The 243,793-nt window shown below is 43.7% G+C and overlaps 15 protein-coding genes and 1 long non-coding RNA gene across 31 annotated transcripts; 7 read left to right on the forward strand and 9 right to left on the reverse strand.

Moving 5' to 3' along the window:
• Nucleotides 1-5,348: 5,348 nt before the first annotated feature.
• ptger4c (prostaglandin E receptor 4 (subtype EP4) c) lies at nt 5,349-9,094 on the reverse strand. Its single transcript, XM_035423404.1, has 2 exons — nt 8,066-9,094; nt 5,349-7,355 (listed from the first exon to the last, which is right to left on the reverse strand). The coding sequence occupies exons 1-2, from the start codon at nt 8,915-8,917 to the stop codon at nt 6,708-6,710; spliced, it is 1,500 nt and encodes a 499-aa protein (XP_035279295.1). The 5' UTR covers nt 8,918-9,094; the 3' UTR covers nt 5,349-6,707.
• A 15,169-nt stretch (nt 9,095-24,263) lies between these two features.
• pif1 (PIF1 5'-to-3' DNA helicase homolog (S. cerevisiae)) lies at nt 24,264-31,757 on the forward strand. Of its 2 annotated transcripts, none has more exons than XM_035423876.1 (13): nt 24,264-24,332; nt 24,887-25,488; nt 25,665-25,794; nt 26,037-26,162; nt 26,465-26,618; nt 26,717-26,831; nt 27,168-27,274; nt 27,670-27,809; nt 28,243-28,349; nt 28,440-28,527; nt 28,788-28,930; nt 29,967-30,158; nt 31,279-31,757. In XM_035423876.1, exons 2-13 carry the CDS (start codon nt 24,931-24,933, stop codon nt 31,330-31,332), a joined length of 1,914 nt encoding a protein of 637 aa, XP_035279767.1. In that variant the 5' UTR covers nt 24,264-24,332; nt 24,887-24,930; the 3' UTR covers nt 31,333-31,757. The 2 variants fall into 2 exon arrangements, with proteins under 2 accessions (XP_035279767.1, XP_035279768.1); XM_035423877.1 differs by lacking the exon at nt 24,264-24,332 and adding an exon at nt 24,509-24,530.
• Nucleotides 31,758-33,862: 2,105 nt separating this feature from the next.
• LOC118230665 (zona pellucida sperm-binding protein 3-like) lies at nt 33,863-36,497 on the forward strand. 2 transcript variants are annotated; one of them, XM_035423880.1, is made up of 10 exons: nt 33,863-34,010; nt 34,251-34,772; nt 34,840-34,958; nt 35,186-35,289; nt 35,362-35,539; nt 35,609-35,726; nt 35,801-35,886; nt 35,956-36,044; nt 36,149-36,262; nt 36,347-36,497. In XM_035423880.1, exons 1-10 carry the CDS (start codon nt 33,873-33,875, stop codon nt 36,454-36,456), a joined length of 1,578 nt encoding a protein of 525 aa, XP_035279771.1. In that variant the 5' UTR covers nt 33,863-33,872; the 3' UTR covers nt 36,457-36,497. The 2 variants fall into 2 exon arrangements, with proteins under 2 accessions (XP_035279771.1, XP_035279770.1); XM_035423879.1 differs by having other exon boundaries at nt 33,863-34,772.
• A 922-nt stretch (nt 36,498-37,419) lies between these two features.
• LOC118230666 (cytochrome b-c1 complex subunit 6, mitochondrial-like) lies at nt 37,420-39,906 on the forward strand. The gene is made up of 5 exons (XM_035423881.1): nt 37,420-37,594; nt 38,293-38,332; nt 38,420-38,445; nt 39,025-39,186; nt 39,690-39,906. The coding sequence occupies exons 1-5, from the start codon at nt 37,547-37,549 to the stop codon at nt 39,720-39,722; spliced, it is 309 nt and encodes a 102-aa protein (XP_035279772.1). The 5' UTR covers nt 37,420-37,546; the 3' UTR covers nt 39,723-39,906.
• A 1,180-nt stretch (nt 39,907-41,086) lies between these two features.
• nsun4 (NOP2/Sun RNA methyltransferase 4) lies at nt 41,087-44,388 on the forward strand. Its single transcript, XM_035421043.1, has 6 exons — nt 41,087-41,218; nt 41,521-41,918; nt 42,052-42,206; nt 42,394-42,554; nt 42,909-43,033; nt 43,529-44,388. Exons 1-6 carry the CDS (start codon nt 41,129-41,131, stop codon nt 43,803-43,805), a joined length of 1,206 nt encoding a protein of 401 aa, XP_035276934.1. The 5' UTR covers nt 41,087-41,128; the 3' UTR covers nt 43,806-44,388.
• Nucleotides 44,389-54,806: 10,418 nt separating this feature from the next.
• dmbx1a (diencephalon/mesencephalon homeobox 1a) lies at nt 54,807-64,782 on the reverse strand. Its single transcript, XM_035421342.1, has 5 exons — nt 64,554-64,782; nt 58,936-59,101; nt 58,211-58,389; nt 57,202-57,610; nt 54,807-56,864 (listed from the first exon to the last, which is right to left on the reverse strand). The coding sequence occupies exons 2-5, from the start codon at nt 59,087-59,089 to the stop codon at nt 56,452-56,454; spliced, it is 1,155 nt and encodes a 384-aa protein (XP_035277233.1). The 5' UTR covers nt 59,090-59,101; nt 64,554-64,782; the 3' UTR covers nt 54,807-56,451.
• A 48,884-nt stretch (nt 64,783-113,666) lies between these two features.
• LOC118229374 (transmembrane protein 275-like) lies at nt 113,667-123,674 on the reverse strand. 2 transcript variants are annotated; one of them, XM_035421286.1, is made up of 2 exons: nt 122,626-123,674; nt 113,667-117,274 (listed from the first exon to the last, which is right to left on the reverse strand). In XM_035421286.1, the coding sequence occupies exon 2, from the start codon at nt 117,191-117,193 to the stop codon at nt 116,570-116,572; it is 624 nt and encodes a 207-aa protein (XP_035277177.1). In that variant the 5' UTR covers nt 117,194-117,274; nt 122,626-123,674; the 3' UTR covers nt 113,667-116,569. The 2 variants fall into 2 exon arrangements, with proteins under 2 accessions (XP_035277177.1, XP_035277176.1); XM_035421285.1 differs by having other exon boundaries at nt 122,364-123,666.
• A 2,804-nt stretch (nt 123,675-126,478) lies between these two features.
• kncn (kinocilin) lies at nt 126,479-135,517 on the reverse strand. The gene is made up of 5 exons (XM_035421402.1): nt 135,361-135,517; nt 133,762-133,830; nt 130,666-130,737; nt 129,879-129,969; nt 126,479-127,045 (listed from the first exon to the last, which is right to left on the reverse strand). Exons 1-5 carry the CDS (start codon nt 135,506-135,508, stop codon nt 126,976-126,978), a joined length of 450 nt encoding a protein of 149 aa, XP_035277293.1. The 5' UTR covers nt 135,509-135,517; the 3' UTR covers nt 126,479-126,975.
• A 10,477-nt stretch (nt 135,518-145,994) lies between these two features.
• On the reverse strand, nt 145,995-148,150 carry LOC118229448. Its single transcript, XR_004765671.1, has 2 exons — nt 147,914-148,150; nt 145,995-146,214 (listed from the first exon to the last, which is right to left on the reverse strand). It is a non-coding gene; the product is annotated as an uncharacterized LOC118229448 (long non-coding RNA).
• Nucleotides 148,151-149,363: 1,213 nt separating this feature from the next.
• Nucleotides 149,364-167,498, forward strand: elovl1a (ELOVL fatty acid elongase 1a). Of its 4 annotated transcripts, none has more exons than XM_035421065.1 (8): nt 149,364-149,447; nt 163,890-163,983; nt 164,173-164,363; nt 164,944-165,024; nt 165,487-165,543; nt 165,833-165,938; nt 166,125-166,264; nt 166,658-167,498. In XM_035421065.1, the coding sequence occupies exons 2-8, from the start codon at nt 163,911-163,913 to the stop codon at nt 166,961-166,963; spliced, it is 954 nt and encodes a 317-aa protein (XP_035276956.1). In that variant the 5' UTR covers nt 149,364-149,447; nt 163,890-163,910; the 3' UTR covers nt 166,964-167,498. The 4 variants fall into 4 exon arrangements, with proteins under 4 accessions (XP_035276956.1, XP_035276955.1, XP_035276958.1 ...); XM_035421064.1 differs by having other exon boundaries at nt 149,434-149,520; XM_035421067.1 differs by lacking the exon at nt 149,364-149,447 and adding an exon at nt 152,761-152,819.
• Nucleotides 167,499-168,776: 1,278 nt separating this feature from the next.
• On the reverse strand, nt 168,777-173,731 carry cdc20 (cell division cycle 20 homolog). Its single transcript, XM_035420781.1, has 11 exons — nt 173,553-173,731; nt 172,749-172,965; nt 172,128-172,267; nt 171,955-172,051; nt 171,717-171,842; nt 171,258-171,454; nt 170,756-170,850; nt 170,413-170,641; nt 169,851-169,976; nt 169,646-169,763; nt 168,777-169,258 (listed from the first exon to the last, which is right to left on the reverse strand). The coding sequence occupies exons 2-11, from the start codon at nt 172,942-172,944 to the stop codon at nt 169,080-169,082; spliced, it is 1,503 nt and encodes a 500-aa protein (XP_035276672.1). The 5' UTR covers nt 172,945-172,965; nt 173,553-173,731; the 3' UTR covers nt 168,777-169,079.
• A 709-nt stretch (nt 173,732-174,440) lies between these two features.
• cc2d1b (coiled-coil and C2 domain containing 1B) lies at nt 174,441-188,964 on the forward strand. Of its 4 annotated transcripts, none has more exons than XM_035421174.1 (26): nt 174,441-174,571; nt 175,008-175,134; nt 175,397-175,541; nt 175,804-175,907; nt 176,037-176,153; nt 176,629-176,766; nt 176,882-177,149; nt 177,523-177,656; nt 179,205-179,280; nt 180,051-180,149; nt 180,504-180,634; nt 180,880-180,952; nt 181,091-181,236; nt 181,317-181,452; nt 181,653-181,825; nt 181,925-182,050; nt 182,233-182,291; nt 182,954-183,070; nt 183,745-183,818; nt 184,001-184,059; nt 184,464-184,515; nt 184,827-184,926; nt 185,228-185,318; nt 186,335-186,457; nt 186,954-186,997; nt 187,091-188,964. In XM_035421174.1, exons 2-25 carry the CDS (start codon nt 175,069-175,071, stop codon nt 186,963-186,965), a joined length of 2,619 nt encoding a protein of 872 aa, XP_035277065.1. In that variant the 5' UTR covers nt 174,441-174,571; nt 175,008-175,068; the 3' UTR covers nt 186,966-186,997; nt 187,091-188,964. The 4 variants fall into 4 exon arrangements, with proteins under 4 accessions (XP_035277065.1, XP_035277068.1, XP_035277067.1 ...); XM_035421177.1 differs by having other exon boundaries at nt 181,091-181,227; XM_035421176.1 differs by having other exon boundaries at nt 180,054-180,149.
• A 172-nt stretch (nt 188,965-189,136) lies between these two features.
• zfyve9a (zinc finger, FYVE domain containing 9a) lies at nt 189,137-220,444 on the reverse strand. 6 transcript variants are annotated; one of them, XM_035421171.1, is made up of 19 exons: nt 220,036-220,444; nt 212,655-212,751; nt 209,937-210,045; nt 206,992-208,433; nt 203,545-203,644; nt 202,898-203,074; nt 202,116-202,279; nt 201,597-201,723; nt 201,140-201,262; nt 199,927-200,082; nt 198,129-198,353; nt 196,160-196,242; nt 195,907-196,011; nt 195,354-195,504; nt 194,553-194,633; nt 193,998-194,160; nt 192,954-193,059; nt 192,681-192,857; nt 189,137-192,073 (listed from the first exon to the last, which is right to left on the reverse strand). In XM_035421171.1, exons 3-19 carry the CDS (start codon nt 210,004-210,006, stop codon nt 191,912-191,914), a joined length of 3,612 nt encoding a protein of 1,203 aa, XP_035277062.1. In that variant the 5' UTR covers nt 210,007-210,045; nt 212,655-212,751; nt 220,036-220,444; the 3' UTR covers nt 189,137-191,911. The 6 variants fall into 6 exon arrangements, with proteins under 6 accessions (XP_035277062.1, XP_035277063.1, XP_035277059.1 ...); XM_035421172.1 differs by having other exon boundaries at nt 201,597-201,720; nt 220,036-220,443; XM_035421168.1 differs by having other exon boundaries at nt 201,576-201,723; nt 220,036-220,443.
• An 838-nt stretch (nt 220,445-221,282) lies between these two features.
• On the reverse strand, nt 221,283-225,342 carry LOC118229012 (transcription factor BTF3 homolog 4-like). 2 transcript variants are annotated; one of them, XM_035420628.1, is made up of 6 exons: nt 225,206-225,342; nt 224,082-224,140; nt 223,247-223,360; nt 222,747-222,936; nt 221,922-221,984; nt 221,283-221,680 (listed from the first exon to the last, which is right to left on the reverse strand). In XM_035420628.1, the coding sequence occupies exons 2-6, from the start codon at nt 224,133-224,135 to the stop codon at nt 221,634-221,636; spliced, it is 468 nt and encodes a 155-aa protein (XP_035276519.1). In that variant the 5' UTR covers nt 224,136-224,140; nt 225,206-225,342; the 3' UTR covers nt 221,283-221,633. The 2 variants fall into 2 exon arrangements, with proteins under 2 accessions (XP_035276519.1, XP_035276520.1); XM_035420629.1 differs by having other exon boundaries at nt 221,287-221,680; nt 221,922-221,981.
• Nucleotides 225,343-226,095: 753 nt separating this feature from the next.
• txndc12 (thioredoxin domain containing 12 (endoplasmic reticulum)) lies at nt 226,096-232,210 on the forward strand. The gene is made up of 7 exons (XM_035420197.1): nt 226,096-226,257; nt 228,038-228,098; nt 229,061-229,113; nt 229,840-229,913; nt 230,147-230,216; nt 230,658-230,741; nt 231,092-232,210. The coding sequence occupies exons 1-7, from the start codon at nt 226,155-226,157 to the stop codon at nt 231,169-231,171; spliced, it is 525 nt and encodes a 174-aa protein (XP_035276088.1). The 5' UTR covers nt 226,096-226,154; the 3' UTR covers nt 231,172-232,210.
• Nucleotides 232,211-233,718: 1,508 nt separating this feature from the next.
• On the reverse strand, nt 233,719-240,035 carry LOC118230502 (prostaglandin F2-alpha receptor-like). Its single transcript, XM_035423595.1, has 3 exons — nt 239,867-240,035; nt 237,363-238,164; nt 233,719-234,849 (listed from the first exon to the last, which is right to left on the reverse strand). Exons 2-3 carry the CDS (start codon nt 238,143-238,145, stop codon nt 234,529-234,531), a joined length of 1,104 nt encoding a protein of 367 aa, XP_035279486.1. The 5' UTR covers nt 238,146-238,164; nt 239,867-240,035; the 3' UTR covers nt 233,719-234,528.
• Nucleotides 240,036-243,793: the final 3,758 nt, after the last annotated feature.

Consider the following 243,793-nt stretch of genomic DNA (forward strand, 5'->3'; position numbering starts at 1 on the left):
AAATTTTAAGTTATTGGGACATTGGTACGATTGTATTCAGTCTGTTTCAGTTAGAAAAAAATCCTGTTGGATTTCATTTAACTTGTCTTTTGCGCAAGTCAGATCTTGACTACAGTGGAAGTGTCAGAAAGAACATATTCTGGGTTTAAAGACCTCCTTCTTTGTCTTTTGTAAATATTTTTTACTGCTATAAACCACAAATAAAAGCATGACAGAGGTTTATTTGGTTGTTGGGGAAGGGGGGTGTATTTGAATGTTTGATGTTTCGATTTATTGTACATGGACTGTAAACCATAAAGGCAGCCACTTTCTGCAGTGAAGTACCAGAGGACAATCGGCCATTTGAAAGCCAGCACTCAGATACCACTTTGAACACAAAGGCAAATAGATTGCACAGTTTACATAGCACATGCACATACTGCAGTGTTACAGTAGTCCTTTTCTGCAGTTTCAGTATGTGTTCAGCTGCTGTCAATAGTGATAAAGAAGTGACAGGTAGCATACTGCATTCTTTGACTATTGACTATTTGACAGTAATGGGTTAGTGTGACACTTTGTTTTGCTGAGGAGAATTCAAATTATGCGGCTGTTGCATTTCTGTGGCGCCCCCTGCTGTTCATTCTATATATGTTTCGTATGAAATAGCTAACAGACAATTCATACATCAAGAGTGGCTATCATATTTATTTCACTGTATGAGTCTGTGGAGATGTATGGAGCCTTTCCTTGCCTAACCTCTAGCTTCAAAGACATCCTTCCATTTGGGCTGATAAATAATGTGGGCATCTGTTATAAAGACAAGGACGAATGTGCAGGACTGTTTAGGTAATGGTGCTGTGGTTTTCCAGTGTGGTCCAGAATGTCTTGTGTTTCAGATAGATGTGAAAGCATTTGAAGACTGCATGTAGCTGGGGGACCCTGTAAGCCAGGGCTGCCCAATCCTGGTCCTGGAGATCTATTGTCCTGTAACTGTTCATTGCAACTCTAATTTGACACATTTTATTCTACTAATTAGCAGCTCAATGCAATCTCTGGCTGTTGAATGGGGTGATTTGTTAGAGTTGTAGTGAAAGCCTACAGGATGGTAGATCTCCAGGAACAGGATTAGCCATCTCTGCCGTAAGCACACGCACAATAGCACCAAATTGCTAAAATGATATGGTCAGTAGCACTGAACTGCTGGAACGATGCGGTCAGTAAAACTCCCAGGTGGCACAAAATGTTCCCACAATGTTACTGGAATGTTTTGTCAGTGTTATAACATTGCCTCTACATTGCAGCAACATTGTGAGAACGTTTTATGTTATCTGAGATGAAGAAAGATTTTTTTTTTCCTTTTCCAACCAAAATGTCATCTTAGCTTTCTGTGCACAATTGCATATCGTTCTTAGTTTCTCAGGATTTTCACTGTACTGTAATGCTTTATTTCATGTGTCTTGCTGCTAGAGTCAGGATAACTGCATGTTCTTTTACTTCTGTGAAAGAAAATGACCACAAACTGAATTTTCTACCGATTCCTTTATGTTGTTGTGAAGCGGCGCTATGATACAGTGATTAAAACGGTAAATAACTGAAGACATGAATTACTCAAATCTATCAATGTTATCAAGGACTGCAATAAAATGACCCCTTAACTTGACACTTTGCACTAATTTTGGTGGAGTAAAATTCGCTTCAGTGTGCTAGTAGAATCAGCCATTGTAGACTTAGTTGTTACTGTACATGCAGGCACATTTGTTACACTGCATTTCAAATGCAAGACGTTTACCAAATCACAAAGGGAAAGGTAATCCCAGTCCGTTGAAAAATAATAGATTTATCTGTTGCTTTCACAAACTCTAATGTGCAAATGATAAAGAATACCCTGACTCTCTCAGCCTATGACTGAATGTGATCTCTCTGTGTGATGTTTTTCTCTGCTGTGATATAAAATATACAGTTTGTCTTCATTTGCCCTGGAAAAGAGCATGTTGGAGTGAGAGCCGACCAGTTCTCTGTTTATCCGAAGGAATAGTTCCACAGTTGTGGAATCTATCTCAAAGCCTTGGTCTTATTATGTTTTAACCTCCTGTAAGCCCCCTGTGGCAGCAAACTGATGGCATCTTGGATGGAAACTGCAAACTGTCGTCTCCCAGCATGCACGTTACAGTTCCACAGATCTGCTATTGACGCAGGTTCAATTTGCAACAGTGCATTGTGGGGGTGTTAGCTGGGTTGCAATTTAACTGTGTTCTGTATCGCCGGTGAGAGGGGTGCCTTTTTTTTGCTTCTTTTCATGTTTCAAACACGAACTGAACACTGATGGATGCTATGCATCTCCTTGCATTAATGTACAGAACTACATGCAAAGTATTTATTACATTTAAGTTATTTATTTATTATCATTTTGTAGGATTCTTTTTTTTTTTGTGGATAACTTTTTTTAATTTATTGCAGTTTGGCCATGTATCTTTAGGTTCACTCATCTGTTGATTATTTTTGTTGTATTGTGTATTTTGCTTAGGAAATGAGCAACAGAACAGCTCTTTTGAAATTTACCAGCTGGTTGTCATCAGAAAGCCCAGGGAACTGATTGTCTGTTCTTGGTTGTCGAGTCCGAAATCTTGATCTCAAGCCTTGCTGTTCCATAAGATTGAGGTTCCACAAGAAACACCAAACTCTGGTTTCAAATAAAACTATGAATGACAAATATTTTTGTATGTCAGTATTTCAAAACAATTGTAAAATGAAAACAGTTATTAAATGATATTATTATTATTATTATTATTATTATTATTATTATTATTATTATTATTATTATTATTGTTGTTGTTGTTTTTTCTGTTCTTGTTGTTCTTGTTGTAATGACAGTTTAAAATGTATCCTCTATTTTTGTACAACGCCATTTTCCTTTACAGGAATAAAGTTTTCAAATAGTGCATTGCTGTTGGATGACTCTTGACATCAAAACGTACTGTACATTCACTTAATATCACCCAGCCTATCACAGCATCTGCCTGCTAACACCCCATTCACCTGACATGAAATGACTGGGTGCACTGGAAGGCCAGGTACCAAAATAAATAAAATATTCTCTGTGCATTTAATAATATTCTTTTGACTGTAGCCCCTGGTTGAACTGTCCTAGGGCCTGAGCTGAACTGGCAGAAGGAAGACCTGGAGGCCATTGAAGTGGCCCCTGACTGAGGACCCAGAAAGCTGGAAGGCTATGAGAACACCGCTCCAAACCGCAGGTAAAGGGGTGGGCTGCTCTCCACTACGCCAGTTCTGGGAGGTTCTTCAGTCACTGGATTGGATAAACACCACTCTGCTTTCTTATATCCAGAACTTGCCTTCTCTCTCAGATCAAAGATAGCCTTCTTGATGTAGCTTTCCATACACCTATGTAAAGACTCTATGCATATGCATTGTACATGCTGTATTTTAAGTCTGACTAAATTAAAGTAGATTCACGAGGGCACGCGTTGTCCAGATTCAGTGAAGGGGTGTGGATGATTGCAATACTGAAAGCAGATGCAAGCAGGAGAGGTTCCGTAAATCGAGCCTGGCATTCACAATGTCTGTGAAACACAATGTCTATGAAACTCGTTGGATAAATTACAAGGAAAAACTTTTGCGGCATGCCTTCTGCGACTCAAGGGTTGCTTTACCCTTAGTTTGCCAGCTACAATGTATGTATTGTATGGCACAAAACGCAGGAGAGGTCAAGCAGACATGTTGATCTTCAGTATGTATCAATGCTCGGTATGTATCATCTACTTTTTTTTTGTCGCTGAATGTAAAGGAAACTGGGCAGGCTGGGAGTCTGATCTGAGAGCTGTACGGGTCTCACAGCTGTCAGGCCTTGGGTATCATCGCATACACGGCCACAGTTTAAGCATGCTCTTTACATGGAAAGCATGCTACCCCAAACCTCACGGCAAGCAGAAACGTGATGTCACAATAGCTAAGAACAGTCAGAGAGCAATACACCCAATACCATCCTGGCTTTTTTTTTTTTTACTAGACTGCCCACATATTCAGGTTCAAATACATCAGTGCTGTTCTTCCTGGTTCACAGAGGCTTGAAATGAAATGCACTTATGGCAATATTTTATGGCTCCGGAGGATGTCTCATAAAGGATTAAGTAGACTAGGCAATATTATGAGGCATAATTTCATCACTTAAATCTACAGTCAAACTTAGTGTGTGTTGCAAGGTTGATTTTGTCGCCGTGCAGTCATGTAGAACACTGATAGAGTTCATTTCGATTCTTTCTCAAGCTTTACCGTGTCTTTCCCCGTCTTTTATCATTGTGTCATGCTGCCCCCTAGTGGTATTTGAAACTACTGCAATTGTAATGATAATATAAAAAATCGTAGATTCATGACGTTTTCACCCAATGACAGTGGCTGTAAAACAATTTAAAACTCTAAAATTAAATATGTTAAATGGTATATTATGATACATAGAAGAAACCGAGACAACTATTATATAATATTTAAACGACTGTTAAACAAATGTTTAAACCTTTCTGATTCAGTATTGTTATCGTATGAAGTCTGCTGTATAATCATTGGTTAAATATATACCCTGTGCATTAGGCTTGTTATCATATTCCATTATTGGACCAGTAACCGTCTTTAAGTAGGCATGACCAGTCAGCTGCACAATGAATGTTTATCCAAGGCTTGCTACAGAAATCCGTTGCTTTATTTTGTCTTAAAATACATTCAAAATTCAGTGGGGTTTTTGTAAACATGGCTTCTTGTCAAAAATACATAGGTACAGTTACAAATACATGTTTTGTGTCATAGTGACATTCAAGTCCAGGGTGCATGCAACACACGTAAAATACAAAGCAGTGGCTCAAATATGCCAACTGTGGAGTCCTTGGTTTTACTGGTGCTTGACTGAGTAAGTCAATCACATTTCAGAAAATTAACTACAGAAAACAGGGGTGGACTACTACGGATTTCACAGTGTGCCATTCATAGTTGTGGGGGCGATCAGTTTTTTTTTTTTTTTTTTTGTTCAATCGATTTAGTCATCCCTTAAAATTGACCTCTCTATGTCCCATATTTTTTTGCCTACCAGTGCCACCAGCATCCCCCTTCCCCACATAGGAGGTCAAGTTTATGATGAAACAATCCTTGGACCTTTCACCATTGCTGTAGGTGACCCCCTCCAGCTGCAGGTTGCAGCCTTGCCCCACTCTCCATCTCAAACTTACAAAATTCACAATAGACAGCCCCCCAACCCACTCACCCCACAAATAACTATAAAAAACTAGTGATAATAACAATTATGACAGTGAAAAAAAATATATATAATGAAAATATAGCAGCAAAAAAAAACCCCACTCTCTCAGCTGTAGCTAAGTCATAACAGCATGTCTGTTCTAAAAGGAGGGATTGTTACCTGCATAATGAGAGCACTGAAAATATTGTCTTTCAAAACACTCACCGCCACACTGTAAGCATGTATGTTCAATACACTGATCCTCACTGTTTATGTCTCTCCTGTACACTGCTAGTCACATAGCATTCTGGGAGAGCCCATTCAGATTGGACGAGGAGCACCTCTTAACTTTCGTTTATGTGACTTCATAATCTACATATAATTTAGACAAAAATGCAAAATACCTAAATACATACCATTAAGCCAAGATACCTAAATAAATGCCATTAAGACAAAAGAAACCTTTTCAATCAGAACAAATCATATCCCCAACCACTGCTGTATTATAGGATCAAGTATTCACACACGGAAATGAATGCAAAACCATATCTTATAGCACTACCGCACAACAGCTCACTTCCCATACAAAGCTATTTGATAACACTTGTCTTGTGTGTGTTCTATGCCACAGCGAATGGTGGTTAGGGCCCCAAATTAATTCGCTTTGACTTTATAAATGAAACACACCAGATTACTAGTAAGCTGTAGGCAATGCTTTTTAAGTGGGAACCCCACAAACATTTTTTGACTTAAGCCAACACTTCTGCTGCTGCAGACTCTCAGATGTTATTGGGGTGAACTAGCTATAGCTCATCAAGTGGATTTAGCAAAAGGCCTAAACAGCACATATGCAGCCATAAAAAAATACAAGTTGAAATACTGTCTTGTACATAAAGGTACAACATATTAAGAAAATGTATTTCACATAATTTCAAGTATGGATAACAAATATCACAGAATGCATGATTCAACAAAATCTTTAGGAATGACATTCCATAACTGGTGAGAGTTTTCTGTTAACTGATTTTTCTGTCATTAAATTAATTATTAGATGAAAAAACTAACTGTATTTCGAATCTCATATCAAGTATGCACTAATTCCTGTTACTCAACATAAAATATATTATTTTAAGAGAACAAGGTAACAGCATACCTGCCCATCTCATAATGCAGTAATAATTGCTTCTACCATATACTGCACCTCCAGTGGCGATAGATTTGTTTCTCTGTACCATAAGCATCTATGAATTTACCTTTGCACACCTTTGTAAGGCTCGGTTCATAAGGAGTATAGAAAGAAATGCAACCTCCACGGTGTTCTTCAACAGAACCCTTTTGTACTTGCTAGTTTTTCCAGTATTTCAAATGTCACGTGGATTTGTTGAACAACAGTGCTTGACAGCCTGCTGTTATGGTCGGGGAAATTTATGACCATAAACACGTTGTCCTTGGGACAAATACTTTCAAGGACCTGTTCAGAAATATTTTAGAGGCACCTCTCTGAAGAGCAAGAGTCTGGTGTGCTGAAAGCGCACGTCACTATTTCAGCTGGTCTCTCCTGCCCAGAGAGTGCCTGTGACAGAGTCGATCTTTCCGCTTCCCCACCAGTAATGCTGCCAGACGCTTCCTTAATAACGTAACACAAATCAGGTAGGCCTTCGGCTGGTTTAGAGTTTACGGGCAGCAGCTTCACGGAACCATAATCAGCGCTCTGTTCGACGCTGAAAGGATGGAAGCTCGGTTGTGCGATACTGAAGTCCCAGTGCTGCTGTAACGTGAAGTCGGTAAACGACTTAGTCCTGGAGGTGACCTGTTTCCCAGCGTCCTGTCCATAGTTTCCCGTTGCCAGGGATGCGTAGCTGGTGGTGTTGCTGTTCGCGCAGGAAGGGGGCGTTTGCGTGCCACTTACGCAGCCAACTTTGCGCCTGTTGCTGTCCCTTTCAGCCCTAATTGTCCGTTTCACGCTTTCGCAACCCTTGAGGAGCAGATTCTTCCGACACAAAATGTAAACCCATGGATCCAGGATGGGGTTGAAGGCGGCGAACCGTATCGCCAGGAGATCCTTTCTGTAGTCCACCGTTCCTCCCGATGATAACTGCGCAGGGCCATATATCTGGTTTGCAAAGATCCGCACCTGTTAAGTTCAAAACAACATCTGTTCACTCAGAAACTTCTTTTTTTTTATTTGCAAGCAATTGGCTCACGGTCAGCAGTAGAAGTAATATGTGGACGCTATGGTAAATCATGATATTATTTTCATCTAAACAGTTACTGCGAATGGAAAGCTGGGAACTCTTACATGTCACCATTTTAAGGTTACCTGCCCCATAATTAAATTCCACAGGCAAGCAGTTCAAGTGCAATGAGCTGAAAATGGGTTCAGACTGATAGTTAACTGAATACTTATCAGTACATTTTTTCACAGATTGGCAGGTGGGCTATGTGGTTTTGTTATTATATATGTATTTGAGTTGCTTGTAAACTGAATGCTGCAGGCAATTCAAATAATTTCTGGCCGTGTAACTTCTGAAATAAAGAGACAACATTCAATTGGCTGTCGTAGTCTAGGCTACTAGACCCTTGGGGCCAGAACTAATTAACTGAATGATGACCGAAGCTTGGGTCAAGCCTGTGAGATACCTGCAAATAATGTTGAGAAAATATCCGGCGTTTAAATAAATGACATTTCCGTTGCCAAGCTGTTAAGTTATTTCATATCGAGACCATAGCTCAGTCCAAGCAAAAAACAATTTAATCAAATTCATTCAGAGTGTACAACAAAGAACTGTGTGTCTGCCATCACAACCCGTTTAGAATAATATTGAGATAGAACTTTACACTTACCACTAAAGGAATGGAACACACCAAGAATACAGTAGTCATTAAGAGCAACAGCCAAAACATCTGCATTTCTGCAGCTGAAGTGACAGATGGAATCTTTGGAAACCGTCGCCTCGAACCCCCGTGTTTTCCGGATACCTCTGCTTTCACGACCCGGGTTCGCTGGTTCATTCGCACCAAAGATCTACAAACTGCGAAGTTGCATATGACAGTCACTGCTATCAACATAAGCATGAATCCTCCGTACAAAAATGAGTATGAAGCAGCAAGGGGTGTCATCGCCCGCCAGTCCAAAAAACACCAAGTACCCGGCAAGTGTCTCACGTGTTTGCCGAATCCGAAGCTTGGCATGACACACAGTACAATGTTGACCAAGTATGTGGCCGTAAGCGCAAGCCGGGCCATCGTCCTGTCCACATATTGCGAGTAAAAGTAAGCGTGGTTAATGGCAAGGTACCGCTCTACTGCCATAGCGCATAATATTGACATTCCAGCAGAACCGAAGAAAAGCATTGAAAAAGAGAAGAAGTGACACAGTGGCTCCCCGCCGGGCCACCTGTTCCTTACATACGTTGCAATAACTACCGGGCTAGTGAAACATGTCCCCAGAAGATCGGTTATTGCCATCCCACAGACCAATGTGTAGAAAGTCGTTTCTTTTTGTTCTTTCTTGGAGATGCTGAGCACCACGATAGCGACGAGATTTCCCAATACTCCCACGACGAACATGGTAGCGGAGGTGGCTACGGTGCGGGACTCCAGCACTAGAGGAAGAGAAGTGATGTTGTCCGGTACGAAAAAACGAGATTCCGATTCTGAGACATTTGTTCCCGCAGTGTGAACAGAAGTATTCATAATTGAATACGTATTCGCCGAAGAACGTGTTATTACAGGGTAGGCTATCGTCCGAAGTTCTTTGAGGTTTTGTGTTAGGCTAAGTTAAATAAAAAGAAAGTAAAATTAAATGCGTTAAAAATATAATTATTCGAGTCTTTTGGTATTTTCTTACCGTGCTCATTGGGATCGTGGTATATCCCCTTCGTCCTTTTTTTTATTGCAGCACTGTGGTCGCTGCAGCGAGCTTTTATGGCTATGTCTCAGTTGTTGGTGCTGATGTCAGTCCTCTGTCCTGACGCCACAAACGCACACGAGCGCTTCTCTGATGACATCAGAGACACGCTTGAATGTTAGCCTACAGCTCGTAAAGCATTGAAATCTTAATGCAATTCAGTCTCTATTTGGGGGGTCTGTGTTTGTCCATATAAAAAGTAGTCTACGTGGAAATATGTAGAGTGTGTGTGTTGAAAACTGTGTAGTTGTATATATCCTTATCTTATGGCATCAGCGCAGGTTGTTACCTTTTATTTGCGACAGAGAATTTACCAGTGACCAAAATGTGCGTGTTTTCTCAATACTTACTCCGTATGGGGGTCATATACAAAGCTATATAATCATAGGTAAAAAAAATAAAAAATAAATAAAAAAAACTATCTCACCTTAGTAGAGCAGTAGGCCATGTGCTTATAAATTAACATCAAATAAAGCTTGCTATTCCGTCTGTGTTGTTGTACGGAGCTCAGCGATTCTTAAGGCACTTAAGGCGCGTCGGATATTTATTTCTTTAACCTTTATGTAACCAGGTAAAATTGATTGAGAACAAATTCTCATTTACAACACTGATCTGGCCAAGAAGGCGTGGATATTTTACTAATTACTCTTTATAAGGAGGTAAATAAAATCTATAATTATGTATTCATTATGAGATCTACAAATCTGACAAAACTTTCTACCATCAACACTTGATGGATTGAATAGCTCTGCGAAGGACAAGTGCTCCCGGTTGGGGGCGCATTTGTCTATTGAGCAACAGTACGTCAGAGAACTCAAACTAGCTTCCGATTCAGTATTATCAAGGATTGGTCCCATCTTCAAAATAAACCCGATGGACATTTAATTACAAATATGTAAGTTCAAGGTCTGCACGTATGTAGTGTGCAGTTTGGGATATTTGGGCTCTATTGACTGGTACTAAAAAAGTGTACCTATTATCTTTTAAAAACTCAAGACCCATCAACATTTTTTGAGGAAAGGTTTGGTTTATCATTCTATCAATATGGTGAGATGACAAGATAGGTAGTTCATTCCTGTATTTAAGTGGCTAATTCCTTGACTTCACCAAAATGGCACTGAAATAGTTCCTTATGGTAGTCAAGAGAATGCTGAGTGAATGAGCTCTGCTTTAACCAGCGTAAATGAACTTTGTCCTTAAATGAAATGTATAACAATAAACCATACTTGTATATTTTTCATATTGCTTCATTTTGGTCACTCTAAAGCCTATAGTGGTGTGTAATCCTAAAACTTGGCTTAACTGTAAAACATTCATGCAATTTTTAAAATGTTCATTAACTCCCAGGTATCTACAGATCATGTAAAGTATGGGATGTGGGATGTGGCAGAGACCAGAGATGGGTGGGTACTTTTCTTAGTGTTTATATTTTTATTATGTCAAATATTCTGGTCAGTTTAAAAGTCATTTTATTGTTTATTAATACTATCAGGGTTCAGCTTGGGTTAGTGGAAGTGGTAGTTGTTTTTGGATTTGGATCACCCAAAGACTTACCCTTTATTATGAAAAAAATATGTCACTGAACATCATTTATAAGGCTATACTTTGATGTCCCAAATACTGGTTACTGGTTGGTTAGATATAACTGCCTGTTGTCATCATGCCATCATGTACACTAGTAATAATATTCCATGGTCAAAGTTAGAGAATGCAATAAAGGTTCCACTGGAATTTTATTGACACAGACAGTATTACACAAGACAAAATATCACAAATATTGCCTTGGGACTTCCTATACATTGTGTGAGTAGAAACCCAGTGCATCTATCTGCTGAACCAAAGTCAGCCATTCCCGCAATAGTACAGCCCTCTCAGGTCCAATACCAAGACGGACAATCTAATCTTAAGTAATGAAAGAATTTATCACATCCAGGAGAAGCAGGCTCCCCCCTCTTTGTCTCTGTCCGTGTAAGCGGATTCCTCTCCACGCGCGTCGGGGCTCCGCTAGTCCCCCGCGGGGGTTTTCCGCAGCCGCGTGTTACGCATGCAGTCCCCGCCGTGGGCTCACGGCAATATCGCGGCCTCTGACGTCACCTCGCCTACGCCACCGCCGTGACTCCGGGGTGACGGGCAACCCCCCCCCCCCCCTCCCCCCGCCATCGTGTCCGCGCCGGATAGGGGAGGTGTGCGGAGACCGAATCTGTTTACGGTGCTCTAACTGCACACTCCACTCACCCCCCCAGAGGGACCCCCACCGATCACTTCTATCCCTCACTGCTCTGCACCTCCTAATGAAATGGGGGACTAGGGGAGACAAGGGGGCTTAATACTGTCTGTGTCAATGACACCAGGTTTAGCACCAGGTACCTTTGGGTGCTTTTCGGCGCACACTGGGATGTCTGCCATTCAGTGCGCAAGAACACCTGCAGTAAATGTACCTGGTGTGAAAAGAACATGGTGGAGGAAGCACTCATTGAATACATTTTCACACTCAGTACAGCGCATATTTCTGTTTGTGTGAAGACAAAGGATTGTTCGTCGGGAAAAAAACGGGAAAGGTGGCTCTCGGTGATGAAAATGCAATATCGGTGTTGTTTACAAATTTAGAAGAAGCAGAAGGGTTTAATACATTGCTGAAATGATACCTGTTTTTTTTTTTTCAACCGGAATCACAGTTTTGCATATTCAACTTAATTCATTCATTTATATTTGTGTTGTTGTTTGACTACTGGGGTGCAGTGTGGAGAGCATGTGCATTTATAAATGATGAGCGCATTCATCACAAGTAATTTAGGGAAACATCTTGCAACCCGTAAGCAATGCGGTTGATGATTTTGTAAGAGAAAAGAAAATTGCTTTTATTTAAATTATGCAGCTGCAGTCTACCCATCATATCTTTTAATGAATGTCTCTGTTGTTTCCTAGTATAAATATTAAGCTATGACACAATTATGCAATGCATTTAACAGTTCATTTCTGGGAGCTGACAGCCAGAAATCACCAAGAGAAAAATGTCCCTGGTGGAGATGAAGGTTTAGGTAGGGACAGGACACTTGTTATTTCACAGTTTGTAGTCAGCTGTCAGTGCACTTGTCTCCCTAATGTCAGATAACTCTGGGTTTAGGCACCTTCTGCCCTGTCCAAGACCTTAATTATACTGGGATGTTCAACTGCATTAGTCACGGTCCATAGCCCCTTTGTCATTTATTTGGCAGGAACCTTATCCATGGCAAAGAAAGACTAATCTCACTGTGAATGGCATTTACGTAGTTTTATTTACGGCAAATTCAGGTTGGGTGAACTCTGGTACCGCCTAGGTGTTGTGTCTCCAGAAGGTGACAGATTTTGCTGATCCAGGTACAATCTGAAGAAGCCGCAGAAGGAGGCGAGTAGCTCTCCTGGATAAGTAACGAATTTCATCTTTAGGAATGCTAATGCGTGTGAGAAACAGATAATACATGAGTTGGAGTAAACCCAAAGCATTGGCACAGAGACCAGGAAGCAGGAAGTAGCTGAAAGCATGTGGGAAAAACCTTGGGCTTCGATCAGTCTGCTGCCATTTGTAAGGAATGGGAGCGAAGGATGAGAAGATACAACTCAGCATGGCAGTGTTCAGGTAGAGGGCAAATATTTCTCAGTCATACGTCTGAGGTTATTGGCCGGCAAGGGATTAGACTGGTGTTCTTAAAAAAAGTGGAGGATAAAGGGTCCACAATAACACGTCGGTTCGAGGAGACACCTGTGCAAGGGTTGTAGGGCACTCTAGAACATACTCTAGTACGAGTGCTTCAGCATTCAGACTTTCTGCATGTGGGTATCACTGTTAAGTTGACTTATTTTATTCTGTTTGCGAAATATTATGTAGAACACCCTTCGTCGAACCAAATGGATGCCATTTATATGATACGTGTCATTATTTTCTCATAAGCCATTTATAGCCCTGTAAATATTTAGAACTCCCGCAAGTGTCCGGCGGGGGAAATGACACAGGGCTGCAATCGCGTTAGCTGACGTATGCTCTGCTCTGATTTATTTCCCCACCCGAAAAGCCTGGCAGACAAATGAGGCGCTTTTGTACCGATATACAGAGTTAGCGAGTCGCTCGGGTCCCTGAGACGAGACGAGGGCGAATTGACTGGGCTGCGTCACAGCCGGATTACACAGAGCCGCTGTGTGGCTCGCCTTATTGTTACAGCCAAACCTCTCAGGCCTGTTGCTGTGGGCTGGATTCATGTCTCCCAGCTGCTGGATCTGTCGCAGAGCTGCGAAATGTGCCTGCTGTTTTTCAATCTGTTCAGGGCGTGCAAAAAACGCGGCTTGTTAAAACCTCCGCTTTTATCCAAAGAGCTCCTGGGAGACGAGGCAGGCCCTTCTCCTTCTCCCTGTATGCGCTGCAGTGTCTTCCGGAGGTCCGTTTAGACCGAGGGGCATGCTTACATCAACTCCCACGTCCCACACTGCAGCGCCTGTCCATCCATCACAAGGAAGCTTCAAGGTTATTGATTTTTAGGAAACACAATAAAGCTTTTGCAGTCTTGTGAAAGCAAACTGAGATGTCTGCCATTGCATGAAGCCTCATTGGTTTTAACAATTTTTTTTCGTTAGCACCTCAACCTCTTCCAACTTTCTAACTGATAATTATATTTGTTTTTACTGTTTTTCTTTTAAGGAGGTCATCTTAGTCTCTTTTGGTATTACACTGTGCAAATAAATGAGGAAGAACACAAATATTCAATAAAATGGGTGCTTTTGGCTAATGCACCCACAAGCTAATGGGCTAATGTGTGGTTCATGCACCCACAGAACACACACTAATGTGTTATGCACTGCAGTAATTACAAATATCATAAATATTATTGTGTCTTTTATTGTGCCTTGCAGACAGTGAAAACAATTCTACTTTATCCTGATTGGTGGGCGGGTAGATGGGTGCGTGGGTGGGAGGTTGGAGGGGGAGGGGGGTGGGGGGTAGTACTTCAAATGCACATTAGTCTTGGTGGTCTGGTTTATCCTGCTTTTCTCATCTTCCATGCTAGAGTGGCATATTCTCAGGACATCTACTGTACCCTTCCTTTCACCAGAACAACAAAAAAGCTTTAAAAAAATAAAATAAAATAAAAAATTCTCTCCAGCATAGCCAATTTTAGAGCACTTATTTAATAAAGGAACTCTCTGTCCATTCTGAAAACTCAGGAGAAACCCTTCTTTCCCCGTAAAGTGCTGCTACCCATTACTGCTGACTGCAGTTATGCCATAATGGACGTCACAGACAACTCAAATCTCCATTCTACTTCATTCTCAGTATGAACACTGCCTCACTACATAAAAATATGCACTTTTCATGGGATGAAACTATATACTATAAGACATAGCTGACATATAAAATATCTGTGCGTGTGTGCGTGCGTGTGTGTGTGTGAATTTACAATCAAAACTATTAGTGTAAAACAGGAGACATTTTTCCATACCTTGCAGCCATGTGAACAAAGGCAGTGAAAATATATTGACAAATATTGCAATATATAGACTACATATATACTACATTTGAATTCATGGAAGATTGAAATATGAATAATATATTTAATGTATTGTGAGGCAGAGCTGGGGGTGGCCATAAGCTCATGTTGTGAACAGACAGGAGAAGCACAAAGGTGTTGGCTTCTCGCCTTTCATTGCCTAAAAATACCAAAACGGAGATCCTTAAGGAAACACAAAATGGCCAATCTGGCTACCACACCTCAAAGGAAAAAGGACAACAAAAACCACACAAAAACTGTCACCAATCCACCACTCTATGCATAGCCTTTTATTAGGCCCAATGATTAGGTAATGGGACACAACTGTAGTGATTACAATGCATCACATCAGTGACCATACCTGTGTGTGGGGCCAGCGCTACCCCCAGTGCTACAGCCAGTGGTGGTCAGCCCCCAACTCCCTTCCTGCACCACAGCACATATAAGCTCATTTACAAATATGCTGCAAAATATGGTTCTAATACTGTTGAGGTACTGATCTATTTGTTATGATGCATTTAACTTTGCCATGCAACTACAAGCTTTTATAACCAGTGAACTGTGACACAATTTGACAGAGATACCAGAGTGCTTTACAAAACTATTGGGCTATCCTGTAATGCTTCTTGGCTGGCGAATGCACCAAGGATGCACAGCAGCAAGGAGTTAAACCTGCGGTGTAATCCCCTTTTCCCTCTCAAGTCTTGATCGTTTTCCTGCTTTCCTCTCCTCTCAATCTCCCCCTTTTTCCCAGGGGCCTCATTCTGCACACGCTTCTGAGTTCGGCGTAGGGCAGATTGCTCAAACTAATTTAAAGCGCTCGCCAATTATACGCCTCACTCCGAAATGGAAGCAACAGGTTCTGCGAGTGACTGAAACAGCCGTTTACCGCAATCATCGCTTCAGAACGACACGTCCTTAACCGTGCCAAGTGGCTTTGGGATATTGCACGATTTTGTCATGTCTCCCTTAGTTCCGCATGGAAATCGGTTCCAGTTTTTATTTGCCGGATATTGTAAAACAGCGTTAATGGTCACTAGTGGGCCATACAGTATATTACTAGTAATTTGACTGTCTTAAAAAAAACAAAAAAACAAATGTACCATTATATCATGGTAAGTAATTGAGAATGTTCATACTAAGAAAAGAGACCAGGGGGAATGCATTTGCTTGAATGTAGGAATGTGACACAATCAATGTTCCTTGAAAGCAGACAATAAAAGTTGTTGGCATTTTAAACCATACGCTGTCTTTCACTTTGTACATTTTCATTGAGCCACTCCAGATGCACAAGACAAATCAATTCCATTAATTTACAAATAAATGGCCTTCATATTGCTAGTGCCTGTATAAATAAAAAATGTATAAATGTATGCACATGGAAATGTAGTCTGTCGTTTATTCATTTTAAAAAATCCTCCCTCATTCACTATAGTTTTCAAAAATGTACTTTTTTAAAAATAGCTGAAATAAGACTGAGCCTTATGTCTTTGCTGTTGTAGGCTTCCTTTAGTACTGCATCACACCTTGGAGTGTTCATGCTTTGAGTTTAATTTTCAAGTTAAACCTATAAATGTAATTAGAAAGATGCAATATATTGATTCTGTTCTGACTAGATAGAAATAAGATCCTAATGGAGCCAGAACTTGAAAATCTAATAACTGTCAGTCAATATTAATGCTACAGTATATTCCCCTGTGCCTCCCTTGTGCAGTCTCCAGCATACAGCATCCCATGTGTACTTTCATAAATTTCACGAAGGTGGTTAACTCAATCTGCTCAATGAGTTGAGTGTACTGTAGCATGCCTGGATGAATATGGACCCAAAGCACAATATAGAATAGGGGGTGCTGGGTATTTTATGTAACACACAACGGTTAACAAGTACCCCTTAAAATCATGCTTTTCATCAGATGTGGTCTGCAGTTACTTCAATTCCATATAGTTGGGAGCTGATGTATGTTATTGAAGTGATGTAGTTAGTGCTTTTCCTGTTTATCACGAGAATTACGCACCAGATCTATTTAATCCGGCTCTCAAATGTACTTTCCAACCTTACGAATGACGAACTCGTTGCTCCGTCGACCTCAGCTGGGCCGCTGCTGATGAAAACATGTAGCAGGCATTACATCTCACGGACTCTTAGCAACCTGCACGGAGCAGGTTTCTCCTTGGGTCTTGCACGTGGACAAAATGATTAATGACTCTTCGGCACTGGGCATTCCGACCTGTTCGCAAACAGACACTGGAACACGCGCCGCATGATTAACGAGGTGTTGATAATTTCATAAGAAAAGATTAATACGTGAATAGCGTCGGTAAACAGTCTGGCGACGAGGGAGGGAAGGAACAGCGCGAACACCCTACCAGCGTTGATCAGCCGGTCCCATCAAGGAAATAACCTTGTTACCGCACATCATCTGTGCTCCGGGAGTCGGATGAGGCTGGTACTAATTAGCTGGCTTCGTTTTTTGCCTCCCAGGAGACCTCAGAGAGCGTGAAAGGCTGTCGGCAGGCGTCTCACCGCCGTCATTTGAGTTGTGCTTCTTAGCCAGCGCACTAGCTTCATCCTGGACTTTCAGTCTGCAGCATTTAGACACCGTAGCCTACTGTGCTGTATCTGATCGTACGCTTTATATTCTGTATTATTATTATATGCGAAGAAGATACACAAACTGCATGTGAATGACCTTATAGGTGAATCAGGTCATTGGAGTTTCATAACTGTGAATTTTTTTGAACTTTGAAATCTCTTTTGCTTCTCAGTTTCAGGCCAACGCAGTTGTTGGCTTTGCCATTGATTCTGTCTTTTCATAAAGATGGGTTTAGCACTAAAATCTACTCAAATATTATGTGCTGACAAACTTGACATTAAGTTCACATTCAGTCACGGCCAGAGTGTTCCAGATGAATTTCAGTGCATTGGATTTACTCTGATTTTCTTCATTTGGTTTCTTCTTAATCAACACATACTCTTTTGTGTATACCTTCAAGTCCCAAATTATACAGATGTTTCAGGGTACAAAATGTACATTGGTATTCTACCCTCCAGTCTTTTCTGTGCACTAGAATAAAAGTGCTGCATTCAGAGGCAACCACACTATATCTATTATACTTTGTGAACAAGCTCTTCGTAAAGAGACTTAATCAAATCTGCCACCACAAACTCTCTGCGAAGTCCCTTTGCCTGCATAAAAGTAAACGCTGTGAAATTCCAGGGGGTAAACAAGGTTCCAAAAAAAAAAAAAGCCTCTAGATGAGGACAGATGAGAAAGTTACTTCAGTTCCAAACATCATCCCTGATGATGTTTGATCATAATGAACAGCCGCCATTCCATGTCTCATTAAACACAGCAAGGCTGACTCATGAAGGAAATAAAAACCTCATGGTCAAGCTAACAACGAAAATTTGTTGTGGCTGTATTCGGAAAAAAATAACAATGGCGATGCTATTTTTTTCCAACTGTGCTTTGCAAGGATTGCGGTGTGCAATAGAATAAAAGAGAGCCGATCAATCAGAAAACAGGTTAGAACTGTGGGGGGAGGGTGAGGGGAGGGGGAGGGGGGGTCTGTTATGCATTGCCTTGAGATCTTATATTCAGAATATCTTCACCTTGCCTCAACCTTTCTTTTAATTTTCTTTATAGAGTCTACAGGAAGCTACTCAACCGTTCATCAACTCCGTAGACAAAGATCCTTTGTTTACCTAGCTGTTGAATCTGAGACTTGATCCCGTATCATTTTGTCAAGGAACCAGTGGGGACAGATACAGTAACATGGTAGGACCGTATGATTGGTATTTTAAATTATATGAAAACATCCACTCATTAGTGGACACAGTTTCTCATTTGGGATATGTATCGGTAATCTGTAAACTAACTCAAAGTTTGTATTAGGTTTGCTCCCTATAACAATCTCTGACATGCAGATGTGACCATCATACCCTATGGCCATCCTTCCAGCGTGCAGCTTATTACACTGCCATTAGGCACATTCTGCTATAAACAGCATCTTGCACTTTAATGAAAATAGTCTCCCCAAGGAAAATAAAGCAACAGTTCATTAGTTATATTTTTTAAAATCCCGATAGCATAGCCATTCTCTCATACACCACTGTGTCGATGAAGCCAAATAGGAAAACTCTGTGGTTTGTCTGATAGCGTAGCTGATAACTGAGATCAGATATGAGGCAGGCATCTGCTCTTTCAACTACAGTGATGTAACTAAGTTGAGGCCTGATACTGGTTAACTGTCATGGGGTCAACCTGGGAAATAATACTGCCTGTGTATTTCCAAGGCTCCTCCTATTCACACTTTTGCTGCTCCTGGTTTGCCTATGTTAATAGCTGTCCTCAATGTCTGATTTATGCATAATGGAAGTTTTCTTTTCAGAGAGGGTTGTTGGCATAAATGCTCTATGAAGTCGTTTAGGGACACAGCCATTCATGAGCCACACAATTCAGGTTTTAAATTATAGTTTTTTTTTTTGAACAACATTTTAGATAAGTGTGCATTATTCACAGGGTGCAAATAGCTTATTCGATGTTCTTGCACTGTTTCCACTGTCCGCGATCACTGTCAACAACCCCCCACCACCCCCGCTCCCCAGTTCGCAATCGATACCCCCTGTTCCTTCTTGATTAGGGACACCAAAATCTTAGAGCAGGTCTGCACCTTTTTATCCATGTTCTGAAGCAGGGGCAAATTTGAGTGCTTTTTGGGACATCCTAATGACAGAGGTCTGCATAAGCAATGTGTTTTTCCCCTGAGCCCATCCGTCAGTGATTACGTGGCCCTCTGGTCAATCGTGAAATGGATTGGAGAGCTCTGATCTTTCCCTCCCATGTCAGTTAGTCAAGGATCTGTCCTGCGATTAAATAAATTGTGGAGTTCCTGTCTTCCCCAAAAGTAGTTCATCAAGAGCCAGAGTTGCACATGATATAGAATGTCAATTTGGCTTCCAGTAAAACCATATAACTTCACCTGTCTGAGCTCCACAGAATCTGGAGACAGATGATGTCTCTTAAACTCTTTCTCTTCAGTAGCTTCTATCTGAGCAATCCTGCCTTTGGATATCAGTTTCCACTCCTATTTCACAGAGGACTTTCAGAGGGGTAAAATTTGTTACCGAGAGTTTCATTATTTTTTTCTGGATCCTACACTACTAAGTTATCCCTCACGTTTTGCTAAAATTCACATAGGAGTGATCAGCAAATAAACTAATTAGAACATAAAGTATGATATCGACTGAAGCAAATGAGCGATAGACCAGGACGTTAGAATGAGATGTCTTCAAAGCAGATGAGAAATATTAAGAGATTTCATGTGAGAAACAGGTGCTGTACAAGAGATCTCATCCCTGTGTCAAATAAGGAACCTTTTCGCCTAAACTATTTCTCTCCTGAGTTAATGCTTTGTGTGTCTTCCACAACAACACCAACAAAAGCTAAATTTGTACAGATGCAGGTTAAATGGTTGCTTGTACTTCCCTGAAGGAAATAACAAAAGTAAGGTGGAAAAGGGAGAACATTGAGAACTCAGAGCCCTCATATAAACAAAGTCAAATGATTAATTTGCATCGAATCGTGGCATTTAATTGCCGGATATGGCATCCTCTCGGTGTGAAATGGCTAATTATTATACACTCACATTGGGGAGTGAGTCAGTTTTTCTAATATTTCATATAGAACTCCTTCCTGGAGCATATCACTGCTTCCCATCTGAAAGATTGAAAGTGAGTAGGGGCACTGTGTAGTCTGAACAGTGAGACAGCTGAGACAGTAGTATGTGCTTTTCGGTGCTATTTTGACACCACCTTCTCTCTGCGTAATGTCATTTAATTAAATAAAAATTGAACCAGAGTAGTTGTTCACGCTTTCGCGAGAGAAGATAAAACGCATCATTTCAGAATAACACGGCAGCCTTTTATTTCTCCCCTTGAGGCTCTCCTAATGTGCTTTTCACATAAAAGTCTGTAAACATATTAGAGCTATCACATATGCCATCAGTGAATACATCATAAGCATTCAATTTGTTTGAGCTCAGAATGTAAGTACGAGGGGGAATGTAATTGCGTCTGTTGAGCCATGGTTCTAGTGTATAGGTGTACCCTACGGTCGGGTTTTGAAATCAGCCCGGGCCAGTTCTCGCCGTGGCCAAGAGCCCCACAGGCACACAATTGCACATGCAGTTTCCTCTGCCAAATCACGTCTGTGTGAGTCCAATTTATGATGAGAAGTGGCAGGGAGTTCGTGTACTTTGGAGGTGAACACATGCTTGTCTGCACTCTCCTGAATTGAAAGAGGTGGTTGCAGCACTGGGCGGTTGTTCTAAGCACTGCTCTGGCAAGCTGGGAAAAGTATTTTTTTTTCCACTGAGGATGTCACAAGATCCTCAGATGTGACAGAAGTGTAATTTTTTATCATCCTTTCTGTTAAGATTCTAGTCATTCAGCCCAAGAGGGCAAACAGCAAATCCTGATATTTGGCACAATCTTTAATAACTATGCAATCTGCAAGATGGTGGATGGACAGCTCTCAGTTGATAGCATGATATGGCCTGTATACTTTGAATTATGTGCTCTCACAGAGAAACGTTTTCTTTTCCTCAAAATTTGTTTCAGAAGTCATATAACAATATGCTCCATGGGGCAGAATCAGCAGCACTATTAAAAAATCAGTTTCATCACAAAGGGCATGTCTCTCCTCTTTCAAACCAGTTAGCCTATTGGGATGGCAGGTATGCCATCCCGCCAAGTTACGCCTTGGCGGGGGCATGCCCCATACCTATACAGCATCGAGAGTTTGGCACTTTTCAGGGTTCCCCACAGAAATAACCACAACAGCCAAAGACATACACTTATACTTGAATGATTTACTCAAGCTGCTGTTGCTATTGCCAATCCACTCAAGCAAAGTGTAATTTTATTCAGCTTCAAACCAATGTTGATATATCCTGGTCTATGAGAGAGTGAAGGAATGAGCAAATACTGAGGCCAATGTTATTTCTGGCTGTCTGGAAAGATTGAAATATACACCTTTTTAAATCAAGGTTTTCACACAGCTCCCAAAATGACTATGCACTTCAGAAGCCAGATGTTCTCCCAATTTACATCATTGCCAAAAGCTAATAATGTTATTGCTATATCTTGCAACAAATTCTGTTTTTGGAATAATAAATGTAATAACATAAAACAAAAATGAAGAAATTAGCATATGTGTAAAACAAGTAATAATCATTACAGCTTTCTATATGTATTAGTTCACACTTACATAATTGAGTAGTATAATGCATTTTACTGTTGAAAATTTTATAAACCGCCTGAACGTCTATTTATTTGTCCAGTATTCTTCAACATAAAATGATAATGTTCATGCAAAGAAAACACTTTTTCTTTGTTTCCTTTTAAAATTTTAAATTACCGATGGTCACATAATGTTATTACCACTCATAAGATGACCGTGTCGAATACATTTTTGCAAATGAAAATGGCTCCAAGGAACAAGAAAGAAGAAGAAAGGGCACAGATCAAAGTTTTAAGAGCACTAAACTTCTTCTTTAAGCACAGTGTTTCCTTAATTTGTGCCAGTGCCATGCAAGTAAAATTATGCTCCCCCTTATGCACCAGCATAGTGATGCTCATTAGAGGTGTCCGCGTCAGACAGCTATGACTCACCCCGTACAGAAAGTAGGAGAGCTGACCACCTTCCAGCACAGGTTTTGATGGATGTCTAAGTGAATCAATACCTTCCCAGCAGCAGCCAATAATTGAGCTGTCAGCCATATTGTGGAGTATTACGATATATACCTGTCATCAGGCCGCAGCTGCAGTGATCAATTATTTACCGTCATTTGACTCTGTTGCTCCGTGGTGGCATCCAACATCTGGGCCTTCCTTTCCCGTGTGTGTGAATGGATGGGGCTGATCTTACAACATTAGGGGGTAAGATTACAGTCGCATTAGAAGGTAAACAAGTCTGTTGAACATCTTACCGTCGGAATGACACTTAAAAACACACATCTCACCATCTGTGCCTTGTTCGTTTAAAGATGAATTATGCATGTGTAAGTCAACTGCCTCTCATTTGTGAGCTGTAACCTGATTAACTATTGCTGTTGTTGTTGTTGTTGTTGTTGTTGTTGTAACATACTTGTCGTACATACATGTTTGTCATACTGATATAAATCTGGGAAGGCCATAATGGTCTTTTACTACTTGTATTGTTGCACTCACATGATTTTGAAAACTGTATACTGAAGGGCTGCATTATGTCCTGACAACAGGATTCTTAGGGAGTCCTTGTTACTCTCTGACATCACACATCAGATTAAACTTTGTCTAGGTTCAAACCACTGAACAAACCCAGTTTCTAAGACAGCAACAGACATACCCAGGGAAATCACAAGCACGCAGCAATGCTGGCAAAATTGTGACCTTATTTTCTTCCTGTAAAAAATCCAATTTCATATCACGATGTATGTACTGACTTCTGTTGGATGACTAAGCAGTTAAAATCTTCAAATCACTTTTAGTGATAAGAGTAAAATATTAGTCTGCAACTTGACACATCGTATATTGATGCTCTTGACTTACAGTTTCTCAATAGGCAGCAGAGAGTGAAATTGAAATTCTAATGAGTTTTTAGTGGAAATGAGGGAGAGAAGCGGTACAGAAGAAGCAATGGCCTTTGGAAAGGGAATAAAAATTAATGTCTGCCACTGACAAATCACTTTCAGTCTGAATCAAATCAAATGGCAGGTAATACTTCTCAGTTCATACATTGAAAATAGCGGGATCTGTCTTCTGTACCACAGAAATGTAGGCCACATCATCCACATACACAATATATTTCTTATGTCTTAAAACGGACCAGATACAACTTTGCCGCAATGCGAAGTTGGTCTTATTCAGTAGTATCACTGCATACCATATTTTACAATGGGTGTTTGTTTGCAAATTTCACACATTCTCTAATCTTACATTTTCAATTTATATCAAAACAGAGTGAAGATCTTCTCTTTGCGCTAACCAAAGTAGCCCTGGAATGGCAATATCGTGCAATGCGCATATTCACGTGCATCTTTGGCCGCTGCAAACCGCTTAGCGGAAATACAAATTGCCCGTAAATGTCTCCTTATAGACATTAAATGCTGTATCGACAGGCTGCTTACCCTCAATGGGTGCTGACTGCGGCATAAATTAAAATGATGAAACGAGAACATAGCTTCTATTTTCACGAGGCACTAACCGCGCAGGGCTGGCTGAAAAAGAACTTCCCAGCCATCAATGTAGAATTCGAAGTGGATTTGGGCAACAAAATATAATTACATGAATACAATTAGGCCTAGTTCAAGGACGTTATATCGAAATGAAGATAGATAGGCCAATACCTACGTGTTGTACGTAACTCTGGCACTTTATTTCAATATACATAAAACAGCACACATTAAATCTGCGATCTACTGTAAGTTACAAGTACAACAAGCACTGAACTGAACAGAAAGCGACAATGGGCGTTTCTTAGAGTGTCATAGGAAGAGGCGGCCCTTAGTGTGGATTGGATATTATTTTAAATATCCTTGCATTTATTGGCTAAGCGTTTGTCTCGTTTTCATTGGCTGTTATACACACGCCGGCATTTTTGAAAGCTGCATTTTACTAGCGCAAGCAGCTGGTTCTGCACAGGTAAGACGTATTTGTGTTTAGGTAACAACATACAAATGTTAAAAAGTTTGGTAGAGTTGATTTCTGTTGCGATAGCAAGTTAGTGCCATACGGCTATTTCATGATATTACCAAAAATTGACTAAATCAGAAGCATTGTAGGTTTGCATTTTGATGTGACTTCTGATGAATGGAGGCTTGATTCTTTATTGTTGCAATGGTAAACGTGTAGTCCGCTAATAGTACTCAGGATGAGGTTGGCATTAGCAAGGGGATTGCCCAACGAGTTGTATCGGATATTAAGTTGATTTTGGTGCTAGTAACTATTTATAAAATGCATGTCTTGTTATCGATAACTTATTAGTTAATTGTCTTGTCTCGTAAGGTTGTCAGCTTGCCTGTGTGTTTGACTCAATGAAAAGTAAGATTACATGATATGTTGGCAAACAATCGTAAATGGCACCTTAAATAAAAGCCAAAAAAGAAGCGATTGTTAGTTGGCTATGTTTAAAATTTTCTCGAATATGATCAGCTAGAAATGGTTTGCTGACTGGTTCTGTTGTCAACTTATAACAGCCGCACTGCCACAGAAGTCTTGATTCCCGTGATATCTCCTCGCGATGTTCCACGGGGAAGATTCTGCTGAATTTCAGTGCTGTGCCACAGTGGAACGTTTGAACGGATCTGGCCAAGCCATCAAACGCCAAGTAATTCGGCGTGCGTCAGTGACACTGGGACGAAATGAATTTCAGGAGATTGCTCTACGGGTACACGACGGCAAAGTGCCACAAACTTTCACTCTCCGTGAATTCCAGCTATTCACTCGTTTTTGTAGGGACGGCAAAAGCACTATCAAACTGCTCCCAGAAAACATACAAGTGCTGCTGTCTGACTGTCCACCAGACCGTTTAAGCATCTTCCTTAAGACATTAAGTATTAAGCACCAAGCCTGGCAGACGAGCAAGCCCGTGGGGGATCGAATCAAGCTCCGTGCTGGACTTCCTCGCAGTTTCGAATCAATAAGCCCCCTGCAACAGAAAGACGTGCAGAAAGCCAATGAGCTGAGAAGCAAAGTGAACGCACAACCGCCCGCAAAAGGCCTGACGAACCGAGGGGGCAATAAACCGCTTGGGCAGCAGATGAAGAGGCAAAGACCGGATTCTACTGAATGCAGTCCGGTATGTTCACCATTCTTACAGTTAGTCACTGGATAACATGTCTCTGCAGAGAGGATTGAGCCAAAACATGAACTGTATCATTGTAATAACAGAAAAACTGGATAAACGACAATGCTAACAATGTGCATACATGAGTGTGTGCATAAGCTCTATGGGTCCTCTTGCATCTCTTCTAGGTGAAATCACTGCACCCTGCCAAGAAACCAACTTTGTCATTGCCTGTGGGGAGGAAGCTGTCCAAAGAGCAAGCTGTTGTTCTGAATGCCGTTTTAAGTGGGAAGAATGTCTTCTTTACTGGCAGTGCAGGTAATGCTCAGAGCGCATTTGTTTCGTGCTGGTATTCTTCTATAAACTGCTTGACAGTCTGAATGCCTGACTGATGCCTTGGTGTCCACAGAAACAAACCCCTGATGTGAGGAGCATGAGTTTTACCCCATTAAAAATTGTCACAGGTTGTGTTTGAATACACTGCATGCTCTTCTGTTGTGTTCCAGCGTTTCAAGGCTGGTCCAGTCAGGTGTGAAACATGAGAGATTTGTCTTACTTAGGTACGGGGAAATCTTTCTTGCTGAAGAGGATTGTGGGATCTCTGCCTCCCAAAAGCACATATGCCACAGCCAGCACAGGTGTGGCAGCCTGCCACATTGGAGGAACTACTTTGCACAACTTTGCAGGTAAGGATGTTGGAAGGGGAAAGGAAATCACTGATCAACTCAACACGTGTATGTAATGTCAATGTACGTAGTGTCAATGGTGTGTAAAATTTGAAACGTGAAGTTGTGCGTTTCCCTGCTTCTGAGCTTTGAGATCCTCCACAGAGACTGCTTTAATGGTTGGATCTGTACTATGTCGTCAAAATGCATCGGGTGGCATGCAGATACATTTGCCCTATTCAGCTTCTTGGGAAGCACACTTTGCTTGCAGAAAAGGAAATGCTTTTATTTTATTTTAAAAAATATCCATTCACCTCCATCAGGGATTGGATCAGGCTCTGCTTCTCTAGAGCAGTGTCTGGAGCTGGCCCAGCGGCCTGGGGTCCTCCAGCACTGGACAAGCTGCCGACACCTCATCATCGACGAGATCTCTATGGTGGAGGCCCAGTTCTTTGATAAGCTCGAGACCATTGCCAGGTAGTCCTCCCTCCTCCGCTGTACAAGAAAAGAAAGGTATTCCCACTGTGTGTTCTGAACTGGTATCATTAAAACAACCTTGCTCTTTATTGTTCCAGGTCCATTAAGAGGTCTACTGAACCATTTGGAGGCATCCAGCTAATTGTATGTGGTGACTTCCTCCAACTGCCCCCAGTCACTAAGGGAAAGGACAGACCAGACTTTTGCTTCCAGGTGAGTGTGAATACAGGAAAAGTAATCAATAACAGAATACGTTCCATAGGATTGCATAGAAGCCAGCAAAAAATTATCAATACTGGTTAACACGGCTTGTCATCACATGCACTTAGTCAATACGTTTTTGGTTCATAGCATAAGGATTTCATTCAAATGGGTTCCTAAAACTGGATTAAATGATAATTTTAAGGTGCATGTCATTCTTGACTAGGGGGGGAAAAAGTCCAAAGGTTTATCATGATCAGTGCTACCGAGATTCATAAGGAAAGTGAAGAGGAAGAAGTGGGAGGGGAACTCACTGCCGTGTGGCATTTCCTGCCCACTCCACTTCAGGCGAGAAGCTGGCGGAAGTGCATTCACCTGAACCTGGAGCTGATGGATGTGCGCCGGCAGACAGACCAGACCTTCATCTCCCTTCTGCAGGCCGTGAGGGTAGGCAGGTATGTATGCGGTATGGGCAGCCATGCTTCTGAGCATTGAGAAAATGACCCGATGCCCAATGAAGAAAGGCCTGGCTTGGATGCTTGTGGGCAGGTCATCTGGAACACTGGTGTGGTACACGATGGGCATTTGTTTATCAGTCACTCGGATGTGTCACATGAGCCACCTAGACCAATCATGAGTGTTAGAATGAACACGTGATTTGTTTACAATATACGTTTTTTTTCTATCCTCTTGATTAAATTAGTTTTTGGGGGGTGACGCATGTTTTTAATAAACTAACATGGATGCTGTAGCAAAGCTTCTATCATCAGTTGTACCTGTTCGATGTACTGAGCCAGGGTGCACTCACCTGGTGACATGTTATCTATAACCCTCAAACGGTCATCCCAAGAGTCACAGAAGAAGTCACCGCCAAGCTGCTGAAGAGCGCGTATCACAGCATTGAGAGGGACGGTATCCTAGCAACTAGACTCTGCACGCACAAAGACGATGTGGAATTGACGAATGAGAACAAGCTTCAGCAGCTGCCAGGTTTGGGGTCTTGTTTTTTCCCTGTTTCCCAGACCCATCCCCAGCAGTGCAGTCCTGTACCCCAATTCTGGGGTGTTGATAGCTTGTGTGTCATTTCCTGAGTCACTGCGTGTTGGAAGGATTATTTGGCTTACTGTTAGCTGTCTTATGGAGCCCAATGGGCAGTGTCCACAGAATGAGTTTAAAAATGAGTTGCTTTTTGACACCCCATTAGCCTGTGGCAAATTTAAGAATGATACTTTGTTCATTAAAATTAGAATTGCACTTTTTACATTTTATTTTTCTCACTAAATGCTTTTTTGATTGGTTTTTGATTACTTCGCTTTCTTCTAAAATGAAAAGTTAGATGCACGCGGTGTCTTTGCTAACATAGTGACACTACAGTTGTCCTGCTCTGATTTATTTTGTTGTGTGTTTTCGGCGGTGTTTTTAGGGACCGCACGGGTCTTCGAGGCTGTGGACAGCGACCCTGTGCTGGTCAAGGCCATTGACGCACAGAGTCCAGTGGGGCGGGTGCTGCAGCTGAAAGTGGGCGCCCAGGTGAGGTTCAACGGGGGCCTCCCTCACTTTCAATGCTTAGCCACGCTAAACGAGCGAGGGCTTTAACCAGGCACGCCCTTTCCCGACTAGGTGATGTTGACGAAGAATCTGAACGTGGAGAGAGGCCTGGTCAATGGTGCGAGGGGCGTGGTGGTCTCCTTCCAGCCCGGAAATAAAGGTACGGCCATTGCTCGGTGGAGTTGCCTTTGGGAATTTGGCTGTGTAATCTGGAGAGGATCTGATCCATTATGGCTATGGAAATTTTTTTTTTTACATATTACTGCCAATGAGTGCTCTAGCGTAAAATGAGTAATGGAAGCCCAGACTTCAGCCGTGCTTCTCAAGACCACTTCCAAATCCAGAACGCGTAGCCATGGTTACCGTGACGGACAGATTGAGCTCTCTCTCTCTCTCTCTCTCTCTCTCTCTCTCTCTCAGGCCTGCCGTGCGTGCGGTTCCTGTGCGGCGTCACTGAGGTCATGAAGCCGGAGCGCTGCATGTTCAAGGTGGGGGGCCTGTACCTCAGCCGCCTGCAGCTGCCACTCAAACTGGCCTGGGCCATCTCCATCCACAAGAGCCAGGTGAGCCCTGCACCTCTGCAGTCGCACACACAGCCTGAGGCGCCATTTCTGAAACGAAAACAGGGCTTCGCTTCTGAATGATAAGCACGGTTCGCTAATAGAATGACCAAACCCTGTGCTATTTTTTTTTTTGGTGGACGTTGCGAGTAAATGTGTCCCCGTTGCAATGCACCGCTCTCTGCACTACAGTTGCTCGTTCTCAACCATTCTCACAAACTCACTTTTTTTTTCTCAGTCTCTCCAAGTTCTTCAAATGACATCTGGTAGAATTGACAGTTTCCTTTTGAACATACTGTGTGATGTACAAAAGAATGTAGCTGCTTGTACTTCCAGGGTGGGGGGGGAAAAAAAAGTAGTTTTTGAAACTGACAGCTTCTAACAAAACCACTCTGCGTTCCCGAAAAGTCACAGAGGGTACTCTCTGTGCTCTGTAGCCTGTCTGTGGTGGGTTGGGCAAATGCGCTGGTATCTCGGAGTAATTGGGGTCATCGGCTTTTCAGCACAGGTGTTCTACACAAAGTGACCCGTGTGAGCAATGCTGCTACCCCGTAATTAAAGGCAGAGCTGCTGGCCTCAAACCCGCATGCCCTGGCACTGCTGTTGGCATTCTGACAGGACTGCAGTGCTGTTAATTCCTGTCCTGACCCCATTTACCAAGCAAGCTTTTTTTTCCAATAGTATTCAGATCGCAGTCTGTATTTCGATATCAGATACCGGATACAGACTGCTGTAATTTAACACTTGACTGTAAGCATTAAGTAACTGTAAGTATTAACACCCAGTATTCTTAACATAAAAAAAATATTAACTCAAGGATAACAAAAACTTATTTATTTCCATTTGTCGACGTATTATGGTATAGTTGCATGGGGTTTTTGCAAAACCATTTATCAACGTGTTACACTTCCATACTGAATAGAAGCTATATATATATATATATATATATATATATGATTTTATGTGTGGAAAAACAAATGGACACGCATATTTTTTGCCTGAGAAAGACGATATGTGCATGCGCGCGCCTCTGTTGCAGGGCATGACCCTGGACTGTGTGGAGATCTCCCTGGCCCGGGTGTTTGAGTGCGGCCAGGCCTACGTGGCGCTGTCCCGGGCCCGGAGCCTGGAGGGGCTCCGCGTGCTGGACTTCGACCCCCACGTGGTGCGGGCCGACCCGGAAGTGCTGCTCTTCTACAAGCGGCTGCGGAAGGAGAGGATGCTCATGCAGGTCAGTGCCCACGCTGGTCAGTGCCCACGCTCACAGCACTCACGCAGGTCAGTGCCCACGCTCACAGCACTCACACAGGTCAGCGTCCATGCTCACACCACTCACACAGGTCAGTGTCCATGCTCACAGCACTCACACAGGTCAGCGTCCACGCTCACAGCACTCACGCAGGTCAGTGTCCACGCTTACAGCACTCACGCTGGTCAGTGCCCACGCTCACAGCACTCACGCAGGTCAGTGCCCACGCTCACAGCACTCACGCAGGTCAGTGCCCACACTCACAGCACTCACGCAGGTCAGTGCCCACGCAGGTCAGTGCCCACGCTCACAGCACTCACGCAGGTCAGTGCCCACGCTCACTGCACTCACGCAGGTCAGTGCCCACGCTCACTGCACTCACGCAGGTCAGTGCCCACGCTCACAGCACTCACGCAGGTCAGTGCCCACGCTCACAGCACTCACGCAGGTCCGTGCCCACGCTCACAGCACTCACGCAGGTCAGTGCCCACGCCCACAGCACTCACGCAGGTCAGTGCCCACGCTCACTGCACTCACGCAGGTCAGTGCCCACGCTCACAGCACTCACGCAGGTCAGTGCCCACGCTCACTGCAGGGGCTGCGGGCCACCGACCGCAAACACGGTCGCGGCGAGGCGCTGAGGCGCGTCATCGAGGAAGCTCATCCCCCTCGGTGTTGGTGAGCAATGCACCCCTGAGCTTTTGATGGCTTTTTGTCATCGAGCTGTCTCGGTGTATTTGATGATTCACAGTTCAGATATCCTCTGTTATGGTGTTTGAAAGACAGGCTGTTGCCACCTCACCTGAAAAAGGTTTTTCTTCTGGCTGGAGCAGCTCCACGTGGCATTGGTCTCGCTCCAAAGGGGAGTGGCCCAACTCCAAATGTGCGGCGTTCGCTCTAACCCTAACCACAACCCTCCCCTTTGGAGCAAGGCCATGCCCATTTGGAGCTAGGCCACTCCCATTTGGAGCTAGGCCCTTCCCATTTGGAGCAGCTCCCGGTGCCAGAAATGCATGCTCACCTTTTCCACGGCAGCTAGCCGTCGGAGGCGGGTGGAAGAGGGAGCCACTTCCTCACATTCTCCTGCCTGTTTGCGTTCCAGGCCTCCATGGATGAGTTTGTGGACCGAGAGAACAAGGAGAGCAGGCGTCTGTGAGAGGGCAGCTGCAGCCTCCTGTTTGTGTGCACCGTGTGCATTTGTCTGCAGGATCTCCAGTCCCCCCCTGTGCATTGTATTTGAGGCATCACATTTGAGTTTACATTTGGTCCTAGTCTAGTGAAACTGCATGAAGTTACCAAATTATTGCATCTTTCTCTACACATGGATATGCTGCATGAATGCAACCTCTTTAGTATTAATGATTATCATATGTAAACTGTTGAATGACAATTGACATTATCTATATTTACTGTCGTGCTCTAAATTTCACATCCAAACTGTGTAAATATAGAAGTCTCTATTTTTCTATGCTGGTTAAAATGGTTATAAAAACACCACCTTATTTATGATATTACGGCGTTGCGATGATTTGATTTTCAAATGTTTTTAATTTAATTTTTAATAAAAGTGGTTTTATCCAATTCTTGTGTGTTTTTTTAACTTTTTTAAATGTATCATTCTTAGTTTTAAGGGTATCTACTTTGTCTTCAAACTGAAATTCAGTTCTTGTGCTAAATGCAAGGATAATATGTAGAAGTGACTGAAAAGCAGGTACGTGTCACAGGTCCAGCAAGTTCTTTGAAATCAGGCACACAGAGGACCCTGGTCTGGTCTTATGGCTTTTCTGGTCAGAAAATGAATTGCTGTTGGGATGGTAGGAAAGAATCCTTTCAAATTGAGATATAATTCCCTTGGGGTATTGATACTGGGCACAATAAAGAGAAAAGTGCTCTCTTGAGACCCAGACACCAGGCTTCTGAACAGCATACCTATACCCTTGTTAAGGATGAATGAAATATTAATCCTGTCTGCTCAAGGTTAACCATAGAAGTTGCTGGCTCAAAGCCATGACACGACTTGGCAATGAGTCAGTCAGACGCACTTCATCGGGGTTAACCTTTTCTCATTTCTTTAATGGGCATACACATCCCAGTCCCACAGCTGAGAAAGCCATTGCTTGTCCCTCTTTTGAGACCGTAAGCATGGGATTTTCAACTTCCAGGTCTGTGGATTTTGACAGCGTTGGGCTTCCAACTGATGTGATGTAATGGGCCATTGATATGAATTGTATGTCCTTGTTCTGCTTTCATCCAAGTAGCTTTGAAATGAGGCTCAGGTTTTGAAGTGCCCTGTACATGACATTTTGGGAGTATTCATAGAACCAATTATAAACCACACTTTAAAGCTACCAAATTTTTGCAGTTGTATGTTTACTCTTTACACTTCTACCAATGCTGTAGTTTATGTAAATTATTTTATGTTACATGTGAATTAGGAATGCAATCCTGCTTAAATAAAATTCTGGGCATATCATGAATGGAGGACAAATTGACCAACAAGTCCAAAACAGTTGCTCTGCTGCCACCCTGTGGATGTACAGTGAAACACACCCACAGTAGCTTATATTCCATAATGTTCGTGAGCAAGCGAATTTTCCAGTTCATTCTTCTGCTCAGCCACTGGCCTGTGACTATTTAACATTTCACAGACCACGCTGGTATCCCAACCAACTTAAACTCATCTGGCCTCTAACAATACAAGGCTAATTATGTTCTGCCACTGGAGCCTTTAGCCATAATCTGCTAAGGACATACCTGAGGCTGGAACTATTTTTATACAGTCTATGGGCTGGAACCTGTAACTAAAGGGCTGAGCCTGTACTTAAGATCCTTTATGAGCCATTTGAAACTGATACTGTCACACTGATTTTCATCACAACCAATCTCTTGATCAGTTAAAGTTCTTTCACATGTTTTCATTTAATTTCACACAGTGCAGGTTTGCCTTATTGATTTAGTTTCAATGACGTGGAGTATGCACTTACACTAATTAGGATCCAGCTTGTTTTACCTGTCAGTCTATAATGTAATCAATCTAAGTGACCCCTTTCATTAGTTGATCTAATTGAAAATAAGTTATTTCTGACATACTGTGGCTAAATAGGGTAAATCATTCTTCAAGACATTAAGTGTGTAATTAAGACCAATTAACACTCATTACAATTCAGAGGCTGCAACCCAGGACCAAGTTTGAAAGCCCCTGAACTAATACACTTCCTCCAAAAAGAAAAAAAAATTATTTAAAGTCTTGTAAACACTCTAACACACTTGAATATCAAGGGTTACAAAAACACAGTGCCTTCTTTACCAGCTGTCAATATATAGGCATAAATAAAAAGCTTGAACTACTAGGAGCATTGGAAGGACAAATACTGGGTTGCTTGATTAGTCACTGGGTAGGTAAATTGAATAATCACTCCATATAGGATCAGGCAGTCTTTCAAATGACAAAATGAATTTATGACATACAGGTGAAATATATTGTTGCTCCTTTCACAGGCACAGTGCAATTAACAGCTATAGAAATTGGAAGTGGTAAGAATGCTTGATTAATGCTTTAGGGCTGGAGAAGGATTAGTGAAAAGACAAAGGATCAAGCATTTAGTGCAATCAATTACATTCAGCTGGGTATAAAATGGCCCTACCGAGGCTCCATGGGTATTCCTGGATTTTTGGAAAAGCAGACATTGAGTCATCATGCAGGGAGAAAGGTTGGGTATTGGCTTTCTGATGCTTAGTTTGCTTGGCTGTTTATGTGATGCTCAATCTGTCTACAAGCCTTTAAATGTAGATTCCCAAGCCCGACCACCCTTTGGGAGACCACTGCCTACCCAGGCTGCTGTCACAGCCCGACCACCCTTTGGGAGACCACTGCCTACCCAGGCTGCTGTCACAGCCCGACCACCCTTTGGGAGACCACTGCCTACCCAGGCTGCTGTCACAGCCCGACCACCCTTTGGGAGACCACTGCCTACCCAGGCTGCTGTCACAGCCCGACCACCCTTTGGGAGACCACTGCCTACCCAGTCTTCGGTCCCAGTCCGACCCACCTTTGGCAGGCCTGTTGCTACCCAGTCTCCAGTCCCAGTCCGACCCACCTTTGGCAGGCCTGTTGCTACCCAGTCTCCGGTCCCAGTCCGACCCACCTTTGGCAGGCCTGTTGCTACCCAGTCTCCGGTCCCAGTCCGACCCACCTTTGGCAGGCCTGTTGCTACCCAGTCTTCGGTCCCAGTCCGACCCACCTTTGGCAGGCCTGTTGCTACCCAGTCTTCGGTCCCAGTCCGACCCACCTTTGGCAGGCCTGTTGCTACCCAGTCTCCGGTCCCAGTCCGACCCACCTTCGGGAAACCGCCAGTTACCCAAGGTCCTGTCGCACCTCTCCCAACAATTAAGGAACCTCCACAGCCCAAGCCAGACTCTGTAAAGGCCCATTGTGGAGAAACTTCAGTCCAGTTGGAGGTTGATGTGGACCTGTTTGGCATCGGCAATCTGATCCAGCCTTCTGATATCACCGTGGGAGGCTGTGATCCTATTGGACAGGATCATTCTTGGCTCCTGTTTGAGACCCAGCTGCATGCTTGCGGTAGCACACTGATGGTATGTACCTTCCTCAGAGCTGGAAATGGCTTTGTCAGGGAATTTTGTAACCACTGTTTCTTTTCAGATGACTGAGGATACTCTAGTGTATACATTCACCATCAGCTACCAACCCAAAGCAATTGGGGTTACTCCCATTATCAGGACCAATGATGCTGCTGTTGGTGTCCAGTGCCACTACATGAGGTTAGGAATGCTTCCGTCTTGGGGCCATGTAATGTGTCTTGTAAAACCAGCACCATTTGAAGTACAAGCCTCTTCCATAAGGGAGTTCTTAGTCCTGTTGCATTGACTAAGCCCTATGGCTCTACCTTAACTTGCTGTGATGAAACCACTGCCCTAAGTTCCATTTCACAACAGAACATGGTTGTGACTACATGAGTAACTAGAGCATTAACTCTGTACTACCATAGGCTGCACAATGTGAGTAGCAATGTGCTGAAGCCAACATGGATTCCCTACTACTCTACCCTGTCTGCTGAAGATCTCCTTGTCTTTTCCCTGAGGCTCATGACCGGTAAGTTAAGCTATCTAAAGCTTGGTTGCAGTACTCTTCATTGAACCTGACTGACCATTTTTTCCACACTAGATGACTGGCGGATGGAGAGGCAGTCCAATGTCTTCTTCCTGGGAGACCTCATCAACATTGAGGCCTCTGTGATCCAGGCTAATCATGTGCCCCTCCGTGTGTTTATGGACACCTGTGTGGCTACTTTGGCTCCCAACATGGATTCTGTCCCCAGATATGCATTTATTGACAACCAAGGGTGAGTAGACCGTGCTCTCCCACCCCCTCAACAGACTTCAACTACATGTGAACTAAACTTTATTTTCAGGTGTCTAATGGATTCCAAGCTGACAAGCTCCCGCTCCAAGTTCCAGTCCAGAATAAAGGATGACCTACTGCAAGTTCAGCTAGATGCCTTCCGGTTTGCTGCAGAGACCAGGAGTGAGGTGTGTAATGTTCTTAATTGCACCAATTTGATGTGTTTTGTAGTGACACTGACACTTCTCCTGATTCTTGGCAGATCTACATTTTCTGCCACCTGAGAGCCACTGCAGCTTTACCTGAGTCTGAGGGCAAGGCCTGCTCTTTCCTACCTTCAAAGCATGGGTTGGTAAACTACCATGTTTTGATTAGGTAAAATCATTCTGTGATAGGACTAACCTGTCTTCCTTGCAGGTGGGTTAGTGCATCTGGAAATGATCAGGCATGTGGCTGCTGTGATAGTGGTTGTTCTGTGAGGAAGGGTAGGAGTCTGGAACCTGCAGGTGTGATTTCTTAACTGGTTTTTACTTTAATTTTTTTGCTTTTTTTTTTTTAAAAGGCAGCAAGGTGACTTTCTTTCTTCCCCCCCCCCCCCCCCCCCCCCCAGCTGCACAGTACTCTAGCAATGCCTTCCTAGGACCCATCGTTGTCCAGAAGCCTACTAATGACATTATGCCTGAGTTGAGCACTCCGTTGAAGGCAGAAGACCACAGAGCAGCAGGTAATCCACTGTTATTTTGACTGGGTATCTACCTGCCAGGTTCTGGCAAGCTTGTCATTGCTAAAGATTCTCTCTGCTCCCCAGGAGTTTCCCCTGAGGCTGTGGTTGTGGCAGGAGTGGTGGCTGCAGTGGGACTGGTCTGCATTGTTGTGCTGGTGACCGTGCTCCGAAGATCCAAGCCTACAGCTTTGTAATTGCATGGGTGGAATTTTGAATAAACATTGGAAACTTGAAATGTGACTTCTGTGATCAACTTGGTCTAGGTGTACCTGAAGTGTGAACTAACCCTATGCTGGGATTGGTTATTAAAATGGTAACCTGCTAGTATGGTAGGTAAATGCCATGGTGAGACTTGCCATGGTGAGACTTGCATATACCTAGGTAATCCAGTTTCTAGGTAGTGGTGCAGAAGCTACACAGTTCATGGTTTTTAGGCTGATTTTAAAAATTAAAAAAAAGCCACCACAGACTTTGATCTGTAGTCTAAGTTTGTTCTTGGCATTCCATACATGTGGTTTGCACTTAACATGTCTCCTGAGTGGGGACTTTAAAAATGGTGTACCAATCAAACTCAGAACTAGGGCCAGAGCTAAGGGGCGGGGTATATGTGTGATGGGGGCCCTTTATCTTCCTAGCACATTTCCTAGATATGTCCCTGTCCAGGACAGTGTCCGTGCCTACATGGTACTTTCTTTCCATAGACAACTGCATGTTTATTGAGTATATCTAGACTCTAAATTGCCCCTAGGTGTGGGTGACCTGTTCAGGATGTATTCCTGCCTCTTGTCCAAGGCATGCTTGAATAGGCTCTGGCACCCCCTGTGATCCTGCCCAGAAATAAGCGTGTAGATAAGTGTAGATAATGGATGACATTTGGTAGTTGCATTTGTCTTTCTGATTTGACTAACCTGTCACCAATATATAGACTAGATGATACAACCATCTCATTTATCTGTTCTTTGAAGTCATGTAGATGTTACATTATGTAAAGGTATAATTCTGTTCATTTGAATCACGTATCACGTGCAATAAAGTATTTTAATTGAAAATAATTCGTATTCAACCACTACTCGCATCGTACAAGTAGTGTACCTTGTAAGTTTCCTCCACTATCTTTGACTTTAAGGAAATGGCGAAGTCACTTCCGGTGGAATCTCGTAGTTTCCTGCATGTGACCTAAAACGTCCTCCAGAAAAACTTCAGACAGTATCAGCCTCTCGGTTGTCCCCTCAAGTTTGTAGGAAAGCCTTAACTACCTCAGTGACGCAAGCCAGAGCTACAGAAATGGTTTTCGAAGATAAAATGATCACTAATGGAGAGCCTGACGACGAGGTATACTTGGGAAGTTATTTTAAAGAAGAGTCAACTATCATAGCTTGTAAGCCATGATGCTAACTCGCTGACCGGTCAGGTTCAGGCCTGCAGTAGCTAGCTAAGTTGGCTATACCTTTTTGTACATACGGTCAGCGAACATGCGACTAGGTTAACTCGCTGTCCTGTTGTCCTATGCAGCCATGTAGCTTGCTAATTTTAATTATTTCCCAACTCTTACGTTAGTTGACTAGCAAGCCACCTAGTTGTGAATTTAAAGTCATTACTACCTAGTAACCATGTATATGCTAGTAGACTATGGTTTATTTGGAAATCTAGATAACTAGCCAGCAGCAAAATGAGATGTGAAAAAGTGGCTCACTGTTGACGAACTGGGCGTTAGTTCAGGGAAACTTCTTAAAATAAAGATTGAGCAGTTGTGTAACACAGACGACCATATCTTACACAGCATGGGCTAATATTGATAACTTAGCTCACTCTCGGCTAGCTAATTGGATATTGCTTGGCTAGCTAACTCGGTCAGAAACATGCAATAATTGTGATTTTCGTGATTCGAGGTCGGTGAGTAGATACAGTTGTTACACCAGAAATGATTCACCCTCTAATTTTAATAGCAGTTAGGATAAATTCACAAATCCGTTACATTTGATACCACTTATTGACATTTTACTAATCAGCTGCTATTGGTATTATTGTAGGAGGAAGAGGAGGGAGGGCCTGAGGAAGATGAAGGTGAGGGTGGTGGAGAGGAAGAGGGCGGTGAGGGTGGTGGAGAGGAGGAGGAAGGGGAGGGAGGTGGAGATGAGGACGAAGAGGATGAAGAAGAGGAAGAGGAGGAAGAAGATATGGTGGTACGTATTTTGAAGATCACTAAAACACGCCTTGGCTTGCAAATATGAAATGGTACACAATGGTGATTACCTTGTTTTGACATAGCCTGGGTCCATTTCATTAGGTTCATTGTCACATTAGCTAATCCTATTGTGTCGCAACTGTTTGAAATGCAGTAGTAATACATTTTAAATTGTAATCATTTTGAGTATTAGTTTGTTTATTTTAATGTACCCAAACTTGCCAAGAGACTAATTTCCCAAAATATTTGGTAGCAGTGTAGAGGGATTTGCCATTTTACTATACTTTTTGCAAGGGAAGTCGCTGTCAGAAAGATAATCTGCTAATTTAACTATGGTAAACTACTGTACTTTTACCTTTTAAAGAGTAAACCTAGAATACTGTTAATATAACTATCTTTTTGCAGCAAATATAATCTTTGTACCTGTCAACATTTTATGTATTACTAGTTTTCCTTACATTTTATACTGTAAATGGTGTCATCCATTCAGATATGTTTGTATGTTGGTATGTGTATATAGCATACAAACCCACTAACATTGCCTTATTTGGTGTCTAACACTGTATGTATGCTGTAGGACCCCTTAGATGCAATTCGGCAGAAATGCGAGCAGACGGAACACTGTGTGCATGTGCGGGAAAGACTGGAGGCGTGCGAGAGCAGGGTGAACTCGCGGTCGCGCACCGAGGAGGACTGCACAGAGGAGCTCTTCGACTTCCTGCACGCCCGGGACCACTGTGTGAGTAAGAGGGACCAAAATAAGGACTCTGGGTTGTGCCCTCTCCAGAACAACTGGAGAAGTACAAAGTGAACAAGGGATGGGGCAGAAGGCATGTAATCAAAAATATATCAACAAACATGGGCTTATATATTTTGCTGCCCCTGTTTTCAAATGAGAAGCTTCTGGTTTTATCGGGTATATCAGCAGAAGATGCACACAAATTAATTAGTTCAAGTTTAAAGATTATTTTAATACCATACTAATGGTCCAATGGAGAGGGAGAGCGGAACGTCAAACGTGCTCCATGAACAAATGGGGGGTGATATGGATGCATGCAACTGCTTGTTTGAAGGGATTAGGTCCCACTGTGCTTTTTCAGTGTCCTCCTTGCTTGTCTAACCCGAAAATCATCTCTGTCTGTATTGCCTTGATGGGTCATACTATGACAAATAACAGCAATAGTGATGGCGCAGTTACAGTATAACAATGGTAATGGTAATGTTTTTTCTCATTCTCCACAGGTGGCACACAGACTCTTCAACTCTGTAAAATGAAGGCTTACAATCACTTCCAGGGGTACCGTACAGCTGTGGAATATAAATACAAGAAATTGTTGTATCAACAAAAGATCATGTATTGTTTTCCCTTGACCGATTCTCAGGCATGCCTTCTTATCAAAGCAGGGCTAATATTTAATGTGTACTATTTTCAATAAATTCAAGTTCTTATTAAACCTCCTTTTGTGCTTCACATTTGCCTTTTGCACATACATTTTTAGTGTCATTTCAGTGACTACATTTTGTTTTTTAGGAATTTTTCGAAAGCTAAAAACAGGAAAATTCTTGACTGGCCAAGTAATTCACCTGATGTGAAACCAATTGAACATGTATTTCATATGCAGAGAAGGAAACTTACGATGGCTGCTGTATAGGCCTGGCAGAGCATCACCAGAGAAGATACTAGGTGATGTCTGTGGGTCACAGACTTCATTGCACTTGCAAAGCAAATGTGACAATACTAAACATGACTATTTTCATTTACATAACATTACAGGGCTATGAACAAAAAGTGCTGTGCATGGTGAAACCAAATTGTAGAAAAATACACTTTAATAAAAGCTGAGAATCTGATCTGCTCTTTGAGCACATGTGAATGGTTTGATTACACATTTAGAATTGCAGAGTACTGAGCCAAATCAAGAAAACCTAAAAAAGTATTTGTCCCAAACTTTATGGAGCCGGCTGTGCATACTGTAGTTTGTTGTCAGTCATTTGAATGGAACACAATATAGAGAAGTTCAAGTTTTCAGTTTTTGATAGTAAGTGATTCCGTTTTGGTGTGTTTTTTTAAATATTATAATATATAAATATAATGTTGTTATACATCAATATTTCCAGTGGCTATAAATATTATTTTGCAGGGTTAATTTACAATTACACACTTAATTATCCATATATTGTGCTCCGGTTTCGAATATCCAACATCAGACTGATTTTACTGCGGTTCATGAGATATAATAGTTGCAACTAAATATACATTTTCATTTAATTTTTAAAAGAATAATTAGAAATTAATGAATAAGTGAACTATCTCTTTCATAGTTCAAGCTCAAAAATGTCTGTAAAATGCAGGATATTTTTAACACGGGCTGAGCAATTTCTTAGTACATGTCATGGGAAAGCTCTCTTAGTACATTGGGAAGGTCGTACTGTTCGCGGTCTACACACACATAAAGCTAATAGTCTCTACAGGGAATTACAAACGGTTTCATGTTGAGTTTTGAGTAATTAATTAGGTTGTTTTGAGCACTGAATGAATGTCACAAAGATGTAACCAAAGTTAACAAAAATTGTTCATCACGAAATCAGAAAGCCTTACTCAGATCCAAACTTCAACCTTAGAGCGGAACTACATGTGGGGACCAATTTCACAAGCGGAATTAATAGCAGTGCACCCCAACATGGCCGCGCGCACAAACGTGAGAATATTGCTCCGAAAATTGAAATGGATCTCCGTAATCCCACGACGGAATCGTGTGAAAACAAAATGGGTAATAATAACGACAGTTACGATGTCTATTGGTAGTTTGAGCATAGTGTCACGAATCATAAACGTATCTGTCATTGGATATAAATGTTGCATCTAGCTTACCTAACGTTAACTAATGGGATGATGTGTCAGTAGAGCAAGATCTTTTTAGCCAAATATTACATGGCGAGAAAATGGAATTGTGATTACTGGGAGGGCAGTTAGACAAAGCGACTCAAAAACTTGGACTACTACTTCACGTTAGCTATTATTTATGCTGTTGAATTGCCAGATAACGTTAGCTTTTTTTATTCATTTGAACAGGCAGCCTCACAGGCAAAGTTTCCTTCCACCAGCCTGGCTCTGCAGAACTTCGACGTAAACTACGGCACACAGCTCGGCGATCTCTGGCCATCTGTGCGAGTCAGCATGCTCTCCGAGCAGAAATACGGGGCATTGATCAACAACTTTTCTGACGCAACAGAGGTTATGGAAGAATTGCAATCACAGGGAGCCCTAGACTTTGTTTGCAGCGACTTTGAACAAGGGGATGAGAGGCAGGGCACTACAGAAGAGTACTTGCATGGCGATGAACTTTCATCTGTCAACGCCACGTTTTCCGCGTCAGAAACGCAGGAAGAGACCGTGCCTCCACGCCTCAGCCCAAATATCAAGTGCCTTGTGTTTCCAAAGGGTGACATTTCTCGATTCAAGCCTGCCAGGTGAGTGACAACAGAAAAATAATTTGACAAGTATTATTTAAGTATTGGTAAGCAGTATCTTTTCAGTGTTTTATTTATTTATTTATTTATTTTTGCCAACATGCTGGCAAAATCTTGCTTCTCTTGCTCTCAGACCAGACAGCAACAGAACCTTAGGATACTACCTAATGGATGCAGCCTCCTTGCTGCCTGTCCTGGCCTTGGACGCCCAGGAGGGACATAGTGTGCTTGATCTCTGTGCTGCTCCTGGGGGGAAGACCCTCGCTCTCCTACAGACTCAGGCCATCGGTAAGATTTTGTTTGGGTCCTGTTCAAATGTGGATTCTTCCCCATTGAGTCATATTTTGATTGTGACATAAAAAGCTTCTTCTCTGAAATTTGTCATTCTCAGGCATTAACATTCACTCTGTGAGGATAGCTGCATTTTTCATAGTCGGGGGTCTAATTGAATGTGGTGCTGTGTGTGGATTTCCAGGGTATCTTGCTGTCAATGACTCTTCAGTGTCTCGTATGGCCCGCTTGCACCGGGTCCTGCAGAACTACATTCCCAGAGAGCACTGGTCAGAGGATCAGGTTCGCATCACTTCCTTCGATGGCAGGAAGTGGGGCGAACTGGAGAGGGACACGTTTGACCGAGTAAGTTTTGTAATTGTATCTGTCTGGTCTTTTAGCATTATTATTATTTACTGAAAGATCACCGTCCTTTCTTCATTAACAGTATGTCTGTGGGAAATGTCATCTTCCAGGCAGACAACATGAAACCCGTAAATAATTATTTAATGTTTGTCTGTTTCATACAAAAATGAGGCCAGCTCTTATTTTCTGTTGTTGCTTTGTCATATTTTTTTGACAATGGCTTTTACAGGTTTGGAAACAGTAATTAGAGGGTAGTCTATGGTTACTCACAGATACATAGCACTTCATTCATAGCTACTGTTTGCAGGAGTTTGGTGGTTGTGCCTGTTGTTTCATTTCAGTGATCCTCCCTAGGTGCTTGTGGATGTGCCTTGCACCACTGACAGACATTCTCTGCTGGAGGAGGACAATAACATCTTCAAAAAATCCAGAACCAAGGAAAGACAGATGCTACCCCTGCTACAGACCCAGCTTCTGGTGTAAGTTGTGGCTTCTGATGTCCTTGGTACTGGACAATCCTCCGGGCAGCGGGCTCCCTTTATACTGTACCACACAGGTGTCAGGGTCCAGTCCGGGATGTGTGCAGTGTCTGCTAGTTTTTGGTGTATTTCAGCGACAGTGTTTTATTTAATTTGTCATTGGTTAACGAATCCACACACCCTGTTCTCAAGGCCTGAATTGGCGGCTGGTGGAAATTAAACCACAAAAACCTGCCGACACTGTGGCCTATCGAGGACTTGAGTCTGACACACCTGCTCTGCAGTGTTCCCAGAGATTCTGAGCTTTTCTTTCTTTAAAAAAAAAACTGCAAACGGTGCTGATTATATGCATCTTAATTGTAAATTTTAGTAAGTAAACACTAACGTGTTCCAGTGAATAAGCTTCAAGCTACGGAACTATAATGTATGTGTGAATACTGGTGCTTCTTTGTTTTTTTTTAAATGGAATTTTATTATTATTTTTTGGCATTCCAGGGCAGGGTTACAGGCAGTCCAGCCAGGAGGGGAGGTGCTGTACTCCACATGCACGCTGTCCCAGCTGCAGAACGAGTGTGTGGTGGAGCGGGCGGTGCAGGTGGCGCAGGAGGAGCTTGGCATCACTGCCCACGTGCAGGACCTGGGGCCGTTCGCCCAGCTCTTCGGGGACACCTTCCGCTTCGCCCCCAAGCCCCGCCTCGGGGAGCTGGTCCTCCCTCACCTCACCGCCAACTTTGGCCCCATTTACCTCTGCAAGCTGCATCGCAGCCACTAGGGTGACCAGGGATTGGCCCGAATGGGTCATGTGATTCGCAGGACGTCGGAAGGGTGGACGCTTCGTGGCAGGGGTGAGATATTCCGGCCGTGGAGCACTGCTGTGTATGCAGCAGGTTTTGGTTTCCACCAGTTACTCTGGCTAAGTGGCTGTATGCACCAGATTAGATCACAGTCAGACATTTCATGTAGGGACACAAGAACAGTCTTCAGCTGTCATTCATTTGTGTACCAAGAAATGTAGCAAATATGTCAGGTGGCGGAAATGCTGAGGCATTTACACCTTCTGCTGGTTTTCGCGAAAACCAGAAACAGATCTGGCCCTCATTGCCCACCTCTGCTTTATGGAACCTGGAGTGTCCCTCCTTCAAGAAGACACAGTGCAGACAGTTGCACCTTTGCAATTTGGATTAGATGGTAAGTGTGGAAGTGGTATCTTCCCTCCAAAGCAGCCTGTGTACAGTATATTACACTCTCCACTGGGTTATTGTATCTATATTTATGTCCTAAAATGATACATGGTATTTAATAATCTCAAATTCAACTGAGTTGTTATTCTATACAATAAACAGTGTTTCAACACCTGTCTTTATATGATTATTATCAGAGATGTTTGCCTTTCCTCCTACCTGTATTTTAGTAAAAAAACGAGCATTCGATTGATTTGCACAAAACAATATTGCCCCCAAGGAGAAATTAATACAGTAGCATAATCCATTGCAATAGAGGATTAAATTAACCTCAGCTCACATTTATTAAAAGCGCAAAGAGACTCATTCTCTCTGTTAGTTATTCAGTAGTTTTTGGGTTGTTATACAGGGCAAAGCTTTGAGCATAATTTGTGTCTTGTCCTCTCAGTTCCTTTTGTCCTGTCAGATTCCCATCTGGGGACTGATTTTTCCCCGCTATAATACTTACTCTAATACAGTGTTCTATACAATTAGTGTCGGTAAAGTGTGTGCCTCATTAAGTGTCGTCGTCTACAGAAATTCAGGATCTAGCTCAGTGTTCACTTCGGTTTTTCAGGAGAACAGTGTTATATTATGTTGTGAAAGACTTTATCACTTCCATTGGCTGAGAGATTCCACTGATTTTCTCTTGCACTTCCTCTCATAGCCTCTAGGTGACAGCAGTAAACCGTTGTGCAGTGGAGAGAGACAGGACAGCTGTGAAGTTATTTCATTTGTGAAAGTCAGTTTGTTCCTCCTGGCTTCACGAGAATATTTGTCATCTCATTGAGCAGAAGCGCATTTTCAGACTGTTTCACTGCAATTGGGCCAATTATACAAAATATAATAATAATAAAATTACTTTTTGCCAGCTCATTGGCATAACCTTATTATACCTAAAAAAAAATTGTTTATGGACCATGACAGGCAGTAATAGAAAAAAATGGTTTGATATACAAATTGCTTGCTGTACCATGACTTGTGTTGTTTTTGCAGTACATCTCACTCTCAGTCACATCAAATTATATCTTTGAAAATGTAGTCAACTGCAGAAATGATGAATAACAGTGTATTCGTTTATTTTATTAGTTTTTTATGCCTTGGGTAGCTCTATGTATTTAGATGGTGAAATTTCTTTCTGTATTTAATGAACAACAACTTTTGGCCCATTTTTGCCTCATAAATGATGGAATCTCATTGTACAAGAAAAGGTTTATTTGCTGATTATACATAATTATATTTAAAAATATATATTATGAGCCAGCCCAATCTGAATTCCAGAATATTCTTCTGATACAGCATTCACCTCACTAGGAAGGAACAAATCAGACATTTATAGGAATAGCTATTGAACAGCAATGCAGTGGAGAGCAACCTTTCTGGGGAGAACAATAATATGGGTGCTTGATTTGGTGTCTTTCTGCTCTGCGTTTGTAAAATGCGGGGACACCTTTCTGAGCGTGACTTTACACGGGGTCGTTTTTTTCGTGGGTGCGCCTTCCATTCCCACCCCCCCCCCCCCCCCCCCCCCGGGGACTGGTGCGGTCCCCTTGTCCTCCCCCCCCCCACTCCCCCCCCCCCCGCCAATGAGGCCTGAAAAGGTGCATCAACATTAGCGGGGGGAGGCTCTTGGGAGCCATCGACTCCCCGCTGTCATTAAGCCGCGCGGTAACGGCCTTCCGTCGGCGGCGGAATGGGGGGCGGCGCGGGCCGCGGCCGGCTTTCGGCGGCTCCATTAAGGACGCGCGCGACGCCAAAATGGGATGTTTTTCCCTAGTTTTGCCCTCTGCCTTTATTCCACAGATGACTGAAGATAATTTTCTGTGCGATTGTGAGTGATTACTGTATTACCGCGGCAATAGAAGGAATATTTAGGAACGCTGGGGGAATTAATGACACATAAAAACTATTTCTGTACTGACTGCTTCCGTCGGCAGGGCCCAGTTTGCTATGCCTGCATCTTGTGATTACCCCGAACGCATTGTAAATATACCTCTTCCTGTGGGTTTTACATAAATTTACATTTTCTAACACTCAGGACATCGGAGGCCATTAGGGACCATTTCTTGTCCTTCTCCCCGTTTCCTCAGCTGCTCCTGGCCCCCTCATTATTGAATTAGGAAGCAGCTACGGTGTCTGTGTGAGAAATACGTATGCTGGTGTGCGTGTAGTATGGCCATTTCTGTTTGGTGGTCTTCCTCCAGAGCAGTGGGATTGCCACTGTGTGTGGGGTGTTGTGTAATGTTAGACACTGTAGTGCACTGGGCAGAAAATCTTAAGGGGCATCCACATTCAGCCTCTGTCCAGTAGTGTAGGCAGGAATTAATTTGGGGGGGGGTGGGGGGGTTCTTGAAATTCTAAACTGAGCCAGCGAGCCCAACTCTACTTAGGGAGGTGGGTGTGATTTTTGACCAAGGGTAGAGGTTGAACGATTACGTTTCCAGGTTTCTGGTAAACGTTTTCACGCCCGCTGAGCCACTCTACTGGTGAGAGAGCTTAGAGCCTTTCACCACAAGTTGAGAGATTGCAAATTGAAGCCCTGAAATAAATCAGGACACTTCTACCAACAGGGCAAGGGGTAATGATTGTGATGGCTAACACTCAGCAGGAAACATCAGGGCTAATTGTATCCAACAGAGGCAGGAGTGACGGGAGATGGGTGGTTAAGGAGTCATGTTCACTGGACACGATTCAGTTTCTGTCCACACGGGAGGCAATTTGAGTGCATTTTTCCATTGTGTTGTGGTCTAACCCAAGTGAATTAGTTCCATCAGGTAAAGGCTTCAGAGCTAAAGCCACTGCGTCACATGCTAATCTGATAACGCTCACGTTTAAAGGGATTCTGTCTTGCCAGATTGCCCTTGCTCTCCTTGCTGTTTGCCAGCGGTTGGTTTTTGGGGAACAGTGGGTGGGGTGGTATGTCCAATTACAGGAGGCTCCTGGGAGCACCCCCCCCCCATGCCCAGGTGTGCAGGGTTAGATAATCGGTGCCGGGTGAGGATTCCTGAACGGGAACGGGTCGTCCCGCCGGAGCCTGTGTCTGTCTCACTGCGTGAAATTGCAGCCCAGCGGGGGCCCAGCCACACACCCCCGCCGGTGAGCCTACACTCTGTGGCCCCACCCCCCCCTCGGCGAATGACGAACACTACACCCGCAGTCACCTCCCAGCCACCACAACACTATGCATAAAAAATCTTAACATTACCATATACTTATCATATGATTTAAATGCTATAAATGTTATGGACAGGGTATAAATGCTCCCCAAGTTGGCATCCTTATTTGTTTTAAAATATATATACAGTACATTACGTTCACCAGTGATGTTTGTGGATGGGGTTCCCACTGGGTGATGGATTGTCCAAAGGGAGAGTGTGAGTTGGTTTGGCATTCCCTACCTCATCACTTAAAAGTAATTTCTCTGGTCATTCCATGTCAGTCTGTCTATAATCTGTCTGCCAGTTCAACCAGTAGTACAGTCCTTCCAGCTACATGGCTCAGTTGATGGATTTTCTCCATGCCTAGGGGTGAGTGGCTGCATGTGTATTTCAAGTGTTCCCCCTCCCAAAATGCAGAGTCCATTACAATTGGGCTTTTAAAATTAAGGGACAAAAGTGTAATAAACAAAGAGCAAAATATTTAAAAAATCCCAAATTCTACCTGCACCTATCTTTTAATGCCAGGCCCAAGACCACCTTACCCACATGCCAGAGAGGATTGCCCCAGCAGCCTCCTGCTCCTTCCCCTCCCCTCCACTGGATGCCATCAGTTGATCATGTGACCATGGGCGCTGACCAATGGGAAGAGCGTGTCCCTCTGGTTTTACTGGCCTGGTGAATCTGGCAGTGTCACCGCGGTGTGTAATTCATCCTGACTGAAGCGGCGCAGCAGTGACAGGCACCGAGGCGCGCACCCCCCCACCCCACCCCGCCCCCCCCTCGCTCGGCTGTCCACCAGGGTTTGGGTGCACCAAAACCGAGTGTTTTTGCCTTAAGGAGATTATCCTGGGCTGAGATAGTGATGGATTAAATGAGCGAGAATAGAAGAAGATAAACTGGAACTGAGTGGGTGACCGGAGCAAGCGGAGTTCAGACACCTGTTGTTCCCCACCCCCCCCACCCCCTTTTTTGTGTTCGCTCTGTCTTTCTATCTTTTTCACTGGGTCCCAATCGCTCTCTTTTTCCCTGTCCCCCTTCCCTCGCTCCCTGTGTCAGACAGTTACTGACAGCCCGGTAGACTTTGTTGCCTTGAACAAGTTGTGCTTTTGGAGGCTATCGAGTTTCGTATATGTTGTGCCATGAAGGATTGCAGGGCTGGATAAATAAAAATCTGAATTCCAAATGACTGTTTGGAAAAAAAAAAACTTTATTGGTTGATCTGTGGGTCCAATGTGTGTGCGTGTTTGTGTGTGAGAGAGAGAGAGAGAGAGAGAGAGAGAGAGACAGGGGTTGTGCCACTAAGCCGTTGGTGGTTTCCGCGAGCTCTTTGATGTGTATCTGGGCAATGGACTATTAGAGGGATTTTCCGATTTGACAGCTCGGAGAATACCTGGCGGAATTGCCATGCCAGTGGGCTAAAAGAATGCTGGAAACAGGATTAGGATCATATTCTGGCAGCGGCTGTCACTTTCTCAATGGGCTCGGGTTTCGCGTAGTGGCAGCGGTTATTCTCTGCGTGGCTAAAACCTTTAGTGCGACCATAAAGAGGGCTTTAAAAAAAAAAAAAAGCATTGATTGAATGGTACGCTGTGATTTTTGTTCTGGGGAGGCCGTGAATGGGGAGGGCCGGGTGGAATTAAAGAGCCAGTCCTCTTTTTCTTTTTTCCTCCCCATCTCATCTTAAAGATGGGCGGGGATGACCCAGCTCCCTGTACAAACTTTAAGGCCAAATCCCCTTTGGTAGTCACAAGGGCGTCCTTGTTAGAAGGACGGGCTAGCACAACGGGGAACGGTGTCTGCCATACAGGCTGTGGTGGTGTGGTCTTCTGCAGACCATCTCAATGCACCCCAGCCACTTTCGAGAGTCAACCCTATTTTATGAGTTTTAAATGGGGTGCTATGACCCAGAGTGCTAGGCTAATATTAGCTGCCTTTACTCTACCTTGTGTTACCTCCAGTCACCCCACAGAGAATAGGGATGTTCATGTTCATTTTGTAATTTTGAAAATGAACTAAAAATAAGTACTTTTTCTTTCTTCATTTTACTACTGATAGTGTTTAAGCAGTGTCCAGCCTTATCTTAACTGCAAAAAAGCATCTAATAAGTAGTTTAGTCTTATAATTGTATTTCTTTTCTCATTAGCTTATTAGCTTGTTTTTAGTTACTTTTCGCTTGATAAGTCTTACCCCATTGGCAAATCTTGAAATCAGTAAAAAAGAAGTTACAGAATAAGTAATAGAATTTTAAGTTTAAATATGAGGCTAAAATACTTTGCAGTGTTCAATTCTTGGCTCAAACAACAGCAGGCTGTGGGTTTTGTGCTTTTCTTTCTATTTCAAACATATTTTTTCCCACCCAAGGTCAGCATCGAGGAAGCGTTGTGTCATCGTCCCTCAAAACTGAGAAAAAATCTATAATCTGCCCACCGTGAAGAGTTCAGATTTGACTGCGTCTTTGCAGGAGAAGTTGAACAAAGTTCACCGAGTTCAAAGCCCACGAGGAAGTTGGTGTAATGGTTTCCACATAAACGACCTTCGCTGAATGGCTGTGCGCCACACCTCGGGAACCCTCTCTTTGAGTGACAATGACAGTCCCTGTTCCTCCTGCCCCCTTACCCAACCGCCACCTCGTAATTCGCTGTTTGTTTTGGTGACCGGGAGGGAAACACTCTTTCATGTGGAAGCTTTGTGTGACACCCCCAGCGTTCTCACAGCCCTCCTTTGTGGACCATGTCCAAAGCCCCCCCCACCCCCCACCCCCCCCATCCCAAATTTTACCTCAATGCTGAGTGGATTAGGGCTGCGACCTCCTCTTGTTGTGGGCTGTGACCTCTGAGAAATGAAATGGGCAGCCAGGATCCGGTCACGGCCGGCGCTGCTACAGGCCCTCGCTCTGTGGGTCAGTGGCAGGTGTACAATGTGAAGTTTCACTCACAATTAGGTGTGCCTCCCACACAGGCGAGCGCACAAAGCAACTTCATTTCGGCTCTTTTGTTGTCCTTCAGCGGGAAGGTGGGAATGGGCAGGTGACGCGTTCTCAGGAGCAGCCGAAGGTTTGAAGTCCGTGGGTAGTTGTCCCCGTCGTACGACCACATGTTACCAGGTCTGAGCTGCACCGGTGTGCAGTGGACAGGTAGTCCCCACTGTCCTGCCGCCGATGTCACAAGCTCGGGAGAAGGGATGAAAAGCGCCGGCTCTCGTAAGCGATGGGGCCGGGAGTGGTGGAGCGAACGTACCCCAGTCTTAGGTCAAATTCTGGGGAGGTTATTGATGGTGTGCCACATCTCCCTGACAAGCACTCTGTTACGACCTTTGGCAAAAGGTACTATTGCTTTCTCGAGAGGAGCCTGTGCCAGCCCCCCCCCCCCACACACACTGAGTCATTATGAATGCACTCCGTGTAGAGGGCCAGGCCCTCCCCTCCACCATCGCTGCACTGGCTTTTGGTACTCAGATATTTATCGGCGTCCCTCCACTCAGGAGGTCTGCAGCCGTGTGGGATACACAGAAACATGGCAACAGACGAAACCGTTTTGTAGCAAAACAAAACTTGCAAACGGCTGGAGGGGAAAAAAAAGAAGCGTAACCAAGGCTGGCTCCCAGGGCTGGCACCAGCCTTGTGGTGTGTCAGTAAGCGGGACGCACTTAAGGGTGTTTCGGGGGACGGCGGCAGACTTCTGTTTGCATGCTGGAGGGGCGCACCGCGTCACGCAAGGCCGGGCCGGGGCACTCCGCCTCGGCGCGTTGAAATCAGCTCCCCGTGCCCCGGAGGCACCCGGCCGAGTGTGCCGGAGTGTTCTAATGGGGGCGGCGAGGGCGGGGGGGAGGGGAGGGGCGGGGCGGGGGTCCGCGGTGCCGTTCGTCGGTGCCGTTCGCGAAACGGCTGAGAAGCGATAGCGCAGCGTCTCTTTCCGGCGTCGGAGCCTCCAGCTCCGCTCGTAGCGCGGCTGGGACTGCGCTGGCCCGAGCGGGAATCCCTGCCGCAGAGCTGGGCCCGGAGGGAGACAGACGCCGTTTTTACAGCGAAAAAGGAGGAACGCGGAAGAGACAGATTCAATTAGCGGTTTAAAAAAACGCCGTCGCCGAGCTGTCGGAAGACGAGCGGGCCAGCGGCGGCGAGCGCCGTCAGGGCGGCGGCAGCAAACCGGTGGAATGCGCGGCGGCGGCGGGGAGCGAGGGAGGGCCCCTCGCTTCATCGGGGCTTATGCCTCCTGACAAACCGCGCTGTTTAAGATATAATAGCGGCATAATCACCGCCTCTGGCTGTCATTCATCAGCATAATAGGCCGCTTATTCATCGCGGGTCGGCTTATGCCCCTACACGATTTTTATTTCACCAGATTACCTCCTCTCTCGCGCTCTCCTTCCCGCCCACCGTCACTCTTTCCCTCTCCTCCATTTCTCCTCCCTCCTTCAGCTCATCTTCTCAGGTGCCATAGGTGTGTGTGTGTGTGTGTGTGTGTGTGGATGTTGCTTGTTTGTAGTGCACAGGTGTGTGATGTGGCGTCTTATGGTGGGACGGGTGGGTTAACGGATGGGTTTTCAGTTTTTAAAAAGTTTAGTATTTAAGCAAAAGTGTATAACAGACATTACAAGTTTCACTCTAGGTTGTGCCACACAACTAGTGATGGGCAGCACTAAATGAAGCATTATTAAGCACCAAAGCGTTTGAGGTAATTGCTTCATTAATGACCGAGGGATGCTAATCAATCAAGAGCTTCGGTGCGGAGAGCATAAAAGCAGAATTTAGTGCTTTGTGACGCATCTCTTCACTGGTCTTGCCTCATAAGGTGTGAGTGTGTGCGCCAGATATTACCGTCCTTGTGTGGACACTCAGATTCCAGCTGAGAATTCTGAACTATGAACCGTGAACAAGATTACATGAAACCATGTCTGGTGCCCCAGTGCTTCAGCCCCTTCCTTGGTCATGATGTCATCTGCCGCATCACCTCAAAGGTTTCCCTGCACAGCCGTCCGCTTGTGGCACATGGTACTACGTTCAGCTGATGCAGTCTGTCTGTCTCAAAATAGGAAGTTAAAAGGCAACTACTGCTAGACACAGTCTCCAGTAATTGTTGAGTTATTTTGAGTTATTATATCTGCCCTCAAACTGTAGTAACTCTTTTGCATCTGCAACTGAAGTAGGCGATGTCACATGGTATGCCGAGTAAGTCATATGAGGTTGCTTTCCAAAGTCATAAAGGGTGGTGTGGCGGTGCAGTGGATAGCACTGTTGTCACAGCGAGAAGGTCCTGGGTTTGAATCCCAGCCTGGGGCCTTTCTGTGTGGAGTTTGCATGTTCTTCCCGTGTCCGCTTGGGTTTCCTCCGGGTACTCCGGTTTCCTCCCACGGCCCAAAGACATCCAGGTTAGGCTACTTGGGGTGGTTAACAGGGCGTTGCTCTAAAAGAGCATGTGCGCTCAGTCAACCTACCCTGCATAAATAAATAATAAAGACTTATCACTGTTTTCCAATGCTGGAGATACTTCAGGTATTGAAAATTTCCTAGATAGAGTAGTACCATTTGGAAGCTATGCTGATCTTACATTCCAAATATTCCCAGTTCATGTCCTCACCTAAAGTAACCCAGTAGAGCCCCTCTCTGCCCTCCTCTGGTGCATCCCAGTTCACCTCCCCTCTTTTCCAGTTGTGGCATGGGCTGTTCTCCAATGCGCCTGCACTTGCCCCAGGCACAGGCAGTAATTGCCTAGATGTTATCTGGCTGACATAATGTTGGCCAGCTCCCCCCTTGCCTGGAACACAGGGAAACAATACTGTTTTTTTTACAAATCTAGTTTATCTGGTAATAAATCAGAACACAGCACGTCACAGAGGAAAGCAGAGCTGAACTAAATATGGCAGCTGTAGCTTTACCGCAGCTCCCTGGCTAACCGGGCTTCTGTACGCCTCTCTGTATCGCAGTGAGTCTGAAACAGGGCTTTCATTTAATTTTTAACGACTCTGACTTTCCCTGTCCCCATATGCTCTTTCCTCCTGATATGTGTGCAGCTAGCTGTTATTGCTTTTTTACTCTGTAATCCAGCAACTGAGCTGTGCAGTCATTCATTCCAGAATGCATGTTGGGCTGCATGCAGACTATTGATGAGGAGTCAGTATTGTGCGGTGGGGTTGGGTATACCCTATTTTGCAGGAGTTTGTTGTTCATGAGAAGTTACATAATGTAGGAAGTTACACTCTTGTGCATAGACGCTACCAACCACTCTCTCCCCCCCGCCCCTCCCCATCCCAACCCAGCCAGCCAAAAGCACTGAGACGGGCTGCATCAGCAGACTGGTTTCTGAGCTTTGTGTTGCACAAAGCTCCTCTTTCCCCTATTGACTCCAGCGCTAATCCGGACATGCAAAGTCTGCATTTTTACTGTATTTGTAAAAGACCATTTGCTGTGCATTTATCTCTTTAATGTAAACCAATTTAGCCGCAGGGCAGGCAAGCCGTCTGGAGTAAAGAATGTAAAGCAGAATAGTAAGCAGACTGGGTGGGGGGAGTTGGGGGTGGGGGGGGTGGGGGTGGTAGTCGAATATATATCAAAAAGCAAAGTCTATGAGAAGAAGCACCTGATCAGGGAAAGTGGAGCTGTGACCAAACAGTGAATCCAGTCCAAGGGCTTCTTCTTTTAATCTGTGAGGCAGGGACGGTAAGCTGCCAGAGTCGGAATGGTTGAATTCTGGGAATCATGGCATCTTAAAATAGTTATTAGGCTGCTAATCCCTTAACTGTGGATGCATTGAGAGGAACTAAAAAAGAACAGCTGTTTTGTTATTTCACACCTAACGTCAGCTATTCGTTAATCTCCCATGTTCACTGTTACTTGCCTAGACTCTGTCAATAGCTCATTTTGAGCAACTTTTTTGTAACTGTAACCTCCACTGCGAAGTAAAGGGTACATAAAGAGAACGAATTTGTATGCCTGTCGCTCCTTGCTGTGCTGTGCATTACATCTTGCAAATCTCAATCCCATCTGGTATCCGCAGTCATTGGACCATCCTGGTATAGTTGCTTTTTTATTTTTATTTTTTTATTTTCAGTTTCCAGTTTTTTGGGAGAGACATAGCTGTGATCCTGCCCTCTTATTTGATTGGCCAGACTCAGGTATCAGCTCACCATGAATGAAAAATACAGTTCTCATGATAATAATGATCAAAATCAGCAGTGATGGCCAATGAGGGGACCCACAAAGCACACCATTGAAATGCGTTTTGATACTTCAGTTAAGTGAGAAGTATATGACGGGGGGAAATGCCCCTTATCGACAGGACTTTGTGTCTAATTCGTCCATGTCTACAATGTCTATCAATGTCTGCAATGCATAAATAAGTGAGTAACTCTCATAAAAAAAAACACACGAGGACATTAAATATGTCAAGGGGTCTCATATGTAAAGATCTTCAAACAATGCTTTATTTAAGATTTTTTTTTTGTACAACATACCACTTTTAAAACCTACCTTGTTAACTTAAGGAAAACTGCTATGAGTCTGGATCACTTTTCAGCTTTGTTTAATTTGCAACATTGTCATTTGACTCGATGACCTCGTAATTAAGTTACAGTTCTTCAGTATGACCACGGCCACAACGGACATCAATATGAAGACTTACATAGACACCCAGACTGTATCATTTATAGAATTATGCTGTTAAAAGTGCAGGCTGTCGCCAACACAGTACAATCTTTCTAAGGAGAGCTACAGGATTGCCCAAATTAAACTTCACAATCTATGACAGAAGACAACCTTAAGTATCCCTTATTTGTATGACGGATGACATTTACATATAAAGTATCTTTCTCTTAATCTACATATAAAATAATTTACATCTAGTGGATGAGCTCAGACCTTTAATAGGCAAGAGAGGACAGGTCTTGCTTCCTGCAAGTGCTTTACACAGGGAGTATCTCACAGGGAACGTCCCCAGACAGTGGGAACTTTATATACACATCAGCCTTAAGGTCAATGTAAACTATTATCAGTTCTCTGGGCTGTGATACGGTTAGAATCTCTGCAGCAGGACCACTAGTGGTAAAACTGTTTCTAAGCAAAGACACATCTGATACTGGTGTTGGGGCAGAGCGTAAATATTTCTTGCCTCTGGAACCTATTTGTTGAGGATATGGGATTCAAGCGCAATTCACATTTCAGGCACAGCTCATAATGGCATAATTTTCTGTTGCCCTAAGCCATAAAGTAATTAACAGCTTGTGCATTTAGTCGCTGAAATCATTTTCTCATTAAGGAGTCATTCTCCTTACAAGTGGTTCAATCCTGGTCATAAAACAGAGAAATTAGTCACATTTAATTTAGCAATCAAAGAACGCATGGCTTAGGTTTATAATAACAATTTGTACTTGAATGGAACATAGGCAATGTGGTCAAAATGTCAGATTAATTGTTTTTGAAAAAACGCCGCTTTGAAGAGACATGTAGTATCAAAGCTTAATTTTTAAGTCTTATTTTCCTTCATTTGTGTCTCCTTCATACTTTATTTTATTTGTTATCACGATATGGAAATTGATATTGCTAATGAAACATCTTCACAGAAGGCAACACCAACTGATACACTGTAACCAGGGAGGTCTGAACAAACATGGAAAGCTATTTACAAAGCAGAAAGGCCCTTGTTGTAGCCCGGTCTTACAGTCCATCCACCCCAGTCAAACGTGGAGTTCTGATGATGACAATCCAGAAAAAAAACATCCACATATTTTTTCCATCAATGCCAGTCCGTATGCCACTGCTCTAGCAGATGTTGAATTCTTTGATCACTTCCTCCTGACTCGAAGAGGAATGTATTCTCACCATATTTTCTGAAGGTGGTCGATAGTTGACGTGTGACAAAAACTGAACGAAAATGGCTCAGGGTTCAGCTCAAGCAGCGCAGGTGAATCTCTCAGTCCCAACAGCAGGAAAGACCACATTTTGGGAAAAGTGTCCGGGTCTTAGCTGTCCGGTTGATGTGGGATGGGGTCGGGGTGGTAAAGGAAGCAGGGGGGAATTTGGTTCCCGGCCAGGCCGCGGAGCTGGGCGTCAGTTGGGCATGGTGTCCAGGCCCAGCGAGGCGGCGTGCTGCTTGGCACGCAGGCGCAGGTTCTCGATGCTGGTGGTTTTGCTGTTGAGGGCGGGGAGGGTGCCGGAGGCCTGCAGGATGGGGTTGTTCCACACCTGCTGCGCGTGGGACAGGGACTGGTAGTAGGGCTGGCAGGGCAGGGAGCCCAGCGGCGTGGGGAGGTTGACGTTCATGCCCAGGTAGGGCATGGAGGAGGGCGCGCCCATGTCGAAGGAGGAGTAGTGCACCAGGTTGTTGGTGGCGGCCATGTGCTGGCGGAACTGCTCCTGCAGGCGGAAGAGGCTGAGCGGAGACGAGGAGTACGAGTGGCTCTGGGACATCCCACCGCTGACTCCGCTCGAGGACGAGGCCACCGGGGAGCCCAGCGGAGAATCTGGGGAGAAACGAGGAATTATCTGTTTCATTTGTACAAGCACAATAGCCCTACTGCTGCCGGAAGTGATTTAATTAATTACATCTACTGTTCATTTCAAATATGTCAAATAATTTCACCAAGATGCAGCTAGCGCAATTAAAGATCTGAATTGATACTGTGATAAGCTGGATGGTTGAGTTTCCTACTGTTTTCTAGTTTTAAATGAGCCAAATTTATCTATTTTATTAACATTTTTTGCACGACAAAACTTTTACTCGTATACACGGAATACCTTTAATCCGTCTACATTTAAAACAGACAGTGTTAGCTTTAGCTACGGGGAGGCGTTTCTCACCTGGCTTGGGGCTCAGCTGTTTGCAGGGCGGAGACTTGCCGCCAGGCAACAGACCCTTGTCGCCCTTTGGCTCCTCCCTCAGCTGCTTGAGCTCCTCCTCCGCGGTGTCCTCCGCGGCCGATTCGCTGTCGGACTGCTCGGCCGAGGTGACGTTCACCTCCACGCTCAGTTCGGCCGGCAGGGGCAGCTGAGGCCTCTCTGCCTCCGAGGAGGACGAAGCTGTGGAGGATGCGGAGGAGGAGGAGGAGGAAGGAGGGGTCTGCGCCTCGGTGACGCCAGCGGCGGGCGCCTCGGCCTTGCCCTCCTCCGCCGCCGGCCCCTCGGCCGCGTCCTTCTGCTTCTGCAGCTGCTCCTTCTGCAGGCTGCGCTGCTTCTTGCGGAACTTGGCGCGCCGGTTCTTGAACCACACCTGGGGATGCGACACGGGCTTTAAAAACCGACGCTCGAAACGAACGAACAAACAAATACACATCACGAAAGGAAACGTGCTTGTGACGCTGCTCAACCGCGTAATGGGAATTTCAGGCAAAATCACTGCATTTTAATGCTAGCGATAACAATATTTATAATCAGATACAAATTGGTGGTTTGCTCTGTTTGCTCTTTTTTCTCGGTCTCTTCCCTTGCTTCCCTGTAAAGTGTTTTTGTGACAGTTCTCTGTAAAAAGCGCTATACAAATAAAATTTAAAATGAATTGAATAATCAGATTAATAATGACACTTTATGCTGAGCGGTTTGTGATACGAGGTATAATTTCTAAAAAATACTTTGGAGTCCTTTAGCCAAACAGGCTGGTCTTTTTGTGTCTTTGTGACAGTTCTATACAAATAAATAAATAAAGTACTAAACAAATAAAATTGAATTGAATTGAATAATCTGATTAATAGTGACACTTTATGCTGAGTGTTTTGTGATATGAGGTAGAATTTTTAAATGAGGTAGAGGTGCTATATGGAGTCCTTTAGTCAAACAGGCCGGTCAGTCATGGCAGACGTGTTCACTCGCGCACCTGGACGCGGGCCTCGGGCAGGTTGGTGCACATGGCCAGCCGCTCGCGCATCACCACGTCCGGGTAGTGCGTCTTCTGGAAGGTCTTCTCCAGGGCCTCCAGCTGCTGGGCGGTGAAGGCCGTGCGGCTGCGCCGCTGCTTGCGGTGCTGGGAGCCGTAGCGAGCCTCCAGGATGATGTCTTGAAACGTGCAGCCGTTGGAAGAGAAAAGACGCGGCCAGTTTAATTAATGGACGGGTCGGAAATGTCCGGTCCTCCTCCTCCTCCTCCTAATTTATCTTTCGCTGACATTTTGGCACCTTGTACGATCAGTGATAATAACAGTGTACACACAGGCTGCATGGACAACCAAAACGAAAGGTTTGATCATTATCAGACCATAAAATTACAAACAGCTACGAGCAGAACCAGCTACAGTGATGGCTTTTATTGTATATAGTTGTGTGTGAGACATCATCATGCTTTGTGTAATAGTACATTTTTGAGGATGAAGAGTGTTTTTTCCAAGTGGTTCTCACGCTCATTTGAAAAATCTAAAAAACATTTCCAGGCCTACTTGAAAACCATCACGGCATCTTTGTTTATCTTAGTGTGTGTGTGTGTGTGTGTGTACGTGCGTGTGCGTGTGGGTGTGCGTGCGCGTGTGTGCGTGTTTGTGTGTGTGTGCATGTGTGTATGTCCGTGTGTTTGTGTGTGTATGCGTGTGCGTGTGTGTGTGTCCCTTACCAGCCAATCTCTCAGCGAGAGTGAGGGCGTGTACAGAAGGCCTGTAATCAGGTGCGTGCTGGGCCTGTTGCGCTGCCTGCTGGTGGAGGTTGTACATGGCGCTGAGGGAGTTCATCGCGTGCAGCGAGTAGCCATTCACTCCATAGTGCTGCATGTCGACTGTTACCTGGAAAAAGTAAAAAAAAAAAAAACAGGGCTGTGATTTTCTTGAATGAAAAATTAAGTGTGTCAGTGTGGCACATTTGCCTTACCCTATAAAGTAGGCTATAAATTGTTTTTGGAAGGAAGGAAGTTATGAAACCAGAAAACTAGCCTCCATCTTACTTGATGTCCTAACTTGATGTCCTAACAATTCCTCAACTAAAAATGAGACCCACAGCTTTTCACAGTAGTCTAGTCCTGCATCTCCTCATTTACAAATTCGTCACACGATGACAAGCTTTGTGACACGATTATTTAATCACCTAGACCACAGCTAGCATGTTTGTTGATATTGGCATTATAATGTCATTTATCAAAGGGGTGACATCGCTAAAATTCGATTGTATTTACTTTTTTTAAAACGTATTTATATAGCCTATACTTTAGCTTGAAAGAACGACAATCCCCACAGAGGCCGCTCTAATTTATCGGACATCTTTCATTCAAAATACCAGACAATATAATTTTCAACAAGAGGCAAATTAGCCCATATCATATTACATCGCAGGCAATAACTAGTAATAGAAAGGTCGTAAAACGCAGGATTTTAGTCAGGATGTCAAGTGTGAATGACCTTTTATTTTTACATTATGAGGCCATCATTATTATTTCTATGCGAAGTATCTTCGTGGAGTCCGCTGTCAGACGAGGCAGGCAACGGTAGGCTAATCTACCACATTTCTATAACCCCTTTCGCTTGCAACGAATATTCACGGCACAGGCTATCCGCAATAACCAGTTCCCGACGAGTTCGCCTTCATGTACTGCTCATGTACATAACTGTAGGGTTATGCTGTAGGGTTATGCTGTTGACCTGTAAAAATATTCTCCGCCTTCTGCCCTAAATTGAATGAGCAGCTCTGATAGTCACCAAGCTATAGGGTTGCTGAAACCCCCCTGTTGTTGTCCTTACAGTTGAATCAGCTAATAACACTTCGTTTAGGCGCAACTAGATTCATGAGACAACCCTGTCTGAGAGCAAAATAGAGCTTAAATCTTCTTTCAGACAAAGCCATTATCTGTTAACATCCAATTATTGATCCGTTTAAGCTATTAATTATAATACAGGACTCTAATTGGGATAATTTTCTCTATTTAATTTAATGTGGCATGACTAATGCTTTATGAATTAATTTAATCACTCCATTCCCAGGCGATTGCAGTTAGGCTATAGGCCACACCGAAAATATAGCAGAGAATCATAGCATTAATTAAATAGATAATATTTTTAAATTGCACCACAATTTCACAAATTGCACTACAATTTGAGTTTGGTAGGCTACTGGTCAAGTCTGTTCAATGAAACCAATGCTGTAAATTGGGTTTATCTTCACTAGCCTATGGTCTGAAAGTGTGCTGGACAAAAAGTTAAGTCGCTCTTCTTACTGCTTTGAATAGAAAAAATTGTGACATGACGATTATTATGACAACAGATCGTAAAATTAAAAAGAACATTTTCCTATGATATGAAAATAGAACAAAAGATAGGCTAGTATAAAATATATAAGTTGATATTTCACGCTTGGCTACACTAACGTAGCGCACACACGTACACGCGCTGTGTGCGCGCGCCCCACGTTAGTGGAAACCGAAAAGATTCTATATTGAAATATTTTCAAGCGAAACAGAAGGAAAATGGTTTTGTTTTCTGCAAATCAGAAGCATTATTCCAGTATGGAAAAGTATAAAAAGGGCTCAATCGCAAATACAATAGACAAAACAAAGCTCACGAAATGCAATAGGTAAACCGGTATGACAAAATAAACATTTGCGTAAAAATATTCCAAATGTTTTTGCTTTACTTTTTTTTTTTTTTTCTCGATGTAAGCTACCAATTTAGCAAAGCTAATAAAATTGCAAACATCGTGTGAACAAAATGTAGGCCTAACAGTGCGATATGGGGTCCGTAGGTTATTACAGGCCTATATGGTCCTTTGAAAGTAACCTATGCATACTTCACATACTTCAACTTTTGGAAAATGAACGTATCTTCCCGAGCACGTGTGGTGTCTAGGAATTTTGTTTTTAAATGAAGCACCAATTAATGTTTATCTTCATGTACAAATAATTAGGCTAGATGGGAAAGCAAGATTTTTAATTTTACAAAGACCTTTATATTTTTTTACAGTGTTGAATAGTTGTAGAAAATGTAGGCATTCAATCAGTTCGCTTTTACATTATGCACCGTTTCACTATTTAAAAGACCGTCTTGGTATTTTTACAGCAGGGAAATATTTCTTCAGTTCTTGCTTTGAATGGATATTTTAAAATTATTATCACTTCTGCATCAAAAGGAATAAAGCATACCAGATCATTGTTTATGTTTAATAGGTTTATATTTTTTAGGTACATTATAAGTGTCCCAGCTGAGGGAATTATATATAAGTTTTTGACCCATATGCCCATAATTATGTTCAAGCGGTGTTAATATCAATATTTCCCTCCCTTCACATAGTAGGTGTGTATAATTGTTCTGTGTTCATTTACAGTGTTGTTTGGATGCAAGTGTACAAAACAATACACATATATGGGTATACATGGGTATACATTTATTCGCAAAATACGCTTCTTTTCACCTGTGTCCTGCGGGCGGACGCCTTGTGTTTATACTGCCACAATATATTAGCCATGTATGCAACTGAGTTAAACAAAATATGTGTGTCGGTAAAGGCAGGGAATCACAAGTCACGTGATCAAGGAAGGCAATAAGTGGTAATTCATTTTAAACAAATATACGCAGGGAAACAAGTACACTAAGAAAAACAGACTACGCTGCAAATCAGTAGACCGTGTGAACACAGGAAGCTGAATAAGTTGTTTCCAATTAAATGTTTCCAAATAACTTTGTATTTTTACATTCTTTTCAACGTGTTTTCTTTCTATTATTATTACCATTATTGTTGTGGTTGTTGTTGTCGTTGTTGTTGTTATTATTATTATTATTATTATTATCTATGCCACAGCAAACCAGGCCTACTATATGTACTACTTATACGGTCAAATAATGAACACTTTGTCATGGTACTCTTTCCTTTAAAAATAAATAAAGTGGAAATTCAGGACATTAATGTCAGGATATACGTTTAAGTAGCTTAAACGGGAGAACCTCTATTTGACATAATATAGATCTATTTGATATGCTAATATAAACTGAAAACCTTCGTTCATTTGCTGCTTTTCCGAATATTTTCGGTAAAATTGGATGCACAATCTCACTGATCGTCACAGCGAGATGTGAGTCATGTCACACCGCTTAATGACAAATAAATTGGGCAAACATTTTTAATGTAGTTAATAATGTCCATTAGAATGTACAATGTACCCATTTTAAATAACGCAAAAAACAATGGAATAAAATTTCAGGAAATAGCCGGCCTGCAAAAACATGTAGGTATAGGCACCGTTCTTAACCTCTCTCCTGATACATAAACAGACGTGAATATTTCACAGTAGGTTACTCTGAGGCATTAAAAATCTCTCAGTACGGCAGTGCACATATAAAATATATATTATTGCTATATAATAAAGAGATCTGTGTAAATGACACCCGCAGTGGCCATTTCTAACCTATTAAGTCACAGTAATGTCTGATAAATGTGATCGTGGTGCAAGAGGGAATAGCTTAATTCGCCGGGACAGAAGGTGCTTTGCTAAACGTTTACTTTGCTCCCTAAGTACTTGAGTTGAATGGGGCCGCTTCTCCCTCTCTTTCTCGCGGTCCCCTATCCCATCGCCCTAGGGCTGTGTATGGCTGAGATGTATGGGACCTCCGCAGTAAAATATGCATGTTGATCCCCATTTGGGTCTCCATCTAATGGAGGTGCAAATAGGTTTCGACTGCGGAGTTCGTCATTTATCATCAGCGCTGACATGGACGTACAGTTTGCCCATTACACTGTGCTTTTCTGTGTGTGTGCGTGTGTGTGCGCGCGCGCGTGCATTTGTTTCACACAATGCAGATTTAACAACAGCCTACCAAAAAAACTCGATAACTTAAACGGTACATTGTTTTATGACAGATAGCGATGGAGTGTTGATTAAATCGGAAAAAAAGAGGGAAACAATTTATGTGACATTAGTAAAGAGAACAAATTGGTACATTAGATGAATAACGTGTCTTTCTGGTATTGTTGTCCATTTATCCAGCCACCCTTGTTCAAGGCAGTGTCTGTGTGCCCCGGTGGCTGTAGGCTACAGAGTGCTGAATGATTATCAAAACGTCATTATGTAAATTGCCATGAATTTACAGTGCAACCCTTTTATCCAGCTAAATTAGAAAAATGTTAGCCTACTGTTAGGGGCCCCATTGCCTCAAGGCGACTCGCAAAGGGTATGGTAAGCGGCAATCTGCTCCCTGCAGCATCACTCGTATTTGTATTCTTAATTGTCAAGTTGCCAGACAAGTGTTTGATTAGTGTTTTCCTAGGGGAGAGGGCAAATGTCATCTTCATCTCGATCAAAACAAACGCCTGTCATCCTCATTGATACAGTTACCGAAGTTAATTTATGAGCAATAAATAATCCCTAATAATATATTTTTTTAAAGGAAAAAATGCTTGGTTATTGTCCTTTGCCGTCGGGCCATTACCTTGAGGTGAACAACTACCTCGTGCTCAAATACCGACCGGAGCCAAACTGACAGCAACTTACGTAATCACCAAGGCCGTAATGAAGCCATGTCATAGTAACGAGAAAGTATTTATATAATTTATTTATATATTTATATAATATAATTCATATATAACACAACAACCACACTGTTAGAATACACATTAGCAGTACCGCAATGTTGCGCATGCACGTGATTGACGGCAGAAATTTCAATAACTTAATGTGTGTTCAATGATTTCAAATATTTTGTCGCGAGGCATCTTGCAAAACATTTTGAAAATAAGACCTTGGTCGGTATTATGGGATTATGTGTTTGGACAGTGTGAGAAACATCTGACATTTTCCAGCTAGTGGTTTGCGGAGATAACCTATGTCCCAACTCTCTCCATGCTAACTTTTAAAATTCTTTGACGTTTGCACATAAATACGTATGAAATCGTTTTATACAACATTTTCTCCGTCCACTTGAACACGGTCCTATTTTCGAGTGGGCAGAACGGAAGAACCGTTCAGAAGAATATTTTTTTCAACGTTACATTGCATTTAGCTCAGTCCACACTAAATATTATAAATACAGTATTACCCACCACACGCAGTGGCTGATACTGGAACTTCGTGATACCACGATCAGTTAAAACTTATATCTAATGGGCGTGCAAAATTTGGCTGTGAGAACATAAAAGTGTTCGTATTATACAGATCTCTGAGTTAAGCTTGCCACAAAAGTAGTTACATTAAGGTTAAGGTTACTACGATAGGCTACGCTAAATGTTCCCTGAAAAAAAAAACGATTTCAAAGTTCTTACCTCTCGGAGGCTTCTTTCCCCAAGCCCTAAAGGTTGTAAAGCGTATTGTGTATCCTGAATTCGTGCGTCCAATGTTTCACAAAGTCAGTGAGTTTGAGTCTTGATTTTCCTCAGTATTTTCACTTAATTTGCTTCAGAACGCCAACAAAGTCCAACCCTCTTGCGCCCGCTGCAGTATGTTCTCTTCGCTTCTCTATGCGCTTTCCAGTGGTTAATGGTATTGCACAGTTTCGAAGAAGCTGCCATCTACCGGGCCATGGATTGAGGAAGCATTTTAAAGAGCCCCTCGTGGAGTCATGTAAGCTTTCCAGTGGTCCTTTTCTGTGTCAATCAAACGCGTGGGACATTTTTTTTCTCACATCTCGAGCTTCTCCTCCGTGCCTCCACCTTACTTCTTCAAACCAACTGTTTGTAAATACTGTCAAGGGATTTCACAAAAGAAACTAAACGTATTTATGATCTGACATGGTCAAATGAATAAATCAACTTGACGCTTATGTAAGAAGATTAACACAGTTAAACCGAAAAAGTGTTTCAGTTAACAAAATAAATAAATAAATAAATAAATAAATAACCAAAAAAAAAAATTTAGGGTTAACAGAAATAAAATATAATTCGTTTTTAAACAAGTAATCCATCATTAGTTTACTGTGCAGCTTATACTTCGGAAAGATCTCTGTCATCACGAACAGTTTAGGTACATTTGTTTCTATTGAAAAAAAAATTGAATAGTGATATTGCAAATTATTTGATTCTTAACAGTTATAAAGGTGAGGTTAATAATATAGTCATTTTTATTCATTAATAGTATTTTCTCCTCTTATTTTCAGATATTTTACAGAAAACGTACACAAATTCACTGGCCATAAACCAAAAGTTTGGACCTGTTCAGAATTCATGCACAGCAAAAATTTGATAAACCAACTTACAAAGTACATATGGTCCCAGCTGGACTCTTTTGTACTCTGCTAAAGTAAATAAACACTCGAAATTTTGTGTGTACTTCTTGGTTTATGGTTTCCAGTCAAATGGCTACAATTAGCACGAGTGTAATGCAATTTCTGTCACAATCCCACATAAATAACTTATCAGGTTACAAGTGTTTTTGCAATTTATTCTGTGTATAACTTCAATTTGGTATACTTAAGACTTAAGAACCATGCGCAGTGGTATCAGCACTATTTAAAAATATGAAATTCAAGTTTTTAATAGGCTGAATTGTGCATACACTTTTTCTTTTGCGTCTTGATTTCCAACGTCAGATAAAACCAAATTAAGAAATGAAGGGCTATTGGGTTTATTTTTAATTAACGAATTATCCGACTGTTCTTTTATTTTACTTTTTTTTCATTCGGGTAACCCCCAGGTAGTAAGGTATAATGCATATATGCATATATTGCTTTTGGGTAGTTACATGGATCCAGGTCTTTGGTCTATGCTAAGTTGAATAACTCACGCGCTCGGTTTATTTGCTTTTCGGCTTTGTCATGCCATTGCAGGAGAACGCGCTGGGGAAAACCTTTAGAGAGATCGTTAATAGATGCCAGGGTACTGCCTTTAGAATCTTTCCCGGCCCCGAAGGATTTAGGATAGGATTGGGGAGACAAGACGCCATTTCAGCTTCCAAAAAAACCTGTCTTAAAATGACTGCTGGTAAGAGGATTAAAACAATAATGCCCTTCTCTTCTTGAAGGGTTTTTAGAAAAGATTTCTTCTCCCGGAGCAAAACCGTTTAGGTTGGAATTAAGGACAGCGAAAAGTAGCCTTTTCACGTAAAGCTTGCATATTTTGTTTAAATTCTTCGAAAAAGAGTCTGGGTGAAAATCCGAAGACGTATAGGCTATTCTGTCTTTGGTCATGTTTTTAAAAACCAAATTTATACGCTACACAAAACATGTAATGGCAAAAGAGTGCATTTCACCCCATGTGTCCTTATGTCCCTTCTACAAACTTCTGCAAACTCTAAATGTGTCTATGTTGACAAAATATGATTTTGTCAAGTTTTTCTTGTTTTTCCAGATCTAATTTCTAATTAATTGATTTTAGCGCATGTATCCTATATTACGTGAGTGGACAGTGGCAAGTTAATAATCTATTGAATGAGACTACATAAGCAATTCTTGCAGTTATGTTTTACAGGTGTGTGTGTGTGTGTGAGAGAGAGAGAAAGAGAGAGAGAGAGAGCATAAGTGTCTGACGTGTGTGTGTGTGTGTTGGGGGGGGGGGGGGGCTGATCATAACTGTCTCTCTAACTTTGTGGATTCGAGTTCAGGCATGTAACTGTGAACTGCACCTTTGCTCTTCTCGTTCTTCATATTCATAGATTTAAACCTGAAAACGGTTAGCCTTTTATTAAAACGATTATTAATTAAACAAGAAGTTCAAAATAACTGTTAGGTCAAATCTACCTAAGTTAAATACAATTCCGAAATAATAATAATAATAATAATAATAATAATAATAATAATAATAATTAATCATATGGAATTCAGTTCCTGGACAAAGGGTGAATGAATATAGGTATATAAAGTAAATATATTTTTTTGAAAATCAAGTGGGGGGGGGGGGGGGGGGGGGGGGGTGGACAAAATCTAAAGAAACTCTTCAACTAAATTCAGCCTTAATCAGTATAAATAAAGCATCCAGACAGTAAACATTTAGGCTAAAATTGTGATGTTTATTTACACAATAAAAGTTACATGTATGTTAATGTATAAAGAATAATTGCTCATTGTTAAAATACTATCAGTAATTTCTTGAATTAATAACTACTAGGCCACACGTATATAAATGAAGTCTAACTTTATTTGTGTCGCCTATATTACCTCGCAATACAAACAATTGTGATATACTTTTTTATTATTATTTTTTTTTAACTTTCAGCACATAAAGTTTGGGAAACAACATATTATATAACTTATTTGACTCTCCCATGGGCATTAATTTAATCTTTGTCATAGCAAACGAACGCTTCATATTATTATTTTATTTGGGAAGTTCGTTATGCATCCCGACTAGTCCTGCGTCCTTCTCCGCCTTTTGTCACCCTGATATATCACCCGGTAACTGGGTCTGGGAGAGAAAGAGGATTAACTTGTGAACCGATGGAAATAAGAACTTAAACGGGAGGTAAATCTGGCCAATGTCTCTTTGTGGGAACCGTTTCTAAAGCAATTAAAGCGAGAAGGAATTCTTCTCAGCCCCTCTTCCTTAAAGCTGCTTTCTGCGGGACTTAATGCGGACTAATGTCCAGCGCATCTGAAGGATTTAAACGCAAGTGTCAGGAGAGGTTCCTATTAAGATTGATTTTAGCGCTGCCACCAGTACGCCCCCCTTCGATGTATTTTGCTTTCTCATATTAATTTTCAGTGACATAGGCATATATCATACATCGCATTATATCTACCCACTGCAATCAACTTATTTGGTTATTTTCTTTTGTTCGAACACGATAAATCGTATGGAAATGTGATTCATTATTTTTGCTTTCCATCGTATCTGAAAACTAACGTATTTTCACGGCTTAAAAACTTTGTCCATTCATCTTCTCCATGGCAAACGAGACGTGACTTATGCGCAAATGGTGTGGCATTTCTTCTTTCTTTTAAATATATTATGCAAAACAGTCTAATAAGCAATGAAAATACTCCTCGGTTTGGTTAAACTCTAACTATTTATGGTTTGGCTTTATAGCCTACGTCGAAACGTTTGCCGTAATGTAGTCCCAAAAGCGCCCATAGTTTTATTTACACGGAAAACATCGAAATAAAATTTTATCTTTTTATCGGATTAGAGAGGGGAAAAATCCTAATAAATAAATAAATAAATACCTCGGAGACAGTGAATGTTGGTCGCTAATAGCTAATTAATAGTCCTAATGATGTTTCTGCAACTTCATGAATACATTACGTTTGCAATCCAAAAAGCTGTAGCCTTTCAGACTCCATTCAAGGGTATTCCAGCATCTGCTCATTTAAGGGCAATTAATCATTTTGATGTATGGTTTAAAATTGACTGCTTTCTGGGGAGCTTTTTGACAAGAATAACAAAGCAATTTGCCAGGAGCCATCTCCTGGACATGTTATTAGCACAGCCTTCATCTTAAACAGTTTTTTTCCCCACCTTCTCCGAATTAGATACCTGCTTTAAAGGGGCCAGCCTCCATTCTCTTAAGCTTCAACACCTTCCTCTGATTCCTCTCAAATCCTTTTATTCATGACAATATCCCGATATTTCTCACGTAAATCTCTGCACAGAAAGTTTTTACCTACTTGCAATGTCAATTCTGTTTTAAATCTCTCTCTCTCTCTCTCTCTCTCTCTCTCTCTCAAGCACACGTACATAATATTCTATGTACACACGCACGAACGCACAAACAAGGATGCATGAATGTCAATACACCAGTCTATCTATATACCTTTTTGTTTATATTGTGTTCAGACAGAGAAACACGTGTAATCTGTACAATTGATTAAAAGATTATGGAATTTAAGCAGAAGGCTCCTTTGCCAAATTGATTATTAGTTTAACAAGGTAGTTTTTGATGCAATAATTGATGATGATATTGATGATGAAGATAATGATAATTAGAATCATGATGGCGATTGTTTAGCAATGTTTGTAGGAGTAAAAATAAATGAAATACAAGTAACATTAATATCAGTAATATCAAAGTTAGGATTCAAACTCTCTTACTATGTTTATATTCAGTTATATATTCACAAAAATATATACTCATTGATTAAATGTCATAACATATAAAACATTTTTTCCACCTGTGAGATACTGACAAAATGCAATTTTCTTACATAATGACAACTTGTATTAACTCCACACATCTAATATATTTCTCATGTGGCTTCGCCGCCCTCATTGATACTATGCAACACTATTTTTAAAATACATAAATCTAAAGCATCGTAGATCAAAACCATTCAGTTGTCAGCTTGTAGATGAAATGCCATACAACTCTAGATATTTTATTTATGTCAGGACCAGGGGCGATTGTAGGGAAACAATTCTACAGAGTGATATTGCATCCATTTTGTCATAAACTCTCTTGTGGTCCATATTTGACATGTTACAACTCAACAGGGAGCCATGCATCTCAGCTACACTTTGACTTCTTATATGTATGGTTCACATCAGCATGTCACAAGCTTGTGTCGATCAATGCATTATTGATACTTCAAAACTGAGTAAACAGTGTAGCGAGTTTGACAGTAGACCAAGTGTGTGGGTAGAAAGAGAGAGTTTTAAACATAGAATTTACTGTCAGATCTGTTCATATATTTACCACATACACAAAAATTAAGTGTATCATAAACCCTTATTAGCGTTGATCTGTAATAAAACTTATTTTACATTTTCAAAATGCTTTCACTTTAGTCAAAATTGTGAAAAGTCTTTGTGAAATATCTCTCATTGAAAATAATGTTTTGATTCATTTTAGTTTACTTCTGTGTGTACTGGACAGGGTCTGGAGAGATACTGTGTGTAGGCAAATGTATGTAAAATCACTGGAAACAGACTTGGCTGTTTGCCCTCTGACACCTCTTTTGCGTATCCTCAAATTCTCCTATTGCTCATGGGTCCCCCGAATACTGCAGTGATTGTGAGCTTTAGCTGTGACTGGCTGTTTTAAGGATGAGTCAGAGAGGTCTGCATAATTAAGGACAGCAAACCCAGGGATGTGCTGAGATGATCTGCAGCGAAGCTGAAGATCATTACAGCACCTGCATTGTACTTCTGTCGGTAAATTTGAGTAATGAATGGAAGTCCCACAGTTTGTTTCTCACACAGCCTGATGTGTTTTGTGATAAGCTTGTTTCTCAAAGTTCAAAAGGCAAATTCAAGAAAATATTTTTTGTTTGGTTATTACATTTTTAGCAACACATATTGTAACTACAAAACTCTCGTTGTTTAACATATATAAAAGAACACACATGCTCAAATTAAGACATAGTTGAGGACAAAGTACACTGCAGTTAGTTTAAACACGGGCTGGAACTGCACAAGTACAATCTATGCTAGTATCTCTGGACTCTTTTAGAACTACAAGTGAGACCTGATTGACGGTCTTCTTCCATAAGGGTTGTAGTTTCCACTCGGTCTAAAACTCCTTTTTTACTCTTTCCCCTGCTCTTCCAGCACTTTCTCCTTCTCTTCACTCTCTCTCTCTTTTCTCTGCTCTCCCTCTCTTTCCCCAATCCCTCTGTCTTTTTCACCCCTTCGGCTCGATCCCCAACACAAGGGGCTCCATTGTACCGGCCTAATCCAGATGCAACACAGCTCTACCAACATAGTGGGATAAAAGCCTCATCAACACACAACTTTATGGGGGCAAATCTTCCCTAATCCCTCGCTTTATCTAAACAAAGCCCCTCGCTGCTAATCCACCGTCAGTTCAAAAATAAAAAAGAGAAAGGAAAAACAAGAGAAGGTGGGGGGGGGGGGGGGACTGTGTGGATTTGGGTCAGAACCAAAGCAAAGATCCAAAGGGGTAAGTTCTCCAGAGAAACTAACAACTTCTGACAGGCTTCCACCTCCAGTTGGAAAAAGAAGTGCCGCAAAGCCCTCAAAGAGAACATAAAACAAGGACAGACACGAAGGAAACTGTGTGGCTGCTCAATTTACTGGTGTCCGTCCTGAGGTGATGCGAGAGATGCATCACAGCTGATGAGAGGGGAATATTTTTGCATACATTGCAACAACCACCATTCCGACAGCGCGATGTTCAATGCTCAGTAGTGAGAGAAGGAATGTTGTAAGTCTGAAGCACCAGCATCAGCAAAAAGCTCTGCATCACAAGTTTGGCATGTTCCAGCTCCATAATCTGACTCCAGTCATTCAAGCTGCATGTACCGCAGTCAGAGGTGGAAAGTCCAGGAGTCAGAAAGTAAAAGTTCCATCAAGTGTCTCTTCCTCCCATCAACTCAGCCAGCTGATTTCACTAATTAATTCTACCTCCTGGCTGAAGAATTGTGTTAATTAGCAAATCCAGGTGATTGGACCAAAATACTGGGCAGGATTTATTATTTTATTTTCTGAACCAAGATTTCCACCTTGGACTATTACTGATCTCTTCCAGGCTTTCCATGCAGAGAAATGTGGGGCATCAATTAGTTCATCATCTTTAGCCAGATGGTGGACTAACTGTCGCAAAGATGATTCTTCTATATTAAAATTACCCTAGCATGATACATAAATACACATCTGATGTACTTAATGAAAAAAAAAACATCCACTACCAGAAGCGCACACACACAGACTCTGCACCAGCACTCATTATCCTCAGCACTAAGGTTTATGCGAAGGGAAAACCTGATAAATTGTTTACTTGTTGATTTTCAGGATGACTATTGAGCGCGATGCGTGGAGATCAATAATCCAGCCTGCCCCCTGCTGGCCGTCTCTAATGTGCGGTAATTAGGGGGATAAACGGACTGTGGAATCTCATCAGTGACCGGGTGATTAGTGGCTCATTACAGAAGCTTATGCAAGGGGATGGACAGAGGCAGGGAGATACTGGCATTGCTAGACTGATTGTTTTTTCGGGGGGTTATTTCAGCCACTTACAGCCACTGGAGAGGATGTGGGTGGGGGGGTGGGGGGGTGAGGGTGTTGGGGGGGGGGGCGGGGGGATGAGTGGAGCACGTAACTTGCGCACATACTTCAAATAACTGGAGTTGAACCAGCTTTACAATGAAATCACTAAGTACTCTTTGGGCTCTGCAGAGGATCCAAGGTGAATAAAAGAGTTTTTCAAAAGTTTGAGCAGTGCTGTGCACTTTCCATGCTACCATGAAGGAGATTAACAAAGTGAACCACAAGATCTTTCAGGTGGAAGTGAACTAAAGCGCAATCTAACAGCTAAGTAGAACTTTAGCACAAGTGGCCATACCATGCTGATGCACAGTACAGGCACCTGTGTACCCTATTGTGCATTCTCTCTCCTTGTGACATACAGCACGATAAGACAATTGAACAAACTGAAAAGGAATCCAGTCACCCTTTGCCATAAGTTTGACTACTACGAGTTTATGTGAAGAAAGTTTTGGTCACGTACAGGCTAAGTTTCTAGACAGAAGTATAATGTTCCAGCAAGGCTACTCTGATTGAAGGTATTTCAGGAAGTTTTCATCTTGACAGGGATTGGTTTTCTCAGACAACTGGTGCTACTGAAGGACCAGACGAGTGTGTAGCTTCCTGCAACGTGCACATCAAGCGGCTAGACATTTTTATGTACCATCTGAGTTGTCTGAACATTTGAAAGTTGAGTTGCTCTGGATTTGATCAGGGACCTCAGTAAGCCAGTTTTCCAACTATTTCACTTTAATGATTTTAAGCATTAGCTGGCAAGCTAAGAAATGCTTTATCTACTTCTCATTAACATACATTATTAGCAGGGATTGAACATCAGCCAGCATCGTCTGCAGCGAAATGAATTGAGCAGGTAAAACCTAAACAGGAATGACTTACTGGAGGGGAAATCGTTTTCTTTTGTGTGATTGTGTGTGCTTTTTCCCCTAACAGCCCAGTGTTTCTGTCTCATGAATGGTCAATAAATCACTAAGAGCTATTCAGGCTTAATGAGCTAGGAGTGTCTCTTTCTTTGCCTTCTATCTGTGGATTTTCCTGCCAATATCCATGAGTTGTTTTGTTTTTTAACAAGAAAGTAATCTGTACCAAATAGATTGTCCCATAAGTAAAAAACACAAGAGAGCTGTTCAGCTTTACAGATTCCAGCCAATTATCGGCATATTAATTGAATATATATCTTTGGCTTGTTAAAAAATGGCCATTTAAAAGAGAATGGCTAATTATGATATTACAGGGTATCGTTGCAGGTCCCAGCAGATGCTGTCTAAAGGATGTGTTGGCATAGCAGCTGCATGATAGCAGCACTTCACAACTCCCTATTTATTGATGAGGGCGAAGTGCCATATAAGTCTATGTTCACATTTTTTTTATTGTTATTATACATTTTTCACTTTGTGCTATGTCCTGTTTTTCTAACAATGTGCAAATAAATAAAAAAAGAAACATGCACTAACACACGTACACTCGCCCATACACTCACAAACACACACGTTACACTCGCACACACACACGCACATTCGCACAAATGCGAAGGCACATAATATGTGCACGCGCTCGCACACGCACACAAGCAAACCCACACACCGCGCAGGCACAGACACCCAGCTCCCGACAGATGCTCCCTTTGCCGCCGTTGTGGTAGCTTCACCGTGTCCTCGCTTGCCCATGCCGCTGAGGTAACCCCCCAACCCCCCCTTCCCTCCCGCTTCCCTGGGGCGCCCGCCTCTCTCCCCCACCAGCCCCCGGCAGTGAAAGGAGTCTTGCTGGGCCCAACTGGCCATGTAAAGAGGTGGGCAGGTCCCACACAGTGGGGCCAGAACGGCGTGCAGCCCGCCCCCACGCCCACCCCCACCCCCACCCCCGCCCGTGAACGAGCGAGGTTACTCCTGTTATGGTTCCCCCCCCACCCCCACCGCTAATCCCCCAACACCCCCCTACCCCCCACCCCTTCACCTCCCAGCAGGAGAGGAGGCGGCCTGGGGATTAATGGACCTGTTTGTTTACCTATTTGTCCTTAATGATCAATTGATTAGCGGCTTGATTCACGACCACCATGGGGTTATTAAATTTCCATTTTAATTGCGAATGGATTTCCGCCTACCAAACAGGTTTTGGCTTCTTTATTTTTTTTTTTAACGCGGCATCGACCAGTTAAGAATTACATTAAGTAACAGTACATGCAATACTTAATTATGAAAGGCATAGATACGTAATTATAAATTGAATTTGATGGCGATTACTTAATTGCTCTTATTCCTCCACACCCCGGATGATTGTGAACTCACGTAATTCAACCTGCTTGCTGGTGTTGGGTTTAATGAAGCAGTCTTCTACCGTGGTTATTTTCCCGAAACCAAACTTAAATGGTAAACATTCTGGTTGTCACATATTTTCACAGAGGATCTTTAAGAATTAAAGGCTGTGTGAGATTGTAACAAGTCCTGAACTTTTTCCAAAACAATTAAATATGAGATGTGGTTAAATATGGGTTGGGGTCAAAGATATGAATTTATGCTGATTTTTTTTGTGGCCCGTCCAGTATGGCCCCGCCCATCTAGGCCTGGAGCCACAGGGGAGGGTCCGTATGGCAGGCCATCCTCCCATTCACTCTGAGCACAGAGTGTATCAGCTGAGAGTGCAGGACAGGAGAGTGTGTTTCCAGAAATCTATTCCAGTGCAGCACTTTGGTGTGCCTGGAGGAGTGTGTGCGTGTGTGCGGGTGTGTATATGCGTATGTGTGTATGTGTGTATGTGTGTGTGTGTGTGTGTGTTCCTGAATGTGCATGTGTGTGTGTGTGCGTGCCTGTGTGTGTGTGTGTCCATGTGTGTGTGTGTGTGTGTGTGTGTGTGCGCAGAGTCAGCAGGGGGCTTCCCTATCATCATCACTTAACAAAAACACTGTTTAATCAGACAGCTCTCTGACACAGAGGGGAGTGACTGGCCTCTCTCAGGGAACAGCGGTGATAATTACCCCTCTCATGAAGATGTCACTCACGCTGTCCAGGCTGCTGAACAGCTCTCCTCTGCCCCTCCTTTCCCTCCTTTCTGTCCCGGGGTCCTTCGAGGAAAGACGGCCGATTCCTGGATGGAAAGAGCCGGCTGATTAAAGGAAGATTGGGAAGATTACAACAAAAGATTGCTGGTATGGGATTAATGCTGGGAAAGCGTTCTGGTGAAACTGTGCCTGCTGCAGGAGTAGCTAATTGATGCCAACACAGATGGGTACACTCACAACTGCATGCATGCATGGTGCAATGAGCCTGTTACCAGCCCATGAGAACACCTGCTTAAATATCAGGAAAGGTTTAACACATCTATTAATTATTTAGCTGAAGATGATATACAGAGCAGCTTACGCCATGCATATTTTTCATATTTATACACATTTATATACCTGAAGAATTCAAACAATCCTGCTTCATTGCAGTATCCTTAGAAATGTGGAACAGCTGTGTCCCATACATAGGGTTCAAACTTGCAGCCTGGTTACAAATCCTCTTCTCTACACACTGGGCCACACATCAAAGTTTAGTTATCTCTGGGAACCCTTGAGTTTTTCAGGAAGATTAGTTAAAAAATAAAAGCACTTCAAGTCTAATTTTAGGAATAGACCAACCTGGAGCAAAGGTAAATAAAAAAGAAGGGAGTAAAATTGTAAAAAGTAAAAATCCAGCCCATCATCTATTCTGTTTGGTCTCTTTGCATTTGAGATTTAACTGTAGTTAAACCCTGAAACATATGCAATTTAGAGCCCCTTACTAACCCAAAAACAAGATTCTAAACTCAAGACAGTTTGAAGAAAAGCTCCTTGCTAAAATTAGCTGCAATATTATTTAAAGCCTCTTAAAGCAATAAACCTTTTTTTCTCTCTCAAATACTGCTAAACATTGATTTAATGTGTAATCACAGTATTATATAGGACATATTATATGAGAGCTTATGGGTCACACAGTGCCTCTATTTTTACATACATTACACAGGCTTTCTCTTAGTGCACGTTACAATCGAACCTTAGGAAAAACCAAGCAAAATTAAGGACAAAATAAAGATGTAGCATCAAAAATAACATGAAGCATAATGTGCCCAGTCTGTGGTCAGGTATTTGCAATGCTGTTACAGGGGTTATTGCATTAGATTTTTGTCTTACCTGTGGGGTTAAGCCATGCAATGAAATGTGCCATTTTCTGTCCCACATGCTGGTTTATAGACTCCATCAACAATTCACTTACAAAATGCCTTTTTCTTTGATCATATTCTTTACACCTCCAGCATGGCACATTTGGAGTCGTCTCATTTTCTTTCACCAGAAAAAAATTCACTTCAGATTGCTTTAGGTTTCAGAAGTAGTTGAATCTCCTCTTCACATGAAAGTACGGGAAACAAACTTTAGTTTACTCTTCAGCCAAAAACTCCTTCAGTGGGAAGCAGCCATATTGGCTTTTCAAAATCAAGTCCCAGTTTCTTCCCCGAATCTCAAAAATGAGGAATGTCTCCCGCCAAGGGGTTTGTGTTGACCCAGGCCAGGCCGTGTCCCTCAGGGAGAGGCGTTAGTCAGTGTTTCGGGTGTCACGCTTCCATACGGCTGGACGTGTTGCCGGTAAAGCTCCATAAACCCCGTCCTCTTGGGTTATGAAGCTGATCTGATATGTCCTCACCTTCTCCCTCTCCAATACGCCCGCCCGCCCAATCAATGGCGGCAAATTTGCTTTGTTACCGCTGTAGCCCCCGCAGCGACCCCACCGCCGCTCGCAGCCAAGACTGGCCTGACACGTTTGTCAAGGGCCCCCCTTGACCTCTGACCCCCGCTGCCACGACCCCGCTATTGATTTGTACTGTATCTCTGCACTCGATTGGGCCGAGGAAAAATGGGCTAAACGGCGAATCGCAGGTGGACCGGGGGGACTTTCTGAATGGAGGTGATCGATGGGGCAATGATTTGGAACTTGCTGCTGGGAGAAAAAGCCTCTAAGCCTGTAGCCGGAAACTTAAGCAATGACAAAGGGGCTGTAGCCTGAGAGCTTTTCCCACTGTAAGCCCAGGGCTTCAGACTAAGGTAAGCTTCACTCCAATTTTGGCTGGTTTGGGTTTGTAGGTCACCAGTCTAAGGGGGTTCACCATTAGATTTTTCTATTTGATTCTCATTTCTTTGGGTAAAGTGAATGTTGTTTGTGTGGTCTCAGGGCCCCATGTCTTTCTAAGTCTTTCACCAAGTCTGTCAAATTTCTTCTACTTCTATTAAATGTTCAAGACCATGGCTGTCAACCTATAAATATGGTAGAGAGAACCCTTGATTGTGTCACGGCTGACAAAAAAAGCTACCATTAGAGATGCATAATTGGTATTGAGGCCTTTGAAGTTTTAAGCAGCAGTTCACACTATAATGATTCATCATTAGGGCATAGATGGTGTGCTGAATCTCAGTGCAGGTCTGAGCCTAACAGTGGCAGAGCCGTCTTGCATGCTGCATCAGGGTCAGCCCCTCCCTTGTGTTTGCATGGTCACTGGCGGGAATACGGTTCGTCTCACGCTCCTGACTCTTGGGATATAGCTCTCCTCGGCCTGCACTATTCGCCTGAGCGTGGACCGAGGAGGCCGATCAGTGTCACACTGCTCTCCCCTGAGCTGATATTCGCCACTGCCATGGCAGATGCACTGTAATGGGGGGGGGGGGGTGATGTGGGAAACTCAGGGAGAGGACACTTGGGGAAGGAGGAACTTCTGACTTGTGAATGGGCATGTAAGCAGTCACTTTGTTTTACCGATGAGGCAGATCAGAACAGTCAGGTAGCATCCTACTCCCTTACTCTCTATAAATGTACATACAAATACATATGGATATTTATGCAAATGTTTATGCATATGTGTGTATGTATAGATATATAAACTAGCATGTATTTTTCTCACAAAAAAGCTACTTAAATGCCGAGTCCCGTTAAATGAGGCCAGGAATAATCTGTTCCCATTTCCGCGGTACACTGCGGTGACATGGATCTATATAATCATTTTAAATTTCCCTCCCCACTCCTTCTGATTATTCTCCTCCTCTGCTGCTCGAGAGCCACCGCTGAAACTGATTTGGGCTCCTCAATCTTCCATCGTTTACCTGGCCTCTGAAACCTCCAATATCATATCAGGTGATAATTACATTCATAATTGATTGAGGGCATTTTGCCGGGGTGCGCCACTTCAAAGTTGGCGGATTAAAGGCGGCGCTAAGAACCCCGGGCGCGGCGAGACGGGGTCGGCCCGGCCGCCTACTTGTTGGCAAATAAAGTGCAGGCGGAAGGGGCTGATCTCCAGATCCCGGAAAATCGGCTCGAGGAAAGTGGCTAGCCGTAAAAAAGAGGACGCGTGAGCCCGGCAGCCAATGGGAGAGGACGCGTGGGGCCGGGAGCCAATGGGGCGGTGAAGGGTGGTGCTTCGTGGGTAAGGCTCTTGGCTGGAGCGCGGGCTGGGCGGCGGGTTTGCTTTAAGTTGAGGAGGCAGACTGAAGGAAGGGCGCTCAGAGAGGCAGTTAATCTGCCTTGCTGGCTGCTCAGAAGGGCCCGAGCAGAAGCTCGCGGATCCCAGGCACCTTCTTCACAGCACGGAACATCAAAAACTTAGCATAGGCGCTAATGGGGGCAGGCAGCGCTGTCCGCAAAGTTCCTCAGCATGAGGTACGGAGTCCCTCTGAGACCTGTATGATGATCACTGCTGCATAATCTAATTATGACAGAGGAACTGGCTATGACTTCATTCCCCTGATTTCCCAGCCAATTGTGCACCAGTCATCTCGAGTGGCTCTTTCTGGCTATGGATGGAAAGAAGCTGAAAGTATTAATATAGATGGTTAATTGTATGTTGATCTCAAACTCATTCATGTCATATATGCAGGTGTTTTGGTGCTTATGAAAAAGTCAGTAGCTGTTAGAACATTTAAGAAAATTGATGACCAATATTTCAGAAGACCCCATGCAGCAGCTCTGGCTCACCCCTCAGCCATTCATGTGTTCAGTTCTGAGTTAATAAACGCATTTATTTAATAAATCCTGGCAGTGGGGGGAATATTATTTTCTTGGTCCCTATTAGCCTCACCGCCCTCAGCCCAATACCCAACCCCACCCCACCCGAAACTGAACATGATCCTCTTAACTCTGCCTTATTAAACACTCATCCAAATGACTTGAAAGGCTTGCGCTGGAAATTGAAAAATGCCTGCGTGCGCAAATTGACTTCCTCAAATAAAGTCTGGATCCATTCGCCAAACGGTGCTTTGGTATTAATCATTAGAATATGTGACAAGTGTATCTAAGTCTGCTTGGAGTCAAGAGGAAGGCATCTGAGAAACTGACATGGTGCCTGAAGAAATTTAAAGAGTGGATATTTTATCCCCTCACTTCCCACCCCCACAATAAATTGAATTCCAATTAATATATTTCCACAGATCCTAAATGGCCAGATTCTCCGTTTCTCTGAGCCTTTTATGTCTATAGAGCCCAGCCCTCTGTGGTGGTAATGATTACCTGAATCCAGCCATCATCTATTCCAACCGTACTATATATATATTTTTTTTAATCTTGATAATATCCAAAAATAAACAAATTTGAATCCTAAATCTAAAAACACTGGTAACGAGAATATCTTAACGCATAAATTGGATAAACTGAGAGATTGATATCACTTATTTTGCACATCCCCCATTAAAAACAAGGCCATGCTTACCATGCAGGCAGCATGAGAGAGCTGAACAGGAGCTGACTGTTTCAGAGATATCATCGCTTCCCACCCTGACTGCCCCCCTTCTGCCCCCCTACTACCACTCCTTCCCCCCCAAATCCCAACCCTGCCACTCTGGGGGCAGATTAACCCCAATACCCACATTTCCCATAAATTAATTTTCACTTAATGCTTCCTAGAGTGAATTAAACCCACCAATCTTTCCCCGCCGCCCGCTCTTCCTGAGTCTCGGGCACTCCTAAGCACTTGGGGAGGGGGCCACAGGCGCTGGGGAAGGACTCCTGGCACACGTTGGGGAGTTACACATGTGCCCGTGTCCCTGTAGGTTTTGGTCAGGCCAAAAGTTAAGTGCCCATAACAGCCCAGCACAGAACAGAAAATTGTTTTGGGCAAAAATTACATTGTGTTTACGAGGGATGGAGGAAGAGGCTACTATTTGTATTTGTATCTGTATTTGTTCAACCAAAAAATTGTTTGTATTTGCATTCATATAAAAACAGCAAGTGGGAGTGGCGTAAACTGGAAGTGGGTGTGGTTTAACACGGAAGCCATATTAAATGCCAAAGATTCCAGATTTGTATCATTATAATCACTGGCATTGCTATTGTTGAGATATCAGTGCATTAAATGATTATTTTACAATGACGTCAATATCACTGCAGTTTAACAACAGGTAATTTGCTTTTTAAAGCTGTGTTTAACAATGACCTATATGTTATAGAGCCATAATATGCTTTTATAACATATAGTACACACTAGGCAGTACGTACTACATAGTATGTACTACGTAGTATGTACTAAGTAGTGTGTATTCTGTAGTATGTACCAGGTAGTATGCACTAAGTAGTATTTGCTATGTAGTATGTACTTGGTAGCACGTACTAAGTAGTATGGCCTATTTACTGAAGAATCATATTGACACTTTCATCTGGAGGTTTGTGATTCCTATAATAATTCTTCATACATCTGGTGTCTACACTGATAATACAGTACTTCTGCTGACTTTCATAATGAAATAGACTTCGTAAATGTTTTCTGGACAGGAATAACAGTCAGTCAGGAAGACTGTGTGAAAGCAAGGCAGGAAATTACAGAAAAAGAGAGGGAGAGAGGGAAGAATGGAGGAACAGGGAAGGGGGGTTATCAGCTCTGATCAGACAACCTGATACTTTGAGCTGGTTGTGAGAATGAAGCCCAAGAAATAGTTTTCATGTAGACTCAATGTGCACTTCAGTGCCGACACAGTTTATAATGTGCCTGAGCCTGCATGTGTACACTCCACTCTGGTGCTAAGCTTTACTGTGTCTAAGTTCACAAAAGACTATGTTATGTGAGGCATCACTGGTCCTGAACACTTTCACGAGGCGCATACACTGTGTAGCAGAACGATATAGATTTAAAAGATATTGATTTTCTCATTCTCAAGTGTATTGTTTGTCCACTGTGTGAATTAGAAATGGCTGTACATTGGTATCGAGTCCAGTCTTGCCCTAAATTTTTTTTTTTTTACATTCCTCATATACATCCTCCTGTTCCTAAGCCCATGTGTAGAGTGTGTTAAGTCCATTATCGGGGCCATGATAGAATGTGACACCTTCACGAAAATACCCACCATGAACTTCCCCTGAGTGCTGGGCCCCTGAGCCCCACTGACAGGCTGTCCTCTTCCTGTGTGTCTCTATCTTGTGTGCGTGCATGCATGCATGTGTTTGTGTGTGTGTGTAAATAACAGAAAATATAACAGCAGCGTACACTTCCATTGCAGTGTAGGTCAGAGCTGACATAGCAGCTCCTCCATATGAGAGAGAGATCATGTAAACAGATCAAAGGCAAACAGTGGGCTGTGTCAGGGGCTCCCCAGAGTCCGTGTGTGTCCCATTTCCAGGACCTCTCACACTGGTAAGTCCTTTTCAGCCAGACTTTACGAGCGAAAGGCAGACACCTCAGGAGGGACCCTGACCCTGAGTCCGCCATCACAACGTCCCCTCGATGAGGTGCCAAAGGAGCACGTCAGCAGGGGGAAAGTGTTTGGGAAAGACGGCTTTTACCTCCTCCAGGCAGAGGAACCTTCCCCATGGCACACCGTCCCCTCATCCACACCCCCCCCCCCCCCCCCCCCCGCCTCCTCTTCACAAATCCAGATTTTTTTTTACAAGAGGGTGTCAGTGTTAATATTTACCTTGGGCTCTAGATGAAGTGTGAGGGTCACGCTCTTTCGCCACGTCTATGAGCTGTTCTGTTTGTCTTTCGCCACATTCGTACCCAGGCTGACTAAAAAAAAAATGCATCTGAGGAAGACTTGTTAGATGTGGGCTCTCTCACTTTCTCATTCTCTCTTCTTCTTTCTTCCAATTCCAAACCTTCTCTTCATAGTGTGTCTCTTCTTTCATGCTCATCAGACTGTCAGTATCCAAACCTGCTGGGTAATGACGTCAATGACCCTACACTGGCGAACGCCAAACTAGTTCAGCCTGTGTGTATGCCAAACTCGGGAGTATAAATGCCTCTGTCCTGACTTTGCATTCCATACACAGTCATCTTCACAGCTTGAATTTGAAATGTTTTTTTTAATTTTTTTTTAATTTAATAAAACTATTCACTATTAAAATACACTGCATTTCCTTCAGTTGGATCACAGAAGATTTTTAAGTACATGGAACATATTTATTTTTTCAGTGTAAATTAATCTCAAGTTTCTGAAAAATCAGATTAAAGAAATTTCAGCACCAGGATTTACAAACCAATGGCAATTACTTTGTCACCAAAAGTGCACCTTTAACTGATCTCACCTACTTCCTGTACCACAATCAGCTCTCATCTGTGTGAGTGCTCATCAACCGCATGTGCATGAATTATGAAGGTGGCAAACTTGGCATGCAGGCTGCTGAATCTCACCGACGCTTTGCATATTGATTTATTTGAAAGAATCTTACCACTCCACCGGCAACGCGATCCATCTCCCTCTCCTGCAGCTGTCACTCATACGATCAGCCTCCCCGCCCAATGAGGACGTGCGGTAAAGGGTGTGAGGGAGAGAGGAGAATGGAGGTGGGAGCGGGGATTTTCAGAGTAGCCTGGCGCTACCCTAATTCCCGCGCCCGGCTTGCCAGGGCTCAGCCGCGCGGGCGGCTCAGATATTCAGATTTTGCGTGGCTGCAATGTGGGCACGGAGATATTCAGAGCGGGCCCCGCCCTCCCCCTCATTCACGGGCACGGGGAATCCTCCGGATGCCGTTAGAAAGGGATTAAGTTAGCCGCGGAGCGCTAAGCTCCTTAGAAAGGTATCTCGGTGCCTCTCGGCGTCCTGGTCAGAGAGGGACACGCCGGGCCACAAGTCAGGGAGTCCTCAGAGGGAAGTGGGGAGGAGCAGCAGACTGGACTTCCAGAGCACGGACGCATCGCAATGGGCCTGCATTACGGTCCTGACCGACTCCTCTCCTTCCTCTCTAGTTTAATGCTGGCTGCATAACAGAAAACCCCTCCCCCTGCCTAATCATGGTCCATGAACAGTTTCTAGGGACTTTAGAATGCCACTTTCCTAGTGTTGCAGTTTCAGTTAGAATATTTGGTTAGAATTTACTTAATCTAGATTACATTTTTTGTATATGTATATATTTTGAATGGAATGTATATATACAGTGTGTGTGTGTGTGTGTGCAATATACATTTTCATATTTATGCTTGCATAACTAAATGTATTCTGTAAAAAAATGAACCCAGGGAGATTGATTAGTTGGCCGTGTATTCCCTTTGAAGGCACAGCAGAAGAGGATGCTTTTGTGCTCGTTACAGGGAAGGGTTTTGGCTGGCCATCAGTGCCCTTGACTCTGAGAGGTGAAACGCAGGCTCCACATTCGCTGCTTAAGTGTTAAAACGCGTCTCTCCGTGCTGCTGGGATGTTCTCGGCAGTGTTTGCCCTCCATAGCATATCTGTGCGTCCTCTCACCCTCTGCCCATTTAGGGGCCAGATGTAACCACCTGGCCTGCATTCCCCTGACCTCCAGCCAGGGGGCAGTGGTAGGACACCTCGCGTGGCCAGGGCCATTCTGTCCCATCTGGGTGGTGAGGTCACCATCCAGCCGAGCTCTCCCCAAATTGCTTATGCTGTCAGTCAGGGGCAAAATCCATCCAAATACAATTGTACCTCCAGCTGAGTTCAATTGAACACAGTTCTGGACAGGGACCCAGAACAAGCAACACAATGCCCTATATTGCATTTTATATATACATATGTAAGTTTTTTTAGCAATAGCTTCACTCATTCTCATAAGAGTTTAACTTAGTTTAACTCTGTGTGTGAATTTGAGATGTGACCTTTGTTCCAGAAGTCAGTGGGCAAATAAGGCCAGCATGAGCCTGTATGACCAGTCCAGTGCAGTGGCTCAAAGTGCACGGGCTCCCTCTCAGATCCTGACCCCTGAGCCCACTGAATCATCTGTAATGCACTGGAGTTTGAGGAATAATGGGCTCCACCTCCTTTATCCAAATGGCCAGAGCACAGGGCTTAGCCTCTAAACAAGAAGACACTATAGAAGGCCAGAGAGGAGGCAAACAGGGCAGCTGAACCATTGACACATTCCTCTGAGCTGCAGGGTTCTTCAATCCTGCAGCTCTTCCTCCATCTGAAAGGTCTTTTTGGAACATCAAACCATACACTCCCAATGCCAAATGCCACACACACACACACACACACACACAGACACACACACACACATTCAGCTTCAATTAAATAATAAAATTTAACAATAAAATGAAATCAAATCATGATCAAATAAATGAATCAAATAAATTTCTACCACTGTGTCTCAATATAGCCTACTTTGTTAAATATTTACTTCCATCCTCACACACAAGGACACTGGAGGACAGTCAACACTGGAAGATGTAAAAAGTGATTTTGCTTTTGTGTGTACAATGACCGTGAAATGTAAGCTGTTACCTCAATTTTAACAATAATTTGCCCAACAAAACCCACCACAAACAATAAACAGGAATATTTAGTCCCGGGTAGAATTTTCGCCATTTGACTTAGACAGACAGAGTCAATGGAGCTTATGGCCCCGTTAAAAACAGATTTGGTCTCCACTGAGGCACAGGGGGGGAAAAGCAGAAAAATCCCTTACACACACTTTTAGTTGATTAACAGCAATGATGACTTTGTTAAACTAAAAATCAAATCACTTATTCAGCTTTACGCCTGCAGTGGAAAAGCCTTATCTGGTCAATGCAAAGGCTGCTAGCTCTCAGGAAGGGATAACAGCGCGCGTTCTGGGAATAGAGGTGGCTGCCAATTGTTGTAATGGCTTCTAATTCCAAATTAATTCAGTCTAAATGAACTGTCAGGAGAAGATTGATTTGTTGGAGCTGCTGTCTTGATGAGGGCTGTCTAGGGGGGTGGGCCGATCAGCCGGTGAGGCCTGGTCACTCCCACACAGCCTGGGGCTTTATTTCAAGGGCAGGGCCCAGTTCTGAGCACCAGCTGTTGGGCTGACTGGTGCGTGGAAAAGCACATGGGGGGGGGGGGGGGGGATTGAATGAAGGTAAGGGAGAATTCACATCCACAGAGGCAGCAGGTTATATGAGGGTGAAGTTCTACTAGAATGTAAAAAAAAGTCCTTGATATGAAATTGAACGGAGGGAAAATGCATGCATAACATTGTATTTCTGTTATGTAGCTGTAAGCCTGTATTGTAATGTGATTTACACCCTCTTTAGAAATATAGCTGTTAAGCTACATGCTGTTTTTTGGCAGTTCCACACTTCTACCGAGAGGATTTTAAGCATCGTATATATGGCTCATTTGACAACATAACTAATTTCCAATATGACTCCATACAACTTCAGATCAAATATACTGTATCAGACAACCTTATAAACATACAGAATAAAGTGTACGTGTATGAATATAATCCTTTATAATTCGTTTGTACATTATATACAATACAGTTACTCTCCAGCAGTGTTCTTGGTATAATGGATATTTCAGATGTTTTGTTTCTGCAGTAGGCTATACGATTAAAAAAATGTTCAGATGTGTCACATGCCTGTATCACTGCACAACAATATTCAGCTTATTACAACACACAACTACTAAACCTGACTGTTCACATTGCAGATTTGAATTGGTACTGAAATTAATAAATTTCAAACAAGAAAAAAAGGCTCATCAAATAGCCTACATCTTCTATACTCTAGAGTTGATGATTTTCTGTGCTATTAGACATTCCAATCTCAAACAATTTCACTTTTGTTAAAATAATATAGGAATGTTTTGGATAATGTTTTCATTTGAATTGAAAATAAGTAGTGAAACCCACTGGTGACTCCATACACTGTATCACTTAGGGTAAGTTCTGAACCATAAGAATGAGATACTATGCCCTTTTAAGGTACTGTTTGATGTTCAAATCACTTTTCTTTAATGGGGTGGCATAAAATATTGGATACACTTCTCAAATGGAAATGGAATTGGATCTGCTGTTATTAATTTGCATCCTCCTGAAAATATCAATATGAAATGCCAAACCACTTAACCTCATTATCGTATTTAATATCATATTAATTTATTTATTTACTGAGCTCTCAATTTTATGGAGTGGAATTTTATGCTCTCAGATATTTCTCAAAACATTAATATATGGCCCATATTTCACAATGTATACTGAAAAGCTACTTATCATGCAAAGAAAATGATGGGGGGAAAAAAACAGGCGACACACACCAACCCTGCAGTATGAATATGGAAAAATCAAACACCGAATGAATAATATCTTGAATATATTTCATTGGGAGACTTGCTGTACTCGGTTATTTTTATTTATCATATTGATTATTGGTATTTCAAACATATTTAAATAAATAATATACTTATTTTCATGAAAAAATAAATAAATAAAATGTTTTGCAGAGGCAAAACATTCTGTCATGCTTTGCCAGATAGGCCTAGTTTGCGCTGAATAAGGACACACATCGGTAAAATTAGAAAACAATATAGCAGCCTGCCCCCGAAAGGTATCCTACAGCATCTTAAGTCTTAACTCTTCTGAAAAGTCTTCTTAAGTCCTGGATAAACATTGGGCATTAGACCCAGTGTGGGCTCCACTTGATGGCCTCTAATCTCTATTAACCCCATACTCTGGGCAAAACATGAACAGATGAACGCTGTGCTCAGCGAAGCAGAGAAACATGTTTTCACACCAGCAGATTATACTAGATTTTCTCACCTTCAACAACATACATTTTTCCATGTGCATGGAGGCAATGGATCACAATATTTTTCCATTTTGTGACATGTTTATATTAGAGAATCTACATTAATACTGATTTAGTAGTCGACGAGTTGCAGGCAGAAGAATGAGTCGATTTTCCTTTGACTCTTATTTGGCTTAGACTACTTTTCTGTGAAAGATAAGGACATTTAATGACTAATTTGAATAGGAATTAAACTGCCAAATCTATCTATGTAATAACAGCAATAGCTAACAGTTCACTTCTTAACTAACACATTAGCCATTTTCTGGCTAGCAGGTATAGAAATGATAGCTCGCTAGCTAACGCTAGCTAATAGCAAGGTTATCACAAAGCTCTGAAAAAAAAACTTTTGCAACTTTTAACATTACTACTGGTGCAAGCGAAGAGAAATGTTTTATACAAGTAGCTGGCTTGGTTTAATCGGACATTACTGCTTACATCAGTGATTTGTTTTACTTAGTGTAATAAATTAAAAGTAGCTCACTAGATCTTCCGTTGGTTAGGGTTGTTTATTGGCAGAGTCACTAGCCTACTTCCATCTGTTGTTGGGCTAGAATATTGAATCTGGGTATTTGTTATTTAAAAAAAAGGGGGGGGGGGGGGGGGGGGGGGGCTTTACTAGTGCGCGGTTCAGTTTTAAAATCTTTAATTCCTTCAACGTTCTCAACGCATTTTACCCACTGCTAGCGATCCCGCGGTAACTTCACCGTGAGTACACAAATACACAAATATATCACATTAGCTACAAGGCATACATAACAACACTTTCATAACTTAGTTAATTACGGTCGCCAATTACTTTTCTCACCTGAAAATACACATGAAACAACCCGGCAGAAATGTGTGTATGTGTACCGTCCGCCACGTTCCACATTATAAACTGGCTGTGTTGTATATACCAGGACCTCTAGGTGGTGCCCGATGCGCGCCGGTCCATTAATCAATTAACTGCGATGCCTATAATAATAAATGTTCCCGACCTAATACTGAATAAAGTGTATCCATATGCCTGAATACTCATGCAACAAAATGATTATAACAAATATATTACATGGAGGGGTATCCTGTTTCCCAATACAATAACTCATGGTTCCCACACTCATTCTAGGCTGGCTTTCTAGCACTAGTACAAATTTTAAAAGAAGAAAAATAATTAAAATGCGGAACATTGAGAAAAGTGGAAAGTGTATTGTAGAGTGATTGTTTTCCCACAATGATTTTCGCTCTGTATTAATCTTCCCCGAGTATTTTTCTCCATTTATATTTCTTCCAAGTTTGTATCTTACAGATTGTGCCTGTTGTTATGCTTACATAATTTTAATTAAACAGCTTGTTATATGCAATCAAGGCACATTTAAATAATCTTAAATACTTGTAGAAACACAAGTTTATAAATAAATGTGTATGCATTGTCATTACATTAATTTTAGCTTGGGTTGGCTGTGAAGCAGCCTATGCTCTCTGGATCCACCCAGGCAGGTTGGCTTTGCCTTGCCTTAAAGTAAGATGTGATGGTTTCCCCCAGCTCTCTGAAGCTCCTCCTAAAATGGACACCTGTATCAGTGAGTTCATTATTTCTGACCGCAACAACAGTAACTTCCTGATGTTGCCGTGGGCAAATAATAGAACTCTTCAATGGCCTCCTCTAATCTGAACAAAGCAATAAGAAACATTTCTAACATATGTCTGCAACTCTTAATGACTTTTTTTATGGGCCTCCTCCCATTCTCTCCATTTTTTATTCTCAGCCCCTCTCCTCTCTCTTTCCGCGAGTAGTTTTTTATTTCCCTCCAGTTCTGCTATTTCCGTCGAAGCCCCCCTGATCAATACCGGGGCTCGGAGACTGAATGCATAATATACCCCTGTAGATCAGTTTATCAATACCATTTAAATACTTTTCACGGCCCAGCCACAGTGTGAATTATTTATTGGGCGCTGGTCAATTGCACATTATCTGGTTAACATTAGCCTGCAAATGATATTGGTTATAGCTCAGGCGGCTCTAGCGCTCGCCTGCACTCTCTCGTCTCACAGAACATACTTCATCCTGTCACTCGACCGATGGAATTTTCCTCATTAGTGTAAATGAGGAAAATTCTAGAACCGGCGAACACGCGCCTTCTTCCTTGTTGGCATTCACATTGCAAAAGAATTCAATGGTGAGGCCTACTTTGCTTTCGGTGCCTGCAGACATGTAAAATGACAAAGTCAAAAATGGTCTTTTTAACACTGTTTGTGCAATATTAAAATGATTACCGAGACTACAGAATTTTAATCCATTTAAAAACCGCCCAATACACTTATGACTGGTGTTCATGAAGACTGCCGATATCTGTGTAATTTGGTGCCAAACTTGTAAAACCTGTACAATAAAAAAATTGTGGCTAGATGTAATTTGTCCTGTATATTGATTAACTGACACTATCCATGCTGACATTTGAATGTTCCCTGTCTTCCACTAGAATTGTATTTGAATAAAATCACTTGAGCATCAGCATTCATAGACTTGTAATTCTGATCTCTTGAAAAAGGTCCTACATTAAAGGTGCAATCTTCATCGCGCACAATAGCTCCTTTTGAAAACTATTTGTCTTAGACACACAGGAGGAAATTCACGCCTGGCAATAATGCTACATCTCATTTGGCGGAAAAAGCCATTGAGTGTCGCGCTTTGTTTTCTTCCCCCGTCTAACGAAAAACATTTTCATTAAGGACTAGATCAAATGAGCCGTGACCCCCTTCCCACTCCTTTCAGAAATTCAATTTGCATTCAAGCACAGGCACATAGGTTTGATTATTCATAATATCTGTGTTACAGATGCCATGAAGCTTTTTAAAGCTTATATTTACAGTGCCTAAGTGTCGAAAGACATCTCTGCATAATTAGCTTATATTGCCTAAGCGCTCTTGTGTTCAGTATTGTTTCCATCTCTGTGTCATTTTCTGTATATAAATCTTTAATTACAGGTTCAGCGCATTGAGCACACTTTATGATTGGAGTAATGTAACGTTTGATTGGATCTCCGGTAAGTAAAATGGAAAACTATGAAGTGTGCAGTTCTATCAACTCAGAGAAATGTTCGAATGTGCTAATGACATCCAAACAGTGTACCTCCAACACAGTTTAAGTTCTGCACATTAATGCATTTATAAAGGATTCGTTCTGACCAAAAGCCTGTGCACCCCAACACCACCGCCACCCCCCCTCCCCACCAACCCACTCCACACCTCTGTTTTAACAGTCCCATTTCTCCTTAACTAACACTTAAGTAGGGCATGGTGGAGAAAGAAAAACATCATTCTGTGGCATGCTGGTACTGTGAGAAAGGCCTCCTGAGAACCTGTCTAATCTTCCTCTATCCACTTGGTCCTTGGGTTTATAAATTCGCAGCAATCTGGATTTTCTAATCCTTCCTGATTTTTTGAGTCTAGGAAAGGGGGGGGGGGGGCTATGTACACAGGACTGGTGAGTATGCTTGTATTTGTGTGTGTGTGTGTGTGTGTGTGAGAGAGAAAGAGAGAGAGAGAGAGAGAGAGAGGGTGTTTTTGTGCTATCTTATAGAAAAAGAGCTTACGGGTTCAGCTGAAGAAACGTAGGGAGCTAATGTGAAGATTTAGGACTTTCTCCAAAGCTTGGCCTTGCCTAAGCTCTGTTTGCTTGAGCCGTTTGTGGGGTCCTGCTCACGCTAAGCCCGGATTAATATTCCCCCAATGCAGCCACCCCAGACATCCACTCCTCGCCCACCCCCACCACCGGTCCCCCACCCTCCCCAACCGTAATCGCCTCCATTCCCTAATCCACACCGCTCCTTCTCATCTCTCACTTTATCTTGCCAAGTAAGCACCTTTCTCGAGGGTTATTTCCATACTGAAATCAGCAGGAAGGCCACAAATGTGTTTTTCTACTTTCCCTTGGTGTTAACTGACCATTATGAAGCATTAGGCATTATAGGAGGGACATTGCTAAGCTTTTAATTTGGTCTTGTGGTGTTGACTAGAGGGGGGAGAAGTGTTGATTTACTTGGTGGGTGGCTGTGTGTAAACAGATGGATTGGGTGTGAATACTAATCCGTATGCTTTTTGATGCACTGATTGCCTGTAGAAGCCTTGCAAATGGATATGGAGTCCGCACTTTTATAGTGTGAAAATACGATCAACAACATTTTGTTTAGCTGTCAAAATCAAATTAATTTAACCCTTCTGGGAGACTGACAACGCATCTTTCATTATTACGGTTCCTATTCATTACCTTAGTATCATGTAACTGCTAGCAGAGCTACATAAACACGTACATGCGTAATTACATTACAGGTTATTGATGGTTTAGGGAGTTAATTTTAAGGTCAAGGCAGGGTTAGGCTAGGATTTAAGGATTATAGAAAAGAGGAGCAAGAGTGAGATTTTTCTTATGTACTGTGAATGTAATTGACTGTAAAATTAGAAAAAATAAAATTTAACAATGAAATAATTAGTAATGATTCCTTATACAATATATACTGTAGGCATGCACTATTCAACATTTTCTGTATGTCCTATCAAAAGGATACAAATGGAACAAGAGCCTACCCATATCTATTTTTTTTTTGTTAGTTTGTTTGTTTGCTTGTTTTTTTGGTTGTGTGTTTTGCTTTTTTATGCCAATTTACTTTATATGCTCAGGGAGAACAGGCTGAATAAAAATGACACCCCTTGCTGTGTTTGGGTTAATGCACTATTTGTGTTTTGCCTCTTCCTACGATACTTGGTCACCCTTTGCATGATGGTAGGAAAGCCTGCCAAGTTTCTCAGTGATGTCACCCAATCAGAATCCAGCTCCCACATGCAGGTCTGACCACTAAACTGCTACAGGAGCCCCCAGGTCTTCTAGTGGCTCTCTAGCATCATTTCACTGCAGCTGTTTCAGTCACACCATCCAAAGCCTGCCTGTCGTTCCCTCTTTTCACCCGCTGTTTATGGAGAGGAGAATAACAAACGTATTAAGAGCGGAGAGAAAGAGGATGAGTTTGCCGTGCCAAAGAGGCCGTCTAAGCCCATTACCTAAGAGTCCTTCATCTGCCCATATGCTTTGTCGCTTAATCAGCTTTGCATCTCTCCAAATCCAGTGACTGAGATAGCAAACAAATGGATCAGCCCAACGTGCTGGGGAATGCAGGCCTCTTCCAGTTCCTGCAGCCTGACACGAGGGGGGGGGGGGGGCACGAGAGGAAAGGGGTGCAACCCCTAACCCTTCCACCGCACTGGCCCTCATGCCACCACAGGACCTGGGCACACTGTGTGCTTTTGGGGGGGGGGGTTGTTTAAGGTGAAATGGGAGGTTGGAGATCACTGCCGGCATTCTTAGCCAGCATGGCCTTGTAATGCAGGATGATGAACAGCCTTTTGTATCAATCTCCTCAGGAAGACGAGCTCTCCTGTCAGATTTATCCTTGCCTCTGAGGGCCTGGGTAGAATGCTTCAGAATCAGAAACTTTTTGGACTAGATTTGGCAATTTTTTAGATGTGTCAGAAAAATATGCGGGGGGGAAGCAATAGGGACTAATGACCAACAGAAGAAGTGATGTTGAGATTTGTACCTTTTTTGCAAGACACACGCTAAATATGCCCATGCACCATCTAAGAAGTCCAGAGCAAATCCAGAGAAAAAGAAAGGAAGGTAATCCCATTCTGGAAGATTCCATCCCCAATCCTTAAGATTTGCTGGGTCCCTCTAAATTGGCAACCAGGCTCTCTGAGTAAGACAAACCCACAAATGCTCTTAGTTTCACTGAATAGCTAAATACTAGAAACCTCTAAGGCACATAGTCAACTGTATTGATTTAGCATAATGACTGATTCAAAACGGTAATTAAGGTTTTATAAACCAAACAGAACCCAAGGCAGCTCCTGAACCTCTGGGCCAGGCCGGTAACTCCTCGAATATACATGGCAATTCAGAATAAATAAGCATTTTAATTGAAAAAGGGAATTCATTCATCAAATATGAAGCGATATCGTGGCTCAGCACATCACAGTGGAAAGACTGAGCCTGAGGAAGGCATAATTCCCTCACCTCCATCGCCCCCCTCCTCCAGATCAATGGCAGACAAATCACCACCAACATTCCAGCACCCCCCCCCCCCCCCCCCCCCCCCCCCCCCCCCCCCAGCCCTCCCCCTGCACACAAAAACCAACATGGCAGGACACTCAGGGACACTAATCTATACCAGGTAAATTAGGCGTGCAAACAGATAAGGAGTGAAAAGATTTACTCTCTGCCGACTAATTATATCAACTCATTAACAGTCTTTAAGAGCCCCTAATTAGAGATGTTTTCGCACTCTCGCGGTGCCGTGGTTAATGGCTGAGGGGTTTCTGAAGAATTGTGGGGTGGGGGGGCCGGGGGGGGGGGAGAGTGGGGCCAATCAAGCGGCTGGAAATTATCAGTTGCTAAAGGCTGCTAACAGGTGGGTGGAGATGAGTGTCCCTGAGCACGCTCAGTGTCAGGGGGAGGCCTTGCTGGAGAGGAGAGGGCCACGAGCACATCTCTCCCCCTGCTGGGCTTACGGTGGATTACCCACTCGAAGTCTGCCGTACGTCCTGTCCTGGGGTGTCGTTTGCCGATGATATTTGACTTCGGATACGCCGGGGACTTGCAGTCGCAGTAGGAGAGGTGGACCTAGACAATCGTTTCCTTTACCGGCACCTGATTCCACTCTTTCACCGCACAGAAAATATATATGCATGGATACTGGTGGGAAAAGTGTCACAGGAAAAGCTGATGTAAAGATGAAGTTTTAGGTGTCATAATCAATGCTCTCCTGTTTCCAAACCATATACCATTGCCACATGTTGCCAGTATTAAGAACCAAAGCACTTTTGCACTCTGGAGAAAATCGCTGTAAAGACTGATGAAGATTGAATGGTTGATGAACAATTGTACACAATTTAATCATTTCATTTTGGCTGGGTTTTTGCAAAGGTAGAAAATGCCTACCCAAACTGCATGTCTGACATACATATACAGAAACATTTGTATTGACTCTCTCTAAACTCTTTTCTTGCGATTTGTAAAATTTATGAAAAGTTAAATTTTACTCTTGGATATATTTCATGTGAAATAATTAAAGTTTGACAAAAGCCTGTTTTTGATAATGTCACATGCTCACTCTGTCTCACACACACCCACACACACTGCATGTGGTTTTGTATGTGTGTATGTGTATGTGTGTGTGCGTGTGTGTGTGTTACCGAACGAGCCCTCTCCCGCCTGAATTGGGAGCAGAACCAGAGGAAGCTGGAGATGAGTCTCTCTGCCCGGTCGTCTCTGGGGGAGCCCGGCCGGCGTCCTCCCTCCTCCCTCCCTGCGGCGACACAACTTCCACAATATGACAGAGCGCTCTGGGAAATGGAGGCCATTTATAACCGTGGCGTATCCCAGCCTGCCCTGGCAGCCCGCTGAGCGCGGAGACAAAGTGAGCCTTCCCCCCATGCTAATGTCACACAATTACCTCTTAACTGTTCAAACAAATAGCACGGATGGGGAAAGTGACATCAAATCAAAACTGTCACAGGTGATCGAGTTGAGTCATCGAGTCGGGGCCGCCCGCTGCCTGTCAGAAGATTATTACGAGAAGGGAGGAGAGCGAAGAGAAAGAGAGAGAGAGAGAGAGAGACGGGAAAAGAGAGGGGGAGGGGGGTGATTCTAGGTGATAACGGACTCCTAATATCATATCAGCACACCTTCATTTTTTGCTCTGTTCATTTCCGAGCCTGCGACAGTCAGATGGGTAATATGTGCCACCTCCTTGATGACTCTCTCTCTCTCTCTTTCTCTCTCCTTCCCTCCCTCTCTCTCTCTCTCTCTCTCCTTCCCTCCCTTCCTCCTCGTCCCTCTCTGGGGCTTTGAGCTGGCAAGCATGGAAAATGGAGTGGTTTGGACTAATGATATTGAAAATGATAGAAAGGAGATTGAAAATTCATTCCCCTCTGAACCGTGCAGAATGTGTACCTTCCCAGGCACTGCTTTTTAATGGATTTAAAAAAAGGGGAGCACACTCCAAAGTGTGTCTGCAGTCAATGTCAATTTATCTTCGGCACCTCCCTTAAGTTAATGGACAATGGATAACTTTTTTAAGAAGTGCACTGCACCAAATTAGTTTAATATTCAAATGAATGTATCACGCTCGTTGCGATCTGCCTGTACCTCTAAGCTTAGACAGGCCCCTCTTGCGTTACTGCTGTTCTGGCTGACAATAATATGGAGATGTCACAGACTGGTTCTGCCATTGATACACTGTAACATCACCCCCGTTTTTTTTTTTTTCACCTCTCAAGTCATTGCTGTGCCACCCACACCCACACCCACATAAAAAGCACTTGAAGCACATGCACTGCTGAGCCACCATGACTATTTTCCACACTAGACCCCACACGGTGTAACAGGGCTAGGGCTCCTTACGGGACAACTGGTAAACTGTGTGCGATTTGCTCATAACCTGAACAACCCTGGCTGCCGTAACACCACCCTGCCATTCCCAGGATGAGTTTGCTAGTTACTGGTCAGGCTCTGGCTCTCCTTACCATAACAACACAGTACAGCCTGCGTTCACGGCAATCAAACTTTTCTGACCGATCCAGTGAGAAACTTGCATTTTGTTGCCGGGTCAGCCCAGACTTGTCAGTGGTGTAGTGGTCTGGAATGTATGGCTTTAGAGTTGACAGTGAGGGGGAAGGGGGTGAGTCACATCAGTGTTAACACTCAGAGTGTCACATAATATATTCCAGACGGCAGCACAGAATCCCCCCCATTATTCACACCCAGCGCCCATAAGAGAGCCAGATTGCTTTCAATTGCTGTGACAGTGTGGAGGTATCATTGGCTTAAAGAGGGACAGTTGAAGGCACCATCATTTCTCTGTCCATATTATAGAAAGGTCTCACTTTTATGAGGTCCTTTTGGCAGGGCCACGAAATCATATTACCCTGGACTGCAAGCCACTACAACCCTGGAAATGCTTCTTACCAAAGGTGTGCTTTTTACAAAAAAAAAAAAAAACCTTATGTAAGATTATGAACTTTTGTTATTTTGTTATTTAAATTTTTAATGTACGTAAATTAAAAAAACTAGCTAGCATTTAAAAATAAAAACAGTCTGTGAAACTTAGCCTAAAATGCCCAGTTGTGGAGAATGTTTTCTTGGAGTGCTTCAAGTGCTTTAAAACGCAGTGTAGAATTGACAGCGCTGGGGGTGGGGAACGGGGGTTGTCAGGTTAACGAGCCCCCTTGTAAATGGCTGAGAGAAACATTCTCACTTTCCCTTCATTAATCAATTAGAGCTCCCCCACGCTGGGGCGCCAGTGGTGGTTACACCTCGGTCCGCGACTGCTCCTCTCTTGGAAGCGACAGCCCTGGCTCCACGGTGGATGAGCTGTCAGTGTTTTAATTGCCTGAGTGTGACCCTTCTGCCTGGTGATTAGGGCTGAGAGCCGGGGGGGGGTCGGGGTAGGGGGACAACTTTCCAGGTCTTGCTGGAGGTAAATGGGATACATGTGGAATATACCACTGAGACTGAAAGAGAGGGGTAGGGTGTGGTTCGGTCCTGAAACAGAGAAGGGGTGTCATTTGACTACCTGTCACCCCCCACTCGCAGTAGCGGAGGGCTACAGCCAGTTGTGGGCAATCTAGCCTTCTCCAATCATGGACTGTGGGAAAAAACCGAAACAAGAAAAAGAGATTTCGAAAAGAAAAAAAAGAAAAAGAAAAAGATTGCAGTCATGCTAATGAGATGCTAATGACATGCAAATGAAGAGTTCAGGAAGGCATCGGGTAAAGTTTGTTTAGGGAGCGTGCTGTGAGACAGCGGGCGAGGGGCGATGGTTGGGTGAGCAGTGACTACGCTCGGTGCCAGGCGACCGGCCTGGTTAGCGCCGAGAAAACAGCGGAGGCTGCCCGCAGGCTAATGGCTTCTGATTGATTTCCAAATTAAATTTCATGACTGCCTCTCTCTCTCTCGCTCTCTCTCTCTCTCTTTGTTTTATTTTTTCTACATAAATTTTTTTTCTACGCCTCCTCCCCCCTACCATCGCTTTCTCCAAGGCAGTGTTAAATACAGACTGTGCAATAGTGCAATAGTATAGTTTCAAACTTACCTGCGCATTTTATATGATTCAGTCAAATGGTTTCGGCTTTTATCATTTACCGCGGGTACCAGCCTTACTAGCTGGGGGAAATCAGCCTGATTTATGACAAACACAAAATGTTTTCTCAAAGAAAAAAAGATTCTTGAATGTTTTCCCACAATTTAAGTGCTCAGAAGGTATTGTGATTAATTTTTTTGGGACAGGGGTCATTTCTCTTACTTGGCAGTTTATACTCACCTGGACTGTTGGATCAGTGAAATGGAGAGAAGGGAAGTTCACAGTTCAGTTTTATAACAAAGTAGGATGGGAGTTGAAGCAAAGGCCCCTACTGTAAATGTCCTACAGCCTCTCTATCTTTAGACTTCATGTCCCATCAGCCCCTCTGCCAAACACTAGTAAATCATTTGTCTATCGTCAACAGCCTCTGGGCCCTAAATGAGCAAATGATAACATATGGAAAACAAATATATATGGTGCAAAATTATTTAATAAAATATTGCCCCAACAGGGCATATTCTTTTTCCCCAAACAGGCACCTTGAATCAGTGTTGAAAAAAACCACTTAAGGGATTTTAATTTGATGGCTGCAAAATCAGGCAGGATTTAAGAAAAAAGTTTAGTTACCTGAAAACTTTTAATCCACTAAAACTGTGGCTTGGTGAAAGCCTGCGTGGTTAGCATTTCCCTTTGCATTGTTCCCCTCCGAGAACGATCCCTCGCTGTCATCATTTCCCAGTTAAAGACCTTTTTGTGGATACTGAATGTTCGGCAAACTGCCGCTTGTATTTGTGTTTAAGGTGGGGAGCGGCAGGTCTGGTCTTTAACAGTCAGAGAAACAAATGGACCAGCACCGCAAAGGTAAAAGAGCCTATTGATGAGATGAGCGTAAAAAAAAAATAGAATAAGATGGAGAAAGTCATTCTTTTTTTAACGAAATATTAATGATATTTCATTCGAGTTTCATTTGCGAAGGCGGGCGAAAGAAATTGCATTCTATTTGTAAGCCTGGAAAAGCACAGGCCTAGGTAATAGGTAATAGGTGAAGGGGAGAGAGCGAGAGAGAAAGAGAGAGAAAAAAACTTGGTGGGGGGAGAACAGGGGAAGAGGAAGAATGGGAGAGAGATTGGAAATTGAAATTTATGACATTGGAAATGAGTATGACAGAGGCGCCAAGCCTGGTTGTCTATTCTTTCCTTTCTTTTTTTTTTTTTTTGAAATCGCACCATCCAACCTTGCAATAAGGGCAAATCAAAGAAAAATAGGCTGTAGAGTGCATTGAGAAAATGTGTGTGTGTGTGTGTGTGTGCGTGCGTGTTTGTGTGTGTGAGTGTGTGTGTGTGTGTGCTCATGTGATTGTGTGTATGTGTGTGTGTGCATGTGTGAATGTGTGCGCGTGTGTGTAGGTGTGTATCCGTGTCTGCATCTGTGTGTGTGTGTGCATGTGTGCATGCGTGTGTGTGTGTGCAAATGTGTGTGTGTGTGTGTGTGCATGCGTGTGTGTGTGCGTGCGTGTGTGTGTGTGAGTGCGTGTGTGCGTGTTTGTGTGTGTGAGTGTGTGTGTGTGTGTTCATGTGATTGTGTGTGTGTGTGTGCGTGCGTGTGTGCATGTGCCTGTGCCTGTGCATGCGTGTATGCGTGCGTGTTTCAGAGGCTGGGAGGTGCGGGAGGCAGGGGGACATTAGTGAGCAGATGATGTTGTCGCTGGCCGATGTAAATCGCGGCGCTACACGCTGAACAGACACAGTCGGCTGCCTGCGCGGGGCCCTCACTCGGGGCCCTGGCACTGACAGATGGAATATTTTCGGAGGGCTTAATCAGAGGAAATGGGGTTTCATCTGCGGGTGACACGTCTCCCTGCTCCGCCGCTCGCAGACGGGGGACTGATGGCTCGCCCGCCCGCCCCCCCCTCCTCCCCCGCCTCGCCACGCACAGCCGCCGAACCCCGGCGAAGGGTACGAAGGAGGTGCGGCTCCTCCAGCCCTCAGATTTAGGAAGGGGAGGGCAGGCAAGGGATTGAGAGCGTGCACGGCCACACGCTGGCAAACACGAACACGCATCACATGCACACACGTATACTCATACTTATGCACAATCACTTACTGCTTCCTGACAGATGCAGGTTTTTGTTGGTGTGACATTGTATATGACACAATTTATTTTTTAAAAGTTTTTTATTTTATTTTATGCAAGTTTATGCAAGTTTAGAATATCTATTCCCAATTTCAACTGTCTTCATGGAAATTTTATCGAAGTGCAAGAACTCAAAGCCAACAAAAATCTGAAGTAACTATCTAAAAGTCTAAATGAACAGTAAGGGAAAACGTGATAGTTGAAATTCACACGAAACACGGTGCGTGTTATCTGCATTATATTATTACTATAGTATCATTTACCTTTCTCAAATAAACATGATTAATTAAAACCTTTGCAAACCAAGACACTCTCAAATCATTTTTGTATATTTCCTGAGACATATGGAAACCTCTGTATTGATGTGTGCTTTGTATATATGTACAGATGTTCTAGAGCTCCAAGCTAAATTAGTTTCAACATTTCAACTGTGATGTAATTAATGTTGGCAATTTTTTCATTTCTTACAGATGAAAAACAATGTGGAAGAAGGAGAATTCCCAAAAATATCATGTATTTTTATTTGTAAGTATATTTAAAAAAAAAAAAAATCACATAATTATTTTCAGGGCTTTCAAGAGTTTCCCCCCAGTAAAGGCACTTTCCACAAATGCAGGCCCATTGCCATTCTGGGCTCTGTCTTTGAGTCAGTTTTCACATCAGGGTTCCGAGTCAGAGCTGAGCAGCATCTAGTTGTTGTACATTGGCAAAAAAGAAAAAAAAAGAAAAAAAAGAACCCCAGTCGAACTCTAATGGGTTCCGCCAGCTCGCCAGTTTTGGGTATGGATGACGGGGGGTAGTTGGCGAGCGCACACGGGGCATCGATATTCCCCCTCCGCACATACACACACGCACACGCATGCGAGCGCATACACTCTCCCCCCATTGTGCTTCACGCTGGGCCCAGGTCTCTCTGATCGCACCCAGCCGCAGGTGACCACTGAGCGCTGGATAAACAGTAATAAATCTTCCTGCCTATTTTGGCAATCAGTCATCTATCAGTGCTCTGAGAGAGAGAGGGAGGGGGGGGGGCTGGTGGAAGAGGAGGGGAGGGGCTGAGGGGTGTAGCCCACGGGGGCACAGGGGAAGCTGATAGAGATGTAGCTCAAACTCCCTCCGCAGCGTGGGACAGGCCACTGCGACAGACCGCTCCCTGCCGCTGAAGGCTTTATCGCGGGGGCCTTGTGTAGGAAAGTCTGGGGATGTGCGGCCTAATGGAGGTCACTCATGAGGAATAGATTTGGCAAAGCAGCAGTTGCCTTCTCTTTTCATCTCAAGGCACCCTGAAATGACCCGATGCTGATACTGATTTCAGTATACTGCATTATCAAGTGCTACACAGATATCAGGCCCTTGATATTTATGCATAATTTTATAAGAACTAAAACCACAGCAGTAGCAGTATGGAGTTAGCAGTACAGCGCAGTTTTAAAGAACCACAGATCTGGTGCAGGTGCATTACCGGACTGGTATGAGGATATAAGCTTCAGTGTGGTCTTCGGCTGAATGTCTGTAAGACCACTGTCTGTCTTATTTTTTTGTGAGAGCTTTAATTTTCACATTTTGAAGCCACCCAGTTGCTGCTTACTGCCTCAAATAGTTCAAAAGTTAATGTGTGCGATTTAACAACACATTTTATAGCATAGTAGGTTAGCTTCCTTTATAAATTTTGGAATATTATCATATTTTCTGAACACAAATTATGCAGTTCTCCAACTATTCCATCAACTATTCAGATCCCTATGGCTGGCACACTTGAATACTGAAAAGTGATTTTCTTACAAATATTTACCTTGAGATTTAAAATACAATATTTTAACCTTGAAGAATAACCATTGTACATAGCAAGAAGAGTATGTTCGGCTGACCACGTGGCTCCAACAGGAAGTCTCAAATGCCAGAGCTGGTAATTACGCAGTGCAGGCATTTCTTGTAAACCGCTTTAATGAACAAATCAAATGAGGTGTTGCATGTTTTCAGCTCAACCTTATTGATCAGGAGTTTAGCAGGAACAAAGCATAACACATAAAATGGTTTCCCCTGACTGGAATTGGAAAAGGCGGAATTACCATCACAGATGTAGGCCACACAAATGTCTTTTGGGGGTTTTGGAACAGAGTAAATTGGTTTTCCAGGTTCCCGTATGGGTTTGGAGAGCGGTCCAACCGAGTGTCACTCTTTGGGGCCTGCAGAGAGAGTTGCAAGGCTTTGGTGACATGATCTATTTTTCTCTTGATAAATGCCCCAATCTTCTGCTCCATTGCCTTCTCTACCTAATTTGTTTTGGTCTGTCATGAGGTTGTTTCTTCATGGCGTTAAAACCCATTTCTGAGATCCGTTTCATAGAGACAGAGAAGAACTTGACCGTAATGGGACAAACATAAAAACAATTACAAACTCCTACTTCGGACAGATAGAAAATGATGAGAAAAATTCATTGTTTGCATATTAAACAATTAACATGGAGTAGATCCAGAGTAGCTCTGGAATAATATTATGCAGGATGATAGATGTGATGTAGAAATATCTCTAGACTGTAGATAGCTGATTAGGGGGATATTTCACCAGATTTTCAGGTGTGCTACAGCAGAATCTTAACCCACTGCTGCCCTTGTCATACATGGCTTTAAGGTATACATTATTAACCCCATAGATAAATTTGTCTTGGACTCGTGAATCATCTTTTAAAAACATCAGTTCCATAAACAGCATCCTTCTCATAATACATGCAGTCATACACACATTCTATTCAATCATACATACTAACACCTTCTGAAAACATTGGTACCATAAATTAATAGCATATTTGACATCAAACATAGTCATAGTCCACTTTATGCTGGCAAAAGAGCAGCCAATGGGAAGTTAGCCTGTAGTGAGGACACCACAAACAGCCATGTGATTGGGACAGGAGTTTGAACCAGTGGGAAACAGATGGAGCACTGAGTGATGTCAGACCTGGAGGTGAGGCCGATTAGGACAATGGACCCCATTGCCTCCTGTGCCCCCTCTCTCCACTGAGGAAAGTGAGGGAGAGGTGGAGGAGGGGGGCAGGAAATTACGGGTATGGTAACTGAGCATGTGCTAGTAGCCCAGCACCGGGGTATGAATCACGTTGCGCGACTGTAAAATTTGTCACCATTGCAGTGGATCAATGATAATTACCTCCCTGACACGAGTACAGTTATTACTTTACAGGATCAGGGACAGGGGAGGGAGGGCTAAGGGTAGAGGAAAAGGGGGGGGGGGAGGTGTGGAGGGGGGGGACTGATCAATACCCGCTGAAATATGGCTCTCTGCAGCCCCCGGCCCAGGCTGCGCAGCCAAACAAGCCATTACAGCCAGCGCTGTACACAGCTTAGCGCTGGACGTGCGCTCTAAGCTTTCCGGTCCTGGGCCTGCTTCCCGATCAGTGAGCTATTTGGGCTCCACACCCACCCCAGTCACCATTCATTAATTCTTCATCTTGTCTGTGATGGAGGGATGTCTTTGGCCTCATGATGCAGTAATGCCTGGGAGAGGATGTACGTGTGATCCCCCCACCCCCCCTACTGCAGACCCCAGACTGCCACCTGTTCCCCTTTGAATTCAAATGCAGGTCCCTCATATTGAGAGATGATCTGCTGCTTAAAATGATAGCTTCTCCTTTAACTTTGGAAATCTGAGTGCCGACAGCCACTCAGTGCGACGTAAAATTTGCAGCTGGGGGCTACAAATTCCTTCTTGTTTTGTTTCCTCTAGAGAGGTCAGTGGTGTGTGAGTGTTTCAGTTTGCTAAAAAGTTCATGAAAAATTGCTTGCAAAAAGATAAAAAGCAAATAGGATTTGTACCGTGGGAATTTAATACATCATTTAGCCAATCCAGAGCATCCACAGATCTTAACCCACCTCAGGCTGTGTGAACTAGAGGGCACTCACAAAGCTTTGAGGTTCACTTTTAATTCTTCGGGCTTTTTGCACGTTACAGCCAAACAGTACAAAACACAAGTGCAAGAGTTCCCCCCTCCCACCCACATTAATTACCCTCATTTCACAACAAGGAAGCATCCGGGGGGGGGGGGGGGGGGGGGTCAAATTTAATCCCTGTCAGCCCTTTGTGTTTGGATTGGAGGCTAAGGGGGATTTGTAGACGCCTGTAGTCTCTAGCTAAAGGGCTATGTTCTCCACTTAACCTGCAATTTACCTGTCACTTTCTCCAGCGCTGTAGCTGCTCTCCCCAGCTTAGCGTGAAGGTCCGCGGCGCCACTCGCTAACTGCCAAAGCCTGCCCACTCTCCCTTTAATACGCACTTTATGTTCTCACCGACACACCAAGGCGAATCGCTGTGAGTGAAGCAATTTGTTCCATTTCGCAAAGCACGTTTCAGACATGAAGGCATCGATGTCCTCCACCCTTTATATCATAAATAGATTAACACTGCCAGTGCCGGAAGAGTGTTTGTAATAATAATTAAGTTTGTGAATCCTTGGTCAGCCAGACACAGAGAATTAATTATCCTTTTGTTTCATATTTGCATTCATAAACGTAACAGAAACCCAGGCAGGGAACAGGATAAAGTGACTTTGCCTGTCACTGCCTAATTGGACATGTGGAGCGGCTGTTTCAGAAAAGATATCCGCCATTTCTCTCACTGGACACAAGGGCCACGATTTGTTCTGCCTAACGCTGAAAACGTCACACATTAAGGGGCTTTAAAGATGCGCGGTGTAGCCGTAATGTGACCTGTGATCCTACTGGAAAAGTTCACGAGTGAAGCTAAGAAGCTTCTGCTAGCATCTGAGAGGAAGATTGCGATTGGCAGCTTGGTCGCCAGATGTGCTCTCATTGCCCGTCTTCATGGCAATCCTACCATACCAGCTGACTTGACTGAGCCTGGACGGAGGCACTCGTTTGGGTTGCCATTCGTTAAATCCCCGCTGACACAATCCAAAGGAGGTTTGCATTTAAACACAGCACCGCATCTTATGACTTTGGCGTACTTTATTTACAGGCCTTGCTTCCAGTTTTAAATCTTAAAACTTTAAGACTCAAAACACTGGGTGAGTTGGCTGGGCTGGTTCCTTGCAGTATGAGGTTTTATCCCTCAGATGAAGCATTGGGCCTGGTACATATCTATATACATAAAAGTGTATTGCACATTGGAATAAACTAAAGCTTTGTTGCAGCTTCATCACCTCTTCACTCAGTGTGATCAAACTAGCCCCCCAGTTAAAGGCCTGGTCTCTGCAACCATCTCCTTGAACTGGTGAATCTGGTTGAAAGCAATACTATAAGGGAACAGGCTGATTGTGGAAATAATAATCTTCCCTTCATGTCTAAGGGAATTTGTTTCACTGCCCTATTTATCTAAAATACACAAGCTATAATGCATCACATTTCAAATGAGCAATCTGATCTCTGATATAGATCTGAAAATCTATGTTGTTTTTCACAAGACTGAGGACACATGGCCAATGTAAGTCAGGTATAAACTTGATGATTAAAGGGATTACACATTTTCTGTTTACCACATCTAACAGGAACTTAATAATACTTAATAAACGATGTGTAAGGAACCAAGGGGAAGAAACACTAACATACTCCTAAAGAATGTTGGTATGTACTAGAAGTGACTTTTCAAATATTTTATCTTTCCACAGCATCACGATCAGTGGATTTTCACCCATAAGAGAGATAAGAACAGGAGACAGGATATCCCAGGGCTAGTACCCCTCTCAGGCCAAACCCAAATCAACTAAAAGACATTGCATCAAATGATTGAGTTTGTGTATTTTTAACAGAACAGAGGGTGTAAAAAAAATCAGGTCAGCCATCCCGCCCAAAAATATAATTTTGTCATTTTTAACCCCCCCACCCCTCCTGTTCTGAGTTTTGGGGTTGTTGGGGTGGCCCGTTTTATTTTTAGAACCCCTCCTCTGTTCCCCGCACCATTCCCCCTTCTCTCCTGCACCCCCACCCTCCCCTCCCACCCACCCCCCGCACCCCCTTTATTAAGGGACCTGTCGGCCCGCGCGTCAGGCCCGTCCCTGGTGGCGCTGTATGTTAAATTCCATCATTAAAACCCATTACCGGGCATCAAAGCCCCCTGTAATTCCGTCTAATGACCTCATTTCCCTAAGTGTCAGCCGTGTCAGTCAGCGGCCGGGCCCGGCGCTCGCGCGCGTCCAGGGGTCCCGTCCTCTCATTGGCCAGAAACCGCCAGAAACCGCCACTCCCGCCGCCCAGGCTCCCCTTTCCCGCCTCTCTCTTTCCCTCTCTCCCCAGGAAAAAAAAAGAGGTTAAAGAAATCAATGGCTAAATGAAATGACAAGGGAAGGTGGCTGGGGACTGGGGGAAAGTGGGGGTTAGTGCGGATGCGGGGGGGGGGGGGGGGGGGGGGGGTGAAAGAAGGCTATTTCAATATTCCACTTGCCCTCCTCTCTATTAGTTGGGCCACAGTCAATCGGGGCCCATTTAGGATTTGACAGAGGGCCACGGAGAGCGCTGGGGTGCGGCGAAACGGGGGCTCGCCGCGGAACAGCCGCTCTCAATCAGCCGAATCAGGCGCAAATGGGCGTGTTCGCGAAAAATGGAACCGCAGCGCAGAAATTCAGAATGGGCTTCCTGCTTCTGGTCACAGATGGAGTTCAGACAAAGACACAGTGTGGCCTGGGTGGAGATGAGAGGGTGGGGAGAAGGTGGGGCGGGGGGGGGGGATTTCGCAGATGCGTCGTTCCCTCTCTTCTCCCCACTCCCAAGGTCCGTCTTTTCCGCCTCTTGGAAAATCACTCCCGTAAATACAAGAGCGTTCCCCCAGGCCAGGGGAGCCCAGACACTCGTTTTTGGAGTGGATAATTGACTCCTTTCACTTGGTAATTCATAGCTTGCATATGCCAGCTAATACATCAGCAGCCAAGAGATCCCCCCCCACCCCCCATTCCACACACCCATCCACCTCTTCAGCCCTGCAACTCCCTCACCTCCCCCCCCCCCCCCAGGAGCCTGGAACCAGCAGAGAGGAGGGCGTAGGAAATAGTGAAAAAAACCAAATGATGGATGAGAGCATTGCGGCTTTAGGAATGAATTATGTCTCCCAAATACCTTGAGCAGTGTGGACTGTCAGCCTGTATCTATACTAATCTGCAAGGAAATATGACTATTTTCACATTAAAAGGGGGCGGGGGCGGAAAGAGGAGAGAGGGGCACGGAGCTAGATGTGAAATTAATTGAGCAATCAGGCCATTAAGAAAGACTGTCAAATCGGGTTTTGTCGGCCGTTCCTACATTCATCACGCGCAGGCCCCTGTTTCTTGTTCCCCCTGCTTCTTTTTAATGCGGTTCCTGTCATGAAACAGATTAGGATTATTCCAGCAAGACAAAGGTCTCTTCTGTTGTTTCAATAGCCGGTGTCAGCATTTGAGGTATTCATCATGTGTTGCCATGCTAAGGAGCAAACCAGAGGCTTCATGTTCTCTGTTGCTTTCTAATGGAAAGTTTCCACATTGGATATATGTATATAGGAGGGCTATTTTTTTTAATAAGCTGCTTGTCAAATCTCACTATCTTTGGTTATTTGCTTTATTTAGGAATGGAGGCCCTGGGAAGGAAATGGACATTGTTGGTCAGTTAGATGCTTATTATGATTTAAATAATTAATTATAATTAACAATGTTAAACACATAGATTACATTTCCTGTTCTATCACCTCAGTGAATATTAATATGTGGGGTTCTATTCACAGTTAATATCTGGGGTTCTATTCACAGCATATGCAGCAAGACCTTTACTGAAGCAGTGCAGGTGAAGTAACTGCCATCTGGGTATCATAGCTGTGTCCCAGCCAGGATTCAAACCAGCAAGCCTTCCATTCAGCAGTTCCCTTGTCATTACGCCACACTGGCCCTTTTTCCAAGAAGAACCCATGAACTGTACAGAAGAGGGTGTAAACCATCAATAGGTGTGGTTCCACACCCGCTTCTTTTGGAGCTGAGGATCCACGCTTGTATTTTTAAAGGATGAGTTTGTTCTTTTTTGTGTGTGAGGTCAGCTTGGTCTTGAAACTCTACTGGCTTCAAAGATTAGCAACACAGTACATGTATGCTTACATGAGAGGGAAATACACATTTAAGAGGACATAGGCAGGTGTCTTTGAAAGGCTGCAAATTTCCAGCAAATATTAGGCAGTTATCCAGTGTGGATTACACGTGGTGATATTTATAAGTTGTATTCAATATGCAGTACTGTATATAGAAAAAAATATATGTTTGATGACAATTTCAGATTTGGTGAAACATATTGTAAACAAATAATGTTCTAAATATGGCATACTGAAGTTAAAAATGTAAAGGGACTATTCTGACTTCATGTTTAAAGGTGAGCTCATTGTAGGACATATTTCCTATGCCTGGCAAAATAGCACCTTATGAAAAAAGTCAAAACGATATGATGACAACTTCTCAAACAAGGCTCATAACGGACACAAAAACAGGCAAAGTCACGGAGACAACGTGACATTAATGCGACGTTCAGCAAAAGTATCCTGGAAAGCGCCGCCGTGCCGACACAAAACCTTGTGTTCTGGGGTGCACACTCACCCAGAAAACACATTAAGAGGAAATAATGGACATTCCTGCCCCGCTCCGTGCATCCGTGCAGTCAGTGGCTCCGAAGCCGCGATGCGTCAAAGACACTGTGTTAACCTTGCCGTTTGTTCTAACCTATCGTATTTTGGCTAGAATGGAACCGTTGTCCCTCCGGGAAAAGCAGCCGGAGGTCTTGAGAATCACTCGCACTGGTGCTCAAATATAGACCCAACTTGTTTCCCCGTGTATTATTGTTTGTTAATGTGTCATTATTTCAGTGTAGGAGACATGTTTAGTTTTTGTCTCGTGTGGAAATATTTTGATTTTTTTGTTCTAATAATATTCGATTAAAATGACAACAGAAAATGAACCTGTTCTGAAACTAATTGAAAGAAAAAGAAGTGCTCCTGAATATGATGCAAAATCTACACTCTTCAACAAAACTGTTTCAGAAAAGAAAACGTAAATTTGAAGTGCATTATATTCTGCATTGAATACATTATATTATTTTGTGATTTTTGGTAAAATTGACAAAATTAGAAGTATTCTAATATTACAGGCAAATATTCTAGCAATTTTACAATTACCTTTAGTAAAATGTTTATGTGTATCTATGCAACTCCTAAATACCTTGCAATGGCTTTGATCTGGCCCTGTTGTTATGATTTGTAGCTTAAACTGTAGTATTACAAAAGGAATGTGTACATAAATTATTGATTTATTATTTGTATGTGAAACTGAATCATATTGCAATTAGCATTGCAACTACCTCAAGTATGAGGAAAATAAAAAACAAATTTTCAATGACACCATTTGTTTTAGCGTATCTGAATTAATTAAAATATTACAAAGATTAGTTAGCCATATGTACTGGTGACCTCACTTTCTACACAGTCTTATCTTCAGCTATAGGCCCCAGTGCATACTAATACAGGTACATTTTCCTCCTGTTCTCCTCAGTGCATTTCCTCCCCTGAAGCAAGATCTGGGCCCATATTCACAAAGCATGTCAGAGTAGGAGTACTGACCGAGGATCAGTTCATTACGAATAAGGATAGGATATGGACCGGGGAAAATCTCATCCAAGTATATTTTCAGATGCTTTATGAATACAAGCCCTGGGCGCACTTCCTTCTTCCCTTCATACCTCTGTGTACATCCTTTCTTTGTTAGGGTTAGCTTTGTCGTCCTCTAGTGGCTGTATGTAGGGCTGTGTTTTGCGGTTTTTGGTCCTTGTAATGTAATTGATCCCGCTTAAATGAAAGGGACACCTATGAATTATTCTGCTGTCAACAGTAACAATGACAAGGTTGTAGTTGTGCTTAAGGCCATTGTTAACAGCATAGGTATTTGATATCTGAACCTGGTCTTGGAAAGTTATCGCCTCCATAGGTTTCAATTTCACCTAAACATGCAATCCCCTGATTCTATTGGAAGCTGAGTAAATTTCATGCCAGTGTTCTTGAGGATCTGGTACACATAAATGGATGCCTAAACCTGTCTGCATATTTTGTGTTGTGTATAAATGTTCTTGTGTTTTATTAGGTGTATTTGAACTTTAAGAGCAACTGGTTGCCTCTTATTTTGTAGTGATATTTGTGTTGATGAGGGGATTTATTAATATCCCAACAACAATTAATATTTGTATATGTTTGTAGTAGCCCTGCAATCACAAGCCTCAAATGAATTAAACACTTGCTATTACTAATAATACTTTGGCTGTATTAACTTTTTGACAGCTTTTTAACAAGGTGGCTCTTAGCTTTGAATATGGGGACCTCTAGTGGAACTCAGCAGGGATGCACAAAAATTTGATTAATTAATTTTCACCTCAGATTGCATTTGCAAAAGCAAAACAAAGCAAATAAACAAATCTCTCTATTACATTCAGTATCTATACACTTTGAATGCATTCTCAATTACCTGCGCATCTGGCTTCAGAATGTCTTTGTTTTAGATGAACAACTGTCACCATGACATACAAAACAGATTAGGAGATATGAACCAATAAATATGAGATATGTGAACCAATAATCATAATATAGTAGTTGTGGATGAAAAGTGCAATTTAATCGATCAAGGAAACACAAATATGAATTTCTCCATTTTATCCTGGAGGTGGCGCTACAACACAATGAACATTTTTCCTCACGGAAGCTATTTACATGGTTCTTCGCTGCAAGAATTGTAATTTTTCATATCCACAGGGTGAACAGAACAGTCTGTCCAGTTCATTAATGATAGCCTAAGCTGAGGTCTGACTTCTGACACCTGTTGAGGGAAACTGTATGCAAACCAGCAAAAGTCCAGAGAAGATGAAGTTGTTGTTTTATTTCTGTCTGTGTAGGTCAGCTGCATGCTGAAGCCAGGCCTCTAAAACCTTGATGGAAGGGGTAACACCTCCAAACCCAAAATCAGTACATTATGCTAGTGGTTCCAAAACTGCGGGTCAGGACCCTCTCCTGCTCACCATAGTCATTCACACCAGTTAAATGAAACGGCACTAGCTGTATGCACTAAAGTATTTGCAGCGTCCTTGTAGTTGTTCTTGTCCTTGACAAAAAGCATCTTTATGCCGTAGTTTTATTCCCTAATAGCACGTTTTAAAAGTCAAGTTCAATTCGGATCATCAGAAAATTCAGGAGCTACTGAATTAGATCTGGCTGGACTCTTATACCAGGTGGCACCAGAAACAAAGTACCCTGGCAGCTACCCCCCACCTCCCCGCCCCCCCTTCCCCCCGGCACCCTAGCCTGAACATGGGCACAGTATTACCGCTCGGCTGCTGGCGTTGCCTAGTAACACTAATTCTGACCCCTCTCAGACCCCTGTCCCGGCTTCCAGGCCCGCAGATACGATGAAGTCGCATTAATTAAACTCCTCTGTTCCACTCCACTCTGCAGAGAGGAGGCATGGCCGCAGATCTCCACTCATAATACAGAGACGGGATGGATCTCCATCAGGACAATACCTTGCACAAGATGGCATTCCCACTGCTTTGTTTGATTACATTTGTGTTTTTCATTTATGCATTTATTCTTTCATTCTTTTGATGATGCTCTTATGCAGAGTGGTAATAAGTAGAGTTTGATTGTAGCATAAGTAGTATGTAGTGTATGAGTAATCATAGCATGAGTACAGTAAATATTTAAATATTAAAATTATTTTATATATATATATACACACACACACACACACAGAGACATATACTGTATACACATAAATACAGACGGCAGACAAATTAAAGAAAAAAAACAGAATTTATGAGTGGAGAAAGATAACAAATGCAGATGCTTTCATACAGGTGTACTAAGATTAAATCAACATTTAACATATTTGTTGCCAATGAAAACATGATCCTATCTTGCAAAAAAAAAGTTATTCTGTCCATTTTTATAATAATAAAATCTTGTGGGTGAAATAAATCAAATTTGAGCTTAAAATAGAATATAACAGTGAATACAGCATACTAACATAATACAGCATGCTAATATAACTCTGATTTCCATATTGAAAGAGTAATATCATCGCCTGAAAAATTGATCCTAAAAGAGAGGGCCGGGTGACGCATCAGCTGAAAGATAAGAGGCCTGTATCTTTAGTTAAGGGATTATGTCCAGGAAATGGGAAGGACTTGATAATAATGGTGTGCCTCTGTCCAGAAGGTGCTGAATGAAGGCGCTGATGCTGGAATTGATAGAATACCAATCTCCTGAAGAAGAAAATGTCATTAAACGAGCACGCCAAAGCTTTTTGCTTTATGCAGTTTCTTCTGGAGCTTTTCGTATTAATAATGCCGCCTGCGCTATATGATGATATTCCCGTCCCTTTTAAACTCTGATGGTACTGCAGTAAGCCGCTATCCCTCACACACTGCCTAATCAAGTCGTCATACATACATTCATTTGCCTTTAAATTCTCTTTAGGCCCAATTATGACACACAACATGTTTGCACTGTTGGTACTGACTCTTAGGGAAGTAGGAAGAGGATTCTGGCTTGGGTTTGTCACTGTACTCATGAATATTCATGGACAGGAAGAGCCAGAAAATGCAGTATTTTGATTGAAAATAATTTGTGGTGGCTGTAACTCTACACATACGGATGGCGGTTCTAATCGGCAACCGACAATATTCTCTCCGCACATGCATATTCATTAACACCTGCCGTCGCCGTGGAATCCTTCAGTTTAAAGAATGTGAGGGATTTGACGTTCAGTGAGCCATGTCCGTGTAATGGAATCCACAGGAACCTGATTTGCACGAATCTTAGACAGGGACATCGTTTTAACATGACTAGAGAGAACAGAGGTAAAAAAAAAAAAAAATATATAATGCACTATACTCTTAAATGCTTACATTTACTGAGCTATATACACAATTTTCTGACATGATGAAGACCCGAGGCTTCGAAACGTTGTGCATGTAGTTCGCTAAATAAGACTGTGTGCGTCTGTGTGATTGGGTATGAATGATTACAGGAGAGCATCCTAAGTTACCTCTTCCACAGAGCGGTGGGTGGAGCACGTGGCGAGCTCCCATCAGCGAATTCTAAACAAATTAACCGCAGGCCAAAATGGCGAGCGAGACGTTGATTAGAGGAGCTTTAATGGATTCAGGCTGTCAGTGAAGAATTAATTGCTCTGTTTATAATGCGATAATATTGCAAACTACCTGCCTGTCCACACTGAAATTCCATCCCCACCATTTATGGCCTTGCAAGTCATGAGTTTCCATTAGATTTATCACATTAATGTGCGCGAGCGCAAACCCTTTGGAGCGTTCCCTATCTCTGAATCAACAGTCTAATGAACGAATTAGCTTTGTTCGCACAGTTTAATATTTATTTTTTTTAGAGTTGTCTGAAGAGCACAGCTGCAGTCTGAGGTCAGGATGTATTCAGAGGGTAATGGTTCACAGAAACATAATACAATGTCAGTAGGCTGGGACTAATTAAATTGATATTAGGTGAGGCTGCCCACTGGTTTTATTCTAAATAGCATTTTTCTTCAAAGTAAATATTACAAATAACTGTACAAATATTCAAATATGGCTTCTGCATATATGTGTCCGTGAGCATGTTAGGTATAGACATTTAGAGATATCAGTCAAATACACACATTCAATGCCCAAAGCCCTCATTATCCACTGTAAGAAATCATCAGTAACATTCAAAACCAAAGTTTATTCTCTCACAATCTCAAGAGCAGACAATATTCAGAAACTGCTAATTCCTTAACAGAAAATTCCACAGACTAAAAACAGACTTGCTGAAGAAGACACAGAGTGGCACATGGCATTTTATGTTTGATACGTTATGCATACGAAAAGAAACTGTGGCTCACACAAACGAATGGGAACAGTTAGTAAGAACTCTTACACTGGGCCTCGACCCAATGTTTGTCTACAGGTGTCATGGAGGCATGGGTTCTAATAGCCCTCACAAGTTGTACCCTGAGACATTGGTCAGTAAGGCAGCCCCCTCCCAAAATGCCCACTCCCATTCCCCATCTCGGATTCACGGTAAACAGCAGGAGGAAACCAGCAGGAGGAAACAGCAGGAGGAAAACAAAAAACAAAAAAAAACACACAGGTGCTCTGTCCACATCATGGCTTACAGTGTGCTGTTTTATCTTCTCTTCTGTCATTGAAAACAGCCTCGATATAGCCACCCCCACCCCCCCCCCCCCCCACCCCCCCCCATTCCCCCAAACCCCCCCCCCCCCCCAAATAAAACCACAGGTGCTCTGTCCACATCATGGCTTACAGTGTGCAGTTCTATTTTCTCTTCTGTCACTCAAAACAGCGTAAGCGTATTGGCGTCATTCATATTGTTATGAGTTAAATGCTATTGTTCTCATTTCTTTGCAGAACAGATGCAAGATTTAAACCAAAAGGCCTCTTCAGTCATCTTTTCCAGTAGAGGGCATTAACGTGATCTGGTGAGACATTTGAAGGAATGAGCTCCATCCCTCCTGGCAGTTGGCAGACACGACACAGTACTTTGCCCAACGACTGACTTCAGAGAAGCACAGTTGCCTGCAAAGCCTGTTGACAATAAATTCAATATGAAAGCAATTTTAATGGGATTGTAAACCAGGCCTCTGCTGCTTATAAACCTCCCTTTATTTATTACCTGCAAGTCTGCAGATGCAGTTCACACAACCAGCATAATGTTTTGCCATAAACTCTGATAGAGTGCATTTGATCCCTCTCCCGCATACACACTCTGCGGTTGGTAAATTAACACCGAGCGTATTATGTGTATATTTCAGGTTCCAAAATTACATACTTGATTACCTGTATATTTTTACTGAGGACACCAAGGTTAAACACCTTGCCTGAGAGGAAGTGTCCTGCTGGGGATTTGAACACACAGCCTTTCGGTGCTTAGCCCAGCGCTCTGTCCCCTGGGTGTGTGTGTGTGTGTGTGTGTGGCTGAGGTCCCGGCTCTCTCATCAGGTCTCCGTAACGGTCTAAAAGGAGCACGTGCGCGGGAGAAAGAGATGCGACGATCTGCGGACGAACTGAGGGCAGCTCGACCCGCTCCAGCTTCTCCATCAATGCTTCCCTCGCATCGAGACTAATGGGATAATTTCCGCCCCACTCAGAGTCTCAAATTAGACTCCAATGAGATCCAATGACTAACTCTCTTGCGTGAGGAGAAATGGAGTTATTCAGTCTGCGTTGGGCCACGGTGACCTGGCGCTCTTTATATATATTTTTTTACATGCCCAGTTTGGGATCAACAAATTCAGGTGGTGACTGCTGCACCATCTGCACCCGCGCATGGGGCATGCGCTGTCCCCCATCACACTCACCTGCACGTGTGTCCTACGCACATGGTAGGAGCCTTTACTGACTGAACCACTGGGGAGGGATTCCCTTATAACGGCCCAATAATAGCCTTTTTCAACATTAAAAACCACAAACCGCCCAGTTCCCAGCAAAGAACTGATATCTTTTTGTTGTTGTTGTTGTTGTTGTTGTTGTTTATTCAACAGATACTTCATGTTTGCAGCTTTGCACTGCTTAGAAGAGAGCTCCGCAGTGATGTCCAAATGGCTTCCACTGAGGAAACCTTATTTCCTGACTCAAGCTAGTCTGTAGCAAACCAAGGCACCTAATTATCTTCTGCTACCACGTGAGCTGGAACAAGAAGTCATACGGCAACTCTGTGTCTCCGGGCAACATTTCGGCAGGTGCTACCTCATAATGAGGCAGGGACTACCCTGCAGATAAAAACCCTCCCTGGGCTGCCAATTTTGTTTCACTTCTCTGGACTCCCAACCAGATGAAAGGTTGAGATTCAGTCTGGACCACGGGGCATATCACTGCCTTTTAGAACCAGCACCTGGGCGTGTCTTATTGTTTAATAACAAAAACACGATGCTGATGACAGTTCATATTATTTCATAAGCACATTCTGGATTATGAACATTCTCAGAAGGATGGGTTCCAAAAGGCTCTTCTGTGTCTCCACAGAGATCTAATGCAAGGGTTCTTTTATCGGGAAAAATGGTTCAATCTGGGAGATTTCACACTTTTCACGCCTACCATAGAAAGTTCCATAAAGAACTAAAATGGGGTCCCCTGTGGAGACAAGCCAAAGGACCATTTTTTCTGAGAGTGAAGGACACAGCAGGCACCAGTTTCTTCAGGCAGAGCGAAATCAGAGGAGCAGTTCCCCTCTCAGAGTGACTAAATCTCAGAGGGACTAAATTATCAGTCTGTGTACAGTTGCTGTCTCATTAGCTTATTGGATTATGCTGTTAATTACGCGGTACAGAAGGCCATCCAGTGTTCGTCACAAACATGAAAAGCTTCCAGTGCAACTCACACAGAAAGCTCTTTAAATCAACACAAACATGATGGAGAGAAGACATTAAACCCTGAAAAGGGAACATACATCAGAAGTGAGTGAAACACAAAAATTCATATGTAAATTGAGATGATTGTGGATCTCTGCATTGTGTGCTATAAACAGCACAAATCAAATCTGCTGGGCTGAGACATAGATTTTCTTCATTTTTTCTCAACAATGCAAAGCTAAATCTGGATGGCTAATTCAAAGGGGAAACACCAGTACTCTCGCTCCGGTGGGTGAGAGGATTTTCAGCATACACTAAACCAAAAAGCTCGCTAACATACAGAGGCCCACCAGATAACACGTAACATGTCACTGCGGCGTTGCGACAGCACAACAAAATGTTTTTGCAATGGTCATTCTCAGACTTTAATGGTGGAGCACACACACACTGTGCCACATCATGCTTTGATGTAAGCATCAAGACCTTGGGTGATGAGGGCCATCTCTTCCAAAGACACTGCCCTCGAAGGCTGTACATGTTCACCAGTCATGCCTGCAGGTCTTGAGCATGGCTGCTGCTGCTCACACTCATTCCTCTCATTGGCACATTCCTGGGGCACAGTGAGAGTGGGGTTTAAGTACCCCCCCTCCCCCCCAACATCCCTCCACTCGTACCCCTGCAGAACCTGTAGCCCACTCAGCCACACCCTGTGCAAAAAAAAAAAAACAAACACAAAGATGCTGGTGCTAGATTTTCCCATGGGGCCCCTTACACCAGGTTCAAACGGCAGTAGGGGGCGGGGCCAGGGGCGGGATAGCGTGCGCCACTCAACACCCCTCTGCACTGGGCGGCGGGGGGTCACGGGGCAGATTGAGCTTGACGGCCCCGCCCCCGGAGTCAGAGCCAGAGACGGAGTAGCAGGCGGAAGTGAGGGAGTTGGTCTCCATGGTGAAGAGCTTGCAGGAGCGCGTGGCGGCGGCCGCGGCGGCGGGGGCGGTGGCAGCGGGGGGCTCGTGGGCGGGGCTGGAGGCGCGGGAGGAGCTGGGGGAGTTGGTGGGGCTGAGCTGCACGGCGGTGGTGTCCTGCAGCGTGTGCTCGCTGGTCTCGATCTCGAAGGCGGCCCCGCTGAGGCGGGCCAGCCCCATGCCGCCGCCGCCCCCTTTGGGCTTCCGGGAGCCCTGCGCGGGGGGGCGGCGGCTGCACACGCAGCACGCCCCGAAAAAGGCCAGGGCCACCAGCAGCAGGACGGGCCCGATGATGATGGGCGGGTTGTGGGCGGGCAGCAGGGTCCCGAAGGCGAAGGCGCCCACCAGGGTGATGTTGATGCCCGCCAGCATGATGCAGAGGCCGCAGGCGCAGCACAGCGCCGGCGAGGGCAGCCCCTGGGGGCGGGTCTTCTTCTTCGGGGCCTTCTTGGGCACGGAGGTGCCGGAGCTCTTGTCCGTGAACATGGTCCCTCCAGGACAGGCGGTCCTTTAAAACAAGAGTCAGGACTCTGCAGCAGGCATGCGGTCCTCACAGTGACTAATCTCCTGGAGGAGCAACAGAGAGACCATCTGTACTGCAGCATTTAACATGTCATTAGGCTGCTCAGAAATAGCATGAACCCCCCGCCCCCCCGCCCCCACACCCCCACGCCCCACCCCCAGCCGTTTGCTGCAGAACCGAAATTCTATGACTGACTCTAATCAGTCACTAATCACTTTGCCTGTAACCTAATGCTTTACCACACGGCCCCACTTCATCTGCCAACATTTTCAGTACTTTAGACGCAACGGCAGCCTCACTGGCTCACAGGAGCCCACTGCTGGAGCTTATGAGCCCCCAAACAGAAACTCAAACACAGATGCAAGCGCAGTCAAGCTGAGCGGCCTTTGGTTATCCCAGGCAGGCAGCGGGGTTTGTTGCTCGGTGATAAAGCGTTAAGCCTTCGGGGTGAGAGTCTAAGCAGGAGCATATTGTTAGCGGCCGAGGGTCTGAACTGAACTGCGAGGAGAAATTGCTCTTTATTTCCAGGTGCGGCGGTTGGCCACTTGAAAAACAAAAACTCTGGGCACAAAGACTAACACAGTCACACAGCACTGACAGATCCTGAAATTCCACAGTTCACTAAGACCAGAAAAAAATGTGAGTGATATACCGGCAACTGGTAAGCAGGAAGAGTTTCATTTGATGGAGATGGATCTCATTTGAGCAAAATAGTATATACTGCAAATGGCGCTTATGGCTAGAGCAGGTGTGTGTGCATGTTTGCTTGTGTGTACGTGTTTGTGCACTGCAATGTATGTTCACATAGAAGTTTCAGAAAGGTTCTGGCAGCTACTTTTAAACATCGCTGAGTGCTGCATCATGAACATAATTCTATCATTCAGATCGGCGCATCCCAGTCTTCGAACAACACAGAGAAGTTCAACTGCCAGCGCAAAAATTATTTTCCCAGTGAAATATCCGTCTGTCAACTTTATACTGGGATGGTGCTCAGAAATAAAAGCATACGTATGTGTGATTGTGTGGGTGTGTCGGGGGGGGGGGGTATACCCCATGAATATGTATATGTGTGTGGGTGCATTACATGCATATGTATGTGTGCAGGGGTGGGGGGGGGGGGGGCAGAATGAAGATCTCTTGCGTGTAAATCTATTAATGGTTATTTTCTGCTATACTGATTATTTCATCTGAGTGGTGGAAAAACAGCGTGTATCAGTGAGCTAGGCATATCTATGCATTTTTTTAACATCTATTTTGTCTAAAAAAAAGCTGGAATCACCGGTCGTGCTTCTCAGGACACTCTCTTGGGTAACAGAATAAACGGCAGGGACTTATGGCAGTTATTGGCTACAGCCTGCATTAGCCACAAGCACACTCATTGACAGAGCCGCTCAGGAGCTCCAAGTGTGTTTCTCTGGATGCCCCCATATCTCAGAGGACAGGCATGATTACATTTCCAACTGTCCCAGTCATTTTGGACTTCTCTTGGCCATGATATTCAGAGGGATTTTCAGGCTCACTTGTGCGTAATTTAAAAGCGTCGGAAGCTTCTTCAGCTTCGATCGTAAGCTGACCGGGTTTTCCCTCATTCTCTCCGAATCATCTCCAAATTAAGCATGACCCCAGTCAAGCAGGAGCTGCAGCTGGGGGGCAAACTGTCGTGTTAAATCCAGCTCCTTGGTCTGAGGAAGAGATCCTTAAGTAGAAAAGTTTCATGCAAAAAATAGATGGAAATTCTCTCGCTGGACACATAGAGGAAATGTATAGCCATCGAGCCAGTACTGTCAGGCATTCAAAACTTTCACAGAATGGAAACAGTTCATTATGGGTTAGCAGGACAGGACATACATTCTAGTTTGTTCGTTAATAACCTTTGACCTTAAGTTATATACTCTATCTGATGTTTCAGAAACATCTTTTAACAAGGAGATCTATGCTGCATTGCTGCCAGTAAAGCCTGTACAACTAATGGCTGTCTGTAGGTACAGGACTTCGGAAATTCTATTTACAGAGCCACTACATTAAATCACAAACAGACCCATGCAGTATAACAAATGCAGTCTGAAGTCTCATCATGTCTGTTTCAGCCTGGCCTATCTACGCAATACAGCTATGCCGTGATACAATAAAAAGTGTAAGTCAGGCAGTAGATGTTAGAAGAAGAGTTCTTTCTTTAGCATGACCATGGACTTCAGATTCAGGTAAAAAGGCTAAGGTGTCTGCATCTTCTTTCTCCTGACAAATGCTGGTTTTACAGCCAAGGTCATTCACACTTCCACAAAAAGAATGCAGGAGAACAAAGAAATGAATTCAGTTGGCCAAGGTCTTGGGAAAAACAACATGTTGAGCCGTGTGTAGTGAAAGCTCGCTAGCATAATGTGAGAGAAAATAATTGTTATCCATTTATAGTTAAGAAAAACATAATAAATCAGTTATTTAGCCCAGCATCTAAAGTGGGGGCTGCAGTGAGAGTCAGCTATCGCCCATTCTAGTTGGATGGCAGTGTAGTATAATGGGAAAGGAGCTGGACTTGTAACCTAAAGGTCAGAGGTTTGATTCCTGGGTGGGGCACTGCCATTGTACAAGGTACTTAACCTGCATTGCTTCAGTATATATCCAGCTGTATAAATGGATGCAATGTAAATGCTGTGTAAAAAGCTGTGTAAGTCGCGCTGGATAAGAGCATCTGCTAAATGCTGGTAACGTAATGTAAAGAGAGGAATGCTAAGACATATATTCAAAGACAGGAAGAGAATGCTCTGACTCTGCCATTGTGCTCAATGCCCATGTCCACAACGCTTTGTGCCTTCTCTAATTAAGGAGCCAAGAAAAAAAAGGCCAGATAAACCGGAAGCTCAGCTGGCTATCTGGCGCATACGTAACACAAAAGTAATGTCATAATAATTATGCTGTCCAGTCCAATCAAATCAGTTATGTTGCAAGATAATAAGAGGGAAGTTTGGATGTTTCCGCAGTGATGGTCTGCCAGCGCTTTGTCTCCAATAGCCTCCTACTCCTTCCAAATGATAGGGATAACTGTCTAGCAACTGACCTTCCCTGGCTAGGGCCTGACCTCCCTGTAAGCATCATTCAGTCTCAGTCTCTCTGTCATTGTGTTCTAATCATTCATTGTCTTACAATTATCAAAATTCTGCCAATTCTTTTTATATAATAAACCCTTGCTTATGAAACAATAATTTCAGTCAGTGTGAACAATGCAACATGGATACTGCTGAGCTTCATCCTATTAAAATAAAATCTGGCCGAGAAATATATCTTCAGGGAAATGTGTGGCTAAAGAGTGGCGTATGGATGTCTTCATCTGATTTGTCCCTCTCCGGTTTCGCAGTAATAATGGGATATGAAATAACGGGGGATAGCAGTAGCGCTGTTGCAGCACACACTCCTCATATCACAGATGGTCTTGATTGACATGTTAATGAAGTACTAACTTTTAGTCAACTGAAAGCACTGATCAGGCAAGCTGATTTATCACCCCAGCTCTGACTCATTATGTGAAGGTAGGAGCTCACTGCTATTTGCTGTAGTTGTTTTGTGGGTACAAATTTAACTCAAAGACACTATTGAGAACTTGCAGAGCAGGATAAGAAGATAGGGGTTGTTAAAACAGTGTTAGGTTTTCCTATAACATTTCCTATATAAACCAAGCCCAAGCTAAATGAGTTCCATTCAGCTGCATGGAGAAACTTAGCGTTTAGTTTGTCATCGGAAAGCAAATTACACTCAGAATAAGCCCTGTGTCGCTGTAGTTATACTGATATGATTTATTTTTGACTTCATGATTTTGTATAGTGAATTATGTCAGTAGAACAGGGGGAATAGGTGGGATGTACCTAAACAATGCAGTAAATGTAAAATGGATATCAGAATGATTTCTTTACAGAGTGGAAAAGCAAATGAGCAGGTCTTGTTTTAGAAGCAGTGACCCTCAGGGTGTTCAAGGTTCAAGGATTCTCTAAATTGTAGGTGGTGAGACTACAGATGCTGCCTGTTCTGTATTAAAATATTGTAACAGAACTTTGGTCTACACCAGGGTTCTTTGAAAAACATTTAGTGGCCCAGATGTCTCTGAAAATTACACACATGGGCCAACAGTTTCCATACTATTTACTTGTGTATTACCTATATAAACTGTTTAACTATGTGATATTTATAAACTACTACTCACTATGTGTCTAAACTGTGATTCGGTGATGACTGGGTCTTTTATCGTGATGTTTCAAACCTAAAGCCTGAATGGTGTATGAGGCATAGGAGTGTGATTTAGAGACAGCATGAGGCTAAAAGGGTTGATGAAAGCTAGCGTCCAGGAGAACTCTCTGCTCTGAAATGTTTGGGGGGGGGGGGGGGGGGGGGGGACTGTCCGCAGTATAAACTGCGAAGGTACTCAGGTGGTTCAAATCTTCCAGGGTCACAGAGAAGAGAAGTGTGATGCACTCCTCTAATCTTTAAAGCGGCCTTTGAAGACCTGCGGGTGCGCTAGCCACTAAAGGCATTACAAGAAATTTGGCATGCTTTTCCCCCATAAATATTGCTGTATACAACCTCAAATGTCAGGCATCGTAGTCAATTTTTTTTCCAATTGAAGCCACAGAAAATACTATTAATCTAGCTAGTGGTTTTTTGGCAGTGTGCGGAACAGTTGCTAATAAAGTCTATTCATACAAATAGATCACATGCCTGGTATCCCGCTGATGCCACATCAGGTACGGAGAAAACACGGCGGAGAACGCAAGAGTGCGTAGGATAAACTAACATTTGCAGCCTTGCAGTCTTACACGTAGGTTACTTTAGATTTGAAGGCAGGCGTTAGTCTTTAGTATGCCCCGATTAATTGAAGCAACGATGCCACCGAGTAGATTTTTAGCCCGAGTTACTAACAAGTAAATTATTCATTATGTCCCTTTGATTTGTGCATTCTACGCACACGCGCTTAGTATTACGTAAACCCTTTGAGTTGTCAACGAAGTGGATGGATAGAGCGGAATGTAGAAAGCGTGAATACGATTTTTAATTCTATCAGGTTGTTTGTGCAATAAAATAATCTGGTTTCTTTGGTGTAACTCAACTGAAAACCAATAAATGCTATATATATACACAAAATCAACTTACCTAAATATATTCTTACAACTCCAGGAAAAGCAGTTGGTTGCAGGCTTTTCTCTCTTAAACACGCGTTTTCCTTAAGATTTCCATCAGAATGAAAAACAAAACGTTGCAAGAGAGTCACCAGAGGATGGATAGGCTACTTCAACAGAATGCCGCCTTTCGTTAACTCGGTTTCCCGATAATACATAGACGTTCAGCCATCGCGAAAAGAAAAACAAATTATTGAGTTTTTTCAAATAATCGTTTGACTTATGGCTTACCCAACCTTTTTGTTTCGCTTCTTTTGTGTTACTGCATCAATGTTGGCATTTCTTCATTCTTTGTTGGGCATAACCCATTCCAAATATTGGCGAACATTCCAAAATACGAATCTTCGAATAGTCCTAAAAACAGGTATTATTAATTTAGGACGGTTGCGTACCACCTGTATATTTAAACTGACTCCCACCTTGATTACTGACAAAGTGATTCCTGTAAATTTATAACACGAAAGACTGCTCATATTTCTCAAAGCATTCTCCTTTCCCGTGGACTGCCTGAAGAATGAATTCCTCAGAGTGAAGTAAAGGCATTACATTTGAAGAAATGGCACTTTTAAAAAGCACAGCGTTGTTTGAAGGCATCCTAACTGGCACCGTATAAAAGGCATTCCCCTGTGCAGCGGTCTTTCATCCAGACGCTCACTCTCCGGCATATATCGTCTGAGTTAACATAAACATGCACGCGCACGCGCGCACCTCTTCTCTGTCCGACAGCAGTCGCTAGTTGGTGTACATAGGTAAAGAGGGCTTTCTTTCAATAATGGACAGCACCCGGTGCTGAAATAAGTGAACTTGTTCACTCCAGCTGTTGTGCGTTGTGTCCTTGCATTTATGGAATGCAGTTTAAAAATTCATTACATTTTTGTTTAATTTTTAATTTGAGGGAATAAGGAGATAAAGCGCTGTTTGGCCAGTCTATCGCAGTATCTCAGTTTTCACCAAATGTACGTTACCTACAATATTGTAATAAATGACATGACTGAGGCAGGCTTAGTCAACTGCGTTGAGCTCATGAAACATTTACATCATCAAAAGCAGCTATTCCCCACACTCTCTAAATAGATGCAGATAAAACAAGATTACATTAAGCATTTTTTAGAAATTAGTGTATAGTTCACCCATTTTGATAATCACATGGCCTTTAAATTATTAAAACCAGCACCCACAGATAGAAATAAAATTCCTAACACATAGCAGCTTGAGCCTTCCCAGGTTTTACCAGGAGAACATTAGCGTACAATAAATATGCAATTTTCAGTTAGTGCACTAAACCTCCGTCTCGTAAAACCTTGAGTTGCTCAGACGGCTACAGGATTATGATAGTGTCTTCTGTTCCTCCTGTCATCTTCAGCAGTCAGTGTCCACTAACACATCAGCAGACCCCTTCACACAGTCTCCAGGCTGTTACCAGGGACTCACCCGCTTTACAGCAAAAAGAGGAAACGTCGACCAGAGAACGACTCGAAAGCTGTTACCCTCCCCATAGTGTGCAGCCCAGCACAATGGTATATTACCCAGAATCCCCCTAATGCATGTTTAACATGGAGAGCAGAAAACAGAGATCCGTATCCTTTGAATATTGAGGAACTGCATTGTGCCAGGGGAGGTGAGTGTTTGCGCGGTGATGAAGCAGAATCCTAACCGCCATCCCATCGGGGAACCGTAGCAGAGGCAGTGAGGTGCGGCGTGTTCTTGCTCACTGGAACAGAAGGTGGCTGATGCCTCATTTCCTTCTGTCATCAGGGCAGAGTGTAGGCCTCCAGCGTTAGCTCGCTGCTTATTGTCTGGTGTGTGTGTGTGTGCGTTCGTACGTGTGTGTGCGTGTATGAGTGCGTGTGCGTATGTGTGCGTGTAAGGCTGTGTGTGCGTGTATGTGTATGAGTGTGTGTGCATGTGTGAGTGTGTGTGCATGTATGACTGTGTGTGCATGTATGAGTGTGTGTATGTGCACGTGTGGGGCAGTGCGTATACATGAGATGTTATTGGATACGTGCATTTGTTATTTGCCAAAGTGGAAAGTGACACTTTATCAACAGTCCCCTACACATGTGCACATACATAATCAGCTATGTTACCTCATAAGTATTCATGAATTTGATGAATGTATCTGTGTTCACTGAATGTCCTGACATTTGTCAGGGTTACATAAATGTTTATTTATGTAAAGGACACTTCTACCTGTGCCCTTTTTCTCCCAGCATGGGATTATTTTCAGGTCATTTCAATGTTAAAAGTGCCAAATGGGGCATGATTAATTTTTTGTTTTTGTGGATGACACTTTAACATAAATGACTGTGAGTCTCTCTTATATACTTCATATGCATCTTACAATTAAGCATTGATTGCTTGTTGTGCACTCTATAGCGATTCATTTTTGCAAGAGTGCTATGTGACGTAAATTTACTTGATTGATTGATTGATTGGGGGAGGGCTAGGCACATTTCTACAGAGATTAGCTTAACTGACTCATGCTTAATTTCCGTTTGTGGCAAGAGCAGCTCCTTCATGGTCAGATGTGTATAATCAGAGCTGTCAGTGGATGTATTCAGATTCTCATTCATGCCTAGAGAAGCTTGAAACACTTCCTATCTATTCACAAGCCACGTGAAAATTGTATGTAAAAAATACATCTTCTCTGAGACTTCACTATTTGTTGCTGCTCTGTTGTTGTTGTTCTATTGCTCAGGACTGCATCATCCCCTTGTTATGTTAATGGAGCAAAAAAACAAAAACATAATTATCGCTCTAAAACTCCCACCAGTTGAGTGTCAGTATGATAAAAGATGCTTTGATAATGAAAAAACTTCCACCATCTTTGTGTGTACCTTAGTGCTGAGTGTAGTTCCTCAACCGTTGCCTTTGCTGAAGATGCTTTTGTGACCATACAGATGTAAACCCGCAGAAAGAGGTCTGTAGGGATGAGACCTACAGAAAGGACATTGGCCGAGCCAACTGGGTTGCGACGATCAGGTGAGAGACAGACTTGCTTTCTGAAGTGGATGCAAATCCAGAAATCCATGTCACGTTCTCATTTCCATGATTGTCACCTGGAATTGTGATTCGTGGATGCACTGAGGTCATATTTCCCATATAAGGAGAGTGTGAAAGGATGTTTCTTTTCAAGAACATTCTGCCTCTCTTGCTCTCTTTCTCTCTCTCTCTCTCACACACAGGCCCTTGAAACAGACAGACACTCTACACACTGTGGGCAGAAACCTCTATTCACTCCCTTCCTCCATTCGTAAGTAACACCATTCATCATTTATTGACAATATCAAAAGGCTCCATTCATGAATCCTGTACGGACAACTTCTCATTCTGTGAAGAACCAAAGGGGTCAGCTCGGTTTATGTTTTAAGAGGTTGCACCTATCTTTCATACTGGATGTAAGATCCCACTCTGTATTAATTTTGACTATGGGTTTCCATGGTAATTCCCAAACGAAAATGACATCTTTTGTCTGCCAAAGGAACTTCTAAATAATATGTTTGGGCCTCTGGAAATCTGGGTCTTAAGGCACAGTGGAGAGGGGACAAGAAAAGCAGGTTGAAGGCACACTATGCAGGCGTTTTTATTAGAAAACTTAACCATAAAAATAACTATGTTAAGGCATATCTAAGATGCACTGGCAATCTCGGCCTTAACGTACTTTCGCAAAATCCGTGCAACTTTTACCTGTATTCGTTATTCTAAAATGCGTTTGGGATGTTTTTGGGCATGGTGCTCGTGTCGGGAGGTGGGCGTGGCTATAGAGCCTGTGATTTGGGATCAGATTTCAGCAAAGTGTTTGTTGCTAGTTAGCTGCTGCAGAGGCTAAGAAACCAAGATACAGTGAAGCAAAAAGACGAGCAACACAAAGATACAGCAAAGAGTAACAAACAGCTGCAGTGTCTGTAGTAATACTGTGCATAATTTTGATTTCACAGGTTTGGTACGAAACATATGAAGCTTGAGAGCAATCCTCTTAATCCGCTCGTAATCCATTTTTCTATAATTCCCATAATTCCTGTTTCCCATAATCATGACACATTTCGGTGTTACAGGAGATATAAACATGAGTTTCACCGGAAAGCTGTATTCTCTGGATTAATGTGTGTGCCTCCGAACTTTAATATGATTTTAATGGAAAACAAAGCAAGCCCTAGACAAAAAGTGTGGGTGTTTGTGTGTAGGCACATTGCCAACATTATTTTCAGATGGTCAACTTATTTTTAAATATTAACTTAAACTACAGAATCTTACACCAAATACATCTTGGGTATACGCTAAAAAGATTTTGCACTTCAACAAATGTACTTCCACAATGAGTGCTGATCCCAAAAGGAAGTAAAAAAAAAAAAAAAAACTCAATTATCTCTAAAAAAGAGAATGGGTATACTCTGCTGTCCTTTGTCCATAATAAGACTCTTACACTTGATGACAAATTCATTTTTTTCCACCTGTAATGATTTATCTAAGCGACATGGTTCTGAAAGGATATAAAGGAACCTCTTGGGATCTGTATGGTCAAATTCTATTCCAAGAGGGGATGCTTCAGGTGGCCATTTCAGACGTGGCCCGGGGAGAAGAGAGGATCATGGGACGTCGATATCCGAGGACTGTTTGGGCTTCCGACGAGCAATGATATCAGGGACGTCGGAAGGCCTGAGAGGGACAGGGGCCACTCATTACTTCTTCCATTCACATAAAATGTAAGAATATCATTTTTATACCAATAAGAACGGATACATGTATAATAATTAGAGAAAAGGATGTGCGCTGTACATTCTGGCAACAGACAGTACTATATTCAACTGCTCCAACTGGCCACTTTCAAATTCTACCAAACCTACCAAGTGTGTGCAATTGCAGAAAGTACATGATTGTGTGCGTGCGTGTTTGTGTGTCCCTGTACGTGTCCATATGGGATGCTTTGCCTCCTGTGTGTATATTTTTGTCACCGTGGCACGCTTGTGTTTGCAAATGCATGCATGTGCAATCCATCTGTACGTGGATTTGTATCCATTTTCACAGCTCTGAATATTGTGTTAACCCTCAGCAGTGCGTGAAGGTTGGGAGGTCCATGACTTTTCTGCAAGAGATGTGAGTGATGCTTGTGAATGAGAGAGGCAAGTCTCAGTAACCAAGGCAACAGTATTTTGAGCAGTTGATTGGATGATGTGCACAGCAGAGTAGGAAGGCAGCTTTCTGGAGTAAATATTACTTGGTTGGTAGTGGCCTTGGGGATTAATGCCTTTGGACACTTCTTACGTTTGTGTCAGTTTAGATTTCATAATAAAACATGGGGATGTGACACCAGGAGCAGTGGGGGAGGAGCCCAGGGGGCTGCACCTCCTCATTGGTCACTGTCAGAGGTAGCTCGTGAGCCCCGAAGCACGAAAGGCATTCAGTACCATGGACAGCGACGGCATCACCAATATACACACAGTCACATACTGGCTGCTGATTCCATTATCAGTGCCTTGGGAGGACACCTGCATGGATACACCTGCTGCAAGAGATTTCTTAATCCATTCCCAAACACTCATTTCTTCCGGATAGATCAGTGGACCTTTTTCGTTTTTTCATTTGTATTTATTAAAGACATTTATACTGGTCTTGTAACCTAAAGGTCACAGGTTTGATTCCCGGGTAGGACACTGCCACTGTACCCTTGAGCAAGGTACTTAACCTGTACTGCAGCAGTATATATCCAGCTGCTTCAGTAAATGCCTGTAATGTACTGTAATTTTTTATTGCACATTTTTTTTTTATTACTTGGACCCATTTCTCTGAACTAATTCCACCATCCTGATCAGTACTGATAATAACTTTGTATTTTTTGTGTGGAGCCATGGTCACCTCAGGCACAGCTCCACTCTGCTTTGCAATGTAGTCTAATAGGACCGTGCAAATGAGGCACGAAATGCCTTCTAAATGTGGTTTTCCAGCAAATATAACCTCGCTTAGCTTATACAGATGTATTTAATAGATAGCTGTAAGCAGTTACATCCCCAAGCTTTAAAATAATGTAAATTTTTGAAACTTTTTTGCACTGTAGAAACACTTCCTTACTTGCACTGCAAGGGTTGTATTCATCAGCATGGGGGGCGGGGGGTGTTGATAGAGTTCTTCATTACAGTCGCATGCCTCCCTGCTTGCCGTAGGTCCCATGGAGAACAATGCGTGCTTCCGCTAAAAAATGTCTGTCAAATGAAACACCAAACGCCTGGTAATGGACTGATAGAAAACCACGTAAATGAATGTCCCCCTCAGGCTATGCAGTCATATTGAGAACGGTCATTTTATAGGCATTTCCAGGCTCATTTGCATGGTCCTATTAGACTGCATTGCAGAGCAGAGTGGAGCGGTTCGCGGGGTGATCAAAGCTCCACAAAGAAAGATGAGACAAAATTAGTATCATTACTGATCAGCATGGTGGAAATACTTTGTAAAAATGGGTCGGAGTAAAAAAAACAAAAAAAAACAAAGCTATCCGTTAAAGGAAAAATGAACACAACAACAGCACCAAGCATTTTTACCAAAGCTGATCTAATCATGCCATTAGTTTAATGTACACTGAGGGGATGAGTGTTGCTAATGGAGGATATCATTGCCGTGCAGATGAAAATGCTATCTGAGCTTGATTACATGAAGGTTTGTATGGTTACGGCAATAAACAAACTCCAGTTGGGCAGCCTTATGGCACCACAGTCTGCATACACAATTTATTGGGCTTATAACTCAGTTGGGTTCTGCTCTCCCTTGTCTAAATGCGTCCATTTATGAGTCTGTGTTTTGTGATTATGTTAGTCTTTATTCTCAGTTTATCACCCGATTAGGATGTCCAAGCTCAGCTGGAGGCCTGTTCAATTGCCGTAGCGTTCTCTGTCAATTTGGGACGCTGCACACTAGCACCTGCATAATCCAAAACGTATGCAGCCATAGTCCCATCTTTTCCCCAAGATAATACAGGTACTGCTGCAGAGGCTTAAGCAACTAGTGTCTGTCATTGACCCTGGCCATCCAGCAGCATAGCCAAGCAGCAGGCTGAGGATCTAGAGTGGGACACTGCAGTTGTACCCATGAGCAAGGAAATATCCGGCCATACAAATGTTCAATTCATGTTCAGTCACCACTGTTCAGCTCTTCAGCATCCTGTACACCTTTCTTCTTTAACTTTCTTTCCTCTCTGTCTTTTAAACAAAGCAATACCATTGGCCAATTTGGGACAAAGCAATCCTATTGGCCAAATTAGGAGGTTTTTCAAGTGATGCTGAGGTAAACGGACAAGTAATTTTCCTGTAAACTCTACATGTAATATATAAATGACCAGTAAAACACATAATCTTCATTGAGCCTCACTCTCTGGAATAGGGCATGTATTGCTGCAGTTTCTGCCTGGCGTTCTGGTCATGCACTGTTATTTATGGAAAGCAGACTGAGCAGTGCAGTTGGAAAGCTGTAGGGGGCGTAGGCGGGGCTGTGCGCATCTCACCCCTCATCCACAGAGGCCTCGGCCGCTGGCCTGTCCTGGAGGGTCCCCATCCTGCTCTTGGTGCGCTCAAGATTCAGCTGGCTCTGTGTGGCTGGAGGCACGAAACAGGAAAAATTAACCCTCTTCGGATGCTTTTCCAAAATTCTAAGCCAGCGTTCTAGAACTCTTTCATTGCTTTTAATTGCCAGTAGCGAATGCCAGTAGCATTAGAATATTCAGTTAGGAACATCTGTGATCTTATGCCTTAAAGAGTTTGAATAAACATTTCATGCAATGTGATGGGCCTTCTGTTCCCAAATGAGGCTTCAGCCCCTCTCCAGCTCAGTCAACCCATAGCAGTGGTGCATAATATTGCTTTGTATGTAACGCTGGCTTCCACACTACCCAGGCTGACAGCATACACTGCTCTGCCCATTTATGCCCTCCCCTAGGCCCAACGAATGAGACAAAAAGGCCTGTAAATTGTAATAATCCATCAGCACTCTAGGGATTTGATTTCAACTCCGGATGAATGCTTTAAAAACCATTTCCACCCCAGCAGTGGAACTGGAGGGTGTGACAGCGGCTCTGGTTAGAACGGACTCCTTCGTCCTCAGCCTGCAAATAGACTTCAGTCTCTATTATGCTACCCGCCGGAGAGAAGGTGCTTATCCCGGGGAAGCTGTGAATACAGCCAGCGCTGGAAAGTGTGTGGTGTGAGCTAGCGATCTAGCGATCTTTCTGCAGACATGCAGTACACACTCTACAGCACGGATACTGGACCTCCAGTGTGAGGAGAGCAGCTCACCTTCCCGCCTCAGGGCCTCAGCGGAGAGCTCCGCGGTGGGGTTCGCCTGAGTGGGGTGGATGCGCAGGTTCCCTGAGCGAGAGAGAGAGAGAGAGAAAGCACAGGAGCTTCAGGTGGAGTGCTACAGACTGGATCAATGACAGCAGCTCCAGTGGTCAGGAGCTTGAGGATCGATCACTGAACTGTGGGTAAGTGTGTGGTTATATTGCGGGGCAGACCGGTAAGTGTGCGGTTATATTATGGGCATCCAGTAATAACACACAGACACAGACACATACACACGTTTATGCAGGTCAAGGAGCAAGACTATGTTCAGTCAAAGCATCAATTATCTAGTCTTATTTTCATTGAATGACTTGGTAACTGTGTACATGCAAACAAGTGTCACCAATAAAATGTACTTTCAACTTGTAATTACTATAGCTCTTTCTTCCCTTGATATTCTCAGAGGAAAGCCCTCCAAACTTATTTACACCACCAGCATCCTCTAATGGAACCTTTTTTTTGTTTGTTTTTTTAAATCACCCCGATCAAAATTTTTAATTTGACACCAGTGTTTGATGAGGGAGATTTTATTTGTTTATTTGCAGCTGGTGTTTGGACATGTTTCTCCCTGCTTCAGAGCCCCGGTATTCTCAGCACGCGTGTTGAAAACTAATCAAAACCACACGAGCTCCTCTGTGCCTGCTGCCACACTCGAACCCTAACTGAAAATTTACAAACTTTTTTTCCCCTCTTGATAGCTTCAGAGGAGCAACTCGGAACTTATCAGTAAGGCTACATATGCATTCCTACTATATACATTTCCTGCATTTCCCCCCATTTTTTTCATATATTTACTTCACAATATACCATTGCCCCCCCTGTCACAATAATGTATTATTGTGACAATTAGGAAGTGCTAACAGGATGAGAGGAACTGAGATCAATGTGAAGAGATTGAAAAAAAAATCTCCACGGCGAAGGATGAATGGGAAGGTAGTCAGACGTAAGTTATCAAACGTGTGTTTACGAGGGGCCGGGTAAACACAGCTCTCAGGAGGTGCCCAATCATAACGTGTTTTTAGTCAGCATGGCACCTTTCACCTACGATTACAGCTGATATGACCTTCTATATGAAGCCAGGTCTTTGAGGAGGATACCGTCTGTTCGAACGTTTACTAACAAACCCTTCCAGCCCCTGAAGCCCTAAGTGATTTTCTGCAGTGCTTTGGCAGCAAACAGCACACAGGCAGAGCTGTAAAACGTGTTCTCAGCGGCTGCACAGACCAATAAAAATTATTTTTTTTAAAAACAACAACATTGTTTTGAAAGCTGCGCTCCTTTGCCACCTGTTCGCTCCACGGGAACCGCAGCCTCATGGAACACTTGCATAGTTATCTGGGAGCGCGGTCGTCCGTTTTCGTGGAAAGCCTCGCTGATTAGAGAGCGGTCACAGAGCCGTAGCTCTGAAACCTGACCCGGCCCGTCGCCTGGGGTCCAGGCATTCAGGCTGAAAACAGAGTTCCTCTGGAGGAAAAACTCTCTCAGGCATAAAAATGAAACTAATTTCACAGAACACCTACACCTCATCCAGTGCAAATATTTCCTCCACTTGTAGGAAATTCATCTCTTTCTTTCAGGATAAGTAGACCTTGATCCTAACCCCCTTCATGTTGTGTAAAACATATTATAATGATCCTAGGATGGTTGGGGATCTACCTACCCATTCAAAATTTGGTAATGCAATTCAGAATGAATGAATTTTGAAATAGACCAGGGTACAATTATTATTAATGAATCCTATTTGTGCAAATATTAATGCATCGGTCATTAACATACATGATTGCGATCATTTAAGGATTGGTCAACGTGAGCCGGTTGCCAAAAAATTGTGCCTCCACAGATCACAACTGATACCATTTAATTATTCAATGCGGAAAAATGAGAAGGTATGGAACCCGCAGAAAGTCAACGGTAAGTTCCCTGGAATAACAGTTATGCACAGCTGTGCCGGTTACTATGGGAACACAGTGGGCCGTGCAGATGGAGGACCAGAGGCCTGCAGAGGGGGAGGAGAGTCAGTGGAACAGCCCCACCACTAATCTCTCTCTCTCTTGCTCACCCTTGCTCCTCCCTGGCTCCCTCTCTGCAGCACATATCAAACCTGCTTTGATACTATTTTCCTCATCACTGTTGATTCTCTTCAATTGATTTTCCCTCACATTTACAGATACAGATACAAAAGAAGCCGACATATAAAGGGGCGACATAGCTCAGGAGGTAAGACCGGAGGTAAGACCGATTGTCTGGCAGTCGGAGGGTTGCCGGTTCAAACCCCGCCCTGGGCATGTCGAAGTGTCCTTGAGCAAGACACCTAACCCCTAACTGCTCTGGCGAATGAGAGGCATCAATTGTAAAGCGCTTTGGATAAAAGCGCTATATAAATGCAGTCCATTTACCATTTACAAGCCTTCAACAGCTTGAGAAAAGCTGGACACACACGTTTCCCTCCATATGCGTGTCAGACAGCAAATCAGAGCGCCATGGCTTCTTCCTGCCACTTCTGTGGTATTTATTGAGTTTACCTGCAATTAACATATTACACGAAATGGCAAGTATGAATGTTACGTAGTGCCATGGTCTTAACCAAGATAATGCACAGGTACAAGCTGTCAGTGACCATCAAAAAGGGGGTGGGTTACACCTAAGGTGAAGACATCGTGGATCAGCACAAGACATCATCAGCAAAGAGCAACCACAGATCATTTGACTACAAATTTCAACTTGGTGGTAGAGCAAGTTCATTAAACAGGACGGTGGCCCACATCCACTACTGAGTAACTTTACATTGGTGTCTCCATTTCTTCGGTCACTACTTGTACATCGCATCCGGCATTTCAGAGCATTTCCATGCAAAGTTCAAGCTAGCCAGACCTCCCCGGGAGATACCGTGCCAGTCCCAAACTCTACACTGAATTATTTTAATAGAATGCGATAAAAAAACTGAAATAAAAATTATTTTAAACAAAGGCCACTGGAACTATGGCCCACTGGAACTATGGTATATGCCAATAAATATTCAATGCAATCATCCAATGAAACGGGAAGTCTTACCTAGAGTAGGCAGGATGTGGTGGAAGTTGAGCCAGGCTCTTATGAAGGGGTAGACTGAGATCATGAGACCTGCGAAGCACAGGGATGGGAGTTTAGATCCGTAGTGCACACGACAAGCTGCACACAAATGTTCTGACGTGTCTTTATAACAGCAGCATGGCCGAGTCATGCAGTAAGCAGTGGTTTATGTACCAGGATGGAAATGATGATTAGGCAATATCAACTTTATATATAACCACAGATAAGAATCATGAATAATTACGTGAAATGATTAGCTCATGAGTCCAAAGGTGATGAAATGATCAACAGGCATTACATCATTTAATGTACTATGCCACATTGAAAGACCAAATTCTACTCTTATTATATTATTAAGTCTATCAGTTCGACCTTGAACCTCCTATAACTGGTCAAATTCAGGTACTAGACTGAAAGCTGCAATCAAGAGAAAATCTTCAGCCATTCTTAATCTTGAGGAGCAGAGCTGATTTCTAAATTGTGGAAAATATCGAATTCGATTTCCTGTCCACTGCATCCGCCATGATGCTCTGGCTCTGCTCCAAAAGATTCAGCCGCCTGACTACAATGGCTGAACTTTTCTGACGTACATGGTCAGGCAGAAATGGGTAAAGATTCACTGCTACATACACACAGTCCCTTGTCTTCTTGAGCCTCTGTCATCATTCAGTGTGACCAGACCCCCTTATAAAGAGGCATGAAAATAGGCGACATTATGAGCTTCTCTAGCACGTCATAAATAATTTGCATACCTAAAATAATTTCCTTCCATTCTTACAATTACTCAGCATCACAACAGGCGAGCATTTTTAGCTTTATTATATGAGCTCGTTGATGATAATGGATTACATCTACTGTGGCATATTCTGAAACAAAATGTCAAAGCTTCTGCTTGGCCTTCTCCATCCTGATGTGATGACCTGGTCAGATGGCACTGGTCCAGCGGTTCCGAATAAAACTCTTCTATTACAAATATTGCCGGTGCTGTGGATTGAAGTGGCTTTGATCTTCACGTGAACAACTGTAATGTATCAAGTGTTGACCCTCACAGTCTGGTAAAGCCTTGTCTAGATTACCTGCTCCTTGTCACAGGCATATTAAGATTACATGCCTGGATCAAATGATCCATGAGCTTGTAATGTAGCTGGATGGAAAATGGCAAGGGCCACTGAGCTTTTATTCGGACAACCTTTCAACATAAATCCATGCAGCACCGCAGGCCCTCTCTCTCTCCGGCATCCTCCAGAGGTCATATGTTTTACTGCTCTGGCAATAGCACCGACACACAAAATACCACACGCGGCGTGGATAAAAGGTCTCGAGTTCTACCACCTATTGCAAAAAGTGAAAAATGAAAAAATCAGGAAGCAAGGATTTTGCAGAAAACAGGATAAATAAAACTCTGCAGTTTTGCAGTTTATGCGCTTATAATACAAAATGTATGTAATGAATAAAAACTAAACAAATAAATGCTAATATGTTCTGATACTGGAAGCATCTGTGGTGGTGCTACACCAGTGCCTAAGCAGACAGAGCTAACAGAGACACAAGATGTCTGTATTCTCACCACCCAACACTCACCCAGCCCACCAGCTCCGAGGAAGATGCCCCCCACGGCGTCGGCGTCGCAGTCTCGGGACACCCCAATAATGATGCACCCCGCCACGATGCTGACCAGGGCGGAGCCCACCCGCAGGCCGTGGAACTCCCCGATGCTGACAGCGTTCATCCGGCAGGAACCGCCCAGCCCCTCTCCCCCTCCCAGCGGGCCTGCCCTCGCCCTCCCCCTCGCCCGAAACCCTCAGCCGCGCGCCCCCGGGGACCCCCGACTCACAGCGCGCTTCGCCCCAGACTCCGTACCCCCTTTTCCGCCAGCACAGGGGACCGGGCTCAAACTCTCACTGTCGAAAACCCGCTCGCTGTCTCCTCAAGACTCCTCATGAATCTTTAAAGATGCAGATCTGCTTTCCCTGCTAAAGAAACCACACAGGACAGACACCCCCCCCCCCCCCTCCGGAGCCCAATCTAACCCTTTTCTCTCCGTGACAATAGCTGGGGTTCTGCACAAGACAGGCCACTGGCCACCGTGAATGAAAGGACTTTGGACTTTCTTTAGCAACAGTAATAATGATATGACCGCTTCATCGATTCATGCAATGCTACATATTGATCTGCGGTTGGCTATGATCTCTGAAAGGCTGAAACTTCTGCCCACGCACTCACTAATAATTCATATCAGACGTATTGACTGGCGAGCCCTCAGAGCGATTCAGAGTGATGCCACGAGGGCTCGCAGCATATGCCAGCCAGCTGAGATCTGCAGCCTCGGGCATGAAGCTGCCACCCGGGCACAGTGCCACCTAGGCCCGGTCACGGAGACGGCTCTTTTGACACGCGCTGGCATCGATGATCGGAAGCAGGAGAGGAGTAACGGGACTGGGACGTCAAAATGAAATCTGACTCAGTGATCCCGTCTCGCTCTACTCTATCCCACAAAGAGCAGCGAGGAAGATCAAATTAAACGCTCGCCTACTTTACTGAGTGCAATAAATTTGTCTCGAAGATCTCCAAGTTGATGATTTTCAAGTGCCTATGGAAGTACCAGGGAGGCAATGATAAAGACACAGCAAAGACAACGTTTTTAGCCACTTAGCTTTCTTAGACATTGACTTGCATTCTGTTGCTTGTCTACTAGGCATCTCTATACCTCACCTCGTTTGTAAGAACAGACTAATTGCTTTGCATGCAGATAGAGGATTAATTTATGGTAAAATACATGTTTTAATCCCAATTGTAACCAATGGGCTATAAATAAAATGTATTGTTAACATTAATATGGTAACATTGATTCAGTCATTCTGTTTTCTGAATAAAGGGATCCGTCCCTGTCACAAAAATACAAATTTCAAATATCTTGAAACACCATATATTATGAAGATATTGCAACAGATAAATATATATGGGAAAATATACAAATGATTGCCACTTTCAGATTTTGCAAAGAAATACTGCGAAATATATTTAGCAATAAATAATCATTATACAAAGCCACATATTTACAAGAAATGACAGAAGTTTCCATTTCTGTAAAGGCTGCGCTCTGATTTCCTTCTGTGAGAGCAAAGTGGCATTTTTAGTAACTGCTGTGATGTCTGTCCTGCCCATACTGTGAATGACGAAAAGCATGAATTTTCACCACCCTCGTCCGCGCAGCTGGTGCACTGTTACAGGGACAGCAATCTAAACTCCCTGCATGAATATACCAGGGCAATTCAACAGCAACACCATATGTTCAGAAAACCCATTTATCTGCTACGAGGCCTGGCACCAGCTCCGAGTTCTATCACACACTTCAAAGAATAGACTTGCTTAGCCTGTTTGTGTCACTATATCCAGAGGAGAGTAAAGCCCACGGTAGCCGTTTTGACTGAACTTGCGTATAATCAAGGGCTCTGAGAGTCTTTTTCAGTTGGGCTGGTGGCCACTTATGAAGGCTCCTAGTTGCTATAGGGATGAAGTATCCATGGCAACTGAGTTCAGGCTCATGTGAATTACACTAGAGGTGGCTAACAAAAGCTAACAGGCTGAGGGGTGATACAGTTTCAGAGAATATGCCCCTGCACTTACAATTGCCTAATTTATCAAACAGATTACGGGCCGTTTTAATGAAAGGCAAGATTAATTTCCATCTTAAATTTTCTCACCAGCATTCTCCCCAAATCCCTGGGTCATAATGAACTTCTTCAGAAAATGAAGTTGAGTGATCTTTATGTTCTCTGAATTTTCTCACAGTTCAAAACCACTCCTCTGAAAGAATAATATGCAAAGGATCTCCAAGTCTCTTCCGGCAGGACTGACACCTGCAGGGTTTGCACCAAAGATAATGCAATATACACTGACCGATGAAATAGCAGTATCACAGTGCAGTAAATTACAGTGAATTTCAATGAACTACATCAGTAAGTGTGGGAGAGAGCACCAATTTTTAGCCAATTAAATCAGGGGATGATTAGACGGCAGGTTGGGAAACCCAGGTTTGGAATTTAGCCAGGACACCAGGAAACCCCCTACTCTTTGCAATGAGCGACCTGGGGACTTTAATGACCATAGTAAAAACCTCTGATGAACGAACAAACATTGCATTTATATAGCACTTTTCCAGATGCTCAAAGTGCTATACAGTGAAGGATGGGGAACTCACCTCAACCATCATGTACAGCTGCCATTTTGAGTCATAATGCTCACCACACATCAACAAAGGTAGAGAGCGAGTGAATAAACAACAATGCAGTTATGAAACCTCCAATGTGAACACAGTATACAGACCTGTCAGAAAATTATGTCTACATCCATTCAAAATCAACAGGTCTTCTCAGTAAAGTTAAAACTCTCAGTTGAAGTCTGCCCTTCTTTGCTTTTGACTGACTATGTCCAAGAAGCCCATGCAAACAAGAGGGCAAGAAAAAAACTTTCAGTTTCATGGACATTGTTGGCATTGCTTCTCCAAGGTACAGGCAATAATGCCTCTTTCCTACAAACGCTGAATACAACAAAGAAAATTACTGAAAGCCAAGTGATTTCTGACAAAACATGGTTCTTCAGAAGCATCACAGTTTTCAAATGCTCAATTATAAAGGCAAGTTGGCTGATAATTTCATTATAAAATAATGTTAAATCACAAATTATTTTATGTTAGCGCTTCGATTGGATATCAGTTGTTACAAAACTCATAAGCAACTTTATGTCAAAAGAAAAGGATAAATTATTTTGAGCCAACTACTACTGCTACAAAGTTACTTCTACTACTACATACAAAAGCTTTTTTTCAAAGATGCTCAGATGCTTTATAAACTGCAGAGGAAGACCATCTGCAGACAAATGAGGGCTGTACAGCCGTATCACAGCAGTGTCATCCTGTGCCTCAGTGAAAGGCTGTTAACAATCCCACTATACTTGGCTAGGATAAATGTCCCAGAGTACCCACATTAGACAGATAATAGCGTAATGATCATTTTCTACACACGGCTGTTTCTTTCAGTCGCTGTACTCCGTCAGACAGTGCTGCTAAAGGGCAGAACAATGCCTTCTCTTTTAGCCATTAAGCACTCAACACTTACAAAAGGTGTGCTTAGCATAGCCCCAGAGAACTAGACACATAATTAGGGAACATATTACAGGCTCTACAGTACAAAATAAAAATTAAAACAGGCATTTCCCACAAGAGGAGGGACGTCAGAGGGAGTGACACCTTAATTGTCAGCACTGAGCAGGGTTAACTTATGACTGCCATGAACAGTGGCTACAAAAACAGCGCACACCCCTCATATTCACACATTTTATACGGTTCTTCTCTTTCAGTCTTCAAATCGAAAGGAAAGGGGCCTGACCCTGAAAGCGTCCGTCACCAATCACCATGTGTATTTAAAATAATTTAATAAAACCTAAATACTACAGATTCGATGCTAGACTAAAGAGATGTCATACACTGCTTAGCACCGTGACCTCTCCTTTCAGAGAACATTTTTGCAAAAATGGTGCAAACAGCCCAATATAATCCATGAAGGGTACGAGGCAAGATTTTGCATAAATACACATACTGTATATTCAAATGAAGTTTTGATATGACATCACCAAGAAATGGAAAGTCATTCTTATTGAGTTCTCAATGAACTAGATAAGAGTGGGCCAATGGTAGTGGTGATTTTCCCCAAAAAAACATAATTTCCCTTACGATAGTCATTAAACATGAAATAACTGTCATGGGTTCATTTAAAAATTAAATAAGGATTTAAAAAAAATAAACCCAGTGACAACCGTTTAGTTTGGTGCATTCGACACACATACGCGCACATTCAGGCAGACTAAACAACCTTTAATGAGGACGGTTTATAAACATCCAGCTAATCGCTTCCCCCGCGGGTACACGGTGTCACAGAGAAGCCCTGAGTGTCATTCGGTACGGCATCACACGAGCAACCACAGGAAAACAGAGGCCATTCCGCCAATACGCCCCCAGAATGCTGTCAACCAGCAGCAGCGTACCGTAGCTTCCGAGAGCAGCTTGCACAGCAGGAACCCTGGTCTTTACCTCTGGTCTTCACCCTCCTCCCTTTACTCCCTGTGCAACTTTACCAAGTTTAGTCAGACGATCTCAAGCAGCAAATTCTGTGTCCAGTCAGCTTTCTTATAGCGTATTCGGAGATGCACGATCATGCGTTTTGGTGTGGGCCATATGTCACCAGGTCAGGGGGAACTGCACTGGCAACTGATATCCCTCTCTACTGGAAATCTAAGGACAAGGAGGCAAGAGAGAAGCCACTTTAGAGCAGAGGCTGGAATGTTTGAGACAGGTTTCCATAGCTAATTATTGGTTGAAAAGATGGCGGCGTCAGATGATTGGAGGCCAAGATTATCAGCCAACAGGAAATAAAGGTTACAGCTGCCCAGCAGATCAGTGATTCCCTTTGTGCTTCAGTTTTGCATCAGTATTGGCTGGGCATTCAATATGAGTATAACAATGCTTACCCATATTTTGTTGAAACTCCCAGTATCACTCTCACCACTGAAAATACGCAATGTGAAATGACATCACCTTCAGGCTATATACTATTATGATGCTAACTTACTCCAAACTCATATCACGTCAGCTCTCGTAGCAGGAAGAGCAATTGGTCTAAACGGAAAGCATAATCGAGTCTGGCACTGGTATCGTGTAGCAGTATGCATTTGTCAACACTGATGGATTGTTTTTAACACCGTCCAATATACCATCTGACACCATTCTGTCTTTAGAACAGAACAGTCCAAAGCTAGTAGTGTGATGACAATGTCAGCACTATTTAGCTGATCTGGACAGTTCAGTCCATCGGCGTTGACAAACGCATGCTGCTACATGATGTGTGATGGACAGCTGCTTTTATAGCAAGACTTGCCACATTCCTTTTTTGCTTCTCCCTGCGTTGTAGGACCTGGGCTAATGATTGCCTTTAAAATATAAGTACACAGTTGCCATCGACAACCATTGCCAAATAAAGAACAGCAAGGTTGAACTCCACTGGATCACAATTTGAAGGCTATTGGTTGGAATAATAATAATAACAAAAATATTATTATAGTACATATCAAAATATAGTTTATTTAGTCAGGCTTTGCATTGTTTCTTTTCTACAATCTAAATGTACCAATGATGACATACCTTCAAATGCATTATAATAACATTTGATGTGGTGAAGTAACTCGCTGGGGAATCCAAGATTACAGGAAAATGATTCAGTGGGTGTATCAGTAGGAAATGAATGTCTATGAAAAAGAAAAATTCGAACAATAAGGCCAGTTATGAGGTCCAGGATGAACTATTTTACAGAAAAGAGCAAGGCAGGGTATTAGGCTCTTCAGTCCATAGCCGTTAGGTTTGTTCGTTATAAGATTCTGCAGTGAAAGACGTGTGAAAGAAGTAAAATCTTCTGCTCATACAAGTGAGTCACAGCGGAGCTTGAGGTACAAAAACGAGAGAGATGAGTTTTCAGAAAAGCTGCCAATTTTCCTGTCACCATCTGACATGACAGCAGCCGTCCAAGCATGAACTGTACCAAATTCTTGAAAATATGGTAATCACTGCTACCAAGTCAAGATGGATGCCTAATTATTCTCTTGAGAAACCTGTTATACCTTCAAACGAGCACTGAGGGGGGTAGTCATTTCTATTTTGAAGTGAACATCGTAGCATGCAACTAGTAGCCGCAGTGGCGATACCTCTAGTATGAACAACAAGATATGACAGAATCGCGTTAACTTAGGCTATAGTATTTACATACATTGGACAAGTCGAACAAACCATCCAAACGTCAGGTGTTCTTTTAAGAATCAGTTATTACCTTTGGTCCCATCATGCTCATTCTAATGACACAGGAAACCGTGATATTATAAAATATAAATGACAGGTCACAATAATATCAACAGATATTTAAAAGCCGAACAATAAATCCTGTTGGCATTTAGCCCTTGGATTACGTATGCAGATTTTAGCCCCAGGGCAGCAGTGCAATAATGACAGAATTGCCTATTTTACACAGTTGAGTAGCTCTCAATGACATGCACACTCAGGCCTGGGAGGGCCAATTAGGGCCCTAAGTTAAACCCCACTACACACAGCCAAATGCATGCATCCAATTCATTTCATAAAGCCCAATTGATTGACATAATTTCATTTATTACTGAAGGACAAGGATATTGAACTTAGGAAGTAGCCAATGTTGCTTCAGAATAAATTGAAATTTGCCAGACAAACGATCAATCAGGATAATTTCAGTTCTAGAGAACTGGAACTGCAGTTCTCTCTAAATTTAAATTTTAGCACAGCTAACTTTAAATTTAACTGATATCATTAACCGAATACGAAGCAAAAAGTAAATAAATGTTTAAATAATATTTGTCACTTCATGACTTCTCATCACATTACATTTTGGAGACGGTCCTACTTGCAGGATAAACATAGCATTGGATAAATACAAGTGTATTTATCTGATGAACATCTGGATGAACAAAATTCCCAGACCAGCATCCTCACCATAAACAGCCTCTTGCAAAGCAACCATGACGGTTATACATCTAACAGCACGTAGGTTTTAAAAAGTGGCTAAATTAAGACACTAATAGGATGGCGGACAGTCCACTTTATTCCCCTATATGCCTAGGCCTTTTTCACTTTCGGTAGTCGGCTGTCTGTATCAAGTCAAGCAAGCTGCAGGAAAGCACCAGCATCGCACTGCGGTCTCTGCGCATTACGAAGCTGAAAGAACGAACAGATGAGACCAAGAGGCCAACTGGAAAACTGGCATTTAAGACCGCGAAAGCAATCGTTTGTGCATGTTGCGGCTGTGCCTCCCGACGGTGGACCAACAATGACACCGCCGTCACGTATTGATGGGCTGACGCGGATTCATTGTCCGATGCCTGCCGTGTTCTGAGTGTGTTTAAGGGGTTCCATCAGATCCTACCAGCGTCTTTTTTTAAGGCCCGCACAGCTCACTGTGGACTTCCTCCCGGTCGAGCTCTTGCTTTGTCTGAAGATTTTGGCATCTTAATCAAAGCCTTCCGCTTCACTCTTTCTCCTCTGTGGGTGGGTAAGAAGAGGCAGAGAGAAATTAATTAAATTATGAAATGCAATTAAGGATTGAAGGACAGGCGAGGAGACCTCCACTCCCTGCAGACGGCTCTCTTTGACAGGCACAGTAATTACCGTCATCGGCAGAGGAGACCGTTTTCTGTTTGTTAACCGCTTCGCGGTGACGAGGCTAAACAGAGGCCAACGGGAATAAGCCGAACCCCCCGCATAATAACAGTGGGCTTCAGAGCTGCCCGAGGAATCCATCTGAAGATCAGGAAGTTGAGGTCACCCCTCATTAAGTGATGTCCGCTCCTGCAGTCCTACAGTCACTGTCATTGTCATAGCTGAGTAATGAGGACTACCCGTTTGAGAAAAAAAGAATAGACATTTGCAACAGTGCACATGGTCAATTTAATGTACACAGTAAAAATTGCAGTGTCAAATTAGTTCTGAACAGATGCATTTTTACTCTGATTTTACATGGTCTTACAGAAGGCTAACTAACACAGCTAATAAGCGACAAATCAATGAAGCAACTAACCAGTTCTCTTGTTGGGAACTTGGGCTAAACTCCCCGCAGTCACACAATTTTTATGTTATGCATACCACTGTTGACACAGTTCATACAGTTCAGGTCTGGCTACCAAAAGTGAAAGGATAAATAATAGATAAGACTAATTAAGACAAGGGCAAGGTAGTTTCCACAATCCAGAGGGTGTACAGGATGGACAACCCAGCCTTTGTTTGTTTGTTATTTTACAGGAACAGTTTAAACAGACAACAAAAAACCATGAAGCAAAAATCATTTTCTGCCACCAGGAACGGGCATTCTCAGAGTAACAAGGGAAAAGGAACAGATGGTATGGCAATCCTTTGTCTTCCAACAGTTGGACCTCGAAGAAACCCCAGAATCTACAAAAATGGTTATAAACAATGCAACCCACTTACCAAGCGAATAATTATTAATTTATAAGCTGGACTTCGACTAAAAACAATCCTGCATGCAGTTTACACACGCCAGAACATTATGGGCCTGATGTACTAAGACTTCATCAGAGACATGTGCAAAAACTTTCATCACACAAAACTAATAACACAACCAATGATTGGTGCAAAGCAAATACCATTACCAATCATTGAGGAAAGTTACGAAGACAAATGTCTTAGTAAATCAGACCGTATGTATTTAAAACAACTGCCAAGACCTTCACCCATGTTCTTCCCCTGGCACCTGGTCTCCTTGATGACTCCTCCCTTTTCCTTGTGGAGCCAAATCCTTCATCCCATAATTAAGGACATGCCCATGTGTTGTGTCAAGTGTCCCAGCACAGTAACTGCCTTGGTTAGCAAATGGTAACTGCTTGTTATTAAATCTCTAAATAGCGTAACAATAATCATGTTTCACATCAGGTGTCAATGTTTGCATTTAAATTTCACATTATCTTAAGGAACAGGAAGTTTTTTAACGTCTTCTAGGAATACTCGCCCCAAAATATAGGCATTCAAAACCGCCCATGAGTCGTCTGTTGCCCGCTGTGGCAATGGGAAGATTTTTCAGAGGTCAAAAAGGATCAATTAATCTGCCCTAGGAGCAAATATGCTTCCTGTTGAGCCCGTTTGATCCGCCAGACTTTAATCATTGTCTTCTTCTGTCTGCCAGACAGGCTACAGGCTTCCTATTGAGATCCTTCCCTTTTTTCTTGCACCATTGTATGAAGGCAATTCCCCACGGGCAAGATTATTATATGTTTGAGACACTACCGCGGTGCAGTGAACTATGGGCTTATAAAAGAGAATATATGAAATTCCCGAGGCCTTTCTGGCTTGCGATTTTGCAGCCATTAACAGTGATGCGCTAAACGTATCCGAAAACTAAAACTGCGAGCCTGGCTCTGAAATGTGAACGGCTGCTTCCACGGGGAGGCTGGCGGCGTGTGATTGGTTGATCTGCGTTCAGAAGCATCCTCGCGAGCGCAGTCGAGAGGCCCGTGCTGACGGCGGAGAGAGCCCCCGTCGTTTGACATTACAGCATCAAAGGCAATTTGTTTCAAATGTCGGCCTGCGCGTTTAATTAACCTCTGGGCCCCCTGCTAAGGATACCTGTGGCTGATGCAGATAGCAGGCGTGTCCCTGTCAGCACTGATCACATATTAGTTCTGGCAGTGTTCAGGTGAGGGAGAGGTTAACTGATCTCAGACCCAATGCTTCAAGGCACTTTCTACACTAACTGTATTTATTACACTGGAGACAACAGCTTATCACACCTGCTTTCCCAAGATGCATTTAGGCATACATTTCCAGGGAGTGTACTGTGGTACTGTACATTACAGCCATACGGAATCATCTTTATAAAAGCTACCTCTGTATCCTTACTGAATAGTCGTGTCACCGGTAGGTGATATTTCAACAGCCATTTGCCATTTTGTTCACTAATTCAATCATTCAATCGAGCTGTCAAATTTTATTTATATAGAGCATTGCACACAGAATGCCACAATCCACTTGAAGCTTTACCCTGGCCAAGAGCGACAGCAAGAGCAAGGGAAAACTCCCTGGATGACAAGTAGGATGAAACCAGTCAATAGGGAAAGCTTATCTTCCTCTGCCCGACTCAGCACGCAAGTTCACAGGAACAAGGTAAAAAAAAAAAAACGTGTTACCAGTCACAGCAACCTCTAATCAGGGACAGAAGCCAGAATAATTTGGTAGGAAAATTCAAAAGATGACAGGAAGTGAATTAAGGTAGAAGGATGGATGGCACGATCAGCATGGTCGGCTGTAATTCAATGCTTTACTTTGTATATTAGCATGCTGTGCTGAACAGGGCATGGAAAGAGTGTGTTACAAGTGATGTGCAACGAACTGAAGACCTACCACACCACATCTGCAGCTCATTTTAAAGAACAGACAGACCTGCCTCCTTCTCAAAAGGGCTACAAGTAGGCGTAGTTTGCATGCAGGGCTTCATAAAGTGGAGTACTGCCCCCTACAGGATCTTGAGAGGACGTGTGATGCAGCATAAGATGGTGAGTTTACCATTTCATGTGCTTTCAACAGATTTTTCCAGCTTTAATGTGAGTGATACCAAGTCATCACAAGACATCCATGAAATTAAAACGGTTTTAAAGTTAGGCAATGTCGCCAGTCGTTTATAAAAGAAAAAACAAGTCGCCCAAGGGAAAAGGCCTGACACTTCAGATTCACCGCAGAGACACCTGGGACATCTTGTGCAGGGCAAAAATTCTAACCTCATCTTCCCAGTTTGGGTTGCTCTGAGAATTTTCCTCCCAGAAGACTGGACCAAGAGAGACAAGTGTTCTTTTTTCCCTCTGCAAAGGTAGGAGAAAGATCACAGGGGATATGGAGTTTTCTCAGAGTTTGTAGGCAGAGCATTCCTCGAGAAGACACAGAGCTGTCATGAGCAGCTTCTCAACCTGCTGAAGGACCTTTAAGAAACCTTATAATTACCGGGGCATTCAAGTCTGTTCACAAGTCATAATTATCATTACGAGACTGGCAATGAGGAAAAAAAGAAAAGGAAATTAGCACCTGTTGACTGGAAGATTATAATCGGGGGAGAAGCAAAGCAAAGATAAACATTCTAATTTCCATGAAGAGCTCAGAAAGAAACAAAAGGACCCAATTTGTAGCGCTTGACTCCTCAGACCGCTTATTCAAATTTTCATTTTAAATAAAGAGAGCGGAGGGAAAAGAGGATTCTTCTGCATAAACAACGGCACAAGCTCCGTGCTGCAACGCTGCCAAGTGCTGGCGTGCGTGAACACCCAACTCCTCCCAGCCCGTGTAAACAGCCACCAAAGAATCTCAGTCCTTGCCAGTAGGAGTTCTGTATGCTCCAGATGTAAGCAAACAAATAAATATTGTAGGGACCAAAACTGAAACAGCAGAAAATCTTTCCTCAAGTAACAAACAGGAATATGGACGGGCGGTACGGCCTTTTCCCACGCTAGTAAGTTAGGCCGTGGTCTTCTCAAGAGTGACCGGGCAATTGTTATATTACCATGTTAAATTACAATAAACTGTGCACAAATGGAGAATGTTTACTGCTTTTTTTCCCTTTTCTACAAAGGCTGCTCTGGATAATAAGTCCACAAAGGTGGATGGGGATGGCCTTGATGACGTTGGATTGGGAGCACGGGTTCGGTAAGGAATGCCTAATCCCACAGCATCATATTATAACCCTAATAATTTAGCTTGACATGTAAATTGAGAAAAATGAATGTGAATTTGTATTTCATAGCTCTCAAAAGAAACTTTAAATCAATAGTTAAGAACGACTTGAAACAGCTCCTCTGTATCCCTACTGATACTGTTAGGTAATTCATAAACTCTTACATCACTGTATCAGTACATTGGTAAAATGGAAGGCATTTACAAACAAAACTGAAGTTCTTTCAGGAAGATGGGGTCAATGGGACCGTACCTTGAGCTCCCGATTCAACAAATGAGCAATGAAAGTTCATATCACACCCAATTAAATACAAAGATATTATCCCTTTATGCGACAAAATTAGAATTAGTTTGCCCACGCACCTGAAGAAATTACTCGGCGCGAGAAGGGTTTGCGCGCGCTAAGACTAATTAACGTTGATGAGGTGCTGCGGTAAAGGCAGCCAGACACATCAAAATTGCCGGACCTGCGACAAAAAAGAAAAACGTGTAGCCTACCGTGGGCAACGAGGCAGAAATGATATTATCATCACAGGCAGCAATTAATTTACAGTACCTCAGGCAGATAAATGTACCATCATTGTCAATGGCCCCGCTGATGAGATTTTAAGACATCATGAATAAACATGGCGCTCTTCCGAGCTGATGGTGTGGAAACTGGAAAGCCACTTGAGCCCGGGCCTGATCGTGCTGTGATTGTACTACCTAATTATCAGTATTATAAGGGAAATAAGGGTGCTGCCAAACTAAGAGCTTATAATGAATTAGTCTGCGCGGCGTGAAAAGCAATATCACTCTAAGGTCAAATGCAAAATCTAAAATACAGTTTGTGCTGACCTTTCAGAGCACGCTGAACTCATGATCCAGTAGTAATACTCTGTGGTCTAGAATCCTCCTTAATTCTCTTTTTTAAAAGCGTTTTTGCATTGCATAAAAGACTTACCAAGGCTTAGCCTACCTAGTTATGTGTTTTAAATACGTATAGCCACCTGACCATGCGCCAGTACTGATCAGAATTAATCCGAGTGTGATTTCAAGACACCGCTTGGCATTAATGCAAACACTTCTTGTCGGTGTCCACTTGTTGCGCATGAGCGGTGATCCTTATTACCTAGTTAATGTGGGCCATGACATAGACAGCCACTAAAATGACAGGCGTCCTTTAAAATATTAATTATTTTAATTGTCCTACCTGGTGTTTAGATGTTTAGCGTAATGGATAGAAAGCCTCTCTTGCAATCAAAAACGTTGACGTACTGAAGTTGTATTAAATGCTGGGAGCTGTCAACCACATAGTGAAAAACTGGTAAACATCTCCCCCTGCTGGGTTCAGTAGGCACTGTGATGACAAAAGTTTGGGCAGCCCTGGTCATACTGCACATTTTCTTGAATGCTTAAGTGAAAAGAAGTTAACACAACCTCTGTAGGGTACAAACTTTAAGGCATAACAAGTCAATCAAGTATTGCCTTAAATTTGCCATATGCCACATTTACCATTTTATTATTATGTTAAATTCAGCAAATAAAAAGTAATTGTGAAGTGCTTAAGTTTGCTCCCAGTAGTGGGTTCTGAGGGTCTTTGCATATATCAGACTGCATATATTGTTTTGCCTTGCTCTTGTAATTCAGTAGTGAATTTAAAAAACAACTATGTGAATACAAAACTGACATGGATGTTATATTTAAATATCTGCATGTGCTTAGAAAAGCAGTGTGATGTGAGAGGGGTGTGGTTATCAGTGAGGAGGCTGACATGGATGTTTGTTCTTTCCATGTGTGGGAGAACCAGCCTCTTCAGGCAGCTTGTCCTCATTTTTTGAAGACTTAATCACTCCCCAATCTCAGTCACTTTGCTGTAAACTGTCAGATCCAGTTTAAGGCCAGGTTCTGACACATGTAAAAAAGATTTATGGACTACTACATGGACTCCTAAACCATCTTAAACCATCTTAGACTCCCAGCTGATCTTAGCTGGAATTTTCAGCAGGGACCTCTTGACTTAGTTATATATAAACTGTTTTGAATTGTTTTTTTATCTCATATTTTATTTGGCCCTGTGGCTGACTAGATCTTGATTTGCATATCAAAGAAATTGAATATTTAAGCCATCTGTTTTTATTATTTCTGTTCATTTATATAATGCTCTTATTGTTAAGAAAGGAAGGGAATTTATTTTAACATTTGAGAAAGAACATTTTGAATTATCTACATTTTTCATAAAGTTTGAGAACAGCTTCGCTGTTTCGTATGAATATGAAGATATTCAGATGTCCAAAGCCATTATAGGCAGGACCTTTTTTAAACCGCCCACCGTTCAGAGAGGGCTGGGTCTGAGCTTTCAAAAGATCCGGAATGGTGGACATTCGTGCAGGTAAAGCAGCGGGAAAAAGGAGTTCCCGTGTTTGTTTTATTATCCAACTTTACATGAACTCACGTGCTGTCTGGTGGGTATGGCGTTCTGGTGATAATGTTTGCTTTTAATTCAGTCGTGTGGTTTTACGAATAAGTTTTCGTTTTGAAAGGCCTTTGTTGACGCTATCCACCAGACACCTGCATGACGCATACTGATTAAAGGGTTAAGTGTCTCGTAAGGTTTATTTACTGATTATTGCCAACTGTTATTGGGAGATACTGTAGAAATGAAGTAAGCTCGGCGATGTGGAAGAACGCTTTATCGTGTATATTTTTATTATGGAAGTGCTCATTTAACGTAAGGTGTTGTATATGTTACTGCGAATGTTAATTTGAAGGCTGTGGTTCGATTAGAATATGGCACTTTGACTAAACCTTGCTTTCTGAGAACGGCTACTTTTTTATTTATGTGGATATACTTTTCCGTCACGATCTTGACAGCAAATGCATGCACACTTCACTCGCACGGATTTCGGCATGCTTAGGGAAAATTCTTCGAAAACAGAAGTATCGCTGATCAGCCACTCTGTGTTCATGCAGTTTTCAAAAACATTACCTGAACTTGAACCAACGGCCTGGGACAGTGTAGTCGTAGATCTCTTAGTATTTCGCACTCTTATGTATTTAATTAGTTAAGTGGTTGATCCTCTCTCTTCATCTGTGCTCTGGAAAACCAATAGGCTACTTTCTGTTATAGAAAAAATACTTATCTGTTAGCTTTTTTTGGCCTATTTTGTGATAATATAGATTCCTAAACTATTTTATTTATTTATTTATTTATTCATGTACTAATTCAATCATTTAATTTATTTATTTTTGTTCACTGTTATTATCTTACACTAGCTGGATACCATTTTGAAGGGCGCATCTCCAAAGGAGATTGTGTTTGTGTAGACATTGCTGATTCTGTTAGATCAGTGGTGTCAAACTCATGCCATGGAGGGCCGTTTGTATGCAGGTTTTCATTCCAGCCTCAGATCTTGATTATATAATTAGTTAAATTATTTGCTGAATTAGGGATGCAGGTTTGTGCACAATGGTGACCCGACGCCTATGGTGACCCGCATTGTCTAAATAAAAATTTTCTTATATTCTGTGCTTCAATGCAGTTAAACGCATATGGCTGAATGAGTAATTGGACTCAATTAAGGCAGCATTAATTGGTTGGAATGAAAACCTGCATACACACGGCCCTCCATGGCACGAGTTTGACACCACTGTGTTAGATCATAGGAATTCTTAATACCTGAACAGTGCACTTGTCTGTGCCAACGATTATTTTCCACAGTTGCATTTGGTTATGTTTCCCCCCTCCCAACCACAGCATTTTGGTACAATCACTCCAAGGCCCTCCTGCAGACACATCCTCTCTTAAGGAGTGTGTATATAGAATCAGACAGATGGTCTACTCCAAACTTGCCAATCTGCCAATGTGGTGGTGCAGTATTATGAACGTGACCTATCTGATCTGAAGTCACTACCTTCTGTCTCCCTCCCATTGGCTGACCACTGTGGAAGTTGGGCCAGTGCTCCACCTCATTGGCACCATCGACTTGTTGCCTGTCCAATTAACTCAAAATGAAATGACCACTATGTATTTGGTGTGGAGGGTGAAGTGCGGAAATCTGTGTGAGATCAGAAGAGCCCATTGAACATCAAGTCTTTAACTACTGAGCCTCTCGCTTGCATCGTGTCCCATCTGGAACAAAAGTAAGCTTCTGCTAAGATTGCTTAGGAGGGACTGCACAAAAGCATGTCGCATGCAAGTGCACATTCTTCGATTCTAATGTCTGGCATCAGAGTGACAGTATAGTATTTTGTACTGTATAATGTAATTTATATAATGTACATGATGCGCTGTATTAGGTCTGGTTTGATAGTATTGAATGTTGGACTGTTTGTAAAATATTGCATAACAGTCTTGACATGCTCAGAGAAGAGTAGATGTTCTGTTGAAAGAAATGTGTGAAGGATGGTGTGGGGAATCTGGCTCTGCCTTGTAACAGTCTGTCAGAGCAGAGTGGTGACACAATCCCAGAATTCCATCAGTGTCACTGTCAGCAAATGGTGAATTTGCAAGCCCTGACAAATCCGTGCTGCTCCACTAATTTGTGTCAGGGCTGCTGGAACTTTCCCAAAGAGTCACTCTGCCCTCATTAAGGAAACATGTCCCAGGTTGAAACTGTGGAGGCCTTGTGAGTCTTTGTTCATTTATTTTTATTTTTTTATTTTTACATTTTTGCAAGTGGGCTAAGAAAATGGTTACCAGGAAACCGATCCAGTGATGGCCAGCTGACCACTTTCAGCTGTGTCTCTTTGGCTCGGTGTGTCTGTGCCTCCTTTGTCCCGCCTAATTTATCTTAAATGTCCGGCATCATGGGGGGAAAAGATTTGATCAGTCGAATTTGAGCAGTCATGAGGATGGGCTTTTTGCACACCGTCCTGCTGCTTGCCTGATGAACAGGCAGAGATGGAGGAGAGTGCCTTTTAGGTCAATCTAATTTGGGCCAGTCTTATCCCTCTTTGTCCTTGGTAACTGCTGGGAATGTTGTAAGACAGGGCTGCACTGCCCTCAGCCTCCCTGCTCCTTGTCCCCTTCTGGTCTCCTTATGCATACATATCGGGGTTTTTGGTATAAGTACCGTGCTCAGTCTGAAAACAACAGTGAAAATATTTCTTCATGTTTTCTGTCATCAAAAAAATGTGCTGTTGAATTTATCCTTAGGTTTTAATTTGTTTAGGTTTATATAAATGTATGTGTTCTGTGAAGCTATGGGTGCATATGCCTTTAGCGTTTTCTAAATGAAATCACATAATTCTCCAGCAAAGACCTGTGGGAATTGTATTCTGTGCAGTTTAGAGATAAATGCTTTAGATTTGGAAAAACGTCTTTGTCCTCATTTACATGTTAATACTAGTCCATATATACCCTGAACTGATATTCCAAATAGGTGCTTGTATACATACAAAGTCTGTTATTGCATTGGTAATTGGAATGAACTGCAGTGTTAAAGTCCCCCATCCTGAGAGGGTGCGGCTGTTTAAGAAGTAAAAATGGCAGTCATAACTGCGACAGCACATATCCTTTGTTTTACTGAATAACTGTTCTTGAAAAGCATTTTTGTGTGTGTGCCACACTCCTAAACCCACTCACGACCCATGGCTTTTGGAATGTGTTATTCTTTTCTTTTTTTACTGAATTAGGAAGAAGCACTCATTGTATGCCACAGTCCTGTGGAAGCCACAAGTTGGGCCTTTCTCTCTGACCAGAGATGGTATCAGAAGATTCCAATGTCAACTGAACTCAGACATGCACAATTGTGTTCACTGGGTCAGTTATTCAGACTATGCTGAGAATGTCAAATACATGTGATGTTTACACAGCTAACACTTATTAAGTATAAAATATCGAGCTCTGATATTCAGAATTTGTTCTGAATTTATGGGATGCTGCCCTTTTGTGAATACTTTATGCCAGATTTGCTTTTAATATGGTAAAGCCATGTTCATATCACATTCTGCATAATTGGTACCATATAGTTCTTGTTGCTTTTGTTATTGTTACTACTGCAATTCATATTATTTTAATTATGTATGATTGTTTGAGAAGGATGCTGGAGTACTGTTCCTTCATATCCAGTACAACAATGGTTCATTACAACAGTGCGGGTTTGATCTTGGACACGGCAGTTGTCCCCTGGAGCAAGGTACTTGAGCTTAAATTGCTTCAAAAAAACCTCCAGTAGAAGTGGATTCTGGGTACAATGTGTAACTCACCAGGGGGCTTACACCTAGAAATGAGTAGTGCAGATTAGGTGAGAGAGTTTAGTCTTGCAGTCTAGAATGGTGCAATGGTGTGAATCGCTGGAGGCTGGCATCTGTTGGTTGCTAAGAATGCTGTGGCTGGGTCTGGGGTGCAGACATGGACCTCAACATCACGCTGCACCAGGGCTGTTGTACCCCTTCTTTAATACTCACCGACCAGGCCATTTGGTCATGAGCCAACTCTTAGCAAATTAGCTGTAGGCTGTGAGCTGTTGACCCTGTTAATATTAATATCCAATAACTGATAGAACGTGTGATTCAGTAGGATCACCTCCTGGCAGCTGACTGAGGATAGTAAAGTCATATTTGTGTTGGGATATGAGGCTTAGTGGATGTGCTGTGAGGTATTGCTTCTGAATTACGTAAATGCAGTACCACAGAATGTGGCATCCCATTATTTTATTTGCTCGCAGGTTTGGTCTGAATAATGTTTCTGAGTATCTGGAATACTCAAATATGCAAAGGGGGATGCCACAATCATTTTAAATCAAACTTGTTTTTATACAACTATAAATGAAACTATAAATACAAATAAATCATAATCAAAACTTTCAATTCAAGCTAAAAGTAGTTTATGACTAGTCTGTCAACTGTCTGTGGTTTCTGATGAGTTTAAGACTTTAATAGTAACAAATCCTCTTGTCTGTTATTATTATGGAAATGTTTCAGTGGGGGTTTGAGTGATTGGGGCTCTAGATAAGACTTTTCTGCTTCTGAAATGAATGCAAAAAAATGAGCAAATTCAAGCTGCCAGGTCTGGTAATATGCTGTACATTGTTTTAAAACAAGCAGTGCAGCCTTTCAGGAAGAAACCGTGGTAACTGGGTTGTGTTATGAATTGATTTTTGCCTTCATTGATAAGATACAGTTTCAGGAAGACACTTTGTGTATTTGGCTAGGTGTGTGCACAGTTGGCTAGATGTGTGCACAGTATCTCTTATCTGCAGCTTTATCATAGCTTATCTTCAGTGATAACAATTTTTTTTTTAAACGCATGAACAAGCTTAATACTTCTCCCATAGGCAAGGCTTAGTTGCTAAGGCAGTGTTACAGATTCTGCTTTCACATTACAATAGTCACATAATTTTTATTCCAGAGGGACTTGACCTTGCCAAACAGCTTATCTTGAATGGTTTTAATCTTGTCTGTTCAGTTTTGTTCACTTAGTGCTATATTGAAAATATTGATAAAAGCAATGAATGCAATGAATACATATTCAAATTTACAAAGATTACATACATCTTTGTAATGGTTTTACTGAATAAGATACCGTAAATGACCTTGTTTTACTGAAATTATGCATTGTAGCGAAGTCCGAGCACAGTTAGTTTAAAATAAATAATTAAACTTACACCCCTCAAATGCCTGGATCTGAAAGGCATCCTTTATATTTCTTGAATAGTAATGACACTGCCACAACTAAGAATACTGAAAATAATCCCTCCTTGGATTGATACTACTACTTTTGTCATTCATCTGGGTGCCCAGGTCTTGCCACGCCCGTGTCTGTTTAGTGAGAGTACAGGGCTTGGTGATGTACAAAAGGGAGGGTGAGCCCCCTCGTTCACACCTGCACGTGACCGGGACGTTCGTGTGCTAATTGGGTGAGTTTCGGATTAACTGAGAACAGCCCCTAAATCACGATTGTCCTCACCTGGAGCAATTTCCAGAGTGTGCATCTTTCTATTGGCCATTCACACGCCTAAATATTTACTGAAGTGGTTGGCAGTAGCTCACCCACGTGCCCAATAGTAATTGGACACTGGGAAGCGACCCTGCGTGCCAGCTCTGTGAATAAAATCTGGCTCTCTGACTTTGATGTTAACACCTGTTGTTGCTAAGTGAGGAGCCGGGGATTCTGTCACCTGTTGTTGCTCAGCGAGGACCCGGGGCTTGTGAGGGGAACTCTCCGCACTGCGTTTTGAGGCCGTATCGTGTGCTCGTGTTGTGCAATCCCCTGCTGGGGAATGAATCAGGCGATGAGCGGGGAGGGAGCGGTCTGCCCTGTTGAGGCGGTTTCGTTGGCAGTGCCCTCCCCTCCGCCCACCCACACTCCCCCCCCCCCGCCCCCCCCCCTTGCATGCTCTTCCGGAGGTGAGCGCATGTGCCATTGGGACTCGTCCCGCCACATTCCTGGTGACTGGGACGCGTCTCAGTATCTCCTCTAGGGGGCTCAAAGGCAAGGCCATCCCATCTTGGCAGCTCTTGGGTTCAATAAGGGCATTATTCAGGCTGCTCCTGGCTCTTTTTAGGAAAACTTATTAAACACTATATATTTTTTTTTTAATGAATTCTAAGCTAATTTTATTCATTGGAATCAGCTTTGTCTCGTTAGTGTATTTACGTTTTGAGACACGTGGAGGTGAAATTGAACTTTGCCACGTATTTGCCTTGGGCCACTTATGAGTGGGTTTAACGTAGAATAACATGCATTTCAAAACAAAAAAGTATATAAAGGCAATCAGTGAGTACTTAAAGGAAACAAAGTAACTTTTACATTTTATTAGAGGTGCTCTTGAATCACCCCAGGAGATAAATGACCATGTGGCACCAATACTTTTATGTGGCAGATGTTTACCCTTTGAACAAGCTTGCATCCTGCATCAGGGACATCAGGCCACGCCATACTCTGTAGCAGGGCTGCCCAACCCTGCTCCTGGATATCTACCATCCTGTAGGCTTTCATTCCGACATTCCGACTGATTTGGCACGCCTGATTCTACTAATTGGCAGCTCAGTGAGACCTCTAGCTGTTCCATAAGGTGTGCTTTGTTAGGGTTGAAGTGAAAACCTCTAGGATAGTTGAGTTCCAGGAATAGGGTTTGGCAACCCTGCTCTATAAGGTTGTCCACTCACCTTGGTCAGGCAGCTGAACCGAGGGCCCTGTCATTATGTGGACTGGTCCAGGTGTATACTAATGGGCCTCCAGACAGATTCATGCCTGTGCTATCTCTATGCCTGACAAGTTAACTGGTCTTTGGCACTTAATGCATTTCATACTATGACACTACATTACAGGACTGTTGGAAAGAGGAGATGGGCAAAGGGGTAAATTAGCCTGAGCTTAACAGAAGATTCTGGAAGCTCTTTAGTCATACAGGCCTAACTGCCCAATTGTAAAGAAAAGGAGAAATGATCAATGGAGGCTTGGTTTATAATTGCCACTGTTTTAATCTGTACACAGTATCCTCAGCGGAGGGAAAGTTTTAGCTGCTGCGTAACAACTAGTAGAATTGACGTTTCTACCGGCAAATGTCCATGCTTGTGATAGGAGAAGGTATTTTTTACACACTTGTCCCAGGATTCTTGGCATTCCGGTCAGGACTCTCTAGTGCTCTAGAGGCAGGGCTGAGTCAAGCTCAAAGGCCCTCCGTGATTTCCAAGTGCGCTGCCAATCTGTGCCTGAGCGACAGGTCGAACAGGCTCGGCTGGATTGCAGCGAAACCAGCAGGCTCCTGTCGACGGGATGAGAGCGACCTGGCGTGTCACCCCAGTCTCACTCGGGCCGTCTCCCTTTCGTCAGTCGCTCCCCAACCCGTAGCCGTCTTCAGAAAACTGGCCGAATAAAGCCGTACGGTTGTCCATGTTCTCTCAAAATCTATTTTGCTGTTTGCTATGTTGTCGCTCATATTTTTTTCCCCCTGTTGTATTGCTGCTCTTTGTTTTAGCCCATTTGAACGCCCTCCATTTTGTTTGTCTCCCTGGATAATAATTCTGAAAGAATGTAGTGACAATAATGACGCGGTCGTGTACATCTGCTTATAAACAGCACTTGTTTTAGTCTCGTTCTCTTTCTAGTTAGCTCACGAGTTCTTGATGAACGGCCACACGTCCACATGACTTAATGCAATCACAGGCATAAATGGAGCAGTGAAACAGGCTTTGCTACATGAACAGTCTTGTGTGACACTGTTTATTTGGATGCTTTTGTTCTCTTTTGAATGGCTTACATAGTTTTTTAAGAGTGGGTTCAGTGATATTAAGAAATTGCATCATTTGGATATGTTGGAACAACACCGTTAGGGTAAAAACAAAAATCGACCGTTATGGTTGTTTTAGTGTTTTTACATATGAAGCAGAAATGTGTGTGTGTGTGTGTGTATGTGTGTGTGTATATATATATATATATATATATATATATATATATATATATATATACACTCAATGTATGTATAATAATGTGTATGTGTACATATATATGTGTGTGTGTGTATATATATATATATATATAAAAAGCATAAAAGTTTTATTTTAAATTGGACTGCTTGTAGACCGCTGCTCCAGAACAGAAAGGCGCATTATGAAATCAGTCTCTTGATTTCTCACCTGCAGCCGCTGTGTTATTGGTCACACCCAACTGAAAGCCAGACAAGTAGCAAAACTACCCATCTCCTAAAGAGCCAATCATGGACTGGCAGGAGGAGGAGGGGGGAGGGGCCTAATCGCCTCAGAGCAGGGTGTGGGCCAGAAACTGGGCGGGCATTGTCTTATTGACTGTACATGCACGTTTAAATCTGGGAGTTCCCTTACGGGCCTGTTCTCTTGCGTTGTCGCCCACCGGCTCATTCAGATTCTTTCTCTCTGCCTGTATGTCTGAACCAGTTATTCATCCGCTCTGAGGATCTCTGCTAGGGTGGAGGCTTAGAGGCCAGCAGTGCCAGTCACACTGTCGGTTTGTCTTCTCTCTGTCTCTCTCTCTCTCTCTCTCTCGCTTCCTCTCTCTCGCTCTCTGTCTGTGGGTGTCAGTCCTTTCTGCTGTTCGCGTGGCTCGTCTGTAGCAGAAAGGATCAGGAGTGAGCTCCTGTTGGAGTGCTTGTTTTATGGTCCCTGTGTAACCAGAGGACTCTAGCAGGTGAGTGATTTGTACTGGAGTGTACAGGGAGATGCCTGGCATCACCATGGCAGCCCCTGTTGTATTCACTTCATTCTTGCTTTTCTGTTGATCCCTAGGCTGTAATGTATTGAGTTTTCTGATGTCTTGTTGTGAATAGATTTTCCAGGTTCACATACTCTGTTCTGGAGGCATAGGTTCTGTGTTCTGGAAGTGAGTTAGCTTGGGGGGGTGTCAAAGTCCCTGACCTTTGTGTACATAATCCTTTAAATGTTGAATGATCTCTGACACAGTTGTCAGGTAGGTTTTTTTCTCAGACAAAAAAAATTGCTTGCAGTCGATACAGATGTATTGTAATAGCTGTGATAATGTTTATTTAATGTTATGATTTGTTTAGTAATAGAAAAGAAATGTCCCTGCTCCAACTCCTCAGTTTCCATGGAGTCTGGGGCCAGGCTTACTTAAGGTGGCAAATTAAACAGCTGTTCTTCTGTAAGGATGCAGTGTCCATTCATTCATTCAATATCAATTCTATGTAAACCATCGCTCTCTGTCTCTGTCGCTCTCTCACTCTGTCTGTCACTCTCCCTCATGTTCTAAATGCTTTGACTGGTTTCTCATTTAATTTCTTCGCCTTCTGTTCATAATTATCCTTAGCCCTGTGAACACATGTTACTTAGCTGTCTGCATGTAGGCTGGCATGACGGAAAGCCTGAAATCTTACTCTTTGGGGGATCCTTCCTTCTCTTTTCAGTGTTACGTTTTCAGTAGAATTTATATGTAGGCTATTGCACTTTTTTTTTTTTTATTCCATTTTACAAAGACAGAAAATAGGGAAATTGTGAAAACCAAGCCTGAACCCCCAAAATACCAGCAAGCGAGTAAAACAAAAACTTCCGGATGGGCATAAATCTGAGGAAGAACTTGGCTATTGAGGGAGCCCATCCTCTGTTTGCCAGCTTGGGGTCAATAATTAAAATTAGGCCGGACAGGGAGTCTATCAGAGCAAATAATCATAGCGGTTAGGCAGATTCTAGCCTTAGGTATTAAACTGGCTGCAAAGTAGGCAGTCCATTCAAAGAAGTGTATCATAATGTGGTCTTAAGGGCACAGTAATACATCTACAGGTTGTAGCATAGCATGAGGCTTGAACAAAGAAAATTTTGGGGCTGGAGTGGTCTTAGATGGCATATTTATTGGCCATAATCCATCTATATATTCTCAATACAATAAATGTCCCTCGCTGAAATGCTATGCCGGATATAGTCAGTCACCAAACACATTCTTCGCACGTGTCAAGAATGCTTTAGTCAGTGTCACAGTGTCACATGCATCTGGCATTGACTGTAGATGTACTCTCCATATATCTGTCTGGCCAGCCATGCAAAATGCAGTAAACATTACTATGGTCTGTTCTTTTGTTTGAAAATACTTGTACATTTACACAATATAAGTAGTTTCTTATTTAATTAATATTTGTATCTTGGCATTAATTTAAATGTGTCCTTATGTGGTTTAAAGACTTTGGACGTTCTAGGGGGCAAACGCTTTCTTGGAACCTCACTGTTTAATGTAAAAGATTTAAGTCTCCATCTAAAAGACACATAGTAGACTAGTGGATTTCTTCACCCAGTGGTAGATTCAGTATACTAAGTAGTTAGACTTGTAATGTAAGTGGTGTGATCATCATCAGACCATCAGCTGGGAGGCAGCAACAATGATCTCATTGGCAGACTGAGCAAGTCAGTTAAGATTGTCTTTATTTGAAAATTGGCCATGGCTGCTATCTGTAGCTGCAGTGTTTGGTTTCTTGAACTTTGCCACGGTAGGCTTAATAATATATTATGTAAATTGAGCTTCTTCATTTTCCTCAAATGCAGCAAACGGAAGCTGGCAAGGAATGTTATTGTCCATCCAGTAAAGCTTCAAGATTCTTCTCTGCAGTGCTGTGGTTACACTGTGAGAAGGCAAACTGACTAGTCAATTCATTTAATGAGTAGGGAAATAATTAACACATTTTCAATAGCCCTTGATGATGGGAGGGGATATGAACTTATACTGTGGAGAGTTATCATCACTCTTGCTTTTCCAAGGTAAGGGAGGGAATTGCACAGATTATTTAGCACAATGGAAGGTAACTGAACTAAACATAGTCACCTTATTCAACTGTCCTAGGAAAGACAGTACAGAAGTTTGACAGTAAGGTCTTATAACAGTTCTGCACAGTGTTGCTAGAGCATGCAGCTCAATGTGTTGTCTTCTTTTCTCATATGCAAAGACTGCTGGGAAAGAAACATGCCTGTGTATGTTGGTGAACTGCCCTGCATCCCCCCCCCCCCCCCCCTACTGTTCAACAGAAAGTGATGCCCTTGTACTGTAGGCAGTTTTTCTTGGTTGTAATACTGTCCAACATCCTTTTACATCCCCATTGTTAAATCAGGGATCTAAAACAGAATGGATGGCTGCAGCGTCTACTGGTCTTTGTTGCATTTCGGCACTTAAGTGAAAAGTTTAAATCACTGAAGAGCTTATTGCTGACCGCAAAACCACGGACATCTGCAGACCCTGCAGCCCACCAGGACTGGAGTTTGATTTCCGTGCTCAAAATCTCTGTGTGAAATGAATCATTTGAGAAAAATGCAGTCTATCAGGGCTGATTTATACACTTTTGTTACACAACTAATTTACTGCGTTAACACCCAGCAACTCATTCTATCCTTTGCAGAGGGTTTACAAGGCTTGGTTTGTGGGGTCTGTCCCCTGTATTTCATTCTCTCTGGTTTTTTACCAGTAGCTGTTGTATGTTAGTACTGAACTAAGGGTCAGGTTGAGTCTTACTGATGAATAGCCTGTAGGTGTTGATAGAGATGTGCAAGGTTCTATGACTAATATTTCACAGCTTGTAGATTATTATTGTGTTCATTTGTGAGTGTGGTAACCAAACTGCAATGCACTTTATGCATAATGTTTTAGCTGTAAATCTATGGAGATTGTATTTGGACTTTTTTTCTGCTTACAAGTTTAAATTTTGGGGCAACGTTTATGATGATGTGTAAGTATTAAAATGTTTTCTTGGTTGTTATTGAACCTTAAGAAATGAACATGGTTTGTCCTCTCTTTAGAGATAGCTTTTCTGTATTATACAAGGATAAAGTTCATTTCAGTCATTGCTTTACTTTTTCTTGTTAGTGACAAACTAGAAGAACATTCATTACAAGTGCGGCATTTGGCCTGGGAACATTTTTGTGGCACTCCTGCTGAGTCATCTCATTCTTTGGTTGAAGAGGGGTTGGACAATTTGTGTAGGAATACTGAGACAATGGTCTTATTTAGTTTACAGCACAACAGAAGGAATGCAGGGATGGGGAGCTGTGAAGCGTGTGTACACTCCCATTGAAGCCAAGAGGCACAGAGACTGAATTGCATACAGTAGCAACTGTGTCAGGAAAACCAAAAGGCGTGCTCCGACCTCTCACCTTTGACCCTTTCAATGCTAAAGGCATGAATTTGCCTCCTGGTTCTGCCATAAGGAACAGGTTGTGTAATGTTTGCTGATGATTGTAAGGGATGTTTCTTTTCCTGAAGTGGCTCTGTGGTGTAATCGTGTCTTTGTCTGGTGGGATTCTGGTGGGTGACACTGAACCCAGTAAACAGACTGTCACTTTTAGCGCCAGTCAAGCCTAGCCTGAAATCTTCGGCACCCATTTTACTGTGTGCCTTTGGGAACATGACTCCAATCTCTAAGAACTTCCTGAGGAGCACCTGTGGGTAATACGTCAGTAAACTGCCTTCTGTCAAAACACAGGTGTAAGAAATTGACCTTTGGCTGTGTTTCAGCCTGCTTCTGAGCATGTGTACCTGTCTTGAACATATCCGGAACCAACAGTGTGTAGAAATGTTGTCATTGTTTGTCAGTGGACTGAATGTATACTATTGTTTTGACAGTGAAACCTGAATTACTTGCCATTGCCTCATTTGTGATGTGTGAAGGTTACTGTACTAAAACGATCCTTGTGACATTTATCATTTATCCAGCTAAATATGAATAACACCAGTCCTCAACTTTTGCTGTCACAAATTTTATCGTTGCAACGCAAATGGTTTGATTTTGTTTCTAAGCCATCTGTTTCTTTTTCTCTTCAATTTACTTCACAGGAGAAGTTTACATCTTTTAGGAAATGTGCTGGAAAAGAATTTGGCCACATACCGTCTTTGTAAACTACATGTGCTTCAGTTGCCAAAATGACAACTATCTACCCCTGTCTACCTCATATTGAGGTTGCAATTCTATTTTTGATGCATGCTTGACGATTTGGGTCCTTAGTCATGGCCTTGTATGTCTGAGTTGAGCAATACCCATCATGCACTTTTGTGCCAGTCGCTGTTTTCCCTTCAGTTCCTGTTGTGCTTGCCCTGCTTCCTGCCACTGAATTTTGTGAAGGAGCACTCGGTGATGAGCCTCGACTCCAAACCCTCCATCATTATGGTAGCGTCATATGGAGCTTAACCCTCTGACCTCATACTCGGCATTCCTAGGCTCCTGGTGATGTCTTGGTTCTGCTTTTTCACAAAAGCAACAGGCTTTCTCTTTACAATGCCTCTGTTGCTGGACAACCAACATTGCAGTTCTTTTTCTTTGTTGTGTTGCATCTCTCCGGATATGTCTGCCCGTGTCCTTCCCACTGTCGGTGTGCAGTGCTGCGTGTTTAGAGGATCATATATTAGTAATTGCTGCTGCCAAGAAAATGATCCTGTTGCCCTGCGTGTTATAATTTAGACATGCGGCCACACCCATCTCCCCCTCTCGCTTCTGACAGTAGTGACTCATCCCTGGAAACGTACCGGTATTTCAGAACATTCCCCTTTTGTCGTAAGTGGAGACAGCCAGGTCAGAAATGCTTCCTGTAGGTGTGGCCTCATTACACCTTCCCTTGTGCCTGTGATGACGGTTTGTTACAAAATCTGGGATTGTTCTCTGTACTCAGACCTGTAACAATGCTTCAGATTGCCCGTGCCAAAATGGCCTCTGCTCAAAAATGGATTTGAACTTTGAGTCTCACAGTTCACACAGCTGGAGCCCCAACTCCTCTTGTTTACACTGTCAGTATCAATTACAGAACTGTGTGTGCATTTCAGATCAGTATTATTAACCATGGTAAATGAACATATTCTCTGAACTGATGTCATTCTAGCGGTAAAAGTGAAAGCAAAAATTAAGTGTTGGCCAAAAGCCACGGGGAGGGAAAACAGAATTTTGAAAGATTTTGTGGCCAAGGTCAACATTGCAGTGAACCTTGTAGATCTGCACTACATAGACCAATGCTGAGTGAACTAGGAAGGAAATGCATTTTATCAGGAGCCCCAGTTACTCTCACCTGCACTACCTATGGCAAATAATATTGGTACAATAGAGCCACATGGAGCCAACACAAAATTATCTCAAATGAGTGTGTAGAACATGCAGCAGCAAAGTTGTTCACTCAAAGTGAAAGTCTACCATTTAAAGACTATGAACTACTCAGTGCGGTGTCCATCTGTTTAGGGATAAGTGGTGCTTTGATTATTGCAGTGCAGTACTGCATAATATTAATATAATATTATTAAGGTACATAATATGTATTTAATGTAATATAAGGCATAGTAGTTTTTAGGCATTCTTTTTCCTGGGTGGTATAATCCTGCGGGGATGTTCATCTGTACAATTTTTGCATCTGGACTGAAAGACATCTTTATCTTACATTTTAGACGGCATAAACAGGAGAGGGAATGGCGATCAAAATGCTACAGGAAGTGGTCGCCAACATGTTGAATTTCCATAATTATCTTGTGGAGCGGACAGGTAAGAACATTATCCCATTGCAGATCAGTTACCAGAGAATAAAGACATCTCCTGTCCTCCCAGCAATTGTTTCGCATCGTCTGTGATCGCGCCATAACGGATTCATGATTGGTTGCTTGGTAACTGCTGTGCTGATGGATGATTGGCTTGTTGATTGTAAGTGTGTTCTATGGCCCCTTGTGATTTCAGATGCCAGGGTAAAGGACTACCCGCTGATGCAGAGCCCGATACGAATGACTCTCATTCTCCTGGGTTACGTCGTGGTAGCGTTGTATCTGGGGCCGCGCCTCATGGCTAAACGCAAGCCTTTCCAGCTCAAAGAAGCCATGATCATCTATAACTTTTCGATGGTGGCCTTCAATGCCTATATTGTCTATGAGGTGAGACCCTGAACTTTATCTCTCTTGTGGGCCTCTTCAATCTGGTTTGATATCACATGTGTAGTGACTGTTGACTGGTCAACAGGAAACTGTTATTTTAGTGCCCAATGTGACAGATGGGTGTACACCTGTTTCATACAGTTTATCGGAAAAGCTGTCCTGCTTCATAATAAATCATGTTTACAGTGATTCATGTGCATTAACAAAGACTTTCATTCTTTGAAAATAAGAATTTGGCCGTATGATATAGAGCTGTTAGACATAAGCGTGGAGACATATTTGGCCATATGAATTAGAAAGTGGAGTTAAATCTCATTAAATCTCAGACATGCATCTGTCCTGCTCCATGTTCATTTATAGTCATTAATTGTCTTTACTTGAAATGTTTAAATAATTTTCTGCTATAGTGCTAAGGTGTACTTGTTTTCCCACAAGAGTTCCACTTTAGGGTTCTGGGTAAAAATAATTTTGTGTTGAAACTTCTCGAAGCAAGCCCACCCTTTTTGGAATGGGTGGTGTATGATGTTAGTACTGGGTATTTGTATTTCCCAGCAGACTGACTGATGGTTTTTCTTTACAGTTCTTGATGTCAGGATGGGGTACGACCTACACCTGGCGATGTGATCTGTGTGACCCCACAAGCAGCCCTGAAGCACTTAGAGTAAGAGATGATCTGTCCTTGTAATTATTTCCTGTTTCCTGTTCTGAGTATGACTAGTTTGTAGGTCCTCATCCTAAAAATTGGTTGGCCTTAAAGTGATTGTTCACTTCCTGGGTTTTTATATATATATATATATATATATATATATATATATATAAATCCATGCATGTAATGACATCCTGCTTGCACATTTAAATTTGATACATTTTTTGAAAATCACATTTCACTTTACATTATCAAATTATGAAATCGAATATGATGGTAAAATATTGTCTAAGTGAGAATTTGATAGACCACAGCTGCAGTTTTGGAGATCCATGCTGAGGAAATATTGGACTTAAATGTCAGTTCAGTAGTGCCAGATAACGCCAAATTTGGGAGAGTCTTCTGAAGATATCTCTGTAAATATTGTGTGCTGATTTTTACTTAATTCTAACTCGTGGTTCTTTTTTTCCTCACCAGATGATTCGGGTAGCCTGGTTATTCTACTTCTCTAAATATATAGAACTTATGGACACGGTAAAAATCCTTTTTTTTATTCTTTCCAATTGTTATTTTAAGGATTAATAAATTGATTATTTATGCTGAAATTAACTTTTTAACTTGCTACTAATATTCCCTTGAAATGTCTAAGCAAACATGCAAACATTTTAGATGGCTCCATGTAGCAAACTTAAGTTAGTCATAAGAATTAAGGGCATTGTAGCCATATTGAATCAATGCTAAAATGTAATCACTGAGGTTTTTGGAAAGTACTTTCCTGTATGGCGCCCTCTTGTGGTGACATCATACATTGTCCCTTTCCCAGATGTTCTTCGTTCTGCGTAAGAAACACAGCCAGATCACATTCCTGCACATCTTTCACCACTCCTTCATGCCTTGGACTTGGTGGTGGGGAATCACCTTGACACCTGGTAAGTTTCCACTCTGCGCTAAGAGGCATTCACAAACACTGTCGTTGGTGTGTAGTGGTAATTCAGAATGGATAAATGCAGGAACATCTTTTTTTTCAAGATAAGATAAGATTGCTTTAATTTAGTTAAAGGGACATGTGTTAATAGTGCAACATTAAGTGAATTAAATTGCTTGTCTCTTATCAGCAGGGGGAATGGGCTCCTTCCACGCCATGGTCAACGCTGTCGTCCATGTTATTATGTACTTCTACTACGGCCTCGCTGCAGCTGGACCCAGATTCCAGAAATTTCTCTGGTGGAAAAAGTACATGACTGCAATACAGCTGGTATGTTTGGATTTTGATTTCTGTGTGAAACACCAGAATGGCTGAGAATTTGTTTTCCCACCAAGTCTTTACATGTCCTTAGTTGACACGAGAATCGCAATGACTCACAGGCCTAAAATTTTATTAAAATTCCCAGATCTAAAGTTGAATATATACTTTAGCAACAGTACGTATGTTTCAAAGTCTTTATTTCCCCTATTCGTATCACCTTTTTAGGCTTTATTTTTTAATTATCAAATTTTGGGCATCCCTGATCTAGAGCCTATTCAGTTCAGAGCTTAAATGTGTGATTTGGATGGGCAGGCGTCATACTCACTGATTTTAGGAATGTAAATTTGACCATGTGTTAAAATAAGCATGTATCCCACACGCCACTCTTCTCTCTCCCCCTAGACCCAGTTTGTGCTGGTGTCCGTCCACATCTCCCAGTACTACTTCATGGAAAAGTGCGACTACCAGGTCCCCGTATTCATCCACCTCATCTGGATCTATGGCACCTTCTTCTTCGTGCTCTTCTCAAACTTCTGGGTACAGGCCTACATTAAAGGCAAGCGGCTACCCAGGCAGACCGAGGACACGGACGTCGCGAAGCCAAACGGGACCGCCGGCAAGGTCGAGTCGAACGGCGTCCACACGGAGAACGGGTTCGCGCCCCACGCAAACGGCACTGCCGACTACGGGAAAGTGAAGGAAGTCTGAGTTTCAACACGGGACAGCACACTTTAGAACTTTTTTGTTTGTTTTTTTTTTTTTAAACCCCCCCCCTCCCAACACCACCACGGATTGTCCAAGTTTACTTTAATTTTCTGTTTCCAAATGTGTTTTGTCGTCTGACGCACGGGAGATTGAATGGCAGGCGTTTTTCTGCAGTTGTTCCCCTCGGTTTGCCTTGGTAACGGGGAGCCTGTGGAGCACGACGTATGAAAAGAGGATCCCCACCGCCCCCCGAAGTCTACTTCACGGATTCTGCCTGTGAACCCACGGAAATAAAACCTGCTGGTCTAAGGCCCCCACTGAGACTCTCCTTGCCTGATCTATGCCCCTCCCATTTGGCAGGTATGACTGGCAGATCAGAGAGCACGGTTGTACAGTTCCTACTGATAACTTGAACTCACTTGTAAATAATTTCAAAGTCAAAACCAGTAAGGAATGGTTTGACTGAGACATGATAGATTTTGCTACTGTATGTAAAGTTAAATGCACGATGCCAAAAATAAAACTAATTTTAAATTAAGGGGTCAATTTTTATTTTTAAATGCAGTGTTCAGTCATGATTCTGTACTTTGGGTTTCAAGAAACTAATTTTCTTTAGTTAACTTATGCCACCAGTATAAAAGAACAGTCAACCACTTTGGATTGCTTTTTCCCCAGCTGACATTGTTGATGTAGGGATCATTTTCACTTGAATTCAATTTTTCTAAAGCAATTACATTTTTTACAAAAGCATGTTTGGCAACTGTATAAATTACATTTTATACAGTTACGTACTAGCTGATCCTGGAAAAGTGGAGTGAGAATGCAGTCGATCCATCATCTACCACGCTTATTCCTGGTCAGGGCCAGTGAATCCAGTATTCACTCACTCGTAAATAGGAGCAATTTAGACTCTTCAATTACTGTGGGAGTAAACCCATGCAGACACGGTGAGAAGACATAGGGGGCGACATGGGGCGACAGCTCAGGAGGTAAGACCGATTGTCTGGCAGTCGAAGGGCTGCCGGTTCAAACCCCGCCCTGGGCGTGTTGAAGTGTCCTTGAGCAAGACACCTAACCCCTAACTGCTCTGGTGAACAAGAGGCATCAATTGTAAAGCGCTTTGGATAAAAGTGCTATATAAATGCAGTCCATTTACCATTTAGAAGACGCAGACTTCAAAGAAAAGCCCTAGCCCGGATTCAAACCTGGGACCTCCTTTCTGTGGGGCAAGAGCTACCCACTGCACCACTGTCTGCAATAGAATGCAGATCAAATTGACAACATGGTCTAATCAGCAGTGAATTAAGACAGATACTTAGAAATGGGGTATGATGGTTTGTCAGCAAGTAAGCAACTGATTTTTCACTATGGGAATGAAGGTGCACAGCACACATGCAGGAATTGGTTCCAATACCAGTATTGAAAAGATACAATTACAGGAGCAATGCATTTCTAGTCAGTTTGTTCCCTTCACGAGACCTTACGATTGGCATCACTCAAGTCATTGAAACCAATACAGACCAACCCTACAATTACTGGTACTTCTACCAAGTAAAATATTGAGCAGTGGATCCTTTTCCTTCTAACCCCATGACATTACTTCATATTGCAGACCTCTCCAGCCTTAGGAAATTCATGTGCTCTGAAATTAACAAATCTCTAAACTAAAACCATGAGCTTGAAATATAAGATTAAATAATGGGAGGTAAGCGTTTAAAAAATAAATCCAAAGTACCCCAGACAGGCAGTTTTATTATAACATTAACCTTGTTAACCATTTATTACAACCATCATAAGCAATTACTTAACTTTAGCACAAGACCTGCATCATTACCAAGTCACAGAAAACCCATTTCCTGCAATTCAGTTATGTAGCTAAACTTCAGTATGAATGGAACTGGAAAATGAAACCAAACTTCATAGCTGGGGTCTGACCATTTTTGAGAGTAGAGGTAAATGCTTTCACTCGTGGCCTGAAGATCCAGAAGCAAACCTTAAAACTACTGAATCTCTTAAGGTGTGGGTACATAATCCTTTATTTCAATTCAATTCATTTAAAATCAGCACTTAAAAGGCTATACATAAATTAGTGTACAAAAATCCCGGCCCGGCCGTCCGGCTATCGAATTCCCTGGTGGATGATGCTGCTGGGGGATTTGGTCATCCTTTCCTTCGCCTTCTTTTTGGCAGCATCCAGCTCAAAGCATTGCCATAGCCGAACGGTTTCATCCGCAGCTATAGAGGCGATACAGGAGCCGTCTGGACTCAGCGCCAGGTTCAGAATTCTGCCCTCGTGTCCTGAAGAAAAAAACAAAATGAGGCTGTTACCGGCCATGGAACCACACAGGTTTGGTAGACCCAAAGACCCTTCACACATTCTGGCAGCACCAGTATCCTTTGATTACTCTGCTGATGAGCAGACGTGAAAGTTAAACCTCAGCCATGAGGGATGGGATATTTTTGCGCAAAGTAACTCCCTCCATGGCCCAAATAAACCCATAGTTATATTTGAAAGGAATAAAATGATTAAAATTTGATAATTTGACTTGGAATTCCATTTGTTTGCAATAAGTGTACCCAAGAATCAAGTCGGTTAAATTTCCAATGAAAATTGAGCACCAGCAGATTGGCAGTCAATTCAAAATTATAGACCAACACCATGGATCTACAGTAAAGTGTACTCACCTGAAAGCTCAGCCACTTTTGTCATCGAGGGATATTTCCAGATAACCAGACTGTCCTGTGAATAGCCATGGCCGGACACTAGCTCCTTGTAGTTTGGCGCAAAAACTAATGAAGAAATCTGACAGTACACAGTACATTTAGTTTCTGCCCAAGCATCATCCACACTAAACACTTGCATTTCAGCTTCAGATTACTATTAATTTACCTGAGATGCCGTGTCCAGACTGGTGATACAGGACCCAGTGTTGACATTCCAGATGCGAATGTGTCGATCACTCGTTCCACCACCCGATGCGAGGATGTTGGGTTGCCATGGGCACCAGGCCAAGGCCTAAGGCAGAAAGGCAATTAAAATATGCTCTCCACCGACTAACAAAATAAAAATGTACATTTTAGTTTCAGTAGGGTCCTACAAGTTACTCAAGTGCTTATGGGGGGGGGGGGGTATGATAATCCAAGAGTTTGTTTATTACAAGTTAATGCTTTCAATTGAGTTACAAAACTGGAAAGAAAAGACGATCGATTGTCACTACTGGGGAATATAACCAATTAAATCACGTTTCTCACGCCTTTAAATTCCAGTTTGGACAATGTGAGCATTCCACTCTAAAGACTTGAGTGGGATTACTCCAAAAAAATCTGCATAGCATTAAGCTACACGCAGTCAAATAAGCTCAGGGGCTGTGAAATAAAGCCACCAAGTCTTCTTTCCTACCAGTGACATTCCTAGAAAACAACAGCCAAGGGCCAAAGTAATCACTGCTCACCTTGACAGCTCCTTGGTGTTCACTGAACCTGTGCAAGGCAGTCTGGCGGAAACTGTGTTGTACGCCCGACCACACGCACACAAGATTGTCATTGCCCCCGCTGGCCAAGTACTTCCCGTCGGGGGACCACCTGAGCCCACAGACTTCCTGGGAATGCCCAGTCAGTGTGGCGATATGGTGCTCAGCCACCCGGACGTCATGGTGATGGATGAGGCCAGACCTGGAGCCACTGTCACACAGATTTCCCCACAAAGGGAACGGGTTAGAGCAAATGCACGCGTGGCACTTCCCTAAATGCTACCAAATACAGAGCAAATAAATTTCCCCAAAATCACACGCTTACCTGGACAGTATGTGATTGTTCCAGCTGAGAGAGCACACTCTTGCGCTGTGGCCGGACATGTTACGCAGGCGCTTCTGGCTTTCCACGTCCCACAGCTGTGAAAAGGGTGTGTTAAAATCTTGGTCAACGCTCATGTAATTGCAATACAGAGGCTGAGCATGTTGGGGGGGGGGGGGGGGAAAAGGTGAATGACAGGCAGTTACTTTGCCTTCAGAACAGTGCCCTTTCAAAACACAATCACATCTGGACTTTCTTTGGAGGTCACGTAATCAGGAAACTGCCAATAGAAAAAACCCACTGTGTACAGGCTTGCCCCATAAGCCACAATTCATTTTCCATGATTTAAACACAGAAATGAAACAAAGTGCATACAGTAATCTTTTTGCCTGAAATTGTACATTGACAGACAACTATAGTTGCTCATCACCCTACTCTAAATGTGGCAAGAGGTGTGGAATCGGCACACTTTCATTTTAGTAAAATGTGGAGGGGGCATAATTACCTGTACTTTGTGATCACTTGTACCTAGGGCCAGATAATTGCCCTCTTTGATCCAGGAAACCGAGCAGACGTAGTCCTCTTCCTTCTCCAGCGTAGTCAGCAGGGTAATATCAGCTTGGGATGCGTTCCACAGGTACACATTGTTGTACAGAGCCACAGCCAGGAGGTTCTGACTGCTCCAGTCCATCTGGTTCAGATCTAGGAATAGGCAATACATTGGGCATTAATCAGACATGGCAAAAAGGGGGGTGTGGGGTCTTAAGAGAAGTTAACTGAATGGACTGAATGTGGTACAATTCAATTTGAATTTGTGGCACTATAGACACTGGCAGTACAGTGTCACAAATTTACTTTGAATTTCACCACTGGCACTGCACTTCCATTCAGTCAACTTGTTCCAATCACGCATAAACGGGGCAGTGACGGCACAGCTTTCACCATGAACAAACCAGAGACTCACAAAAATCATTCCTGAGATCAGGAGCATCTAGAATCCGGTCAGGCACAGAGGAGATGTATCGGCTCTTTTTGGTCGACACAGGAGTGGGAACCTGGCTGTAGAGAACTTTCAGGTTGTTCTGATAACCTGTTAAAGTGCACAAAAGCAGGCTTTAAAAACCAAGGCATTTCTTGTTTCACACAAAAGCAGATTTAGGCTATTGCTCCCCAGATTAAAGATGAATTCAGAAGCATATTACCCTCTGGGGCATTCAAGGGTTTTCCTCCCAAATGCAAGATCTTTGCCTCTTCAATATCATAACCATTGAGGCTCACAGACCAGGCCTTCTGGTTCTCCTGCACCAAAAGGAACAGTGATTAAATCAGGAACTGAAAAGGCACAAGACATGAGTAAATCACTGATACTGCTTACCGATGATGCATTGGGGTCCACAGGTTCATTCTCCTTTGAGAGAAGGAAACTGGCAACATCCATCTGTTTGTTGTTTCTACAGGGGATAAACCGGTCCCCACCCGCTTTGGAAGGCGTACACTGGCCCTTTCCATTTTTACCTGTAAAAATGTTACAACTATTACCAGCTCAACCCCTGACAGAGCCAATACACCCAACTCATTTCTCCATACAATTAGGCCACAGCTGTCGCTCTGTATCCAATCATACAAAAATGCAACTAGTGGTTGTGGAACAAAGATATAACTTCAGCAAAAGGCTTCATAGTGCTCACCCAATTATCTGTGCATACATGCACAAAATGTTGCATATAGATAGACTAAGGTGAAAGTGAGTGGGCTTATTATTGGTAACATTCTTGTAGGTTGCCAATAAGAGCCATCTAGATAACCAACATACTACTAAAGTGGTCTAAAACAATTATGCGTTCTCCTGCCCCCACAAACACTCCCCATTTACCAAGCCATCTGACCACTTCCGTTTCGTAAAGGGATGGGGGCAATGTCATTTTTTTTTTTTTTTTTTTTAACTATTCAACATAAGCAGAGATGGTAATGACTATTGCCACTGCGTTTCAGTTACCTGGAGTTTTACTTGGCGTCTTCGATATGCTGAGGGATCGATTGCCAGATTTCCCCGGGGAAAGGGCGCTGGTATTGGCAGAAGCAGACCCTGACGAGCTGGCTTTCCGCTGCCATCTCGCCATAGGTGCGTTTGTTATTGGCATGTCCAGCTTCAGAAGGCTGTGCATGTCGTTCTCGAACATGAACTGGGCCATTCTGTTAACCAGTACTCAAACCTGTATCGAAAGAAAGGCCATTTTAAATTTCGATTATGCACTTCGTTGGCTAGCCAAAACTAAAACGTTACAAGCGGGAAACCACAAGCCAACATTCTTCATGTAGTCTAGCTAGTTAATTGCAACTTTAAGTATCAATCTACAAAACGATCAACTGATCAAAGTTTATGCAACGTGCGGTCAGATTAAAGTTGTTCTGTAGCCACATTGTTAAACAATTTCCTGTAGATTATTCATGTAATGTTACACACGTTTCAATAGGAAGAAACTAAACTAACGTTACTCATTGCTGAAGCTAATAAAGTCCAACTAAGCGCTTAAGTCCGTTGCTAGAAAAGCATTTAAGCAATAGCTGCTGGCTAGTTACTGAAGACCGGCGTTTATATGCACCTTATTTTCTTTAAGACTACTAAAAGAGACGGCCTTGTTAGAGACTCGTCGTATAATCCAGTTAATTTAAGATTTACTGTAACAGTTGACTGTCGTGTTATATTAGCCAGACTAGCTAGAGCTCAAATAATTCACACTGAATATTCTAAACAGACCACTCAATCATAGCCCGAGATGAAGTTATACAACTATAATACCTAGCCAAGTTACTGCCGACTCTAACAGCTCCGTGGAATGGGAAGAATAAAGGCTTCAAAGATGAATTGTAGATCCTTTTGTTGTTTTCTTTCCAACCCGCTATGCCGCAAACACACTTCGCAAAAACCAGCTACATAGCACTGTTTGCACAGCGAAACATTTCATTGCAACGGTTCAGCCAAAGACCATTTTTAAATGACCTGTTGCACTGCCCTGATTGGCGCGTTTAAAATATATTTGCTGGTTACCACAGCAGCGGCTTACTTTTGTTGAATCTGATTGGCTATTCGTAAGCACTGGTTTTGCTAGGCAGTGTTGGGATGTGCCCGGAACTTCATCCACCCAAGGGTTTTTTTCTCTCTTTTATTCCTTGCTGCTGTTACCCTTGGCTTACATTAGATAGGGGTTTAGCCACATGTTTGTGAAGTGCTTTGCGTCATTAGGTAATTTATGAAAAACTCGTTATAAATATAATTGAATTGAATCTAAAATGAATATACTTCACTAAAGAAAAGGTATAGCTTAACACTGTTCTGTAAAGCCAAAAACATGGATTGCCTACCATTACTTTCCTTTGCATATTCAGGGAATTCTCAAGTTCAACTGTCTCGTATGCCCTTAGTACAGCATTAAACGTATCTAGGTTAATTAGCCTTAATTATATAACTAAAGGCTGCTCATTGATATTGTATTGAAAATGCTGATTTGAAATGATGCAGTGGTTCAAAAGTCAGTGTTACAAAATGTGACTGCATCAGTGGACAGTCCAGATTGTAGTGATCATTTGAATACTGTAAGGTTATATAGACTTCACTTCCCATCAGCCCGTACAAGGAAACGTGCTCACAAAACTGGTTCGCTGTTTTCAATGGCAGTAAACGCCATCATAGGTGAACACGTGGGTTGTAGCGTATGTCATTTGCAGATCACATGTCTTCGCAGAGGGTTGTGTTCAACTGCCTGCGATAACAACAGAGGATTTGCATTACCTGACAAGGGGGTACTGCTAGTTTGCTCGGTGGGTTGTTGGAAAACTTAGCTAATAAGCATAAAACTTTATATTATTTATAAGCGAGCAGATCGATATCTGTTGCCTAACGTTAGCTAATGTTGTCTAGCTAAACTGACTTTTGGGGTTTGTGGTTGAGCTTGATAGCTAGCTGCTTTAGCAATAATCGTACAGTACCATGGGCTAATCTTAGCTTGTTAGCAATCAAGGTAGCTAACTTGCTAACATGTCACATATATTTTCCAAAGTTGTTTGTTGATTTTCTACATTTGCACCCAGCGAAACATTGATGTCAAACGAACTGATCAAAATGGGTGTTAAAAGTTAAGTAAATTAGCTTAAGTGACAGCTTACAAGGTGGGAATGCTTCCACACCACATTTTCGTGCCATCTGCGCCGCCGCTATTTTGCTATATACTAAAATCATGTTTCCACTTTCCAACAGATAGTTTTTTTGGCACGGGGCTGCTTTTCGTCTGCTTCTTCAAGGCTGTTGCTCATGCGACATGCTGGGCAGAAAAAACAGGAGGGCGCCAGCGCCCAAAGGCCAGGGTGCCGCTGCAGCGAAACAGGTAGGCGCAAGCCAGACAGCTATACGGAAGTTGAATTTAACGGAGTTAAAAATGCTGATAGACATGTTTTACGATCAGCGGGTGCACTCTTTGGTTAAAATGAAGGGTTAGGCTCGGAGTAAAGGCATTTCATTAGCTACGTTTCTGCATTATCTGTTATATTTCTCTGGTTGGAACGCAGTGTATCGCATTTAGCATGGATCGCATGGATGACGGTGTGATGTAAATGTATATGTTGTTTATTTGGGAACCGCGAATGCAGATGGGGCTGTTCGTGGACTTCAATCCCGAAGAAATGATGATGGATATGGACGGGAATCTCAATGACCCCGACTTGGAGGCAGAGTTTGCTGCTATTGTTGGTAGTAAAACAGCTGCCGGTGGAAGATCAAAACCGAAAGGAAAGAGTGAGTGAGCAAATAGTGTTTTTATTTACCCGATCATCTTTTCTTGTCTTGTAATGCTCCACACGAGTCTTGTTATAGCAATATTGAAATATAAATGCGGATCTGTGTAATCTTTGCATTTTTGCAAATCTGAACAACATCTGGGTAAACTGGGGACTACTGCTAAGTGGTTTACAGACTGTTAGATTTTTCTGCATTTTGAAACGCTCTGTATAAGCATTCCTATGAAGCAAATGAAGGCTTTCTGAAATGGTCTTTGCAGCCCCCTTACCGATGGAAGATATAGAGAAAATGGCAGAAGAATGCATGAAAGACACATATAATGAGGATGATGATGAAGATCTGGAAAATGACGAAGACTTATTGGTTAGTGTTTTATTTTAGCACGGTGTAACTGTGTGTGTTAACATGCACTTTTTCGATGATAGGCCCAGCACACTGAAATCCGCTGCTGTAGGTGTGTGTTTTTATTTTTTTGGTGTGCTGCATTACCAGGCTGAGCTACAGGAAGTAGTGGGTGAGGAAGAAACTGAAGATGAGGGCATAGAATCACCTACATGCCCTGTCTCCGTGGAAACATCTCCAGCAGAAACGCCTGAATTGCCACAGCAGGTGTGAGCAAAGATTACTCTAAAAAACTAGAGTTTCAGTATTTCATTGATAATATAGCAATGCTAGGCATGTGTATAATCATAGAAAAGATATTTGGAAGAGTACAGGGCTGGGGCTGTGTGCTGGTTGAAGGCAGAGACGGTTCACATTAGGAAGGGAAAATGAAACTAAAATTAAACTAAAATGTTATTTGACTGGACTGTGTGTTCTGCCAGCCAGACAGTAGTGAGTGAATGAGCCCCTTGTCTGACTTTTTTCGGCCAAACCCACGCAGTTTGCTATTTTAACTTTGTGCACATTTGGGTTGTACAGTGAATACCTAGCCTCTATTTTAGGGAGCCTGGTTTGCTTGGTATTGCCATTGCATATAGAGTGTGGTTTCATCTGGGATTAAGTGATGCAATGAGAGGGTGTTTCCACTTGGCATGCGTGGAGTTTCTAATTTTTTCCAGTACTTCCTTGTTTTCCACAACAGGAAGTGAAAGTCACCGCCACTCCTGGCAGTCTGCAGCACACCTTGGAGGAGAGAATAAACATGTACAAGACTGCGACAGCAAACGCCAAGGCGTCGGGGGAGTCTTCCAAAGCTCGGCGATATGAGAGAGGCCTCAAGGTGGGTGGAGCCTGTAGCTACGTGGGTGGGGCTATGAGATGTTTGCCACTGTGCTCGAAAGAGCTCAGGGCAGGTAGAGACCGCACTCGTGATACATTCCCATGTTGCTACACAGACCCTCGAGACCATGCTTGCATCTGTGAAGAAGGGGACGAAGATTGAGGAAGGGGATATACCTCCGCCAGTGATCTGTGGGGCCCCTGGTGCCCCCCCAGTCACGGCTGCGCCTGAGCCAGCGCCTCCCGAGCAGGAGACGCAGGCTGTTTCCCCAGAGACCGGACCTAGCAGCGAGGCCTCCTCCACCTTAGCCACACCTGAACTGAGCTGTGTTACCTCACCAACTGAGGAGAACAGCTCAGCGGAGACTGCAGAATCCCACTCAGGTAAAATTGGCTCAGTCTTTCACTCGAAAACTATGGCTTCTAACTCGAGCACAGGGAATAATCCAAGACAGAGCAGAGGCAATATTTCACAAATGATAATCTCAGTCTAGTACCAGTTGCTTAAACATGGTGGCTTAAAAAAAAAGGGGGGGGGGGCTACAAGTTGTATTTTGTATCTTTCAAAAGCTGATCTAATTCAAACCTTGTGGTAGATCTCTGGAATTAGTTTGGATCTGATCTGCCATTGGATCTGAATTGTACTGTGCTCTGAACTGTAGTGTGTTTTGAGGGGTTAAGTTACATTTCCTTGACGCCGTGTTCAGTTGTATGAATGTAATGCTGTGCGTTGTTATTTACATATTATGCCTCACAGAAGCCACAGCCGGCCAGCAGCAGGCTACCAAGGCGATGCTTCTGGGGCGGCAGAGGGAGTACAAGCTGGCCGCTCTGAAAGCCAAGCAGCAAGGAGACCTGGAGGGAGCCAAGCTGTTCATGAAGACCAGTAAGGTAAATTTGGCCCATCTTTTTCTGTTTTATTTGGGGAGAAGGTGCTCAGTAAGGATTTGTTGTTGCCCTGCTCAGCTTTGGTCTTTTATTAAGATTAAGTGGATTCCCAGACTCAAATGTAAGGTTTTTGTTTTTTTTGTGTTTCCATCCATTTCATGGAATGTACCATTTGTCAGAAGTGACGTGAATGTATTTTGGTCTGTCCTGCAGCGTATCTGCACACCACTTATTAGACCTTTCCCGTTGTCCTTTTATACTTTCATTTTCCTAAATAGCTACAAGGGATTTGCCTCTCAGTGCGGTGTCGGTCCCTGACTCACTTTACCAGTTTTGTCTATTTGCCAGTTCTCTAAAAACTACCCTCCTCCAAAACAAACAGCTCTTCCTCATTATGTCTGCAAGTGGAGATGCCTGATCTGTTGTTTCAGATACAGGCTGCAGAGACATTTATGGCTGAACATTTAGTTTCATGTGTGTGCAGTAGGGGTGTAGGGCTGTTGTGCCGCTGTCATTTGCATTCTAATAACCATATGGTATATGGTAAAGTTTCAGCAATTTGACTTCCTTCTGGCTGCATGAAGGTCAAATGATTAGACAGTTGCTGCCCTGTTGTCATTAATTTGCAATAAAGCATAGCCTATGTATTTTGGTAAATGGTAATGGTAAATGGACTGCATTTATATAGCGCTTTTATCCAAAGCGCTTTACAATTGATGCCTCTCATTCGCCAGAGCAGTTAGGGGTTAGGTGTCTTGCTCAAGGACATTTCGACATGCCCAGGGCGGGATTTGAACCGGCAACCCTCCGACTGCCAGACAATCGGTCTTACCTCCTGAGCTATGTCGCCCTTATTTTCACTCTTTTTATTTACACAATGTAATATTGAGAGTGCATTACATAAGTAATGCACTCTCAACGCATATGGTCTGCAGTCAAATGGCTACAGTGGCCACCCTCCATCAACGCCACTATCATGTCTTATCCTTGATCTAATGGTTCCTCACAGCAGGAGCCAAAATAGGTTCTGTGGAAATAAGTACCCTCATTGGTTCCTGATGTTATACTCAACAGATACTCAAGTAGTTCCGCCTCAGTTAGGGTTGTGGAACAAATCAAAACACCCATTGCACCCAAGTTGGCAGAGAAATTGATGATAAACAACAGAAGTGGGTCAAATACGTATTTGTTTTGGAATCAAATACTTTTCTGTGCTCTGTTGATCTTACCTGTTGTGTATGACCAGAAGGTGGGGTTTGCACAATGAGTATTTAATTGATTCAATACACCAGACAAGATCAGTAAAGCGTAGAAAAGTATTTGAATCCAAAACAAATACGTATTTGACCCAGGTCTGGTAAATAAAGCGTAAATGTAATTTATATAGAACGCAGCTAAATTGCTTGCCAATCTGAAGTTTAGCCCATTGTTACCCAGTAGGGCAACAGTGCTTTCTTGTAGCTCCTTTTCATATTTTGCCTGAAATATCTGAGCTATGGTGAGCATGTAGGAGGTAAAAACAAGAGCCCTGCTGTGCTGTGTTTGGCCCAGAAATTTGAAGCGGTGCTGGAGGCGCTGGAGAACGGGCAGCCCGTGGACCTGAGCAACATGCCTCCGCCTCCCGGAGGTAAGGACCAATGGCCAGCTCTGTCCGGGTCACGGCTTTTGCAGTCTGCTGGTGCCAGAACAGGTGGAACCTCCCTGACGTGCCGGGATGCCACTGGTATTCTGCAAAAACGTCATATATCCAAAAAGAGGAATTCTTTCTTTGTGATTAAAAAAATGACAAAAAAATGCACATAACACGGTTTTATTGTAACATTAACAATATATTTCCTTATATATTATCATATATAAATATATAATATGTATTTTATATTTTCTTCTCGCCTTATCTTTGGAAGAAGTAGGATTTGTACAGTTAAGCCTGTGCTTATGCAGTAGTCTTGTCTGTCCAGTTCATCTTCAACGAGCTTAATTGCATTTTCGAAGGGAAGTACACTAGCTGCTTATGTAGTTTCCTACACAGTGTGGGCGCCCTCTTCTGTGTGTGCTGCCGTTTGTTACCGTGATCAAACATAGCTCAGCTGAGGATTCAGTGTGGTTTATTTGGACAAAACCCTGACCTAAAAATTTAACAGGAAATGCCAAATCTAGATAGCCTGAATGGCTGTTGTGGTTGTTGTCATAATTTAATTTATGTTCTAAATGCATCTGAAATGAGTGCAGTCTCCTTCCTGTGTATAAATGTGATCATGGATAAAGTGTTTACTGCGTCTTTGTGTTTTACAGTAATTGTATTGCCCATAGCTCTGTGTGTTCAGGGCAAATGCAGGAGAAAGGCCAGTAAAGTTATCTTCCAATTCTAAAAATAATTTACCCCACCTTGTTTCCCAGCAGTGGAGGTCCAGGAGACCACGCCCTCCCCCAGCCCAGCGAAGAAGCCCACACCCAGCCAGGCTGCAGACCCCACCCCTCCCGCCTCTGTCGCCCCAGGTAACCAGTCTTCCTGCAGCTCTGCCCTAATGGAGCCCAATAACAGCCATGCAAAGGCTCACAGATGTAATTTGATAGGAACGTTTATCAGATTATACCAACCTCCTCTCTGACTTTCCCTCAATCCCCCTCCCTATCTTTTCACCTCAATCCTCATCACTCTTTCATGTCCCTCTGCCTCTTTCTTCTCTTTCTCCCCCTCTCTCTTTCTCCCTTCTCCCCTAACAATCCTTCTCTCTAAAATAGTATCTGTGTAGCGCATTTTACAGACACTTCATGAGAAAATGGAAAATGTGAATAACAGAAAATAACTCTGCACCCTCTCCTTCCTCTTCTTCCCCCCCCCCCCCCCAGCTGCTCCCCCTCAGCCCAAGGATGCCCTGGAGGCCCTGGAGCAGAGGATGGCCAAGTACCAGGAGGCGAGCGCTCAGGCCAAAGCCGCCGGAGATGACCGCAAAGCCCGCATGCATGACCGCATAGCGAAGGTGAGCCCCGCCCAAAACACTCTGATGGGCGGGACCTGGGCTCTACCATGCTCCTACTTTAGGAGCATTTGCTCCTGAAAATTGATGTGCGCTAACTTGGTAAAATAATTTAGGAGCACCTCTACTAACTGGGATGCATTTTCAACTTAGGAGCACGTTTCCTCCTTTGAAGAAATGTAAGCGTAGAGCTCTGGGTGGGACCCATTTTAACCTTGACCTTTGACCTTATATTCCTCCCCCTGCAGCAATACCAGAGTGCCATCCGGGCACACAAAGCGGGTAGGCCTGTCCAGTACCAGGAGCTGCCTGTCCCGCCAGGTGAGGTACACTCAGAGAGCGCTTTGCTCACAGGTCATGTGGTTTTTCTAGTCCATATATCTGGGCTAGATTGATTTTGATTGATTTTATATGCTCATATGAGCATCAGTGCTGATTGGCTTTTTGGCTGATTGGCAGGGTTTCCTCCAATCCCCGGTCAAACGGAGGTGGGAGCGGAGCTGCACTTTGCTGCAGTGCTGGATGCAGCAACCAAGCTGGTGTCAGACGAGGGCCAGGAGGCGGAGGAGGGCGAGGACGAGGAGGAGGCCGAAGAGGTGGGAAAAGTACGCTTCGCTGTCTCTCAATGTCAGTTATTTTGTATGTTTCACCTCTAAACTCAGCCGCACTCTGTGTGACCCCACAGAACAAGCCTCCTGTCTCCCAGAAGCCCAAGAAACCCACGCTGGCCGTGCCCCCCACAGTGCAGGGCCGCGGGCCGTCCCCCTCCCCCTCTCCCTCTCTGGAGAGGCCTGCCAAAAAGGAGGGCCTGTCCCCAACAGGTCAGTCCTCCCCCTCCCAGACAGCGAAACCTGGGACTGTTGCAAATCTTGCTCTCCAGGCGATTGGCTGAATGGCTTATTTTTCAGTGGAGCATGTGTGGATCTGTCCCCCTGGGGCAGGGGCTAAGGCTCCTGAGTTCAGGGGCACTGACGGTGGGCTGGAGCCCGTGCTTGACGCTCCTCTCCCCGGTTCCTCACAGCCCAGCAGCAGGTGGACTTCCTGGAGGGCCGGAAGAAGCAGTACATGAAGGCCGCCCTGCAGTCCAAGCAGAAGAAGGACATGGACCAGGCCAGGAGCTTCCTGCGCGCCGCCAAGGGCTTCGACCCCATAATCGAGGCCGCCAAGAGCGGGAAAGCCGTCGACATCTCCAAGGTACGTCCGCCGCCGCTGAGACTCCTACACGAGAAAAGGGATGGGTAATCGCCGAAAAGGACACCCTGTAACGGCTTCGGAACGATCGCTTCTCTCCAGGTCCCGTCTCCTCCCGGGGATGAGGACGACGACTTCATCATGGTGCACCACAGCGACGTTCAGCTCTCGGAGAAGGCCGAGGAGGTTTACACCCAGCTGGCCAAGCTGCTGAAGGAGCAGTACGAGGTGAGCCTCGAACCAGGTGTCCGAGCACCTTAAGGGCAATATATTGTATTTTTGTAGAGAATCTGAGTTTGAAAACAGTTGTCTTGCATAAAGAAGAGCTAAAAACGCTTGTACTCTTAGGCCACAGTTAGCCACTTCCTATCTGACTGTGAATGAATGATGTCGTCTCATTTCCTTCTCAGAAATGCTTGAAGTACTCCAAGCAGTTCACGCACCTGGGGAACATCTCAGAGACCACCAAGTAAGCGCTGGCTCCGTCTCCACCTGAGGGTGCGTTAGTACAGCGGGGGGGGGGGGGCTCTGCTCTCGCTGGATAAGCCTAGAAGAGCAGGGAGGGACTTCACTGTGATTAACTACTTCCTGTGGGGGGAGGAAGCATGTTGTGACCATTTCCTGGGCTAGAGTAGGCTGCATGGGGTCAGTTTATGAACGAGCTCCTCCTGTGCTCCCACAATACGTGCTCCTACTGATTGCTTGCATTTGATTGTAACTGCACTGCGCATCTGAGACTACAAACAACGTTCCTTTGTGGAAATATGAAGTGCGCCTGAAGTCTGATGTGTGCATCAGGGTCTTATTGTTCGGTCAAGTGGAGCTAAGGTCCCCCTCCAGGAACTGTGTAATCAGAGGCTCATGCGATAAAAGCACTCAGACCTGAACTTCACCTCGAACAGCATGCTGAACACGGTGCGGCGTGCTTCCTGGCGCTGCCGTAATTACATTTCTATGCTAATGCAGTCCCCCGCTTTGCCGCTCTCCGAATTCATCAGCGACCTGAGGCAAACTCGGCGGGGCGGCGAACGGGCGCGTTCTCGACCTGCCGAAGCCCCCCTAGGCAACAGCGACTCGCAATGGCATTTTCACGACGGGATAATTTTTTTGTTTCTTTCCGTTTTCTCCCAGGTTTGAGAAGATGGCAGAGAGCTGTAAGAAAAATATGGAGATCCTGAAGCTGTCCCAGGCACGGGGACTGGACCCCCCCAAACACCACTTTGAAGACAGGACCTACAAGACCGTCAGGTGGGCACAGGGGGTGACAGGAGCACACTGTACTAGAGACGACTGGCTACTGACGTTATCATTCTCATTTCTATTGTTATCAGTGGAGTGTGGAGACTTTCATTAAGGTGGAAATGGGATGTTTTTTAAAAATACATGTATGGTTATCATTACAATACAATGGAAATGGGCCTGAATGGGTCTGCATTTTAGCATTTCTCCCATTTGAAATATTAATTATGAATTGACAATGTTATGATAATTCACCACTCCACCCCTTCACCAAAGCATACAGATGAGTACCAAGATAGGTATGATAATCTCATCATCACATCGCTGAGGTAGTGATAGCTAACACCCACAGCCCATGCCAACACTCCCTTGTCCTAAACGTACTGTAGCTCAAGGAGTACGTATGAAAAGATCTTTATCTCTCTCTGTCCATCTCTTTTTCTCACCCCATCTTTCCCTCTCTCTGTTTCTCTTCCCCCACCCCATCTTTCTCTCTCCCCCCACCCCATCTCTCTTTCTCTCCGCCTCACCCCATCTTTCCCTCTCTCCCCCCCCCACCCCATCTCTCCCCCTCACCCCCTCACCCACCCCATCTCTCCCTTTCCCCCTCACCCCATCTGCCCCTCTCTCCTCCCCCACCCCATCTCTCTTGCTCTCCGCCCACCCTCACACACTCCCTGCAGGATCTTCCCAGATCTCAGCAGTACAGAGATGGTGGTGGTGATTGTTAAAGGGATGAATCTCCCTGCCCCGCACGGTAAGCTTTCCCCTCGTCGCTACGGGACGGCTCGGCTCCGTTTACCGACAGCTCTCCTTTTCATCATGTCCCAGAAAGTTCCAGAAGCTCTGGATTTGTTAAGCAAATGACACGACTGAAATGAATCCCACTGCCTGTCGAAAGCGTTCACTCTCTCCCTCTCCCCTGCTCACGTTACACAGGCATAGCGACTAACGACCTGGACGCTTACGTCAAATTTGAATTCCCGTACCCCAGCACGGTGAGTGGCAGCCGCACATTTGGTTCTGTACCCTTATTTCCCCTTCATATTCTCACAGAACAAGTACATTCAAAGCCGTGTCCTCCTCACATTACGTCACGTTAATCTCAATGCTTGAATTTACTCCTCAAACCCAGGCAGTCTACTCTTTCAAGCGTGGCATGTTGATATACAGCCTGCAGTGTTTTATTTCATTAAAAGTAGAGAAGAATGTCAAGAAAATGGCTAAACAGCCAAACGAGAGAGATTCTGATCATACAGTGTCTGCAGGCAGTAGCCTTTGTGTAATATCAAAATCATATCAAGTGGCTTTTTTTAAAAGTCTGTTGTGATTTCAAACTCGGTTTAAAATGGGTTTTATATCCCATTTAAAATTGTACTAATATCATTTTTGTCTTCCCCAGGAACAACCACAGAAGCACAAGACCGCTGTCATCAAAAACACAAATTGTCCAGGTAAAGTACAGATGCGCAGTTCAGTTGCTGTACTGCCAGTGCACTGTGCGTCTGACACTACAAACAAGGCCCATTTGCACAAAAAAGCTGCTCCAGTTGAAAGTGGTTCAAGAGCTGTTAATTGCTGCTGGTTTGACGACAGGCTTCTCTGTCCACTGTGTAAGCTATTTCTTGTTTGTGAGCTGCATGTGTGTGAGCAGTAGTGTATTGCAGTGATCTGTTGACTGGCTGTGGTGTTTAGTCAGCTGAATTGTCCCAGATCTTCACTTAAACTGCGGTAAAGTAGCTGACCCCGATTTATTTCCTGCCAGAGTACAACCAGAGCTTCACGCTGAACATAAACCGGACCCACCGCGGCTTTCGCAGGATCATCCAGTCAAAGGGGCTCAAACTGGAGGTGCTGCACAAAGGGTGAGTCGCCAGTACTCAGCTGTGTCTCCAGCTCACCCTCAGTTGTGTTTCTCCTGCTCACACTCAGCTGTGTCTCCCTAATTCACCCTTAGCTGTGTCTCTCGAACTCACACTCAGTTGTCTCTCTCTAATTCACCCTCAGCTGTGTCTCTCCACCTCACACTCAGCTGTGTCTCTCCACCTCACACTCAGCTGTGTTTCTCCAACTCACACTCAGCTTTCTCTCGCTCATTCACCCTCAGCTGTGTCTCTCCTACTCACACTGCACTGTTGTGATGACCTCACTTACTGTGATTGACAGGGGCTTCCTCCGGAGTGACAAGCCTGTGGGGACGGCCCACCTAAAGCTGGAGAAACTGGAGACGGAGAGTGAAGTACGAGAGATTGTGGAGGTAAGACCAGGGTCCAGGTTCAGAACCAGGTGTGAAATCAGTTAATGTCTGAGGTCACCATTTTTTTAGTATTGTGTTTTCGCACCACTCTCCATAGTTAAATGGAGCCCAAAGATTTTAGACTTTGGCCTGTCGTTCTAAATTTGTTCTGCTTGGCAGGCATGTTCAGAAGGGTTTATCTGTGTTTATCTACCAGCAGTGTTTACCATATTTTTATTAGTGGGCATTTGTGTGGACAGGGGAGGGCTGGGGCTTTTATTAGCAGTACTGCTGCTACAACAAGCATCTCACCATCACTACCATTTTCACTATACTGACCTATAGATATTTGCCAGTTGAGTATTGTAACCAACAAGGAAGTAACAGGAGGTAACTGTAAACAAGGAAGAGAACAGAATCGTTGCTATGGAATTTAGCAGACCCCTTGATACAGAGTGACTTACAGTGCAAACACAAGTGCAAAGATCAGGGATCGGAGTGCAGTAATTCCCCAGAGGTAAAGGACAATCCCAAGAGAGACAGCTAGAGTAAGAAGTACAGACAATTGATGGCTTGGTAACCCTATTGAACATCAAATCAAGATAAACAAACAAAAATGAAACAACCCAAATGAGCAATAAACAAAATTAAAAGGAAAGAACCACAAGCCAAAAAGTTGCACCTAATCATGTGTTTGGGCTTGGTGACTAGAGATGGCCGGATCAAGAAGCTGAGGTGCAGTCTAAATAGTTGGGCCTTTAGTCAGAAGATGGCCGTTGTCTCTGCTGCTGACTGTCCTGAGAAGCTTCTACATCTGAGGGGCAAGAACAGACGTGACCGGGATGTGCATTAGGTCCTCTTACAAACATGAATATGTAAATGCACATCTTCTACCCACTAAACCAGTCTTAAGCAGCTATAGTATTAGTGTTTCTCTCGGTGTTGCTATGACAGTCCAGCAGGCTTTCAAAGCACAGCTGAAAGTGTATTGAAGGGACACAGGGTTATTGGACTGACTGACTGGCTGTTTTAACCAGGTGATTGACGGACGGAAGCCCACGGGGGGGCGAGTAGAGGTGAGGGTGCGCCTACGGGAGCCCCTGAGCGGACAGGATCTCCAAACCGTCACAGAGCGCTGGATGGTCCTGGAGCAGCCCCAGGTAAGGAGAGCCATTTGCCTGAAACTAGGGCCCACAATAAGCATGTCAGGCTATGTGTGCTGATCTGGGATCAGCTTGTACTCCATCCATAACCCAACCTTGTTCATTATGAGATGAGGCAAAACTGATCCCAAGTGAGGTCTTTTAAATGCCGTTGTGAAATGCCGTGAGATCCCAGATATTTTGCTTTACGTTATCACCAAAGACCAACTAATGAGGTACAAAAGTGTCACAGGTCTGTCAGATGCTACCTTTGAATGTTTCTTGGAAAGCTCTCATTAAATGTTTCTCAAAATAATTTTTTGTGCAGTGTACCTTGAGGCGAATCTCCACAATGGATATGTTTCATAGCGTAGTCTCCCTCCCAGCTTCCAAACGAGTGCTGGCTTGTCCTACAGCAGGTTGGATCTCCTGCACCCTTTTGCCACCTCCTCCCTCCCCCCACCCCCCTGCTCCTGCACCCCAGCCCAACACTGCTCTCATTTTTGTGTTATAGGTTGTTCTATAAGCTACTCCTCCAAGAAGAAAACTTCTCATAAGGTACGTAGCTTCCTTTCTTCTGCATCCATTCTTCAGTTCCTTTTGCCACTGCAGGTAAAACTAATCCCTGTGATTGGGCCTTTTGTCCTCCAGCTGGAGAGGCCCTAGACGAGGGGGACAAGAGGACACGTTGCGAAGGCTTATGTTGAGTGTGGCTGTTGGTGGCAGAAACCGCCCTCGTCCTGGCAGCGGTTGTGGAGCCCGCTGCTCCACGCGACCTCTCGCGATCTCCCGCACACAGACGGACACGCCAGCTCCTGTTGACAGCGACGGGGCCCCGACAGGACTGGCGTGTCTACTTGGGAAGGAGTTAATTTTGCGTCTCAAGGTTTGGAATTAGGTGTAAAAGGAAGCACGTGTAACTTAGCGGAAGGACTTTTACATTCTAGCCATTTCAAGTTAGCCATAGGGTCCTGCCTGGGACATGTTGTGATCTCAAAGTGGATGTGATTTGATATGCACTTATGCACTAATACCAAAGTAATCACTGTTGCTGTAGTGTGCTAAAGTAAAATTTTTTTTTTTTTTAAACCATATTAATAAATGACTTTAGCTGCCAAACTGGCAATACACATAAAGCACCCCAGTGCATAGGCTGTTGTGTTGGTGCTGCTAATCTATGCAAGTTCTAATATTTCAGCACTATTTCTTAGATTTTGCTGGTGAAAGTTTATCAACACCTTTTCTGTGCGAGTCCACATAGGTGATCTGTCTTATTGATGTTGCCGAAGTCTCTCTCAGCTGGATCAGTCTGCAGGCAGTACGCTCACAATGCACTCCTGTTGGTTTTCACCTTTCATTCAGTATCGCCGAAACACAACCACTGAAAATGCTGCACTACTGGGATTTTTCCATTCAGGGAAACAGAGCTGGATGAGACTTGTGTGCCAGTACGTAATCTAAAGCTATCTAAATTTTATGCAGCTTATCTAAATCAGGGAAAGCAATTTAGATCTGAAGAACTAGTAGGAAGGAAGGACTGGTACCATTTAGTACCAATTCAATCTTCTATAACCAGTATCAGCCTTGGAGTAATCCTGAAGAGTACACAACTGGAGAACTGGTCTGTATGCTGATTACTCTGATTAAAATGGCCAAACGGATGTATACATACAAAATGTTGCCAAGTACTTGAATTCATATCAAGTAAATGATTGGACCATCAATAATTAATATTTAAGAGCAGAATGAAATTCAGGAACAGATCAACCTTTCTACTGCACCCCACTCCAAAGGTACTTTAACAGTTTACAGAATTATTTTTCATTCAGGACTTTCCAAGTGAGATTTATATTCTTTCAAATATGAGTTTGCACTGAAAATATAATATTTACTTTTATGCTCTACAGACCCCAACATTACAGGCAATACAGGTCATTAATAAAAAAATAAATAAAATAAGTTTTATTTCTGTATATTTCACACCATTATAGCCAAGGCTGCAGCAGTATTCTAATGTTTCATTGCATGTTCTTGTCTGACTGTTTTAATGTTGCTGTATGTTCAGTTTATTTCGGGTTTACATTGTTCCCACGATGTTAAAGCCATCAGTGCTTTCACAGAGCAGGTTGTGAATTGAGAGAGAGGGGGTCGGGCACATTGAGGTTAGGCGAAGCAGTGCACCCTCTGTGCTCCCCCCTCCCCCCCTCCCCCCTCCCTGTATAAAGGCGCTCCGGAGAGGCTGGGCTGTGTAAATGTGCTGACACTGCAGACTGCTGTAGCTGTGTGCTGCGCAGAAAGAGATGAGCAGCCAGGACATTTAACCATCGGTGACATCAGCGGACAGACTGCGCAGACTGCAGACATGACGCAGGCCGCGCCCCAGCGCACAGCCGGGTCGCTGTGCGTTCTCTAGCGCCATCTGCTGCTCCAGAATAATGCTACTGCACTGTTAATGGCTTTGACACTTTTCTCTGTAAATCAATTGTAAACTGGCTTGCATTTAAATAAAAGTTAATTTGAATATGTGTGTGTGGCCTTTCTCTGCATAACCTAAAGGATGTATGCTAGGTGAGTGTGTATTCAGTTGTTGCCATGATCAACTAAAGGCATTTTAACCACTGTCAAAATAACTCCGCTGCTTTTAGTTCCCAGATTCTTTTTTGATTGAAACACCTTTCTCAAATAAGAAGTCATGCATTCCATTTTCTATAAGTTTTATTATACAGATACTACAGTTTTCAATAAAGAAGACTGCTCTTATTGACATTGTAGTGTACATTAAAGAAAGGATGTACAGTTTTTGGCTTTAAATACATTTGTTAATTTTGTCTTTGTAATTCAATGTATCCTGCTAATTTCCAACATTTTTTTTTTTTTGTACAAGGCTTTCCTCAGTTTCCCAATATTTAAGCAGAAATGCGGAAACACTGCGTATCTGCAGAACGTTTGTCAGGCTTGGCCACACACAGAGTTCCATTCTGGCTCTGTGGCAATGCAGCGATGCGTTCCGGAAAAAAGTCTCTTAAAGCAGTCCGTCCCGCGCGCGGCGGTGGCGGCAGCGACCGCGCCAAACTCGGGAGCGAAAGGGAGAAGCCCGCGAAAAGCTACATCGGGCGTGTAAACACAGCCGCACCGTACGGCTGGAGGAAAGAGGTGAGGAGCAGGCTTTACCCAACTGTACGAGTCCCAAACCCCCCCCCACCCCGAGGCCAGAGGTTAGGAGAGCTTCCTATAAGGTCACCTTCCCAGGCCCTTAAATCACAGTACTGGTATGTGTAACAGCCTAGACCAGCCACAAGCAGGTACAAATCTCCAGAGCGCAGTCTGTCGTGTGTAGCTAGAGGTCCTCATCAGGATAAGTAGTCGTCTAACTTTCTGCCCTTCCCGCTCGATTCAGTGCCTTCAAATTGACCTGCCTCTTGTATTCTAGATTTCCCTTCCCTTACCTAAACTTTTTTTTTTCTTAAAAAAACAAAAACTGATTTACGTGCTTGCATATTTTGTTCCCTTTTAAATGTTTTTTTGTTGTATTGAAATAGAATATTTTTGATTGCGATTATCTAATTTCAGAAACAAATACATTCACGTCAAGGTGTCATGGGAACACATGTCCACTGACTGATGCGATGATGACAACTGAAATGCTACTTAATGATGAATGGCTAACGGAAAGGTGCTTCAAATATCTAGGAATTTATTCGGGATTTATTAGGGATTTCCTCCTGGAAATCAATTCATACATCCATGGTCACAAGCAAAATGGGCCCTCCCCCAACCTTCTACTGCCCGGGTATTTTTGTGGCTGATTCCCGTACAACCCCAATTTAAACAACGGTAAACTGGAAGCAGCCTTTAACTGCCTTAAGCTTCACTGAAGCTTAAAAAATGACTTGGCATGGTCTGCACACGACAGCTTTACTGTGTCAGTAGCGACACTGAGCTATCGAGGGATGTTTGAGCACAATGGCTGCCACCGGCTCCAACCAAAGTCCCCAGATTTCTCTGCGACATTTTGACTGCGTTTGCACATTTACTCTGACCTCTTGCAGAAGCTATCCGATAGGAGCTACCCCCCTGCGTGAGGACATAGGGCCTGGTGTGAGATTTGAAAGGTTTGGCAAACGTGTGACAGGAAGATCAGACGAGGGCTTCCTAAACCAGCAGGGTGGACAGTGCTCATTTCCTTACACCCGTGAGGATTTGCCCCTGCTGCTACTGGAGTGAGACCCCACTAATGAACAGATTCCAAAAGAATCAAACAACCACAGAAATAAGCCTCCCATATCCTCCACCTCATTTCCTTTTAGTTCCTCGCCCTCTTTAATGGCTTGGCATCCAACAAAACGGCATTATACTTTTGTTCCAGCTCCTCTGCTTGAGGCTGTGTCTTTCGTTTAAATATTAAGTGCTAGGACCCAGTTCCCTGACTCAGAGTGGGTCTGAAGTCCCATATGAAAGGAGAAGGAGCAGAAGGTTCCGTTGCATCACAGCCATGCGGATCTCTTTAGAACACAGTGTTTAGCAACTCGCTGCTCCAGGGAACTGAGAGACAGCGGAGACAAACACGCGGACACCTTTTTTTTTTCCCGGACTTCGGTTTCAGAGAAGAGACGTCTGAGGCAGTCGTGACGTCCCTCGACCTTGACCGACGCGGTGCGACCGAGCGCGGCCGGCGTACGCAAACCGCGGTTCAAACGTGACCTAAATCTGTAACGGTAACTCCAATGTGCGCATGCTCATGCTGAGCTTCTGAAAGGCTTCCCTCCGTCCTGCAGTCCTTGGACAACAGGGCACATCTTTCAGTCCGAGCGTCTAGAGGCTGGGTGCGGGGTTTGCTGTGGGGGCCAATGAGCTGCCTGGAAAGGAATCCTCACTCCCACCAAATAAAGCCTTTCATGATTTGTTAATAAAGCCAGGAGATGAGCCTGAATGCCAGGACTACCAGGCAATGAGCACCAGAAATGAAACAAATTAATTTTTTTTGTCATTTGCCTTAACCATAGAATTAGAAATCCTGGTTGCAAGAGACTGTCCCTTTAAAGGGGTGTAGGGAGTTCCACAGGTCCCATCAGCCCTTGGGTGCTACAGAGGTGTCCAGACGATCTCGGGCCTCAGTTCTTAACCGGCGTGCAAACCGCCGGGCCCTTTGGTGCAATTATGGGAACTGAGACCCGGGGTGGTGTTCTGAAGGACAGCGGTGTTGTGTGGAAGCCCAGTGGGAGTGGGCGGCTGACGGAGGGTCTCGTTCTCGGAGGAAGCCCAGGGGGGTCCCTGATATGCACGGCCCAACTCGCTACCCCCCGCCCCCCAGCCTGTGAGGAAGATGGACGCGGTGCATAGAAGGACCTGGAGAAGCGTTTTCCTCCACGGCGTTTAGGCCCTTTGGAAGTGCGAGCGAGAGAGAGCTGGTGGGATGAGGCGGGCGGGGGGAGAGGGAGGGAGCAGTCTGGCCCAGCGGGCGGGTCTATATCCCTAGGAGAGGTTCTCCAGGATGTAGAAGACGAGCTCCATCACCACGGGCCCCTCGCTGAGCTGGCACGCCCCGCCGTGGATGACGGGCACCAGGGCGCTGTCCAGCTCCTTCATGTACTGAGGGAGCAGGGGCTGCCCGTTGCTGCCTGCCAGGTACCCCACCTGTTCAACAGAAACAGTGCGCTCTTACTTCAGCCTTACTTCAGTAAAAACCTGCAGCACAGGTCACAAGAATCCATTAACTATGTTCATGAAAGATCCGCACATTTTCATTTTCAAGACAAAAATCTAAAATCTAAGCCTCATCTTAAGTAGAAAAGGCTGAGCATGAGCCTTTCGAGAATGTAGGTACCAAACTGTAACACATCACCAATCACCACATCCTATCAACCGCACTACCTGCAGGAGGGACCCCGGAATGTAGGCCAGTTTAGACTTCAATGTGACTGCACTGTGTGGACCAAAAAAATCTAATGTTGCTCATACAAAAATCCAATCACTATTTAAATCACAAAGCACCAACTGTATCAGTTTTTACAAATGACACAAAACAGTTTTATAGAACTCAAATAAGCTGGAAACTCATTTTGCTGAAGGTTGGATTGTACCTGCATCCACTTGGTCATAAACTAATGGACACTAAAATTAGGAGCTGGCCACAAACCTGAGTCTCACGGCAACCCAACCAAACCCTGTAAATAGCTCAGCACTACTGTAGGCACGTACAGCTCTGCATTGCCATCCTGCTAATGCACAGTGGCGCCCTCACCTGGTCGGCGTCCAGAGTGACACGCAGCCCCAGCTTGGCCAAGCCGTCCTCCTTCAGGAGCTTGAGGTGCGGGCACAGTGCCACGCAGAACGCCCTCGCCACGTTCTCCGTCAGGCGGCTGTGGTCCGCGGGGTCGCTCAGACCACTGGGCTGGTCCTCGCTCTGGAGGAAGAACACCTGTGGCAGCCGCAGGCCAGAGGTCAGAGGTCAAAGGTCAAGAATAAAAATAACATTCCAGGAAAGGTTATGAAGGATATATTCGAGGAAGACTACCTCTGTCCAGCGAATGACCTTCCCGTTGGCCTTGAACTCTGAGCCATGGAAGATCTTTATGCTGGTGATGGACTCCATGGACTTTCCATCAATGGGACTGATTACCCTGCGTAACAGACAGCACAGAGGCCAGGTTCAAACCCAGCAGATAGAATAAAGATTTAATCAAGTGCAAATATTCCAATGGTAACAGACCAATCCACTCAAACACTGTTATCCCATCTAATCCATCTCTTCCAATACACAAACTTGTCTGAGAGACCTCATTTACACCCTTTTGTTCCTTCAACTCAGTTTAAGCACTCACCGTCAGATCTGAATACAACCGCCTCAAGGCATTTGTTGAGAAGTCTTTTGTTCTGGTTTCAAATCAGATAAAGTAGCAGATATTTGGATGAACTAAAATAATCACCTTAAGATGAATGGTACTTGGACAGAGGAGGGTAGCATAGCAGATTGTCTAAGTTCTGTTCAAGGAACCTTCTTCAAAGGCATTTATCTAATTCTTTGTCTCCTGAGGCACTAGCGTCACAGCATATCTTGAGGGTCTGTGTCTGTCCATTTCTTTGTTGTGTCCGCGCAAACCATTATTCATTTTACTGCCTGTGTCAACAGCTGTCTTTTATTTTGCATAACACTTAAGAATCGAGGCAGGAATTCATGCTGATCTGAAGTGTCTGTTGCATTATTATTATTATTATTATTATTATTCTACAATAGCATCAGTATCAGAGACTTAGACTCAAAACCTGATGTCCTTCAGACCCTGAAAGCTAGTCTGTGTTTGGGTGAAACTGAAAACTAGAGGAGTTTGGGTGATATTGAGGAAGGAAGGAGCCATTTTTAATCTGTATGTGTATACGTAACTTTAGACAGACCGTCCACAATGGTGTTCTTTTATTGTTTTCTGCTAACATTGCTCCATGGCTGAAATTAACACACAAGCTGTAGAATATGTGCCTCACAGCCTCTTCTTTTATGGTGACCATCTCCTTCAGTCAGTAAATAGACGATGTAGCTCTATGCCGCCCCCTGCTGGCTCACCCCCTGTTGAAATTGCGGTCGTCCTCCAGCCACTGAATGTGGACCTGCTCCTGGCTGTCCTCCTGGTTGGCTTTCCCACAGACGATGCTGAAGTCCTTCATCTCCCGCAAGGCCTGCCGCAACGCGTCCATCGTCTCCGCGGTGATCTGCACCATCACTCCGTCTGAGCGAGGAAGAGGAGCGGAGTTACACTGCTCCCCGTCCGAGACGCGCCGCGTCCTCACGTGTACACACACGTGCACATGCTCACACACACAAACACATGCTCTCTCTCTCTCCCTCTCGCACACACTCTCACACACACACATAGTCACAAGGTTACTCATGCTCACTTACACACTCTCACACGCTCACACACACACGCTCACACACACAAACACATGCTCTCTCTCTCTCCCTCTCGCACACACTCTCACACACACACATAGTCACAAGGTTACTCATGCTCACTTACACACTCTCACACGCTCACACACACACTGTCACTCACACGCTCTTTCTCACACACACACACACACACACACACACACACACAGGTAACAAGCAGACTCTCACCTTCCACAATGCTGGTCTTGGCCAGGTATCCTGATGAGGCTTTTAAAGCTCCACTGAACACAAAGAAGCAGGCGCCCGTAACTGAAGCAAAACATCAACACAGCACTTCACTACACAAAGAGGAAAGCACCAACGCCTCAATAAAATAAATCATTCGCTTTTTCTAAATATTAATGAAAGTTGGCCAAGTAACTCATTAGTCCCACTTTGTGAAATATCCCCTTGGTCCCCACACTTTAAAAAAAAAACTCCAGTGTGATGCCTTATGACTATCAAATCAGTAATCCACCAGCCCCACCAAAGGGTACATAACAGGAAAACAAATGCATTATTTGGTCAAAACATCATCTGATTAATTAGTAACTCCTTTATGGACATGCAGTACTGTATCATTTCTACATGGCATACATAATTATTTCTGACAGAGCTTGGGCAGAGTGCATTTCACAGAAAACTGACTCAGGATCATTTAAGAGTCGATTACTGTAAACGAGTAAATATTTATGGTGAAGCAAACTGCAGCATACACCGGGCCAACTTTGGGCCCTGTTTTACCCCACACTCATCCTGCCAGGGCTCTCTCTGTGTGGCCCCTCTGACCCCTTGCTCTCTCTCTGGTCACCCTCTCTTTCTGACTGTCTCTGCCCCCCCCCTCTGGCCTCTCATGCTCTCTCTCTCTCTCTCTCTGGCCCCCCCCTCTCTCTCTATTTATCTCTCTCTCTCTCCCTCTCTGGCCTCTCACGCTCTCTCTCTATGGCCCCCCTCGCTCTCCCTCTCATTCTCTCCCTCTCCCTGGCCCACCTTTGCGGGGCTGGTTGTGGATGCTGATGGCCTGGGTCTGGTAGTTTCCGTCGTCGTTCTGCACGCAGACGAGGTGGGAGTCGGCTCGCTCGTTGAAGCACGCCCCCACGGCCAGCACGTGCTCGTTGGACTTGTTCATGGCCTTCATCAGCTGGAGAGAAACAAACGCTCAATTACTGTGTGCACTACTGCGGTAGCCATGAAACATGAAGTCTCCCACTACCGTTAAAACTCACTGCACTCTTTCATTCAGTTAGGCTGAAAAGCATCATGGGAAAAACTCGATAACACTCACAATGCTGTAAAATTCAATGTTTCAGTTCATGAATGACTGATTAAATCTCAGGATGGTCCCAGCAATCTTCAGTCCAGATTTGAACTAAAACCATTTAGAATTTACGAAGGCATCCCTTGTTTTGCTGAAGGCGCAAAATATTTTGCTTCACAACACAGTGACCTATACAGACAAGGCTTTGACAGCGTGAGGTCCTGGTCTCAGAATCCTACAATGGGGAGCTCTACTGAGCATGCTCCACGGGCGAAACACACCTACCTCATCATAGCGGTTGCTGGGGATCTTAATGCAGGTCTTCCGCACCTCCATGTCTATCACTAGTCCCGTCACCATCGGCAACGTGTACTGGTAGTTCCGGAAATCCTGGAAAGGAAGCGAGGAGTAAAATACACTGGAGAGAACATGGAGAGAGCATGCTGCAGATGGAGGAAAAGGGGTCAGTCAGTATTTGTGCAGGAGGAAGTTTTGGAGGGGGTCACAGCACACAGACGGCACGGAGCCGGGTTCTCACCGCCAGGAGGTTCATGATGGTGTGGCCGGTCTCTCCGAAAAGAGGCTTCCGGAAGCGCACGCTGAACAGCGGGCAGGGGTAGACTGCAACACGGGAGAGGGTTACAGTTTACAGAGGGTCAGTCTGCACCATCTACAAATCAGCACAGCACACTGACACTAAAGGGTGTTCATCACCACCACATACCAATCACACTGCAGAGCACCTTCATTAGTACACAGTGGAGAGCCTGGACTTAGAGCCTGCACGCAAACACACACACACACACACACACACTTACACGCAAACAAACACACATAAACAAACACACACACACTCGCACTCAAATCAACACACGCAAATATACACACACAAACACACACACACCCACTCACGCCCACACCAACACTCACAATCGCAGTCCCACACACAAACATATGCACACACATAAATCCCACAGGATGCCACACTGCTGCCAAAACAGAGCAGCCTCACCCCCTCGTTTGCAGCCACAGTGCACTAACAGGAAAGCACGGATACTGAGTTAAGCACCAACAGGGATTTCACCACAGAAACCTGACAGGAATGGGAACCTCTGTCAGAGAAAAGGACCCGGGCGTGTCTCATTATGCTAATATATCCCACCCGGTAATGAGGAAGGAGCGCTAGGCTCAGCAGGCCTGGGTCCTCTTCAGCCCCGGGAGAATCAGCTCCCCAGCTCCCCCATATATCTGCCAGAGGCGGAACAGCTGACCGCACCCCTTTTTTTTTAAAGCGTTGCCATGGGCAACGGGGAGAGATTAGAGCAAGTTAGCACTGACGGTGACTCCTCCCACTGTTCATCTACGCTGAGGCGTTTGGAACCGCTTGTTCCGACCAACGGGCCTCAGCGTTCCAGCCCCTCCCACACTGCCTGCCACTGCCATCATCACGGAATCACATCATTACAAAGAGACAGCAGGGCTCAGTGAGGATGGGTTCTGTCCGTTTCGCCAGTCTGTGCACAGTAATAATGCACTTAATCAGCATTTCGGTTTGATTCATCCGAGCCACTCAGCGATGAAACGCACCAACAGGTGCGATTTGCTGACACTATGCCAGCAGGACCTGTTATTCAGATCCATTCTTCGGGTTTTGGGTTTTAATTTTACTGCTTTCATCCACACAGTTGTGCCCAGGATATTGGATGTAAAAACATTTAAAAAATAGCAGCAGCCTTTCAACTCAACCTGCAATGTAACCGGTGCAGCTGTATTCACCTGAATTCTCCTGAGCCAAATTTTAGCAGCTTTTGGCTAATGTAATGATCCCTAAAGGCCTGTGGTGTAGCGGTAGCGGTAGCGTAGGGGTCTCCGTGCACCGCGAGCAGGAGCCGGCTGAGACGGGTAACAGCCCGGGCCCCGAGCGGAGCGCGCAGTGCGCCAATAAACCCCGGCGTGCGTGAGAAATGAGTCACCGTCCTGCTGCCAGGAATCCGGCAAACTCCAACCCCGCCGTCACGTTGCTCGGACGGGCCGGGGGGGAACAGCCGGCGTGGCGCCGAGCGAGGACGTTTCGGCAAACACGTTGGTCTTAGCACGTCCCCCCTTCTGAATGTTTCTCGTCTATCGCCAAGGAACGGCACGGCCGCAACGTCGATGTTTTGCAGCGACTGGAACTGGCACAGGAGTGCAGCGACTCACATATCTGCGTATTCACACAAGCGTTTACACTCGTATCTAACACCTTGAGCTTCTATTAGAAATGTTAATATACGCCTGCTCTCAAAGCAACTCCATGGAAATATATTCAGCTTTAATAGGGAGCTACCTCCCTTTGAGAACAAATTGTGGGTCCGGTCATAAGAATAAAAATCTTCAAAATATTTCAATTTTGGTTTGCAAATGCATGATAAATGGCGGCACTAGTCCAAACCCTGCACGCGGCAGTCATAGCTGTAAGTCCCACCAAAGTCCCGCGCTGCCCCCTAGTGGGCGGGAGGCCGACTCACATCTGTACTCCGCCCCCAGCCGCAGCATGAGGCGGAGGGGGAAGACCTTGGCCCAGGGGGTCTCCCACTTCTGGATGAGGATGCCGAAGAGGTAGGGCGGGTTGGGCAGCAGCAGGTCCTGCAGGGACTGGAAGGTGGGGCTGACGTACAGGAAGCCGCCGTGCTCTTTGCTCCCCAGGAAACTCTGGCTGAAGAAGGAGTGGCCCAGGTTGCTCACCACATTTCCTGTGGTGACGGACACAGAAACCAGCCTATCATCTCCTGGGACCAGGTGAGGTCACACACACATTACCTCAGAATACATCGTGGCGAGTGAACAGTCCAACATGGATGGAAGGAAATACACGCGGATGGATATGTATGTATGTATGTATGTTGCTTATGTATGTTGTGTGTGTATGTATGTATGTATGCATGTTGTTTATGTATGTTGTGTATGTATGTATGCATGCATGCTGTTTATGTATGTTGTGTGTGTATGTATGTATGTATGCATGTTCTTTATGTATGTATGCATGCATGCTGTTTATGTATGTTGTGTGTGTATGTATGCATGCATGCTGTTTATGTATGTTGTGTATGTATGTATGCATGTATGCATGCATGTTGTTTATGTATGTTATGTATGTATGTATGTATGCATGCATGCATGCATGCATGTTGTTTATGTATGTTGTGTATATATGTATGTATGTATGCATTTCAAATTCATGAAATCAAAATACTGAAGAGTAGTAAGAATATACCAAGTATATACCAAGTGTATTTTTCCTGTAAATTGATACAGCTCAAAATATTGGTGAGTATTCCAATAGTCCAAGAACACAATGTTCAAATATTTGATTTTGTAAAAGACTAGTCAGCACTTCCCTAGCTGCAGAGTCTTTTGGTGTGAGAATGAGAGACTGCAGTACCCTTATCAGGGGAAGAATGGGGCACAGAAACACATCTGATAACGGTAACTGGATAACAATAGCTGGCTGACTCAGTGATCACAGCAATAACATGTCAGTGACCAGTTACAGAAAACAACGCCAGAGGTATCCTACAACTGACTATCACATGTGTTAGCTGTACTATGCTGTGAATATTAGCAGCAAAACATTTCAGCAGCCTGGAGTGGGATTTTGAAACGCATTCTGAAAAACAAGCTCGCCAGCTCACTCCAGCCAACAATGTAACAGCTATGGTGACTCAGACTGCCTCTAAACTAGAGCACAAAAACAGAGCGTGTTGCTCAATGGCATTTTCTCAGAAAGGGCAGTAGCACAGTAACGTCCATTGCTACTGACTGATGGAAAAAATTATTCACTTGTTAATACACAGGGGTTTGGAAGAAGGGACAGACTGCACGTCTTCTGGATAGCTTTAATGTGAATTTAATCGCAGGGTTTTCATAGCTTAAGTGTTTGCAGGTGGACGCTTAAATCCCTAGCACATGAATCCAAACTGACACCCCTGCATACTTCATATTTTGGGAGGAGCCTGGCCCCTCCTACCCCTCTCCCCATTCCCCTGCGCTCTGTGAAGTATAGCGAGATTACATCACTCACTCCAGATGTCTTTTAAGAACACCTGACCCTGGCTGTGTGCCGCGAATGTGTAAACAAGACGGGCGGGTTCAGCTGAGGTTAGCCCCGCCGAGGGGAGGAGGAGGGGAGGCTGGACGAGCCCCGCTCGGGCCCCGTGACAGGCCTGCCCAGGCAGAACACTGAGTTCTGGCAGCCCGATGCAGGAAGCGGCACGGAGCGGCGCAGCGGCGAGGCAGGGCCACAGGGGGCAGCGTTGAGCGTCTCACCGGACAGGGCCTCCTGGTAGAGCTGCACAAAGTGGCTGAAGATGTCCTTGGGGATGCTCTTCTCGTCCGGCAGGCACTGCAGGAGCACCACCACCTCCGCCTGCCCCACCGCGTGCATGCCCTTCGTCGTCACGCACCAGCACTTCCTGTTCACGTCTGTGGGTCGAGCGAGGAGGGGGACAGGGAGGGAGACAGAGAGAGAGAGAGAGAAAGAGAGATGAAGAGAAAGGGGGACAGAGGGGGAGAGAAAGACAGAGAGAGAGGGGGAGAGACAGAGAAAGAAGGAGAGACGAAGAGGGGGGAGAGAGAGAGAGAGAGAGAGAGGGAGAGGGAGAAAGAAACAGCAAGAGAGAGATATTGTTCATATACCTCTTACTGCTTTTTTTGTACTAAATAATCAATTGCACTGTCAATACTACACTGATGTATGGTCGTGCCAATAAAGCGTACTTTAATTTGAATATGAATTTGAGAGAGACTGAAAACCCTGCTCGAATAATGTAATACATTTATCAGAAAGCGCTCTGATAAAGCACGGGTATTGTGCTCAATATTCAAATATTTTCACGACCTTGAATTTCCCCCATGAATTTTTTTTGTTTCAAATTCAAGTGCTTTCAAGGTTTCCAAGGTTTCCTGTGGGAACACCGTCTACAAACCACTGGCCTCACAAAGCACAGCATGACTGGAGAAAAACAGATTTATTAAGGACTGGGGCTGCTTCTGCATTTCCACAGCGAATCTCTGCTTTGCGACAGCATGCTCCGCCTTCCGGAACCTTCCGGCACCAGATTCAGACACTGCACACAGCTCACAGTTAGAGCTCGTACACCTGTAATGAAACATAAGGCTGGGGAAAGCCAGGACAGGACATTCATGTCACCGGACAAGTAGCGCGACACATAGCCAGTACGTTAGCTGGCGAGACGCGGGTAACCCGATTCCCAGCTGAGTAATTAGAGGTGTAATACGAACAGACACCTTGTCACCGAGGTATAAAATCGTAAACCTGTAGGTCACGCAGCACAGCCCAGAACATCAGAGTCGATCCACCCCCTCTGGTGACAGGCAGGTGTGAGTCACTCTGGACTCCCTCAGCACAGTGAGTCATGCAGGCACTCATCACCGGATTGGACAAGAGATAACACCAGTTTTCTCATCCAATGAAATCTGCCCCACCTGAGCAGGAAGAGAAAATTAACGGAGCACTCACAGTTGACCAGCTTGACCATGGCCAGCAGGTTGGCGTTGAGGACGAAGACCAGGGGGTCAGGACCGCCCTCCTCCAGCTGTTGCATCATCAGGATTTCAGAGGGCCTCTCCTCCACTGCGTAGTCTAAGGGGGGGGGGGGGGGGGGGGAGAGATGGAGCTCGTCACCACAGGCACCTCCGCCTTTCTCACAGCAGGTCACACTGCTGCAGCCCCGGTCCCCCAAATTACCACTCCCAGTGTCACTGCACATAAAACACTGGTGGGGGGTATCCCGGCAACCGTTGTCATGGCACCAGAAAGATGTAAACAGACATAATGTAACATACACAGATGCATATATGTGCACAAACAGACATACAAGCACACACAAACAGTAAACAAACACACACACACAGACACACAGAGGAGGCAGCCGAAGGTCAGGATGAACAAGCACCTGTGGGCTGGCTCCCCGTACCTCCTTTGATGCCAGTGGAGATAAGGATTGGCGGGAGCCCGTCGTTGGGGACGAGGTTGACCGAGCTTCCCACGGGACTCCCCATCGAAGCCCCAGGGCCCTGAGAAGAGGGCGCAGAGGCCGCCTGCTGGAGGGGAGACCAGGTTACCAAAGTCCCAGCGACTAAAGTCTGAAGTTCAGGGCCTGAGGTAAATCCAAGGTATAGGCCAGTAAAGACCGCCATAACCTCATTATCAGAGGGGGAACGACCAGGAGTTAGAAAGTAAAAGACCTACTGTGTGTTTCTTCTACCCATGACCTCAGCCAGCTGATTTCCCTAATTAATTCTACCTCCTGGCTGAAGAATTGTGCTAATGGACAAATCCAGGTGATTGGAACAAAATACTGGGGAGTACTTTTACTTTCTGAACCTGGATTTTATACCTCAACATACAGTAACCGGAAAGAACAAAGCGGTTCTGCCAGTAAACCACATTTATTTCATATCTATGGTAAACTAACAACCGAAGGCTAAGTGACCTCTGCTGCGTTGGCCGAAGGTGGTTTGCCACATTCCTGCGGTGCTGCCGGATTTCCGAGGGGGGCGGGGCTGCCGTCAGGCGCGTCAGAGGAGTCGGCAACTTCGCCGTTGGGCAGGATACCGTCGGCGAACCACACCCTCCGCTGTTCCCGCGGGAGAGACCCTGCAATAGCGGGCGAGGGGACATACAAACAAATTTCACTGAGCGGCACCATGACTTCCTGCCAGACAAACCTAGCGTCCTGAACTACACAGGCTAACCCAGAGGCTACATAAAGAGAATCAGAATATAACACAAATTCACCAGTCACTTCCGTTCTTCCAGAAGGATCTTAGCATTGTCATTTCTTCAATTACCTAACCGACACTCTTATCCTGTGGATGTACAGTGTGCTCATAGATACTTGTGCAATACAAAAAACAGCTTAACCCTCCTGTTATGTTGTGGGTCAAATTGACCCTTTTTAAAGTTTGAAAATCTAGGAAAAATACTTAAAATTATTTTTTCAGTATGAAACTTCTTCTACTGGCCTTAATTAGTGTAATCAACATTCTAAATGAAAATGGTTCATTTCATGTATTTGCAAACCCCCCCTGTATGTTTATATCACCCGGGAACATTTTTGCTGTACCTAAAAAATGAACAGAACAGGAGGGTTAATGCAAGGCTCATGCTTGTCTATACAAACCTCTATGGACCTTCAAAAGTATGGTTTCAAAATATTCACGTATTCCGGTCATGCTAAATAAACGATTACAACAGGGCGCCCGATGTGGTTACCGTCGTTGCCGGGGTGCTTGAGGACGCCGACGGGCACCATGACGGTGGGCGGGGGGGAGCTGAGCGCCCCGGAGGCCTGGGCCTGCTGCAGGGGGGGGATGGTGGAGCAGTACTCCGCCGGGTTGTTGGGGTTCGGGCTTTGGTTACAGCCGCTCACCATGTTCTCCCACGACCGAGCTGCGAGGACGGAGGGAGGAGGGAAAGGAGGACAGAGGAGAGAGGGATGGGAGGCAGAGAAAGAGGGGAGAAATGGACAGGGAGAGAAGAGAGGGCAGAGGTAGAGGTTACCTATAGAATTGTCTCTGGCCACAGAGCATCTTGGAGGGTAGCGTTTAATACAGAAAGAACAAGCGCTGGGATAACACACTGTGTGTGTCTTCAGAAACAATGAAGACCTTGAAATGCAGAGGAAGAAGAGCTGCAACAGATTACTGCAGTTTCCCCCGACACACAGCAGCCTCCATTTCTCCTGCAGCACCATCTATTCAGGCTACGCTGCCATTGGCCAAACCAGGTAAAAATGGCGTCCTAACTGAACACCCCAACAAAAAAACAAGCACTGGTATACCTCAACACAAAAAGAAAGAAAGCACCAGGTTTGAAAATGACAATAATGAAAGTGCCATCCCGGAGGCGACGGTACTCACCGCTCATCAGAGCCGAGTGGCAGGTGACGCACACGCGGGCCTCCTTCCTGTCCATGTACATCAGCCTGCACTTCAGACTGCAGCAGGCCGCGCAGAACACCTGCCAATCAGAGACCAGAGGCTGGGGTCACCGTGACGTTACCGTGGCGTTGCCGAGACGCTGCTCCAGGATTCGCTTTGGTGGCTCGGTCACGGAGGGCCACGGGGTGAGCGAACGTCTGGTCCGCAGGCCGCTGAAATCGCCCCATCGCCTTCCCGATTAAAGCGATTTAACTTCCAGGCAGCCGCGAGCCGTTAAATCACACTGCTGATTTAATGGACGGGGCATTCAGAAATTTATGCTTTTCATTTCATTTACTTCTACACAGGGGAAACGGCGTGCTTTACAGTGGGCCGAAACCGACATCTGGCACGAGCGCAGACTATTAAAAGCACACAACCGCGCTGTCTGGTACACAGGCAGCCCCGTCTCTCCAGGGTCAGATCAAGGCGAATCGCTCGCTCTATTATTTAACGCAAACCTATAGCTACATCAGACCGCCTGTGGCAAGGCCGGCTGCTCTCCGACAAGCAAACAAACCACTCGTACACATCTTAAGTAGAGAGAAACGCTCCTGGACAGCGAATAAGTGGTGCGGGAGATGTCCCTTAAGACCCCTCCTTTAGCACAAGTCCATTTAGCTGCCGTGCCTCCGAAAAATATCGGCTTGCCTCTTCTCCTCAAAACCGCTCACAGTTGTTGCCGGATTGGAGTGCTGGAACTGAACTAACGCTCTCCAGAATCCCAGGAAGTATGGGATAAGGCTGATTAAAAATAAAGGGCTGTCAGACAGCAATAACCAGGCATCCTACTAGCAGTGCGACAGAAGCTGATAAAATGAACTTTTTGTTTGGTGTTTTTTTTTTTAACCCACCCCCCCCTTCATTTCATCAGCAGTATGATGCTGTCATTAACTGCCTTTTACATTTGTTTAGGGTTTGTTTACAAAGTAATGCTCAGACCACATGGCACCACAAGGAGGCATTAAAACGGTTTTCTGTTTAACTTTGGAAACGCAGAGCACGGCCTGTTACAGGCAAACGCCCAAACAACACAGAAACAGGGAGCAGGAAATCTCATAAATCCTTCGAAACGTTCTGCAATAACAATCATTTCAACAGCTGGCGGGATACTTAGGAACGGCCATTTAAAATATCACTGCATGAGTAGCTAAGCACCAGGGCAAGCAACGGCTGAGATTTTCCCAATTTAACAGGCAATCGCCTGCAGTCTATTATCTAAAACAACATGGATACCACTCATTATCCTAAATACGGACTGAGAAACACTCATTTTGTTCCTTTCGCAAAATTCAAAATGTACCAATTGCAAAGTTATCCATCCAAGGGTAAGCCACCCTCTTTTTTCTAAGACCAGAATTTCCTGAAGAATTCATTTACTTAATATTTACAGCAGTGTGAAAATTGCAAATAATGAATATGGTGCTTTAGAAGCCAGAGAAATGTTTTGTCCTTTATCAGTTTTGTTTTTAGCCAACTCCAGCTCCTTCCGGAACCTTCCCCTATAGTCCGGTTGACGACTGTTGGATCGCTGAATCGCCTTTAACAGCAGGCAGGGAGCACCGGCTGCAGGAAGCAGAATCGTCTCCGCATGGGTGGGCGATGCGTCCAAAAACCACATCACGGTCATTTCAGACATTTCAGGCATTCATGACGCATATAACATCAACAGTCTTTGTTGGTTGGACGTCAACAGAAAAAGAGACTTTTAAACCAGATGGGCAGATATCCCACAGTGCTTTGCTCCACTTGTGTTCTTTTTTTACGTTCACATTTAGAAATGTAGCACATGCTCTTATCCAGGAGCCTTGGACCAAACTTCAACAATAAAACCTGAGCAATCTGTGACTACAGCACCCCAAGATACATTGATCGCTGGTTTACACAACGACCGCTGGCTTTACACAACGACCGCTGGTTTACACAACGACCGCTGGTTTACACAACGACGGCTGGCTTTACACAACGTTCGCTGGCATTACACAATCATTGGCCGACAGCGATGGCAGATGAGCGGTCAGGTGTGCTCTGAGGCGGTTCTTGGCGTTGCGTTCGGTGATGTAATCAGGCTGTGGGGAGCCCTGGCTGGCTGGCTGCCTGTGTGGAGGCGGAGCACCCAGGGGGGCTCGAGGAGAAAGGACAGGGAGCTCCACTCCGCTCTGGGCCTGTGAAGGACGCACTCAAGGAGAACCACAGAGAGATGACCAGATAACGAGGGTCGCCTCCGCGGAGGAGCAGAGGATGCTGGGAAGAGGAGGGAGTGGGGGGAGGTGCACGCGCAGCTCCTCCCCGGGCGCCCCAATGATGACGTGCGAGGGATTTAACGGATGGGGAAGCTGGCTCATCTGTGCGCTAAACAATCTGCTACCGCCAATGACAAGAGGCAACAGAAGCAAGTGGAGTCCTGTGATGGATTTTTGAACAGAATACATCGAAGCTTAAACCACATACAGGTACACGCGCACGCATGCACGCACGCACGCACACACACACACACACACACACACACAAACAGACATACATACGCACACACTACGCACACACACACACACACATACATGCACACACACGCACACACACACACGCACACTCACACACACGCAGAGTCACACACACACACGCAGTGAGAATAAAGCGTGAGCATATTAACGCATAGACCCTAGCCGCAGCGCGCAGTCTGAGCGTGCTGAGGTAGCGCCGTGCTCCAGAGATAATCCCAGCGCCTGCTTATCCCAGCCTTATCAGCCCGTGCTGGAGATGACAGTAATGAAGCGCACTGAGTCAATATGAGCAGCCTAATGAGGGCTTATCTGAGAGCTCCAGCGGCCGCCAGACCGCGCGTCACCCCGCTCCCAAACCTGCCGCCCGACACACGCCAAAATTAGGACTGTTTACAGCGCCCGTCCCGCTGTTTACTCAGAGTCAGCAACATGACACCCTTAACCCCGGGTCAGCCCAGCCCCCCGGCAAGAAGGCTGAATCTGTTTACCCGTCTGCGTTTGTGTGACACTAACACACAGACACACTGCCCCCGTCAACAAACAACCAGGCGACCTTTGACTAAACTATAACTTTAGAAATAGAACTGAAACTACGAAGAAAAAAATACTTATTTTTGGAAAATGACTTTGGAGGTGCATAATGCCATGGTGCACCAACTGACAAAGCACAGGAATCCTCCCTAGAGCTCAAAATGATGGAGGCTCATCCAGCATAATTACAGATCCAAGGCAAACAAACAGAGTCAAGGCAAACACAGCGAAGAAATGGAAGCTGTACTGCTGTCGGTCCCAAATGTGAGGTATTCACTGTGCGCTCGCGGTCAGGTGAAGGTGAGTGAGGCGGAAAGGCGGTGGTGGTGGCGTGTGGGTGGCGGTCATTACCCACCTTGCCACAGGCTCGGCAGTGGTGTCTCCGCTTGGTGAAGGTGAACTTCGCCTCGCACTTCATGCAGACGGGGGCCTGAGAGTCCGGCACCCACACGGGGGCCACCTCCCCCAGGGAGCCCGGGGGCTTTTTGGACGTGGCCCCCGGGTGCCCCGCCTGCAGGTCGTTGTCGGGGCTCTCCGGGGGCGTGTGCGGGCCGGCGGCGGGGGAGGGGGGCCCTCCTCCCCCCGGATCGAACCCCCCCGTGCTCTCCCCGTCGGCCCCGGTCGCGCCCGGGTCGTCCCGGTAACCGTTGCCGCAGGCGCGGTTCTGGGCCTGCAGGTTCTTGTTCTTGCCGGAGGCGCCCAGCTGGTTCTGGACCTGGCCCGAGAGCGGGCGGGGGATCTGGAGCTTCAGGCCCACGGGCAGCTTGGGCCGGGCCCCGCCGTACGGCACGCTCACCGGCTGCAGGCTGCTGTTGTTCAGCCTCTGGGCCTGGTCGAAGCACTCCTGCTTGCTCTCCTCCACCTCCTTCTCCTCCGTCACAAAGTCCTCCTTCGACGAGGGGGTCTGGGGCGACCGCTCCTCCGCGTCCAGGCCATTAGGGAGGGAGCCCTCCGCATGGGGGGAGTCCCCCAAAAAAGTTCCCTCGTGCCCCGCCCCTCCCTCGTCTTCCTCCCGTTCCCACCCATCGTCCCCAGACGGCCTGTCCTCCTCGCTCCGTCCCGCAGTCCCGCCGTTCGATACGCTTTCTGAATTAGCTTTGGTGTCAGAAACGGGGCGTTCCCCACAGACCACTGCCTCTACAGTGTCTCTCTCTCCAGCCCCAGAAGCACAGGCCGGGCCCGGCTCCTCCAGGCTGTTCTGTCCCTCTGGCGACTCGGCAGGCTCCGCAGAGTCCGACTCCGTCACAGAAACGTCCCTTTCCTCCTCTTTGGGGGAACAGTGGGGACCTTCGGAAGGGGATTCTGCTCCTTCCGCAGAACCAGCCGCCTTTTCCCAAGAGGCACTGGGGCAGCGGTCGGGGATCCCAGTTGGGTTGGCGGTAAGGGCGTCCCGGGAGGTCCCGTCATGTTTGGGGGGCTCCTCGGTGCAGCCGTTGAGGTCCGGGCTGGGGGGGCCGCCGTTCTCCAGGGCTGGAGGAGGTGGGCTGTCGGGGGCCCCCCTCAGGAGCGCCCCGTCGGCGCAGGGGGGAGAGCTCCGCCCGCTGCCGCTCACCAGCTTGCCGATGTTGGGCTGGGGGGACAGGGGGCTGCGGAGGCCCGCCGCCGGCTGCTCCGGGACGGGGTCGCGCTCCTTCCCCGTCCCGCCGGGGCCCTCGGGGAAGGGTTTGAAGTTGAGCGGCGGCTCGTGGGGGCTCAGGTCCGGGTGCATCAAGGCCGGGTTGAGCGACAGCAGGTGGGTCGGCGGCGCCAAGATCTGGGTCCACTTAGCGTCCGAGAGCGTCGGGGTGTCCGTCTCATCTGTGAAAGCAACGAGAACACAGAGAGCACAGAACTCATTAAAACGTCCGCAAACACGTGACCTTACACAGGACTGAAACAGGATCATCAAGATTTACACAACAACCCAACCCAACTCACATTAGCATTAAAAACAAGTAGCGCCCTCTTGATGAGAGTCTTAACATCTATTTACAGTGCTCACTCCCGGCCTGTGAATTAGCAGGCAGAGGAGAAACCGGTTCGGAAACGAAAGTCCTGCTAACTGTAGGCTCCCTGATCCCAGGGCTTGTGAAGTCTTGCCTGTGCAGTTATTTCTGCACTGGCGTGCTAGGCGTGATGGGGCCGGATAAGTAAGTGAGCGCGCTCAGCAGATTCCCTCTGGGAACGAGCTTAGTTCTGCACTGCGCTCTTGGCCCTGGGCTCACCCTGTCACTGCAGCCCGGCCCCCTTCTGTCCCGTTCGTCGCCGCCCCGCTGTAGCTCCACCCCTTTCTCCAAGCCACCACCCCCCCGACCCCTCCCCACCCCCATCCTGTCCCAAACTCGAGACCCATCCGTCACCATGACAACTGAATACTTTACAGCGGGTGCGGACATTCCAGTCTGTATGTTATGAAACACACACGGCGGAATGCAAATGCGCGCACACACACACACACACACACACATATACACACACACATCTTCCTCTCCCACACACTGGTCAGCAAAAGCTCATCTGCACTCCCTCAGTGGCATCTAAGGATCCAACACTTCGCTACCATAAATGGCTCTCTGAGTCCACACGCACATGCACACGCACACGCACACACACACACACACACACACGCTGACCAGCAGGACGGATCAGCTAGCCCAGCTCTTGCAGCTCAGAATGAAAACGACAGCGCAGCAGTTGTGCCACGCCCGCAGTGCCAGGCCATCGCACGCCACGCAGATGGATGTCACAGCGGGCGCGGCCGCCGCCGCACGCTCCCAGCGCCCTGGCACGGCGCAGACCCAACACGGCGCCAACCTGGCCTGCCCACAGAGTTTCTAAAATTAAAGTGTTCGCCAAACCCTGATTAACGGCAGCTTCCATTACGCATAGAGGACCTGATCGAAGCTCAAATATTCAGCACGGCACCAGAGACCTCTCTCAGTTCTGCTCACACAGAATCCCCTGGTCACGGGTCACACACATAGCTTTCTTCCTGTGTGCTAAATTAAGGCTCTTTTTTTGCTGACCCTTCCTACAGACTTGTGACTGTCAGAAATACTGCAACTACTCCAGCTGTAAATATCGCCCTCCCTGTCCTTCTGAACGCTGCGGGCTACGCTCCAGCTTAATGAACTGTCAACAAACACTTCCTCTCCCGAGCCCGCGCTACCCCGTGCAGTTTACTTTCCACAGATTTGAGCGTTTGACACACATTTGTAAAAAGGATAAGGAGACGGCCGAGGGCTCTCTTATAAAGCGCCCCTTCCTTCTGTTTTCTGGGCGTGAGGCCCGGGCACCCGGCTCGACCTGGAGACGGCTCACCTTGGTTCTGCTCAAACTCGTCCAGCACCTTGTCCAAGTTGAAGGCTTCTGCCTGAAAGTAATTCTCCATGGGTCAGGAAGCTCCACCCTGCTGAGCTGCTGTCCGGACCTGAGTGGGGGGGGGGGGGGAGAAGCGAAGTTCAGAGGCCACGCCCGAATCCAGCTGGATGCTTCGGCGACCCCGCCCTGTTCCCGTGGACCACGGCAGAGCTAGTGACTCATCAACCCAGGGTGAGTCCTAGCAGCTACTGTAGGGAGGCCAAGCCCTGCACCCAGGGCTGGGCTGCGTTGGCTGCTGGAGGGGCCCAGCGTTACGCTTCAATTCGTGCAGCAGAGTCACAACTCAGTTTCCCATCACTGCCGAACACAAATCCAAAGCCGCCGTCTGATGCAAGCGCGTGTCACCAGGGAGACGGTGTAGTCATACAGCGCTGCGAGCGGAAAGCTCAGGGACGCGGATCCCTCAGTGCCAAACGCACGTGTATCAGCACGTTCAACATCACAGGCAGAGCAGCGAAAGCTCAGAAACTCGCCAATGAGGAAATGCGGTCCTCCTGAAAGATGTGCCCACACGCGTTACATCGCCCATAAGTCCCACACATGGTGCCACAGGAATCCTGAACTCACAGATGCGCAGTATTCATTGCCAGTATTTGCTCCTGCTTTCTAGTCCATGCGGCTTTCCCCCCAAGTGAATGAGCGCAGACTAACTAGCAAAACTCCTGTGTGGCTCCCATGCGGCTCACTTGGCAAAAGCATCTGCCTACAGCACTGCAGGTTTGAACCTTAGCTATGTCTGTTAGTGTGGTCTTAAGTAAGCCTGGGCTTCCTGCGGTTCCACAGCGTTTCCATTGCCTTAGCGCTCCCTTACCTTTTACTGACTCTACCCAACACCCACAAATGCCCAGTGACAGATCCATCTCTCCTCCAATCAAGAGCTACCTCTCTTCTGCAGTACTGTGTGGACTGTCAGGTGTGAAACGGACCCTGGCCTGTGTACGTAAATGTACGTTTCTGTATCAAAGCTAGGCTTGACTGATATTGCATTTCGGTCTTTAATGCGTCAGAGTACCGCACTGCCAGCCCAAGCCAAGGCTCCCAGGCCTTCTGAAGCTCGGCCAGGGACCCACAGTGAGCGGTAAGCGACAGTAATTACCGCCATGCTGAGGGAGAGAAATAGAGCGCATATGGCAGGCGTCACCCCGCACGGACGCGCGAGCGCTGCCCGGCAACCAGGCCCCCGTGACATCACCACTATGCTCTCAAACCGTGGGAAACAGCAGAGGGCATGGAAATAACAGGACTTCTTTTTTAGATGACACGGCCAATCAGCTGCACACTTTACCAGTCACAAAAGCTCAAAAGCCTATGGCATGACTGCCGTGTTAATAAGACAAATTCAGAGTGAACGTATGTGCCGATCCAGAAACAGGAACACTGCAGTCTGGTTGAAAGTTCTTCTTTTCATTGAGTCAAGCTGAACAGAGAGCTGAAGGGCCGTGTGTGACATTCACAGCAACGCTGGGGAACGACAGAAATCCCAACAGCAGAGGGGAAGGGAGGAAAGAGAGGAAGTTGTCGTTCTGGTCATCGTTCTCGTGTGATCTGGGTTACATGTTGCGATGAGAAAACACATGGCGTTTAGAAGGGGAATCACGACACACAGTACACTTAAGTGTATCCGGAGACTATAACGGAAAAACCCAACATGCATGAGAATCCAAATGCAGAACCTAGGCATTTCAAGCCCAGTTCCCTAACTGTTACACTACATTGCTGACTTGATATTCTGAAATTAGAGCTGTCTTCCCAGTGAACACAAAACATTCTCACAACGTTGCTGCCGTGCTGTGTGAACATTTTGTGTTAGCTGGGTTTTTACTGTCCATTTGTTTTAGTAGAATTGTGGGGAATCACCTTTCGTATTAGTAGAACTGTGGGGACTTACCAACCTATAGTTAGTATCTACAGACCCAATGGCAAAAATAGAACAGATCGGAATTTCTCTGTGTCATTTTAAATCAGATGGTTGGACATATTTTTCACTTATTATTGGTTTTTATTATCTTTTCGAGGTCAGCTGACTGAAAAAAATGGCAGGCAGACTGCATCACCATGTATAGGGCTAAAGATTTTTCTGACCGCTTTCCATTGTTCAGTTTATTACTTTAAAAGGCAGAAATTTCGAAAGCTTGGGGAGGTGCCATGGTTACATAGAGCATAACTCCTGTCTTGGTTCTGTGTGACAGGCAGCACAGAAAACAGTGAAATGTTTGCAGGAAGATGACTCAACTGCTCCAAACGCAGACAGACGGACTCACAGAGACCTAGAACATTACATCACCGTAACGGCCAATGCCATGACGACAAACCGGCAAATGTGCAGCTACACGCTACAGACACGGTCGCAGCTGAAAATGGCGCCATGCCATATTTCATAAACAAAAATACATATGTGAAGTGACAGCACAAATTGTAAGAAAACAATAATAAAATAAAAAGTGTGAATTGAACATTAATATTTACATACCATTAAATCATCAGTTCATTTTAACACAGAACAGAACTGTTTACTGCTTGATCACAGAACGGAGGTCTGTATTGTATCGTAGACTTGTTGTACATATCGGTGTTGTTTAGTGATTTGGAAGCACCATCGCATACCTATCTATGATTGGTCCTTGCTAACAGGTCAGGACCTGCGATTGGTTCTCTCACCTGCTCACAGGTCCTGTTCAGCAGTCGCAGGGGAACGAGCTGGGCTTCTCACAGGGCTGTCTCACCTTCCGATCACCGACATACAGAGCAACCACACCTGCAGCAGGAAACAGGAAACGGAAAACAGGAAGTGGTGAGGGCACGGCCCAGGAGGACTCCTATCTGCTGGAGAACAAGGGCATTTGGAAATTAAAATAAAGAGAAATGGCAGATGCGAATAAAAGAGACTGCAATGCAGGACCCTGTGGGGCTGGAGTCCTTTCACCAACAGAGGGGACGTCAAGGGATGAGCTTAAAAGTGCAGAGTTTCATTTTACAGTTCCAGGCATTCACACAGCGGCCGCAGAACAGGATCCCACACAGATATACAGGGAAGTTAAGGGCTCAGAATGCAGCAGTCAACACAATTCTGGCTTAGTTATATCTGAGAACCGCACTGACTGAACAAAAGCCAAGAAGATATGGTGAGCGAGAGCAGAGAAGCAGCTTATATAGCGGAAACTGGGGATATCTGTTCCATTCCGAGTCCCTGGGAGAAGTGTGGCGGGGGGGGGGGTGGGAGGAGGCACCCACAATGGATCGATCCAGGTCATGTGTGCGCTAATACCAGTTCCTAAATCATTAAAACTGAGCACATCATAGCGCTAACAATTTAATTAGCCTACATAATAACCCTGCAGTACAGGCCCTGGTGGACTACTTTAGGCACATGCTGTAACTGGGTAGAGAACAGGTGGCTTCACCGAATGTCTGGGAATAAGGGAATATCTATCCAGCATGGTTGCACGGTGGCCTTAATGAATTAAATTACACCACAGGGCCATAAGTCACCTAATAACACTAGTACCACTTGTATCGGATCTTACATCACGCCTGGTAACAACCATGCTCAAGAATGAAATAATGCATGCGCAAAGGTCAAGCAATCAACAACAAGGGGCGATTCACCTGCTTAATTAGCACACAGAAGGTAATTCTCTCTGCAGTTACGGCCTATGCATACTTATCTGTTAGCTACACAGCTGCCAGGAGATCTATCGCACACACTGGCGGCCATGTAAAGCAAGCCAGGAAAACGGCCATCGACACTGATGAAGGTTAGCAGTTACCGTGTCTGTCCAGTCTTTAAAGAATTATAGGCCAGCCTCGGCCATTGTAATAATTAGCAACAAATCGCTCGGCCCCAGTCGCCTGTCATGAGGGGCTGTGTACCACCGTGGCCTGGAGCTCTGATGGCGCATCACTGCTTTCAGGGAAGTCAAGAGCAAATCCATCACCGTCTTGCCTCATGGCTTGCTCATGCAGTGCTGAATCAGAGGGCTAAATCACTGCACCGGGCCTCTGCTGACCACGCCCATCACCCCATCTCCCTCAGCCAAAGCTTGCGTGAGATCTCCATGGCAACAGAGTCAAAATAAAGCAGCAGCATGTCTGTTGGAGCAGATGACTCCTGTCAAATCTTTTGACTGGATTTTTGAGTGAGAATAGCCTACCTGCCTGACCTGCCGCCATTCCTAGGCTTAAATCTGAAACTATCTGGCTGATAGAATTTAGGTCTTATTCCTATAGCTATGTGAAGTGATTTGTATCAGTGTTTTGAATTTGGAATGTTTAAACTGAATTATTCTATTTAGAAACTGAAAATGAATTGCATGACTACAATTTGTATTTCAACATTTAAAACTGAATGGTTTGAAATTTAATCCGGTCTTCAAGGCATTCAATTTTCACTTTTAACTCCAAGTTATATAGCCTATCAGGTTCAATACGCTTTCAAATTCGGTTCTTACAATTCAATTCCAGTTTTCTGTAGCTCCTTAAGTGGAGGCAATATTTTATCCATCCTTCGCGGTGTTGCGGTGGCACGTGAAGCACATAATGAAGCTTGAAACCACAGATGATGACCAAAAACCGAACTCACTGGTAGGCTATGTAAAGACCACGGAACAGTTCAGTGGCAAAGCTTCTTTAAACTGGCCAGAATACACTACAATAAGACTTCCAGTTTTTTGCTGCCGATTTACTTTTGCGGACCTTTTCAACCAAAATAAAAGAAGTAAGCTGGGCGGCTTAAATGTTAGAATTCTGACCTCAGCTGACGCCTCAAGACACACTTACAGACTTTGGAATTCTGAGTGTATGCACACTAGAAGTCTAGCCATATGTTTCTGGCCAGAGAGTCCCTGACAGTAACCAGGGAAACACAACCCATCCACACACCTGTGCTTTATTAAGATTTAATTACCCCGCCATTCCCCTGAAAAATACATCGGAGTGCAAAATAACTAAAGTGTAAAACTGTATTTTTAACGTTTCATCCCAGCTCAGGGGAATCATTTCTTGTGTCCTGTCTTGTTTAAAATTTTACTTTATCACGCACAACCTGGAAATGTCTCTCTGACCTGAACTGATGCATTTTTCCCTCAAAAATCCATCCATAAATATACATGAATGTACCGAGGAGTAAGTAATAGCCCATATGACAAGTCAGACAGGCCAAAGTCAGGCATGAACTGTATGTTCCCTCTTTTAGAAGAGTCAAGTAAGGATCTGCTTTGGATATCTGACTGTATGGTACATATTTTGTACGTTCACAGAAAATAATTTCACGTGTGCCCTTTTCCGTCAAAGGTCTTAAAAGGATTTTATATGCGCAATGATTTGCATTTCCTACTCAAAAGATTAGCATTTATATCAAAGGAGGGCACTTAAAGTCTATGATGGCCACGCACGTGCTATATCTTTTTTTTTTGTGAATTAGCATAACAATAGCATATATTCATAGGTAAAATGTATAATGGAACAAAAGCATGTTCCATTTTCCTGAAGTCAATATGTGAGCACACCGAGTGATTCACTCAATTTCAAACAAGAAGTGCAAGTCAAACGCTGGCAGATAGCACAGCCTCTGCTTAATCCTTCTACGTCAAAGCTCCTGACGCATCCACAGCACTACTGTCATTCATGCATGCAAAGTATACCAAAGATGCGATTAACTTGAAATTACTTCTATGTGCACTTTGCGGAGGAGGCAAAGGTCTAAACTCTTGAAATGCACGCGAGACCAGCCTCGCTGAACAGAATAACATCTACCGTCATTAAGTAATGAGCCTCAATTATGCACCCAAATGATCACACACGTAACAAAAATTTGCACTTACCACAGTTAAGAACACTTCACCTTTGTGGTCCATGCAAAAGCCATCTATCAATTTTGTACAAAAATATGCAAAACAACAGTGAACTCAGAGGTGGCACTGTACCAAACAACAGAAGAAATCAACGCACAATTTTCCTTCCTTCCTAGATTCAACCTAACTGCAGTGTTCATTTTCCTTCACTGAGTAATGAATTTATGCAATGATCCCCTTTTTTTCATGCTTTTTCTTTCATTGCACTGACCACAAAAATCATAATGATGTGTTAATTAACCTGAATCCACTAAGTTAATTTTACCCACGTGTTAAGTCAAGTACACTATATCAGACAGCACGGCAAAAAAACCGAGTCCAAGTCCATTGCGGGACCGCAGAACTTTCACATGGAAATTCCTAGCAGTGTTTTTTTAAGCGACTTCCCACGTGTAAACAAGTGAATCCTCTCACAGCTTGGACGAGTGTGGACTACTGTCTCGTTTCCGCTTTACATGAACAGGCAGCGGAGACAGATTCCACATCACAAACAAAAAAGAAAAAGGAAACAGGCCTAAAAGTTGCGACCCAGACTACCAGCATCCTTATCCCCGCTGGAAGAGGCCGGCTGAACTGTACTGTTTGTTTGCTTTCGAAGCCAACAGGCTTCACGGCTTACCGCCTGAGGTAGGACGCTGTATCTCAGGGGCACTGCGTCTCGCTCCAGCCTGACAGTGCTGGAATGCGATGGCAATTTCAGCAGTTTCAGGCGATGGTTCCTGTTATTGTTCCCTCTCCCCTTCCCTATCTGCCCGGGCAACACTGACGAGGGGAGGTGACGGGAAATGCTGTTTGATTATTTCCGTCATTTATGAGCAGCGCACAATTCCTCTCTCGCTCCTGGAACCACAGTCGGACAAACTCTCAGCTTCGACCCACCCGCGACTCTCTCCCATGACTCCCTCAGTGAGAACTTATTACTAATGGGATGCTTGCATTACATGCCATGAAATGTTCCTTTTAAAAGGCAACACCATGACCAGCATGTTGCTTGGCAATAATCTCCCGGAGTTCCAAGCCAATGTGACACACTGCACCTCAACCAGGTATACCAGATGAGCAACGCAGCTGCTGGCAGTGATGGCACCTTCAACATGCCAGCACTGCGCTGATACAAAAAGGAGAAGTTTGAAAGCAACAGAACGTAATCTCTGCTTTGATGCATAGCTGAAGAGAGCAGGGGAATGCTGCAGACTTTCTGTCACAGAGAAGGAAGTCTGCAGGGACACTCCACCACAGACGTCCACAGCCATTATAAGATTATTTTCAGAGCTTTGATCTGAATTTAACATGAAACGACAAAAAGGGAAGGGAGGCGGGATGATTCACCGAGCGCGAGCAAACACTCTCCACAAGTGATCTTATGAGTACTGACAGAATAAAACGACCTCGCATCTTGGGAGACAATTACTGGGTAAAGCAACAGGACGTGCTACCGCAAGGTTCAGTTCCTCTGGCTCGGGGCATGATGCCGCCCTCCACAGCTCCAACTCCACCTCCACCTCAGAAGTAGACTTGATTTTGGCAGTCACTGAGGTTCAGAGCAGCCTTCTGCTCGGGTAGCAAGCAATGGGAATGCTGAAATACGGCTCACGTTCAAGCAATCTGTCTCTATGGGACCCTTCAATCTGCAGATCGGGAACGATTCTGTAGGCTGTCCTTGTCGTTTCACACCAATATTAAAGAATTGCACTGTGGGGGAAGAATGTATGTGGAGGGGGGTAACATAACTGGGTCACAGAGCTCACATGACTTCATAGGTTGGGAGAACTGTACATGGTTCTGGCTGGCTTCAGTTGATGTTAATGCAAAAAATACCTTTGCAAGGACTCAGCATTTCCACCAAGCTTATGCAAATCACCCTTCACAGTACTGCAGATGAAATGTTCAGGGAACATCTGTGGCATTCAACAGCAGACAAGCGTGCTCACAACTACACATTCCGCTACATTTTTCCCCACATGCAGTAGTCAACATCTGAGATTGTTTTACTTCAATAATTTCCCAAGATATTTCTGCGACCTGTGAATTTGGGCATCAATGTTACACTTTAAGCAGCCCGAGTGGTGAGAAAACTACTCATTAAATAAAAGTAATGACACAGAGGGATGATGGGAATTCTTTGTCATGAGGCACCAAAAATTACTGGTGCTGTAGCACAGTAAGGTACCCCAGATATAACAGACGTTTTTGTCATAACTAGAAACAAGCTTTTCCACTATTGCCTGTGGCATTTTTTTTAAGCCAGCTTATGTTCAAATAAATACTGTTATAAAATCATATTAGCAGGTTTATACAGTCTTTTTTGTTTGTTTGTTTTTTACTGGTAATTAAGGAGGAAAACTGAGTATGCAGATACCTTGAATACAAAAGTTAACATCAACAGATAATGTACTATTCTCCATGTAGTATTGACCTGAATTAAGACACATGCCTTGCCCTTTTAGTCCGTACTGCCACGCCAGTGACCTGCTAAATGCTTCTTAAAGTATTTCACAATATTGTCAGTAAACTACAGCAGAGGTAGCAATCTAAAGCCGGATTTATAAACAATAACGGAAAATAAAGAACATGGATCTCTTGACAGAAAGTTAATCCTGCAGCAATATGTTTAGTCCTTTCATGGAATCACAAACACATTCGCAAAATACGAATTTAAAAATAACATGCCTTAGTTTTAAGGAGTAATCTTAAAAACACAGTTGATGTCACACATAAAACATACTTACAATTAATATAGCTACGTATCTTTCGTTGCTTGTGAGCATGATAAAGATATCAATAAAACAATAAATTAGCCGAAATAAGCTGGGAGCGTGGAAGATCAATGGGCTGTTGCCTGTCTGTGTGTGGCAATGCAAGTTACCGTTGTCCACACTGACAAAAAGGATTAGACTAACCGTACTAAATAGCGAATGTTACAAATAAATTATCGTTAGCTATCGAAGATCTGTTGTTTGACCATCGTCCGCTTAATTCACTACAATACAAGCCACCAAAACAATCATAAGTGATCAGGTTATTTTTGCTGAACCGTTCTCTACGGTTTTTCATTCCCTTCATGCGCTGTCACTGCGGTCGTAGGCGAACAAAGCTAGACTAAGTTAGTAGACTAACTAAAAATGTTACAAGAGTGGTTACTTAGCATTGTTTCTAGCCTGCTGTAATTTAAGTTGAGTTACTCACGACGACTCGGTTATTAATAGGTAGTCTACCTATTGATACCTGACTAGGCCACATTGAAGTTTTCGTAATGTACACCGTGAACTCGCTAGCTCGTTGTCTTTATACCTAGCTAGCTAGCCTCCTAGTTTAAACTTATTGGGGGAACAATCCTCTACACGGAGTGAACGTTAAGCATTTCTTCACCAGCAACATTACAAATTGCTAGCGAACGGTTAGTCTAGTATAGCGAACTATATTTTAAGTAACTTACTTGCTAGCATTCATATTATGTAGCTAGACTTGTCTAACGTCAGTAATAATTTGGAATACACCAACAACACCAGCATGCTAGCGAGTTAAACAAATACATGGTCAACCTGCTTGGAATCTAGTAGTGTTTAGCAATGTTTTGCTAAACTTAGCCAAGTCTGAGCTGCTCAAGCACGTATCCTGCAGTGACTTTATGGCTGTGCTTACACTCAACTGTTATGGAATGTCGAGTCGCAGTAATTTCGACGAACATAATCAGTTAGCTACAACTTAGCACTTTATTACATACAAAGACAAGTAACGTTAATAGCCATACTAACGTTACCTAGCTACATAAGCAGTGATGATGAAATTATCTGTTAGCTAAATTACTGAATCACAATTTTATAGGCAACATTGTGTTGGTAGCTAACCTCGGTAACTCGGTAAACTATGCAGCAAAAATGTTATTTTTTGATATAGGGTAAACAGTTAGCTAGATAATGTGTAGCTAAACGTTTCACCTAGACTAGTAATATGAGCAATATTATGTAACGTCTTAAATATCTCCACTGTCTAGCCTATATTTTCTTGCGTCTCCTTCAATACATTCACAAATGTCCGTTAGCTAAGATAGCTCATGAAGCTAACACATTAGCTAGCTACATTTTGCGAATGTACACCACACCTAGCATTCCGCAACACCCATAAGCAACTACCACGCTTGCTAAACAGTTTTTTGCTAAAGAAAAACAAACTGCACCGTATGCACTTACAGGAGGATTCCTCATCTTCATACACCCGGGCGCCAAGAAATTCCTCTGTTGAAAATCTGCATGTTTTATTAACCACGCTAGCTAGAAGTACTAGACTATAGCAATTAATGTAGATTGACAGTTCCGATCTTCTATGTTTACTTTTTTTCTTCACAGATTTGTGAACCCCCTTGAGTGAGTGAACTCCGACGTCTTATGCTTCAGTATAAGTCGAATAGTTCAGCAAGAGCACACGACCCCTCCCCCAAAGATTTAGCGTAACGTTAGAGAGGGATACGAAGCTGGAATAGAGTGGTCCATCTTGGCTCCCTAGCAATTTCTGGTGGCGAGGAGTGAGGAATAGTCATCACGGTTCGTTTTGAACCAAAATGGCATCAGTTTCATAATCCCCCCGACTTTGATTTTCCAGCTTCACAAATTGGGGTCTGCGGATCAAAGTAATGGATAGATAGCGCCCCCTGCGCTAGGGAGATACGAATACAGTGCCAGCGGAACAGCATAAAATGTCTCGATATACATTTTTAAGCTTGCAATGGTGGTACTTTAATTCTACCCTTCCGCAAATAAAATTTAATATAATGCATTTTATTTTAGAATTGTATTATATGTAACACGAGCAATGCACAGTAGTGTAAAAGTACGCGACAGCTCACTTACCATGTTCACTTACCATGTTCAAACACATCCATAACCCTGTAAAAGCCAGAACCGAATCACACATATGGCCATTGTTTAACCTTTAAGCAGCCCCTTAGGGAATAACCAAGAGGCAAAATATGCTGCCCAATAGGAAATTGTTTAAAATAGTTTAAATTAGGTGCATACAAGTTTACAGTAATTAGAAATAGCAGGCATTTCTCATATTCAGGTAATTTTGTATTTCACAGTAACTAGCTTGAATGTTTTAGTGAGTTTCCTCACTATCCCAGGTGCATGAGATGAATGCTGACTGTTTGATAGATAAACATATACAAGACTATGTGATTACATGCATTTTTATTCCATCAAGGAAAACAGCACCACCCACTGGGATATTTTATATCCGTTCACACACATACACACACACACCATATCTAATCTAGTATTTGAACCTAAAGGGAGAATGATCCCCCATGCAGATATACTTCATGGCAGGTACAATACAACTCTCAGTATCTATCTGAGGTTACAACACTTCATCCATCCCTGACAACTGTAAACACATTTGACACACACCTAAAAAAAAAAAAAATCAGCACCATATAGGAAAGGTTAATCAATCTCTTTTATTTCGTGTTTCACAAAAAGGAAAAAAAAAAAAAAAAAAACGAAACTTAAATAAGACTAGCGTTCTTCCTGGCCACTGGTACCATAGCCAGGGCCGGCAATTCAGAGGTCAATTTTAACCATTGGGTATCGTTTGGGGCTTTGCTGTTAAGAGCACAAGTCCTTCTGAAAGGAAGATCCAGAAGCAGGCTGGCTGTTAAAAATACAAAAAAAGTCTTCAGTTGGTGGGTAGTGGTGGTGATGAACTACATCAGTTTTTTCTGATGGACGAAGGAGCAAGCTGCCTCTTGAATGCAGTCCCACAAATGTGTTCCCTCTTCTCCGGGGAAATCTCAGTTTGCCTCATTTTTCGAGGCTTCGTCAAAATTCTCTACGAGATCTGCAGAGGCAGAATACAGCAGTCAGTTCAGCAACATCAGTCTGGTGAACATTAAAATTCATTAAAAGGAAATAAAGGAAATTCTGTACATCGTCATGCAAGATTTCCTGTCTTTGGCACAAAATAAAGTTGAAATATTATGCCATATAATAACATTCAACCTTACTATTTAGCAATAGTAAATGTCCATCAACACAGCATTCACCATCAATTCAAATTATGTGATGTTCAGAACCATTACCTGGTACATCGTCATCTTCTTCGTCAATGTCTTCTGCTTTGGGTGCTTTGTTATCAAAAACTGCTAAATAAAAACATGTAAAATAAGCACAATTATACAGTCCAATATGTATCCATCCATCATAAAATTTAAGTACAACCCTTGCTTTGAATGCATCCTCTGGTTTCAAAGTATATTTCAGAATACCACGCACATTCATGGTATATTTATATTGTTTTGCTCTATTGAATTTCAGATGGCCAAACTAGACAAGACCATCAATGCTCACAGCCAAATACATAATGAGAGTTGACAGGGACTAAATGCAACAGCCAGGGCAAGGCAGGGAGATAAAATTCATATTAAAACAAATGTTACTTTTTACAACAATTACCAACCACAATTAATTTTTACAACAATTACCAACCACAATTAATTTTTACAACAATTACCAAAAAAACAACCAAAGAAAACCAATTAAGGAACTGCACTGAAACACCACCATAATCTCTCCCAGCAACCAGTCTGTTCTCATTCATAAAGAAAGCCAAAATATTTCTCAGCCTTCATTTTAAGTAGCATTCACACCAAGTAATTATTCTGTATACAACATAATGATAACATCACTGTTCTTTCACACAGAAAAATCTTTATTGTAAACCTTGCACTTTTATTTTGAGTGGTTGTTGGTTAGCTGCAGTTGTACAACCGTTTGTAGTTGTTAGTTGTAGCCAGGGTTTCCTTGATTGAAATTTGATCATTCATTGAGTGGTGGCAGCTCATTTTCTTCCTGGGCTAATAGTGGTGCTTTGCTAAACTAATTCCACAGCGTTAGGCTCCACCCACCTTGCTCTGCAAGTTTGCGCAGGCTGGACAGGCTGTCGGCACCCAGCTGACTGAGGATGCCCGGGAGCATCTCTGTGAGCTGCTTCGTCTCTGCGTGGCCCGTGATAGCGAAGGTGTTGGCAGACAGAGAGGCCTGCACCTTGGGGTTGTTGAAGTGAATCACAGTCCCATCGTCCTTGATCATGTTCACCTTGCAAGGAGCAAACTCTGGTTAGGACAAGCCTTTAAAATACACCCAATCCATAAAAATCAATTTCAAGCTTCATTGCCCAAACATACAGAACAATGACTAAAAAAAACTCTTCAAAATTTAAATTTAGCTTTTCATTGAAAGTACTCAAAGATGCTACAATCCACTGCTCATCTCACAAGGCCTGTACTGCATTCAGAACTTCAGTTGTCCTGTAAAAGCCTCTAGACAAGTCTAATAATAATCAGCCAAATGAGCATAATTCATATATATTCTGCAATGACAATTACACGTTTCATGAGTAACTTACCTCCTCAATACCAGCAATGTTGTTAACAGCCAGTTTCTTTAAAGAACTCTGTAGTTTTTTGTCATCAGCCGTTGCTGTTCTGTGTACAACCTTCTTCTTTCTCCGTGCTGTGCCCTGGAAACCAAAGCCCTGGTGTTATCATAATCGCAGCATGCATGTGCCAAATGTAGGGTAAAATGACAAAATGGTTGACAATACTGTGTATTCCCTTATTAATTGAGTACACGATAGTGTCTTGACATCATTTCATTCATTAAGAAGGGCACGAATCAGGAAATGGGACAAAGAAAGGGAAACTCGGGTGAGGGGAAAAACTTGGAGCCGTTTTAAGCTCGTTTGATGCAACAGAGAGGCCGGAGCCTCTTAAACTTCAGGAAGTGAACAATGCCACTCACTATAGTTGAACGGGTCAAAGAATTCCCCATAAAAGGAATGCTGATGTCAGGGAAACTGCGATGGCTCTGCCGCGTGTTAGCAGCTGTTTTCTGACATCAAAATCCAACCAAGCATAAACTGCCCCAGGACTTTTTGCTAATACAAATAAGGGGAAACTTGGTTTAACATTAAAAAAAGACTGAATTCTGACTAAGTTTCATGGTTTAAGTTAAATTAGACAGGAAGATAAAAACATTTGTATGAATGGTGCACGTCATTTCAACAAGGATAGATTAAGATATGACACTGAAGTGGCATTTCACAGTACTTGATACTAACATATACTCTAATGTCATATACTATAGTCTGAAACGTTCAGATTACAACTGGATTCCAGTGTTTGTATAATTTATTTGGATTCTGCTTTGGGGAAAAGACAAAAGTAGACCACGCGCCATACCTTTCCACCTATTCGGACCTGAGCCTGGAGTTTTGCCAATTTCTCTTGATTCATTTTATCTAAAAAAAAAATAAAATAAAAAAAAGAAACATGGCATGTTTATTAGGAACGAATTACCGCAATTGTTCAAGTGAGAAGTTGAGGGACAACAAATGATTAGTTTCGCGTGACCTCAACACTTAAATACGAAAGCTACGATGTTGCAATCTACTTGTTTTAACCGAATCCTGACAACGTATGATTCGTAACAAGCGATCCACAGCAGTGCAATATTGAAGCAAATTTAAAAGTAACAGTTTATACTACTGTGTAACAAATTACTCCATCTCACTATGTACTGTATGGTTGCAATTTTGACCACCGCGTTGCAAATGCCATATAGGATGTGCTATAGTTTCTTTAGAGGGCATCTCAGTGGATTCCAAAGTTCAAGTGGTTAGCAAATAACGGTTTGACAGATCTTGTCAGAAACACATGGCTGTAAGTTTGCGGAAGAAAACCATTGAGAAAGGACTATTTCATTGTTGGAGCAGCTTCGGGTACCGACAAGCATAGGGAAATCAAATGTGGCAAGCAGGTTTGCTAGGTCTTATATTCCAATAGTGACGCCGTGCTCACTGTAACGTTACTATCTGAATGAAGGAGAAACATTACCTGGTTATCTAAACAAATTATGTGTCAGAACAAAGAAAATGCTCGCTGGTAATCAGACTAGCTAGTCAGATAGTAAGCTAGCTGAATGCCTAGCCAAAAATGTCGTACACACAGCTGGCAATGTTAGCTACCGACAGCTTTCCAGCTATAACTATTTCAGAATGACAAACGATTTTGATAGTGCAACGGCTGTGCTTTTTAAACAGTTACTTTACTGAATTTCATATAATTCATTACATGTAACATAAGGCCCAATCACTGCCTTCTTACAAACAACAATAGCTAGCTAACTAGCTAATAGCAATCTAGAATAGCCTACATCATTTTTCTGATCAAAAAGCAGTGTCAGCTAACAAAATAAAAACTTGCGAGACTAAAAATAAATTACAAAATAACATGGCGACTTTGAGCAGTTATTTCAGTTTGCCATTGTTCTTTCTATGTGTATTTACATGTCATTCATGTTTTACCTGCAAATAGAAGGCAGACGAGCTGTTCTTTCACTGGACCGCTCCACACCGAAAACCAAAGCAGAAACACGCGGAGAGGAAAGATGGCGGATCTGAGGAAGAACTTGTATTGTGGACCATGTGACTCTATAAAACCTTAGTTAAACTTGTAGACATCATACATTCAGCGCATTCAGCGTTCATTGGTTCTTATATCTCATTTAAGACGTGGAGGCCAATAATAATGCAATCTGTTGTCTGTTCATGGCATAAAGCTCTATCCACAACACCAATTCTAAACATGCGTAAAGCATCACTTGTCTGGTCTTGTTTTCGCATAGATGAGCAAATGCATTTTCCATTTGTCATAGATTTAACATGATAGTGGATTAAAATGTCATTTTAAAACGAGGCTACGTCGCAGTTACATATAAAGTGTACCATTGATGCATTCCACAGATGGTGCCCTATAAGTGCTATACATTCCATTCTGTGGGGGGACCAAACAAAACCTGGATGTTGTAATGTCCTAATAATATGATGCGTACAATGTAACGCATACATTTCCGCTTTTATTTTATTGTGGTCATAAAATAGCTTAAGTATTACATGCTTGACATGGAAATGCTCTAGGTTGTGTCGTTTTGCTATTAAACGCATGCTACGAGCTTTATAAACATATTTAATTAACACGGACATAATGCAATACACTGATATGATACGGGTCTTTAGAAAAATTCTAAACACTTGTTTTGATATCTCGCCTGTTAGACATATTCGTATAGACAGACTGCCATCTGCAGTCAGGATCACATCATTCTAAACTCTGGTATATTGATACACATCTCGCTACATTGTATCCACCAGCGTGAAACATACAGATCTCGCCATTTCGTCATTTCCGTGTTGGAATATCTAACCGGATGTGAGAGCCAAGAGTGTAAACGCCTGCCCTCCACTGCAACTCACAATGGAGACGGTAACATCGTTTCTTCGTTTAGCTTTGTTTTCTTGTTTCGTCGCTGTTTTTGTTATTTCTTTTGGGGTAACTGCTGCGGAGGTGAGTGGAAAAGGTAAGACATCCATATAGACAGACAGGCAGCGAACGTTCTTCTCTCCATGTTAAAAAAGCCATGATGTGTTACTAGCTAGCTCGCTCACTCATAAATTATATTCCATATATTCTCGGCTGTCAGTCTAACATTCATTTTAGTTGTCCAGTCAGCATTATTAAACGTTATAACCTTATTTTTGGCTTGAAATGGAACGAACAGTATTTTTAATAACCGACAGTCTCTTATTCAAAAAACCTGGCTAATGAATCATATTTGATTCTATCCTGAAATATTCGTGCTTTTGACATAGCTGCTTCTGCACCTAACTGGATAAGTCCCTTTGGTGTGTTATTTCACTCTCGCCTTGGCTTTCAGTTTTGTTTCTGCAAGCTTTAAGTTAACTCTTATATTTGTTTGAAGCTTGCATAAAGTCTCATCGAGTTCACAAAATTGGTTTTATGTTACCTTTATTCAGGTAGGTCGACTGGAAACTCAATTCTTACTTGCGCTTAAGGTCTGCGGAATCAGATTGCGTAGGGCGGGATTTGGTCAGGGATTTTAAAAAATAACCACAGTTATTTACCTTAAATGCGTATGTACTGCAAAATGATAGTTGCAGACATGACAAAGCAGCAAGTTTTCTAGATAGATCTAAATAGGGATTACTATGATGCGCAAAGTAATACAAGGCTTTTTTGTAGCCTTTAAATAGCAGAGTGGCGTTGTGGTGGCACACCCACTTTTGTTCTTTGCTCAGCATCTAAATGGGAAACTAGAAACCATTATGCTATCCACATTGCATATGTCATTAACAATACTGGGACATGGTTCATATTGTGTGGAAACCATTTTTGTGTAACCCTGAGTTAGTCCATTTGTTCACACATGTCCACAGTGACTTCCAAGATTATTTCAGCAAGGGATGTCATGTTTAAGTAATCAAGAAATCTACATCAATCAGAACAGTCTGTGCCACTATGCAATTATGTGAAATGAGATCTTAATTGCAGAACTATTAAACATAATGCTCAGTACTACTCAGTGCCACATAATGGTCATATTTTGCAGTCATTATGATATAAAACAAAAGTAGTTTTAATTATAGCCATCAGTCATACCACTATGTACCCTCCACCTGCTGAATGGCTGAAGCTAAAGTGTGGGCTTGGTTAGTACTTGGATGAGTGACCTCCTGGGAAAACTAAGCTGCTGCTGGAAGTGCTGCTAGTGGGCCAGTAGGGGGCGATCTTCCGTCTGGTTGAATAATCCCCTGTGCTCCAGTACAGTGATGGGGGACAAGTTAAACCGAGGTCCTGACTCTCTGTGGTCATTAAAAACCCCAGGTCATAAAAAACTCATAAAGAGTCAGCATTTTCCTGGTGTCCTGGCTAAATTTCCAATGTGGCTCTCTTAACCTGCCACCTAATCATCCCCTGATTTAATTGGCTAAAAACTGTTTTCTCCCTCTGCAACTTAGCTGATAAGGTGCAAAACAGCTGCCGTGCATCACCCAGGTGGTGTTTTAGACAAGTCCCCCCCTCATCTCTGTAAAGTGCTTTGAGTCACTGACTGGTGAGAAAAGCGCTAAATAAATGCAAATAATTATTATAGACAAATTATTTTCTAATGATGAATTAAGTTCTTGTAGCCATAGTTGTAAAACTGCACAGCAGTGAACAAGCTGCAGCGCAGCAGTGAACAAGCGTGGTTTGAGAAATGTTAGCAGAGAATGGCTGTATTGAAGTTGTGTTGTTCCTTCCTGTTGGCGTTGAGACTGGTCTAATGTGCTTTCTTTCAGGGTTCGGGGATCACATCCACTGGAGGACCCTGGATGATGGGAAGAAGGAGGCAGAGGCCAGGTATCGGTCAGAATGGGAAATGAGATTCCATAAAGCAGCGCTAACCAACCCTTTTCCTGGAGATCTAACATCTTGTAGGTTTTTCATTTGAACCCTAATTTGGTACACCTGATTGTACTGATTAGCAGCTCAATAAGATCTCTACCTGTGGATGAGGTGTGCTTTGTTAGGGTTAAAGTGAAAATCTACTGGACAGTAGATCTCAAAGTACAGGGTTGGTTACCACTGCCATAAAGAAACTGGATGGATGGATGGATGGATAGATAGGTAGGTAGGTAGGTAGATATCATAAATGACTGATTTAAATGTCCAACAATAGGTACTTCAAAGAACATTATGACATTATCAAACTGTGCCCTTTTTGTCATAGTCTTTACAGCTCTTCAAAAGAGCCAGTTTTGCCTGCCCAAGAAGAAAGAGAACTCAGTCATTTTTGGAAGAACATTAAAAAGAAGTTTCAACCTGTGGAAAAAGCAATGAAACAATTTAATTTGCTAAACAACAACAAAAAAAATTAATCTGTTGTTCTGTTGTTGAACCTCACCAGATACAGATACACATTTGTTGCAACTGCAGGTCTCCTACTCTCTTCTTTTATAGGACATTATTGTAATTTGAAAGCAATACAGAAGTTAAATATATGTAAAGATACTCAATATATATTATGTTTATCTCAATTCCTACCAATATAAACAATGTAAATGGGTAATGGATGCCATATACCTCTGCTAGATCACATTTAGGAATGAAAACATCATTAGACAGACAGACAGACACGGCCATGGTGGGATCGAGTAAATCAAGTAGTGTTGTGGGATTAGGGAATGAGGCACGATCTTGGCAAGTTGTGTGTTTGGCTGGCATAACGAGGCATCTTCACTTCAGTACCACTTAATATACTTAGAAGTCTTGGTATTGCATGTTTCCCCAGTTGCTGACTGCTGGTAATTTTATTCCTGTAGTGGCCTGCCCCTGATGGTCATCATCCACAAGACTTGGTGTGGAGCCTGCAAAGGTGGGTGTAACTCTGCTTTCATTGAAGGAAGTCCTTCCTTTAACCTCTCCTCTCGGGTGTGTGTGTGAAAAACTGTGTATTTATTTTGTGGGAAAATATCATGCATGGCCAAGCCCAAGCTAAACGGTGGTGGTTAGTGGGCAGCTGAGTGGCTCATCCAACTAAAACTGTGGGCTTCAGTGTGTTCTGTGGTTCCATGTTAAATCCTGAGCAACTGTGACCGCCAGCCCCAGGGGACAATATAATATTAGCTGTAGCATTGCCCGGGGGGGCGGAGTTTCTGGCTCTGAGAATGTGCTCGTGTTCTTCTGTGCTACTGCCCCCTCTGGCCTATCAGGCACCAGCAGTCAGTATGCACCAGCTAATGTTGAACTGCACCTTGATGCAATGACTGCATAACAGTTGGTGGAGTGTGGAGTGAAAATAAGTGGCAGTTGGCAGCGTGTGCTTCACTGGCGAGTGCATACTTGTCTGCCCTTCCCTAACTGACAGAGGGCATTACAACATTGAGATTGGCCCAGAAGTACAACATTGGCATTTTGAATTGTTGAAATTAAATACCTAGACTCTGAGCTCATGGTTATTCTGTTATTGAGACTGGAAAATAAAGGGCTTTATCTCTGTCTATGTATGTTTGATTAACAGTGGTGCTTGAATTGTGGTTTCAATTAAATGGTCTCTCCTTGTTTGTTAACGACAACTTTTTAATACTGTTTTTTCCTGAAGCCTTAAAGCCAAAGTTTGCAGAGTCGAAGGAGATCTCGGAGTTGGCTCACAACTTTGTGATGGTCAATCTGGAGGTAAGGATGCTTGCTCAAGAGGATTTTGCCCTTTGAAAAAGAAGAGGTTTTAAATTCAGTGCTATTTCAATGAAAACCTTTTTGATGAAGTTGAAGTCACATCAGTACATTATGTGATCTTGGCACTTTTGTGTGTAATTCATAAAACCGAATCGCAGCCTTATGTTAAGGGTGAGAGAGGTTGAACTACTTCTGCTTTTGAGCCTAAGACAGGAAAACTCCTATGTCCACAGGATGAGGAGGAACCTAAAGATGATTCATTTAGTCCAGATGGAGGATACATTCCTAGAATCCTTTTCCTTGGTAAGTAAATAGAAGCAAACAGGAGGATGGCACTTGCATTGGCCCATTAGCTCTGAACATCACTGTTTTTGCATTATTTAGAAGGCTCTCACTATGCTGGCTGTTGAGGAATTTGTTCTTTAATTTGCGCAGTTGGAGCCTGGTCCTTGAAAATCTTGATCGATCGATTTTTAAATGTGAAAGAATAGAATGTTCTGAAAGTGTTTTGTCTTGGCTTGTGTGTTAAGCGCTCCTTTTTCTATTGATCGACATTTCCAGTGTAATGAAAATGAAAACTTTTGTGCAATCAATAGCAAAACAATGTAATCTGCTATAAACTGATTATAGTGTGAGGGAGGGGAATTCAATTTCTGAAATGTGGTTTTTACTATGCTTTTAATGTGCTAGGAGGGCTTTAGTGTAGTTATGGCGTTTCAGGTTTTTCTGTTAATTTATTATCAGATCCCAGCGGAAAAGTCCACCCTGAGCTCTCCAACAAGGCTGGAAACCCCAATTACAAGTATTTCTACAGCAATGCAGACCATGGTAGGCATGTGGAGTCAGTGTTTAGCACTGGCTCTTCTTGTTTCATTCATTAATTCATTCATTTATTATATATATATTTAAAGCAAATATTCATAGTTTGCAATTAGGCCTTTCAAAAGGACAATCGGTGTGGGAGCTGGGAATGCTAAACAGTAACGAAGTGCACTACCTACAAGAATCCAGTAGGTGGCAGAAATAAACCAATAAAAGCATGCTCAGTACAGCATGCATTGAGTCCTTGCTCCCCTCCACAGCAGACAGAGGAGGCAGAAACTTATTTGGGGCCAGTATCTTGTTTTCAGTGCAGTGTACGGTGATCTTATCTTAACCGGCCTGCCCGCTCCCTGCAGTGGTGACCGTGATGAAGGAGGCCCAGGAGAAACTGACCGGGGATGCCTTCCGGAAGGCGCACGTGGGAGACGAGCTGTGAGGCCAGTGGGAGGGCAGGCGTGGGTGCGCTGCCTTCTGCGGCCGGGGTCCGGGGACTGCAAGACCACGGGTGAGACGGGAGGCCAACCCCATTTCACCAGTTACCCCTCCGGCCCGGCCCGGCCCAGCACCGCACCGCCCACAGCCTGCGTGTCACTCCTCTGGTTTTCAGATGACTCCTCGTCTGCTTTGGTGCCGCCTACCGCCTTAAAAGCAGGCCAAATGAGTAAATAAAAATAAATTTAAAAAACTTCATTAAATCAACCGTCCAGGTCATTGTGCGAAGAATTAATTCTCATTATTTGAAACTGCATGAGCCTGGAGAGCTTCTGAGGCACCAAAGCACACTCCAATCAGCATGAGGCCAAGTGCAGTTTTTACACTGGAAAAGTAGGGTTTTGTTCTGTTTACTGTCATTTGTTGTTGTTCTTTTGTTGGTCTTGTTCATGGCTTCCTCACTCAGTTTAAAATTAATCCTTTTCCAAAATTTTAGTGAAACCGCATCCAAGAAGTGGAAGTTAAAACATCTTTAGTCACCACCACCATACTTAACAAGAGCACTGCAAGAGAAAGAGCACTGCACTATGTCTGACTACAAGGACATCAGGTTTAACTCTGTAAACTTGAGTAGTGTGCTTCCATGCTCTCCTCTACACGTTTCTATGACAGTAGCTCTTACCCTCACTGTGGCTACATAAGATATGTGGCCACAGCTCAGTCAGCGGACTTTATGAGGCGTTTATACATTACCACATTGTAATATTTGATAATAGACTTGTCACTTCCTGGGAAGTTTGCCAGTGAGATATTGAATCTCAAAATGTACAAAAATAAAAATCTACGAAAAAACCTTCCTTTTGTTTTGTAAGAAGAAAAAAAGTGAAATATGAGAGCCAGTCTGTGATTTATATCTGCGTTGCATAAACTTAACCTTTTTGAATGTGAGGAACAGCCTTTGCGATGAATGGTTATTGCCATGCCATGTTGTATTTTATATGTATATTTACATGGCCAAGTGTTCAATAAAGTTTTCAACACTAGTTTTCGTCTGACCGCGGGAGTTCTTCTGTACATGTTTTGCTTTTTAATGGAATTTTTAGATACTGTGCCAGACTGGTGATGATTTAACTGAAATGGACATTATAAATAGTTTCAAATGAATTTCCAGGCTTTAAAACCTCCCCCAATTTTTCTTCTGAAATTACAATTGTGACTTTTTGCATCTGGTCTGGACAAAGATCACTGAATTACAAGCACCCCTTTACTCCATTCAATCAGTCACACCCAGCCATCAGCTGTTCTACACTCTAGACCACACATTACCCCAGAGAGAGAGTTAGTCAGGGACAGATGTAGAAGATGATTTGCGCAGGGGGAAAAAATATGAGAAAGGGCCCCCCTGTACATGCACATACACAGGGCCCCCTGGACCAGCCAGTACCCAGGACAGCTTTCCATATTATACCTTCTTGGCGCCGCCCCTGATGTTGGCACCAGTCCCATGAGCGGCATATCAATGAGAGCTGGTAGCCTGGGGTTTGGAGATGCTATTTGGCGTTTATCATCTTAGTCCATTCACTGGGTTGCCTGTTAGTTTAGTTAGAATAGATTCTAAGATCATTTTATCGGTTTTCAAATCACTCAATGGACTTGCACCCCAAATACACTTCAGACATGCTTTTAAGATATTCTCCCATTAGATTCCCCCGGTCCTCTAGCAGTGGCCTTTAAGTTGTCCCACAGATTAGGACAAAGCCCTATGGGGAGGCAGCCTTTAGTGTCTATGGTCCTCACCCTTGGAACAGCCTGCCAAAGGACCTGAGGGCTTGAGAATCTATCGCCACTTTTAAATGAAATCTTAAGACATACCTCTTTAGTTTGGCTTTTACATATTTCATTTCACTTCTATTATTTTGCTTATTTTCATTGCCTTGTATTTTTTATTTACTTATTTATTTTTATCTCACTTGCATTTCTTTTATCTATCCAATTTATTACCACTACTTTATTTTACTGGTTTTTTATTACTACTTTTGTTTTTATTGTTAGAATTCTTGTTATTACTGAGTGTTTTATTATTTTTTTATTGTTATTCTTATTGTCTTTTTACTGTTTTCAGTTTTGCTGCAGCTGTTTTATGGATCTTTTTATCTTTACTGTGTGAAGCACTTTGCATTGAAATCTTGCACAAATGGCACTATATGAATAAATTGTGATTGGGTTTGATTTGATTTGGCTGATGCAGCAGTAACACAGGGATACCCGGCTGGCTAAGTCTCATCCTGCCCCTAGTAAACATTATATACATGTCCCAACATGCACTATTTAAGCATCATACAGACGGCCAAGAATGTACTAATTTTAGCCCTTTTCCAGACAGCATTCAGACTGCTGTCATTAATCTGATAAGGACTGTTGTGGAGAAATGGCGTATGTTTGTGAGACTCACATTTAAAAAACAAATTCTATTTAATCCTCCATATGATTTTATTAGTGTTTAATCCTTCCATTTTAAATATTCAATATCAACATGACACATGCCCAGAAATTTCACATGAATCTATACTCAGGGTGTACATGAGCATTATCTGTCACACAGTTCAGATGTTGAATAAACGTAACAATTTACAATACTGACAAAAACAACACATTCAAACCTGCAGTAGTAGGGACGCGGACAACACAGTTCTTTGTCGTGAGGTGGAAAGTAACTTGGCTTTCGGTAGTGTTAAATGAGAAGATTATGTTCCTTATTTAAGAATAGGCCTGTACAAAAATGTTTTAATATGAGTTCACAGCTCAGCCACACTCATTTATAATTGACATTTACAGTGAAATATTTATGTCACAAGCTACAACATTTACAACATTTACACTGAAAATGACAAGAGTTGGCACATGTGGCCCTCTTACTGTCAGTTAAAAAGAAATTATGAGCCTCACCGCGAAGACCAGTGACAAACCAATTCAGATCCCTACTTGTCATTGAGTGCCGACTGAAAGAGAGCAGATGTGCTACACCAAATCATTAATGCGCCCCATAGTCTGGAGGGGCATCCCGACTGTGCCAGTGCCACCTGTGGCCAGAAGAGGGATGATGAACAGCCTTGTCCAGGGAGGAAGAGTTAGAGTCAGCATGGCATCCCCTGCCCAGCCTACCGGCAGCATTCCCATGGAAACTCTCACATTCCATTGGATAAGCATCACAGTGTAGAATGAGCGTAAATGGGTATCAAATCCTCCATGGGTCTCCAGCTCTTCCTCTTGGCCCCTCTCTGTATAAAGCCTGGAGTTTCCTGAAACAGGCCTTCGCTTGTTCTGCAGGCAAGCCTGGGGCTGGATTTTGCTCTGCCTGAGCTCAGGGGCCGGTCACGGGCTTGATAGCGGTCATAGGCAGGGACCCCGCCTCCAGGCGCGTACAGTAGGCCCCGCCGCGGGGAAAGTTGCCGGCGCGCATGGTGCCCTTCAGGTTGCTAGGGTTCCACTTGTTGAGGGGCCCCATTCTGCAGCACCCGTGGGTCACCAGGAAGAGCTTCTTCATGACCGCCCTCCTCAGAAGAATGTAGACCCAGGGGTCCAGAATCTGGTTACAGGCAGCCATGCGCACCACCAGCAGCATCCTGCTGTAGCACCAATGGACCTGGCCCTGGCTCTGAATGGTCTGGATGGTGACAGTGACCTAGAGAGAGTGACCAGAGAGGGGACTGTGCTTACTACACGCCAGGAGACAAAAAGTACATGTCTTTCTGTCTCACAGTCCAGGTGGGTATTGGCAGTACTACACCAGCAAAAGTAGCACATCTGAATGACAGTTTTTCCTAGACTACTAAAATAAAAAAGAAATGTAAAGAGCTCATGTGTTTAAAAAAAAATCCAGAATATTGTATTGAAGTCTTTTTTTTAATGTACTGTACTGTTGATGTATATATAAATAAAAATATGCAGGAATAATATGGCATGCTACATTAACCCTATAATGTGTAAGATCACAAATATGTGATTAGAATGTCCTTAACTGAACATTCTAATGCAGGTGTAACAATCATGTCTGGTAATTAAAATCAATGGAGGTCTAGAACACTGACTCAGAATTTTGAAAAATCTAATTAAAAAAAACCCTACTCTTCAAAGGGCTAAATATGTGTCACAGGATCAACAAATACAACAATAAAAGGGAAATAACAGCAACAACTACAGTATATAAGCAAACGTATGTCTACTGGATATAATAAAAAGTGAGCAACATAAGAAGGCCTGGGACACTACAAGGCACAGTAAATAAATCAGATATCACAACAAGAACACAGAGCCCATACTGTAAATCTATCGTCCCAACTGTTTTTGCATAGAGTAATTTACTGCTTGATGATCATTTTCATTTCTGAGTGCTTGGCACTGTGCACAGATCTGCATTTTGAATGTGATGTAACTTCAGGCTGATGCCCATACTAATGTGGACAAGAACCCAATATATCATTAGCACTCCACTAGCCATTATTCTCAATGGTCACCGACCGCAGCCAAAATGCTTTGAGCTCTCTGAAACGGTGCGCCACACTTGACCTTCCTTTTCCCACGAATAACAAAGCATCTTACAACCTAGTGACAGGACAAATATATTAATGAATAACTGAGTTTCTCTAATATCAGAGCTAAGGTCAGATCTATTAGATCAATTCAGCAGTAACTGTAATTAATTTCAACAGATGACATTATTCCAGCAACTTGCTTAAACTTTTTTAATTGAGCAGAAGATGATTGGCGGAAATAAATTAGCTGCTGGGAAACTTGAAATGTCAAATCCTGTCAAGGCCCACTTATTGAGAAAAGCAATGGATTGATTCAATCTTCATTCAAAGTATTTAGCCCTGAAATGATGGACTTTTTCATACCTACACATTTTTAATATTTTATTTTGGTTCTAAAAAAGTAAAAATCTTGCGTAGTTTACAAGAAATGTTAATCGTTTTTAAATGAGTGCTTTTCTGCTTTCTCAAAATTGTGTAATTACGTTCATTAAAAATGCCAGCCTAAGGAAGAGGAAAGCAATAGCATGCATACATCGGTTAAAAATAGCAATGAAAAAAAGCCAAATAGAAGGTTTGACCTTTTACAGCTTCAATGCGAATGAGATGACGTTTCACAGGAAGTGGGGTCATGTAAACTTGGAGTTTCATGGAAATGATTATTAACTATGATGTCATGGAGTGACTGACTCACTGACAGAAAGAAAAATGTGCTTGTACCTAATGGGCTGACCTGCTGAGCTATGAGAACCACATAACGGTTCCAAAAACAAGCATGGTGAATTTGCAGCTCAAAATTCCATGAGAAAAAAATTCATATTTAAATCATTCTTAATTTCTTTTCTTTTTTAACTTTTTGTTTAAGAGAAATTAAATCTTAAATGTCATAATCCCCTCTCAGCGCCGTTCTTTTGGCGACCGCGCCTTCTCAGTAGCCGCCCCCAAACTCTGGAATGCCCTCCCCCCTGACATCCGTACCTCAGACTCACTCACCTCCTTCAAATCACGTCTTAAAACCCACCTCTTTTCCCTAGCCTTCCCTTGATGTTTGTCTTCCCCCTCTCACACCCCCTCCTACCACCACTGCACCACTGGTCCCACTGCATTTTCTGCATTGTATGATTTTTTACTGTATATTTGTATATATATCTTTTTTTTTGATAATTCATGTATTGTAAAGCGTCTTTGATACTATGAAAAGCGCTATATAAAATAAATGTATAATATTATTATTATTATTATTATTATTATTATTATTATTATTATTATTATTAATAATTTTAAAAATTAATTCTTATTAAATTAATATTCTCCCTGTGTCCACATGGGTTTCTTCTGGGTACTCTGGTCCAAGGACATGCAGGTAGGCTAATTGGAGACTCTAAATTGCCAATGGGTATAAGTGTGTGTGGTGAATGAATGATGAGAAACACCATGGCCTCTGTGATCCTAAGATAAAACAACTTTTCTCTACCTCAGGAAAAATCGGGGTTTGAATTCATACATTCCATTTCGGAAGCTGCCGACTCAGTGACCCTTGCCAGACGATAACGAGCAAGTCGCTACCTAACGAATTCCAATCCCCCTGAGCCGAGATAAGAGGACACCTTCGAGCGCCCGCAATCAGGCTCAGCGGGCCTCGCGGAACGGGATAACGGTCCCTTACCAGGAGGGGGGCCCAGCAGACGCAGGACACCAGCATTATGGCCAGGACCTGGCAGATCATCTCCAGGTGCTGGGAGGTGCGCTTGCAGCTCCTCCTGCTGTGGAGCTTGGAGCGCAGCAGCGTGACGCCGGTCACCGCGTTGCACAGGATGGAGACGGCGAGCGAGAGCAGGCCCACGCCGGTGAACAGGAGCGGGAGGAAGACGTCCAGCCACTGCCGCGCCCCCTCCTGGCGGAAGAAGCACCAGCTCTGCGAGCGCTGCACTTCGTAGGACCGGCCGGAGAGGATGGGCAGCAGGGCGATCGAGGCGGCGAGGAGCCACGCCAGGCCCACCAGCTTCTTGGCGTGGCGGGAGGTGAGGCCGGCCGAGTGGAAGAGGGGCCGGGTGACGCCGAAGCAGCGCTCGGCCGCCATGGCGCTGCCCAGGAGCAGGGGGCTGAGGCCGAAGAAGACCATGGAGGCCCCGAAGAAGTCGCAGAGGACGTGGCGGTGGACCAGGGCCGCCCAGTTCATGTCCACGCTGTAGACGTACGCGGCCAGGGAGCCGTTGATGAAGTGCCCCAGGAAGTTCGTCGTCACCAGGCTGCTGGCGAAGAGCAGGAAGGAGGCCCTGGTCTTGAGGCGGAAACGGCGGTAGGCCTTGGCCAGGATGAGCAGCGCCAGCATGTTGGACAGCATGCCCACGCTCATGGAGATCACGGTGTCTCTGACAGACAGGGGCGTTTGATTGGAGGAGCTGTTGGAGGGGCCACATCCCTCCCTGGCGGTCCCATTTCTGGACATGACCAGGAAAGCGGACAGCCTGCAATGGGACAGACCATTTGAGAATTTTGCATTCCTGTTTCAGCAGTAGGCTTCTGTTAACCTGGTACACATGGCTTCAACTATGGCAACATATTTTTGCATTCTACCAAGGACACACTGTCATTGATGCAAAGCACCATTCTGCTATTGGACTGCTATTAGCTTCCCCTTCTGGAGATTCTTCAGCCTGCTAAACGCAAGTGTGTGAGAGGGTGAGTGAGTGAGTTAAAAGCCCAGTCCATGAGGTGCTTTGCATCTAAAAAAAGTAGAAAAAAAAAAGAACCAAACAGTTTGCTGACTTTGCTCCCATTCTTTTGCAAGTTATCTGCCCTTTGTTTCCCTCACCAAATGTGCTTCTCAAGCCACAGTGCTACATGCACCCAGGCAAGAAGCACTGCAGCTCAAGCATGTGCACTCCCCCTAGCTGACTGCATCCCACAGGGCAAGCAATATAGTGCAGTACATATAGTGAGTGCACTCCTGGAGGAGAAATGCGTCACTCACTCAATGCAGCTGGTGGCCCGGGGATGCCTGGTACTAAGCTATGCGGAGCTAAGCCAGTCACAACCCCAGGAACCCTGACTACCCACCCAGCCTACCACGCAAAAGACAAGCTCATTTGTGTCCAGCCTCAGCTACTGCCAGCGAATCACATGACTGAGCCTGGATCTTCATGCTATAAAACCAAACCGTCATGCACAATTAGAGTCCTTATAAACAAATTCATTCAGAGGCTCTCCTTTACTGGCATGTTCACCGTGAGGTAGAAGCTGAGTGTACTTGCTGCAGGAGCAGCCCTCTTACTGTGTGAGGTAGCCCAGTATCCAGTGCTGATTTCACAAGTCACGAAGTCATAGGCAAAAACATCATTTTAAATCAGTTAACTCTATGCCTGATTTAAAAAGTATATGACGGTGAATGTTTCCAGACATATCTCAGCAAGCGAGCGAGCAAGCATGACTTCTGTCTTGTTTACAACCCTATTTGCAATGTCCACTTGTAATCCTAAGAAAATATGAATCTATAAATTTGGTATTGCACTTTGTGAGACCTCAAACAAAATTCCTTAGCAAATAACTTTAAAATTGTGGAGTATAGTTGCTTTTAGTATCATCCTGCCATTACTGAACACTGAAGGTCCTTCATTTCATAGTATCTAAAACTGACATCATCGTTATAATGCATTATTTAACTCCACAAAAGGGCTTGTCTGTGCATAACTCAACTCATTAAAAAGACACACAGCATACCTGATACTTTTATATAATTATGAATATATCCCATTTTTAAAAAATCTCATTTGTGTATTAAAATGCTATCAGAAACAGACCTCCAATTTCCCGAACGTCACGTATGATTTGCAGTAAATTATTTATGACATATAGTATTCAAAGCCAAATATTGTTAGATATTTATATCATAACTATTTCATAGTTACATGCATACAACCTAAAAATGCACAGTAGACCATGTTTAATCGTGTTTCCTAAACCGAATAAGATATACCTAAATAAATACAAAGCTTTACAAAAATTATAAATATACATCTTATTAAATAAACTGGCGTAGCTACTGTATTTGGACAAAACGTAGCCTACTCGTTGGACTTGGTTTATCACCACAAATTAAAAACACATAAGAGCAACTACAACAGATTATTGGCCACCGACCAGCCAAATATCAGAGGTGAGAATTCTTACCTTTTCCACGGCTAATATCCCAAATAATCCACCACGATGCCGTTCAGGCGTTTTTTCTCCCCTGCTATGTGTTGAAGCTGTTCCTCAGAAACGAACTCCAAATTATACTGAGACGGATCATGGACTGTGAAAACGTGGTCCAGGGGTCCACTGTTTAACTTTGTGTAATCTGGTGCTCTCTCAAAACGGATGTTTCACTGTGCTGGAATGATGTACAAGGTGCCAAATAACATACGAGAGCGGAAGAAAATACAAATGAACCTTAGATGCAAACTAAAATTAACCAATATGTAAATATTTATCTCTAGCCTACTCCCCAAGCGATCATTTCACAACACCGATGCAGTCAGCAAACGACTGGGTCAAACCAAAATGTGGTCAATTATGCGAATTTATGGTGGAATTGTTTTAAGTGAAACTACTTTCAACGATTTGCCACAGCTTCACAGTGGTCAGGTGGAAAAGCATTACACTACAATACGATGTATAGAAAACATACATCGTGAGTGAGTACTAAGTGACATTTTACATTCGGTTTCTGGTGGAAATAATAGCTTTTCAGACGCATATATTTCTATTCAATAAGGACTTCTAAAACAGCTCGTTGTGTAGGAAACCAAGTGAAGTAAATTCAACTGTACCCAGGAGATTAAAGGGATGTTTGGACCCAATTTCTTATACATTAGTTTTATATACACTTGTTTATTTGAGCAACGGAAAGGATACGTTTCAGACAAAGCTAAGGAATCTTAACTAAAGGACAATGCGTTTTAAACGCACAGTGCCTGATAGCATTCTGCCCACTCTTAGTTCTGTAGGTAAAACTTTGTTTTTTCTGAAATACATAATTATAGATGTGCCCAAAGCGATGAGATAGGTGCACTGTAGAATATGCACCTATCATCTCTTTGGGTACATCCATAATTAAGATAGTTGATATGTTTTATAATTCAGACGCTTGATATTTTATAACGAAATGGCAACAAAATCATCGTTAATGATAAGGCAGGTGGTTAAGGTTGGATGAAATTCTGAACAGTGCGGCTATCACTAATGTTTTCAGCCCCTGCAGCTGTTGAAGGCAGACTCAACCGCTTAATGTTGTCAGCCCCTGCAGCTGTTGAAGGCAACCTGAACCGCTGGCATAAACACTGTGCAGTCGTTTAGGGCCACAACCATTCCTGTGTTTTTCGACGGAATGATATAAGTATAAACAAATAACAGCATTAAGTCATTCAGCTAAGTGGTGGGTGTGAATTATGTTGGTTGTTAATATTACCCATTCACAACAAGAAGTAGTTGTTAAGCCGAATGCAGCCAGATGGTTTAAATCGCTGGTTGTTGTTTAGTTGCTTATCAAATATACTTTCCTACAACGATGTATACATTTTGTTTATAATTAACTTATCCATGTGAATATTTTTTATGGCGTTTCGTTTGTTTCAGTGCACTGCTCAGGTACAGCAGCAGTACGCCATCTCAGATTTGAGCCTTATGGTTATAGGTCCAGGGTCTTAACAGAGTGGTATTAACAACTACATTACCCCCACCCTTTTTATGTCATTTCCTGTTTGGGGATAGACGCACAACTTGCCTCCCTCAAACGTTTTACTGGTGATATTGTGTTAATAGTGTGAACTTTCCATAGGTTACTGTTTTGCGACTTTACATTATGTAATGTGAGCCATTTGACGTCTCTGTTGCACAAGGTATATTCCACAATCTAAGACCACTGAATTTCGATTCCAATATAATGACTGGCAAAGCACTACTCGGTTCACTAATGAACAATAATTCCAGCAGTCTGGACTGTATAATGTTCTGTTCTGCCTCAAATTGAACCCACAGGCTAAAGAAAATAATGCTTCCTGAAAACCTCCTGAAAACTAAACAGTTTTGATAATATTTGTGGGATGGTTATCATAACTTAATTAGGGGTTGGTTCTCAGCTGTGACAAATATAGATTCCCCACCAATCCTATTAGTATTACTGAATTGAATCCAGCAGAAACCTGAATGTTTTCTAAAACCAGATGCAAGGAGTTGTGCAATTAATTATCAAAGGAAGTTTTTATACTTCCAGTTACTGCACTGTCATATAGTCAACTACTTCTAATTTGATTACCATTATCCAGAAAAATAACTCTTTCAATGTTTATTGAAAAGATTAGCAGAAAAATAAAATAAATGTGTTCCTTTGTTTCTTTGAAATTCTATTATAGCATTAAATCTCATCTTCATTACAATGAGTATCTTGTGTCTAGACCGTCATTTACATCCTAAACTACTTTTCCAGGGGACATGTATATATAAATGTTAGCAAAAGGGAGGTTTTTGCATAATATTTATAGAACAATGTATGAATAAAAAGTATTATATATGTGTGTAAACAAAGTACATTCTTCTTTCTTAATATAGCATATTGTTCTGTTACTAGTGGTAACTGAAAATACAGACCTGCATTTTGGTGCATCTGAATAAAACATTTTTCTTCTCAATGATTAAAGGTCCAAGAGTATTGGACAAAAATTTTTTACCCCGGGCCACCTGTTGAACAGCCTTATCTTAAAGTGTCCAGGTTGCGGTGGCTTTTACGGGAAAATCTGAAACGAAGATTGATTTGAATGCTCCATTGCTTTTCCTGTAAAGCCTTGGCATTGGGACATTTCCTCATCAGTGCTACAGGAACAGATGAGAGATATGTAGACTATGAGACATAGTGAACTTGTGAGGAAAACTGTTCTTAATTTGATTGTACTCCCAAAATAAATCCACTGTTAGTACCTTTTTTGAGCATGCTTTGCATGAATTTCAACTGTATACTTTCTAAGCAGAATATTTTACTTCTGAAGCTAGGCGGAAATTTTGATTGTTTTGACAAGTGTCTTAGATGACAAAAACATGTTGCAGTGAAGATGTTTTAAAGTATATTATTCATTTTATTTTTATCGAATGTCCCTTGTAGTGTAGGTTTCTGCGTGGTACAATGCATGGCTCTTGATATTAAGACCAGAGACTCACGTCCCTTGCAGGGGACAAAAACAAATTGGCGGGTCTTAGGAGGATATTACCAGGTTACAAAGCGGATGATCTTCCATGTCCAGTTGGGCAATGTGGAGACAGTATTGCAAAGCATTTATCATGATATGTAACAGCTGCTTCAGTACTACATCAGTGGAATGTAGAAGGCTTGTTTTTTTCTATGTATTCTAAGGGATCACTATGAAATGTACCACATGCAACTTCATATGCAGGCATACCAGTGGGCACAACCTTCAGTTTGATTTGTTAAAAGCCACAAAATATGCACCATCCTTTTTTCAATTAAAAACAGAAGAACAGAGAAATAAATGTGCATCCGTTTGGGCTTGCATTCAAGAACTGTCTGGGAGTCTGGGAGTGTAAGATTTATGGTGGTGGGGAGGGAATAAGTATGAGAGGGGTTGCTCTGTGTAGCCAGAGCTGAGCTCCACAATTCCTCTGAAGGCTTGCTCATCCTACATCTAGTACAACAGACCACAAATGAACAATCAACCTCAGTAGACACTTATTTCACAATGAAACAGGGAGTAGTCTACCAATAAAAATAAAACTTCCCTCCCTTTGGTCATATGCATACTATCAATTATGTATATGACCAAAGCCAGCAATGATTTACACTTTAAAGACAGTGAAAACTGACATAATATAATCATATTATATTGGGTAAATTTCTCACATTATTGCAGGACGATCAACATTTATTTAAATAGGTGTGACAGGTGTGAATTTAGGTGATGATGACGATCAGTGTTTAAAGACTTGAGAATAGAGAGGACAGTCAGCCCTAGCCATGGTGTATAGATAACGTCTTTAGTCTGGTCACAGAGATTCAAGATGCTTGCAAAAAATATGTGTTGTGAAGCCATTTATCATTTATGATCTTAC

This window comes from Anguilla anguilla, chromosome 6, assembly GCF_013347855.1.
Source record: "Anguilla anguilla isolate fAngAng1 chromosome 6, fAngAng1.pri, whole genome shotgun sequence".
Classification (NCBI taxonomy): domain Eukaryota; kingdom Metazoa; phylum Chordata; class Actinopteri; order Anguilliformes; family Anguillidae; genus Anguilla; species Anguilla anguilla.

Coding starts and splice junctions, on each gene's coding strand:
- cc2d1b (XM_035421174.1), top strand. CDS start 175,069: ATGCTGGGCAGAAAAAACAGGAGGGCGCCAGCGCCCAAAGGCCAGGGT. Junction 176,767..176,881: donor GATATGAGAGAGGCCTCAAG/GTGGGTGGAGCC, acceptor GTTGCTACACAG/ACCCTCGAGACCATGCTTGC. Junction 180,150..180,503: donor TCCCGCCTCTGTCGCCCCAG/GTAACCAGTCTT, acceptor CCCCCCCCCCAG/CTGCTCCCCCTCAGCCCAAG.
- zfyve9a (XM_035421168.1), bottom strand. CDS start 210,006: ATGGAGAATTACTTTCAGGCAGAAGCCTTCAACTTGGACAAGGTGCTG. Junction 203,645..206,991: donor ACTGCCGAGCCTGTGGCAAG/GTGGGTAATGAC, acceptor TCTGATTGGCAG/GTGTTCTGCGCGGCCTGCTG. Junction 202,280..202,897: donor CAAGCACCCCGGCAACGACG/GTAACCACATCG, acceptor CCGCTATTGCAG/GGTCTCTCCCGCGGGAACAG.
- nsun4 (XM_035421043.1), top strand. CDS start 41,129: ATGGCCGCGCGCACAAACGTGAGAATATTGCTCCGAAAATTGAAATGG. Junction 41,219..41,520: donor ATCGTGTGAAAACAAAATGG/GTAATAATAACG, acceptor TCATTTGAACAG/GCAGCCTCACAGGCAAAGTT. Junction 42,207..42,393: donor CCTACAGACTCAGGCCATCG/GTAAGATTTTGT, acceptor GTGGATTTCCAG/GGTATCTTGCTGTCAATGAC.
- LOC118229374 (XM_035421286.1), bottom strand. CDS start 117,193: ATGTTCACGGACAAGAGCTCCGGCACCTCCGTGCCCAAGAAGGCCCCG.
- cdc20 (XM_035420781.1), bottom strand. CDS start 172,944: ATGGCCCAGTTCATGTTCGAGAACGACATGCACAGCCTTCTGAAGCTG. Junction 172,052..172,127: donor TGGACCCCAATGCATCATCG/GTAAGCAGTATC, acceptor CTTTTGGTGCAG/GAGAACCAGAAGGCCTGGTC. Junction 171,843..171,954: donor ACCCTTGAATGCCCCAGAGG/GTAATATGCTTC, acceptor GCACTTTAACAG/GTTATCAGAACAACCTGAAA.
- LOC118230665 (XM_035423879.1), top strand. CDS start 33,873: ATGCAGGGAGAAAGGTTGGGTATTGGCTTTCTGATGCTTAGTTTGCTT. Junction 35,887..35,955: donor TTCCTACCTTCAAAGCATGG/GTTGGTAAACTA, acceptor TCTTCCTTGCAG/GTGGGTTAGTGCATCTGGAA. Junction 36,045..36,148: donor TAGGAGTCTGGAACCTGCAG/GTGTGATTTCTT, acceptor CCCCCCCCCCAG/CTGCACAGTACTCTAGCAAT.
- LOC118230502 (XM_035423595.1), bottom strand. CDS start 238,145: ATGTCCAGAAATGGGACCGCCAGGGAGGGATGTGGCCCCTCCAACAGC. Junction 234,850..237,362: donor TCTGCTGGGCCCCCCTCCTG/GTAAGGGACCGT, acceptor CACTCTCTCTAG/GTCACTGTCACCATCCAGAC.
- pif1 (XM_035423876.1), top strand. CDS start 24,931: ATGTTCCACGGGGAAGATTCTGCTGAATTTCAGTGCTGTGCCACAGTG. Junction 25,795..26,036: donor CTTCTTTACTGGCAGTGCAG/GTAATGCTCAGA, acceptor TGTCTTACTTAG/GTACGGGGAAATCTTTCTTG. Junction 28,931..29,966: donor TCTCCATCCACAAGAGCCAG/GTGAGCCCTGCA, acceptor CCTCTGTTGCAG/GGCATGACCCTGGACTGTGT.
- LOC118229012 (XM_035420628.1), bottom strand. CDS start 224,135: ATGAATCAAGAGAAATTGGCAAAACTCCAGGCTCAGGTCCGAATAGGT. Junction 222,937..223,246: donor ACATTGCTGGTATTGAGGAG/GTAAGTTACTCA, acceptor GCTCCTTGCAAG/GTGAACATGATCAAGGACGA. Junction 221,681..221,921: donor AGAAGATGACGATGTACCAG/GTAATGGTTCTG, acceptor CTGCCTCTGCAG/ATCTCGTAGAGAATTTTGAC.
- LOC118230666 (XM_035423881.1), top strand. CDS start 37,547: ATGGTTTTCGAAGATAAAATGATCACTAATGGAGAGCCTGACGACGAG. Junction 37,595..38,292: donor ATGGAGAGCCTGACGACGAG/GTATACTTGGGA, acceptor GTATTATTGTAG/GAGGAAGAGGAGGGAGGGCC. Junction 38,333..38,419: donor TGAGGAAGATGAAGGTGAGG/GTGGTGGAGAGG, acceptor AGGATGAAGAAG/AGGAAGAGGAGGAAGAAGAT.
- ptger4c (XM_035423404.1), bottom strand. CDS start 8,917: ATGAATACTTCTGTTCACACTGCGGGAACAAATGTCTCAGAATCGGAA. Junction 7,356..8,065: donor TGTGTTCCATTCCTTTAGTG/GTAAGTGTAAAG, acceptor TGAACTTAACAG/GTGCGGATCTTTGCAAACCA.
- elovl1a (XM_035421065.1), top strand. CDS start 163,911: ATGGCGATCAAAATGCTACAGGAAGTGGTCGCCAACATGTTGAATTTC. Junction 164,364..164,943: donor ATGCCTATATTGTCTATGAG/GTGAGACCCTGA, acceptor TTTTCTTTACAG/TTCTTGATGTCAGGATGGGG. Junction 165,544..165,832: donor ATATAGAACTTATGGACACG/GTAAAAATCCTT, acceptor TCCCTTTCCCAG/ATGTTCTTCGTTCTGCGTAA.
- kncn (XM_035421402.1), bottom strand. CDS start 135,508: ATGAACGCTGTCAGCATCGGGGAGTTCCACGGCCTGCGGGTGGGCTCC. Junction 129,970..130,665: donor TGAGGCCCTGAGGCGGGAAG/GTGAGCTGCTCT, acceptor TCGTGCCTCCAG/CCACACAGAGCCAGCTGAAT. Junction 127,046..129,878: donor GAGGCCTCTGTGGATGAGGG/GTGAGATGCGCA, acceptor TGTCCCTCTCAG/GCCTTCCGACGTCCCTGATA.
- txndc12 (XM_035420197.1), top strand. CDS start 226,155: ATGGAGACGGTAACATCGTTTCTTCGTTTAGCTTTGTTTTCTTGTTTC. Junction 229,114..229,839: donor TTGGTGTGGAGCCTGCAAAG/GTGGGTGTAACT, acceptor TTTTTCCTGAAG/CCTTAAAGCCAAAGTTTGCA. Junction 229,914..230,146: donor TTGTGATGGTCAATCTGGAG/GTAAGGATGCTT, acceptor CTATGTCCACAG/GATGAGGAGGAACCTAAAGA.
- dmbx1a (XM_035421342.1), bottom strand. CDS start 59,089: ATGCAGCACTATGGAGTGAATGGCTACTCGCTGCACGCGATGAACTCC. Junction 58,390..58,935: donor TCTCGCTGAGAGATTGGCTG/GTAAGGGACACA, acceptor GCACGTTTCAAG/ACATCATCCTGGAGGCTCGC. Junction 56,865..57,201: donor ACAGCTGAGCCCCAAGCCAG/GTGAGAAACGCC, acceptor GTTTCTCCCCAG/ATTCTCCGCTGGGCTCCCCG.